This window comes from Zalophus californianus, chromosome 6 (genome assembly GCF_009762305.2).
Source record: "Zalophus californianus isolate mZalCal1 chromosome 6, mZalCal1.pri.v2, whole genome shotgun sequence".
Classification (NCBI taxonomy): Eukaryota; Metazoa; Chordata; class Mammalia; order Carnivora; family Otariidae; genus Zalophus; species Zalophus californianus.
Genome location: NC_045600.1, coordinates 35,676,643 through 35,919,166, shown reverse-complemented (window position 1 = coordinate 35,919,166; position 242,524 = coordinate 35,676,643). Strand labels below are relative to the sequence as shown.

At 41.0% G+C, this 242,524-nt stretch overlaps 7 protein-coding genes, 1 long non-coding RNA gene and 1 other non-coding gene across 30 annotated transcripts; 5 read left to right on the top strand and 4 right to left on the bottom strand.

The window, feature by feature from the left end:
- Positions 1–297: 297 nt before the first annotated feature.
- Positions 298–11,114, bottom strand: LOC113908545. Its single transcript, XR_003515519.1, has 3 exons — positions 11,035–11,114; positions 4,252–4,309; positions 298–513 (listed from the first exon to the last, which is right to left on the bottom strand). It is a non-coding gene; the product is annotated as an uncharacterized LOC113908545 (long non-coding RNA).
- Positions 11,115–12,776: 1,662 nt separating this feature from the next.
- Positions 12,777–65,227, bottom strand: LOC113909714 (coiled-coil domain-containing protein 170-like). Of its 11 annotated transcripts, none has more exons than XM_027571193.2 (10): positions 65,123–65,170; positions 55,094–55,425; positions 48,301–48,426; positions 38,855–39,111; positions 29,288–29,423; positions 27,104–27,415; positions 25,946–26,146; positions 17,076–17,303; positions 16,036–16,257; positions 12,777–13,074 (listed from the first exon to the last, which is right to left on the bottom strand). In XM_027571193.2, exons 2-10 carry the CDS (start codon positions 55,229–55,231, stop codon positions 12,913–12,915), a joined length of 1,782 nt encoding a protein of 593 aa, XP_027426994.1. In that variant the 5' UTR covers positions 55,232–55,425; positions 65,123–65,170; the 3' UTR covers positions 12,777–12,912. The 11 variants fall into 11 exon arrangements, with proteins under 11 accessions (XP_027426994.1, XP_027426992.1, XP_027426995.1 ...); XM_027571191.2 differs by lacking the exon at positions 65,123–65,170 and adding an exon at positions 64,317–65,085 and having other exon boundaries at positions 55,094–55,419; XM_027571194.2 differs by lacking the exon at positions 65,123–65,170 and adding an exon at positions 58,535–58,643 and having other exon boundaries at positions 55,094–55,232.
- A 98-nt stretch (positions 65,228–65,325) lies between these two features.
- On the top strand, positions 65,326–126,950 carry MTHFD1 (methylenetetrahydrofolate dehydrogenase, cyclohydrolase and formyltetrahydrofolate synthetase 1). 3 transcript variants are annotated; one of them, XM_027570601.2, is made up of 29 exons: positions 65,330–65,467; positions 67,440–67,583; positions 79,695–79,779; positions 85,991–86,050; positions 86,477–86,530; positions 87,419–87,555; positions 87,700–87,800; positions 89,757–89,893; positions 90,769–90,880; positions 94,983–95,110; positions 95,705–95,802; positions 96,006–96,179; positions 96,801–96,937; positions 98,462–98,508; positions 99,336–99,443; positions 99,580–99,654; positions 101,573–101,675; positions 103,947–104,023; positions 104,652–104,792; positions 106,043–106,111; positions 106,378–106,489; positions 106,591–106,730; positions 109,395–109,436; positions 111,807–111,907; positions 112,831–113,008; positions 122,595–122,702; positions 123,244–123,396; positions 125,351–125,445; positions 126,704–126,950. In XM_027570601.2, exons 3-28 carry the CDS (start codon positions 79,732–79,734, stop codon positions 125,438–125,440), a joined length of 2,730 nt encoding a protein of 909 aa, XP_027426402.1. In that variant the 5' UTR covers positions 65,330–65,467; positions 67,440–67,583; positions 79,695–79,731; the 3' UTR covers positions 125,441–125,445; positions 126,704–126,950. The 3 variants fall into 3 exon arrangements, with proteins under 3 accessions (XP_027426400.1, XP_027426402.1, XP_027426401.1); XM_027570600.2 differs by having other exon boundaries at positions 65,331–65,467; positions 67,326–67,583; XM_027570599.2 differs by lacking the exon at positions 67,440–67,583 and having other exon boundaries at positions 65,326–65,467.
- Positions 126,951–131,433: 4,483 nt separating this feature from the next.
- Positions 131,434–141,934, top strand: AKAP5 (A-kinase anchoring protein 5). Of its 2 annotated transcripts, none has more exons than XM_027570609.2 (2): positions 131,434–131,653; positions 135,442–141,934. In XM_027570609.2, the coding sequence occupies exon 2, from the start codon at positions 135,699–135,701 to the stop codon at positions 136,986–136,988; it is 1,290 nt and encodes a 429-aa protein (XP_027426410.1). In that variant the 5' UTR covers positions 131,434–131,653; positions 135,442–135,698; the 3' UTR covers positions 136,989–141,934. The 2 variants fall into 2 exon arrangements, with proteins under 2 accessions (XP_027426410.1, XP_027426409.1); XM_027570608.2 differs by lacking the exon at positions 131,434–131,653 and adding an exon at positions 132,608–132,747.
- Positions 141,935–149,969: 8,035 nt separating this feature from the next.
- On the bottom strand, positions 149,970–170,178 carry ZBTB25 (zinc finger and BTB domain containing 25). Of its 6 annotated transcripts, none has more exons than XM_027570605.2 (4): positions 169,781–170,178; positions 168,829–168,987; positions 156,223–156,402; positions 149,970–153,363 (listed from the first exon to the last, which is right to left on the bottom strand). In XM_027570605.2, the coding sequence occupies exons 3-4, from the start codon at positions 156,393–156,395 to the stop codon at positions 152,235–152,237; spliced, it is 1,302 nt and encodes a 433-aa protein (XP_027426406.1). In that variant the 5' UTR covers positions 156,396–156,402; positions 168,829–168,987; positions 169,781–170,178; the 3' UTR covers positions 149,970–152,234. The 6 variants fall into 6 exon arrangements, with proteins under 6 accessions (XP_027426406.1, XP_027426405.1, XP_027426404.1 ...); XM_027570604.2 differs by lacking the exon at positions 169,781–170,178 and adding an exon at positions 169,673–169,772; XM_027570603.2 differs by lacking the exon at positions 168,829–168,987.
- Positions 170,179–176,008: 5,830 nt separating this feature from the next.
- ZBTB1 (zinc finger and BTB domain containing 1) lies at positions 176,009–197,690 on the top strand. The gene is given in 13 exon segments (XM_035728051.1): positions 176,009–176,024; positions 186,261–186,340; positions 186,342–186,542; positions 186,545–186,814; positions 186,816–186,866; positions 186,868–187,119; positions 187,122–187,300; positions 187,302–187,474; positions 187,477–187,503; positions 187,506–187,591; positions 187,593–187,961; positions 187,963–188,171; positions 195,672–197,690. Coding segments are annotated over 13 exon segments (1,950 nt in total). The 3' UTR covers positions 195,709–197,690.
- Positions 197,691–198,169: 479 nt separating this feature from the next.
- On the bottom strand, positions 198,170–198,238 carry LOC113910816. The gene has a single exon (XR_003516299.1). It is a non-coding gene; the product is annotated as a small nucleolar RNA SNORD2 (small nucleolar RNA).
- Positions 198,239–202,998: 4,760 nt separating this feature from the next.
- HSPA2 (heat shock protein family A (Hsp70) member 2) lies at positions 202,999–205,719 on the top strand. Its single transcript, XM_027568738.2, has one exon. It carries the CDS (start codon positions 203,412–203,414, stop codon positions 205,323–205,325), a length of 1,914 nt encoding a protein of 637 aa, XP_027424539.1. The 5' UTR covers positions 202,999–203,411; the 3' UTR covers positions 205,326–205,719.
- Positions 205,720–211,104: 5,385 nt separating this feature from the next.
- Positions 211,105–242,320, top strand: PPP1R36 (protein phosphatase 1 regulatory subunit 36). Of its 4 annotated transcripts, XM_027572748.2 has the most exons (12): positions 211,221–211,474; positions 212,520–212,584; positions 224,687–224,773; positions 225,739–225,836; positions 225,936–226,002; positions 228,171–228,269; positions 232,207–232,341; positions 237,658–237,684; positions 240,294–240,336; positions 240,651–240,829; positions 240,915–241,106; positions 241,677–242,320. In XM_027572748.2, the coding sequence occupies exons 1-12, from the start codon at positions 211,382–211,384 to the stop codon at positions 241,888–241,890; spliced, it is 1,299 nt and encodes a 432-aa protein (XP_027428549.1). In that variant the 5' UTR covers positions 211,221–211,381; the 3' UTR covers positions 241,891–242,320. The 4 variants fall into 4 exon arrangements, with proteins under 4 accessions (XP_027428547.1, XP_027428549.1, XP_027428548.1 ...); XM_027572746.2 differs by lacking the exon at positions 224,687–224,773 and having other exon boundaries at positions 211,105–211,474; XM_027572747.2 differs by lacking the exon at positions 228,171–228,269 and having other exon boundaries at positions 211,270–211,474.
- The last annotated feature ends 204 nt before the right edge of the window (positions 242,321–242,524 follow it).

Genomic DNA, 242,524 nt, shown 5'->3' with positions numbered 1-242,524 from the left:
AAGAAAAAAAAAACACAAAACCCGGTTTTTGTTTGTTTGTTTATCAAAAAGGTAAGTCAAACAACCAGGCAACATCATGCAGGATGTTTTGAGTCAACATTTCTGGTAGGACATTATATCCAACCACATGCCCTTATAATCTAAAAATATGTGTGGTTGCAGGGATAAATAAAGGAAGGTTGGTGTATTGGTTTCCTATCACTGCTGTAACAAATTACCACAAACTCAGTGGCTTAAAACAATATAAATTTATTATCCTACAGCTATGTACATTAGAAGTCCTATACAAGTCTACCAAACTAAAGTCAAGGTGTCAACAGAGACGCCTTCCTTCCCGAGGTTCTAGGGGAGACTTTATTTCCTTGCCTTTTCCAGCTTCTACAGGCTGCAATGGTATCTTCTTCTCTTTTTACACTCATATAGAGGGCGAATCTGTTCACATCTGCCAAGAGATCTAGAAAGGTTTCTTTTCACTCTGCCTTTTCTCTTTCAGATGTACCCTGTATCAACAGACTAAAAGAATTCAAATAACTTTCAAATGTCATTTAAAATAATAAAAAGAAATACATCATACATAAAGAGAGGGAGAGAGACAGACAGACAATGGATTTCTAATGAAAATAGTTGTTTGGTCATACAAATATTCCCATGAGGAATCTTTTCAGAAACGATCCTTTCAAGAGAACATTTGGGTAGAAGTGTCTGCTTAAATACTAGGATAATATTGTGATGGTCAGGACATTGCACATGGACTAAAGTACTTCTACCACAACAATTCCCAAAGGGGATTCATTAATTGGATTTGAGGAAGGAGAACGGAACTGAAAATAACTATACTGCAATAAAAAAAATGACATATGTAAAAACTTGCTTTGTCATCATATATATAAATAGCTTAGATACACACCTAATTATGTTCCCGTGTTGTTTTGAATACCAAAGGGAATGGTAGGGAATGGTAATATCTCCTTATTCTAAAGCTAGTTACAGCTATTTCCATGTTTTCTCTCTTAGAAGCACAGCCAACAGGATTGATGAACTTGAAGTCAAATCAAAATAAATAACCCAACTGAAGCACAGACAGAAAAAAATAATTTTTTTTTAAAGATTTTATTTATTCGAGAGAGAGAGAATGAGAGATAGAGAGCATGAGAGGGGGGAGGGTCAGAGGGAGAAGCAGACTCCCCGCTGAGCAGGGAGCCCGACGCGGGACTCGATCCCGGGACTCCAGGATCATGACCTGAGCCGAAGGCAGTCGCTTAACCAACTGAGCCACCCAGGTGCCCAGAAAAAAATAATTTTTAAAAAACTTGCATTCAAGACATGTGGTACACTCAAAAGATCTAACATATCTGTAACTAGAGTGTCAGAATAAAAAAAGAGAAACAACAGGATTGAAGAAATGATGACTAAAAAATTGTCAAACCTGATGACAGACATCAACCCACAGATTCAATCAACTCTGAAAATCTTGGGCATTATAAAGATAAGTAAAACCATACCAAGGCACATTATAGTCAAATTGCTTACAGTTAAAGACAGAGAAAAACTTAAAAGCAACCACGGGGTGGGGGAGACACATTACCTTCAAAGATGCAACAACAAGGGGAGCCTGTGTGGCTCAGTCAGTTAAGCCACCAACTCTTGATTTTGGCTCAGGTTGTGGGATAGAGAGTTGAATCAGGCTTCACACTCAGCACAGCATCTGCTTGAGATTCTCTCCTTCTGCCCCTGCCCCTTCCCTGACTCACACACACACACTCTCTCTCTCTCTCAAAATAAATAAATAAAATCTTCTAAAAAAAAGATGCAACAACAAGACTGAGAACTGACTTTTTTTTTTCAATTTATATATTTTAGATAGAGAGAGACAGAGAGAGCATGGGGGGGAGAGGCAGAGGGGGAACAGAATCTTAAGCAGACTCCATGTGGAGTGTGGAGGCTGACTAGGGGCTGGACATGGGGCTGGACTTGGGGTTTGATGTGGGGCTTGATCCCAGGATCCTGAGATCACAACCTGAGCTGAAACCAAGAATCAGATGCTTAACTGCTCCACCCAGGCACCCCGAGGACTGACTTTTAACATAAATTAAAGCAGTCAGAAAATAACAGAATAACAGATTTAACGTACTGTGGGAAAACCTATTATCCTAGGGTTCTACACCCAGTGAAAATACCATTTGGGGCACCTGGGTGGCACAGTTGTTTAAGTGTCTAACTCTCGGTTTTGTCTCGGGTCCTGATCTCAGGGTTGTGAGATTGAGCTCCATGTTGGGCTCTGTGCTCAGCATGGAGTCTGCTTAAGACTCTCTCTCCTTCTGCCCCTACCTCCTGCTCTCTCTCTCTCAAATAAATAAACTAATTAAAAAAAAGAAAATACCATTCAAAAATTAAGATTAAATAAGGAAGTTTTCAGGGAAAAAAAAAACTGAAGTGATCCACTGCTATAAGAACTGTGCTATAAGAAATACTAAATGAAATTCTTCAGGTTGATGGAAAATTAGCCCATTCAGAAACATACAATGGTAGGAAGGAATAAAGAGCACCAGAATCAGTAAATGTGTAGAGAAACAGAAATAAGTACTGGCAGTTAATAATGACAATAATAACAACATCTTGTGGGGTTTATTAAATTTGTAAAACTACATGATAATAATAGTATTGTGGGTGTAGGGTAGGTTAAAGTGAAAAAATAAACTTCTTAAAAGGAGCAGAAATTGTAAAAGTATTAATTTAAAGTAAGTTATCATAAGTCAAGTATATCTCTAGGTCTAGGGTAATCACTAAATTAACAAAAGTATATTATTAAAATACAAAAAGAAAAATACAATAATAAAATAAAAATACTCAATTCAAAGTAAGTGATAAAGGAAAAATTAAGAAACTATATTAGTGTTCTCCAGAGAAACAGAATGAATAGGATGTGTGTATATATGTAGGAAAAGATATTATTTTAAAAAATTGGTTCTATGCAATTATAGAGCCTGGCAAACCAGCAGGCTGGAGACCCATGGAAAAGCCAATGTTACAATTCAAGTCTCAAGGCATCTGCTAGCAGAATTTGTTTCACACAGGGGAGGTCAGTTTTTGTTCTGAATAGGGCTTCAGCTGAGTGAATGAGGCCCACCCACATTATGGAGAGCAATCTGCTTCACCCAAAGTCCACCACTTTAAATGTTAATTTCATCCCAAAACACCCTCACAGAAACACCTAAAATAATATCTGACCAAGTATCTGGGCATTGTGGCTCAACCAAGTTGGCCCATAAAATTAACCATCATAGGAACAAAGAACAGATAGGGAAAATAGACAATAAACAGCAATATGGTAGACTTAGGTCCAACTTTATCAGAATTTAAACATCAATAGCCTAAACATTCGAATTTAAAAGCAAAGATTATAAGATCAAATTTAAAAACACAAAGCTCAACTATATGCTATTTATAATAGATATGCTTTAAATATAATACAGAATGGTTGAATAAAAAAGGGGGGAAATTGCCATGCAAACACCAACTGAAAGAAATGTGGCTTAGCTATGTTATTAACAGACAGTAGACCATGAGATAAGAAGTATTACATGAAATAAAGGATTAGATTTCATAATGATAAAAAGGGGCAATTCAACAGAAAAATAAAAATCTTAAATTTGTGTGCCAGTTGTTTCACAATTAAAAAGTGTTGACAGAATATACAGAAAAACCCATAATCATAAGTGCAGATTTTAACACACTTTTCTCAGTAACTTACAGGACAAGCAGGAAGTCCTAAGCCTAAAAATCTCAGCCAACCTAGCCCTTACTGCAAGGAGGGGACAGCTGAAGGAGCTGGAAACCTGACATGGGCTAAGAAGAATCCTTTTTACAGAGTCTTCTCCAGAGTCCACCCCACAGGACCTGCTTCCAGTCCTTCTCTCCCTCTTCCAACACTGGCGTTGCTACATAGCCACTAATTTCTGGCAAATAGGGTATGGGTGGGAGTGTTATTTGGCAGCTTCCAGGACTCTTCCTTAAGAGATAGGACTAAGAGGGCGCCTGGGTGGCTCAGTTGGTTAAGCGACTGCCTTCGGCTCAGGTCATGATCCTGGAGTCCCGGGATCGAGTCCCACATCGGGCTCCCTGCTCAGCGGGGAGTCTGCTTCTCCCTCTGACCCTCCCTCCTCTCATGCTCTCTCTCTCTCTCTCATTCTCTCTCTCAAATAAATAAATAAAATCTTTAAAAAAAAAGAGAGATAGGACTAAGATACGTACTTTGTCTCTTCTTTGTCCTTAATTCTGCTGCCTTGGGTCCGTCTTGGATCATGAAGTCCTAATAGAAAAGCAGCCAAATTCTCTGTCACCATTGAGAGCTGTAACTGGCCCTTGACAAGCCTACTCACGACTTTAATGTAGCAGGAAAACAAAGCTGTCTTTTTAATTTTAGCCACTTTAATAAGTGTGTAATGAATCTCATTGTGGTTTTGATTTGCATTTCCCTAATGGCTAATGATATTGAGCAATTTTTCATGTGTTTATTTGCTGTTCGTGTAACTTCTTAGGTGAGATGTCAATTCAAATCTTTTGTCCACTTTTTAATTGAGTTGTTCGTTTCCATGCTATTAAGTTCTGAGAATTCTTCACAAGTTCTATATACCGGTCCTTTACCGGATGTGATTTATGAATATTTTTTCTCAATCTGTGGCTTGTCTTTTCAGGCTCTCAACATTGTCTTTCAAAGAAAAGATGGCTGACTGGATGGCTCAGTCAGTTAAGCATCTGCCTTCGGCTCAGGTCATGATCCCAGGGTCCTGGGATTGAGCCCCATATTGGCCTCCCTGCTCAGCGGGAAGCTTGCTTCTCCCTCTACCCCTCCCCCCTGCTTGTGATCTCTCTCTCGCTCTCTCAAATAAATCTTTTTAAAAATGTTTTTAACTTTATAAAGTTCAATTTATCAAATTTTTTCTCTTAAGGGTCACGCTTTTGGTATCATATCTAAGGAGTCTTTAACTCAAGGTCAAAAAATTTTTCTCCTATATTTTCCTCTAGAAGTTTTATAGTTTTAGCTCTTAGATTTAGGTTTATAATTCATTTTTGAGCTAATTTTTGCATAGGGTACAAGATACAGATCAAAGTGCACTCTTTTAGGCAGATGGATCGAATTGTTCCAGGATCATTTGTTGAAAAGACTATTTTTTCTCCACTGAATTGCCCTTCTACCTTTACAAAACAAACAAACAAAAACAAAAACAAAATAAAAAAAAACAGATATTCATGTGTGTCTGGATCTTTCAGGACTTTCTATTCCATTCCATTGATCTTTTTATTTATTTCTATGCCAATATCCACTGTGTTAGTTACCATACCTTTATTTTTTTATGAACCATAAAATTTTATTAAGATATTGAAAACATTCTTTTTACTTAGTAAACGATTTTTACATTATATCAATAGGCATTTATAAAGATGTCCATGACTTTTATATAGCATTCAACACATAGTGAAACTAGCAAATCTAATATTCAACCATATAATTTCTTCCTTTACATGATACATACAATGAATACAATGTCAGTTAAAATATCTGCCTGAGCATATGTTTCTCTTAATTCCCTTTGTGCCTCCTGGAGATGGGGCAAAATGAGCTGGACAGACTTGGAACTTTGTTCAATGCATAGTTACTGTAGCTTTAAAGAAATCTTGAAATCGTGTACTGTTAATTCTTCATCTTTGCTACTCTTTCTCAGAGATGTTTTGACTAGTCTAGGTCCTTTGCATTTGTATATAAATTTTACAGCTTGTTATGTATAGAGATTATGTTAGTACTCTTTTCCCAAATTTTATAAAAATAAAACGAAAGTTATTTGGTATCTTGTAGTAAAAATGGGAAAACAGTAGTGTAACTCAATTTTCTCCTGCGATTTTAGGTTAGTATGTGATTCTTACTCCTAATTTTTACACGTTCATAGGAATTATCAAAACTTCACATTAGAAGATTATGGCTTGATCTACATAGAAAGTTAAAATCCACAAATTTTTACCATGTCAGGTACAAGAGAAAACCCCAAATCCAACGTAAATCCTCCAAAATGAATGTTTGCACTGAGTGGCAGAATGTTTGTACATCAAAGAAGCTAAAGAAGGGGCGGGGGGGGGGAGGGGAGAAGCAGCAGCAGCAGCAACTGTCACTAGGTGAACACGTCATAAAAGTCCAAAAAGAAGAGCATGGGGACTTCAAAAATGATCCAACGAGACTTGCAGCTCTTTACTTTCTTGATTAATAAGACAAAACCACAATGTGGATTTCATCAAGCACCAGAAAAGCATTAAGAATATGATCCCACCAAAAGCAGAATCCAGCAAATGTGAAAATCGTATTTTGGGTAATTCTGTGAAATTCTTAAAATAGGTCAAATATTTTTCTTCTATAATACTTACCCCTTCAGGGAAGAAGCATAAATAAGAATCCCATTGTCTATTCCTAAGGCAGATATTATTACCTCAAAAATTCCAGGGAAATGCTTTTACAGAAGTGAAAGAATGTCCCAATTACATATTGGTCATAACAGAATCAATAGGAGAAAGCTCAAAGGTCATCTAGAAGTTTTCAAACCAGCCTTCATATTAGAATCGCAAAGAGAACTTTAAAAAATACACATGACTGGGCCCTACCCTGAGTTGTGATTTCTCTTAACTGACCTAGGGGTGGGGACTAGCATATGTATTTTAGAAGCTGGCCAGGCAATTCTAATGTGAAGACAAAGTTGAGAAGGACTGTCCAACTATTTTCTTTTATATATGATAAAACTAAGGCAAAGAAAATTGATTTTCTCAGGAATGAAGCTAATGATTATTAGCAAGAGAAAACAAGAGAATGTAACATTTACAAAGAATTGGTTATTTATTGCTGCTTATGATATTACCCCCAAAACATAACGACTTAGAACAACAAACATGTATTACCTAACAGGATTTTGAGAATGCTTTACCTGAGTGATCCTGTTCAGTATCTCCTGTGACATTGCTGTCAAGCTGTCACCTGGAGATACAATCATCTGAAGGCTTAACTGGGGCTGAACAAAACTGCAGAAGACCTAACATTCCTCACTGGCTATTAGGAACAGGCCTGTTTCTTGCCACATAGGACTTTCCAAAGCACTGCTTGCTATGTCCTCATGAAAGGGCAGCTGGTTTACCCAAATGAATGATCCAAGAGAGGGAGAAAGGAGGAAGTCATGATGTCTTCATGATCTGTTGACATCCCTCCACTTCTGCCATATTCTGCTCATTAAAAGCTAGTCACTAAATCCAGCCCACACTCAAGAGCAGGGAAATTTGCCACCACCCTTTGAAGGAAACAGTAGGAAAGAATTTGTGGTCGGGGGCGCCTGGGTGGCTCAGTAAGTTGAGCATCCAACTCTTGGTTTCAGCTCAGGTCATGATCTCATGGGTTGTGGGACTGGCCCACATGGGCTCCCCACTCAGTGGGGAGTCTGCTTCAAGACTAACTTAGCTTAACTGTAGCTTAAACAATAAACATTTATTTCTAGCAGTTCCGGAGGCTAGGAAGTCCATCATCAAGGTGGCAGTTGATTCAGTTCCTGGTGAACACCTGCTTCATGGCTTGCAGTGTCCTCACATGGCAGAAAGAAGAGAGCTCAGGTCTCTCTTCCTCTTCTTAAGAACACTAATCCCATCATAGGGGTCCCACCCTTGAGACCCCATTGAAACCTAATTACCTCCCAACAGTTCCACTTCCAAATACATTGAAGGTTAGGGTTTCAATATTTGAATTTGGGGGTGGGCAAATTTCACATCTATGCGCTAATATCTTTATTTTTTTTTAAAGATTTCATTTATTTTTTGACATAGAGAGACAGCTAGAGAGAGAACACAAGTAGGGGGAGTGGGAGAGGGAGAAGCAGGCTTCCCACTGAGCAGGGAGCCCGATGTGGGGCTCAGTCCTAGGACCCTGGGATCATGACCTGAGCCCAAGGCAGATGCTTAATGACTGAGCCACCCAGATGCACCTCTTTCCTTTAAAACTATATCCATTTTGATGAAAATTTGTTTTTTTCCCAATCGTCAATAATGCTGTGATAAACACCTTTATATATAAAAAGAAAACATATCTTTGTGTACATGTATAAACATTTCTGTAGGATAAGCTCCTACAAGTGAAATTACTTGGCAAATTTTATTTTTTTAAAAGATTTTATTTATTTGAGAGAGAGAGAATGAGAGATAGAGAGGACGAAAGGGAAGAGGGTCAGAGGGAGAAGCAGACTCCCCGCTGAGCAGGGAGCCGGATGCGGGACTCGATTCCAGGACTCCAGGATCATGACCTGAGCTGAAAGCAGTTGCGCAACCAACTGAGCCACCCAGGCGCCCCTTGGCAAATTTTAGATAACATCAGACCACCCTTCAGAAAGGTTGCAAAAATGTCCACCTCCTCAGAAAGGAGGAAACACTGTTTCTGTAGTAACTGCCAGTATAAACATTTGTATCAAAAGACTATGTACAATTGACCATTGAAGGGGGTCAGGGGCAAAACTCCCTGCACAGTTGAAAATCCCCGTATAACTTTTTTATAACTTCTGACTCCCCAAAACCTTGACTGCTAATAGCCTACTTTGACCAGAAGCCTTACTGATAACATAAACAGTTGATTAAACATGTTCTGTATATGTATTATATACTGTATCCTTACAATAAAGTAAGCTAAAGAAAATATTATTAAGGAAATCACAAGGAAGAAAAAATACATTTACAGTGCTATACTGTATTTATTTTTTTAAAAAATCCATGTATGGGCATCCCTCTCGGGTCCCCTCCTTCTTTGGGAGCTTTATACTATCACTCAATAAACTTTGCTGCCCACCAAATAATAATAATAATAATAATAATAATAATAATAATAATAAATAATCCACATACACCCAAGCAGTTCAAACCCATGTTATTTAGCTGTATTTCTATTCTCTTACAGATGGGCCATTCTCAATCTTCATTTTACCTAATCAGTCTAACTTTTCACATTGTCGATTACCTCTTCTTCCACAAAGCACTTTCTTCCCTTTTGTTCCAAGGCTATATGCTCTCCTGCTTTTCCTCATAACACACTGGACTCCCCCTTGTCAATCTTTCCTCCTGGTTCCTTCTCATGGAACCAGGGAATGGTCAAATCACTTGCAATCTCACGGATTTAAATACCATATCTCCAACTGGATGTCTAAGAGGCATCTAAAAACATCTAAAGTTGAGTTCATAATCTCAACCCAAAAACCTGGTCCTTCCACATGTTACCTTATTTCAACTCAGTAAATTGCAATTCCATCTTTCCAGTTGCTCAAACCAAATCCTTTCTCTCTTAGGTCCCAACTTCCTCTTCTTTCAGATTTCTGCTTAAAACAGATCCTGCCTCCCACCACCATTCCCTATACTTTTAGTTTGCCTTTTTAAAAAATGCCATGTCTCAATATCTAAAATTAGTGTTTCTTTAATTGATCATCATGTCCTCTACCAGATTAATTGAGGGTAGGAATTTAGCTGGTTTGCTACAGTATCTCTAGCATCTAGAGCAGTTTTATGTTGTTGTTGGCACACTGATCACTCTAATTCTTTGCTCAATAAATGAATGAGTTGTACAGGTCATACATAAATATAATTGAAAATCAGGCTGATGAAGTGGCAAAGGCAATAAATTTAGAGATAAAGCATGTAGGACAGAGGTTTAGACTAGGCACAGCCATGATGCTTTAGGCAATTTATCCTTCAAAATCAATTTCCTCATCTGTAAAATAGGGTTTATCCCATATTTCTCAGAAAATGAGACCGTTGATACAGTATCTCTTTGGATTGCAATACACAAGTTTCACCACCTGCAACATCTAGGAAAAAAATATGCTTCAGTTCTTCTCTTAATTTCATCTACTCATGTATAACAATTTGAGTGTACATCTTCAGAGTCTCTTATGTTACACTGTATCTTTAAATGTCCACTCGTGCAAACTTTGAGAATAGTAAAGGCAATTACCAGGGGAAAAAAATCGCCAAAGACTCTCTAATTCCATTATGGTGATGGTTGTACAACTATGTAAATATGCTAACAATCATTAATTGTACACTTAAAACAGGTGAACTTTATGCTATGTAAACTACATCCCAATAAAACCGTTAATAAAAAACCCCAAATAATGAATCAAGTTCAATAAGTAAGCTCTGCTATCAATCAGATCATCTTAAGAAATGGTTTATGAAGGAACACCAATATTTGATCGAGTCCAAAGTGACCTGAACAACCTATCGTCAGAACGGTAATGGGATAAACTAAGCTGAGTGCAGTAAGAACGAAGCCAGGTTCCTCCAGGAAAGAAAGCATCATACTCCGAAGCCTGCAGTGTCAATCCTCACAGGCATCGCACCTGCCTCCCTCCTCCTGCCCTGCTCCCCAAGCAAAAGCCCCATCTCACTATGCAGAGTGGACGCCTGCAGGAGGGAGTGTCCGCCGTCGCTGGTCCCTTAGCGTCTAGTTTACGTAAGACCCGCGTCCTCTCCAATCCCAGATCTGCGCGGGGAGCTGACAAAATCTAGGCTTGCTGGGCGGACGACCCTCCCCGCACTGAGCGACCCCGAGATCACCCGGGCACTTGGAGCCGCGCGGCGCCCCAGCTCAGAGGGGCCTACAACAGCGCGCCGGCTCCGACCCTGGCCGAGTAGGCGTCACCCGAGATTTTAAAACGGCTACTGGCGCCACCTGGGCCCTCCAACTCGGGGCTGTGGGCGCCACCCAGAGCATGCCCGCGCGGAATTCCCGCCAGAACTCTCCCGGGTAAGCCCAGCGCGCTGACAGCCAAGCGCGAAGGCCGCCAGCGTCCGGGCGAGTCCAGGAGCCGCGCCCCGCTCCCGCGCGCGCGCAACTGTCCTCCCGCGACACCGCCCCTCTGCTGGGCTGGACTCGCGAGGCCCGACCTCCCCCTCGGCGGGTGCCCCGCCCCGCACGGAGGCGCGATCTGAAACGGGTCTTCCACCAGCCAATGACTTCTGCCAGCGAGTCACCTCCAAGGTCCCCCGTGTCTTTTTCGCCCCCTTCCTCCTTCAGCGACGCCCGTCAACCGCTCCAATTGCGAGCCTCTTCCGTCCCCGCCCCGCAGAGCCGCCGGAGCGCAGCCAGTTGGACGGGGCGCAGGCGCAGTAGCGCGGACTCGCTGACGGGTCGCGGAGTTCAAGGCTGGGCTGTGGCGCGCGGCCGGGGATCTCACCTGCAGTTTGGCGGCATCCATTGAAGAATCTCGAATGGAATACTGGCCAGGCACTTGGCCTTCGTATAAGCAGCCGCTCTAGTCGCTGCGGTGTGTTGGGCCGCAGGCGGGACTTCAGAGTAGGTTGTACACGTCCTAATGGTTCTTTTGCAGAAGAGGACACTCCAGATAGGCTAGGAGGGAGGAAATTGTCTCAGCCTTTCACGCCCGAAAATGGCACCGTGCATTTGAGGAAACGGTCCCCGGGCAGTGCCTGGCTGTGCCTGCTGGCTCCTGTCCTGGGGCAACAAGCTCCATTAATCTGACCTGAAAAATGTTTCTGCTAGGGCAGTTGGAGCTGCCTGAAACCCGAGTTACAAGTCAGAAGTGCAGGCTACATTTCCTAATTTTGAGGTTTATTTTAAAATTTGAGGGTGCCTGGGTGGCTCAGTTGGTTAAGCGACTGCCTTCGGCTCAGGTCATGATCCTGGAGTCCTGGGATCGAGTCCCGCATCGGGCTCCCTGCTCGGCGAGGAGTCTGCTTCTCCCTCTAACCCTCCCCCCTCTCATGTACTCTCTCTCTCTCCCATTCTCACTCTCTCAAAATAAATAATCTTTAAAAAAAATAAAATTTGAGGTTAGTTAACAACAGATGTGCAACAAGAACTAAGTTCTCCTTACAGGCTACTGGTTACTCCATGCCACGTAAATTTACCATTTCTCTTCAAACTCAGGCTGTCCTCTATTTGCCATATCCCCAGTGTTAGACCTGGAGTCACTTTCTAGTTTGGCCCCTAAGAAAATTCCTCATTCCAGTTGACCTCTCCCTGTCCCACAAGTGAAGGAGATCTGATTGCTTAACTAGTGGATCTGGTTGCCATTAGTTAACTCTACTTTTGGTCATTTGGACAGTTTCCAATTTGGGGCAATTATGAACAACAATGCCATTAATAATTTTAGAAGTATCTTTTTGTAGAATATATATACACATTTCTCTTTCTTATAGTTTATTTTATTTTAAAGATTTATGTTAGAGCATGAGCCGGGGGGAGGGGGGTAGAGACAGAGGGAGAGAAGCAGACTCTTACTGAGAGCAGAGCCCAACACGGGGTTCAATCCCATGACCCTGAGATCATGACCTGAGCTGAAATCAAGAGTCAGAGGCTTAACAGACTGAGCCACCCAGTCGCCTCATATATACACATTTCTATTAGGTAGGAATATATGTGTATTCAGTTTGGGTACATGTGAGCTATGGTCAGCAGAATAATGGCTCCCCAAAAAGGTCTATGTCCTGATCCGGATCCTGTATTTTAGGCTACATGGCAAAAGGGAATTAAGGTTGCTAATCAGCTGACTTTAAAATAATTATTCTGGACTGTTCATTTTAGAAATAGTCTATTAACTATAAATATAAATATTCCAATTAAGAACACAAGTTCTAATTAATATCCTGCTTAAAATACAGTTGATAATAAATATAATTAGATATATGTTCTAAGTAACAATCTAGACTAGACCATAAATAAATGTATAGAACAAGATAATGACAAAAAAATGCCAAATATTAAAGGAGAGAATTTTTCAAGTGAAAAATTCCCAATGCATTTTATTCATAATGTAGCCAATTCAAGATGCTGGAGGAAATGTCTATATCTTCTGTGTTCTTGTTGGCAGCAATGAAGACAGAGCTTTTTTATTTATTATCCTGTCCAGTCTCACAGTCAGATGCAATCTTCGATTTGTTAGATGCTTCATAATCTTGTATAATAAGCCTTAGATGATTGATGATTTCCTTGTCAGCTGTTCTCATGTTAAATCCCAACATCTTCATAATAGTTTCTCGAAAATCAGAAAGCTACAAAGAACCACCAAAAACATAAGATATATCATTAGTTTTGGTCACCTACTTATTGTGTACAATGAAAATGGTATCAGAAATGTAGTCTTATTAAACATTTCTTTATGAACTGTAACATTCTACATTCAAATTATATTTTTAAGGTAGAAATATGGTCTCTTCTCTTATAAGAACTCTTTATTTAAAAATATACTTTTCATTTTAAGATTTTATTTTTACACTTTATAGACTAAACCTAATTTTACTGCTGCCTGTTTTTCATCCCTAAGGAAATTCCTTTTTGGACTTTGGATTTGCTGTATGGTAATAGTAGTCCCCTAAACATCTCTCCACTCCTCCTCCCAAAACCATAGTGACCTTCTAAGGAAAGCAGTTATAACCACTCACAAATTATATCTAAAGCATAACTAGAGAATATCACAGAATTCAGTTTGCATATAAGTGGGGAAATAAATATCCTAAACCAGCAGAGGCAGCTCCTGAGCCCACACTGGAGGATGCAGCTGGTTTCCAGTGGTGTCCCAGAAATAGGACAATACATAAATGGGGAAATACTGAGAAGTCTACAACCTGGTGGGTCAGAAAACTGGCAAGTGGAAAGGAAGAGAAAAGGGCTTAGAAGCACATGAGACCAAAAATGGCAGCCTTTTTTTTTTTTTAAGATTTTATTTATTTTTAGAGTGAGAGCTCGTGCCCATAAGCGAGCTGGGGGAGGAGCAGAGAGGGAGGGAGAGGGAGAGAGAATCTGAAGCAGACTCCAAGCCCAGCACAGAGCCCAACGCGGGGCTCCATCCCATGACCACGAGATCATGACCTGAGCTGAAACCAAGTGTCCGATGCTTAACCAACTGAGCCACCCAGGCACTCCCAAAAATAGCAGTTCTGAAGGACAAGGTTTCTGAGGAGAGAGGGAGATACTTGGAAGGGTGAGATGTTCCTTGGAGGTTTGGAGATAAAGGAAAACAAAAAAGCAAACAGTGGAAAATAAGGTACTTCTATAAACAAGAGCACTGCAGAACCCGGTATCATATAACCTCCCACCGCAACAGAAAAGGCTTGATGTAAGACTTTAGAAACTGCACTCACTGCCAACACAAGAGGGTAGTATTGAGTTAAGAAACCAAGTAAGTAAACCCTGCCCTGTAACTACCCTAAAGTAGAAACACCTGAAATTGAAAGGGCAGGGCAATTAAAAGGACTTTTATCTTTATAGATTTTATTCATTTAATTGAGAGAGAGAGAGAGGAAGGAGCAGGAGGAAGGAGAGGGACAAGCAGACTCCCCACTGAACAGGGAGCCCACCCAGGGCTCATTCCCAGGACTTGATCCCAGGACTTTGGGATCATGACTGGAGCTGAAGGCAGACATCCAACCAACCGAGCCACCTAGGCACCCCAATTAAAAGGATTTTAAAGTGAATAGATAAATGGCAAGTAATATCCCTCCAAATTTCTTTAAGAAGAAAAGAGCATCATCCAAACAAGTCAGGAGATGAAAATACCCCCCCCAAAAAAAACTGCCACAGAGCAAAAGAAACATGTTTGACACAATACCTGATATGGATTACATTTTAGGGGCGCCTGGGTGGCTCAGTTGGTTAAATGTCTGACTCTTGATTTCTGGCTCAGGTCATGGGTCGTGGAATTGAGCCCCTCCATGGACTCTGTGCTCAGCATGGAGTCTGCTTGTCCCTCTCCCTCTGCTCCTACCCCACTCGCATGTGTGCATTCTCTCTCTCACTCACAACTAACTAAATAAATAAAATCTTTTAAAATTGTTTTCAAACAAGGATTTGCAGACATGGGGGGGGCAGGAACACCTCTATTTTGAACCAGAAATGTAGTAATTCAGAATACAAATGGACCAAAAAATGACATCCAATATGCCTTATAGATAAGGAAGATGTGGTGGTTGAACTCAGGCAAGAATAAGACAAAGTCATCTCAGAAGCAAAGAGTCAACTACAGAGTACCCAAAGGAGAAGAGATCTGACTGGAAATATAGTAAGGATATTGGGAAGAATAAAAACAAGAATATAAATATGCAGAAGTTTAAAAAGAGAAAACAAAAATAATATCATGATTTTATGTTTCAAGAATCTTTTAAGGTAATTGATTAAAGTTACATATATCTTAAGCTACCAGTAATAGAGATGTGGCATATAATTCCACAGTAGCCCCAAATTATCAGTTAGCCTTTTAAAAATTCTCTTAAGGGGCACCTGGATGGCACAGTCCTTTAAAGCGTCTGACTCTTGGTTTCAGCTCAGGTCGTGATCTCAGGATTGTGAGGTCGAGCCCCGAATCGGGCTCCAAGCTCAGTGCAGAGTCTGCCTGAGGTTCTCTCTCCCTCTCCCTCTGCCTCTGTCCTTCCCCTCGTCTCCCTCTTTCTTTCTAAAATAAATAAATAAATCTTTTTAAAAAAATTCTCTTACAACACCTGCTTTATAAATGTAGTGAAAATCTAGGCAAATTTAGAAGCACTACCCTCTTTTCCTAGAAACTGACTCAGCCCCAGACACATGGCTTCCCCTGAACTTCCATTCTCGGACATCTTTTTCCTCTTGTCATTGGTTAATCAGAGGATGTGTATGCAAACCTAAGTGAAGATAATCATATATGCCGCCCCTTGCTACTGTGGATTCACCAGGTATAGGCATTTGACCTAAGCTGAGCTTTCTTAGACCCTTTCCTGGCACTCTCTCTCCTGTTACAGACTCTCTAAACATAAAGCAAGCTCACACACACAGATGGTTAGAAAAGCTTTAGAAGTCTCCAGGCGCTGATCCTGTGGCCCAAGTGCAGCTCTTTCCCCCTCAGAGGTCTGGTTGTTTAACTCACCTTTGATTCCATAAGCCAACAAACTCCTTTTTGTCTGGCTTAGATAAGAGTCTAAGTTGAGATGGGTGTTGATCACTTTAACTCAAAGACTGTTGATATAATAATGAACAAAACAAACCTCATGTTTTTGTCCTGGAACTTTATCGAGTGTGCCCTTTGCTGTGCAGAACTCAGCAGGAGTGCCAGTGTCTAACAGCTGATGGACCTTCTCTTTGTCCCCTCTTGCCTCTTCCTTGGCAGAATCCAATGTAGTTTTCAAGTTGTCTGTTTTCATAACTGCCTTCCCTTTCATTGCTTCAACTCGTGTTAAAGATTGCCTAAGCTTTTCAATTGTTTTGTTCTGTGAGGGTATAAGGTTGGGGGAAAGGGAGATGACTAATTAGATCTCTTCTAAATAAAAGACAAGATGCATGATATAACCCATGCTTCTTTTCCTTCTTCTTCTTCTTTTTTTTTTTGGAAGATCTGATATATGGAAAAGAAAGAAAATTCCACAATTTATGAATTAAGAGGACATTTCTCAACCATCATACTCATCATAACAGTCACTGAGCACTTTTATAAACTAGGCACTTAGGATTTAAAGAGTTTTAATGAATATTCATGTCTCAAAAGTGTTAACAGCCTCTGTTAACCAAATTCAGAAATAGAGAAAATAACTGGCTTTGAAGCAAGATAACTATTTCTGATAAAATGGCAAAAAAAATTGATCCATTAGTATTTAGTGCACCTTTGGTTTAAGGCATAAAACATATGTTTGAAATACTATAAGTGAAGCTTGATATGGAGAAGATCCAAAGAGGAGCCTCCAAAAATGAATAAAACTTTTAACTATTACCCCAATAAGAAAGACCAAAGTAAGATGAAAAGAACAAGGACTCTAGAATCCTAGCATTTAGAATACCAGTTACCTTTGAGAAGTAGGAAAGAGAATAGGCTGTGGTGTGGTTGATATTACTCTGGTTTTTTAGATAAGTGGTAGATGTCCATGCATCTAATTTTATTATCCGATATGCTTTAATATTATATATACTCATGTGTGCATATAAAACAATTTTAATGTTAATTTTTTAAAAAATTCAATAAGAAACATGCAGCTAAAATAATAACAGACCAAAGCTGAAGAGAATTTTTGAAAGCCTCACTTCCTTTACTTACCTTAAGGACATTTACTCTTGTAAGTTGAATTTTCATACTTTTATTTGACAATTTCAAATCACTGAGCTGTTTCTGAAGTTTCTGAATTTTCTCCTCTAGTCTCTGAGTTGTAGCAATCTGTAAATTTTGCTGAATATTCAATAACGTTTGTTCCTCGTTGTCTTTCTCTAGCTGTCTGGACATCTTGCCATGCTCGTCTGTCCACGAATTCTTAGTCCCAGAGTTTTCCTTTGCAGAAATCAGCAGTGTTGAAATAAAGAAGTTGTACTTTAAGGTGGTGTTCCACACTAGCATACCAGATCTACTCTAGGCTAATAAACTGCAGACAGTAATACTTGTATACGTAAAATATTTTTTCACCATAGATACGCATTATTAAGGGTGCCTGGGTGTTTCAGTCGGTTAAACATCTGCCTTCAGCTCAGATCATGATCTCAGGGTCCCAGGATGGAGCCCCGCATCAGGCTCCCTGCTCTGCGGGAAGCCTGCTTTTCCCTCTCCCTTTGCCACTCCCCCTGCTTGTGCTCTCTCTCATTCACTCTGTCTCTCTCAAATAAATAAATAAAATCTTTTTTTAAAAAAGATATGCATTATTAAAATAACCTGGAAAATAAAATATGACAATAAAATTGATGGCTCAGTGCTAACAATTTTATAAATAACAGATGGCAACATAGATTATATCAACTTTTCTAGCAATGTATTATAAGGAAAGAAATATTTAAACATTCATACACAAAGATATTCTTTACATTGTTTATAACATGAAAAAATAGAAACAATGCAAATGTCAAAAAAAGAATAATTAGGGATGCCTGGGTGGTTCAGTCATTAAGTGTCTGCCTTCAGCTTGGGTCATGATCCCAGGGTCCTGGGATTGAGTCCCGCATCAGGCTCCTTGCTCAGTGAGGAGCCTGCTTCTCCCTCTCCCTTTGCTGCTCCCCCTGCTTGTGCTCTCTCTCTCTCTGACAAGTAAATAAATAAAAATCTTTTAAAAAAAAGAATAATTAAATAAAATACATATTATTGATTAAACATTCCCTAAAAGTCAAGTTTCAAAAATACTGGCTAAGAGAAAATACTAGTGATATAGCTAAAATGAAGGAAGCAGGATTAAGAAAAACTATGCCTATATGTTAACACTGGTTATCTTACAGTGGTAGGATTATTGGTGATTTTAATTATATTCTTTCTAGTAAGCTGTACTTTATGAAGTTATTACCAGCAAAAAAAAAGGGTATGCAAATCTAATAAAAATACCATATATTTTCATCATATATAAATCAAAAGCTAGTAAAATTTATATTAAAAAAGAACCACTGGTTCTTTGGAAAATAAAATAGATGCCCCGAACAAGCCTGGTTAAAGAGGGGCGCCTGGGTGGCTCAGTTGGTTAAGCGTCTGCCTTTGGCTCAGGTCATGATCTCAGGGTCTGGGGACTGACCCCAGCATAAGGCTCCCTGCTCAGCGGGGAGTCTGCTCTCTCTCCCTCTGATGCTACCCTCCCGCCCATGTGCATTCTCTCTCTCAAATAAATAAATATCTTTAAAAAAAAAGGAAAGAGAGAAAGTAAAAATACATAACATTAGGAAGGAGAAATATACAGAATGCATAGACAGAAAGTATGAAAATAATTCTAAAAGGATATTTTATAACTCAGTGGCAATAAGTTGAAAATAGAATAGAAATACATTATTTTCTAGAAAGCGATAATATGGAATCATGTCTGGAAAACTAAAAAAAAACCTAGTAAAGAAAACTATTGAATTTAATAAGTGAATTCAGTAGGATGGTAGGTAATTAATAAAAATATAAACATATCAAATGTGGGGCGCCTGGGTGGCTCAGTCAGTTAAGCCTCAGACTCTTGATTTTAGCTCAGGTCATTATTTCAGGGCCCTGCATTGGGCTCTGCAGTCATCGGGGAGTCTGCTTGAGATTTTCTTTCTCCCTCCCCCTCTGTCCCTCCCCCCAATGTGTGCATGTGTGCAAGATAAATAAATCTTTAAAAAAACCAACAAAACATACCAAATGCATTTATTTATATTAGTAATAGCCATTTCAAATAGAAATGGGGAAAATATGCTATTAACAATGGACAGAAAATCTATAAAAGACCTAGGAATAAATTTTACAAGACTTACATGAAGGACTTATAAGACTTATATGAAGAAAAGTATAAAATCCTATTATAGTATATAAAATAAAATCTGCTAAAGGGAAAGATGACATGTACCAAATTATCAAAAATTACCAATCACTAATATTATAAATATTAAACAACAGATATCTGAAATAGCAGGAAAAAAGTATGTTAATAGTCTTATTTTAAATACATATTGTGAAATATTGATATTCAAAAAGAATATTTTTAATTTGTCGAGAATTATATTACAAAGCTAACTGAGTAAATTGTAAACTGTATGTACAAATTGCCACTTTGACAGGTATACAGTTTACATTGAATAATTATACTCACGTAGTATTATCATTAACCTACTTTATTTCTGTCCTCTGTTGTTCCTTTAAATGTATTCTGTTGGGAGGCCCCTGGGTGGCTCAGTCACTTAAGTGTCTGCTTTCGGCTCAGGCCATGATCCCAGGGTCCTGGGATGGAGTCCCATATTGGGCTCCTCAGCAGGGAGTCTGCTTCTCCCTCTGCTCTCCCCCCTCCCTGCCCTGGCCCTGCTCTTTCATTTGCTCTTTTTCAAATAGATAAGTAAAATATTTTTTTAAAATGTATTCTGTTAGACTAATTCTTCATCTGCCACTAAATGAAATTTAGGACAAGGCCTTATTTTCTCTGATGACTTTCAGTTTTGTGTAAAAATTTTAACTTTACCTTTACTCACAGTGGTAGGTACTCAGGAGAGACGACATTAACTGATCAAGAAATTATAAAATAAAACAACCAAGTAGAAATATTAGATATGACAAATGAAGAGTTGAAATGAACAATGTAATAGATGAGATGAAAAGATGGATAAAATCTCGATTTAGGATCAAATTGAGTGAGTTGAAAGATCAGATTGAAAACTCTCCAAGGGGCGCCTGGGTGGCTCTGTCGTTAAGCGTCTGCCTTCCGCTCAGGTCATGGTCCCAGGGTCCTGGGATCGAGCCCCGCATTGGGCTCCCTGCTCCACAGGGAAGCCTGCTTCTCCCTGTCTTACTCCCCCTGCTTGTGTTCCCTCTCTAGCTGTGTCGCTATCAAATAAATAAATAAAATCTTAAAAAAAAAGAAAACTCTTCAGACAGGCAGGATAAAAGGATATTAGGATATAAACTATTAAAAAAAAAAAAAAAGCTGGGGCACCTGCCTGGCTCAGTCAGCAGAGCATGTGACTCTTGATCTTGGGGTTGTAGGTTTGAGCCCCACGTTGGGTGTAGAGATTACTTAAAAAAAATCTTTAAAAAAATTTAAAAATTAAAATAAAATGAAAATTTAAAAAAGCCAGGTGTATTAGGGTTCTCCCGAGAGACAATACCAGTCAAAGGTGTGTGTGTGTGTGTGTGTGTGTGTGTGTGTGTATAGTTGACCCTTGAACAAGACAGGTTAGAATTGTGTGGGTCCACTTCTACACAGATTTTTTTTTCAATAAATATATTGGGAAAACTTGTAAAGATTTGCAAGAATTTGGAAAAACCCATAGATGAACCACATAGCCTAGAGATATCAGAAAAATTTTTAAAAAGTTAGGTATGTCATAAATACATAAAATATATATAGAAACTAGTCTATTTTATCATTTGCTATCATAAAATATCACAAAGCTATTATAAAAAGTTAAAATTTATCCAAAATTACACAAATACCACAGATCATATGTGATACCATTCTCATTCAAGAGAAATATAAACAAACATGTAAATGCAATGTTAAATCAATAACTGCATAACATTAACTGCACTACATAGTGTACTACCATACTAATTTTGTAGCTATCTCCTGTTGCTATCGCAGTGAGTTCAAGTGTTGGGAGTATCTGTGATACTGATCATGTGTGAGCAGTTGGTCTCTCCAAGAAATTCCATATTGTGGTAAAAACTGATTTCTTGCAGTTCTTGCACATTTTTTCATCATGTCTAATGTAATACTATAAACCTTACGTAATACCATGGGACTCTACAAAGTATCAAATATGTTGGTCAAGTTTAGTGGTTATCTAAAAATAATTAGAACCAAGTAAAAGAAAACAGTATATTCAAAAAATGCAAAAATTAAAAATTTATGTATTTATTTATTTTTAAAAATTTTATTTATTTGAGAGAGAGAGAGAGCATGAGAGGGGGGAGGGTAGAGGGAGAAGCAGGCTCCCCACTGAACAAGGAGCCCAATGTGGGACTCGATCCCGGGACTCCAGGATCATAACCTGAGCCGAAGGCAGTCGTTTAACCAACTGAGCCACCCAGGCACCCCCAAAAATTAAAAATTTAGAGAACACCAACACAATTGGGGACTGAGGTCAACAACCAAAGGGACATGATATTCCTATAAATATTAAGTAAAAGAGGGTATGGTTCTTAAAGAACACCAACATAAGAATAAAACTAGAACATATAACTTTAAAACCAGGAAAAAAAATTATCTCTTAATAGAAACCAGGAAAATAGACCCCCCAACAAAAGGAAAGTAAAATATATGGAAATTATGAAATAAGTTGGGATAATCACATGCTAATATAATAATTGCAATAAAGATAAATATGTTAAATTCACCAATTGGATACTCTCCAATCTGATTTTTAAAAAATATAACCATATACTCTCTTTAATCACAAAGATGGAGAAAGGCAAAAAATAAAAGGATAAAAAGATATATCAGGTACACATGAACAAAAAGAACATTGTATAATTAGTAACCATAATTTCTGAAAATGGAGAATTTAAGGCAATATTTTATAAAGCACAAAAAGGAGAATGTATATAGTGTTTAAAAGAACAAGAGAGCAAATATCATCATAAGTGCACCTGCTCCTATAAAGCATAAGATGACAGAAGTGCAAAGATACATGGATGAACAAAAAATTATTCTTTGAGAATTAGGATACCTTTTCCAGAATCAAGGATACAAAAATCATCAGAGATACTCACAATTTGAACCATACAAATAATATGCTTGAGCATTAGCTATATATGGAACTTTATACCCAACAGAGAACACATTCTTATAAGCACACATGGAACAGTTACCAAAATCAACGAAGTATTAAGCCATGTAAGAAGTCTCAGTAAATTCTCAAGGATCATATACTGCCAGCGTGTTGTAATAAAATACAAAATTTTTAAAATCCCATACATCTGGAAACTTAAAAACATATTACTATATTTAAAATGAAAAATAAGGAAAATATTGGTCAAATGTTGTTCAAGGTCAACCACTAAACTTGACCAATATTTTGTCAATATTTGTGAAACAAAGCTAAAGTACCTCTTGACAGAAAAATTTATCATTTAAATTATGATTTGAATAAGTACATTTATCAGGATATGTGAAAGGTTAAACATAAACAAGTTGCTCTTATTCTTTCTCTTCTTATTCTTCCTTTCCTTTCTTTTTCTCTCTGGACAACTCAGTCCTAAAGCCATTAAGTGGGCAGAACAAGGTAGGCTCCAGAATGATGAGAGAAATGCTGTGACCCAAGCAGGATGACAAAAGTGGGCACAGAGGAGGGCTGCCCTGCAGAGGGACTCAGAGTCTGACTGGAGGGAGAGGAGAGCCCACGTGGAGAGGTGACCTGCCATGGAGTGTAAGGGCCTAGGCAGGGTGAGGAAGACATGCACACAGTTTTGGAAATTAACAAGTATAGACTGGAACCCAAATAGGAAAATGAGTAAAGGAAATAAACAGGCAAGGACTAAAAAGCCTAAAGACAAAATCATAAAGGAAATGCCCCAACTCATTAATACTTAGAGAAATGCAAATTAAATTAGCAATCACTTCATACCCAGTGGAATGGGAAAAATTAGGAAGCTGGTTAATGCCAAGAAATTACAAAAACGTGGAGATTCAAGATCCCTCATGTATCTCTGGTGGGACTATTGTTCTGTGAGAGCTGACTGACTGACTGGCAGTACTTAATCAAATTAAGTGTACATATACTCAATGAGCCACCAATTCCAATCTTGAGCAAACACTCCTAAGAAATTTTCCCACAGGTCTATAGGGGAACTTTTACAAGGATGCTGGTAGCAGTGTTTGTGGTGGCAGAAGGACAGAGGTAACCAGGGTATTATTCATCACTGAGGAGTGGACAGGCAGAGCATGGCAGATATGCACTCTGGAGAACTCCATGCAATAGACAGAAGCAATGAACTAGATGAACACATAGCAACCCTAAGTGGATCTTAAAAATATAATGCTAAGGGGCGCCTGGGTGGCTCAGTCATTAAGTGTCTGCCTTCGGCTCAGTTCTGGATCCCAGGATCCTGGGATCGAGCCCCACATCAGGCTCCCTGCTCGGCGGGAAGCCTGCTTCTCCCTCTCCCACTCCCCCTGCTTGTGTTCCCTCTCTCACTGTGTCTCTCTCTGTCAAATAAATAAAATCTTTAAAAAAAAATACAGCGCTAAGTAATAGAATGAGGTTTTGCCATAGTACCATTTATGAAAATTAAAATATGTGCATAAAATTATATTTAAGAGAACATATACAATTGACCCTTGAACAACATGGGTTTGAATTGTGTGAGTCCACTTATACGCAGATTTTTTTGAGACATATGGTACAGTACTGTCGATGTATTTTATGATCTTTCTTAACATTTTCTTTTCTCTAGCTTACTTTATTGTAAGAATACAGTATATACAAATATGGAATACAAACTATGTGTTAATTGACTGTGTTATTAGTAAGGCTTCTGGTCAACAGTAGGCTATTAGTAGTTAAGTTTTGGGGGAGTCAAAAATTATACATGGGGATTTTTGACTGCATGGGGAGGGTGTCAGTGACCCTAAACCCCACATTGTTCAAGGGTCAACTGTATAAACAAAAAGATATACATTAAACTCATTAGATTGATCTCCTTTGTTTTTGTTTTAAGTAGGCTCCACACTGTGAGGGGCTTGAACTCTCGACCCTGAGATCAAGACTTGAGCTGAAATCAAAAGTTGGATGCTTAACCGACTGAGCCACCTAGGCACCCCGGATTGATTTCCTTTGGAAGAGGGAATGGGAAAATGGACTTAAATGGAATAAATAATAATAAATAAGAGAAAGCCCTTCCATGGCCCAAGATAATGTGTTATGAACCATAGAGTTTGATTAACTCAATCTTCTGTATTTGAGGTCCAAATTGTGAGGAGTAGAGAGGCAAAGGAATCCAAGAAACCAACATTTAAAAAAAGGGGGGGGGTGCTCAAACTTACTAGTTAGTAATCAAGTAAACGTTAAAACTGTACTATTTTAATCCAACTCTCTCTCTCTGTCTCTAAAAGAATGACATCTCCAATGCTGGCTAGGCTATGAAGAAGAAAGAGGTACTCCTATATTTCTATTTGGAAAGTGAATTCCTTCTGCCTTTTGGAACTAATATTTTGGCAGTAGCTATTAAAATTTAAAATACTCATAAACTGTGATCCTACAATTTCACATTTAGAACTCAATCCCACAGGGGGAGAAAGCACCAATGTAGAAAGATAAATATATAAGTCTATTTATTGCTCCATTATTTGGAGTGGTATAAAAGGTGGAAATATTTTGATAGTCCATCGATTGGGAACTGATCAAATAAATAAGTTATATATACTCTGTGGACCACCATGCAGCTATTAAAGGAATGAGTTAAATCTGTATCTTTTAACCTAAGGAAAAACCATGAGGTACTTAACTTTTTACTATGTTAAGAAGAGTATTTGACTAGCATAGTCCCAGTTTTATAAAAATACCACCACCTGTATATATGTACTTGTATATTTCCATAAGCATGGCAATAGTTGTAGAAGATATATACACTACTGGTTACTGAAGTGAGATGAGCAGAAAGAAAGTTGGGGAAAATTATTCTTTCTTCAAACCTTTTAACCTGATTTCAAGAGTTGTAGAAAGCATGTGTTACTTGAATATTCTTAAAATTTAATATAGTGTTTTAAAATGTTTACAGGGAAATGAATAATCATTGATTACATATTCAGGAACAGAGGTAGGAGCTGGATTTATACTTAGACTCTGTGGAGAACATAGTTAATATCACTTCACTAAGCACTGGAAGTTTTCTAAACTCAGTGCTCCATGCATAAATGATGAATGAGTGTAATGAAAGACTAAATGAGTGAGTGGTGAGTGAATGAGTGAGATAACGCCTTGAGCCACAGCAATTACAGAAATAGTGTAACATTGGTATGATGTGACAAGCAATTTTATTAAGAGATAATGAAATAGAATTTTTTAAAAATCTCCTGAAAACAAATTATATTGTACCCTTCCTGTTTCCACCCCATTCTTAGAATTGACACTTTCATGTCTTCCTTACAGATGCAGAGAAGTGAAGAGTAGAGAAGGTACTGGTCTAATAGTAATTACCGAGGAATAGCATCACTGGCCCCTTCCTGATACTCCTCAGATCTATTGACACAGTGCCTGATGTGCTACCTGTACAGTTATTCCTTTGAGCTCCTTTCCTTCTAATCCGCTTTTTAAAGTACATTAAGAAATACACTATGCCCTCCAATGAATACGGAATATGTGTGTATTAGAGAAATGAGAGATATGGAACGAGGAGAGGCTTTTTGATAAAAGCAGGTTTAAAGGTTTGTAGCAAATTTTCTTTTTCCAATATAAAGTATAAATAGTATTAACAGCTTTAAACATTAGATAATATAATAAAATATGATCATTTTCATTGTCAAAGAAATGCCTTATGCAGGAAATTCTTACTTTATTCCTGTCCAAGTCTAAACTCTCTTGAAAGAAGTCATTTACAGCAGTTTTTCCTTCCAGACGTTTCAAGGCTCTTTTTTGTTCCCTACACCTGTCTTGCATCTGGGACGGTTCTCTAGCGGCTTCTTCAGAGTGACGTGGCAGCTGCTGTAGGCGCTGAGTGAGCGTCAGAATTTCCTGCTGTAGGCCTTCAGTCCTCTGTGGGGAGGAAGGATAGCTCAACCTCCTGAGGGCCCATGATCTCCACTTCATTTCAAAGCTATGTGCAAGTTCTACTGATACTGACACGGTAGTAACGCTATATTACTACCTGGTGAGCTGGAAAGACTTAAGATTTGACACGTATCAGCCGGTTTTAGAGGAAAAAATGAAAAGGTTTGATACACAAAATGAGACATTTTAGTTAGTACTGAGAAATAAAGTTGTATAATGAATTTTAAGCAAAAAGTGAAAGAAAAAATTGGAACTCTACAATAAACAGACTGCAGCAGATTTTACGAACACTTGAACCTAAGCAATACCTATCTTCGTTTGAATTTTAAGGTGAGGAAGCATGAAATTTTACTCAACTGATTTGGATATGACAAGGAGATATAGCCACAGAAACCTGCTGGTTCAATCTTTTCATAGAGTCGGCCAATTGATTCAAACAAAGAACTGATCTGACAGTGTATTTACTGCACAGGCTGACCTGACCAGGATTTAGGCATGATGGACACATTATCTTCACCATACCACTATTTCTAAGCCAGGATTCACTGAGCTTACACTGAACTGTACTAAGCATTTATCATGTGTTAATCCATTTAATCCTTACCACTCTGATAGGAGCTATGCCCTTCCAGCCCCCACCCCCACCCCATCCCACCAAATTTTACCAATGAAACTGAGGCCCAGAGAGGATAAGTAATCTACCCAAGAGCACACAGCTGGTAATGGCTGAGCTGGGATTCATACCTGGGCTCTCTGCTCTTAACAAACACACTACACTACCTCTGCTGTAATAATGGACACCCTCTTCCCTTTTACATTGTAGTAGTAAAAATAAAATCAAAGTTAAAATGCAGAGCCACAGAATTTCCTAAATCAGCTAATATCAAAATTGACGTTAAAAGAAACAAGTTTGAAAGAATGACTTGTCGTCAATACACCTACAAACTTCCAAGATCTCTCTTTTGCACCAATTTCCTGAATCCTCTCTTTCACAGCTTGCTCGGTGGCTGGTATGGGGACAACACTGTTGCTCAGAAGAGTAGCCAACTGACTGAGGAATTTCTGATAGTGGGATCGTGCAGTTTTGGTTTCCCAGCCGAATGAATGTGGAGGTCTGTCCAATTCATATTTTTGTTTTTCCTTATGGATTGAATCTTCTTGACGCTTATTCCAAATATTCCGCCCATCTTTTGGTCCTTCAGAGTGAAAAATGTCTCTTTCAAAGTTCTTGGTCAGGATAGCTTCACCTTTATCCTAAATATGCCAACACACATGTTAAACTTCCCATTCGGAGTTTAATATGGAGACATTTACTTCCTTTTTTGAAATATAAATATAGTCATAATACAAAACTTTAGGAGCAAGGTCCTCAAAAGAAATAAAGAGTTATGGAGTCATAAGAGAGACAAGGGCATACTCAACAGAGCAAACTAGAACATCAAGAGGTATTAAAGTGATCATACGGAGAAACTGGTTTGGGAACATAGGAAATTGAGCTTGGAGAAGCACCTAACCAAACAGCCTCAGTTTATGAAGTTACACTCTTTACAGAAAATTTTGAGCTAATAAGTGTAGAAAGAATGACAGAAATTTTAAAATCAGCATTTTGCATCTAATAAAATAACTGTTTCAGGCAAGGATCACCAATGAATGTTAAGATAATGAAGTGAAAAGTTGGGGGGGAAATGGATATTTCCATAAAGACTTCATTAGGGTTATAGAACGTGACTTAGTAGTAACAGTTTTGATGATGTAAAAGTATAAATGAAAGAAGTCCCATTCTTTCCCCCAACCTTTCCCTTGTGCTCCTGTAATCATCCTGCTTCCATTGTAAATAGCCTGAGGGCGGGCCGGGAGGCTGATGCTTGTACTTCTTTCCCAATCTCCCACAGGAACATTTTACCTTTATAAATTCTAGCCTTCTTTCCACCTTCTTGACACCTTCAACTCTAGAAGCTGAGTAAATAGGTTCCATTTCTGGGCTTTTTGTCATGTGAAACTGAGAAATAGAAAGAGGGCTAGAATTGTTGAAGTAATGATGGGTTTACATCACTAAAAGGCTAGAAGAGACAGAATAAAAGGGCAATGGGAGAAACGGTCAGAGTTGCATGCACGCTGGTTTGGGAGAGTTTTTCAAGAATGTGACAGATTAGTGAGAGAAGTGGAAAAAAATGGTAAGTGTTATTGTGAATTACTTAAGAGGGGCAATTAAAAATTGGAATTACTTTAAATTACTTTGAAGGTAGTTGCTGAATTTGTTTAAATGGAAACCCTCTGGGGCGCCTGGGTGGTTCAGTCGTTAAGCATCTGCCTTCAGCTCAGGTCATGATCCCTGCATCAGGCTCCCTGCTCCGGGAGCTTGCTTCTCCCTCTCCCATTCCCCCTGCTCGTGTTCCCTCACTAGCTGTCTCTCTCTCTCTCTCTCTCTCTCTGTCAAATAAATAAATAAGATCTTTTAAAAAAAAATAAAAATTAAAAAAATAAATGGAAACCTTCACATTAATTGGATTATAATGGACCTTGTCTTACATTCAGATTACATAATAAACTGTTACAGTCTAAGGATTTCAAAATAAACTTTCACCACTTCCTTGACAACAGAGTGGCTCCCATCCTCCTCCAACATTTTTCTGTAAAACCTCTACTCATCCTGTGAATTGCTATCTACTAGGGACCAGGCTCCTCTCTTCCTTCTAAACCCAACTGATGCCATAAATCTAGATTTCAAGGTCCAATATAGATGATCCACCAATTTAGCTTTGTGATTCCTGTGCCTTGGTTTCAATGACTCTCACTTACACCTCTCTTCAACCCTTACATTCAGAGCCCAAAACCCAGTTGTTGTCAGCAGCAGGAAGTAACCCATACCAGAAATGTAAAATTCCAACACTTCATTCTCTAACCACCACCTCCCCAGTTCTCTCTCAGCTTGGTTCCCTGCAGAATCAGAGCCTTGTGCCTTCTCTCTGTCCTTCAGAAAGGCTTTCAGTCAACCACACTGCACTGCTTCCTCTGATCCTCCATAAGAAGGAGACCAACTACTCAACATTTGCCAATCATCTCTTGGAGTAACGCAAGGTAATAAAATTCCTGTTTCTTTAAAAGTCACTCAAAATTTATTCTCACCTTCTTCATGAAACTATCCAAGGGATCTTCTTGTCCTTTCATATTCATATAAGGGGTGAATCCATCAGTACCTGCTAACTTTTTCTCCAAAAGGCCTGCTTTTCGTTCTGCCTTTTCTCTTTCAAACAGATGTACTCTGTATAAGATATCAGTAGGTAACAACATCATGAAACCAACTCAGTTTTCAAACTTCAATTAAAAATAATTAAAAGAAATAATCCCCACTTAAAATGTATTAAATATGTGTACCAAGTAGAAATGTACTTTCTATGAAAAGAGCTGTGCAGTTACCCATATATTTCTAGGGAAAGACTAGAAATGACAGAGAAACGGAGAGGAAAACAATCCAGTGCTAAGTCCTCTGGTAGTTCCCCTGGGGAAGGTCAATTTTTAAACCATCCTTTTCAAGGGGAAATTTGAGCATGAATATTTGACTGCCACTATTGATAACACTGTAATGATTAGGAGGTTCCACAGGGATACAAGTACTCCTATTTTAATAACACCTGAAGGGCTCTTCCACTGGGATTTGATAAGAGGAAAGGGAATTAGAATAATGAAGCAGCAATAAAGAATAGCTTATGTAAAACCTTGTTTTATTATCAAATATACAAATAGCTAATTATTTGCTTTTTGGAGTTTTTTGTTGTTTTGTTTTTGTTTTTTTAAAGATTTTATTTATTTATTTGACAGAGAGAAACACAGTGAGAGACGGAACACAAGCAGGGGGAGTGGGAGGGGGAGAGCAGGCTTCCTTCAGAGCAGGGAGTCGGATGCAGGGCTTGATCCCAGTACCCTGGGATCATGACCTGAGCCAAAGGCAGACGCTTAACAACTGAGCCACCCAGGCACCCCTGGTTTTTGTTTTGATTACTAATGGCTAGGTTTGATAATATTTTCTATCCTGTACCCATAGTTAGGTTAAAGTTTCAATCTATCTTCTACGTTTTTTTTTCCTCATCTAAGAATTATAGCTTACAGAATTAGTGAATTTGGATCAGTTCAAAAGAAATTATTTGTATTATCCAAACAGAAAATTTTACCTTAAAAGGTTATATTAGAGACATGCAGAACACACTCAAAAGTTCTAACATACCTATAACTATAACCCTAGAGTGAGAGTAGAGATACAATGGGATAAAAACAATATTTGAAAAAATAATTCCGAAGATTCCAAACCTGATGAAAGACATAATTGATAGATTCCATAAATTCTGTAAATCCTCAGCAGGATAGATACAAAGAAAGCCACACCAAGACACATCGTAGTCAAACTGCTACCAATAAAAAGCATACATTATTCCCTTCAAAGTTACAACAATAAGATTGACTAACTTTTCAACAGAAACTATAGAAATTAGAAGAGAATTGGATGACATCTTAGAATGCTATAAGAAAAAAAACACTGGCAACCCAGAATCCTATACTCAGAAAAAAAAAAAAGCCATTGAAAAAATGAAAATGAAAATAATATAGTTTCAGAAGAAAAAAATGGAAAAACTATCAGAGGAAACGCATTATAAGAAACACCAGAGGGCATTCCAGTCCAAGATGGTGACATGGGAAGACCCTGGGCTCACCTACATCTATTTGTACAGCAATTCGGCCTGAGGGGGAGTTGAGGGCTGACTGAGCAGCTTTTGCACAACAGAGGATGCGGAGACCACATGGAGAGGCAGGAGAGACAGAGATGCCTTGACTGATACCTCTGCAAGCTCTGGGTCACTGGCCCATGCCAGCCCCAGGTGCCCTGGGGCTTGGAGGGATAGCTGGAGTTTGGAAAAGCAACTGGAATGTGGAGGAACTAGCCCTGGAACCCTGCCCAGGGTAAGGGAGCTACTGGAACTCTCTCTGGGTCAGAGAGGCTGGTAGGTGGCACAGTTTGTGTTCCCTCTCCACCTTGGTGATGAAGATGGGAGCAGGGTTCCAGATGCTGTGGTTGACCTGCTGCCTCAGTGAGCACTGGGAGCCTGGCCCACACCCACCTCAGATGCCCTGGGGCATGGAGGAACAACCAAGGTTTCAAAGAGCAGCTAGGGTGTAAAGGAGCTAGATCTAGAAACTTGCTGGGCAGTGAGGGAACCGGTGGAGCTCTCTCTGGGTAGAGGGGCTGGGGAGCACCAGGGTTTACATTCTTCTTTTACCTTAATGGTGTGGATAGGGAAGGGTCCAGGCACCATGGCCAGCGTGTCACATCAGCAAACCCCATGCCCCTGGCCCACATCAGCCCCAGATATCCTGGGGCACAGAAAAGCCACAGTTTAAAAGAGGAACAAAATAGAAAAGAGCCAGTCCTAGAACTCTGAAAAACAGCAGGGGGAGCTGCTAGAACTGTCCATTTTGAAGGGGCTGGTGAGCACCACAGTTACATTCCCCATCCACCTGATAGTGTGGTTGAGGACCACACTAGTGAACAAGGTCCAGGCACCATAGCCAACCTACCACCTCAGTGAGCCCCAGGCCCCTCGCCCACACCAACCCCAGCTTTCACACAAAGGCAGCCCTAGTGTGGCACACGCTGGACACCTCCGGTTCAGCAATCACTAGAGTTCCAGCCTAATGGCTGGATCATGGAGAGGCAGGAGAGACAGAGATGCCTTGACTGATACCTCTGCAAGCTCTGGGTCACTGGCCCATGCCAGCCCCAGGTGCCCTGGGGCTTGGAGGGATAGCTGGAGGGATAGCTGTAGTTTGTATCACCAAGGTGATACAAGCACAAAGCACCTGGAAAATTCCAGGGCCACACCAATTCAGCTCCAGACAGCTTACTAGGGTACCCCCAGTGCAGAGTACTCTGGGACCTCCTAGCTAATGCCTGCTTTGGCTTAGCTGCCTTGCCACAGTACCCCCTGCAAAGAACACCCTGGGAACTCCCAACCCATGCTCGCCTCAGGTCCAGCTGCCTTGCCAGAACATCTTCTGCATGGGGCACTCTGGGACCCCAAGTCCACACCCCACCTCAGCTCCAGCCACCCCACCACGGAGCCTCCTGTACAGAGCATCCTGGGACAACCTGGTCCATGCCAACCTCCATTCTAATCAACCCAACAGGGCACCCTCTGCACTGAAAACCCCAGGACATCCCAGCTTTCACCCACTTCTGCTTCAGCTGTCCTCCCAGGGTAGCCCTGTGCAGCACCCCAGAATCCCCTGGCCCATGCCCTGCCTTGGCTCTAGCTGCCCTGCCAGAGCATCCTCTGCACAGAGATATCCAAGATGTCTGGTTTGTACCCACTTCAGTTTCAGCTATCCTGCCAGGGGGCCTCTGCACAGAGAACCCAGGGATCACCCCAGCCTCTGCCCACTTAAGGTTTAGCTGTCCTGCCAGGGCAATCTGCATGAAGAGCCCCAGGACCCACTGGTTTGCACTTGCTTCAACTTCAGCTGTCCTGCTGTTGCACTGTCTGCACAGAGTCCTGGGACCACCCAGGTCCACACTCACTTGAGCTCCAGCCATCCCAGCATGGTAGCCACAGCACAGAGGGCACTGGGAACCCCAGCCCATGTGAGACAGAGCTCCAGCCAGCCAGCTAAAGTCACCAGGCACACATAGTATACAGGAGATGACATTACACAAGACCATTCCTTCAAGTTTGTTTATTTATTTATTTATCTATCTATCTATTTATTTATTTATTTATTTATTTATTTTTTAAGATTTTACTTATTTATTTGAGAAAAAGAGAATGAGAGATAGAGAGCATGAGAGGGAAGAGGGTCAGAGGGAGAAGCAGACCCCCGCTGAGCAGGGAGCCCGATGTGGGTCTCGATCCCGAGACTCCAGGATCATGACCCGAGCCGAAGGCAGTCGCTTAACCAACTGAGCCACTCAGGCGCCCAAGACCATTCCTTCAAGTTTGGAAGAGGTAGTTGTCCTGCTTAATTCATAGAAACAGACAGTCCAGCAAAATGGGGAGACAGAGAGATATCCTCTGAATGAGCAAACAAGACAAAACCCCAGAAAAAGAACTAAATGAAATGGAGATAAGCAATATGCCTGATAGAGAGTTTAAAGTAATGATCATAAAGATGCTCACCAGATTGGAAAGAAGGGTAGACTCAGTGAGAACTTCAACGAAGAGATAGAAAATATAAAAGAGAACCATCAGAATTGAAGAATACAATAACTGAAATGAAAAATACACTAGAGGGAATTAACAGTAGATTAGAGGATGCAGAAGAATGTATCAGCAATCTTGAAGACAAGGTAATGGAAAGAACCCTAGCTGAACAGCAAAAAGAAAAAGAATTTCTTAAAAAAGAGGATAGGTAAGGAATCTCTTGGACAACATCAGGCAAACAAACATTTGCATTATAGGGGTTCCAGAAGGAAAAGCGAGAAAGGAAAAGAAAAGTTATTTGAAGAAATAACAGCTGAGGGGTGCCTGGGTAGCTCATTTGGTTGAGCATCTGCTTTCAGCTCAGGTCATGATCCCAGGGTCCTGGGATCGAGCCCTGCATTGGGCTCCCTGCTCAGTGAGGAGCCTGCTTCTCCCTCTCCCTCTGCAGCAACCCCTGCTTATGCTCGCTCACACACTCCCTGTCAAATAAATAAATAAAATCTTAAAAAAAAAAAAAAGAATAACAGCTGAAAAATTCCCTAACCTGGGGAAGGAAACAGACATCCAAGTTCAGGAAGCATGGAGAGCTCCAAACAAGATGAACTCAAGGAGGTCCAAATCACCAACACATAATAATTAAATGTCAAAGGTTAATGATAAAGAGAGAATTTTAAAAGCAGGAAGAAAGAAGCAACTAGTTACATACAAGGAAATCCCCATGAGGCTCTCAGCTGATTTTTCAGCAGAAACTTTGCAAGCCAGAAAGGTGTGGCAAAGAGCTAAAAGGAAAAAACCTACAACCCAAAGTAGTCTACCTAGCAACTTTATCATTCAGAATTGAAGGAGAGATAAAGAGTTTCCCAGACAAACAACAGTTAAAGGAGTTCTTCACCACCAAACGAGACTTACAAGAAATGTTAAAGGGACTTCTTTAAGTGAAAAAGAAAAGGCCATAATTAGAAATAACAAAAATATAATAAAAAGATATAAAATATATGACAGCATATATATATAAGACATGGAGGAGAGAGTAAAAAAAAAAGTTCTTTTAGAATATGTTCAAACTTGGGGTGCCTGGGTGGCTCAGTCATTAAGCATCTGCCTTCAGCTCAGGTCATGATCCTGGGATCCCAGGATTGAGCCCTGCATCAGGCTCCCTGCTCCATGGGAGGCCTGTTTCTCCCTTTCCCACTCCCCCTGCTTGTGTTCCCTCTCACTCTGTCTCTCTCTGTCAAATAAACAAATAAAATCTAAAAAAAAAAAAAAGAATGTGTTCAAACTTAAATCAACTTACTATAAACTGCTATATATTTAGAGTCCTATATTTGAACCTCAAAGCAACCACAAACCCAAAACCTATGATAGATACACAAAAAATAGAGAGAAAGTATTCAGGCATAACACTACAGAAAGTCATGAGTCACAAGGAAAGGGGATCTGAGGAGAAAATAGAATAACTACAAAAATAACCGGAAAACAATTAACAAAATGAAAATAAATACATACCTATCAATAATTACTTTTTTTTTAAGATTTTATTTATTTGACAGAGAGAGACACAGTGAGAGAGGGAACACAAGCAGGGAGAGTGGGAGGGGGAGAAGCAGGCTTCCCGCAGAGCAGGGAGCCTGATGCAGGGCTCGATCCCAGGAGACCTGAGCCGAAGGCAGACACTTAACAACTGAGCCACCCAGGCACCCTTCGATAATTACTTTAAATGAAAATGTTCTAAATGCTCCAATCAAAAGACAAAGTGTGGCAGAATGGATTAAAAAAAAACCCAAAACAAGAGCCATCTATATACAGCTATAAGAGACTCACTTCAGACCTAAAGACTCATATGGACTGAAAGCGAAAGGATGGAGAAAGATATACCATGCAAATAGAAATGAAAAAAAAAACCCGAAAAGCCAGGATAGCAAAACTTATAACAGACAAAATGGACTTTAAAACAAAGCCTATAACAAAAGACAAAGAAGGGCATTACATAATGACAAACAGGTCAATTAAACAGAAGTATATAACAACTGTAAATATCTATGCAACCAAAATTGGAACATTTAAATACATAAAGTAAATATTAACAGACATAAAGGGAGAAACTCATAGTAATATAGTAATATTAGGGGACTTTAACACCCCAGTAACATCAGTGGATAGATCATCCAGGCAGAAAATCAGTAAGGAAACAGTGTATTGAATGATATATTAGATCAGATGGACTTGACAGATATATAGAGAACAGTCCATCCAAAACAATGGAATACACATTCTTTTTCAGGTTCCCATGGAACATTCTCAAGGATAGATCACATGCTTTGAAACAAGTCTCAATAAATTTAAGAAGACTGAAACCATATTATGCATCTTTTCTGACCACAATAGTGTGAAACGTTCCATGCTCATGGATTGGAAGAGCAAATATTGTTAAAATGTCTAAGCTACCTAGAGCAATCTATACATTCAATGGAATCCCTATCAAAATACCATCAACTTTTTTCACAGAGTTGAAACAAATAATCCTAAAATTTTATGGAACCAGAAAAGACCGTAAGTAGCCAGAGGAATGTTGAAAAAGAAAACCAAAGCTGGTGGCATCACAATTCCAGACTTCAAGCTCTATTACAAAGTTGTAATCATCAAGACAGTATGGTACTGACACAAAAACAGACACATAGATCAATGAAACAGAATAGAGAACCCAGAAATGGCCCTTCAACTCTGTGGTTAACTAATCTTCAACAAAGCAGGGAAGAATATCCAATGGAAAAAAGACAGTCTCTTCAACAAATGGTGTGGGGAAAACTGGACAGCCACATGCAGAAGAATGAAACTGGGCTATTTCCTTACACCATCCACAAAAATAGACTCAAAATGGATGACAGACATAAATGTGAGACAGGAGTCCATCAAAATCCTAGAGAACACAGGCAGCAACCTTGGTGACCTCAGCTGCAGCAACTTCTTGCGAGACACTTCTCCAAAGGCAAGGGAAACAAAGGCAAAAATGAACTAGTGGGACTTCATCAAGATAAAAAGCTTTTGCACAGGAAAAGCAAACAGTCAACAAAACCAAAAGACAACTGACAGAATGGGAGAAGATATTTGCAGATGACATATCAGATAAAGGGCTAGTTTCTAAAATCTGTAAAGAATGTATCAAACCCAACACCCAAAGAACAAATAATCCAATCAAGACATGGGCAGAAGACATAAACATTTCTCCAAAGAAGACATCCAAATGGCCAACAGACACACGAAAAAATGCTCAACATCACTCAGCATCAGGGAAATACAAATCAAAACCACAATGAGATACTACCTCACACCAGTCAGAATGGCTAAAATGAACAAGTCAAGAAACGACAGGTGTTGCCGGGGATGTGGAGAAGGGGAAACCCCCTTACACAGTTGGTGGGAATGCAAGCTGGTGCAGCCACTCTGGAAAACAGTATGGAGGTTCCTCAAAAAGGTGAAAATAGAGCTACCCTACAACCCAGCAATTGGACTACTAGGTATTTACTCCAAAGACACAAATGTAGTGATCCAAAGGGGCACCTGCACCCCAATGTTTATATCAGCAATGTCTACAATAGCCAAACTATGGAAAGAGCTCAGATGTCCATCAGCCGATGAATGGATAAAAAAGATGTGGTATATATACAATGGAGTACTACTCAGCCATCAAAAAATGGAATCTTGCCATTTTTAATGACGTGGATGGCACTAGAGAGGGCACTATGTGAAGCGAAATAAGTCAATCAAAGAAAGACAATTATCATATGATCTCACTTGTGGAATTTAAGACACAAAACAAAGGATCATAGGGGAAGAGAGGAAAAAATAACACAAGATGAAATCAGAGAGGGAGATAAACCATTAGAGACTCTTAATCATAGGAAACAAACTGAGGGTTGCTGGAGGGGAGGGGGGTGGAGGGATGGGGTAACTGGGTGATGGACATCAAGGAGGGCACATGATGTGATGAGCACTGGGTGTTATATAAGACTGATAAATCATTGACCTCTACCTCTGAAACTAATAATATATTATATGTTAATTAATTGAATTTAAATTAAAAATTAAAAAATTAATAATAAATTTAAACAAATTTTAAAAATGAAATAAAATTAGGTAAAGGATTTTAATAAATATTTCTACTAAGAAGATATACAAATGGCCAATAAGCACATGAAAAAATGCTCAACTCTTTAATCTTACGGAAATACAAATTAAAATCACAATGAGATGTGACTTCATATCCACTAGAATGGCTATCATAAAGAAGATGAACAGTAACAAGTGTTAGTAAGGATGTAGAGCAATTGGAATCTTCATACATTGCTGGTGGGAATGTAAAATGGTGCAGCTGCCTTGGAAAATAGTCTGGAAGTTCTCAAAAGTAAACATAGAGTTACTTTATGGCCCAGCAATTCTACTTCCAAGGCATATACTTAAGAGAAATGAAGCATACAGTCATATAAAAGCTCATACAAGAATGATCACAGCAGCATTATTCATAAAACCCCTCCAAAAAAGGGAAACAACCCAATGTCCATGAACTGATGAATGGATAAGAAAACTGTGGTATATTCATACAACAGAGTATTATTCAGCCATAAAAAGGAGTGGAGTATACGGATTCATGGTTCAACATGGATTAATCTTAAAAATATGTGCTAAGTGAAATAAGTGAGACACAGAAGCCATCTATTGTATGATTGCATTCATGTGAAATGTCCAGAAAAGGCAAGTCCAGAGATAAAGAATGTAGATTAGTGGTTGTCAGGGACTAGAGAGAATGGTATGGGGAGTAATTGGTAATAGACATGGGGATTCTTTGGTGGGTGATGAAGTGTTCCGGAATTGAATAGTCAATGATTGCACAACCTTGTGAATATACTAAAAACTACTGGATTTTCTTTTTAAAATTATTTTATTAACATATAATGTATTATTTGTTTCAGGGGTACAGGTCTGTGATTCATCAGTCTTACACAATTCACAGCACTCACCATAGCACATGCCTCCCCAATGAATTGTGTACTTTTTTTTTCAAAGATTTTATTTATTTATTTTGACAGAGAGAGAGACACAGCGAGAGAGAGAACACAAGCAGGGGGAGTGGGAGAGGGAGAAGCAGGCTTCCCGCGGAGCAGGGAGCCTGATGTGGGGCTCGATCCCAGGACCCTGGGATCATGACCTGAGCCAAAGGCAGATGCTTAACGACTGAGCCACCCAGGCGCCCCTGAATTGTATACTTTAAAGAGGTGAATTTTTTCTTTTCTTTTTTAATGAAGTACAAGTGATTAAAAGGGTGAATTTTAATGGTATGTGAATTATATCTCAATAAAAATGTCTTTTTAAACATAGTAATTTTGAGTCAGGTATTATAGGAAATCCTACTAAGTTTAAATTCTGTGATCAATCAGGAATGTGAAGTTTATATACTGTTTTCAAGCTATGACAAATGACATGTTTGAAAACAAACTAGAAAATTTCCTACCTTAGACGGTTTTCTAGTTCTATAATTCTTTCAGTTAGATCCCAGTTGCCTCTTTCAAGATTCTGAATATTGGTGTTTTTCAAAGATTTAATTCTGGTTAGAGAAGCAATAAGTTCCTCTAGATCCTTGATATCATCTTTCAGGGACATTATCTGGAAAGACTGTTGCACATTATTTTCTTTGTAACTTTCTAGCTCATTCTTCATTTCTTGCAAGGAAGTTTCTTTTATGAGAAGCTTGTTTTGAAGATTCCTTAGCTAATGAGAAAGGGAAAATCATAATTTTGGTTTTAGAAAATTCATGACTTTAAATCACTATGGGTATTTAAGTTATACATTATTTTTTTAAAAGACTTATTCATTTATTTGAGAGACAGTGAGCGAGCAGCGGTTGGGGCAAAGGGAGAAAGAGGGAGAGAATCCTTAAGCGGACTCCTGAGTGAAGAGCCCCACTTGGGGCTCGATCCCAGGTCCCCAAGAGATCATGACCTGAGCCAAGATCAAGAGTCAGTCACTCAATTGACTAAGCCACCCAGGTGCCCTAATTATACATTATGATACAATAAAATGAAGACCCTCAAATCTCCTAACAGTATATTCCAATGTTACATATATTTTAAAAATTATTTCAAGGGGTGCCTGGCTGGCTCAGGTGGAAGAGCTTGCACTCTTGATCTCAGAGTTGTGAGTTTGAACCCCATGTTGACTGTAGAGATTACTTAAATAAATACATAAACTTAAAAAAAATAAAATAAAAACTGAAGCAGTATAATTTTAAAAATCCATCAAAATGACACATAGGGTTTGGAATAAGTTATTTTATTCTCATCAACATTAAAGTTGTTTAAATCTTGTTATGAATTGTATAATTCCTAGCAGAAAAGAAATACTTAATGCTTTGGCCATAGATGCTTGCTTTATGCTGGTTGTGAAGGGCAATGTGTTCAGAGGCCTCTTTCACAAAGAGATGCCTATGTTTATACCACTTGTTTCCTGGCCTTGTCTGTGCTGATCAGAGAAATGGGTGAATAGGAGAGTGAGAAGAAAGAATGAGGCTTAAATTGACTATATTTTGGGGCACCTGGGTGATCTAGATGATTAAGCGTCTGTCTTCAGCTCAGGTCATGATCTCAGAGTCCTGGGATGGAGCTCTGCATTGGGCTCCCTACTCAGCGGGGAGCCTGCTTCTCCCTCTCCTTCTCTTGCTCCCCCTGCTTATGTTCTCTCGCTCTCACTGTCAAGTAAATAAATAAAATCTTTTAAAAATTAATTAATTAATTAATTGACTATATTTTTAAGGCAAATAAAGGAAAGAAAAGATCATAAAGTTATGAAGAGTGATGGCCTGTGAGAGGGGAAGCAACATAAGAGAGCCACAAGCTGCTACCTGAAAAAGACCAGGGACGCCTAGGTGGTCAGTCGGTTAAGTGTCTGCCTTTGGCTCAGGTCATGATCCCAGGGTCCTGGGATAGAGCCCAGCGTCAGGCTCTCTCCTTGGTGGGAAGCCTGCTTCTCCCTCTCCCTCTGCCATTTCCCCTACCCCCGCACCTACCCCCCCCCACACCCTGCCGCTTATGCTCTCTGGCTCTTTCTATCTCTCTATCAAATAAACAAAATCTTTAAAAAAAAAAGTCTCTGCTCTTCTATCTGATAAGGGAAGAAAGCTCACTAGATAAAGAAAACTGAGGTACTGCTAACATTCAGGGGTCAATTAACTTTTAATGTAACCTAATTTGTTCAAATTTCTTAATAGACTGATAAACTTGTAAAAGAGGAGGAAAGGGGGCAAGTTTGATTTGACATTATAAAAAATCATTAGCTGTATAACCAGAAAAGGGTCAGGAATATTTAGTTATTGACAAAAAAAAAAAAAAAAAGACCTCAATGTGAGACACGAATCCATCAAAATCTTAGAGGAGAACATAGGCAGTAACCTCTTGGACATCGACCACAGCAACTTCTTTCAAAACATGTCTCCAAAGGCAAGGGAAACAAAAGTGAAAATGAACTTTTGGAACTTCATCAAGATAAAAAGCTTCTGCGTAGCAAAGAAACAGTCAACAAAACAAAGAGGCAACCCACAGAATGGGAGAAGATATTTGCAAATGACACTACAGATAAAGGGCTGATATCCATGATCTGTAAAGAACTTCTCAAACTCAACACCCAAAAAAGAAATAATCAAGTCAAAAAATGGGCAGAATCAGAAGGGGAGATGAACCATGAGAGACTATGGACTCCAGGAAACAAACAGGGTTTTAGAGGGGAAGGGGCTGGGGGGATGGGTTAGGCCAGTGATGGGTATTAAGGAGGGCACGTATTGCACGGAGCACTGGGTGTTATACACAAACAATGAATCATGGAACACTACATCAAAAACTAATGATGTACTGTATGGTGACTAACATAACATAATAATAAAAAAAAAGAAAAAAATTGCATTAATGACAAATGCTATAATTCCTAATAGTACAGCAGTGGGAAGACAAGGCATTTTAAACTAAATTTTTAGTCCAGTGTGTGTATAAAATGTGTTCTAGTTCTAAAAAATTCTGTGAAATTAAAACAATGTTCTCAAAACATACTGTTATGTATTTTTTTATTATATCACCACTAAAAACACACACTTCAGTGAGGCCATGGAGTTTATAGAGAAAGAAAGTATGGAAGAAGAGAAAGACCTCAAAATTTGGAGGAACAAGACAAACTGTGGCCATAGGCAAGTCAGTTAAATTTTCTTACCCACCTCACATTGTGCTTGTAAGGAATAAAAATAACATATATCAAAGACCTAACATGGTGTCTGTCACATACAAAAATATAATAGACTAAATTGAAAACATACAGCTAAATTGCAGGTACACACTAAATTGAAGTCTGTGCTCCCTTAGAACTTGAAATTATGTCATACAAAAGGCACTCCACAAACTTCCCTAATTAGCTGCAGAAATGACTGAGATATTTGAAATGGAGAAGAGGTGGTAGAGGGCACAAACAAGATCCTGAAGATTAAGTGAAAGATTCGAGCTCAAGCTAAAGCTCATTTCTCTTCTTCATTGCCCAGCCACACTGACAGTAAGAATCCTCTGTGCTCATTCTTCATCCACTATAATTCCATTTTTATAACATTCCATTTCTCATCCCTTATTCTCCACCATGGAAACTCTTCTCTCAAAAGTCACCAGTGGTCCCTTATCAGATTCAATAATTTCTTTTCAGTTGTCACCAGATTCCACATGTCACTGAAGCATTTGACACCATTGACCATGCTCTTTTCTGGATATGGTCATTGGCACTTGGTATCCATTTCCACCCCTATGATGTCTTCTTATTCTGCAGAACTAGAAATAAAACTTTGTTTCCAGAGTCCTTGTGGGGCCCGGGGTTCTCTAGGCCAGTGGTTCTCAAACTTCAGCAATGCATGAGAATCACCTAGAGGGCTCATTAAAAAACAGATTGCTAGGCCTACATCCAGAGTTCCTAGTTTGGCATGGGGTCTGAGAATTTGTATTTCTACCAAGTTCCCAGGTGACGTTCATGTTGCTGGTCTGGGGAACTACACTTTGAGAGCCATGCTAGGTGTACACTGAACTGCACGAAAGAGATGTACTCCCACAAAATTTAGAATAGAGAGGAGGCCGTTTTCCCACCACTAATTCTGCTGGTAAGCAAGATCAAGGAGGGAGCCAGAGAAAAACATTGCATTACTTAGCTAACAGCTTCATGGGGGTTGAGAAGGAGCTCTGTGCACTAAAGGCTCAGTGGAGGGTGTCTGGCTCTGTTAGACACCTTAACCTGAGTGGGTTAAGGCATCTGACTTCCTCTAGGGTTGTGGCTGGGGTCATGATCTCAGGGTCCTTGGGGCTGGACTGCTTCACGCTCCCAGCTCAGTGGGGAGTCTGCTTCCATTCTGCCCCTCTCCTGTTCATCTTCTCTGTCTCTCTCTTGCAAATGAATAAATAAAATCTTTTAAAAAATAAAAATAAATAAATAAAATAAAGGCTCAGCGGCAGTTGCAGCAACTTCCTGACCTCAGGATCTCATCCACAGTGTGTGTCCTTGAACTCATTCATCCAGTTCTGGCCTCAGCTCCCACACCCAGAACTTCCAATCACTCTGTATACATAATTCTCTTTTTAATTCTCTATTAAATTTAATTTAATTAAATTTAGAGAATTTAATTCTCTATTAAATCATTTTCAGTTTGAAATACTTAAGGTGGTTTCTGCTTTTTGCAGTGAATCCATGACTGATTCTTGGCATTCATGAAACTCCTTTTTCTCTTCCTCCCTGATTACTTCTTTCCAGTTTTCTTTGGTGGTTCTTTTTCTCTTGCATGGAAGCATTCCTTGTGCTGATATTAAGGAACTGTGCTAAACTGGATGTAACAAATTCTATATGGGGGGGGAGGGTTTCTTTAAATGACCACAGAAGATATAAATGAATGCATGGGTTTTTAAAATTCATCTTATATTTTATAAAGCTTCCCAGGGTGAAGAAGAGTCTGGAATTGAATGAACACTTCATGGCCAGCCCCACAGTCTCTAGGTTGCACTGACTTCATCATTTAGACTGCTTTTTAATTTCATTTTTGGCACAGACCCATCTTCTTTTTAAAATACTATTCCATTTCCCCCAAAATATGCATTATTAAAAGCTGCTCTATAGTCTTGACCCTTAAGCAATTCTCAAAGGATACTACAGCCTTCCTACCATAGAGGAACATGGCTTATAATATGAAGTTGGGTTTTTAGGACATTCTGACAAAATTCTGAATAGGAATCAGTTTTGCAGTCTGAAGTAGTGAGGAAAGGAATTCTTAAAAAAAAATTACAGTATCATTAAACTAAAATTTCTTAGAATAAAATACAACCACTAATGAAATAATAAATTTAACAAATTCTCCCTAGAGAAAAGGAGTGATTAGTTAAGAAAATTATTCACCATCACTGGTTGATAATGAAATGGTTTGGTTTAAATTTTTCTAACTTGTGCTAAATAAGCTCTAGGGTCAGATTCTCCCCCCTTCTTACTTTTCATACAAGTAAAACTTTTTACTCCTATGTTAGCTATTACAAAGGAGCTATTCTTTTGTAGCTTTTTTTTTTTTTTAACTAGGCCCCACACCCAATATTGGGCTTGAACTCATGACCCTGAGGTTAAGAGCTGCATACTCTTACTGACTAAGCCAGCCCTGGGCCCCTGTAGCCTTTTTTGAGCACATCCACTCCTTTCTCCAGGTGTTCATTTGTCAGTTTCTACTTTTTAACCAAAATATGATTTGCTTCATCCCTATGTCTATGTATTGCAGATCAGAGCCTGTTTTAAGACCGATTTATTTAATTATAAATGTATTTACTTAAAATAATGGGCTAAGTATTCTATGAAAAATCCATTTAGAAAAGATAATAAGATTAAATGTTTTAAAAATGGAAAGTTCAAAATTCATTTATATTTTTGTAAAAACATGTTAATTAGATCAGAGTCATTTTTGATTAACCCTTTTTTAAATCCTCCCCTCTAGTTACTAGGTCTGTTCATTTTACCTCTAATATGTCTCTCATATCTAACCCTCTCTTCCCATGCCTGCTGCTTTGCTGCCTTGTCTTGTTTTAGGGCCCCATTGTTCATCTCATGCACTGTTACAGGACCTCCCACTTGGTCTTCCTGCTTCCCATCTAGCACCTCTCTAAGCCATTCTTCATTTGACCAACAAGCCTCCAGTATCTTCTATGTTCCAGGCATGTGCCAGGAGAAAATTAAGAACTCTCAAAAATTTCCCAGCTCATTAGGGAGACCAATTATAAAACAAATAATTAGAATATACTTTAACGGGTATAATAATAGTGGTATGAGCAGAATGTTCTAAGGACACAAGCAAAGGATATCTATTCTATCCTTAGTTGTCACTTCAGATCATATAATATCACTCTTCTTTTAAAGGTCATGATAACTCTATGTTTAGCTTTTTGAGTATAAAATATTTTTGAAATGACAACATTTTAGAATGAAGGAAAGATTAGTGGTTACCAAGGGTTGAGGGTAGGAAGGAAGTGGGTGTGGATATAAAATGGCAACAGGAAAGATCTTTGTGGTGTTCAAACTGTTCAGTATCTTGACTGATTATTTAGAACTTTATACATATAAACACGCAGATGAATACCAGTAAAACAGGGGAAATCTGAATAAGATTGGTGGACTGGTAGACCATGTTGCATTTATGTCAATATTCAGGTTGTTACATTATATTATATTTTACAAAATTGACTACGGGATAAACTCAGCAAAGTGTATAAAGGATCTCTCTCTATTATTTCTTAAAACTGCATGTGCTTCTTCAATTATCTTAATAAAAATTGCAAGTAAAATTAATAATAATTGGTTTTGATATATTTTTCTTTAGCAACAAAATTGACATTGCCAATTTTCCATTCACCCCCTTCAAGGCTGCATCTACCAGGTTTCTACTATTTGCCTTATTACTACACTAAGGAAAGAAAAAACATCTTATCTGCATAAACACAGTCATATTGCTCTCACAAATAAAAAATTTCCATGAAAAATCCAACTAAAAATACTGGCAAAACACTTTACATTTATTTTAAGTTTAACACGCCAGGCCTTATTACACATATTATCAGTAACATTTTTTACAAGTTGTTTAACTCCTATTTAAACAACTTATCCAGCACTATGCCAACTGTTCAACTGTCGTGCCTAGACAACACAATCACCAACTGAACACTTTAATATTTATCACGTCCATATCTGACTTTTCTTAAATATAGCCCCTCTTGTACCTGTTTCTCCATTATTGGGCAGAAACACATGATAATTATTTTTGTATGTCTCACAAAGAAATAAAGTTGATTATGACAAAAAAGTTTAAATTCATGCAGTAAATAGAAAAACTGCCTTATCAGGACAATTGTGTTCCTGTGGGATTAAATTATAGGTTATTGGAAAAGAGAAAGATGACTCATGCTAAGGTATTCTGTTGAAATCTCTAGACTCTTTTATTAATATACATACCATCTAAAATGAAGTCAAAATGAGACCTTGTAGAGCCTTTCATACACCTGCTTTGATAAATAGATTAAAAATATTTATAGTTACCAAATGATTTATGTACATGTAGAGATTTGCTTTTAAAAAGTACTTTGAGGGTGCATGGGTGGCTCAGTCAGTTAAGCATCTGCCTTTGGCTCAGGTCATGATCTCTGGGTCCTGGGATCAGGCCTGACATCGGGCTCCCTGCTGAGCAGGGAGTCTGCTCCTCCCTCTCCTTCGGCCTCTCCCCCCTGCTCATGCTCTCTCTCTCTCAAATAAAATATTCAAAATAAATAAATAAATAAAAAGTACTTAGAAATTCTTTTTTTTAAATAAAGATTTTATTTATTTATTTGTCTCAGAGAGAGAGAGCACAAGCATGGGGAGCGGCAGGCAGAGGAAGAAACAGGCTCCCCGCCGAGCAGGGAGCCCGATGCGGGGCTCGATGCCAGGACCCTGGGATCATGACCTGAGCTGAAGGCAGATGCTTAACGATTGAGCCACCCAGGCGCCCCAAGTACTTAGAAATTCTTAAAAATAATTTACATATTTTCTTTTGACAAGGTTGAAAACTTGTGATCTTTTTTGACGATTTGGTTTAAAAGGTTTCTTTATGAATTAAGCATAGACATAAACCTTAATCTAATCCAGATCTGAATGATCAAAAATCTCAAATTTAGTAAATATTAATAGGAAGTTATATTGTGGACAAGAAGAGTGATGCTACCCATACTAAAACTGCTACAGTTTTCAGGTATTGGCATTACATTTTTCTGGGAAAAAAAAAAAGACAAATTAAGAAATCTTTTCAGTGTTATAAAATGGATTGTATTTATATAAACTCCGTTTAAATTTAAGTTCATTCACCTCTATGCTAAAGGAGGGAAAATATTAGAATAAATAAAATTGAAAGAAATATGTTTTTATCTACGTATCTACAGATATAGATACATATTTTCTATTTTGAGAGAGAAGGTGCATGCAAGTCGGGGAGAGGGGCAAAGGGAGAGGGAAAGAGAGAATCTTAAGTTGGCTCCACGCTGACTGTGGAGCCTGACTTGAGGCTCCATCTCATGACCCTGAGATCATGACCTGAGCCAAAATCAAAAGTCAGATACTTAAACAACTGAGCCAGCCAGGTATCCCTCTTTATCTATATATTTAAAGAAAGCCTGGAGTCAGACTATTGAGAGGTGAGACAGCAGAAAAGAGGCCCCAAGGAATAAGGAATAAGGGCTTAGTTTTGTCTTCCCAAAATTCATATGTTGAAGTACTAACCCTCAGTGACTCAGAATGTAACTATATTTGAGGACAAGGACTTTAATTATTTATTTATTTGTCAGAGAGAGAGAGAGAGAGAGAGAGAGAGAGCACAAGCAGGAGGAACGGCAGGCAGAGGGAGAAGCAGGCTCCCCACTGAGCACAGAGCCAGAGATCATGACCTGAGCAGAAATCAAGAGTCAGCTGCTTAACTGACTGAGCCACCCAGGTGCCCTGAGGACAGGGCCTTTAAAAAGGTAATTAAGTTAAAATGAAATCTTTAGGGTGAGCCATTAGCCTATGTGACTGATGTTCTTATAAGAAGAAGAAATTTGGACACAGTTACAGAGGGAAGACTGTGTAATGACACGGAGAAGAGATGGCTATCTATAAACCAAGAAAAGAGGTCTCAGAAGCAACCAACCTTCTCACCACACACACACACAGTCATTACGTGAGGTGATGAAAACATTAATTAACCTTATTGTGGTCATTATTTAGCAAAATATATGTATATCAAAACATCACATTGTCATCTCAAACTTACATAATGCTGTATGGCAATTATATGGCAATAAATCTAGGAGGAAGAGGAAGAGAAGTGGCAGGCAGAGGGAGAGGGAGAAGCAGGCTCCCCGCTGAGCAAGGAGCCTGATGCGGGGCTCCATCCCAGGACCCTGGGATCATGACCTGAGCCGAAGGCAGACGCTTAACCAACTGAGCCATCCAGGAGCCCTGTTTCATCAAGTGTTATATAAGACTAGTGGATATTTTACATCTGATGCTATGTTTTAAATAGGAACACAACCTTTCCATTAAAAAATGCTTAAAACATATAATTGATTATTTTTACATAAATTTTGAGCATGGCAGTTCCTAAACACTATTTTAACACTATAGCATTTAGCAATCAACTCAAAAGCACTTAACTACGTATGATCTTCAAAAGGATTTATCTGGCAAAAGACAGATTTGGGTCTAAATTAGTGCTCTTCAGTGATAAGACAGTTCAATATTGAGAGAAAAGCAAAACTGAGTTAAGATAATACTTTGAGTCCCTTATCAGAATGTTTCTCTCCCTACTTTTACAGAGGATATAATTTCCCTTGGCATTTTATTTTCAGATAATCCATATACCTCCGCCAAAAGGTTCTTGTTTTTCACCAACAAACCAGTAAGGTCAGGACGGACTGGGTCAGCTGCCCTTTTGTTGTACATCATTGCGTTCTTGGTGGGAACCACAAAAGGTAGATCAAAACAAGCCTACAAAGAGAAATTACAAATTAATTAACTAAACATGTACCCTATTGATCAAAACCAACAATGTTCTAACCCACAGAAGCTCAAATAAGTAGCTTGAAACAGAATACAACTTTAAAATATTTATTTGGAGGTGCTATGGTAACCAATGCAATGGGTCTCAGGAAAATAACATGTTGACCTAAAAGACCACTTTATGTTTTTTAAAAAATTGCTACCTGATAATATATAACACCTTAAATAAAGTACATCTAAATAAATATAATTTCTAAGAGTATAGGAATCAAGAAAACACATATAAGACATCTGGGGAAATTTTAACTCACATCCAATAAAACCTTTATAGAAACGTGAAATATTAGAAGGCCACTGATGAAAGATATGCCACTATTTGTTTTATTTTTGGTTACAAATCACTTCCTATGCATTACATTATTATACAAATTAATTTTTTAAAATCTGATTTCAGTAAATCAACAACAATTTTGTGTTTCTTCCACACCTATATCGAGGGTAAAGATTAGGGCGTATTTACCTGTAATACAATATCTCCTCCTATTGTCAAAAGGGTGTGCAAAGTGTAATTGTAATTTGTATAACTTTTGTTAAGAACAAAGTTTATGGGTGCCTGGGTGGTTCAGTCCTTAAGCGTCTGCCTTCGGCTCAGGTCATGATCCCAGAGTCCTAGGATTGAGACCCCCATCGGGCTCCCTGCTCTGCAGGAAGCCTGCTTCTCCCTCTCCCACTCCCCCTGATTGTGTTCCCTCTCTCACTGTGTACTCTCTGTCAAATAAATAAATAAAATCTTAAAAAAAAGGAACAAATTTTATATGATTCAAATAAAACCAAGAAAAATGCATTAACATAAATCTCTAAAAAGTGTATAAATGTATCACATGGTACTTAAAGTACTAAAGGAACAAAATGTATTTTTCTAAAGTTATCAGGTTTTAGAATTTTATGCTTACTAAGATACTAGGAAATAGAACTGCACAAGAGGATACAAAATAACTATGTTTAACTATTTAAAGAAATAAAAGAGGGGTGCCTGGCTGGCTCAGTAGGTGGAGAGTGCAACTCCTGATCTTGACATTGTGAGTTCAAGCCTCAGGTTGGGTGTAGAGATTACTTAAAAGTAAAATCTTTGGGGTTCCTGGGTAGCTCATTCAGTTAAGCACCCACTCTTGATTTCTGCTCAGGTCATGATCTCAGAGTCATGAGATTGGGCCCTGTGGGCTCTGCGCTGAGTGTGGAACCTGCATAAGATTCCTTATCTCCCTCTCCTTCTGCCCCTCATTCCTTCTGCTTGCACACACTCTTTCTCTCTCTAAAAAAAATAATAATAATATTAATATGAAATAAAAATAAGTTTTTAAAGATCTTTAATAAAAAATAAAAGAGAATTTTGAAAATATAAATAAGTCACAAGACCACAAAAAATAAACATGTTGGAAAAAACAACTAAATAAGATTTCTAGAAATGAAAAGTATAATAATTTTAATTCAAAAATTGAATGGAGGGGTGCCTGGGTGGCTCAGTGGTTAAGCGACTGCCTTCAGCTCAGGTCATGATCCCGGAGTTTCGGAATCAAGTCCCACATCAGGCTCCCTGCTCAGCAGGGAGTCTGCTTCTCCCTCTGACCTTCTCCCCTTTCATACTCCCTTCACTCTCTCTCTAATAAATAAATAAATAAATATTTTAAAAAATTGAATGGACACATTAAAAAGCAGATTAGACCTACCTGAAGAACGAGTGAATTTATATGAAGGAATTATCAAGAGGACAGCATATGGGAAAAAATAAGTGGTAAATGTAAAAGAGAGTTCAATGACACAGAGAACAACATGAGGTGGTCTATCATATGTCTATTTGGAATCCAAGAATTTTATAACTTAGAGAATGGGAAGAGGAAATATTTAAAGACATAATGTCTAAGAATTTTACAGAATTGTTGAAAGATATCAATAAAGTGGTCAAGCAAATCCCAAGAAGAGTAAATAAAAAGAATTCCTTACCTAAACACTCATAATGAAATTGCAGAATGTCAAAGAATTATCTAAAAAGCAAATGATAGAAAGGACAGATAATTACAAAGAAATGGATGTTGGACTGGGGAGTGACTTCTCAAGAACACAGAAGCTAGAAAACAGCAAAAGGATAGCTGTAATGCACTAAGAAAAATATATCATCTTTCACTGATTCTGAGACACAAGTTTTCACATCTCTGCAACTGGGATGCATCTTTTTTTTTTTTTTCAGATTTATTTATTATTTGAAAAAGAGAGAGGGAGAGGGGAGAGGAGCAGAGGGAGAGAGAGAATCCCAAGCAGACTCCCTGCTAAGCATGGAGCCCAACACAGGGCTCAGTCTCGTGACCCTGAGATCATGACCTGAGCCAAAATCACAAGTCAGATGCTTAACCATGTGAGCCACCCAGGTGGCCCTAACTGGGGTGCATCTTAAAGTTGGTATCATTTCATATTGTGGATAAGTTGGTTGGCAAAATTTTTAAATTTTGTAATAGTGCATAAAATAGTAGTGTTTCTTCAAATCAAGGATATATTATAACCGGCAGTTAGAATTTTATACTGAATGAAATTGTTTTAATATGGGGTAGCACAAAGACATTTTGGCAAACCAAAACTGAATTTACTAATATGCCCTCATTTAAGAAATTCTAAAGGATAGATTTCACATAAAAAATTAAGTCATAAAGTCTGAAATACCAGCAAGAATAGTGGACAAAAGGGGTGCCTGGGTGGCTCAGTCGTTAAGCATCTGCTTCAGCTCAGGTCATGATTCCAGGGTCCTGGGATCGAGCCCTACATCGGGTTCCTTGCTCAGTGGGAAGCCTGCTTCTCCCTCTCCCACTCCCTCTGCTTGTGTGTCTCTTGCTGTGTCTCTCTCTGTCAAATAAATAAAATCTTAAAAAAAAAAGAATAGTAGACAAAAATAATAGTAAATATGTGGGTATATTTAAATAAGCATTAATTTAAAAAATTTGATTTATGGGGTTGAAAATAAAGAATAGAACCAATACAGGACAAAAAAAATGCATATACATTGAGAGGAGAGAAATAGTCTAAAGCACTATAAAATGTTCAGATTTTTCAGAAGTAACATAAAAATTCCAACTAACTGTTAATTATACATGTTAAAATAGCTAATCTAAGTAGTAAAACAGGGGTCATATAGCATATAACTTCTAAACTAGTAGAAAAGGAAAAAATGGAATGAAAAAAATCAATACAAACAACAAAACAAAAATATCAGTTTTTGACATGATAAGAGGAAGGAAAAGGAACAGAAAAATAATGGGACAATAGAATATGCATAATGTAATGATAGAGATATCTCCAACTAGTAAGTAATATCAATAAATGTAAATGGACTAAACTTTCCAGTTAAAAGCAAAGATTATCAACATTATTTGAAAAAGCAAAAAACTGAAAACTCACATGTCAAATAAGAGTTTAATAGATAAATAACTTGTGGTATATTCATACAGTAAAATAATACACAATGATGAAAGTTATTAATAACTAGATACAGAAACACAAATCTCACAAAGCAAAAGAAGTAACAAAAGAATAAAAGCAGTATTATTCTATTCAAACAAACTTTCAAAATGTATAAAAATAATTTTAATTAGGCATACATATATGGGTGATTAAACTAGGAAAAAAAACAAGGAATGATTAACACAAAATTCAAAATATCCACTATTCTGGAGCATGTGGGTGGCTCAGTGAGTTAAGTGTCCAACTCTTGATCTCTGCTCAGGTTTTGATCTCATGGTCGTGAGTTCAAGCCCCGCATTGGGCTCCAGGCCCAGCATGGAGCCTACTTAAAAAAAATTTTTAATTAAAACAAAAATAAAATAACTACTATTTTGAATTTTAGGTGGCAGCAAAGGGATTCAGTTAAGAAGGGGCACACAGGAAGTGTCTCAGTTACTGGCAGTGCTCTATGGAACTAGGAAGCAGGTTCACAGGTATTTTTCTTATTATCTAATCTGTGTGTATACTTTTTTTTTAAAGATTTTATTTATTTATTTGACAGAGAGAGAGAGAGACAGTGAGAGAGGGAACACAAGCAGGGGGAGTGGGAGAGGGAGAAGCAGGCTCCCCGCTGAGCAGGGAGCCTGATGTGGGGCTTGACCTGAGCCGAAGGCAGACGCTTAATGACTGAGCCACCCAGGGACCCCGTGTGTATACATTTTAAAATTTTCTAAGTATGACATATTTTAAAAAATAAATTCATACACAAAAATAGATACTTTTGAAAGATACATATATATTCAAAGACATATATCAAACATTAGACTGAGAGGAGATAGAAATGGAGATGGGAACAAAAAAGGAAGAGGAAGCTTGCACAGAAAGATGATAATGTACAATGAACTAACATGACTAACTTGACAGCATATCTGAGATCTAACACAAGAGTACATTGATTAAAATGTGCTAGGTGTCTTATTTAGTACATTGCAGTATCACTACATTTTTTAAATAATTGTATTTAATATTTTTTATTCCCTCTTAATACTTCAGTGCATATTTAGCTTTCAGCATTATGTAAGAAAGGTATGTACAGAAAATATTCATTTTTTTGCAATATCATTAAGATTTAAAACACCAATAATAAAAATAAAAATAATAACTATGATATCCAATAGGCTTTTAATTTATAAAAATAAGAAATAGTCACCCTGTAATTTAATTTTTGTAGACAGCTCTTTCAAATACAGCCTGAAAATTTTTTTATTTCATATTTAGAAGACATGGACGAGGAGGCATGCTGTATAAGAATACTCACTGCAAGCTGTTTATATAAGAAAAAATAAAATGTATAACAATTGTGATATATTAATTTGTAATGAAATTCTATGCAGCAGTTAATGTGCACATACTAAACTTATGTGAATCAAAAAGAACTTTCAAAAACATAAGATTGAATGCAAATAGCATAGCAGAAAGTTATGCCTAGAATATCATTTATGTAATTTTTTAAATGCCCAAAACAGAAGTATCCACATATATGTAAGAATATAGTTATATACTTAGTTCAGTATAGTTATCTCTGAAAAGGAAAAAAAAATGGTCCAAGATGGTCAAATAACACTTCATAGAGCCTTGTAATAGCAGCTGCCTTAACACCTCCTTCTCTCACCACCTCAGACCCTCGGTGCACTCACCCCCCTTCAGTCTACTAACCAAGATGCCTAATGCTCAACAGCAGGGACTCCCGGGCCTGCCCCAGTGCTAGGAATGGCAAAGATTCTTACTGGTTAATGTCTGATCCTACTTGTGAAAATTTTTAAATCATCCATCCCAAAAATTGGGGATGGGATCAAAAGTTACAAAACAGTCTTCAACTGTTATCCATGAAGTTTTCTCTCTCTCCTTTTTCAAGATTTTATTTTTAAGTAATTTCTACACCCAACATGGGGCTGGAATTCATGACCCTGAGATCAAGAGCCGCATGCTCTACCAATTGAGCCAGACAGGTGCTCTGGAAGTTTTATCTCTTTTAAAAAATGAAGCAAATTTGGGGGGAAATTTCAAATTTAAATCTGTGCGGTGGGTATGTGTGAATATATACATATATACACGTAACATTTATCTATTCATCCGTCGACTTACTTACTTTTACTGTAAAACATTTCCTCTCCTAGCAAAGAAACTAGGCTTGTCATCCTCATTTAAAGCCAATAGAGGGAGGAGGAAATAAACTATTCTAACCCCCATCTTCACCCCAAGCTCAGGCTTCACCCCCTAGATGCTTTACTGTAAAGACTGGGTGGATCTTTCTCGTGGTCTTAAAAATATTAATGGAAGGGACATCAACTGATCCAAGAGGATATTTAATTTTCAGGAAGATTCTCATAGGGTCTAGCCCTAATAAAACAAGGCTGTGAACCAAGGGGGTAATTTGGTGCACTAGAAGGTAATGGGACTCAGACTACATAGTTCTGGCCCCGCATCACTGTGGCCTCTCTCATGTTATTTCCTAATTTAGAAAATTATGGGGTTGGATCAAATTATCTTAGAGGCCCTTTAGAGTCTACTTTTATATTGTTTTGGGATTGTTGGGCCTCAGTGAAATGTCAGAACCACCAAAAAGGCAAAATATAAATAAAATCCACTTTGAGGTTCCATTAGATTTAGATTCTTCACTGCTCCTTATTCTATTTTTTTTAGAGATTTATTTATTTATTTATTTATTTATTTATTTATTTATTTATTTACTTGAGAGAGAGAGAGAAAGGGAGAGAGCATGCATAGTGTGAGAGGGGGATAGGGAGAGAGGGAGAGGAAGAGAATCCTCAAGCAGACTCCCCGCTGCGCACGGAGCCCAATGCAGGGCTCGATCTCATGTCCCTGAGATCATGACATGAGCCAAAACCGAGTCAGCTGCTTAATTGACTGAGTCACCCAGGCACCCCTGCTCCTTATTCTAGAGTCAAGCCAGAATCAAAAGAAATGAAAGATCATTTAACCTCATGTCTTGGGTCATTCACTAGCAAGGACATGAAAGGGTGCTAGCACAGGCCAATGGGCAAATTGAACCAGACTTTCCTTTCTTCTAGCTCTCAGCTGTGCAGTTGTTGTTTTACCTCTACCTTCTAAGAATGGGGCAAAAAATAAATGCCAGTGTACAACTCACCACTGGGCTAGTTTTCTGAGATGTGTGAACTGATAGATGCTTGACTTTTGATGACTTAGCCTCATGGAGCCCTTTGCTTTGGCGAGTAGCAAGCCTTCCTGGATCTGAGTGGTTTAAAAACTGGAGAGGGCCTGACATGCTGGAGATAAAAGAAGCATGAAACAGATCTAGTAATGGTGATCCAAGGTGCTTCCAAGGAGAGTCTGCATAGAGCAGTCAGGAATTGATGCTGAGGTATGCCCAGCAATAATGGCAATGTCTTCAGGAAGGTTCCACTTCAGATCCTCACAGTTTAGCCAGACTTCAGAAGGTGCTGCCTGCTGAACCTGTTGCTTGGAGACAAGGCAGATCTAGTTTCTAAAGATAGTATCAAACCACTCTTTAAATTGTAACTGGTTGAAACAGCCTGCTAATGTACATATATGCACTCATATCATACTTAAATGCTACTTATTAATCATATTTATGCATACCTTACTTGCAAATATCCTTCATTTTCAATTTCTCTAACTATCAGGAACCCTAACTATATCCCTTGAGATTCAGCCAAAAGATAAAAAATCTAACATGAGTTAATAATGTAGCATCTGATAATTTACCACAAAGATACAAATGTAGGGATCCGAAGGGGTACGTGCACCCCAATGTTTATAGCAGCAATGTCCACAATAGCCAAACTGTGGAAAGAGCCAAGATGTCCATCGACAGATGAATGGATAAAGAAGATGTGGTATATATAGACAATGGAATATTATGCAGCCATCAAAAGGAATGAGATCTTGCCATTTGCAACGACATGGATGGAACTGGAGGGTGTTATGCTGAGTGAAACAAGTCAATCAGAGAAAGACATGTATCATATGACCTCACTGATATGAGGAATTCTTAATCTCAGAAAACAAACTGAGGGCTGCTGGAGTGGTGGGGGGTGGGAGGGATTGGGTGGCTGGGTGATAGACATTGGGGAGGGTATGTGCTATGGTGAGCGCTGTGAATTGTACAAGACCGTTGAATCACAGATCTGTACTTCTGAAACAAATAATGCAATATATGTTAAGAAAAAAAAGAAGAAGATAGCGGGGGGGGGGAGAATGAAGGGGAGTAAGTCGGAGGGGGAGACGAACCATTAGAGACGTTGGACTCTGAAAAACAAACTGAGGGTTCTAGAGGGGAGGGGGGTGGGGGGATGGGTTAGCCTGGTGATGGGTATTAAAGAGGGCACATTCTGCGTGGAGCACTGGGTGTTATGCACAAACAATGAATCATGGACCACTACATCAAAAACAAATAATGTAATATATGGTGATGAACATAACAATAAAAAATAAAAAAAAATAATGTAGCATCTGATAGCTCATAGTAGTCTTTCTGCCCCAGAGGAATGTAAAATGTAACTTTATATTATAATTTTTATAAATTCAGTTTCCCAAGAACTTCAGTACTGCTTTAAATCCATATTTCCTACCCAGTTCAATTTCATATATTATCTTTCTTTTCTAAAGTTAAAGAAAAAGAGGAAAGCCATCTTCCATGTGTTTATTGGGTAATAAAAACAAAAACAAAAAAAATGGAGATTTCTTTTTTAAGATCAGGGGATGTATGGGGGAGGGGGAGGAGAAAGCAGATTTAGAAACTGTGGGCTAGGGGGGCTGCATGTAAGTAGGGTATGTGTTTCCTTTGCTGGTCGGTATCTTCCAGAAAATTGAACTTTCCCAGAATACAGGAATTTTCATTGAGAAAAAAAAAATCAAGACGGTGTGATTTGAATAACATGGAACAAAAAGCATGAAGGCCTGATTTTATTCACTAACCCTGAAATCCATTTTGAAATTCCTGTATTATTTCATTTTACTGATATTAAAGGCAATTATTAAAGAACAAATATCTCTGGGGTGCCTGGCTGGCCAGTCAGTAGCATGTGACTCTTGATCTCGGGGTTGTGGGTTTGAGCCCCACATTGGGTGTAGAGATTACTTAAAAATAAAATCTTTAGGGGCACCTGCATGGCTCAGTCTTTAAGTATCTGCCTTTGGCTCAGGTCATGATCCCAGGGTCCTGGGATCCAGCCCGGCATCGGGCTCCCTGCTCCCCGGGGAAGCCTGCTTCTCCCTCTCCCACTCCCCCTGCTTGTGTTCCCTCTCTTGCTGTGTTTCTCTCTGTCAAATAAATAAATAAAATCTTTAAAAAATTAAAATCTTTAAAAATAAATAAATAGAATGCAAATATCTCTAGTGAAACTTTATTTTATTTTTTTTAAAGATTTTATTTATTCATTTGAGACACAGAGATAGAGAGAGCACATGAGGAGGGAGAAGCAGGCTCCCCACTGAGCCAGGAGCCCAATGTGGGGCTCGATCCCAGGACCCTGGGATCATGACCTGAGCCAAAGGCAGACGCTTAACCGTCTGAGCCACTCAGGCGCCCCTCTAATGAGACTTTAGTCTTTTTCTCAATTTTCATTATTTAATACCTAAAAATCATTACTGCATTAATTCCTTTTCTAAGAACCAAAGAAGAGAATCAAAAAACAACTTAAGTTTTGGTGAATGAAAAAGGACAATAAACTGCTCTTCAGTCCTGGAATGAGAATGATAATGGAGACAAAGGACTTCTTAAGAATTCTAATCTTTGCTTTTATTTCCTTACCATTTTACGAATTTTATGCTCTATTAAAAACAAAGTTACTTAATGAGTTTCTCCCATATTGCCTAAAAAACAGGCTACTATGTGGGCCAAACTATACCTCTAGAAGCACAAACATATAAATCCTTCAACATCAGCTCAAACACCACCTCATTCCCTGATTCCAGCAAGGTGAGGGTAATCTCCCTCTTTAACTCTTGTAGTGTATGATCTATATTTCAACTGTTATCTCATTCAATATTGTATTATGTAAAAATCTTATCTTTCCTACTACATTAAAGGTACCTAAGAGCAGGATCTATTTCTTTTTTTTTTAATTTTTTTAAATTAACATATAATGTATTATTTGTTTCAGGGGTACAGGTCTGTGATTCATCAGTCTTACACAATTCACAGCGCCCACCATAGCACACACCCTCCCCAATGTCCGTCACCCAGCCACTCCATCCCCCCCACCCAAGCAGGATCTATTTCTGGTTTATTTCTATCATCCCATAATGAGCACAAAAAATACACATTAAACAACTAAAGAACCCAACAGGAAAAGAAATTCCTTAATACGAAGTTAACTTATATGGATAATAGTTTTCCCAAATTAACCTTGTATAATAAAAATGTATTAGGAGACTAAAGTAAATAAAATACAGCAATATGAAATAATTGTTCTGTGGTGGTAGGTTTATACATGACTATTCCATTTTTCTATGTGCTCATAAGATTTATCAATACCTCAAATTAGAAAGATATAGTATGCTATACTTCACTATGCTTCAGAAAGTAAAAACCATGAATTTTTACCATATCAGGCACGAGAGAAAATTCCAAATCAAAGTTCACTTCCCAGAAGAAACCTGAATTGTCCAATCTGAGTGGCTGCCTTGCACAATTTGCCAGTAGAATGTTTGCATATCAAAGACGCTGTTTCTAGGTAAACGCATCACAGAGGTCCAAGGAAGGGAAAAGTCCTCCTTGGAGTGATGCAGTAAGGTCTATGGTTATTTCCCTAATTAATGAAGTGAAAACATAAAAGTGGTTTTCATCCACATTAGTAAACTGAAGAACTCTTAAAGTGATCCCACTGAAAGTAAACCTTCTAGTAAATCTTTCCTTTGTGAAATTCTTGAAATAGGTTAAATTTTTGTCTCCAATACCTACACCTCTTCAAGGGAGAAGTACTTTGAGAGGAGAAAGGATTGAGTCAATCTGCTATTCCTAAAGCAAAAGATGATTTGTCTGGAACACTGATATTCTAATTCTTGGGAAATAACTTTTACTCTAGACAAATTGTGTCCCTATTATGTATTCTTGATATCAGATCCTTATGATTATACTTCAAATATCATCTAATCTAGTGGTTCTCAACTCTGCCTGAACATTAGAATCTCAAAGAAAACTTAAATAAATATTGATACCCTGGTCCCACCACAAGTTCTGACTTGAAATTGGTCTACATTGGAGGCTACGCATAATCTTTTCTCTTTAAAGCTACACAAGTAATTTTAATGTGACTGTAGGGTTGAGAATGACTGTTTCACTGTCTTCATTTATAACTGATAAGAATGAGGCAGCGAGAAGTGACATTCATTGGAATGAGAGTATTAGTTAGTAACTAAACTAGGAAAATAAATACTTTTTTTCCCCTAAAAAGATTCTAAAAATTACATCCCCGAGCAGCAGGAATATAAGTATGAACACGACAGGAAATGTATTACAAAGCTTACATTCTGGTGGAAAAAGTGAACAAGGATATAAAAAAAATCATTTTAAAAAGTAATAGGTGTTGTGAATAAAATAGGCTAATATGACAGTTATAAGGTAGATAAGTGGGCAGTTTTGATAATGTAGTCAAAGAAGGCCTGTTTTACATGTATTAACAAAAATTAACTCATATTATACATTTTATTGGATAGCCTGCTTTCATCACTTAACAATGTGTGAAAGCTGTCCTATACATCTATACACATTTATTACCTATCTATTGCTCCTTTAACAACTATATCCATCCTGAGGGAGATTTTTTTACTATTGAAATCAACCCTGTGAGGAACACTTTGATACATATATCTTTGTGTTTATGTGTAAATATTACTCTAGGATAAATTCCTAAAAGTGGAATTACATGGTCAAAGAAAGCATATATTTGGGGTGCCTGGGTGGCTCAGTTGGTTAAGTGTCTGACTCTTGATCTCAGCTTAGGTCTTGATCTCAGGGTCGTGAGTTCAATCCCCACACTGGGCTCCATGCTGGGCATGGAGCCTACTTTAAAAAAGGAAAAAGAAAAAAGAATACATTTATCTTTCTGATAGATATTATCAAATTACCCTCAAAAAGTTTATAAAAAATGGAGCTTCTGCAAAAAGGATATACTTTTTTTTTCAAGCAAGCACCAATAAGATCATTTGAATAAAAATATTTTGCCTTTCTATTCTCTGTGAAATGATCACTTCTCAATCTTTACCTGATTTGACCAATCTGCAATATATTTGAATTACCCCTCTCCCATAGAACACTTTCTTGACCTGTCTTTTAAAGCTGTCTGCCTTTGTGGTTTTCCTCATAACACACTGGACTCTGCTTTTCAATCTGCCCTCCTGGTTCCTCCTCATTTCCTTGAAAAAAAAAACACTGAAGTGCCCTAGGGAATCAGTCCCTGGTTCTCTCTCTACCTACACCCATTCCCTTCATGGGCTCTTACCTAATCTCATGGACTTAAATATCTATTTCCATTTGGATATCTAAGAGGCATCTAAAAACATCTAAAACTGAATTAAAACTCAAAACCTGCTCCTGCCAAAGTGTTATCTTATTTCAACTCAATAAATGACAACTCCACTTTTGCAGTTGCTCAAGCCAAATCCTTTCTTTCATTCTTACACCCCAACTTCCTCTTTTCATTCATTCACTTGAGCATTTCTGTTCAAGTCAGATTCCCCAGAGAAGCCTTTCTTACCACATTTCTAAAACAGTACTCTCCTGCCTCTTACCACCATTACCCATCCTCTTAGCTTGCCTATTTTTAAAAAATGACATGTCTCAATGTCTAAAATTATATATTTCTTTATCATTGTTTTGCTTACCAGAATATTAGCTGGGGGCAGGAACTTTGTTGGTTCGCTATAGTCTCTCTAGCACCTTAAGCAGTATTTTTTGTTGTTAGCACAGTAGCCACTCAGTAACTATTTGCTCAAGGAATGAATGAATTACGCAAGTCATACAAAGATATTATTATTATTGAAAACCAGGCTGTTGGGGCACCTGGATGGCTCAGTCGTTGAATGTCTGCCTTCGGCTCAGGTCATGATCCCAGGGTGCTGGGATGGAGCCCTGCATCCAGCTCCCTGCTCAGCAGGAAGCCTGCTTCTCCCTGTCCCACTTCCCCTGCTTGTGTTCCCTTTCTCACTCACTCTCTCAAATAAATAAAAATAAAATAAAATAAAATAAAATAAAATAAAATAAAATAAAATAAAATAAAATAAAATAAAATAATAAAAAAGAAAACCAGGCTTTTGAGCTGGCAAAGGCAATATATTTAGAGACGAAGGAAGGTTTGGGGCCTATTCCAGGCACAGCTATACAGCTTGGGCAAGTTGTCCTTCAGTCTATTTCTCCATCTGTAAATTGGAATTTTGCCATCTTCCTCAGCAAACAAGACAGCTGAAATAGTCAATATCTATTTGGTACTATAAGCTACAGAAGTTTCACTACCTACAATTTACCAGGAACATTTGATTCAATTTTCCTCTTAATTTTATCTGTTCTGGTCAAACACAATATAATGGCATGTGTTCAGAGGTCCTCATATAAAGTTATTATATTACATCACTATATTAAGTATTATTAATTTGTGCTTTTTTTCTAATTTTTTTAAAATTTAAATTCAATTAATTAACATATAATGTATTATTGGTTTCAGAGGTAGAGGTCAATAATTCGTCATCTTATATAATACCCAGTGCTCATTACATCACGTGCCCACCTTAATGTCCATCACCCAGTTACCCCATCCCTCCATCCCCCTCCCCTCCAGCAACCCTCAGTTTGTTTCCTGATTAAGAGTCTCTAATGGTTTGTCTCACCTCTCTGATTTCATCTTGTTTTATTTTTTCCTCCCTTCCCCTAAGATTCTTTGTTTTGTGTCTTAAATTCCACATGAGTGAGATATGATAATTGTCTTTCTCTGATTGACTTATTTTGCTCAGCATAATATACTCTAGTTCCATCCATGTCAATGAAAATGGCAAGAGTTCATTTTTTGATGGCTGAGTAGTATTCCATTGTATATATACACCACATCTTCTTTATTCATTCATCAGTCAATGGACGTCTGGGGTCTTTCCATAGTTTGGCTATTGTGGACATTGCTGCTATAAACATTGGGGTGCAAGTGCCCCTTCGGACAATTACATTTGTATCTTTGGGGTAAATACCCAGTAGTCCAATTGCTGGGTCATAGGGTAGCTCTATTTTTTTTTAACTTTATTTATTTATTTGACAGAGAGACAGAGAGCACAAGTAGGCAGAACAGCAGGCAGAGGGAGGAGAAGCAGACACCCCGCCGAGCAGGGAGCCTCATGTGGGGTTCAATCCTAGGACCCTGGGATCATGACCTGAGTCGAAGGCAGCTGCTTAACTGACTGAGGCACCCAGGCGCCCCTAGGGTAGCTCTATTTTCACCTTTTTGAGGAACCTCCATACTGTTTTCCAGAGTGGCTGCACCAGCTTGCATTGGTAAGAGGGTTTCTCTTTCTCCGCATCCTTGTCAACATTTGTTGTTTCCTGACTTGTTCATTTTAGCCATTCTGACTGGTGTGAGGTGGTATCTCATTGTGGTTTTGATTTGTATTTCCCTGATGCTGAGCGATGTTGAGCATTTTTTCATGTGTGTTTGGCCATTTGGATGTCTTCTTTGGAGAAAGGTCTGTTCATGTCTTCTGCCCATTTCTTGATTGGATTATTTATTCTTTGGGTGTTGGGTTTGATACATTCTTTACAGATTTTAGAAACTAGCCCTTTATCTGATGTCATCTGCAAATATCTTCTCCCATTCTGTCAGTTGTCTTTTGGTTTTGTTGACTGTTTCCTTTGCTGTGCAGAAGCTTTTATCCTGAAGAAGTCCCAATAGTTCATTTTTGCCTTTGTTTCCCTTGCCTTTGGAGAAGTGTCTAGCAAGAAGTTGCTGCAGCCAAGGTCATAGATGTTGCTGCCTGTGTTCTCCTCAAAGATTTTGATGGACTCCTGTCTCACATTTATGTTTTTCATCCATTTTGAGTCTATTTTTGTGTATGGTATAAGGAAATGGCCCAGTTTCTTTTCTTTTTTAAAGATTTTATTTATTTGACACAGAGAGACACAGCGAGAGAGGGAACACAAGCAGGGGGAGTGGGAGAGGGAGAAGCAGGCTTCTCACGGAGCAAGGAGCCTGATGAGGGTCTTGAATCCAGGACCCTGGGATCATGACCTGAGCCAAAGGCAGACGCTTAACGACTGAGCCACCCAGGAGCCCCAGGAAAGGGCCCAGTTTCATTCTTCTGCATGTGGCTGTCCAATTTTCCCCACACCATTTGTTGAAGAGACTGTCTTTTTTCCATTGGATATTCTTTCCTGTTTTATTGAAGATTAGTTGACTAAATTGTGTTTCTAATATGTCCACTTGTGCAAATTACCAGAAAAAAATTCATCAAAAATTCTTTAATTCTACTATGGTACAATGTGGTTGTACAAGTATGTAAATATACTAAAAATCATTCAGTTGTATACTTAAATTAGGCGAATTTTATGGCATATAAATTATACCTCAATGAAACTGTTAAAAAAGCAAAAAAGAGATTCTCTAATTCTATACATGAGGCTACTGTAAAATATCCTCAGAATTTAGAAATTAGGCAAAAGCACCTACCAAAAGTCCCCCCGCCCTCCCCCCCACCAAAGAATAAAGTGCAAAAGATGAACTCTGCCATTAGTGAAACATGCTACACTAAAACATGGTTTATAAAAGAAACTCAGATGTTAGGTCAAATCCAAAGTGACCTGAATAAAATCGCTATCTCAAAGAGATATCTGCACGCTCATGATCATTACAGCATTATTTACAGTAACCAATATATGGAAACAACCTGTACCCGTGGAAGGAAGAATGGATAGAGAGAACGTGATACACAATCCTACCCACCCACCCCCAAGATTTTCAACTATAAAAAAGGAAATCCTGCCTTTTAGGATAACGTGGACCTTGAGGGCGCACACGAAGTGAAGAGAAAGATAAATACTGTAAGATATCTATATGTGAAATCTGAAAAAGCCCACTTCATATAAATAGAATAGAATGGTGATTGCCATTGGGGGTAGGGATGTTGGTTAAAGGGTATAAACTTTTAGGTATAAGATAAGTTCTGGGGATCTAATGTTCAGCATGGTGACTATAACTATAACTAACAATAGTTAGAGTAGATCTTAAATGTTATCGCCACACACAAAGCTATTGTAATTATGTGAGAGAATGGGGATATTAACTAACCTTATTGTAATTATTTCATAATAATGTGTACCAAATCATCACATTGTATATCTTAAACTTACATACCTTATGTTAATTCTCTCTCAATAATATCGGGGAAGAAAATAAACAAAGTGCCCTGTACAACATAACTTCAGAGCTATACTGGGATGACTGTAGCCTGAACACAGTAAGAACGCAGCTTGTTTTCTGGAGCAGAGCGGACAAACGCCCCACTTCAGTATGCAGAGTGGACGCCTGCGGGGGCGGGGGGGGGGGGGAAGTGTCTGCTTGGCTGGTGGCTCGGGGTTAGTTTACATAAGGCCCGCGTCCTCTCCAACCCCAGATCTGCGCGGGCAGCTGACAAAATCTAGGCTTGCTGTGCTGACGACCCTCCCCGCACTGACCGACCCCGAGATCACCCGGGCACTTGGAGCCGCACGGCGCCCAAAGGGGCCTACAACAGCGCGCCGGCTCCGACGCTGGCCGAGCAAGCGTCACCCGAGATTTTAAAACGGTGACGGGCGCCACCCGGACCCTCCGACTCAGAATAGGGGTGGGGGCCCACAGCAGTCTGACAGCGCGGGGGGTTAGAACGCCAGGAGGGACGCCGCCTCAGGCCCTGCGGGTTTCACCTCTGTGGGCCAGCCCTGAGCCCAACCACGTACTGCGCGCGGGAGCCTGCCCGGAACTCTCCCTGGAAAGCCGCGCCCCCAGCCCCCGGGGCGACATCTTTCCCAACGCCCAGGCGATCACAGGAGACGTGTTTCCCTCCCGCGCGCGCGCGCGAAACAGTTCTCCCGCGAGATCGCCCCTTGGGCTCCGCCCGCTGCTCCGCCCACGAAGGGCTGGGATCGAAACCCGACCCGTCTTCAGCGAGTTCCCCGCCCTACACGAAGGCGTTATCTGAAACGGCTTCTTCCACCAGCCAATCATTTCTGCCAGCCACTCATCACCGAGTTCGTCCATCTTTCCGAGGCAACCGACGTCCAAATGCCCGCTCTTCGCTACATTAAGGACTTCCGTCGCCTGGACTGCGCACGCGCATCGGGGGGGGCGCAGGCGCAGAAGCAAGATCTCGGGGCGGGGGGGGGGGTAGTCCCTAAACACGTGGGTTGGGCAGTCCCGTGCGCCGTTGGAGCTAGTGGATACTCAGTTTTGGTGGTGTCCGTCGTGGGCAGCGAAGTAATAAAGGCCATGGCACCGGCGGAAATCCTGAACGGGAAGGTGGTCTCCGCGTAAGCACCTGTCGTTGTTGTTAGGGCATGTTGGGCTGCAGGCGAGGGTTCTGAACATAGTGTGCGGGTCCCTACGTTCCCATTTTTTTGCTGGAGGGATACATGTAGCGCAAGAGTAAGGCCAGCCGCGTGGGGAGGGAGGACAAATTATTATTGAACCCGTCACACCTGAAGATCGGTCCCCTGCAGTCAAAGAATGGGGCTTTGGGCACAGTCCGAGTTTCTAGAAGGGCTGCCTGGTGCCTGGGCCCGCTGGCTATTGTGTTTTGGACCAGTACTCTTAACCGGCCCGACTGTGCTCCCCAAATGCAGCTACTGACGGCTTTCTGCCAGAAGAGTGTGGTTGGGACTGTCTGAAGCGCCGTAGTCAGAACTCACTAAGGCAATTTACCCCCTCAACCTATAATTCAGAGGTGAGGAGACAGATTAACGAGGTGAAAAAGCTTGACAAGGTCATAAGGCTGATTAGTGATGGAGGGATTCCTTGCATCCATGGCTTTTCCCACTACACTTGAGTCATCATTTGCTGAGTGGAACCTAATAAATTTCTTTTTCTTTCAATTTCATGCCTAAAAATCTTGTCTCCCTCCAGGCCTTAGAGTTACTTTCAAGTTTGGCTCTTGAGTCCTGCGACTGTTCCCTATTGCATTTGACCTCTGTTTGTTCTACCTCTACGGGAAATCAAAATGCTTAACTAGTGGACATGATTGCAAAACTTACACCCAGGAAGTACACCCTGCTGCTTTTTGTCTGGGAGGTGACTAGTGGAGAAATACCAGAGTAGAAGAGGGAAGGATATATTTTGTGTGACTCTCCTGGAGGTTGATCTTGGGACCGTTGACCTCACCAGTTATTTAGTAATTGCTGTAGTTGGCAATAGTAATTGTCCTGTGAACTTGCCAACTCTGTGATTAAAGGTTTTTGAGTGTGTTAGGGAGTTGTTGGTGAAACCCACCTGGGGCAAAATGATTTTTCCTGGAAGGTAAAGATGGTGGACAAAGAAGATGAAATGTACAGTAAATGGTAGTGAATCTTTCACGTTGGTAAAGAGGAACTCCAGACATTTAGACTAGAAATCACAATCCTTATATCTGAGGGCTTTTCAGCTTGTGCTGTGCTAAACTGCTTTGTTTCTGCTTGACTTTGCTTTTTGTTTGCTTATAGTCAAACCTACTCCCTTTACCAGTGGCTTTTTCTGATAAAGTCTTCCTTTTAGGGGCGCCTGGGTGGCTCAGTCGTTAAGCGTCTGCCTTCGGCTCAGGTCATGGTCCCAAGGTCCTGGGATTGAGCCCCACATCGGGCTCCCTGCTCGGCGGGAAGCCGGCTTCTCCCTCTCCGCCTGCTTATGTTCCCTCTGTGTCTCTCTCTCTGTCAAATAAATAGATAAAATCTTTAAAAAAATAAAATAATAAAAAAAATAAAAGACTAAAAAAATAAAAAGACTGTTTGAAGAGTTAATTTAGACTTGCTTTCTTGCAGGCCACTGAGAATAGGTGCTCGAGGGATATGATTTTGTTGAGTGAGAGCAAGTTAAATATGTTGGTTTGCTCCATAAAGGCAAATATATGCATTGTCTTGTTTATGTCTGTATCCCAAACACCTAGAAACTTTTCACTCCTTAGTAGTTGTGTGGCTTTAAGCAATTTAGTTAACCTGTGTATACCAAAACTTCCTCAGATGTAAAATAAAAATAATATCTAGGCCATTGAGTTGTTAGGAGAATTGAATGAATTTTTAGCTGAAGAGCATTTAGAATTGTTCCTGGCACATAATAAGTGTTCAATACATGTTCGCTGTGTTAATGATTAGAAATGAGTTAATGGATACATGGATGATTGATTCATTATCTTTTTGACAGTCATAGCTGCCTTGAGGTCAATTTCAGTGGTTCTCAACATGAATTCACATTAAAGTGTCATTAAAGTCACTCAGGAAGCTTTTTGTTTTTATTTTTTTTAATTTAAATATGAAGACATAAGTGAGTGTGCCTATCACAAGTATACAACTCAATAAATTTTTTGCAACTGTACTTACCTGAGTAACCCAGATCAAGAAGTGACATTGGCACCCCAGAAGCCCTCCTTCCTATACCCTCCAGTCACCACCTCCCACAAAGGTAATCATTTATCCTGACTTCTATAGATTAATGGTGTCTGTCTTTGAACTTTATATAAATAGCATTGTACAGTATAAAGACTTCTGTGTCTGGCTTCTTTCAATTAACATTGTGTTTCTGAGATTATTTCATATCACATGTAGTTTAGTTCATTTATTCTTACTGCTGTATTGTATTCTACTATATGAATTTGCCACTATTTATTCATCCGTAGACATTTAGTTTCTAGTTTTTGGTGGTATGAGTTGTAACTGCTATGAGCATTCTTTTTCTTTCTTGTTTTTTTGTTAAGATTTTATTTATATGAGAGAGAATGTGAGCAGGGGGAAAGGCAGAGGGAGAGGGAGAAGCAGACTGCCCTCTGAGCTGGGAGCCCATCATGGGACTTGATCCCAGGACCCCAAAATCATGACCCGAACTAAAGTCAGATGCTTAATCGACTAAGCCACCCAGGCGTCCCATGAGCATTCTTTTACATGTCTTGGTGGGACATATACACATTTCTGTTGGTTACATATCTAAGAGTAGAACTGTAGAGTAGTAGGACAAAAATGTATGATCGGTTTTAGTAGAAATTGCCAGTCTTTCCAAGATAGTTTTGCCAATTTAGTCTCATAGGGTACTTGTGAAAAATATCAATGCTTGGGTGCCCACACCAGACTGTTTTAATTGGAATTGCTAGCAATAAGCCACTGGATTCAGATATTCTCTAAATCTTTTAAAAACTCATTTCTGTGATTCTAATGCATCCTGAAAGTTGAGAACCACTTATTTAAAACCTTAGATATAAATCTAGTTCTCATCATTGAAGTATGGTAGTGACTTGGTTATAAGGATTGAAAGCATTTTCTGGGAAAGTCTGTTCCAGGTATAGAAGGGCACCAGCCTACTCAGAGTTGATTTGGCTTACCTTTTACAGTGCCCTGTGGTAAGGTGATCAGTTAGTTCCTACTAACACAATTTTAGACTAAGTTCTCTTTGTACTTACAGAAGATCTTTCATGTGTTAATAAAATGGCTCAGAGACTGCCATACCTTGGCACCTTGACTTTCATGGAGAGCTTGACTCCAGGAGCTGGTACTAGTCACAGTTCCTCAGAGAGAGGGAGCATTGGAACAGGGGACAGCCTTCTTGGCTCATGGGGTCATGCAGTACCCCCCGCAACTTGTGCTGAGGCTGCAACAGGCTTCTGACTCTTGGGCTATGGCTCTGGGGGAACCTGAACAAGAAGGTACTTCTTACAGCTTTGAGTAGGTTGGACTCCATGTGCAGGCTCTGGGCAGGGTGTCCCCACCTGTCCTCTTTCACTAGGTCAGGGACACTCTTGATGGGAAAGGTAAATGAACTTCTTACATGGCAACCAGGGATCCTGGAGTCCAGGGAAGGGGTCCCCTATTCTCCAAGGGTGCAGGTCAGCTTTCTTGGTTGCCCGCAACTATTGGTTCTCCCTAGGAATCACTTTGCAAGCCTTCAAGGCCCTTGGGCAGTCTCTTCCCTGATACAGTGTTTGAACTGTAAAATTTCTTACTTGGAGAAAGAGTGGTACAGGTCATGAGTTCCACAGTCAGAATTTCTCCAAAACCCAGTCCACTCAGTCCATCCCGTCCTGCTGCTCAAAGTGATGTGATTTGGCCAAAGGTCATTAGGCTGGTTAATGGCAGAGGTTCAGCTGGGACAAAGTCGTCTTCTCCCAGTACATGGTGTTTTTTACTGTCAGGCACTTACTACTTTGCTAAAAGGAATTTCGTAAACTAACCTTTTTCTTTACAGCAGTCTTCCTTTCACTGCCATGCTTCCCACTCTGCTGAGAAAGACCATCCTTGAGTTTGGTCTACTTTTATTATTCTTCCTTTGTACCTTCCTCGGAGCTAGGACTAGACAGAGTTCATCATTCCAGATTCCATCTCTGCCTGTTCTACCCTGTGGGAAATCTAGTTGCCCAATTATCTCCCTTTGGAAGGAATACCCCCATTTCTCCCTTAAGGGGAATTCCAAGACTCTATCCTGAGTTTGACAATTGGGAGAGATCTGAGGTTTAGAGGCAAGTGTGTGTCATTTTGGGGTATTTATTCACTTTTTCAACAAATATCTGGGTGTCTTTATGAAAGCACTCTTCAGAGCCTAGAGACTATGGCAAAATAGCCCAAAACCCTACTTCTGGAGTTTGCATCCTCTTAGGTAGACAGAGACAATAAAATAGGTACAAAAATGTGAAATGGTGAAAAGTGCCAAAGGGAAAACCAGAGTAAGGAAGAGGAACAGAGATTTATGAAGCATGGGGGGATTATAATTTTAAATATGGGAATTAAGCTCATACTTATGGGAAAGGTGACTTTAGGGCAAATATTTGAAGGTGATGGCTCCGGGGGCCTACCAGTGTTATGGGGAAGGGAGTTCCTGACCAAAAACACAGCCTGTCCATGACCTCACTGGTTATTAAATGACTGCCTTGGGGTCAATCGTGATGGCCCCAGAGAAGCCGACTGAGCAGAGTTGCTGAGAGAAGTACATTGTCATTGGTGGTGAGAGCCCACCCTGGCTTAACAGAGGTGTCCTTCTAAGAGATTATTCATAGGAGTGAATAATAAGATTCTTCAGTCAGTTGGGAGTCTGCCTTTGGCTCAGGTCATGATCCCAGAGTCCTGGGATCGAGTCCCGCATCCGGCTCCCTGCTCCGAGGGGAGTCTGCTTCTCCCTCTCCTTCTGCCGTTCCCCCTACTTGTGCTTGTGCTCACGCTCACTCTCTCTCTCTGTGAAATAAATAAATAAAATATTTTTTAAAAAGATTATTCAAAAGAGTGGAAATTAGATGGAAGAACCACCCTGTTCTGGTTTTCAGGCTAGAAATTACAGTTCTTCACTATGTGTTCTTTTCAGAGTGGGTCCTACTGAATCTTGTGTGATTTGTTTGCCCTTCCCTTCTCTTTGTTTGCTATACTGGAGTCCTCCATTGGTGGCATTTTTCTTGGTCAAGTCTTCTTTCTGGAAAGACTGGTTGTGAAGAGACAGGGGTTTGCTGCTTGTCAGGTCAGTGAGAGAAGTTGCTCTTAGTTTTTGTAGGTTGAGCAGAGCAGGTTGGATAAGGCTGTAAGCTCCCTGCGGGCGGTATCCCCAGAGCTAGATACAACACTGCCCTCTCTGGGGATCCCTGGGTGACTTAGTTTACCTCTTAGTGCCTTAGTTTCCTCATCTGTATGTTGGAGGAGTAATGGCCCCTAATTCATAAGGTTGTTGAAATTAAATGAGTCATTACTTGTAAAGCATTTAGAGCATTCCATGGCACATAGTAAGTTTTAATGAATTGGTCCTTAGGAAGTACATGTTGAATAAACAAGTCGTGTTTGTATTTATTAAGGCTGTATTTTTGGCAACTGGCTTACAACCTTGAACCTTAAAATTAGAATTTATCCTACTGGTCAAAGATAAAAATGGAACCATGCATGGCTATACATTTAGCTCCAGGGCCAGAACTCTTTCTGGAAACAGAATTTGCTCATCACAGGGAAGGGCTACTAAATGTTGATAAGCTTTTTATTTTGTCCTGTAGATAAAATACCTGTAGACCCTTCTGTGCTTAAAAAAAATTTGCCTGTAATGAGATCCAAAGTGCAGGCCTTTCACAAGTTATCTGGAACCTTGAATGCCCAAGTTGGCTTGAGTCTGGGAGCCTTGTAGGGGAGGAGGTGGGACCTTGTGCGAGGTTGTAAATAGCCAGGCCCTGGAGTATAGTTACCCCTGGCAGAGTCTGGAGCTGGCAGCTGACTTCTTTGACCATAGCACCAGCAAAGGTCCTGACACAGGACGTGGCCAGGAATAAGTGTCCTCATCCATCAGGAAGGTTGGCGTCAGGCAGCTTGGGATTTGGACAGTGGGGCTTTGAGTAGGGGTGTGTGTCGGCCCCTATGTATCTCTATTTGCATGAAGAATCCTCGGGAATGGGGCGCCTGGGTGGCTCAGTCATTAAGCATCTGCCTTCGGCTCAGGTCATGATCCCAGGGTCCTGGGATCGAGCCCTGTGTCCGGCTCCCTGCTCTGCGGGAAGCCTGCTTCTCCCTCTCCCTCTCCCACTCCCCCTGCTTGTGTTCCTTCTCTCACTGTGTCTCTCTTTGTCAAATAAATAAATAAAATCTTTATTAAAAAAAAATTCTCTGGAAGAAGGATTATCAGGCTGGCCTAACACGGAGGAGGGTCCCTGGAGCAGAGGGTTAAAGGCTCCCTCCCCTTTCATTGACCCTGGTAGGGGCTGGGCAGGGTAGAGATGAAGGCCTTCTTGGCCAGGGCAAGTCAGTCAGCCTCACTTTCCTGTTCCATACTGGGGGTGGCGATAGCCATGTTTATATCCCGGGGTTGTGAAGAGGATTAAAGAGTGTGTAATGTCAGGCTCTCGGAACATGCCTGTGTGCTACTGCAGTCGTGACCGATTCTCTGACATCAGATCCACAGTGCAGAAAGCCCCAAGCACCCCTGCGCCGTGCAGTTAGCTTCCCCTGCTACTTTCCCGTAAGGCGTCTCCTGGCACCCTATAAATCCATGAGTTTGAAGGAGTGGCTAACCAGGCCACAGGCAGGATCCCTCAGCCACCCGGGCCACCTCGCCCTCCATTTTGCAGTTTCTGAAACTTCAGCCAGAAGGACTAACATGACCAGGGCTTAGAAGTCTGGGGCAGGGACTCTATAGTGCATTCTTTTGCCTTGCCAAGGGCTTGTCCCTTGCTTGCTAAAAGGAATTGCAAGCTTGTATCCACTGGATTTGTCTCTTCCTGTTAGGAGATGAATGGACTAATTAATCTGTTTGGAAGGTTTCCAAACTGCTTCTCTTCAGAAAGTCATTTTCAAGATTGGAGACAAGTCAAACCTTCTTGCTTCGTTAGCTAAGCTTATTTTCTTTGCCCCCTTGCTTTTGATGAAAAGCTCTTCCCCTGGAGCCTGGGTAGGAGAAGTACAGCTTTGAGTTGTTGGTGCTTGAGGAGTATGAGGAAATAAGGGAGTGTTTCTATAAAAGGTTTTGCCAGAGCCTGTAAGAAATTTATCTTCACTGACTTAACATGATAAACGATCTTTCATTTTGATACCCAAGTATTAGTCCCTGTTTATTTAGTAAGCAGCCTTTTAGACCTAAGCCCTTTTTACCCAAGGTTTTCCTTTAGCCTTCTCTAAAAGCAGAAAGCTCAGGTGAGGCTTTTCTCAGATAAGAGTTCTTTGCCTGCTCTTCCCCTCCAAGTGGAGGCCCCCAGTCTGCCACCTTCTTTCCACATTCCACTTGGATGATGATCCCGAGGCCTGCTTGGGACTTGGGGCCATCATCAGCTCTGATGGCCAGATCTGTGGTTAATAGTGAGACTGATTCTGGGTGTTTGGCTCTCACTTACAGATCCTCATAGTTGGGGCTATCATCCCGTGATGTCTCATAACGCTTGCTACCAACTAATGCTTACAAAATGGTGGCCTAAAGGCCAAATAGAGTTATATATTTTTTTGGGCTTACAGTTATTTTTAAAAATTGGATTACTTCCCAACACATTTATGTGTGTAATTATACTCCCAAATCTGGATGCCTGGCTTTTTGAAAGGAGATGGAAGCTTAGCAATGCTGTACTCTCTATTCTTAATGTCACCAATTTGTCGGATCAGAGTAGAAGCTGCCCTCTCTCCCATATGAGGGGAGATGGAGGTGGGACTGCATTGTTCAGGAATCCTACCACACCTGGTTGTATTCACCTGAACTCTGACTCTATTCAGCTGAACTCATTCACCTCTGAACTCTCAAAAAGGTGTCTTTGTGACCTTTCTCTAATGCACTTTTTTCTCTCTCTCTCTAATGCACTTTTAATCCACTTTTAGATTCCTACCTTTTATGAAACCTTTCTTGATCAGTTCAACCTAGTTTCCCAGCTCCATTTGTTCCTTCTAGATCAGTGGTTCTCAAATGGGGCCAGTTTTGTCCTTTTCTCCACCCCAGGGCGCATTTGGATGTGTTTGGAGACATTTTTGGTTGTCATATGGGGAGTGGCCGTGTGCTAGTGGCATCAAGAGGCAGAAGCCAGGGATGCTCCTACTAAACATCCTACAATGTAGAGAAGAGCCCCCCCTGCCCCCCAACAAAGCATATCTGGCCCAAATGTCAGTAGTGCTGAGACTGATAAACCCTGATCTAGAAACTTAAGGTAAGTAGTTATTTTATGATTGTGTATGTGGATGACCTGTACACTCACTGGGAATTAGATTCATTAGAAATTTATACCATTTAGCCATATTCATGTCATGAATATCAGGCAATTTACCTTCCTTAGGTCTTTGAGAGTTTGAGAGAATTGGGTGCAAGAATTTTACATTATAAATTTTTATTGGAGCATAAAATAGATTCACATTAAGCTTTCAAATATATATTTGAGGTACCTCTCAAGTTTAGTATATATTTGCATTAATTATAATTCTTATTTTAAATATTCTTCAACATAATGAAGGAAAGTACTGATGTTAGTTGACTGTTCTGTATACTGATACAATGTAGCTGTTACTATTATGTCATGTAGCAGTGAAAACAATCAGTTTTTGAAAGAAGGTAATTTAGTCTTTAAATATGACTTAACTAGGAATTTGAAGTATATGTATTTCTTGGAACACTAGGTGGCCTCATAATCACAATGGATTTTACAAGGAACTACATGGTTTTTTTTAAAAAATCTGAAGTATTTTTTAGCAGTATAAAAGTTGTTATGGACAAATGAAATAAAACAACAAATGAACAACATGAAAATAAAGCAAATAAAACATTTGTGTTGTACCACACTGTTAAAATCTTACAACAACAATCTATTCCTTGGGGGAAGAAGCAAAAGAAATTTGTGTCCTTTAGAAAAGCCCTACATACTGAAGATGAATGTCCTTCCTTTTTCTCTGATCAATTACTAAAGGCTTATTCTGTGTACCTTTGAGAATCATTTGAGAATTACTCTAAGCTTGTGCTACATTTCAGTGTTAACTGAGGCAGCTTTATTTTCATCATGTAGATTTCTTAGTCAATTGGTTAAATACCCTTTACTGCTTCCTTTTTCCACCTACAGCTCTGTTGAAATGTACCTGTTGGGTGATTTTAGCAGTGCTTTTTTTTCTCAGTCATAAAATGTCCAAAATTTGAAAATGAGCCATCATGTTAAATAATGAGTTGTAATTTGTAGTGGACTTTTCCAGGAATAATTGTATAAGATTTTGGGCAAAAGAGATCCGGATGACTATTTAAGGGTATTAGGGTTCTTTGGGGGTAATGTGATTCTATAGGGATGTGCACCTTCGACTTTTATTGATTAGGCTCCTATACAACTGTATGTGACAGAAGTTGACTTGGAGAAAACCAATAGTAATGCACATGACTCTTGTCTGTAGAGATTCGAACACATTTTGACAGGTTGAAATAGAAATGATTTCTACCTTGATTTTCGCCTGTTAGAAAAAAAAAGATAACCCCAAACATTGCGTTTTATTGGCCAATAGCAGTGCTTCTCAACCTTGGGTGCCATTAACATTTGGGCTAGATCACCGTTTGCTCTCTTGGGCATTGTACAATATTTAGTTGCGTCTCTGGCCTCTACCCACTAGATGCCAGTAGCCACTTAGTTAAAACTGCATCTGTGTCTGTATCTAATTGGCTATGATTATTTTACTAGTATCAGTCTAACAGGACCAGAGACTGTAATGGTTTACTGCTACTTTGTCTCACCACATTCACTGGCACTCTAGTACGGATTTCTCCTATGCTGAGATTGAGATAGATCTTCCCTTAGGTTTTAGAGAATGTTGATGCAGGATGGTAAGACTCTGGCATTCAGAGGTCTGCTATTCAGGGGTCAAGGGAGTCTTTCCAAGTGCCTATTTCTGCCTCACTTTGCCCCAGAATCTTTACCAGGATAGTGTGACTCATGGACCATGGCTAGAAATCAAGGCATCTGCAACTCAAGGAAGTTTCTATTGATTTAGGAGGTTTCAGTGATTCAGAAATTGTTCTAGCATTTTAACTATTAGAAATAAGGAACTATAAAAACTGAAGAGTTTTCTACCATTTAACTCATCACAGCTGTCTGACCCTAGAAGAAAGGTCGATGAGGGAAGGAGTGTTAACTTTTCTCTCTGTGTATGTATTTCATAGTTTGTTAGCTTCAGGCATGCTTGACACTTGGCTTTTGTTATTCCACTTTTCATTTGAGTTCTTCAGTTAGTAGCCAGCCCAGAAAACCAAGGCAGGGAAAAATTTTTAAGGGACCATGGAGACCTAATTCAACTGTCATGATTTTTTTTCCTTGCTAGAGCAGAAAACTTTCTGCCTATTACTTTAGTGTTCTGATTCTTGTTGATTGTGGTCTCTGTACATTTTTAAATGTCTCATGCTATTCTGATCATGTCTCATAAAGAGGCCTATATGTTAGCTTTTAAACAAATCTTTCTAGTTAGAAGAATATCCCTGCTAATGCAACTTCAAAAACAGTCCTTCTTAGAAAAAGTTTAAGGGAGTCAGTGTAACTGATCTCAACCTATGATCTTTTTTAGAAAAAAAATTTGCATACTTAGACCCATTTAAATTATAGCACAGAAAACCCAGAACATGTTGGGGCATCTGGGTGGCTTAGTTGGTTAAGCATCCGACTCTTGGTTTCGGCTCAAGTCATGATCTCAGGGTTGGGGATTGAGCCCCACACACAGTCAGCTTGAGATTCTCCCTCTCCCCATCCCCTTGCTAGCTCGCTCGGTCTCTCAAATGAATAAATAAATCTTAAAGAAAGAAAATACAGAACATTTTGTTCTTTGCTCTTAACCTACTGGGCTGAAATATTTTCCACCTATACCACCTTGTAGTACTGGGTTCTCATAGCTTGCTACCTGCTCGGTAAAAGTGTTATTTTTAGTTGTCCCGAGACTCACTTTTTCAGGTCTTGGATGGTCATTATTCTAGAAACCTTATAAGATTTGGTAAATAAATTCAAAGTATCAGTATGAAATCTGCTCTATGCCTTAAAATATTTGTGGTCGTCAGTCCTTCCAACTCTATTTTACAACCCCCCAAACCTCAGAGTCATCTGTAGCCCTGGCATTTTCTCTGTGCTTCATGTTAATACATCTAGAATCTAACCACTTCTTGCCAGCATACTATAGATACAGTAGTCCAAGCCACCATCACCCCTGGCCCAGGCCAAGTTTTGAATAACTTCTTGCTTGTGTCCCTGATTCTTACCTTTCTCCCTATAGTCTGTTCCCAATTCAGCAGCCAGGGGTAATCCTTTAGAAATGTTAAGTCCTATCCTGTCAGCAACCAGGAATAATCCTTTAGAAATGCTAAGTCCTATCACATCAGCCCTGTTTCAAGTCCTCTCATGGCTTCCCATCACATACATAATAAAAGACAGGCTACCTGGGTCTACCTGATCTGGTTGCTGCTTCTCCTGGGACCTCATTTACCCACTCAGGGCCTTTGCACTTGCTGTTTTTTCAGCCAGTTGGCTCTTAGAAAGCCACAGGACTGCTCAGAGCCCATTTCTATATCTTTGGGAAGAGGAAAGCCTCTCCTCCCTCAGTTACCAACATTATTGAGAATCTCAGATACAGGTGTCCCCCATGATTCGAAAGTACAACGTTCCTATGAAACCTTTCACAAGCCAAAGTGGCACAGAGCGAAGAAGCAGTTACCATTAATTTATATGGAAAATTTTTTGAGCGTTCCCAGACCCAAAAAATAACCTTGCTTAGGCTTTTCTGATACCTTAGGGCGCATCTTGCTAATAGATGCACAAAATAGTGCCTCTGTAAGGGCTTGCTGCAAAACAAACACTGGATGCTATTTTTGTTTTTTGCCTTTTTTCATAAAAGGGAAAATCCTTTGGATTCCTTTCGGTTAGTGAGAACAGGCACTAATGTAGGTCTTTCTGAAAAGTGAAGTAGAGAAACCTGAACTGCTGGATTTTTACCATGGCTGTATCAAGCTGTTTTTGCTGTTGTTCCTGATTATTGTCTTACATTGTGCCTAGAGATGCTTTTTCCACCCCCAGCAAATTTTTTTTTTTAAAGATTTTATTTATTTGAGAGAGAGAGAATGAGAGATGGAGAGCACTAGACGGAAGAGGGTCAGAAGGAGAAGCAGACTCCCTGCTGAGCAGGGAGCCCGATGCAGGACTCGATCCCGGGACTCCAGGATCATGACCTGAGCCAAAGGCAGTCGCTTAACCAACTGAGCCACCCAGGCGCCGACCCCCAGCAAATTTTGCGTGGGTTGGGAGCATTAAAGGAGAACCAGTAGGAACCTGTGTCTAGGCCTTTGCAATTTGAATAACTTCTTGCTTGTGTCCCTGATTCTCACCTTTCCCCCTATAGTCTGTTCCCAGTTCAGCAGCCAGGGGTAGCCCAGCACTCCATCCAGTCAAGCAGGGGAAGCAGCCAAGACTGGAACTGCTGGGGTGTTTCAGTGGCAGGCCAGGGAAGACATGGTGGCTCCAGTATTTCCTATTCTCTTGTGGCAGAGCAGTGCTGTGGCCTCTGTTCAGGTCATATCCCAGTGAAACAAAATCCAACAGTCTATTCATTCTTTTGAACTGTACTATTGTATAGGATAATTGATACAACTGATTTTTAAAAATAAGGTCACTAGCTAGAAATACAGCTTTGAACTCTTAAGTATGACCACTTATATCATTCAACATTCTTACCATTGATGAGGCTAATCCAAATAATCTATTTCTTGTGACACCTGTGCCTATTTATGTCAGTGGATTGTAAAGTGTGCAGAACTGGATCAGGGAGTAACCACATTAGAAAGAGGGAAGAGATGTTTGCTAATGTCTGTAATAGCGGTTAAGATGAAGAAAGGCAAATGACAAAAATGGTCCTTCACCAGAGACAGATCCTGTTCAAGTTCACGACTGTATCATAACTGGGCAAAGTTGGACTATTTAGAATATTTACTTAGGGATGTAATTTAATGTACTTGATGTCCTGTTGCATTGTTGAGAAGTTTCATGTTTCATGAGAGGTGATACTTTTTTTTTTTAAGATTTTATCATTTATTTGACGGAGAGAGACTGTGAGAGAGGGAACACAAGCAGGGGGAGTGGGAGAGGGAGAAGCAGGCTTCCCGCTGAGCAGGGAGCAGGGCTCGATCGATCCCAGGACCCTGGGATCATGACCTGAGCCGAAGGCAGACGCTTAACGACTGAGCCACCCAGGCGCCCTGAGAGGTTATACTTTTGACCTTGTGTTAAATTCTTTTGTAAGGAAAATTCTTTTGTGAATTAGAATATAATTTATAAATTCATACTGACTTTGGAGTGGGATTCATTGATTATCATTCAGCCTTATGTGGATACCCTGTGATCATCTTACCAGGGAAGGTTGAGTGTGTTTGAGCTCTAGTTCTTTACTGCAGGATTTTTTCATGTAGCATCTGGGGAGAAGAAATGCTGAAAAAGATGAGGATAAGCAGCCTTCCAGAAATGCTGGTTCAAGTTTTCATTTGTTCACTCTGTGATTTTGAATGCCAACAACTAAAATGTTTTTTTTTTTTTAATTTAAATTCAGTTAATTAACATATAACGTATTATTTGTTTCAGGGGTACAGGTCTGTGATTCATCAGTCTTATATAACACCCAGAGCTCATTATAGCACATACCCTCCCCAGTGTCCATCACCCAGCCACCCCATCCCCCCACCCCGTCCCCTCCAGCAACCCTCAGTTTGTTTCCTGAGATTTAGAGTCTCTTATGGTTTGTCTCCCTCTCTGGTTTCGTCTTATTTCGTTTTTCCCCTCCCTTCCCCTATGATCCTGTGTCTTGCTTCTCAAATTCCTCATATCAGTGAGATCATATGATAATTGTCTTTCTCTGAAACCTAGAATGTTTTAAAATAACTGTCCCCATACCTCGTGACCCAGTCAGTGTCATTAGGAGTTAGAAAAAATCCATGTCTACTTGAGTCCTGGAGGGTGGATGGGAAATTCATGGTACATACTATATCAGATAATGCGTATTCAGTGAAGATGTTTTGAATTTAAAAGAGAAATACATGTAATAATCCACATGGCTTATTTGTGCTTGAAACACTCGATGTTAATTCCAGCCTTTTCTTTTCCTCTAGGCAAATAAGGGAGAGACTGAAGAACCAAGTCACTCAGATGAAGGAGCAAGTTCCTGGTTTTACACCAGGCCTGGCAATTGTACAGGTATTGTGATCGTGTTATTTCCACTAATATCTTCCTCTCCAAACCTCTCAGCAGCACTTAAGACAGCAAGCACTTCACATCTCTCCTTTTGTTTTGCTTTGTTTTGTTTTGTTTTGTTTTCCGTGAAACCTCCTTTCAGGTTCTCTCTGCAGGCCACCCCTCTTCAGCTCAACTTGTAGATGTTGGTGTGTCCTGGCCCTCTGCTATTCTCTGTGGGCACCTTTTCCCTAGTCCAGTGTCTCTTGACCTTTGGGTTTTAGGACCGCTTCACACTTTTCAGAATTTAAGATCTTAGAGAGGTCTTATGTTTATATGGATTTACCATTGATATTTACTGTATTAGAAGTTAAAATAAGTTTTTAAATATTTATACATTTTAAAATGCCAGTAGTAAGTTTATTATATGTTAGCATAAGTAACATTCTTATGGGAAAAAAAAAAAAAAAACTTTTGGGCCATCTAGGTGGCTCAGTCGTTAAGCGTCTGCTTTCAGCCCAGGTCATGATCCCAGGGTCCTGGGATCGAGTCCCACATCCAGTTCCCTGTTGGGCGGGAAGCTTGCTTCTTCCTCTCCCACTCCCTCTGCTTCTGATCCCTCTCTCGCTGTCTCTCTCTGTGAAATAAATAAATAAAATCTTAAAAAAAAATAACTTAAAAAACAAAATGTAGTGAGAAGAGGGACATTATTTTACATTTTTGCAAAAACACTATACTATCTGGCTTAATAGAAGACGGCTGGATTCCCATCTGCTGCCGCCTTGAGCCTTTTGCTACACGCTGGCTTGAGTGAAATATATGAAGAAAATCTGGTCTCCTGTAAATGTATAGTTGTAAAAGGGAAGGCTGTTTTTAGTCCTCTTCCCAGATAAGTGTGGCTGCTTTTCTTTGTTACTACAACAGGACTTCGTAAGTTTTACAGGTTAGTTGCAGTGTGGAATCTGAAAGTGTTATCAGTGAACTTTCCTGCTTGGTTACATCAAAATCCGTTGTATTTTGTTGCAGTTTGAATGGATATTTACCCATCCTTGGTTTGTTTTGCCCTTCATTTCTCATTTGGAAAAAAATGATTCGCTGAATTATGCAGATTTTCCAAATGTTAACGCGTTTCATTATGCAATATAAAGAAAATCACAGGTGTTAATATTGCCAACAAACTCATCAGAAAAAGTTTGTAATTATTGAGAAGTTTATCAAGCTCACAGGAGTGGATAAAAAAGTTCTCATTTTCACTTGAAAGCTCAGATTTTGCCTTTAGCAAAATCTGTTAGCTGTTTTCCTTGAAGTAGCAGGCTCACTTTGTCCAATTTTGAGAAAATATTTGCCAAATATTCAAGCGTGAATAATCATTGTCAGTTTTTTCAAGTAAAGATAGTGTTCCATTTAAAAAATGCGGCAGTTCTGCTTGCAAGGCCAAAAAGCACAGGCTTTTCCTGGTGACAGCCACCTCTGTGTGGGACAGAAGTGCTTTACGAATGCTTCCCAGTTCTCGACACAGGGTATTAAGACGACATGAATGCAAGGGCTCAGGTCTCATAAAATGAAACAGTTTTCCTGCTTCATCAAGAGCGCTTTTTTTTTTTTTAGATTTTATTTATTTATTTGAGAGAGAACAAGAGCGAGCGAGAGAGAGCGAGCACACACAGAGGCAGAGGGAAAGGGAGAAGCAGACTCCCTGCTGAGCAGGGAGTCCCACGTCGGACCCACTGAGCCACCCGGGCGCCCCCATCAAGAGCACTTCTAAGTGAAATTGGCATCTGTTTTTACAGTGTGTGGCGTGACTAGTATCGTTTGGTGCCACTGCCTTGATTTGTGCTAAGTCACTGGCAGTCTTACCCACCATTACCTGTGCAGCATTAATACAGATGTCATCCTACAGTGAAAAAGGCAGATGACATCATAGTATCATGATAAAATAGTCTGGCACGCGCAGAGCTTCTGAAAGGGTCTTGCGGTTCCCCCAAGAGTGTGTGAACTGTGGTTTGGGAACCGTTGCCCCAAATCTGGTAATTTAACCTGGCTCTCAGTACCAGCTCTAGGTCAGTAGCTTCTAAACCTGGGTTTCTTCTGAATTCTAGACTCTTGGTTTCTAGGACATCTCTCATTTCCCTTCCTTTTCTAATCTCCTTTGCTTACTGTTCCTCATTTTCCTGATACCTAAAGCATTTGAATGCCGCAGGGCCCAGCCATGAAGCCTCTTTTCCACCTGTTCTTTCCCTAAGTGAGCTCACTCAGTTCTCCCAGCTGCTGGGAGATTTAGGCCCCTCTCCAGGGTTTCTTGCCTGAGCTCCTGATTCATCCCATAGGAGGCATTCAACAAATGTTTGTTGTGTAGACAGACGGACAGATGTACATTTGAAGGGTTGACTTGGATGACAGGAGACTGATAACTTTCATTTGAAATGCCCTTTAGAGATGCCTGCTTCCTCAATTCACATTTCTGTGTGTGTGTGTGTGTCTCCATGTGTTATCATCTAATCCCTTGCTAAGTTTCTGTACTGTGTTCATCAAGAATTTCAGAGTGAATAGTTCTTAAATATTTCCCCTACTGCTGTTCATTGTCTAAGAGGCCTTAGCTGCGAAGAAAAGCACAGAAGGCCTGTGGTTCTGTCTGGTGTGTTCTCTGCTGTGGTGGGTTTTTTCCTTTTTTTGCAAATTAATGGGAATCAAAGGTATATGTTGTGGGCGTTCACTTGGGACATCTGGGAGACCAGTTATTTCTTGGCTTATTCTTGTAAATCGTTTGTTGTAGAAAGAGTAAATGTGGTAGGCAAGAACTTTATTTCTGTAAACCTTTCAGAAGGTTTCAGAAAGGATCCAAAATAATTCCAATTTTAGCAATATTGCGATTTTTTTTCCTGTTTTTAAGATTGACTTCCAAACTTGTATTTTAAATTTATTGATTGCAAGTGTTTTCATTACATAAACACTGTTCTGCAGCTTGTCTCCTGTGTCCTTGCCAATAAAACAGTGGTAGAATATTTTAATCTTGCGCTTTAGCACCAGATTCAACATCTTTCCACGATGCAAGGCCTACACATTATGTTGGAATCACATCCCTGCTGCCTCAGACCTCTTGTTTTTTCCCTCCTGGTGACTGACACCACTTCCCACACACTCAGCCAGAAACGCAAGCTCTTTAGGATTTCTGTCCCTCAGTCCCTTAAGACCCCTTAGTGAATATCATGCTATTGATTGTGCCTCTCATAAGCTCTTGGTATGTGTTCCCTCCTTTCAGTTTCTACTGCTCCCACCCTCTCGGGCCACTACAGTCACCTGCTTACAGGTTTTAGGCTTCTGATCTGGACACTTCCAGTCTGTCTTTCTAGCTACAACTGCAGGACTGGTCATAATCCATCCAACCACACCCACGCCATCCTTTGTAGAAGGAATGACAGTATGTACAGGATCTCTCCCTCCCCCTCTGCCCCCTCCCTCTCCCTGCTCACACTCGCTTGCTCTCTTTCTCTCAAAATAAAATAAATAAAATCTTAAAAAACAAAAAGCAGGAATTAGTTAATTGTGGCCCATATCCAAATGCTGCCCAGGTTGGAAAGGGTAAGAATGAAGCAGAAGAATATATGATAGATTATGTGGCCTCCAAAAGCTAAAATATATACAAACAAAATAGTTTGCAGACTCTTGGTGTTAAAAAAAAAGTCTTGAGGCACCTGGGTGGCTCAGTTGGTTAAGCATCCAACTCTTGATTTTGGTTCAGGTCATGACCTTAGGGTCGTGGGATCAAGCCCTGCATTGGGCTCTGCCCTGAATGTGGAGCCTGAGTAAGATTCTTTCTCCCTCTCCCTCCCCACCTCTAAAAAATAAAAGTCCCTAACTTGTTCAGGGATAGGACTTTTTTAGAATAATGTAATTCATCTTTTTCAAGGAGGAAATTAGCATTACTGGTAAAATGTTTCAGTGATTTTCTTGATAAACTGATAGGATTAAGATTTGTTCTCAGAAACCGGTCTTCCACCTACTCATTTGACTGTCAGTCAAGAATCTACTGTTCTCAACTAAACATTCGTTCTGCATCTAGTCTCTAGTCTATCAATGATTGTATAACCATTTTTCCCTACAAAATGTTCATACTGGGGCACCCGGGTGGCTCAGTCAGTTAAGCATCTGCCTTGGGCTCAGGTCATGATCTCTGGGTCCTGGGATTGAGCCCTGTGTCAGATTCTCTGCTCAGCGGGAAGCCTGCTTCTCCCTCTTCCTCTGTGGTCTCTGTCTCCCCCTCTCTCTCTCTCAAATAAATAAATTTTAAAAATTAAAAAAATAAATTAAAAAAATAAAATGTTCATACTGAGAGTCTTTGGATTGGCTTTTAAGAGGTCTTTTCCTTTGCATTAGGATTATAATAAAACTTTGATATATGCTTATAACTAAAACTATTACACTTTCTTTTTAAAACTGGTCACAGTTTTGGAGTTTATGGTTTGTTTGGGTTTTTTTTAAGATTTTAGTTTTAAGTAATCTCTACACCCAATGTGGGGCTCAAACTTATAACCCCGAGATCAAGAGTCACATACTCCACCAGCTGAGCCAGCCAGGCTCCCCTGGTTTTGGAGTTTTAGAAAAATTCTTTCGGAAACATGCAGACAGAAAACAGTTACCTATAAAAGAACCACAACAAAAGACTTGAGACTTCTCTTCTGTCACACTAGATGCCGAAGATAGCATCTCTGAAGGAAAATGTCATGACTCCAGATTCAGCCAAGTGAATCCTGTCAAGGGCAAAAACAGCAGAAAAATATTTTCAGATACACGTAGACTCAGAAAAGTGCCCACATACCTTTTCTGGGAAAGTGACTTAAAGTTGCATTTCAGCTACCTGGGGGGATGTAGGAAAATAAACTATAGAACAGAGAAGTTGTGGTTTAAAAAGGACTGGCCATGAGCAGTCGAACCATTTAATCTCAGAGTTAAGTTTAAATAATTCAGTGTAGTTATAAATACTAATGAAAATGTGAAGAACAATACTGTTGTATTTGGAACCACCTCCTTTCCTACTCAGATCTAAGAATCCCAGAGTGTCTCAAACGTGATAACTGAATCCAGGAGGGCTGGGTGGTAGTGACAAGGAGCACATAGAGGAAATGACTGAGGAACAAATATGAGAGGCTCCGAAATTCTAGCAGTTCCCCACAGGAAGAAGCTAATGCAGAGAGGTGCAGGTAACCCATAAAAAATCAAATTCCCCTCAAAGGATTCCTCTGATTCTTGAAATTCAGAGGAGCACAAGCAAAACTGAGAACTATCTATAAAGAACAGCTGAAGCTTAAGCATAAGGCCAGGTTCTGGAACCCTGAGGAGAGCTTCCAGTGACAGCAGCAACGTGACAGGGACTGGAAATACTCTGTTCCTAAGGCCAACTTCTTTCTCTGTGGTTGTCCTGTTTAAAGGAGTGCGGCGTCTGTTGTCTGTGGTATCAGCAGGCCTACCGTTTTTTCCCTCTGCAGTTCTACGAGCAACCAAACTTACATCAATCACGGGAACTTGGAAAATATCTGTAAAATAACATTTTACAGATAGATGATTACAAGTGAAAAATTACAAATATATGTACATGATGAAAGACACTGAGGGAACATAGCAAGATGCAGCGTGGTGATTCAGAGGACTTGCTTCTGCACCATGCCTTCCCCTCTCTCTTGAGGGCAGCACATAGCCCTTTGCCTTGCATAGGTGTCTCTTCCGTGTAAGCTAGAATTAGTTTCACCCCAGCTGGTTTCTCCTCTGTGTAGCTGGGCAAGAGAACTTTCCACTGCCCCTGGGGGTGGGAGAGAGGGTGCAGAATATACCCTCTGGGTGTTCTTGGCTTCCATAGCCATGGTGTTTTTCTTGCCTAATGACAGTTCAGCCCTCCGTGCTCTGTTCTGTTATGTCAGCTCAAAGGCAGACAAATTCCACGTTTCAGGTAGGGCTGTGGCACCTTCGCTCAGTTTCCAAGGCAGATGCATATGTCCCCTCCTTTTTTTTCTTGTGGCTTTTTCAGTGGGAATTGGGTGGGCCTTGTTTGGGGAGGGATTGGTAACACCACCTGTGTTCACATCTCCGTTCTGTCCCAGCATTCTCCTGTTCTCCTGTAAAGGTCTCTGCAGCAAGAGTCTCATGATTAAACGTTCCTTTTATCAAAACTAAAATTTTAGAAGCTTTTCTGTACACTTTGCCTTTCCTTGATCATCTGATTTACATGTATTTATTATTCTAGGTTGGCAACAGAGATGATTCTAATCTTTATATAAATGTGAAGCTGAAGGCTGCTGAAGAGGTAAAACCCGGAACAGCTGCGCCGTCACCCCCACTCCCCTCCCCAGCTCTTGTTGATGACCCCTTGTCCTTTGCAACCCTCCCTGTAAAAACTGTCATTGGCCACCACAGACTTGAGTTTCTCAATTTTGCAAGTCAGAAATGTAGGACTTAAGCTGCAGTCTCTGGTTTGCCCTTGAATGTTTTCTAATCAGTGATCCGCAGACTTCCCAAAGAGCAGGGAGAGTGGACATGAAATTGCTTGAGTGCAGTGGTGACAGTGAACAAGGATGAATGTGTCAAAGTGAGAGACTCATTCTTCAGAACATACGAGGCTGAAACGGTGACTAAGACCACCTGATTTGATTTAGTCATCTTGGTTAAAAGAAATGGGCCCATGTCTCATGTGCTCTTGCCACTGACCTGTTTTAAATGATCATTTTTGCAGATTGGGATCAAAGCCACGCACATTAAGTTACCAAGAACTGCCACAGAATCCGAGGTGAGCTGTGATGGATTGATTGTTAAGAGGACAACTAAAGTGCATTCCTCTCTGGCTTTTGGGTTAGTGGAATTTTAGGGATTGGTACATTTACCACAGGAAAGACCTTGAGGCAGTTCTTTCTTCATAGACTCTGCCTCCAGAAAATATTTGCAAACACCCACAGAGTGAATGGTACCATCGTAGGGTATGGCCGCTTCGTACTCAGCGCGTGATTGCAGCATCATGTGCTTCAAATCCCCTGCAGTGTTCATTAAAAACTGATCCTGGGCCTGTAGCTATTTGCCTTTTAAAAAACCAAATATGGAGTTCGGGGAAAAAAAAAACAAACCAAATATGTATTCCATTTCTATGATGTTCAAGAATAGGCTAAACAAATCATCAGTGACTAAAGTCAGAACTGTGGTTTCCCAAGGGTGGAGGGAGTAACCGGGAAGGAACAGGCGAGGAAAAGAACTTTCTGAGGTCATGGAAATGTCCTACATCTGCGCCGTCCAGTGGGGTAGCTCCTAGCCCCATGCGGCCATTTAATTAAAATAGAATGTAATGTAGAATTCAGTTCCTTGGTTGTGCTAGCCACGTTTCAAGTATTCATTCGCCATTACTGCATGGCAAAGTGTGCATGATAGAACATTCCTTTCGTCACAGAAATCTTGACTTGCATGAGTAACATGGGTATTACTATTAAAGTTCTTAGCTCTTTGATGAATTCCTTACCAGACACTGAAGATTACATTTGGTGTTAGAGTTGCTCTCAGGTTCAAGGGGAGGTACATTCTAAGAGGACTACAGTTAAACTCCTGGGGGAAGATAGAGCTACTGAAAAGTGTTTTCTCCATCTTTTTGGTTTCTGTATATTATACACATTGTGTGCGGTGTTACTTTTAGGTCTTAAAGTACGTTACATCATTGAATGAAGACCTCACTGTACATGGTTTCATAGTACAGCTGCCTTTAGATTCAGAGAACCCCATTAACACTGAAGCAGTGGTCAATGCGATCATACCTGAAAAGGATGTGGATGGGTGAGTGTGCCTGGGCTCTCTATGTCACGTTGCAAGATTCTGACTATATTTCTGTTTTCGGAACAAACCATATGTGCTTCTAAAGATTACAGTAAAGACATCTAATTACTTTCATTTCCCCCTTCGTTGCTTTCATTGTTTTAGGTTAACTAGCATCAGTGCTGGAAAACTTGCTAGAGGTGACCTAAATGACTGTTTTATCCCTTGTACGCCTAAAGGATGTTTGGAACTCATCAAAGAGACAGGTAAAAACAAGTGAATGAAAACAAAGCATCATTTCTTGGGCCTGGTTTAGACACATGGAGGCAAAGAGGAGGTACCCTGTGGGCCCTAAATAAAGGGATTTGATTGGCACAAGGACCTATCAACTGGGAGCTTTACCTAAATTCTCAATTTTCTCAACAGCTCTTTGAACTAGGTACTATTATTGCTCAACAGCTTGAGAAGACAGTCTCAGAGAGATGCATAACTTGTCCAAGCAGTAGCAGAAGCAAGATTTGAACTCAGGGTTACTTGAGTTTCAAAGAAATTTATTTTTTATGAAAAAGTAACTTATCAAATAATAAAGATTCAGACAAAGGGAAAAGTCCCAACCCCCACAATGGGCCCTGAGTCTCCATAATAGTTTGAGGACTCGACAGATGGCTGGAAACAGATCTCTTGAACAGTTGGCCATGCTACCCCATTACCTAGTCAACATCTTGGTATTTTAATTTCATCATGAACACTTTTTGCAGAGGTTATTTTTTACAAGGAAATGTGTCCTATTTAAAGGAAGTGGATCAGAAGTTTTAAGTGGAAAGTGTTGGCCAATGTAAATGAAAGTTTTCTGTGATTGGAAGAAAAGGTCAAGTTATAAGCCTTGGGACAGTTATTACCGTTTAGTCCTATAACTAAATTTATATTCTAGCATATTTAGCAAATTGTATTACAACTTGATAGGAACAAATCCCCTGAGCCACAGAAGCTCTAGGCTTCCCACTTAGTAATAGTGAAGCTATTTGCCCTAACACAGCTTCAGGTCCTTTGCTGAATCCTAAAAAGTACAGAGTAAGGTACCTTTTAAACACTTCACACTTGGAGGGCTTGACTTCTAGATGTTCATCATATTAACATTATATAAAAGCTTAGCTTTTTTGAATAAGATGTTATACAAGAAGCACAATTTAAATACAACCTGCCTTGGGGTGCCTTGGGGGCTCAGTCGGTTGAACATCCAGCTCTTGGTTTCTGCTAGGCTCATAATCTCAGGGTCAGCCTGAGATCAAGCCCCGTGTCAGGCTCCATGCTCAGCATGGTCTCCTTGGGATTTTCTCCCTCTCCCTCTGTCCCTACCCCTGCTCTTGGTCTCTCTCTCTCATGTGAATAAATAAACCTTAAAAAAAAAAAACACAGCCTGCCTTAAGCAAGAGTTCACTTCAGCAGGACTGGGTAGAGGGTCTCAGGCGGAGTCTTCAGGATCTTATCCCTGCTTGCTTCTGTGTGGTGACTCCTTCAGCTCTCCTTGGTGGTCCAGAGCAGATCTCATTGGTTGGGGCGGAAATGTGGGTGAGCACCCAAACCATCTCTGTTGAGTAGAGTATGTCAGTCCTAGAAAGGACATTGTGATAGTACCAGAAGAAGGGATGCTGAGTAGACAAAAAGAAATCTTACAGCTACGTTTAAAGTTCCCCTTTATCACTGCCCTGTAAATAACCCTATGGCTCAGGCCCTGTGTCAAAAGAGAAATGCAGCTGAGGAACTGCATAAATGAACTTAACAGAGCTAGAAAGACTTATTGAGACTTCTCTAATATCCTTTGCTTTTCTCCAGCCCAGCACAGGCATCCTATTTGTTATAACTACTTTTCCCACATAAGTAAATCTACTGTCTTTGTCCATATGGCCGTTTAGCTGTATGTCAGGGTTTCTTTTTTCTTTGAGTGTAGGTTTTCTTCCCACTCTCCTATGACTCAATGAATGGATCTTGGCTTAGGCAGCTCCCAAAAGCCCCCAGCAAGAAGGACACAGTACAAGTCCCAACTTGTAACTGAAATCCTAGAGTTGAGAGTATTATTGCCAAGGAAGGGATATTTTTAGGAAGATTTCTGGTTGATGCTAAGAACGCGTTTTTGTGCACTTGTTCTGAATTTTCCCATTTCGGTGGCATGTGAAGAGGGCAGCTTCTCCTAATACTCTCACCCACCCTGACTCTTCTTTCAGGGGTGCAGATCGCTGGAAGGCACGCAGTCGTGGTCGGGCGCAGTAAGATAGTCGGTGCCCCCATGCATGACTTGCTTCTGTGGAACCATGCCACAGTGACCACCTGCCATTCCAAGACTGCCAATCTAGGCGAGGAGGTAAGGGGTCCAGAGTGCAGTGGGAGAGGGTGTGTGTGTGTGTGTGTGTGTGTGTGTGTGTGTGTGTGCGCGCACACGTGTGTGGTAGGTCTTCTCACATAGTGGGAACAGCTAACATTTAAGTGCCAGACATTGCCATGTACTTTACCTCATTCGATATTTCATTGAACCCCTCTTGCTGTCTCTTGTTTCTTGTCTCATCTTACATGATAAACAAATTTCAGTTACAAAACTTGCCCAAGTCCTGTAGCTCTTGTTCTGATCGTATTCTCTCCGTAGTGGCCTGCCTTGTGGTAGATAGGGACTAGCAGTTCAGAAACTGGGATGGAGCCCAGCAGCCAGATCGAGGATGTGTAACACAGTGGTGGCCTCAGAGGTCGAGGTGCTTCAGAGGGGGCATGTGGACAGCAGTGCCATGACATGTGTCACATCTTGTTCTTGACCCTGCATCAGATTCCTGGGCCCGAGGATTCTCACACGTACCTACCCATGTTGACAGCGCACCTTCTCTTTTAATGCTCCCCAAGCAGTGTTCTGCGGGAAGCACTAGTCCCCAAGGTCTATAGGAGAGGGGGCAGTCTCCCAACACGATAATCAGAGCTGGGCCTATGGCGCCAAGCGCATGCCCATCCCCGCCCCGCATGCTTTCATCACATTCCCCGCTCAGGAAGATGGCTCGTACCGGGAGCGTTTTGGCCTGCGCAGGAGCGAGCACAGCACAGGCAGGGCTGTCAGGGACGGTGTGCGGCCCCACTCAGAATAGCTGATGGCAAGGAGCAGTTTCGTACAAAGCTTACTCTCTTCCACCTCTAGGTTTCTTTCTTTTTTTAATGTTCTACCGTGTCATTTCTGAAGTCAAAACCTTCTTTCCCTAGGTAAATAAAGGTGACATCCTGGTGGTTGCAACTGGTCAGCCGGAAATGGTGAAAGGGGAGTGGATCAAACCTGGGGCAATAGTCATCGACTGCGGGATCAATTATATCCCAGGTGAGCGCTGCTGGAGAACGAAGGTCATTGCCGGAGGTGGGGGAGGCAGAGAACGATGTCTGGATCATTAAGGGAAGCCTACGTGAGAACCCCTTGTCCCCTTTCTGGCGGGAAGAGCTAAGGCTCAGAGCAGGTGTCTTGCCCATGGTGTAGACAGTTAGTAGACGGCATCGTGACCAGCGGGACAGCAGAACCCGGGATTTTAGCCGGTACTAATTTTAGTACCAGGCCTTTCCCGGAATGACTTTGTCCAAGGAGAGGGTGGGAGAGGCGGATCTCTCGCTGTCCCTTCACGTACAGATCAGCCTTTGTTTTTAACAAAGGATGGCTGGGGGCGCCTGGGTGGCTCAGTTGGTTAAGCGACTGCCTTCGGCTCAGGTCATGATCCTGGGGTCCCGGGATCGAGTCCCGCATCGGGCTCCCTGCTCAGCGGGGAGTCTGCTTCTCCCTCTGACCCTCTCCTCTCATGCTCTCTCTCTTTCTCTCTCTCTCTCTCAAATAAATAAATAAAATATTAAAAAAAAAAAACAAAGGATGGCTGGATTTAAAATATAGTGTTATCTTTACGGACTGCTGTGTAATTCCAGGAGAGGGGCTCCCCTCGCCAAGAATCTTCTAGGTGGGCTTTACAACGAAGACGTTGGACCTGGCCTCTCCTAGGCAGCGGGGAGCAAGCCAGCCCATTATCCTTCCCTCCCAGTCAGTCCCTATATAGGTTTTTAAATATCAGAAAGTTTTTCCTTTCTTCTGTTGCCGGTGTCCCCTGGGAGCACTACCCTCTCAGGTGGATGCACGGCTGTGAGCTGCTTACTGGTCTCCCACTGCCTGCTGACTCCCACTCACAGCCATCTGCATGTTCTTGCTGTGTTCGTGGGTCTTGATGTGGAGCGTCTTCCTCCCACATTACTTGTCAAACGGCTTAGCCCCACACGAGTTTCAGCCGCCTCTGGGCCTTTGTTCTCACACCACTTGGTGAATCCCTGTCTTGAACGGTTGTAAAGTGGACCCCGTGCCCTTCTCTTCACATGCCTTGTTTGTCCTCTGCAGCATTTACACCTGAGTCCTCAGTGCAATAGGATGTTCCTTCATCGTGAAGTTCTCAAACATAAAATTTCACGGGATGATACAGTGAATACTTGTATACGCACCTCGCAAATTCAAGAAAAGAACAGTCTTTAATTAGATCACCGTTTCTGTGCATCAGGCACCACTGCCGGCCTTGAGCTACATGATCGGATAAGCTCGACTTTGCTCTTCAGTTTTAGCCACTTCCTTCCCACCTTCTCTCTACCCAAAATGCCCATTCTTCTTTCTAAACCTGGTCTGATTTCCCTTCATTAAGGGGGAATCTCCTCTCCCTCCTCCCCCTCCTGGAGAACTGGGTGTCTCTTTCATTGTGCCCTGTGCTGCCCTCCCCCGTGGGGCGTGGTCTCTGCACTAGCCTCTCCGGCTTCCTGCCTTCTAACTGCCGGCACTCAGCACCTGTTGAATTGTCAAAGGACTTAGAGCGAGAAGATTGTTTTTTCTCCCTTCCCGTCTCAGATTTAGAGCATAGACACTAAGCTGCCAGGGACATTAGTCACTGTCAAGCCTTCACCAGTTTTAACCTCCCTCCCACTCTCTCTACCATGCTTTTAAGACAGTAGCTCATAATTGATCACTCATTTTCTTGTAGTGTAATTATCTAATGGGTGATAAAGAAATTGCTCTCCTACAATTCCTCACTTTGAGTACTTGTGATATGACATTCAGGCTCATTCTGTTTAAAACCTTACATCTCCTGTATCATATTTCTGCTTTTGGCCTTTTTTTTTTTTTTTTTTTTTTTGGACTAGATTTGAGAGATGGAAGAAAAAAGCCTGGGTGGGAATCTTGAATCTTACAAATAGGTATAAAATGTTCACTTAAACATGAAACTCACCATCCTGTTCACATTTATTCTTCACCTAGATGGTAAAATATGAAAAGACCAAATCAATATCTGGTCAGCTGTATTTTTATTGATCTGAGGTATATAGGTAAATAACTTTTGATAAGGCTGGATTTTATTGTCTCTTCCAATTATCTTTATTTATTTTTAAAGATTTTATTTATTTATTTGATAGAGAGAGAGCACAAGTAGGCAGAACAGTAGACAGGAGAGGGAGAAGCAGACTCCCCACTGAGCAGGGAGCCTGATGTAGGGCTTGATCCCAGGACCCTGGGATCATGACCTGAGCCGAAGGCAGACACTTAACCAACTGAGCGACCCAGGTGCCCCTCCAATTATCTTTAGTAAGCCAAACAGGAAAAACACTTTCACGTGTTCCTCAGGCCAGTACTTCTGCTCTGCACTTGAATCTTAAAAGTATTTTTTCCCCCAAAAAAAGAGTACATACCTTAATTCATTCTAAATTTGGCAAATGACTTAGGATGTTATCCCTGAAGGGACCATGCAAATGATTTAAATAATCAAAATATCATTCAGGCTGTGGTGCAGTTATGAAACATGATGCCTTGAAAGCGAACACTTGCAAAAACAGTTTTTGGTTCTTTCAGGGCACCCACTGGTCTGTAACTCAGTGATTGGACTTCATACCTGTAATTCCCAATGAAAGAGGAATTCTAGGGCTGGGGTAGATAACCAAAATGTTTATTGGTTACTGAAGCCATACACTTAGATTGAGAAGTGTCCGCTTTTTCCATTGACCACATCATACTTTCCATGAAACACTGGACACGTACCAGAGGGCACTCAAGTCAACCACGATAGTGTTTGCTGAAGGAGCAAAACTGAGTTCCTCTCGTGCGGCAGTTAGTTGTGCGGTAACTGATATGTCTCCTGTATGTGGAGAAACTAAAATCACTACCATGAATAAAGAGAAGTGCAGCATATTTTAAACTAATGTCTGTGTTAGACTCTTGAGACCTGCACAAAGGAAAAACCCTTAACCATAGCTCCTTGGCATTTTGAAATGACTCCAGGGTTCTGAGAGGAAATGTCCTGCTATAGCTTGCTACTTTATCATCTAGAAACCTGACACTACCCCAAGGAGCTGTATTTACCAGCTCCTTATAGTACACATAGAAAACATCTTCTACATCTAGGATGGGAAGAGAAACCTTTATGTTTAGAGAATGCTTTTTCAATTTCACGAATGTGCACGATCTCTCGCTTCATTCTCCGCAAGCTTGTGAAATAGTATCGGTCCTTCTTGTCATCTTTGGACTTCCGATCAATAAGGAGCCCACAGGGGCTGAGGACTGGCAGTTAGTAGAAGAGCTGATCCTAAAACTTCGGTCTCTCAAGTCTGACTCTTTGGCTACACCCTAAAGTTGGCTCTCTCGGTTGTGGTGATCTGCTCAAAGAGAAGTGGTGAAATGGCTAAGATCCTCCCAGATCCTGCCTTGGGAGCCTTAGAGCTGCAGAGCTGGCCCTGTCCCCCAGCCCCTCCCGCAAGTGCACTGAAGCCAAGTGTAGGATGTACTTTGTGTGAGTGAGCAGTGATGCATCACTGGGTTTTGTTCTCCTGAATAGCTATTCTTTGCTGATAAGATTTGTAGTTGTTCTTGTATCCTTTTAAGGGAAGTGTAATTATATTCTTTGCCTTTTGCATACATTTAAGTAGCTGCTTGTCTCTGGAATTGGATGTTGGATTGTTCCTCCAGCTCACGCATGGAGCTTACAAAATGCTGACAGTTGCTGTAGAAACGGTATCTGGCAGCTGTGACATAGTTGGAGCTTTGTGCACCCAAAAAATTCCTTTGTAGGCTTTGGCAAATTAACATTTTAAAAGGCACTCATTATATACTGGGTAGTTGGTTTTAAGAATAAAAAACACTTGGTATTTTATTTGCCACTTGAGTGCAAAAGGATTCTCCTGGTTCTGAAAACCCCTTAAGCATCTTGTGAATGTTTGCAGGTAAAATAAGTTCATACCTCGACAATAACAAGCACCTGTCATCTTAACGCTTTGAAGTAAAATAGGTGCTTGAGCCCTGATGGGACTCTGAACTCTACTTAGTTTTTGGCACAAGCTATGATAATTGATCACTTAACTTGGAAATGAACACCAGAATTATGATTCTGAGACCTTGCTTTGACTTTTTCCCCCTTGACCAGATGATACAAAACCAAATGGAAAAAAAGTGGTGGGTGATGTGGCCTATGATGAAGCCAAAGAGAGGGCAGGCTTCATCACTCCTGTTCCTGGTGGTGTGGGGCCCATGACGGTGGCAATGCTAATGCAGGTGCGTGTGAATAAGTTTCTCTACTGGAGGTTAACTGGATTCACCATGGCGATCATTTAGCAATATATACAGATATTGAATCATTGTGTTGTATACCTGAAACTAACGGTATAGGTCAATTAGACCTCCATAAAAAAGCTTCTGTAATAATTGTAAAAAGCTGATGGAATTCAAGTTACTGCTTTTTTCCCCAAGTAGAAACTTACTCAGAAGTAAGGATGTGAATCTGTTGGAGAAAAAGAAGGGACGGTTAGAACAGAAATAGAGAATCAGTCATACTAATAGGGGAAGGTAAGGATGGAACAATTTGAATTTACTTTGGAGTTCGAACAATTTGAACAACACAACTTTGCTAGGTGTGCTTGTCTTGCTTGCCCTTTTTAATACACACATCAGCTGCAGGGGGGTGAGGCAGGCAGCCCAGGGCTCCATAGCTGCTTGTAGATCCTTGGTTAGGATTGAAGCATGTTTATAGGTGGATCATAAAACTGTTCATTTTGTGGTTAAACTGGAGTGACCTGGGACTTGGAATTGAGGTGGAGTTAAAATAATCACTTTTTCTAATAGAAGTTCCATTTGTGACATTTCGTTTAGAGCACAGTAGAGAGTGCAAAGCGTTTCTTGGAGAAATTTAAGCCAGGAAAGTGGATGATTCAGTATAACAACCTTGACCTCCAGGTTCCTGTTCCAAGGTAAAAATAAAATTTTGCTGGTTTAAAACTTTGTGTATTATCTGCGTTTAGCTGACGGATACCATGGCAATTACGTGCATGCCCCTCTCCAGAAGCGCCATCGGGGGTCAGGGAGGGTCGTTTCTAGGATGGGGTTAATTAAATTCAGTGAGTTAAAGATTGATACATGTTTTCTGTATTTTTTTTTCTGTATTTCTTTTAAGTGACATTGATATATCACGATCTTGCAAGCCAAAGCCCATTGGCAGCCTGGCTCGGGAAATTGGTCTGCTGTCTGAGGAGGTAGAATTGTATGGTGAGACAAAAGCCAAGGTTCTACTGTCCGCACTGGAACGCCTGAAGCACCAACCTGATGGGAAATACGTGGTGGTGACTGGGTAGGGTGGTTCTTCCTTTGCTAATCGAACCGTCATCCTGATTGCCATTACCAAAGGTTGCATTTGCTCTCACCATATATACGTGAAGGTTCCTTTCATTTGGTTTTAGCTTTCGCACATGTGTTTAGTCTCATTTGATTCTTACAGCATGCCTGTGAGGTAATTCCGAGTAGATTACAACCCTTCGGAGAGGAGAACATTTGTCAAGGTTATCCATCTAGTAGGTGAAAGAGTTGTGTTTTAAAGCTGACTTTTTTTTTTTAACCCCAAATTCATTAATTCAGTAGATATATTGAGCATTCATTTTTACTGCTTGGCTGAGGTGCATACAAAAGCTAGTTTTTGAGATTAAATTGAGATATTAAAATTATAGCAGTGCTTCTCTCTCTACAAGGTAAAGTGTATTTTCTGCTCACAGTGAGAAGAAGAGCTCAAGCAATCTTTTTAAAAATGTACCATTTTTCGGAAACTTCAGCTAAGGCTCTTGGGAAAGATTTTCAGGTCTTTCGTCTTTGTTACCATTCAGATTGAGTCATTCTCTAGGATGTTAGGGCTGACTTAGTGATTCGCATAAATTTAACTCATGTGAATTTAATGTTCCTCTTTGGCTTCACCTTGAAGAATCACTCCAACGCCCCTGGGAGAAGGGAAGAGCACGACCACCATTGGGCTGGTGCAGGCCCTTGGCGCCCACCTTTCTCTGAACGTCTTTGCGTGTGTGCGACAGCCTTCTCAGGGTCCCACCTTTGGAATAAAAGGTATTAATAGGACCAGAATTTGGGTGGCCAGAGGGCACTGCTTCCCTTTCAGTCCTCCCTGGTCCACTTGACCCATGAGTGCCTCTGGGGCCTTCACCTCATTTAGACACCAGGAATGTCCTCTTGGCACCCTCCCCCATCACGGTGCTTTCATCAGATCATCCCAGCTCTTACCGTCAGTATTTGACACTGCACAGGGGTTCCCGGGGGGGCGGGTACTATGTAGCTAGGGATGCTTTTACGTGACTAATAGTCAACTGTCACAGTAACAATAGAGGTAATCATAGCTACTGCTCATCATGCTGACTTTCTAGAGACAAAGGCAAACGCTACAGATGTTTTACCCTTTGGGGAATAAGAAAAGCCTATCCTTATTGAGTATATGCTTTGTGCCGTGTTTTGTGCTAAGCAGTTCATGCACTTTATATTATCTTCTGATATGAGATAGTTACTGGTATCACCATTTTGCCAGTAGCAGCAACTGGGACTTCTGAGGTAGCTTAGTCAAAGGCACTTACTAAGAGCCATGTCGATTTCAAGAGCTTTCCCAGGACCACCAGCACAGTGTTTCTGCTGATTGCATGAAGACTCGACATCACTAATCATTCTTCACTTTTAGTTTTTGATAGCTGAGGTACTGCCAATATGCTCTTTTAATTAAAATTATTTTTATTAATTATAAGTTCTTACAGTTAGCTTTCTCATTTGCTTGGTGAGAGTATCACATGTTCTGTTTGTTCTAGTGATTACTGCCCTTCTTCTGCCTGTATTAATATATTTTTTACATGTACTGACTTAGCTCTGCTTTTGAGCTTGTCTTAACAACCCTCTTTCACTTCAGAATGAACCTTTCCCTCGTTCTGCTTATTGAACCCAGCATTCTGCTTTTCCTCTTACGAACTGCTCCATTTTTATTGCGTGGTCTCTGCCTCACAAAAAACCCCACAAAATCTAAACCTCAAACTGACATTTATCTCACTGATAACCTCATAACCAGAACATTTTTGTCTGGTCTTTTGTTAATAACCCAAATGGTTCAGCAAAAACTAGCAGTTAAGCTGCTTTCTAACATATGTCTCCTATTTAGGAAGAATTGCAGTCTCTGTGTTTGTGTTTGGCATGTATATTTTAAACATTCCTTTTTTAAAATGCCAGAGTAGCGTTTATGAGAGTAGGAAACTGAACAGGGTTGTCTTTATGTAACTGTAGGCTGGGTCTTTTAACAAATGTTAGGGATCATGGGGAACCTGTTTCTAAAGATAATGAGTAGATATGTATGTGTTCACAGTTTTGTCATTTAGACCCAGATTTCAACTGAGACTATTCCGCCTGAACAAGATGAAGTGTTTTAGCCTGGTAAAAGAAAACTAAAAAACACTGGATCAAAGCTGTCCAAATGGTTGAAAGAAGTAAATAGCTAATAAGCATAGCAGTGACAGAAACCAATTTGCTTTGCTTTGATTTAATTTGATTTGTGGCGAAAGCACACTGAACATGAGTCCTCACCCTTGACCTGTCCTGTAGGTGGCGCTGCAGGAGGTGGCTATTCACAGGTCATTCCCATGGAAGAGGTAAAGTGTCTGGAATTTGGTTTGAATTGGACCCTTTATTATAGCTTTTCCTTTTCTTTTTTTCTGTTAATATTCTTTTTTTAAATTTTATCTTATTATGTTAATTACCATACATTACATCATTAGTTTTTGATGTAGTGTTCCATGATTCATTGTTTGCGTATAACACCCAGTGCTCCATGGCAGTACATGCCCTCCTTAATACCCATCACCAGGCTAATGCATCCCCCCCCTTCCCCTCTTCCAGAGATTAACCTTTTTCTGTAGAGCTCTTAGTGGACAGATGACTGGTTTCTCATCAGAAGTAACACTTACGGGGAAAACATCTTAATATGTAGACTTGTGAGACAGCTTAGTTTTTTGACATGACAAGGACTCCAAGGTCTGGCTTTCGGTGGGAATAATAATTTTAAGTGAGAGATCAAATGAAGCATGAGAGTGGGAAGAACCAAGGCAAAGCGAATTCAAGGTGGTAACTACAGAAATGGGAACACTGTACAGGCATATAGGCATAGGCTTGCTCTCATCTACTTCTCCTCGCTCACAGTTGAAAGGACGTGAGTATGTCCTCAGTAGTCCAAGGTTGCTGCTGGTAGTGTGGCGTTTATGGTTACGGGACGTGTCCCTTAAGCTCCAATTTCTCCTGAGGAGAGAGAGTCTGTAATTTATGTTTTCAAGAACTATTTGTATTGGGTGTTTGTTCACTAACTGTACTGCTGTCGGTTTTCCGTCAGCTTTAACGTAGGGATTGATTGGGTTGCGATACACTGATGGTTGGAAGGATGCAGAGAAGTCAAAAGCCTGATGTGGCCTCTGCTCTGTTATAGTTTAACCTCCACCTCACTGGTGACATCCATGCCATCACTGCAGCGAATAACCTTGTCGCCGCGGCCATCGATGCCCGGATGTTCCATGAACTGACGCAGACAGACAAGGTAGGCTGCTGAGGCCCCAGGGACACTTTTGAAAGGGTTAAAGCACCCAAATTAATTTTGGCCCCTTGGGTGCTGATGTTGCGGGTAGCGAGGCAGTTCCTCTCATTTAAAAGCCCTTTTCCTCCCTTTCTTTAAGGCTCTCTTCAATCGTTTGGTACCATCAGTAAATGGAGTGAGAAAGTTCTCCAATATCCAAATCCGAAGGTTACAGGTAAGATTTTCCCTTCTTCATTTTTGATATTGTATGAAATTGGGTGATTGCTAAAGAGATAAGGAAATGAAAATCTCCTTAGAATAACCTATTTTGGATCAAGTTACATCCATAACTATGGTCTTAAGGTCATGATACACCTAGCAAAGATGGGTGGTAGAGGTTCTCATTCGTCTATAAATTATAAGTGGTTAGTCCTGGAATAAGGAGAGTGCCAACCACCTGCCCTCAGTTAGGATGAAGACTGATGTGTCCTTTATAGCATGGATAGGAGTCAGGATGCCAGCATCCTGGAGTTTGAATACCTGCTCTTCCTGGCACTGGGATCTTAAGCAAGAGCGGTTACTCCTATATTTTATTTGAATCTCCATTGCAAATATATAGTCATCAGACATACACTGTACCATATGACCCAGAAATCCTACTCCTAGGTCCAAGAAAAATATGAACTTGTGTTCATACAAAAACATGAATGTTCTTATTTATTACTATTTTTTTAAAGATTTTATTTAGTTTTGCAAGGTAGAGCATGTGAGTAAGCGCATGAGCAGGAGGAGGGGCCGAGGGAGAAGCAGACTCCCCACTGAGTAGGGAGCCTAATGTGGGGACTCCATCCCACAACCCTAGGATCCTGACCTGAGCCGAAGGCAGACGCTTAACCACCTGAGCCACCCAGATGCCTGAGCAGGCAACTTCTAATCTTACCTTTGATGATGGAACTTTCTGTCAGATGTGGGGAGGTGCTGGACTAAATCTGTCTGATCCTTTAAAAAGCTCTAGGGTGTAAAATCAAGGGACTTGCCCGAGGCCACAGTACCCCATACCAGGTTGGAACTAGAACCTTTCCGGGTCCCCAAGCATCCTCTGTGCTCTCCCAGTCTGGTGCTGTGTGCTCAGTCAGAGTGGGCTGTCAACGGCGGACTCTCAGCCTAGTGACTGAAAGTTTTGCAGACTCTGTAAACAATGTCATGTACTAGGCTGGTGAGACCAGTTTGATGAGCCAGTGAGGGCCAGCTCTGAAAACACATCTGAGATTTTAAAACAAAGTCCTCACAGTATAAAAAAGGAACTGTGGGAAGAACAGGATTTACTGGAGCCCACTCAGATCTACCACACTTTAGAAAAAAAGGAGAATACATTATATAGGCACTTTCCATTTCAGGATGTGACCTGCATACACACTATAAGTAAATAAAATTTCTAAGTTCTTCAGGAAGGAGAGACAAATCTCTGTTGTGCCTTTTGGAACAGTCAGAAGGCAGTGAAAATGCAGTCTATATAAAAAGCATGGGAAGTGATTTACATTGATTTTTAATGATTGATACTTATTTTTGCCTTTCCTCCTATTTCATTTGAATTGGGCTTCTCAGTTGTCTGATTGAAAAAGCTTTGCACTTTGCTTTTTCCTTTCAGTATGTTTGGGTTTGGTAAATTAGGTACAACACTTATGGGTCATTATGCTTATTTAGGGCTAGGTTTAGGGAAGTACCTCTGGTGCTCAGTTATATAGGAATAAACATGTTAATAAAACCTTTGTATATACAGTTTGTGAGGAGGAAATAAAGCTTCATCCTGAGGGATTATGGTTTTCCCTTCTGAATATCACACAGTTTATATTTCCTAGAAGGCACCCCATCTGGAGATAGAGAATATATTTTCTAAATATTTAACATGCTTGGGACACTTGGGTGGCTCATTTGGTTAAGTATCCGAATTTTGGTTTCAGCTCCGGTCGTGATCTCAGGGTTGTGAGATCGAGCCCTGCATCAGGCTCTGTGCTCAGTGCCGCTTGGGTTTCTCTCTGTCCCTTGCCCTCTCCCTCCTCCGCCGCCTCAAATAAATAAAAAAATCTTTTAAAAAGTTTCATGCTTTTATTTGTTTTGTCTTAATTCATATTTTAATTTTCCTGCCTCTTCAGAGACTAGGCATTGAAAAAACCGACCCTACCACACTGACTGATGATGAGATAAACAGATTTGCAAGATTGGACATTGATCCAGAAACCATAACTTGGCAAAGAGGTACCCATGCAGTATAGACACCTGATTTGCTTCCGCTAGGCTGCACACCTCACACTGCCTGTGTGGGTTATTAAAATGTGGGGTCCAGAAGCTTATGTGTTGGTGTTTTCACGGTTAAGGCATGACCAAGATGGTGACTTACGTGTTTTTTTGGCCACCTCCATCAGTCTCTCTCCTTATTAGCTGTAATCAAACCTCCTTTCGTTGGGTTCATTGGACATTTTGCTGGCTTTTTTCAGTGTTGATTGGAGTAAGGGTGGTTTCAAGGAGGTTCATGCCTACACCAGAAATAACATTTTGCAAGTTTCATTTTATGCAAAAAGTTTCGGTGTCATAAAGTAGAGAAATTATGTTTTATCACTTCTTGAATCATGTTGCTCTTTTCTCTCAGAACTCTTGTCTGGTATAAAGTGACTTGCTTTTTCTTGTGACTCTCTAGCTTGCCTACTCATTTTTACCTCATTTTATTAAACTCCTGTAACAAAGTAGGTAGCCTTCAAGGTTTAAACAGTTGGCAGTTTAGCGAGTGAGTTGCCTGGCTTCACTGCCATGTGATGCTTCTCTGGGTACAACTGGCATGGCTTAGAATTTTCTTTGGTACCAGCAGTGCGTCTGTCTATCCCACATCACTGCTGAGAAGGAATTTTTGTCCAGTCATGCGGAATGCAGCTAAGGGCAAATTTATTGAGCGTCTCTATGATTTTCATTGGCTCAGTAACTATTGCTAGCTAATGGCGTTTTAAAGATGACTCCCTTAATACCGAAAACCACATTGATATTTCTCTTCCTTTGCTTTAGTAGCTTTAGACAGATGGTATATTTTATGAGGAATAAGCTAAAGATCCATTTTGAAAATTCAGTATCTTATTCACTTTTCCTTTGCTTTATGTCTAATTTATGCTTTCTAGGAAAGTAGAAGGAGCCAAGGGAAAAAATGGATCATACCTGTTTTTTTTTTAAAGATCTTATTTATTTAATTGACAGAGAGACAGCGAGAGAGGGAACAGCAGGGAGAGTGGGAGAGGGAGAAGCAGGCTTCCCACTGAGCAGGGAGCCTGATATAGGACTTGATCCCAGGACCCTGGGATCATGACCCAAGCCGAAGGCAGACGCTTAACAAATGAGCCACCCAGGAGCCCTGGATCATACCTATTGACTGGCTGTTTTATATAGAGAAATTAAGTACAAAGAACTTGACCTAGTTTTTGAAAATAAGAATAGGCTCCAACAGCATATTACATCCTTCACTTATCAAGTGGGGTGTGTGTGTGTGTCTGTGTGTGTGTGTGCGCGCGTGCGTGCACGTGCACATATGCACACACATGCTCACACTGTGCAAGACACTGCTTTGGGTGTTTAAATTATTGCAGTCTTTATGGAAAATAATTTCCCATGTTATCAAGTTCCTTAAAAATGCCTCTCCCATTTGACCCATTTAGAGTGTGAACTGGTTTATTATTGTTCATTTTGTGTTTTATGATTGTTTGGCATGTCATACAAAAAACAAAATTGGGAAAGCACTAAAACGTTAACAGTAATTAGTCCTGAAAGGTGAAATTAAGATTAGTTAGTTGGTTGATATTTGCCATGTTTTCCAAGGGTATACAATTGATAGATATCTGTCATCGAAATGGAAATTATTTCTTCTAAGTGTGCTGAAGGAAAGAGCAGAGCTGTTACCTAGCATGCTTCAGAAGGCATTTGCCTTGCCCTGCGTTCATGGCTCTTTTGTCTCTCAGGATGGTGTAAGGTCAGTGAGTCATCCCACAGAACAATAACCTCGGCCTTTAAAAAATTGGCCTGCTCTGTTTTTCTTTTCACGTGCAATGGGCTTTAAAATAGATGCCAGATTTCTCCTTGATGGTTTGAATTCTCTAGACCGAATAAAACCAAGCCACTCCACATTTCTTAAAAATACGCTTCTTTAGGGGCACCTGGCTGGTTCAGGTCAGGAGAACATGCAACTTGTGATCATGGGTCGTGTGTCATGAGTTTGAGCTCCACGTTGCGGGTAGAGATTACTTAAAAATAAAATCTTTTTTTAAAGTAAAATTAAAATAAAAGTAAATAAACATATCCTTCTTTAAAAATAATTCCTGTTCATTTATGGCACGTGAGCATCATTCTTAACTGGCACCCATATTCTAGCTTCGCCATCAGCTTTGAAATCAGATATTAATAGGCATTAAGTTGGACTTGTTTTAAGACTGCTGGTTTAACTTTATGGTCCTTTTGCTAAAAATTGTTCTGTACCTTCTCTTTCTACTACAGTATTGGATACCAATGATCGATTCCTGAGGAAGATCACCATCGGACAGGCTCCAACGGAGAAAGGGCACACACGGACGGTAGCTATGTGTTCCTTTCTAAGTGAATTCTTGCTGTGAAGCAGCTCTTGCTGCTTCTGCCCTCCTCCATCCTCTCCCGTACAAGTGATACTGCCAGGTGCCGCTCTGCCTTCTCCCTTTTAAAATGGAAGCGAGTAGGTGTGTGGCATTGAGCACTCCTGACAGCTTTTGCAATAAATCCCATGTGCCACCTGTGTGTTTCTCCCCCAGCATTTTTTCCTGGAGGTGGTGAGCCCCCGGTGAACATCCTTGCACACAAATGGATCAAAACTGCCTCTTTTTTGTGTGTGGCCGTTCACAATATGTCTTTTGGTTGTAAGAGCTTCTGTGTTGTTTCCTTGTGTGTTAGGGAAACCATCACCACATGATTACAAGCTTCCTTCAGCAGAGACTGTTGGTCGTGCTAGAACATTTATTTTTAAAAATTGGCGACTCAAGGTCCTGGAATCATTGATTACAAATTTTTGCTATTGGAGAATTATTTTCATTAAGTTCTTTGTATACCGTTGTGCCATTCTGTCCTTTGAGGCTATTTGTGTAAGCCTCGGATGCAAACAAGGATTGCTTTTGCAACTCACGCTTCTGGTTTAATGCAGTGTGGCCTGTCATGTCTTTTCCCGGCCAACAGGCCCAGTTTGATATCTCTGTGGCCAGTGAAATCATGGCTGTGCTGGCTCTCACCAGTTCGCTAGAAGACATGAGAGAGAGACTGAGCAGAATGGTGGTGGCATCCAGCAGGAAAGGGGAGCCCATCAGTACCGAAGATCTGGTGGGTACCCGGGTGCTCAGAGGGTGCTCTGTGGGGACCCAGAGGCTTGGTGATGCCTCTGGGTCTATCGCCTTAGGGTATCCCAGCAGTTACTGATAAATTCTCTGTGATTTTGCTACTTGCAAGAGAATTACAAAATTTCCCAAAAGTGCCTCGTAGCAAGTAACAGGTGATATGCTCCAGTAATAGACCACAGGTTTCAGATGGTTTGAGCAACATCTTCACCCTGTGAGTATTTCTAAAAGTGGGTGTATGACTTCAGTTTGCAGAGAATGTCAAATGTCCCAGTGAGGTCCTTAGCTGATGAGGTTGGAGTCACACCCTGGCCTCTCCCCACAACAGGCCTTCCTCTTACCATGCGGCTTATTGACCACCATCTCCACACTAATAACCACATTGGGAACAATTTATTAGCCGATTTGTCTGATGGCCCTCCTAGGCTAGTTCTCCACTTCAGGATTATTTCCAAACTGTCTGTGTGGTAAAATGAGGTTTAGAATGAAATCATCTTACAAATTAATTTTTTGAAAGCCTGTTTATGTTGACATACACCAAAATGTTTGGCCCATGATTAGCAGTCTGTCAGCTGAATTCAGAAAAGGGATAAAATACTAATTTCCTGTTTTTACAGTCAATATGTGTAAGACAGGAAATAGTTTTAAATTTTTACACCCCAACCAGAAACTTAGAAACTCACCGAAATTGAATATAGGTGGGATCCATAGCCTTTTCTTACTTTGTTACCAATTTATTCAACTATGGTTGGATGGCTTAAAAGAGGGACCTGATACTTAAGAGTGTGTATTGAACTCCTGGGTACATTTTCAGTTTCAGCTTTGGAAAACACACATGAATTTGGTTTTCAGTCATTTCTGCCCAGACATCAAAGTTACAAATAATTCAGTTCTCTAAGAGCTAGCATTTCAGTGCTATAAACTGGCTTCAGATAGATTCCCTCATCAGTCAACAACAGTGCTTGATTGAGATGCTTGTTGTTTCCATAGTTACATGTTTTTCCACAAATTAGATGTGAATGTCATTTTCATTGTGTGTGTTCTTCCTGCTTAAAATAGGAGACAACTTCATAGTATATCCAGAAAAAAATAAGTAAATGGATGGTCTAGTTCAGGTGAAAGTACCAATTGGTACACAATCACTAAAAAGGGAAGATCTAAGAATGTTGAGTTTTCGTTCAAAAGATTGGGGTTTTTTGCTGCTAGGAAACAAGGTGTCATGCCTTTGTCTTGTAGGGGGTGAGTGGTGCATTGACAGTGCTTATGAAGGATGCAATCAAGCCCAATCTCATGCAGACATTAGAGGTGAGCCGAGCGATTCCTGCCTTCCCAAATCGGTCTTCCGTGTCAGAGCAGAGTGGTTATAAAGCACACTTCTCTTGGGGAGTCAGAGAGTTCTCTACCTGCTCATCTCTTTCCTCTTGTTCTTTCTCACTGTTGTGATTGGGATGTTGCTGAAATATAAAAGAGGTGGCTTTGTATTTTTCTGCTGGGAAGTCTTTGTCTTTTGGAGTCCCAAAGACATGATCCCATTTGTGGTAGCTTTGCCCATGCCATCTTGATTTCCACAGGGCACTCCAGTATTTGTTCATGCCGGACCATTTGCCAACATCGCACATGGGAATTCCTCTATCATTGCAGACCGAATTGCCCTCAAGCTTGTTGGCCCTGAGGGGTTTGTGGGTGAGTATTTTTGCAAAATCTGTGAATAAACTGGTGTTTTTCTTTTAACGTCAAGGGAGTTGGGATGGCCTTTTTACAGTTGCTTTTCTCCTCACTTACAGTGACTGAAGCAGGATTTGGAGCAGACATTGGAATGGAAAAGTTTTTTAACATCAAATGCCGGTATTCTGGTCTCCGCCCTCACGTTGTGGTGCTTGTGGCCACAGTCAGGGCTCTTAAGATGCACGGAGGTGGCCCCACGGTGAGGATCAAGAGTTCGAAGAATCTGATTCTCAGCAGTGTGTTGAAGGCTGAAAGGAAGTTGGGATGACTTGTCCCTCTTTCTTCATTAAGGTGCTCTTATCCTCATGATTAATAGGGTGCCGAGAGCAAGATATGTTTCCACAGCTCTCATGCCAGCCACCTTATCACTCGTGGAAATTGGCTTCATCGCCAGTCTTTCTGAGGGAACCTCTGATAATATCTAAACCAAGGACATGTGCTTGGCTAGACACACAGAAAACTCCTTTATGTTCAGACTGTTCTTTTTAAGTAAGTCCCATTTTCCCTCTAAAGAGTGACACGGGCAGCCAGCCAACCAAATCATTTAGCTGAGACAGAAGTCAGCCCCTTCTTGAAAGGCGCATGCTGGGTGAGACTAGCCCAGCCTGGGAGGGAGGAAAAGGAGAAAGGTAGATATGACCTGGACTGCCTCCGAATAACAGAGAAACTAGGTCAGGGCTAGTTTATCTTCAACTCCAACCTGAAGTTTGTGTTTTCCTGAATTCCTACTGGTTAGAAATTGCACTTTTTATCCTATTATTGTAATATCTTTTCTTCAGTGCCTGCACATGAAGACATGGTGATAGTTTTCAGAAATTATTTGAAGAAGTAATAAATTCCTAGCCTTATTAAATTCCAGAAGCCAGTCTTGCAACATGACAAATAAGACCTCCTTCACTTAAAATCAGTATTTCTTAGTGTAGCGATCAGGGGTTTTCCTAACATAGCAGTTCTCAAGCATTTTAGTCTCAGAACTTTTTTTAAGATTTTATTTATTTATTTGAGAGAGAGAGAGACACAACGAGAGAGGGAACACAAGCAGGGGGAGCGGGAGAGGAAGAAGCAGGCTTCCTGCTGAGCAGGGAGCCCGATGCGGGGCTCGATCCCAGGACCCTGGGACCATGACCTGAGCTGAAGGCAGATGCTTAACGATGGAGCCACCCAGGTGTTCCTAGTTTCAGAACTTCTTTACACTCTCAAAATTATTGAGGACCTGCAAGAACTTTTGTCTCGGTGGGTTATATCTATGATATTTACTGTATTAGGAATTGAAGCTGAGTTACATAGCAACAAAAATTATATATATTTCTATATATATTTTAAGATTTTTTGTTTATTTGAGAGAGCGAGAGCGTGGACCGGGACAGAGCAGAGGGAGAGAGACAAGCAGACTCCCCGCTGAGCATAGAGCCGGACACGGGGCTCAATCCCAGGACCCTGAGATAGTGACCCAAGCTGAAGTCAGACAGTCAACTGACTGAGCCACCCAGATGCCCCCAAAATTATATATATATATATATATATTTTTTTTTAAATGAAAAGTTGTTAAATTTTCCCAAACAAAATGTAAGTATTGTACATTGTTCAGATCTCTTCAGGATCTGGCCTAGTTGAAGACCATTGGACTTTCACCTTCTGCATGTGATCACATGTCACATGTTCTTTGCAAAAGTCCATTGTACACTCCATGAGAGAATGAGAGTGGAAAGAACCATGATATCTTAGAATTATTGTGGAAATAGTCTTGACCTCATGGGCCGCATGAAAGGATGAGGTCCCCAGACCGCACTCTGAGAACCACTGCCATAACCCAACCCCAGCACACCTCTCCAGTCTAGCCCAGGAGTGCAGGATGGACTCCTCCTTTTTCCCCAACATGTTTTCCCCTTGCACCATTGCACCTTCTTTCCTCCTGATCTCAGGGTCTGAAAAATAATGCCAGACACTTAACCTGGGCAGCACTGAGAGGAGAGCATCCCACACAGAGCTCTGTCCAGGAGCCAGCCCTGCTCTCTCGCTCCCTCGTGGAGCTGCACGTAAAGCCCAGAATGTGGCAGCTCAGGTCCCTGCTCCCTGCCCTGCCTCTCCGGGGCCCCTTTTGGAGTCGGGGCACTATCGTCCCCGAGGAATGGGAGCACACCAAGCTGAGAAGCTGAAGGCTTTAAGGCACTCTGCACTGCTCACAGTGGAGGCTCTGGAATTGGCACCTTCACCTCAATGCTCGTCTGTGTGGGTGCAGCAGGGGCCAAGCCACCAGGCGCCACCAGAACAGTGAGCTCACTGTTTATGTATTCTGACACCTTAAATATACTCTGATGGAGGGAGAAAATTCTGTGTTGGGTCCCTCTTGTTTGCATTGCTCGTGCTCCCTCATTCAGCTCCATGAAGGCGTGGGCTGGCTCCACAGAGCAGCTCAGGAACCCATCGTCACAGGGTTCATCACAGGACTTGTCACAGACTCCATTGGCGGACATTTCAGGGTGGCGTTTGCAGGGCTGACCGCTGCCATTTTCCCAACACGCACCTTGCCTTCCACCCCCACTGCTGTGTGCTTTGCTCATTGAGGTTCTTGCCCCTGCCTAGAACATATCCCTTTCCCCATCACCTTCACAGATCTGTCCTCACCTCCTTCATTCAGGCCACAGAGGTCTCCCACTCTGCTCAGAGCAGTCATTTTTGTTGTGTGTAGTAGGGTTGGTCAGATACCCTAAATCCTTCAGGCATGAAACCTTATCCTGCTCTGAACCACCCCTCCCCAGCTAGGATGCAGCTTCTCACCTTTCACACTTGGCAAGGCATCCTTTTAAGCTAAAATTGGATCGTAAGTAGAAAATACCTCTGACTTTGCTTCCTTTCCTTCCAGGTTACTGCTGGACTGCCTCTCCCCAAGGCTTATGTAGAGGAGGTAACTTCAGTCATTTCTATTCACTTGTCCTAGAGGGCACCCCACCCTGAATCACCGTTTCTCAACCCAGTCCGTGTGGACGTGAGTGGGTGTGTGGCTGCTGGGGGCAAGGGTGCCAACAGGCCTGCAGTGTGCTGAAAAATTGCAGTGGATAAAGTTGGGAAGAAGTGCTTCATGGAACAGCCGCTCCACAGAGGCTGCCATGAAGCTGCTGCCCCAGACCAGTGGTTGGTTCTAGTCGGGGGACATTTGGCAATGTCTAGAGACATTTGTGATTGTTTTGACTTCAGGTAGAGAGAGCTCCTGGCGCTGAGTAAAGGCCAGGGATGCTGCTAAACACCCCACAGCCCACAGGATGGCCCCCATGACAGACTCATTTGGCCCCAAATATCAGGAGTGCTGAGGTTAAGAAACCCTGCCCTAGACTAATTACATTTCCTTCCATTGTCGTCCCTGCATTGGCTGCTTCATTACCAAATGCCATCTGAGTGTGAAGCAAATAGGGACTTTTTTTTTTTTTTTGAAATGTCTTTCTTCTGTAGATTTAAATCCATGTTAAAGGACCAGTATACAGTCAGGATCCTGTTATTTTGCTAGGTAAGGTTTCCCTGAGCTGATTTGGTTGATAGCAATCAAGGAGGAGCTCAAAGAAGAGCTGGGAGTTTGAATCTTTTCATATTTAGATCATTTCCTCTCAAACATCACTAGAGCGTGTTTGGGGTGGTTATGCGAGAGACAGACCCTCACATGAGATGGTGAGGTCAGCTGCCGCCACTGTTCATTCCATTTTTCAGCCTTTTTGGGGAGACTTTTAAATTGTCAGGCAATATAGCGCACTGTACAAGCCCTAAATGAAGTATTTCAGAAGCAGCTAGAAAAGAATTGTTGGTGCCTTGAGTCTGCCTGTCTTCTGAGTTATGATTTGCCTTTTATGGTCATTTGTCTGATTCAGGCGTAGGAGGGGAATTCACAGTTCTGGCCCTCCTGCCACCCCACAGCCTTTCCTGTGTCTAATTAGAGTGACTGCCCCTAACTGGCCCAGCTGGTGTCTTCATTTAAGAAATTCTCCTTTTTAAAAACTGTTCTCAATCAGTCTTACATATTAATTGGGTTTCATGTGACTAGAGGTAAAGAATTAGCAGGGCTCTTTAGAATATCAGTTAAATCCCAATTTTAGTTTTCAACTATTAAAGGGAAAAAGGCGTAAGTTGTGTTTATAATCTCAGTTGTTTTCTACCTTTATCTTATTACCCCCTTTTCCTGCTGCTTTATTGAATCCACAGATCAAGGGCTGTTACTTCTGGGGTTTGCTTATGATCCAGTGTATTTATTTTTATATAAGACTATTATATTTTTATCTTAAAAAGAGTTAATGTATTTTTAAGCTTATAATAGTAACATCCTTTTTGTAAAAAAAAAAAAAGTTAGACAGTGTAAGGATATAATACATGATTTGAGTCCCCTGAACAGTTCGGTAGATATTTTTCAACATCTAAAGTATTTCATGAATATATACATGTTTTTTTGTATTTGTCCAAAAATGGAGTTAAGCTGTCCATAGTTTTGCAACATTGGTACACTTCAGTACATCCTTGATAGGTTCCACGTTAATACAGATTATTTCACTTTTCGTAACGCCTGCATGATGCATATTTATTGAGTGTATATGTCATAATTCACTGGCCCCATCCCCCGTTGAGGGAGGTTTGTGTTTGCAGTTTTCCAAGGCTGTGAGCAACGCTGCCATTAACATTTAACATATTTAAAGGTATGTTTCCTTCATCACTTTCCTTTAAATGTCTCAGTATTTGGTTCTTAAACATGGCATTTCTCTTGTTTTCTTTGTCCCCACTGAAGGGTCATGGTTGAGTTCCTTAGAACCTTTGAAAGCACCACTGATCACTGCGTATTTTCCAACAGCACTTTGGCAGCTGTGTCATGCACACCAGGCACTGTGCTAGGCGCGGTCTTCGGGCGGAAGGGTCCGAGCGCCGCTGAGTAGAGTCAGTTTATACCCTCGTACCATATGAGTACATAAAATCTGCCAAACACAAGGTTGTCAGTATAATTTACTTAAGAGCAGCCAATCCCCTGCAGACAGCAAATATGCCATTAAGATGTGATGTGATGACAGCAGCCATACCAGCCCTCGTGCCTTCAGTTCAGCCGGGAAGCTAGCCTGGCCCCACTGCAGCGCGGCTCCAGCGCGACAGGCTGTTTCAGGGTCAGGGCTCCACAGCGCTCCCTCGCCACCGCGTGAGAAACGCATGCGCAGACCTGCCATGGGCAGGTTCTGACAGTGAGGGACACGTTCCCTTTTAAGAAGAACCTGCTGCTGACCTCGTGGACCCTTCCCTTTTGTTCTGACAGAACCTGGAGCTGGTTGAAAAAGGCTTCAGTAACTTAAGGAAACAAATTGAAAATGCCAGAATGTTTGGAGTCCCAGTGGTAGTGGCCGTGAACGCATTCAAGTAAGTACAAAGAGTAGGAGTCGGGTAGGAGGCGGGGGAGGACTGTGAAAAAGAGCCAGAAACCATCTCCCGGAGCTAACTGCGTAGCACCGCGGTTAGCTTTATTTTGTTCTTCGGTTACTGGTATTGGTTATTAAGCCTCTGCTGTGGCAGCCCCTGACAAGAGCCTCTGGGGCGAGAGGGACCACAGATGCCTCCACAAACCCGTCACTTCTTCCACTGAGGGCCCAGGGTCAGATGTGGCTCCCACGGGCCCCCTTCTGCACTGGAGGACACACAGACCTGAAGTAAAATGTTCTTTTTTGCTCTCTAGAGGCCTTTTATGCTGACAGGAGGTCATAGCCCTACGGAGTTCCCTTATTTCAGTAGGTCTAGTGGGATGGTATCCTGACAAAGAGTCAAACATGTTGAGCCAGAAATGTTCATGAAAGAGAGAACTTGTGTAGGTTGTTGAGGTTATTGCAGCGCTAGTTTTGGTCTTTTTATAATGGCCAAACCGTAGCAGAATGGGAGACAAAAGTTTTTTAAAAGCTAGTCTTCTAATGATGTAATATATGGTGATTAACATAACAATAAAAAATTAAAAAAAAAAAAAAAGCTAGTCTTTATTGATTCCTGTGATGTGCCTAGAATGTTCAAGTATTTTGCATGTATTGGTCATCTAAGCCTCATGACATCCCAGGGAAGTAAGTGCTACGGTTATTCCCATTTTACCACGTGGAAACCAAAGCACATAAGGATTAAATAACTGGCCAAGGGTCACCCAGATAGTAAGTTGTGGAGCCAGGAGTCAAACCCAGTCAGTATTACTTGGTTTGTCTCCATTCATCAGTGACTAATTCACTAGAGTTCTCATGGCCAACACAAGACAGTGTCCTCTGCGAACATCCTCATTGCTTTAACACGAATCGCTGCCTTTCCAGGACAGATTCAGAGGCCGAGCTGGACCTTGTCAGCCGCCTTGCCAAAGATCATGGGGCTTTTGATGCAGTGAAATGCACGCACTGGGCAGAAGGGGGCAAGGGCGCCTTAGCCCTGGCTCAGGCCGTCCAGAGAGCAGCTCAGGCACCCAGCAGCTTCCAGCTCCTTTATGACCTCAAGGTGAGTTATTCTCTGTACGGAAAAAAACAAAACAAAACATGATGAGGTTTCTGTGTGGCTACCTCACTTTAGAACCTGTATTTAGCATCTTCAGCCCTGTGGGTTGGATTCCCACGTAGGTGAGTTACACCACCACAGCCAGGGCTATCAACCCCAGACAGCTGTCTTACCAACACACGTTGCTACTTACAGAGTGGCATGTCCCCACGAGAACGCTCTGGGAGGTTGGCTTCCGGCCTCACTTTTGAAAAGACTCACAGTACATTCCCTTTGCTGGCAGGAGAAAGGGTTAAATGTAGGACCAGGAGTGTAAATCGCTACAGCCTTGAACCTGAGGTACCAGCCATGTTGTGGCAAATTGACAAGGGGCTAGCTACACCAAGCTCAGAAGTTTTCTGACCACTTCCCAGTGACAGGGGAAAACCTCATGCTCCTCAGCTCACTTACTGGTTCGGGGTTGCTTCAAGTGCAGAGAAGCTCTCGGGTGCAAAGCCAGAGCACCCCACCAGGGCTTAGCATTCTTTCCATCACTGAGTAACTCTAAGAAGCACTGCTTATTCTGGGCTCTAGTAAAGTGAGTTTGGAGAGAGGTTGTTCTTACCGTAGGGTTGTATTCTGTTTTCAGTTCTCTGCCCATGCATTTCAGGATGTTGTTGGGCATTAAGTAAATATGCCCCCACAACAACTGGAAACTTCATTAGGAACACGGGACAGGTGTGGTATGTAATTGTGCTTATATTTTCCAGGCTGATTCTTGGCTTGGTTTCCAAAAGATAAGCATAGACTTTCAAAATCAGCCATAAAAAGGTAGAAGGAGGAAACCCCAGTATTCTTGAATTAACGTTCTCTTGTTTCTGTTTGCCCTTTGCAGATAAAATACACTGACATTTCGTTAACATTGTCCTATTGACGGTGACATTTTCTTATTGAGCTTTAGTTTTATAGACTGGTTTGAATATCTCTTCAACAAATCATATTTTTAGGAAATGCCATAAACACAAATCTGCTCCCAAATGCAATGAAAGCATTTATAGGTGCGCTCTCTAAGTCCCGCCCATGGTGCCTGAGTTAGGAACCCCAGTCCTGGAAGGCCAGCAGGAGGCCCCAAGGAAGTGGCGTCATGAGGACTTGATCTCTCATTTCTACTTGGAACTCTGCTCCGTTCTGACAAACAGGAGGCTGCCACTGTCTGTCTTGTTTAGCGTCTGTTGGTCTTCAGTCACCGACTTTGGCTTCAGAAGTTCTGAACGTGCCTTGGCATTTCTGAAGCCCCAGAGATAAGACGCACATGAAAGCAATCTCTGTTGCATCTTTATAAAACCATAGCTGAATAGACACTCTATTTTTGTCCATTATCCAAAGCCTCTTCCTAAATTATCACTGTTTAGCTCAGAAGGGATTTTTATCTTTATAGATTGTTGCTCCTTTCAGAAAACAGCATTCTCCCCATATGTCCTCTTGGCCTTACTTGCTGGGGAGCTTAGAGGCAGATATGTTGCCTGGTTTCAGTATTTTGCTCATCCAAGTAGCTTTCCTTCCCATTTCCCTTAGGCAGGCTCTCCTTATGCTGTTTGCTCTGCATCCTAGCGCCCCCTCCGAGCAGCACCATGGGGTGGAGACTCTCACTGGGCGGGACACTCCTCGCCTCTGTGCACTGTTTGCTTTGTAGCCTTCCACAGCACTCCCAGTGCTTGGTGATCACAGAAGTCACTGGGTTGGGTTTTTTTATTATGTAGATGATTTGTTTTTTATACTATTTCTAAGCAACAGCAATCCGCAATTTGTTGTGTTAAAAATAACATCTGCCTCTCCTATACAAACAGGAGGTTATTGGATGGATATTGGTTGTCTTCTTTCATCAGTAGTATCCCAGGTCTGGTTTCATATCAGTCTGATCTCCACCATTGGAACATTTCTTTGTATTTATGAGGAAATAATTCTTGGGTGGCCAGTAGTATTGTTGATGATGTACCTAAGGACGTCCTAAATACGCACACACACACATACACACACACACACACACACACACACACACAATAACTTTACCTCTATGGGACAATTTCTACTTAGAATATCTGGAGCTTGGTATTTTTTTTTTATTATGTTATATTAATCACCATACATTACATCATTAGTTTTTGATGTAGTGGTCCATGATTCATTTTTTGCGTATAACACCCAGTGCTCCACACAGAACATGCCCTCTTTAAAACCCATCCCCAGGCCAACCCATCCCCCCACCCTCCTCCCCTCTAGAACCCTCAGTTTGTTTTTCAGAGTCCATAGTCTCTCATGGTTCGTCTCCCCCTCCGATTCCCCCCCTTCATTTTCCTCTTCCTACTATCTTCTTTTTTTTTTTTAACATATAATGTATTAATTGTTTCAGAGGTACAGGTCTGTGATTCAACAGTCTTACACAATTCACAGCGCTCACCATAGCACATACCCTCCCCAGTGTCTATCACCCAGCCACCCCATCCCTCCCACCCCAACCCCACTCCAGCAGCCCTCAGTTTGTTTCCTGAGATTAAGAATTCCTCATGTCAGTGAGGTCATATGATACATGTCTTTCTCTGATTGACTTATTTCGCTCAGCATAATACCCTCCAGGTCCATCCATGTCGTTGCAAATGGCAAGATCTCATTCCTTTTGATGGCTGCATAATATTCCATTGTATATATATATACACCACATCTTCTTTATCCATTCATCTGTCAATGGACATCTTGGCTCTTTCCATAGTTTGGCTATTGTGGACATTGCTGATATAAACATCGGGGTGCACATACCCCTTCATATCACTACATTTGTATCTTTGGGGTAAATACCCAGTAGTGCAATTGCTGTGTCATATGGTAGCTCTATTTTCAACTGTTTGAGGAACTTCCATACTGTTTTCCAGAGTGGTTGCACCAGCTTGCATTCCCACCAACAGTGTAGGAGGGCCCCCCTTTCTCTGCATCCCCGCCAACATCTGTCATTTCCTGACTTGTTAATTTTAGCCATTCTGACGGGTGTGAGGTGGTATCTCATTGAGGTTTTGATTTGGATTTCCCTGATGCCGAGCGATGTTGAGCACTTTTTCATGTGTCTGTTGGCCATTTGGATGTCTTCTTTGGAAAAATGTCTGTTCATGTCTTCTGCCCATTTCTTGATTGGAACATTTGTTCTTTGGGTGTTGAGTTTGATAAGTTCTTTATAGATTTTGGATACTAGCCCTTTATCTGATATGTCATTTGCAAATATCTTCTCCCATTCTGTCGGTTGTCTTTTGGTTTTGTGGACTGTTTCTTTTGCTGTGCAAAAGCTTTTTATCTTGATGAAGTCCCAATAGTTCATTTTTGCCCTTGCTTCCCTTGCCTCTGGCGATGTTTCTAGGAAGAAGTTGCTGCGGCTGGGGTCGAAGAGGTTGCTGCCTGTGTTCTCCTTTAGGATTTTGATGGACTCCTTTCTCACATTTAGATCTTTCAACCATTTTGAGTCTATTTTTGTGTGTGGTGTAAGGAAACGGTCCAGTTTCATTCTTCTGCATGTGGCTGTCCAGTTTTCCCAACACCATTTGTTGAAGAGACTCTTTTTTCCATTTGACATTCTTTCCTGCTTTGTCAAAGATTAGTTGACCATAGAGTTGAGGGTCCATTTCTGGGCTCTTTATTCTGTTCCATTGATCTGTGTGTCTGTCTTTGTGCCAGTACCATACTGTCTTTTTTTTTTTAATTTTCTTTATTTTTGAGAGAGAGAGAATGAGAGGGGAGAGGGTCAGAGGGAGAAGCAGACTCCCCACTGAGCAGGGAGACTGACGCAGGACTCGATCCCGGGACTCCAGGATCATGACCCGAGCCGAAGGCAGTCGCTCAACCGACTGAGCCACCCAGGTGCCCGGTACCATACGTCTTGATGATGACAGCTTTGTGATGGAGCTTGAAGTCTGGAATTGTGATGCCACCAGCTTTGGTTTTCTTTTTCAACATTCCTCTGGCTATTCGGGGTCTTCTCTGGTTCCATACAAATTTTAGGATTATTTGTTCCATTTCTTTAAAAAAATTTGATGGTCTTTTGATAGGGATTGCATTAAATATGTAGATTGCTCTAGGTAGCATTGACATCTTCACAATATTTGTTCTTCAAATCCATGAGCATGGAACGTTTTTCCATTTGTTTGTGTCTTCCTCAATTTTTTCTGAGTACAGATTCTTTGCCTCTTTGGTTAGATTTATTCCTAGGTATCTTACGGTTTTGGGTGCAATTGTAAATGGGATCAACTCCTTAATTTCTCTTTCTTCTGTCTTGTTGGTGTATAGGAATGCCATTGATTTCTGTGCATTGATTTTATATCGTGCCACTTTACTGAATTCCTGTATGAGTTCTAACAGTTTTGGGGTGGAGTCTTTTGGGTTTTCCACATACAGTATCATATCATCTGCAAAGAGTGAGAGTTTGACTTCTTCTTTGCCGATTCAGATGCTTTTTATTTCTTTTTGTTGTCTGATTACTGTGGCTAGGACTTCTAATACTATGTTGAATAGCAGTGGTGATAGTGGACATCCCTGCCGTGTTCCTGACCTTAGGGGGAAAGCTTTCAGTTTTTCCCCGTTGAGAATGATATTCACTCTGGGTTTGTCATAGATGGCTTTTATGATATTGAGGTATGTACCCTCTATCCCTATACTCTGAAGAGTTTTAATCAAGAAGGGATGCTGTATTTTGTCAAATGCTTTTTCTGCATCTATTGAGAGGATCATATGGTTCTTGTTCTTCTTTTATTAATGTATTGTATCACATTGATTGATTTGCGGATGTTGAACCAACCTTGCAGCCCAGGAATAAATCCCACTTGGTCGTGGTGAATAATCCTTTTAATGTACTGTTGGATCCTACTGGCTAGTATTTTGGTGAGAATTTTTGCATCCATGTTCATCAGGGTTATTGGTCTGTAATTCTCCTTTTTGATGGGGTCTTTGGTTTTGGGATCGAGGTAATGGTGGCCTCATAAAATGAGTTTGGAAGTTTTCCTTCCATTTCTATTTTTTGGAACAGTTTCAGAAGAATAGGTATTAATTCTTCTTTAAATGTTTGGTAGAATTCCCCTGGGAAGCCATCTCGCCCTGGGCTCTTGTTTGTTGGGAGATTTTTGATGACTGCTTCCATTTCCTTGGTGGTTATAGGTCTGTTCAGGTTTTCTATTACTTTCTGGTTCAGTTTTGGTAGTTGATACATCTCTGGGAATGCATCCATTTCTTCCAGATTATCTAATTTGCTGGCATGTAGTTGCTCATAATATGTTCTTATAATTGTTTGTGTTTCTTTGGTGTTGGTTGTGATCGCTCCTCTTTCATTCATGATTTTATTTATTTGGGTCGTTTCTCTTTTCTTTTTGATAAGTCTCGCCAGGGGTTTATCCATCTTATTAATTCTTTCAAAGAATCAGCTCCTAATTTCGTTGATCTGTTCTACTGTTCTTTTGGTTTCTATTTCATTGATTTCTGCTCTGATCTTTATTATATTTCTTTTCTCCTGCTGGGTTTAGGTTTTATTTGCTGTTCTTTCTCCAGCTCCTTTAGGTGTAGGGTTAGGTTGTGTATTTGAGACCTTTTTTGTTTCTTGAGAAAGGCTTGTATTGCTATATACTTTCCTCCTAGAACTGCCTTTGCTTCATCTCAAAGATTTTGAACAGTTGTGTTTTCATTTTCATTGGTTTCCATGAATTTTTTTAATTCTTCTTTAATTTCCTGGTTGACCCATTCATTCTTTAGTAGAATGCTCTTTAGCCTCCATGTATTTGAGTTCTTTCCGACTTTCCTCTTGTGATTGAGTTCTAGTTTCAATGCATTGTGGTCTGAAAATATGCAGGGAATGATCCCAGTCTTTTGGTACCAGTTGAGACCTGATTTGTGACCTAGGATGTTATCTATTCTGGAGAATGTTCCATGGGCACTAGAGAAGAATGTGTATTCCATTGCTTTGGGATGGAATGTTCTGAATATATCTGTGAAGTCCATTTGGTCCAACTTGTCATTTAAAGTCTTTATTTCCTTGCTGATCTTTTGCTTAGATGATCTGTCCATTTCAGTGAGGGGGGTGCTAAAGTCCCCTACTCTTGTTGTATTGTTGTCAATGTATTTCTTTGCTTTTGTTATTAATTGGTTTATATAATTGGCTGCTCCCATGTTAGGGGCATAGATATTTATAATTGTTAGATCTTCTTGTTGGAGAGACCCTTTAAGTAGGATATAGTGTCCTTCCTCATCTCTTACTATAGTCTTTGTTTTAAAATCTAATTTGTCTGATATAAGGATTGCCACCCCAGCTTTCTTTTGGTGTCCATTAGCATGGTAAATGGTTTTCCACCCCCTCACTTTCAATCTGGGGGTGTCTTTGGGTCTAAAATGAGTCTCTTGCAGACAGCATATTGATGGGTCTTGTTTTTTTATCCAGTCTGATACCCTGTGTCTTTTGATTGGGGCATTTGGCCCATTTACATTCAGGGTAACCTTTGAAAGATATGAATTTAGTGCCATTGTATTTCTTGTAAGGTGACTGTTACTGTATAGTGTCTGTGTTCCTTTCTGGTCTATGTTACTTTTAGGCTCTCTCTTTGCTTAGAGGACCCCTTTCAATATTTCTTGTAGGGCTGGTTTCGTGTTTGCAAATTCCTTTAGTTTTTGTTTGTCCTGGAAGTGTTTTATCTCTCCTTCTATTTTCAATGACAGCCTAGCTGGATACAGTATTTTTGGTTGCATATTTTTCTCATTTAGTGCTCTGAAGATATCATGCCAGTCCTTTCTGGCCTGCCAGGTCTCTGTGGATAGGTCTGTTGCCAATCTAATGTTTCTACCATTGTCGGTTACAGATCTCTTGTCCCGAGCTGCTTTCAGGATTTTCTCTTTGTCTCTGAGACTCGTAAGTTTTACTATTAGATGTCGGGGTGTTGACCTATTATTATTGATTTTGAGAGGGGTTCCCTGTGCCTCCTGGATTTCCTTCCCCAAATTAGGGAAGTTCTCTGCTATAATTTGTTCCAATATGCCTTCTGCCCCTCTCTCTCTTTCTTCTTCTTCTGGGATCCCAATTATTCTAATATTGTTTCGTCTTACGGTATCACTTATCTCTCGAATTCTGCCCTCGTGATCCAGTAGTTATTTATCTTTCTTTTTCTCAGCTTCTTTATTTTCCATCATTTGGTCTTCTATATCACTAATTCTCTCTTCTGCCTCATTTATCCTAGCAGTTAGAGCCTCCATTTTTTATTGCACCGCCTTAATAGCCTTTTGGATTTCGACTTGGTTAGATTTTAGTTCTTTTATTTCTCCTGAAAGGGTTTGGTTTCTCTAATATCTTCCATGCTTTTTTCAAGCCCAGCTAGTATCTTTATAATCATCATTCTGAACTCTAGTTCCGAGATCTTACTAATGTCCGTATTGATTAGGTCCCTGGCAGTTGGTACTGCCTCTTGTTCCTTTTTTGAGGTGATTTTTTTCGTCTTGTCATTTTGTCCAGAGGAGACTAGGTGAATGAGAGAACAAAATGCTAACAGCATAACAATGACCCCCCAAAAATATCCAGTAAACCAATCATTAGAGACCTGAAACTGGGGGAAAAGAAAGAGAAAGAAAGAAAAAAGATTTAAAAAAAAAGAATATGATCAAATATGATCAGGCTGGTGCATAGGTCAGTGCCACACACTAGAGTTTGGGCGTATTTTGGTCTGTTAGAAGAAACTGCCTCCCAAAATTTTAAAGAAAAGCTTATATATGTACAAAAATAAGGGTGAATACAATGAAGGGATAGAATATGACTGTAAAGATGAAAATTATAAAAGATTTTATAAAAGGAGTTGATAAGAAGTTGGTTGAAAAAAGAAAGAAGAGAAATTAAAAAAAAAAGGGGGGGAGAGAATGTGATCATGCAGGAGACTAGAACAAAGCCATACACTAGAGATTTAGGGTATATTTTGGTCTGTTAGAAGAAACTGTATCCCAAAATTTTAAAGAGAGAACAACTTATCTATTTACCAAAAATAAGGTTAACTACAATGAAGGGATAAAATATGACTCTGGGATTGATAAGATGTTGGTTGAAAAAGGGAAAAAGGAAAAGAAAAAAAAAAAGAAAAAGAAAATTAAAAAAATGACCTTTGAAAGACTAAAGAATCATCGTAAAAAAGCCATGAATTCTATGTGCAGTATGCCCCTAGCGCTGGAGCTCTGCCGTTCTCATTGATCGGTAAACTTGGTCTGTTGCCGTGGTTCCCAAATGTCTTTGCCGGAGGCGGAATTGCCCCGCCCTTGTTGGGTCCGGGGTAAGTAATCTGCTCGGGTTTGCTCTCGGGAGCTTTTGTTCCCTGCAAGCTTTCCGGATAGCTTTGGAGGACGATAGTGAAAATGGCAACCTCCCAATCTCTGCCCTGGAGGAGCCGAGAACTCGGGGCCCCGCTCCTCAGTGCGCCTCCAGAGAAAAGCAGTCAATCACTCCTGTCTCCCCGTTCTCCAGCCGCACTCCGTGTTCACCTGGCCTGTGACCGAGCATTTCTGTCTCTGGCACCCGACGCCATGTGGAGTCTGCAAACCCAGCAGATCCCTGCGTTGCCCTCACAAGCCGCTCCTCCCGGGGGAGGGAGGGGAGTCTCCCCGGATCTGCCGCTTGTTGGGTCCCTGCTGGAGGAGCAGTGTCCCGACTGTGCTGCGGATCACGGTTTATGGCAACCCTGAGCTGAGAGTCCAGTCCTCGGCTCCGTCTCTGCAGCCGGCTTCCCCGCTCCGATACCTGGGAGCTCTGCCGCACTCAGGCACCCCCGGTCTTTCTGTGACCCCGAGGGTCCTGAGACCACACTGTCCCAGTGAGGGTTCACCTCCCGCTTATCCATTGGAGCGACATCCCTCAGTGAAGCAGACTCTAAAAGTTCCAATTTTGTGCTCTGCGGCTCTATCACTTGCCAGAAGTGGCCGACAGAGGCCCCCTCCCCCGCCATCTATCTTCCGAATATCGCCTCGGATTCACTTCTCCGCACGTCCTGCCTTCCAGAAAGTGGTCACTTTTCTGTTCAGAGAGTTGCTGCTATTCTTTTCTTCGATCTTCTGTTGAGTTCCTAGGTGTTCAGAGTGGTTTGATCCCTATCCAACTGAATTCCTGAGACCAGACGGAATTTAGGTCTCTTACTCCTCCGCCATCTTACTCCTCCCCCAATCTGGAGCTTGGTATTAAAAGAAAATGTTTCTAATATAAATATACCTCAAACTCTCTGCGTATCTATTTGTGTATGTAGGGATGCCTGGGTGGCTCAGTCGGTTAAGCCTCTGCCTTCGGCTCAGGTCATGATCCCGGGGTCCTGGGATTGAGCCCCTCAGCCTGCTTCTCCTCTCCCTCTGCCTGCTGCTTCCCCTGCTTGTGTGCGCGTGCTCTCTTTCTCTCTCTGACAAATAAAATCTTTAAAAATGCGTGTGTGTGTGTGTGTGTGTGTGTGTGTGTGTGTGTGTGTAAAAGCATCTTCTCACCCTCTTCGGAACTCTGACCTGTAACGTGGCCCTGTCCCAGTTCAGCATCATGTGCACCCAGTCATGGATACCCCTTCTTTCTGCTGTGTATTAGCTCCCGATTGAGGATAAAATCAGGATCATTGCACAGAAGATCTATGGGGCTGATGACATTGAACTGCTTCCTGAAGCTCAACACAAAGCTGAAGTCTACACAAAACAGGTAGATATTTGGTTGTTCTGTCACTTCTTTACAGAGCAGCCTGGGAGCAGAGCTCCCGAGTTCTCCCAGCCCTGCGGGGTGCCCACTGCCTCGCTTTTCTGGATGTTAGCCCTCTCCCCTCTGAACCCTGTGTTTGGATGAGGTGGTCCAGGCCATTATCTGCCCAGGGGTGGTATATGAATGTGTGGAAAAGCCATGAAAAATAGGGAGTGTCTTCCTCAAATATTAAGAGCCTGCTTTCAGTTGTCTTCTCGTGTCTGCTCCAAGCTACCATCTTTAATTGGTTATGTAGATGAAAATACAATACTCACTTTTGGAATATGGTTGTGGGTACTTGCCTCTCTCACCCAACACAGAGATTCTTTTTTTTTTTTTTTTTGGATCTCTAATAACTAAGCTCGGGGTCAGTGAGGTCCAGGTGGGTATAAAGGGAATTGGATGTTTTAAATAAATGGAAGAATCGGTATCATCACAGTGCCCAGGTGTGCTTTGTTGCACTGTCAGCCTTTCATTGGTCCTGCTTCTTCCCTTCTCTCCTCAGGGCTTTGGGGACCTGCCCATCTGCATGGCCAAAACACACTTGTCCTTGTCTCATAACCCAGAGCAAAAAGGTGTGCCCACAGGCTTTGTCCTGCCCATCCGTGACATCCGCGCCAGCGTCGGGGCTGGTTTTCTGTACCCCTTGGTAGGGACGGTAAGTGAGTGCTACAGGCGGAAAGCGGGCTGGTTTATCAGGGCTTCGCATCTGAGATCGGCCACCAAAGGCGCCGGGCAAACCCTAGCAGAGCAGAGCTTGCTGAGCAGCAAGCTGGCGTCAGGCCCGTAAGGACTAGTCCTCCGGCTGTGGACCATCCGGGTGTCGGTTCAAGGATGAAGCATGACTGCTTGTCACAAATAACAGTTCTGCTTCCCAGGGGCAGTATGACCTTGACTGAATCTGGGACAGGCCTCATCGATCATCTGCGATAGTGCTAACATATAATCACAACTGACATTCACTGGACGCCTTTCACAGATGAACTCAGTCCTGCCAAGCATCCTTTGAAGTAGAGACAGAGGCTCTCCCTGTCCCGGGTCTTCTTGACATGCCTGGAGCTTAGGCTTGAAACTCACTGGGAATTCATTGTTTCTGAATAAAGAAAATGCCCTTAAAATGCAAATGAATCCTGTAGATGTGAAAAGTGAGGTCGCCTATTTCCACTTCAAGAAGCATTCATTATCAGATGCTTCTTTATCTTAGGAATCGTATGCATATGGAAAGAAGAGCTGACCGTCCCAGGTTAACAGCTTCCCTGTGCCTGGCTTACCCCCTTTGACACCCCCTTTGATCTGCCAGGTGTCCTACACCTGCAGCTTGTCCTTACCTGCAGTACAAGACTGACCTGTCAAACAGCCAATTCACCATGAAAATGAATCCAGTAGATCTCCTAATGGAGCTACGTCCCTCTTTCGGGATTGTAAGAAAGTGGTAGGAAGTGGTATTATAGAGTCAAAAATATGTAACGTGAAAGCCACATACAGTTTTCACTGCTGGTTCTGGCCTTGGGCAAGTTATTAACGGTGTGTGCCCTGCTCCCCTCAGCTCTCAGCATGGGGCAATATCATCATGGAACAACAGTGGCCAGACAAGTGCCAGTGTTTCCGGGGGTTGGGGGGGTGGGAATCCTCTTTGGGAAAGAGTAAAAATACTGAAAATCTGAATCACTGTTTTGGGAACCATCTTTAGAGTTTTCTACACCATGCACATCTGTGTCTGTATCAGTGGGCACACGCTCAGTATCTTTAACGTCATCTTCAGGCTTCTCTGCTAAGTCTCAGGAACAGTCCCTTCCTTTTCCCCCTTGTTCCCACACCCAGCAGTTGCTTACAGAGTTCACGAATAGAGACTAATATCAGATCCCTGTAGAATGTTCTGGTTATACTTAAGTTGTAGAAGTTGAGCTTAAATTCTCCTGTCTGGATCTGATTGGGAACTTGTATGTATTAGTTTTACAAGACACTGTTAAGGTGAAAGTGTACTGAGCTTTTACTTACAAGCCTTATGGATCTGCAGCTAAGTAGATATTTGTCAAAGCCCAGTCTTGAGAAAAGAAGTTAAGTACAAATGTAATCTATGGCATTACAAGCTCAGTTTTAGAAGGCCAAACTGGACCAGTCAGAATAGTGGTTATAAAGCTATCTAGACTTTCTACAGAAATGTCTTGTCCCAAGTTAAAGGACGCTAATTTCTAATGTCTTCCTGAAGCAAAATAATACAGGCATTGATGCAAGACTCATTAAAACAAAATTAAAAAGCAAACAAGCCCTGTACCTCCTTTTGGTCTTGTGAGAGGGGAGGAGGTGACTCCTCAGCCTCCCAGCCCCTCTCCTAGACCATGAAGGTGGAAGGACCTCCTCCTGCTTCTTGTTACAACTGTCAGTGTGGAAGACGGCCGTGAAGCCTGGCATTTGGCGTGCTGAAGGACACGAGGGTTTCTCTTTGGGTCATAACAGGATCAATGACTTGGTTTTCAGTGTGTAACAAGAAGAGTACCAATTTATTTACAATTGTGAAATAATATTCTGTTTTTGTGCCTCAAGCTTTTTATCTGAAGGGAAGGTGGAAACAAAGATCACTTTTATTTTTCATGCTATTTCACATCTCCTAGATGAGCACGATGCCTGGACTGCCCACACGGCCCTGTTTCTATGATATTGATTTGGACCCTGAAACTGAACAGGTGAATGGGTTGTTCTAAAACAGGTGAGTTGTTACTGGTAAGAGTTTTGCTTTTTTCCTTTGAGGTACATTTATGAACTATGGGATTCCAGCAAAAGCTCTGAAAATGCAAATTCGAATGCTTTCAAAACTTTTCTTTCCAAACATCATTGAGGGGAGAGTTGGCAGTAACCAATGAAGGAAATATTCCAGTTTTGGAAGAAGAGCATGGCTTGTCACGGAGCAGTGTAGGGGAGAAAGCTGCCGTCTAGTGAACTCTGGAGGGACTGCCACGGAGGCTGGGCTAAGGGTCTGTGTACTTTGAGTAGATAGCAGGCAGGAGTTGAGTAAATGTCCCTGAAAGTAGAAAAGAAAAGGAAGCAGGACCAGTCCAGGAATACTTGGGATCTTAAGGGAAAGGTCCCCAAGTACTCATCACAATGAACAAGCCTTCCCTAGACACATCCAGTTGAAATTTCAAAAACATTAAAAATGTAATCCTAAAAAGTCTTCTCCAGAAAAGAAAAAAATGGCTTGTCTATGAGGAAACGGGAATTAGAGTGAACACCTGTCTTCTTGTCAGAGTAAGGGGCTTTTTGACAATGGAGGAACCTCGGGCTGACTTTGCACCTGCACTTAACGCCCACCAGATCTATCCAGAGGCTTTCAGACATGTGCAGGTTTGCCGCCCCACCTCCCTTCCTAGGAAGGTATTTAGAAGTGTCCTCCGGCAAGATGGGGAATCAACCAAGAAAAAGGAAGATATGGTTTTCAGGAAACCGAATCCTGATCTGGGCAGTCATGAAGGAGAATCCTGACAGCTGCAAGGGACCTAGAGTTACAAGTCTAGGAGGGAGGAATTGAGAACTGCTAGAAAAGACAAGGGTATCAAAGGGCAGTAATGCAAAACTGAAGCTCTCACATTGTTTACCAAAGTAAAGGTCCAGGTGGAAGCAAACTAGTCCTCTTCTGAGCAACCATAGGATGGCTGCTTACAGGGAAGAGACTGTGTGCTTGCTGCCCGGGAACACCGTTCTTCCTTTAGGAGGGCTTCTGTGACGCTGGGAGTGTCCTTCTGGCTCAGGCCTGGCCTGGCCTCGGACAGTCTTCACATAGCCAGGATGCAAGTGCCGCGTGTTGTTTTCAGGCCTGCAGGCCAGCCCGACAGAGGTGGTCATGGAAAGGTTGGAAACAGCGGCTTTGGCAGCGCCAGAGGGGAGTGCTGTGGCGGGGCAGGGGAGAGGCGAGGTTTCAGCTCTTCGAGGAACATTTACTTTTCTTTTCTTTTTCCTTCTCCTTCTAGATTGCCCCTCTTCAAGAAGCTGCTCCAAATACTTGGCCGGCATCCATTCAGGCTGACTGAAGTGTGGGGAAGTCGAGAGAAGTCAGCCCCTGCCTTGAAGATCTTAGGCAGTCAAGGGCAGGCGTTTCCCCAGTAGCTTTCCTTTGGTCTTAATTCCCACCATCGTGTATAAGTTAACATAAATCATGCACAAGTCTGCTTACTTTACTGAAGTTGCACAGAATAAAAGGAAATGATTTTGCGATCTGGATGTTTAAATATAAATTCTAGCATTCACAGACGGTGCTGCAGTATCTCTGCCATCCTGTGAGAGCCCATTTTGCTGGCAGAGCCCAGGGCCAGAGACGCAAGTTCCAAGACCTACTTTATGACACTGTCGTGTTTAAAGGGGTAAATGGCGCATGCTTGCAGATTTCTGGGAGGACACATCATCAGGAAACCTTCTGATAGGGTTGAGGGGGAAGTAGGGTACAGAGAATGTGCCTTTTTATCATACACCTTTCTATATTATTCCTTTTTTTTTTTTTCAACCTGGGAAAGGATTGCTCATACAGGTTTTGCCCTGAACTTCCTTGGAATGTCCATTTCTGTCACATCCTTAGCACCATTCATTTTTAAGTTCTCAGGAAAGATGGTCATAAAGCACTGACTATAGGCAAACCCTATCTGGTCTGTTGGTTTAGCAAATATTTATTGAGCTGTGCTTGGGCTCCACCCCTCCCTCTGGAATGTTTTTCTCCCCCTGAAATCTTTTCCCTTTACTCCTTGTTCTGTAGCTTCTGTCTCGGTTCCCCCTTGTCTTCGTGCACTGGATCCCTCTAGAAGATGTTGCGTCCCCACTGATGCCAGTGTAAAGACTGCTGGCATTGGCAGAACAGTATTTTCCCTGGTGTCCTTGGTTTTATTATCTTTAATTCCCTAGGTTCACATCAGTGTTGTAGCACAGTTCTGCCATCCAGAGAAGTGGTGGCAGTGCTTTGGGGGCATATTGCCAAGGAGTCATGCGCGCAGAGCCCCAGCTTCACCATGCTTTGTATGGCGCCTGGCACGTTGTACACAATGATGTCGTCAGTTCCTGTTCCAAAGCATCATGCGGGTCCAGTCTGCTCAGAATTCACTGTTTTTGATGATTTTTTTTTTAAATGTCCTTTAAGACCTCATCTGGAATGGGACTTGCTGGGAATTCATTTTGTAGATAAGGGAAGAAAGCAGTCTATTTTCAGACATAATGACTTAAAGATCATCTTAAAGGATTGAGGCTTCCTCATATCCCCAAAAGCCATGTGGGTTTACATCCTTAAGATTGATAGGAATATTGGGGCGCCTGGGTGGCTCAGTCGTTGAGCGTCTGCCTTCTGCTCAGGTCATGATCCTGGGGTCCTGGGATCGAGGCCCGCATTGGGCTCCTTGCTCAGTGGGAAGCCTGCTTCTCCCTCTCCCACTCCCCCTGCTTGTGTTCCCTCTCTCGCTATGTCTCTCTCTGTCAAATAAATAAAATCTTTAAGAAAAAAAAAAGATTGATAAGAATAGTGAACACAATTGGCGGGAGAGGGTGAGTGGCGTTTTATAAGCCAAAGATGATAAAGCCCTAATAAGGAATGCAAATTGTTTTTACCAGATATTGCTTGGAATGAATGGACTATCACTAGTGCAAGAATTTTCCTAAGTAGGAGTAAAATATGTCTTCAGTAAAAATTCAAATGGTACAAGTTCCTTTTTCCACCTGGCAGTGTATCTTGAAGATCTTACTACATCAGCAGTTTGAGATTCACCTTGTTTGTTAGGGCTGTGTAGTATTTAAACAGTCCTCTGTCGATGGACACTTACCATTGTTTCATGGGTTTTGCTATTACAAATGAGAGAGCATGGAATATTCTCTTATGTATCAGTGCAATTTGTGTAGAAACATCTGTTGGATAAATTGTTAGCAGTGGAGTTGCTCAAAAGTGACCTTTAGCTTCAAAATGAGAGCTGGCCTTTGGCTAGAAACGTGTAGAGATAAATTATAGAAGAACGAATTTGTAAATTAGGTTTATATCTCCATTTTACAGAAAGGCAAACTTCAAAATTGCACTGCTGTTGCCTACCAGATGAACCTGTTAAAGTCCTCTGACTCTAAAGCCTCTCTCTTTACCAGCATTTGGTCTATCAGAGCTGTTCCTAGAAGCCAGCCCCTGCCAGGCAGCACAGAAATGGACTTCCTGTTTGTGACAGGCAGAAAGCTGTGCCCATTTCACTTCCTTCCAGAAGGAAAGGATGATAAAAGGTGGCAGAAGCAGAGGGAAGAGATGAGGTTAAGAACGCTGCTGAGCAATTATTGATAGCATGGGTTTTATGGAATTGATTCTTCAGTGTGTGATTAAGAAGTGTGATAAAGAGGGGTGCCTGGCTGGCTGAGTTGGCGGAGCATGACTCTTGGTCTCAAGGTCAGGAGTTCGAGCCCCACGTTGGGGGTAGAGATTACTTAAAAAAAATAAAACTGGTAGAGACAGCATGAAGGATTAGAAAAAATTGGCAGGTCAGTTGAAGACGTGAATTCAAGACCTACAGAAGCATTAGTGCTTGGGGTACATATTAGTATGTATTGCCAGACAAGGTCCAGTGGCTTTACCTTCGGGCTAGGAGCCCTTCCAGATGATCACTGTTCTTAACCCTTCTCTGGGTCACTAATGCTTTCCCAGCCCATATTTGTTTTTTTGGTTTTTTTTTAAGGATTTTATTTATTTGAGAGCATGAGAGGGGAGAGGGTCAGAGGGAGAAGAAGACTCCCCACTGAGCGGGGAGCCCGATGCGGGACTTGATCCTGGGACTCCAGGATCATGACCTGAGCCGAAGGCAGTCACCTAACCAACTGAGCCACCCAGGTGCCCTCCCATCCCATATTTGCAGTGTTATTGATAAAACAGATTGGACCCTTTATTCTGCACTTCAGAGACTGTTGCCATGCACCAAAGACGTATGTATACTCCTAATCCAGAAGAGGCAGCGTTTGTGCGCCATCAAGCAAAGCGGGTTACAACAGAACTACTGTTTGTGTTCACTGGTATAACCCTGATGGTGCCTAGAAACAGATCAAAATGCCAGAAAACAAGCCACAGGTTCATGTAATGGCGCACCAGGGAAGGGGATGGAAGGCTTATTCCCATAAGGTTTCTAAAATGTAAGAATTATTCCTAAGGAGTTATAAATCATTTTTGGCAGCTATAGGCCCAGGCCATGGGTAGATGGGGACCAGGATGGAGAAATGCTATGATCAGTTGAGATCAGATAAATATGAGTTCAGATAAATACGCAAGCTATTCTATTGGCACACTATGTCTGGTGATATTAACAAGATAAGCCGTAGGTAGAATAATTTCTCATCAGATTGGAGAAATATATTTATAGCCTGCTTCTCATTATATAAGCAAAAGCTACTAATGGAGTAGCAGACGGTGATATGGGTAATAGCTTACTGTCACTTAAGTGAGTTCGGGGATGACAGGTTTCTTTCATGCATGAAGTACTGGATACATTTCTTAAAACTCAGATGTGGCATCAGATTCTAGTCATATCCTAAAGAAAAATCACAGTGCAGTATTTCATTTATAGTACTATATTCTTTGAGAGTGTGTGAGTCTGTGTGTGTGTGTGTGTGTGTGTGTGTGTGTGTGTGTGTGGAGGTTGGGGATGAGTTTTTTGAAATACACCTTTAAAAAAATCTTCCCTTCAAATACCAAATCAGTTTACCTCTTACCGCCCTTCAGTTCCCTTTCATTAGTCCCCCCCCCCTTTTTTTAAGAAAAGTGGAATAAGATCTACAAGTCATTTAGGGGGCCTTTATTGTTTTAACCTATTCCTTGTCTCACTTCCAACTCCTTCCTAATAAGACAGCTGTTGTACCCTGTCTTCATCTGGATAAGCTCATCTTATTTTTTTTTCTTAAAGATTTTATTTATTTGACAGAGACACAGAGAGAGAGGGAACACAAGCAGGGGGAGTAGGAGAGGGAGAAGCAGGCTTCCCGCAGAGCAAGGAGCCCGACCCGATGCGGGGCTTGATCCCAGGACCCTGGGATGATGACCTGAGGAGAAGGCAGACGCTTAACGACTGAGCCACCCAGGTACCCCAAGCTCATCTTATTTTTCCTTGAAATTGTTGCAAACACCTAGATCTAGTAGATTTGGGAAAACTTGGATCTCAGCGAGTAATAGCGTCTCAATTAGTAATGAGTGGCATGGATTTCTTTTGGCTTGTTTAAAGTTCAAAAGTGTCAGTAAGCAGGGTTAGCAACCCATCTGGGGATATAAATACATTTTCACAGCTGGTGTTTGCCGACCGCACAAAGATAGACTGAATTCTTAATCACAACTAAGGCAAATGCTTAGGGATTTTCCTGTTTTACAGCTCTTGTCTCTAATTTTACCTGTAAATTTAAGACCCTGACAACTTAGATTCAGCTTTGCTATTGTGTCCTAATCGTTCTTTCTTAAATCTCAGTGAGAGCTACAGAATCTTACAAAGGTAAAATATATTCCTTTTTTTTTTTTAAGATTTATTTATTTTGAGAGAGTGAGAATGAGAGAGAGAGTACATGAGAGCAAGGAGGGTTAGAGGGAGAAGCAGGCTCCTCGCTGAGCAGGGAGCCCGATGCGGGACTCGATCCCAAGACCCCAGGATCATGACCTGAGCCAAAGGCGGTTGCTTAACCAACTGAGCCACCCAGGCGCCCCGGTAAAATATATTCCTGGAAAAACATCCAAAAGCAGATAACTGAGATTTACTTCCCTGAAGATCATGATCCTATCAAAGAAAGGAGGTAAGTACAACTGCTTTTCAGTAATTCTTTACTCCACTTTAATAGGGTCTTCATCTAGATGGTACACCTGGGAGGGCCCAGGAGGAGCCAACCATGGGATGGGACCCAACCCTCGGGAGGACCTCACAGCTGGAACTCCCAGCAATGCCTCGGTAGGTAATGTTAAATCCGTAGCATGTCACCTAAGCTCTCACAGGAATACCTTTCATTGGTTAATGAAACCAGTGCGTTATGTGTGCAAATAAAATAAATGCTTGCGGTGCTTTTCACTATGGCTAGCAACTTGTTTAGATAAAGACCCAGAAAATGTATGAAAATATGCAACCTAGCTATCCAGTCAGGCTGGAGGGTAGATGTGCCCTTTGCTCTGCTTGGGACTGGAATTGTGAGGGAAGCCAGCTCCCGTTCCCCACCCCCGTTTAACCGAGAGGTACAAGATTAAGCAGACATTGGAAATACGTAAGGTGTAAAGGACGGGGCTGGGTTCCTGTGCCCTTCTGATCTTCGCATGCATATCGGATCACCTCTACCTGCCGCCTAGACTAGGGAGACAAGGGTCTGCGGTCTTGGGCCTCTGGGAGTATTTAGCAATGAACCATAATAAAACCATTACACCCAAAGTCACTCCTAGGAAAGGTTTTTTGTTTTTTTTTTCTGTTTCAATTCATATATGTAATTTTTTCCCCAAACAAGCTTTCACTCTGCACAGGTTTTAACCCTACTTTTTAAATGTAATATCTGCCGTGTCTTTAAATACTCGGCGTGTGTGTGGGGGGGTGCTTAAATGGAAGTCCCCTCATTTAAAACCAATTGTTGCTACTTTGCGTCTCAGAAAATGCGGGGCTCACTCCCGCGTCCCCACCCCATCTGCCCACTCTCCCTTCGGGTGGTCCGCTGCCCGTGGCTGCGCGTGCTCGCGCCGCGGGGACTCGCGCGGGGGCCGGGGGGCGGCCAGGGGGGCCAGGTGCGCTCCCACGCCGCGGGGCCAGCCGCTCGCAGGCGGAGCCCCCGCGCCCGCGCCCCCGCCGCCCGCCCCGAGCCCTGGCCCCGCCCCGCGCCCGCCGCGCATTGGAGCCGCGGACTGTCGCTCGCCGCCCTCTGGGGAGGGGCGCCGCGGGCTGCGGTCCCACGGCAGAGGGCTGCTGGCTGCTGGTGCGAGCCGGGCTTCCCGGCTGCCTGGGCGCCCCGCCCCGCGAGCGGCCCCCCGACCTCGGCAGCAGGGTCGCCGGGAACCCCGGCGCCGTCGGTAAGTGAAGGAGGGCGAGGGGGTGGCGGGGACCTGGGTCGGGGCCAGTGTCAGGTCCGCTGGCCGCCTGCGCGACGGGGTGGGCGGAAGGTCCCCGCTGGACACCCGCAGTCCCGGCCCCCGAGGAGGCCGGGGTAAGAACCGGGAGAGGTCGTTTGTCCGCCGGAGCCTCCAGCCAGCGCGACCCTCGTCAGCCGTGTCCGCCCACCCTCAGCTCATCCTGGCCGCATGGGTTGCGGGTACCGCCCTTCCGTCCTTACCCTTATTTGAGGGAAATGTGATTTGGGGTTTCTGGCCATTATAATTGTGCCGATAGCCTGAAGCTGGGCTCTCTGTTCCACGCCCCCGGCACTTCCCTTTTTGAGTACCTGTCCTGCGCTCCGGCTCCTGCCGCTGGGCGCATCCAGTCGGAACGAGCCGCCTTCCTCCGGGTGGCGGGTTGAGGGTCCGCACCCGGCCTTGGGAGAGAGTTACAGCTTTCCCCGCCGAAGGGCTTGCTCTTGGCCTCCGGCTTCTCTGCTCAAGGGGAAAAGTGGCGTTAGACTTGCGATTCTGTCAGGAAATGACAACGGGGACTTGAAGATTACCGCGGCGATAAAAGAACCCTGCAGGTTAAGGAGAATCGTTTGCACACTAACATTCTGCAAAGTCGAACGTCTACAGATTGTACTTTCCCCATTTCAGTTAGGCTTTTATTTGGGTATTTGTTTGATTTCTACCGTAATATACATTCAAATGAGCTTCACAGGCAGTTGTCTTTGGGCAATCCAGGTTAACTTCAAATCGTACCATCTTAAACATGATCTAATTTCAATACTTCTGTTGTACATTCTCTGGTTGGTAAAAACTCTCAGGTGCTGAGATGTCCAAGACATGAGAAGACTTAGAGCTGTAGTCAGCTGTGGCTCTAGGGCTTATGGAAGCTTTGCGTGAGGAGGGACGCTGCACAATATTCATATTTTAGTTCCATCGCTGTTCTAGGATGACTTTGTCTTTCTGTCAGGGACATAGAGTATGTAACTCCCAACCTAAGGGAATATTTACTTAGATCATAAACTGATTTCCTGAGTTCCAGTTCCTTTTGTGGTTTAGACTCAAGAGCTACGCAAATAAACCATCAGTGCTGAAAGATTTACACAAAAACAGTACAAGGAAAGAGTCCCCTTGCTTATTTTAGGACATCCACCAACAAAAACTAATACAGCTTTTGTTAGATCATCACCTCACATCTGTGTTCATTGGTGCTGTCATACTATTCTGTGGATTAATTTTATGTTTATATAAAACTAATCAGTTTGCCAATTGCATAGCTTATCAATTATATTTGGCTTTCAAATTAGTTCCAGAACCAAGAAAACAAAATATAAAGAATTTCAAAAGGTTGGGGTTCCTGGGTGGCTCAGTCGTTGGGTGTCTGCCTTTGGCTTGGGTCATGATCCCAGGGTCCTGGGATCCAGCCCCACATCTGGCTCCCTGCTCAGCGGGAAGCCTGCTTCTCCCTCTCCCACTTCCCCTACTTGTGTTCCCTCTCAGTGTCTCTGTCTGTCAAATAAATACAGTCTTTAAAAAAAAATTTAAAAAGCTTGATTTTAAAATAGCAAGAATTCAGTCTAGTCTTGGTTCAATTATGAGTTGATGGGCTGACTTATGGTTAAATAAAACAGTTAAAAATTTTTTGACTAGTGAATCTAGAGCAGATTAGTATCTCCAAACAATTCATCTTTCGGATAGAACTCTAATGCCCACCTTCCGAGCATGGGCTTCAGAAACAGGCAGTCTGGTTGAATCTGATCTGTTACCTACTAGCTGTGTAATCTCGGTCAGATTGTTCAACTTTCTATGCCTCAGTTTCTTCCTCTGTAGATAGTGGTACCACCACCTACTCATTTTGTAATGTGGGGAAGATTAGAGATGTATGTAAAAGGGCTTAGCATATCCTCCTAATGCACAGAGTTGCTCAATAAATGTCAGCTATTATTATCATTCACTCTTACTGACCTTTGACTATGTGCTCATGATGGAAAACATTTGAACAGTAGATACTTAGGGGAAAAAATGTCAAAATTATAGAACTAAATTTAAGAGGGGAGAATGACAGTGATGTTAAATTTCCCAAGAGTGTGTATGAAAAGTAGCACCTCTCCGATGGAACATACATTTTTAGAACAGAAACCTTATGGTATAATGGAAAGAACATTGGAGAGTCAGAGTCTTCAGTTCTAACTCTGGCTATGACCTTATCTAACTGTATGGCTTTTGGCACTCCAACTACCCACTCTGGAGCTCATTTTCTTCATCTAGCTGGACTTGAATGATCTCTAAAATCCTTTGCAGCTGCAGAATTCTTTATTGCTTGTAATAAAATTATCCTAGCTTTCTTACCACTTTGCCCTTCATTGTTTTGTTATTGTCATCTGTTAACTTGGATTTGAGTCATAAACATCCATAAAGATAGCACAACGGAAGAATTGATATCAGATTTGCAAATATTCCAAGTTGAAGTTTTAACAAAAAGAACAGAGCAGAATAGACTCACATTGTAAACTTTTTGGTATTTTTTATTCTCCAGTCATTTCAGAAGATTATTAGATGGGAAACATGCCTGGTAGAATCATATACATTCAACTAAAATCTTTCTATAGGAAACAGTAGGCTGATGGTGAAATAAAATACCACTCTTTTTTCTCTTATCAGGTTGATCCTTAAATAAAACATTCTATCCAGTAAAGGGCTTTCATGAAGAAATTAAAGAGAGAAATTACAAGTAAGAGAGAAACCAAGAATTGTACACCGTAGAAACCACCTAAAACAACTGTATGGAGTAAGACAAAAGGAGTGAATACATCTGGAAGAAATTTTACTTAGTATATTTTTGCCCACCTTTTTGTCATAAAGACTGCTAAGGAAGAGAGAATATAATTTTCTAGAGAAAGAACGAGTGTGATATAAAAATGGAAACCATGGTTTCCGAAATTCAAGTTGAAAGCAAGGATGAGAAGAGACCCACAGAAGTTAGTCCTCAAGATGAGAGGCAGGAGGAAAGAGCATCAATGCTTTGCTTCAAGAGAAGAAAGAAAGTAAGCAAAGCAGTGAAGCCCAAAGCTAGCTCTGAGGCTGCTGGCACAGCAAGAAAGTGTCCCCCAGAAGCAGGAGCTTCCGAGCAGCCACGGCCCCCAGGGGGGGCCTGGGCCTCAATCAAACGTCTTGTAACACGCAGGAAAAGGTCAGAATCTTCAAAGCAGCAAAAGCCCTTTGAGGCCAAAGTGCAACCTGAAATCAGTGCTGAGGATGCTGATCTTCCTAAGAAAAAGGCAAAATCCGGGCTTAAGATTCCCTTCATAAAATTCTCAAAAGGAGAGAAACGAAGTAATCATTCCAAAATTATAGAAGACTCAGACTGCAGCCTCAGAGTCCAGGGAGAGGCTGAACATTTGGATACAAAAGCTCCAGCCCAATCAGATGACCAGGCAATAAAGACCAAGTTGCCCCAGGATATAAGTAAAGATGTCTCACGGAAAGGGGGTGACGAGGTCTGTGAACCAAATGTGAGCAACAGCACAACTACAGCTGGAGAAAAAATGGTTTCAGTAGAACTTGGGTTAGATACGGGGCATTCTGCCATTCATCCAGGAGCACTAATCCTTGAAAGAGATACCGAAACGACGGAGGAAAAACAAAGTGTCCGACCCCAGCAAGCAAGCCCACTTGAAACTTCAGAAACAGAACATCAGCCACCAGTGGTTTCTGATGTTCCTCCCTCACCTGCAATCCCAGATCAGCAAATTGTGGAAGAAGCCAGAAGCAATATCCTAGAAAGTGGACCAAACCGGGGAGAGCATGAAAGTAGAGAGATTATAGCTGAAGAGAGTGAGCAGAAAGACACTAAATTGAGCCAGGAATCAGAGCTGAGAGAAAATGAGGTCACTGCAGAGAAACCCAAACCAGAGGAAAGCAAAAGAATGGAGCCAATTGCTATTATTATTACAGACACTGAAATCAGTGAATTTGATGTTAAGAAATCTAAAAATGTCCCTAAGCAATTCTTAATTTCAATTGAAAATGAGCAAGTAGGGGTTTTTGCTAATGATAGTGGTTTTGAGGGTAGAACTTCAGAACAATACGAAACACTCTTAATAGAAACAGCTTCTTCTCTTGTCAAGAATGCTATCCAATTGTCTATAGAACAGCTGGTTAATGAAATGGCCTCTGATGATAATAAAATGAACAATCTTCTACAGTGACTTAATTTCCAGATCATGGAAAGGAAAAAAAAAAAGCTTCATGTTAAATTATGTTGCATATTTGTGGCATTTCTTATTCAGTTACAAATGAGAGGTTTATCATCCGTGGAATTTACAGGTACAGTTCCAGCCCAGAAGTGCTAAAGAATTTAGTTTATAAAACTCTCCTACCATTGAAATGCAGTCACTTCTGGATTTTGGAGGAAGTTAGTGCAGATCACAACGCAAGTGACATACAGGGAATTGCTAAAATGACATGTGGAAGTTGGGGTGCTTGGGGGGAGGCTGTATTTATTGAGCACTTATGGTATGCCAGAAACTCTTTAATATTCTCTGATGTCACAAAGCCTGGTTTCCTTTTGATAGTTCAATCCTGTGTATAGGTTAACACCACATTCGATTTTCACAAAAAAATTTTTTACAGTGCACTTTTATGTTTAAAATGGTGAATAAGGTGAGCTGTTTTTGTGAATGTGTGATTTACAGTTGTTACACTCATAGGCAGTAGTCTTACCTCAAAAAAATATTGCCTTTTCCTAATTTCAGCAGAATGTGCATATTTGAATTAAACCTGAGTGTTTTTCTCGTCTTGCTTAAATACCATACAGAAGCCATTCACAATTTCTTTCAAATAGCAAATAATTACCAAGTGCAAGGGTGTGGAAATAGGCAGTGCATTTTCCCTGTCCATCTTTTTTCTGCCTCAAACAGACCTGTCTAAACCCATTTCTGCATGGGGTCATCTGCTGAAAAGTGAGAAACAAAACCCAAAAAACTAAACAACAGCAACAACAAAAACAAGAAGAGTGAAATACTGTTTTCCATCGGGGAGAAGGCAAACTGCCCAAGTAACAAATGATCACAGATAACGTAGGATTCATCTTGCAGGATTGTGCCTCTAGAGACCACATTCATCCACCTCTCTCCAAAGAGGGAATTCACAGCCAGCTTGGCAGTAAAAGTCCCAGGAAATCATAATAACTTAGTGAACATATTATTCACTTTTGATCAAGAATGAGCCAAGTTCATGGTTGAATAGAAAGTGAAAAGTTATTGCTAAAGTACATTGTATTTTAAATGTCAGTATTCTCTCATTGTGCCTGTGTGTCAAGAGACACTAGTAACAAACGTTTTACATGGATTTTGAAAATTAACTTTTTCATCAGTATGTTCAATCCAGCTAATCCCTTACCAAAAAAAAAAAAAAAGAACTTAATGTAATGAGAAGGGCTTATTTGCATTTTATCTGGTTATTTAAATCATCGATCTCATCAATGATTGCCATATTTTTTGAAAAAGTAACTCCATTTCAATCTTTCCTTGTGTGAAATGGCCATAATACTACAACACACTTCCCTACCTCACAGGTAAAGTTCCAAATTGTATGTCCCCACTGACTAAACGGAGGGACAGCGTTACTCTGACAGTAGATGAAGTAAGTATAAAGAGCTTTCCACTCGAGTTGCAAAGTATTTGTTAAAGAGGATTTGTACATTCTTGGAGAAAAGAGTGTACTTTAGATGAGTGTAAATGATCTGGTGACTTCTTGCATTATTTATGGCTTACGTAGAGAAAGTGTGTGCTAATTTGTCCTATAGACCCTTCTTTGTTTCTTTCTGTGAGTACATCTTGAGACCTCTGGCAGAAAAACCTAATCTGACTTTGGAACTGAACCAAATAATGGATATTATTAGCAAGATTCTTTGCTGAAGTGCAAAATTATTCCCCCAGACTTTCTTACCTTCATGCCTGTAATCTTGAGAAACCCACAAAAATCCTTCAATTTAGCAACACAAAAGTGGATTTTCAAAACATATGACCCAAGAAATGAATTTCTTTTAGTTGTACAATTTTTAAACATTAAAAAAAGACTGCTAAGTCATTCTCCCTAAAAATACTCTTTTTAATTCACTATATGTGGTGCTAATGGACTTGGATGGCTACCAGCAAATATCATATCATATTTAGAAGTAAACAATTTTTAAAAATCTGATCAAAGTTGGTGCATTTTACAGTGTTTTAAGGAATCCTGTCTTCATTTATTTCAAGAATAGCTCAAGCCAATATACTTGCATTAAGTTTTTTAGTAATCTCTAATGAATGAACACAAAGTATAACACTTACAAGTGATTGAAAATATTTTGGAAGGCTTAGGCATATTTGGGAGTTTTAAAAACAGATATGAGGTAAATGCGTGTAACTAATTATTTTTGTTAAGAAAATAACACTTTCTCTAGTCCTGGGTTTCTACTTTTTTTTTTTTCCTACTATGGTTTGATATATATTTTTGGTTAGAATGTATTATAATTGATTGTTTTTGTGATAAGATGTGTACTCCACCTGCATTCATTCTTAAGTGGTTCCTCCTTAATCTTTTCTATTGAGAATATCTGGTGAATTAAATAAATAGGGTTCCAGTCTGAAAAATGAATCCAGAAATTAATTGGTCTCAATCTGAGTATACCTGCCACATGGCCAAATCCTATTAAAATGAATTCTAAGATGATCCAAATTGTTTTGTTATAGAAATAAGCAGGGATCATATAACTTGGAAGTCCCTTATAAAATATATTTCATTTTAATAGTATTTATTTTAAGCAATTGGACCTTATATGCAAGACATTAAATGTATATAAATAGGTCCCTATTCAGTTCATACCTACATTAGACATGATTAAAATGATCATTTAAAAGACAATTTAATAATAGCACATTAATTTACATTTACATTTGCTGTGATAAATGCTGCTTTTAATGAACACTTTATTAATTAGCTGGGATTCAGTTTCCCTTTGAACTCAGAATTTTACAAGGTGGGTTGGTTTATTGGATACTTGTTAATTTTTTCAGCATATTATCTTCTCCCTTTTAAGAGTCAAGTATTATTCACTTTGCTTTACAACCCAGTGAATATGAAAACCCTCTTCTATTTTATGTAGCACTATTCACTTAACATTTTCTCAAAGTACTTTATAGGATATAAAAATAGTGCTGGGTAACATTTAAGTAAAGATAGCAGAAAACAAAAGAACTTTCAAACAGAAATTATGTTCCCTGACACCACCTCCACCTGGAAGAATAATAAGCATGTGGCACAAATGGGATTCTTCAGAAAAGCTGTCTGCATAATTTTCTTTCAAGGTAATGCATTTGACAGCACGAAGTTTGTGACGATCTTAATTGGTCTACTATTTAGTGGAATCTAAGAAACTCTCTGATTTATTTCTGAGAGATAATCTTATTTCACCAGTGTCTATGAAAAGCCATACTGCTAATGATCAAGTTAGAGATGTGGGTCATGGGAGGGCACCAGCGAAATCTGGCTTCTGCATGCAGAAGTTAACTCTGGAGAGTTAACTTCATCAATGTGCTCTGCTGATTGGGGGTTGGACAGACTTTACAATGACAAGTTGCCTTATTTTTTATAGTTAAAGAGTTAATTTGCAGGGGGTTGGGGGGGTGGAGCAGAATTTTTAAAATAATTGTTAGGCTTTAGAATCCCATTGTTTGGAAAGGTCCTTTTAATGTTAACTTTATTCAGATGTGTAAAGTCTTCTAATTTCATCTGATACTCAGTACATCAGGGGTTGACTTTTCTGCCTGCCATTTCTATGTTTTTTAAAAGTCCTTGCTTATGGTTTCAGGTTCTTTAGGTTCAAATTCCTGTGATGTTTTACTGTGTAACATAAAGTTTCTTATTATACAGAATTCAAAATTTCAGACAATAGTACATTTTGTGGTACATTTTTGAAAAAAAGTTCTTGTAATCCTTATTTAGTTACAAAAATTAAACAGAAGGAAGCTACATAAAATTTAGATGTCCTGATTAAATTCAGTTTGGTTCAACATGTGTTGGATATAACATATGCCCAACACTGTAAAGGAGACAGGCTCCCAGCCCTCCAAGAGCTCAAGCTAGGGAACAGCAACCAGAGGAACTGGGACAGGGATTAAGGCAACGAGCCACAGGCAAGGAACATCGTGAGTGCCCTAGACGGGAGAATAAAGAGCACGTGGTTCATTTGTCCAGTGGGGGGGGGGGGTGGTCATCTAAATACAGGGACAGTTTGAAAGCATTCCATTTCTAAATATTTAAACAGTTATATTCATTATGATTTGTGAACAGGTGCAGAAAAAAAGCCTGCATAATGTTACATATTTATAGTAGTTCTTTATCTGTAAAAATGTTAAGTGGATGAGCTATTATGAAAGTAAAAATTCCATATTGTAATTTCTCATTAAAATCAGTACTATAGGACTGTGGATCAGATGCTAATATTTAAGAAATACTCTGTAGAAAAAGGTTTCAACCTGAATTGATATATGTATGACTCTTAATATAGAATAAATGTTATAGTGGCTCATGTTTATTTTATTTACGTCTTAGTATATTATGTTTATTTCCTAAAAGTATAAAGATCACACTGATGGAACTGTTGAGTTAGCACTACCAAGAGTTGTGCTCTGCTGATTGGGGGTTGGACAGACTTTACAATGACAAGCCTAAAAGAGCCCACCTCCAGCAGAGAGAAACACAAACACCTCGAACTTGAACTCAATTCCAGTGAACTATCTATTCATCTAAATGGCATATCTGACTTTGATGCCATCTATAAATCTGACGAAATTGTACTTGTTTTCATCATCTCTTGCTATATTCATTAGTTGCCATTTCTACATTATATTAACCTATGAATTGTTAGTAATCTTCATGACTTTCCAAATAAGCAATCTTGGTATGAAAATGCTTAAATTATTCAGATGTTGCCTGCTAAAGCTGGGTGTTTCAAAAGCTTTGTTTATGAAGACACTGATTTTATTCCCCTAACATTAACAACCCTGTTTTTCCTAAAGCACAGAGCAATGGTAATAATTAGACTCTATGAAAGAATGTACTTTCCAAATCTCGGGACCAATTTAAAGTTGATAGTGTCTGGGGTGCTTGTCTAGCTCAGTCCGTAGAGCGTGCGGCTTTTGATCTCAGGGTTGTGAGTTTGTGCCCCACGTTGGGTGTGGAGATGACTTAAAAAAGAAAATAAACTGGATAGTATCCTAAAACTTTTTCCAAAGCAAACTGTTTTACTAATGTACAAACCCTGTACATAAGCTTACTTAATATTTCACATCTTGCAGAGTTTTAAAATTCTTATTAAATCACATCTTTCTAATAGATAACACTACCTTTTGCAAAACCTGCCCTCACAGACAATTCTGCTAATCCTTTAGACCCACCAGTACTGCTGAAGTCTGGAGTCCCTGACCCGCTTGTGAGTGCCTACTTTGTTTTTTCTCCAAAAGCTTAAGAACACCAGGGGTTGAGTTTCTGAGCTTAGGAAAGAGTGAGCGCCAACAGTCCCCAACTTAAAATGTTCAACTAATGATTTTTTGATTTTATGATCATGTGAAAGCAATATGCACTCAGTAGAAACTGTACTTGGAATTTGGGGTTTTGAGCTTTCCCACACTACCACTGTGCGGCACGATAGTCTGTCCTGTGCTGAAGCAGCGGCAGCTGCCACAGCTCACACAACCGCGGGTCACCAGGGGGCAAGAACCGATGTACTTACAACTGCTCTGGATGCATACAACCACTCTGTTCTTCACTTTCAGTATGGTAGTCAATAAACTACCTGGAATATTCAATACCTTATTGTAAAATAGGCTTTGTGTTAGATGACTTTGCCCAGAATAGGCTAAGGTAAGTTTTCTGAGCTATATTTAAAGTAGATAGGCTAAGCTATGATGTTCGGTGGATTAAGTGTCTTCAATGCATTTTCAACTTACGATATTTTCAATATGCAATGGGTTTATTAGGACATAACTCCATCATAAATGGAGGGAGATTATGTGTGTTTGTACATGAAACATGGCAGGGAACAGTACACATCTGCAGAAAATCCTCAGCGAAGCTGGTCCCAGGTGCCATGAACAATTAAGGAAAACCTAGGTAGGGGGAGGATGGTGTGGTGGCCCCCAGCATAGAAAACTCCCAAACTAAATATTGTCTCTGTCAATTCCAACTCATCCTAACAGCAGTGGTAGCCGTGTTCAGTTTCTGCACATTAGCAAGACAAGATGCACTTTCCTATGACTCGTTTTGTGGCTAAACTCAAATAGGACTTTCAGCCTTGATTTTTATTACAGTGCAGTTATGGGGTAGAGATTCAGCCTTTCACAGCTATCCTGTGGCCATAAAACCCAGACCTTCCACTTCTGCACTCCTGGAGATGGGGAGCCCAGAGTGACACAAAAGCAGATGCAATTATTTGTATACTTGTCCTCGAAGCTTTTATTCCCAAATCCTTACTGTGACATGTGTACCTTTGGGGCACAGGAAGGTCTAGTCAGTATGGCTACAAGTGAGGTCTCTGGACCGTATCTGTGATTAGTCACAACTAATGCAGCTACAGGCATGCAGGCTCACATCAATCACACATGCTTATACATAAATTACAATGCAGAGGTTCCATGTAGAGCAGCTGTTTGTGACATAAAAACTTGAATATTGCCTCTCTTTAAAGACATCATCCAAAACCGGAGTACTTCCATCCTCCTGATTGGAACTAGTTAGAGGGGCTGCTGGGTGGCTCAGATGGTTAGGTGTCTGCCTTCGGCTCAGGTCATGATCCCAGGGTCCTGGAACCGAGCCCTGCGTGGGACTCCCTGCTCAGCAGAAAGTCTGCTTCTCCCTCTGCCCCTGCTCGTGCTCCCTCTCTCAAATAAATAAAATCTTAAAAAAAAAAAACTAGTTAGAACTGTCCTTGTACTCTGGGTAAGGCTGAGATGTACAGAATGCCAAAACAATTGGTCACCATTCAAGTGAAAAAAGTCAAGCTAACTTTCTGATATTTTATCCAGGTGTGCCACAAACAACCTTATCAGCAACTTCACTGATTTCAGAGTGAATTTACTTAGATTTATCTTTTCAGTTTTATGGGTTTCTTCTGTACCCTTAATGTCTGGCTGATGTGTGTTTTCTGACCTGTGGAGGTTTAATAGTGAATGATAATCATTATGGTTCATTAAACTCTAAGACTTTTTTATATCTAGGTGATCTTAACCTTTTTTAAAAATTAAGGTATAATTTATATATGGTAAAATCCACCCTTTCTTGTGCACAGTTCTACAGATTTTGACAAACACATATAGTTGTGTCACCTAGGGAGTTTTTTTCTTATTCTGATTTCATTATTCTCTATACCATATGTGTATTTTAATTTCCTGATTGCATCAGTGAAAACTGCTACTTGTGCAGAAATTTAAAATAAGGGCTTCTTAAACTCAACATTTAAACCAGGCAGAAAAAACAAGGCTGCCATGCACAACTGTGCAAACTGGACAGCCCAACTGCCGAAGTCTTCATGTGGGGAGTGGCGCCCCCTAGTGTTGATTGTGCATAATCTGCATGGCCGTCTGTGGTGGCTCTGAATAAGCCACCAGTTTGAGAGATACGCAAAACTGTGGTGGTGTTAACAGTGAAACAGGAGATGTTTAAAATAAAAAAAGGATGCTTCCATTTATATGCCTTTCCTCCCACACTTTAAAAGATTGTGATGGAAAGAGAAGACAGGAACCACTGAGCTTTTAGCACCAGACTTTGCACATATGTGAAAGAAGGGCAGTTGCAAAATGAGAACTGGTCTGGTAAAAACAAAAAACAAAAAAACTTGGAGACTCTGCTGAAATCTCTAGTCTGCATTTTTTAATGTTTATCTTTTAAAAAGATGTATTTATTTGAGAGAGAGACACATGCGTGCACACAGGGTGGGGGTGGGGCAAAGGGAGAGGGAGACAGAATCTCAAGCAGACTCCCCACTAAACGGGGAGCCCAACATGGAGCTTGAGCTCGATCTCAGGACCCTGAGATCATGACCTGAGCCGAAACCAAGAGCTGGACAATTAACCAACTGAGTCACCCAGGCGTCCCTCTGTTCTGCATTTTAAAACATTTTCTCCCACCTTTGCAAATGTTATATCCTTCTTCTAAAGAACCACTATAGGTTCTTTAGATATTCCTCCCTACAAGGCACTTAGAACAAATGCCAGTTACCAAAAAAAAAGCCCTTTTTTATTTTTATTTTTTAAAAATATTTTATTTGACAGAGAGACACAGAAAGAGAGGGAACGCAAGCAGGGGGAGTGGGAGAGGGAGAAGCAGGCTTCCTGCCGAGCAGGGAGCCCAATGTGGGGCTCAATCCCAGGACCCCGGGATCATGACCCGAGCCAAAGCAGACGCTTAACGACTGAGCCACCCAGGCGCCCCCCAAAACCCCTTTTTTAATTAGTAGATATTTCCCTACATATGGTTTGAACTAAGTTCCATACGGCTCCCACTACAGAAAAATGTGGCAAAAAAAAATTCACAAGACCTCATTCTGCCAGGGTCTATTTGGTCCACACAAATCTAACATGGACCGTCCAGAAATTCAAACCAGACAAGAGTAACAACTACAGCTGATGAGGGCCTCCTTCTCAGGCTTCCTTCCCACACAAGCCTCTCTCCCAGTCCCCAGGAGAGCAAGGACCAATTCAGTTGTGCAGACTTTTCCCAGAGTACTACTATTCCTTCAGATTTCTGGCATGAAAGGACACCATAGTTTTCTAATAGTTTAAGGGAAGATAGTTTATTTCTGTTATTTTGATACAGTATCACCAAGTTGTTTCAATGAGAAAAGTTTCAACATTGTATGAACAATGGATGATAATTTATGTAGGAGGAGATGGGCTTATTCTCCACATTGGCTACTCAGCTAGAAAATGAATTTAAGGCAGCATTTAGTGATTAGGTACAAAGTTCTAGGGCATTAATAGCAAGCAGCGGGGCGCCTGGGTGGCTCAGTCGGTTAAGCAGCTGCCTTTGGCTCAGGTCATGATCCCAGGGTCCTGGGATGGAGCCCCTGCTCAGCGGGGAGTCTGCTTCTCCTTCTCCCTCTGCGCCCCCGCCCCTGCTCTTGGGCATGCTCTCTTTCTCTCTCTCTCAAACAAAATTAAAAAAAAAAAAAAAAAAAAGAGGGATGTCAAAACATAGAGGTACCCAACACACTATGGAATTCTAGGAAAAATTTTGTCATGACTAAATAAAACAAGATCCAGGAGTAGCTAAGTACTAAATAAACAGTGAATTAAACAGTGATGCCAAATTTGAGCATATGTAAAATAGATTTTTAAAAGATACATTGGTGCCACCTTTTGGCCAGATGAAAAATTTACACGAATTATAACCTATGATCACATTTTAATTTCACAAAAAGATCTTGTTAGAGACACAGTTGTTAAATTCAAACAGTATGTGAATAGATTTAAAACTTCCTTGCTGCTTAATACAGTTGATTTTTAATCCTATTTTTTATTTTTTAAGAGCTGGAATAGAAGATAATACAAATAGAGTTTAATTCTGAACTAACCCATCTCATACTCTGTATGTACTCCTTTAGCTCTTGACAACCATCACAAAACTTATTTTAAGCTTTTGGACCAGGATTAGTCAACTTTAGCACTACTGATGTTTTGGGCTGGATAATTCTTTATTGTGGGCGGGGGGGGGGGGAACTATCTCCTGCACTGTGAGATGTTTAGCAGCATCCCTAACCTCTACCCACTAGATGCCAGTAGCAACATCCCCCCCCAACCCACCCAGTTGTGCCAACTGAAAACATCTGTGTTACAAAATGTCCCTATGGCGAGAAGGACCACCCTGTGTATGGTTAAATGTCACCTGGCCACGGGTGCTCAGATATTTGGATAAACATTCTGGGTGTGGCTGTGAAGGTGTTTTTGGATGAGATAAACATTTGTTTGAATCAGTAGACTGAATAAAGCAGATTGCCCTCCCTAAAGTGAGTGGCCCTCATCCAATCTGTGGAAGGCCTGAATAGAACAAAAAGGCTGACTCTCTGAGAGCAAAGGGAACTTTTCCTGCCCTTGTGAGTCTTGAGCCTACTGGCTTTTGGACTGGAATTACACCATCAGCTCTCTTGGGTCTCCAGCTTGCCAGCTGTAGATCTTGGGACATCTCAGCCTCCATATTTGTGAGCCAATTCCCTAAAATCAATCCACCTCTCTCTCTGCACATACACACTGTTGGTTGTTTCTCTGGAGAACACTGACTAATACATGCTGGTTGAGAACCACTGTTGTTGATTACATTACAAGAGAAAATACAGTAAATAGGGAAGAAGAAAGAAAAGCAGGTAACTACTGGGCAGTGGCTAGATGTTATCTTTCTTTCCAGAGATGGTAGTTGGAAGGCACCTGAGTAGGACGCCAATTTTCTATTCACACAGATTACAGTTGATAAGAACGGGGCTCAGTGATGCATTTTTGCCTCACACGTCCAAGATGTTACCTGGCACAGAGATGGACTGACCCCAGTGCTAGGAGGACAACATTGGGCAGACCCTGCTGTTAAATGAGAACACAGTCTATAAGCTGGACTAAAAAAAGGTTTTGTTTCTAATCAAGTCACATTAATTTATTTGTCATGTAAAATACATGAAATCCACTGTTTTCATTCCAAATAGACGATACCAAACTTTCTAAAATAATGTTTCTGAAGCAAACTCAAAGTCCATAAGGTGGAAGAGCTCAGCCATACAATGCACTGTTTACCAGCCTCTGGATTCGCCATGTGTTACTCGTCCGTGGAAGATTTCTTCACTGGGCCTTTTTTATTGCACACATTTTTGAAATCCAAGTTTCTCTGAAACGAGTTTAAGTTGATATCTGATCTAGTCTGACTAAATGACTTTATTTGGCACAAAATAGAAGAGTTGATGGCAGTTCACGTCAAGTGCGTTGGAGCAGTATCTACTAAGTAATCAAATGTAGCATGGATGCACAGTGAAGTGCGACAGATTCTTCCAGGTCTCGAAGACGAAAATCGCAGTCTGTGATTCCTTTGTGTTTAAGACATCCAGACTGGGGACTGTATAATCCTACCAGTTTTCACAGAGTCCAACCGTACAAACATGGCATATACAGCAGAGAACAATCAGTTCTAGATTTCACTTGTAGAAATTTAAAAATTATAATAAAATACCACAGAGCTACATTTAGTTTAAAACATACAAAGACACAAATTACATTATAAAAACTCTTTGTGTGGCTTATTTTACCTCAATTACTACTAAAAAATTACACTTACCAAGGATCTGGGTTACAAAGTAAGAATTTGCCTGTGCAGGTAAACATTAATGGAATTGTACCACTTTCCAGACTCTCTTTTTCCATGATTAAATGTATTTCCTTCCGTTTAAAGTGAGGCCTTTCCTGGGGCACCTGGGTGCCTCAGTCGTGTAAGCAACTGCCTTCAGCTCAGTTCATGATTCCAGGGTCCTGGGATCGAGCCCCACATCGGGCTCCCTGCTCAGCGGGGAGTCTGCTTCTCCCTCTGACCCTCTTCCCTCTTGTGCTCTCTCTCATTCTCTCTCTCAAAATAAAATCTTTTAAAAAAAAAAAGCTTTATTAAAGAAATTTTGGTTTTCTTATAAGGGAGACTGCACTTTATGAGTTCCAGAGTTGTGACAATATGCTAATAGAGACAAATACTAAAACAAGTCCGTTTTTCTCCAGAAAACAACTATATGTAGGATCTGGAAAGAAGGGAAAATTCTAAGCCGATCCAAGAAGAAAATGTCTGTTTAGTATTTGCCTAATACATTGATTAAGGTGCATGTAGCATTTCCTGTTTGAAGAGCTTGGTAATCATTATGCAAACTGTATTATATGGTTAAGATTATAGCTCCATTTAGGGTGCCTGGGTGACTCAGTTGGTTAAGCAACTGCCTTCGGCTCAGGTCATGATCCTGGAGTCCCGGGATCGAGTCCTGCATCAGGCTCCCTGCTCGGCGAGGGGCCTGCTTCTCCCTCTAACCCTCCCTGCTCTCATGCACTCTCTCTCTCTCTCATTCTCACTCTCTCAAAATAAATAAATCTTTAAAAAAAAGATTATAGCTCCATTTTGCAGATGACATGGTCAAAACTAAAGGGTTTAGCTGGAACCTATTTTATCCAAAATAGATTTTCTTAGTAAGGAATCACGTCTTAAAAAAACACACTCAGGGCACAGCATTCATTAATCATGTAACAGTTATTTTATTTTTCAGATTTTATTTATTTGACAGAGAGAGACACAGCGAGAGCAGGAACACAAGCAGGGGGAGTGGGAGAGGGAGAAGCAGGCTTCCCAAGGAGCAGGGAGCCCGATGTGGGGCTCGATCCCAGGACCCTGGGATCATGACCTGAGCTGAAGGCAGATGCTTAACGACTGAGCCACCCAGGCACCCCAACAGTTATTTTATTTTATATTTTAAAGATTGTATTTATTTGAGAGGGAGAGAATGAGAGAGAGAGAGCATGAGAGGGCGGAGGGTCAGAGGGAGAAGCAGACTCCCCGCTGAGCAGGGAGCCCGATGCGGGACTCGATCCAGGGACTCCAGGATCATGACCTGAGCCGAAGGCAGTCGCTTAACCAACTGAGCCACCTAGGCACCCCCCTCCCATAGTTATTTTAAAAATATGTCTGTTGAATGAATGAAAAAAAATTAAAGTGGGGTCAGTCCCCACACCACTATTCACCGGCTCTCTGGAACCCACCTCTTGGGACTTTTTTTTCTATAAAATGGAGTTAACATTTTTCCACTTCCTAAAACAGAGAATACTATGAAGACTAAGGAAAGGGGCGCCTGGGTGGCTCAGTTGGTTAAGCGTCTGCCTTTGGCTCAGGTCATGATCCCAGGGTGCTGGGACTGAGCTCCACATCGGGCTCCCTGCTCAGTGTGGAGTCTGCTAGTCCCTCACCCACTGACCCTCCCTCCACTCGTGCTCCCTCTCCCTCTCAAAGAAATAAAATCTTTTTTTAAAAATTTTTCCAAGATTTTATTTATTTGACAGAGAGAGACAGCCAGAGAGAGAACACAAGCAGGTGGAGCGGGAGAGGGAGAAGCAGGCATCCTGCAGAGCCCGATGTGGGGCTCGATCCCAGGACCCTGGGATCATGACCTGAGCTGAAGGCAGATGCTTAACCATCTGAGCCACCCAGGCGCCCCTCAAAGAAATAAAATCTTAAAAAAAAAAAAAAGACTAAAGAAAGAACATTTGCTTTGAACTTCTAATATCAAAAGGAACTATATGAATGAGAATAAAAATACAGTTAACCATTACATTCTTAACACCCAAACAAATAGAGATATATTTCAGCTTTAAATTAATGTTGTCTGCCATGGCTAATCAGTCACAGCAAACTCTTAATTTCTTCAGACTCTGCCCTGCACTGCTGCCCTACCCCTCAACTCATATGCACCCTCAATCCACCCTTTAGCTACACATTTCTTGTGTCAAGGACTAACAACTGGGCAGGAAGGAAAGAACAGAGAAGAAAGAAATAAAAAAACTGTTATCCTAATGAGAAAAATAAACTTTTACTTGAAGAAGGCTAGGGAATATATCCTGAATAGCCTAAAATATGAAATCAATGTTAATATTTGTGTTCATCCTATGAGATGAAATCTTTGAGGGTAAATTTGAATAACTGCTTGAATGACTTAAGACTAGATGAAGTTCTGACCCCAAAGAGCAACACATTTGTTTTTAACCACTCCCAATATAATTGATCCTATATCAATAGCTAGTTAGATTTCATTCTCAACACATTTCAATCTTGACCCCAGGAAGCTTTAGTCATTTGTCTGAGATGGAAACTCAACTGCCTTAGACAATGCCCAGTGGTTTCTTCATTCAGCCTTCAAGAAAAACTGATTTCAAATTCACCTACCTCACTGTTTACCCACAGAAAACCTTTTGTGCCCTCAGAATGAGCTAGATTAGTCTTTGAGCTCCCTTCTGACTGAACCCTGACACTGTCAGGAGCTGTCCTCAGAAGGATGCCATCATAAAGGAGCTCAGAGTTTCTGTATACACTTAATTTCTAAGCCTCACAAACCAGATCTACTAACATGTCTGTGAGGCTTTGGACGGGGCAGCATACAAAAAAGATGGGGCTGTTTCAAAGCCTCCCTCTTTTGTCATTCTGGACGAAATTTAAACATTTCAGAAACAATTTAGGTCTATCCTTTGTGGTGAAGTTTGACCAGCTATCCCCCAGCTACAGAAAGAAGGAGAATCTATCATTTAGTCCATCAGTTTTAATTTTTCTGATGTTATAGCTTTATAAGTTTCACTGCTATAAAAGGGAGCTAAGTTTATTCACAAAGGGAAAGCTATCATGGATTTTAGACATAGTTTTAGGACACTGACTGTATCTACTCTGGATATGGATCAGAAAAAAAATGAAAACTGTGTCATTGAAGAATTACTTTTTCAAGTGACACTTAGAAAATCCACATCAACTCGGGCAGCCTAGAAAATCCTCTGACACGGAGAGTAGAAAGATAATTTCTATTTTATCATTTTCCTCTTTAAAAACTGATGTAAACCTCTGGTCATAAAAAAAAATCTCAAATTGTTCTTATGGTCTTTAAGAAAATGCTCTAGGTGAAGGTAACAACACTGGTGTTGGGTGTTGGTCAGTGTAGCTCTATCTGAGTCTGTCTCTACGTTTATCTGTCTGTATGTATCTTCCTATGTCTCTCCATAGGATTTTGTTTTAATGTCTGAATCTTCTCCCTTTCTCTATTTTCACTAGAATATTTTTTATTAAAAATAAGATATGCTCAATGTCAAAAAATAAAAGCCAAGTAAGGTGCTGCAGAGCTAATAAGTAAAAAGTGGTTTTAAAACTACTTATGATTTATTATAGCTATGTCCTAAAACAAAACTTGTATAGATTATAACATATAGTTATGCAGTAGAATAACTTTAACTTCCTATATGGCAGAAAATATTTTTAAATAGTCTTCATAGGCGCATATTCGTGTGAAAAATTAGCCAAAAGTGATAGCCTAGAATGTTCTTTAAAAAATATTTCATTTACTTCAATTTGGTTTTACTGATTCTACAACTTAGAAATTCTATAAATATTTACTCTAAACTCCATAGTTCCTACATTGATTTCTGATTTCTAAATTGTGATTTATGCATATTCATAGCTCTACTTGAAGGTTACATTTTAATAGCCATATGTATAATATATCTTACAATAAGAAGACCTCATATATACAACCTTAAAACTGTGAATCAATGGTAAAGAAAAAGAGTTAATAGAAGTGGAGGAGGAAAATAATTTATGAATACAAATTCATGTGAATTTTCTTTTTCAGCATGGGTATAAAAATCATGAAGGAGAAACTGCTACTCCACAAGGATAGAGTCTGCATTTTCTTGTGTGAGCTCTGACTCTAAGGCACAAGGTGAATCTAACTGCTCTTGTGACAAGCGAGAACTTTTCAGGGGGACATCAGACCAACTGTCACAATATGGCTGAAATCTCTGGGCTAACGCATTGCCGAACCTTTGGCATCGGTTATATCTGTAAGATTTACCTTTGTGTGTATACATGTGTTCTAGCAATTGGCTCTTTCGGAGAAATTTATGACCACAGATGGAACAGCTGATTTTTCTTTTCCTTGAGAAAGAAAAATTACAGTTTAATTCTACTGGCTCTGTGTCTTTGGAGATTAAAGCCACTTGACTGATCTGCAGAGGCTCTGTGGCACCCTGGTTTGAGTGGTCACGCTGCTGCTCATTCTCCGTGACAATGAAGGAGCTGAGCCTGCGGCATTCAAGGGCCTCACTATTTTCATTAAGTGGATGTACTTCACCAAGGTCATTGCTTTCCAGAATGGAAGCAGGTACACCGAATGGGAGGGATCCAGACACATGGGTATGGAGATGTTGCCGTAGGTTACTACGGGAATCAAAACGTTCCCCACAGTAATGGCACAAGTGTGTTTTGATGCTGCTTTCCGTGAAAGTGGGGCCTGTCGCCTCGGATGAGGGTGAGGGGTGGCTCTGGGCAGACTCTGGGTCACATGTCTCCTGCTTGATGGACACTGGGGGCTCCTGGCGCCCCTCCAAGGCCTGGGCAGCAGGACGGGTCCTCTGCTGCTCTGTGGTGCCGTCATCCAGCCCGATGGCCAGAGAGAGCTGCAGCTGGCGGTGGTCACCCTGGACAGCAGCTCTGTTGCCATTGTTACTGGCAGGAGCTTCCTTGACCTCCAGCCCGGGCTTGACAGCTGTTTTTTGCGTCGTTGAGATCTGAATGCCATACAAATTTGAAGACTGCACAGTCTCTGGTGAGAACGCTTGATTCATTTCAGTCGCAATGTGAGAAAGGTAGTCGGCGTGAAGAAATCGAATCCCTTCCTCCAAACGACTGTGATCCACAATCTGTTTTGGCCCTTTCCCCGTGTACATAATGTGCAACAAATAGCTGAATATGTCAGGCTGGATGTCAGTTGGTTGTATTTTTATGCATTCACTGTTAAAAACAAACAAACAAAAAAACAGGCCCACACAAGATAAAATGACCAGTTGGCCTTTTGGTTAGCACTATACAGTCTTAGGCTAATGCAATTTTTTTCCTAAAAAGTTCAGACTTAGCCATCTGCCTTGATGAAATATATCAACAGAAAATTAAACATTCACAGTACACCAGCTTTATGGCCCAGCAACAAGTCTTCATGTATTCAACCTACCGCCTAAAGTTGGGAAACACACACAGATATTCTGATTAGGTGAACAATTAGTGACTCCTAAGTGGTAGGCACTATACTAGGTGCCAGGGATGAAAAACATGATGAATAAAACAGATACCTTCCTCTTAAGGAACTTAACAGTCTTTTGAATACACAACCAAAAGAACTGAAAACATGGACCCAACAGACACCTGTATGCCAATGTTCATCACAGCATTACTCACATTAGCCAAAAGGTGGAAACAACCCAAGTGTCCATCAACAGATGAATGGATAAGCGAAATGTGGCATATACATACAATGGCATATTATTCAGCCAAAGAAAGGAATGAAGTTCTGAATGATGTGACAACATGGGTGAACCTGGAAAACGTTTGGTAAGTGAAATAAGCCAGACTCAAAAGGACAAATTTTGTATGGTGCCACTTATAATAGGCAAATTCATGGAGACAGAAAGATTAGAGTTAACCAGGAGCTTGGGGTCGGGTCGGGGAGATGAGGAGTTATTGCTTAATGGGTACAGAGTTGATGTTTAGGGTGATGCAAAGCTTTGGAAATGGTAAGTGGTGATGGTTGCACAACATTGTGAGTGTACCTAATGCCAGTGAATTGTATGATTAAAATGGTCAAAATGGCCAATTTTATGTTGTATATATTTTACCAAAATAAAAAATATTTAAAATTTTAAAAGGATCTATTAAAATTGGTAATATTTAGAATTTAAATTACACTAATCTTATTTTGGCTTCCAAACTATAGTAATATATCTACTCTTCAAATCACAAATGAATATAGGTATAACTTTGAAAAACTTTAAAAATAACCCCAAGCTCAATTTTTAAATATGAATCTACGATTCAGATAATAGAAATAACAGCATAACAAGAAATCAGCAAACACCCTGCAACATTAGGATAAAGAGAACGTGAGGGAAGTGTTGGATGTCAGGGAACAATGCCACCAATGGACTTACCTTCCCTGAAGCAAAAATTCCTGTCTGCTTCAGAATGCACAGGGTATCAGATGCTGGCAATCCATTTCTTTAGTCCCCTTATCTCAGGATTCCCTCTTGGGTTTCAATCTTAGCTCTCACCCACCCACTTCCAGGGTCTGTGGCAGGGGTTTTTTATATCAGCACAGAGCTGTTAACTGAGGATTTTTAGTTGCTCAACAGAGATACCACGTAGCAGGCCTGACACCTTTGTATCTCTTGGATTTAGTTTAGCATGGTGCCTGGCACACAAAAGGTGCTTTGGGAGCTGAACCAACTCACAGCTCTTAGACGAGACTGATGTGAAGGCACTGTTCCTAATCTAGTTTCTACATTGACACCACCCATGACATATCCCCCACTCCAACCTCCTCCCCACTTTGTGCCCTGCATTCCAACCATTCTGGTCTACTCTGTTTCCTGAATGTACTAGCCCGTTTCATACCTGCCTATGTTTTCATGCAATTTTTCCCTCTGCCTGCAATGTACCTTCTTGCATTCCTTTACAATAACCAAAAAACTCCTCCTGATCCTTCAAGATCCAGGGCTTCTGTAAAGCCTATTCCAACCTCCTCAAAATAGGGCTGCTGACACTCCACTCTGCCTTGTACAACACTTCTATTATAGACGTATCACATTAGTTATTGATAACAGTAGCTGACAGGGCAAAGCTCTGTTCTAAGCATTTTAATATTATTAATCCATTTAACCTTCTCAACACCATGGGGTGAGTATACATACTATGCCAGTGTTTTACAGAGAAGGAAACTGAGGCACAGACAGATCAATTACACCACAATTTTTTTCTTTACATGTGTTCTCTATTAAACTATGAACTAACTCCTTGAGGACAGGGAGCATTACTAGCCTGTTACTGGGGTCTAGTACAGTGCTTACATGTAAGTACCCAACAAATATTTAAATGAGTGAACAGGTAAATGAATATGTGTGATTGAGGCTAGACTACTAAGTATTTCATGCAAGGTCATTTAAAAAAACAGAGAGAAGTCTATCTCCTTCAACCTAGGATGGATTAAAGCTATTCTTTAAGAGCTCAGAATCTGAATACGACTTTCCTGCCCACTCCCTACATACCCATCATGTTGGGATAATCCACATTCAAAAAATCAAAACACTTGAGAAAAAGTATTTGAAACAAATGTCTTCTGAACTGTAATATGGAATATAAGGTGTGTAGAATTATGACATTATACTCTTGCTCTGAAAGTGTTATAGAATAGATATCAACAACTCAGTGAGTCAGAACATAGATCGTTAAAAGCGCAGATCCGCATTTGAGGATGATTTAATAGCTGTGTAATCCCGGATGGGCCAGTTACTTGACTCAGTCTCAGTTTCCTTTTCTCTAAAATAGTATGGATAACAGAATGTACCTTAGGTAAATACTTAGTGCTTGGGTATGGGCTAAGCCTTCAGTAACTTTTAGCTATTATTGTTTTCGTTTTTACCTTCCACCATGGATCCTACACACTGAGATGAATTACTGGATGTGTTAAAAAAATATATGTGTATGTATATATATTTCTTAAGGTGACCCCATAACAAAGAATCCCGCAAATGATGTTATAATAAGGTTTAGCTATATCACAAACATTAAAAACTCTTCTGATTTACAAAAGCACATCCTTACCTTGTTTGGTGAATAAATATCATCTTGAAATAGTTAGAAAAAGCAGCAAGCACTGCTCTGTGGGCTTTGAAGTAAACATCTCCAATGGCAACTGTGCAATCACACAGAAAACCAAATTCTCGCTGCATGTTCAGCTGCTGCAGAAGGACAAGGCTATGGCTAGCTGTGTCCATTGTGGCTCTGAGAAAAAGGACAATTTTTTTTTTTTTTTTTACAAAATTAGCTACAGTTCACACAAACCTACAGAGTACAAGGAGGCCTAAATTTAAATGAGATTACTTAATAGTTTTTAATACTGTTAATTTCACCCCAAACTTAGCTAACATTAAATCCCCTCACTAAAACTGCAAAATATGGTCTTTTTTCATCTAAGAAGGTAGCTTGGTATGAGTAACACAGAAGCAAAAGGAAGGCCTTTTTTTATCTATGTGGCTGTGCTTCTAGTCATACTGCCCCTTCCTCAGAGCTGCAGGAGTTATGTGAAAAGCACCTCGTAATGGAAACTGCTATTCAAGTGTTAGCTGTAACTGTCCATATCGCTGTCCTGGCCGGGCTAGAGCTGTCAGTGCTCTGTAGGGATCCCTGTGAGCTCAGGGGACACTGGCCCTCTAACTATCATACAGTATGTTTGGGGAAACATGATCAGTCACAGTATGTGCAGGAGCCCTTAAAATAGATATCAAGCCACATCCCCTGATTTACATGGGGCCCGGGAACCCAATGGAAAGAGCCTAACCCCTGATATTAACTGGTTTCAGACACATACAACCATGGAGGCTCCTGAAGGAACAATACAGAATGGGACCACTGGTCTTGGGAAAAGTCACGCATGAGGAAAAACATGCATAAGAATTGTGGCAGGAAGTCTAGTGTGAGCAGCAAGGGATTCAAGAGTGCCAGAGTTCCAGGCAGACTGGAGGCTCTGCTTCACCCCGACTGTGTAGACAGACCCAGTGCCTTAAGGAGAAGGCAGCTGTGGTATAAAGGGCATCACTGGCCAGCTGGGAGAACCTACTTTAAAAGATCAGTTTCTGAAGAAGAGAATGAAGTTTCCTCACTAGCCAGAGGCCAAAGTCTAAGGAGGTCAGTGATGAGAGTGTGGAGTTAGCTGTCTGGAGACTGGCCACAGCTTGGGCAGCAGACAGCTGAGTGATCAATAATATAATAAAACTGGCTAACATTTACAGTGCTTCCTGTGTGTCAGGCACTTTTCACTCATTTAGTTCTCAATACGACTATACAAGAAAGGGAATATTCAATGCATCTACAGATGAAGAAACTGAATCAGTACCAAGAGTTAATTTACTCAAGTCACACTGCTAATAAGTGGCAGAGCAGGGGATTTAAACCTGGACACTGGGCTCCAGAATCCAAATGTCTTCCCTTTCCACCTCCCAGAGAGAACATGACCCACAAACTGGAGATGCCTAGGGAATGGTCAGGTTATACATCAAGATACCTCGGGAAGCCTCAAGAATGTTTGGAAAGGGGAACTAGGGAAAAACCCAGATTTCCTGCTGCTTAATTTGCTTACACAAATCTGATACAGAAACAAATACTTATTAATGGATAAAATCTAGGCTATAACTGGTAAACAAAAAGGTAATTATTACTGATACAAAGTTAAATCTATTTTTATTAAAATTACATATTTAATGCACTGATATGAAATAATCTCTAAGATATATTAAGTAAAAAAAAGTAAAGCATAAAATTGTAAAGGGAAGACTACTATTTATGCAAAAGGGGGTAGTTATTTTAAAGGTGGGGGAGAAATTTATACAGAAATACATTCTTGTTTATGTACACATCTCTGGAAAGATTCAAAGAAATGAGTGAAATGTTTGCTTCTGGGAGGGAAACAAGGGAGCAGAGTGGGGGAATTGTACTGTTTAAAGATTTTTTTTTTTTTTTTTTTTATTCATGAGAGACACAGAGAGAGAGAGAGCAAGAGAGAGGCAGAGGGAGAAGCAGGCTCCCAAGGAGCAGGGAGCCCGATGCGGGACCCGATCCCAGGACTCCGGGACCATGACCCGAGCCGAAGGCAGACGCCCAACCATCTGAGCCACCCAGGCGCCCAGAATTGTACTGTTTAAACTTAAATTCTTTTTTTTTCCTTGAGAGAGAGAACAAGCTCAAGTGAGCTGGGGGTGGGGAGCAGAGGGAGATCTTAAGCAGACTCTGTGCTGAGCGTGGAGCCTGATGTGGAGCTCCATCTCAGGACCTTGAGATCATGACCTGAGTAGAAATTGAGTCAGACACTTAACCAACTGAGCCACCCAGGCACCCTGAACTTAAATCTTATTGAAGTTAACATCATAAGTACATTCCAACATGTATTCCTTTTCCCCTCATTTTTAAAAATCATGAAGGGGGCGCCTGGGTGGCTCAGTCGTTGAGTATCTACCTTCAGCTCAGGTCATGATCCCAGGGTCCTGGGATCAAGCCCCGCAAAGGGCTCCCTGCTCGGCAGGAAGCCTGCTTCTCCCTCTCCTGCTCATCCTGCTTGTGTTCCCTCTCTTGCTGTGCCTCTCTGTGTCAAATAAGTAAAGTAAATATTTAAAAAAATTATGAAGTATTTCAGATAGACAAATAGGTACAGAGATCAATGTGACAAACATGCAGCCAGCCAGCCACCCCTGAGCACATAAGGTAAACATTACAAATGTGGTAGAGACCCCCTACCCTCTCTCCCTCATTTTAACTACCCATTACCTTGCCTCCAAAGGTAATCATCATCCAGACTTTGGTGTTTTTGACTGGTAACATCATCATGTTCCTACTGTATCTGTATGTATCCCTTCAGAAGGTATGGTATTATTTTGCATATTTTAAAATTTTATATAAATAATATTGTATTTTAAGAATCCTGCAACTTGCTGCTTTTAATTCTATTCATATATTACTTTTAAAAATTATACTTACTCAAACATTAAGTTTCTCCCAAACCTCCCCCAATTAAAAAATAAATAAAAACAAAACTCTTACTCCTTACCATCTCATTTTAAAAGCCTTTAAGCAGTAATGAAATGAGGGAACAAAATAACAGAACCTACAGAGACCTGAGTGTAAACCAAACTCCAAATTGTGAGTATTGTTCCAAAAAGCCATTTAACTAAAAGTCACTATTTATTGTATTTGCTGCATTACCTGGATTCTAAAACACCACCAATTTATTATAGAGAGATTTAAAAACCAAAATAAAACTGTATGCTGGAGATTTCACCATGTGAAAAACATGTGCCTTAGATTCAATGAAATGGTTCAAACTGAAGTAGTTTAAACTAGCTTGACAAATTGTTAAAAAAAACCCAAAAACCTCAGATCATAAACATTTTCACCAGATCTATCTATATACATATATATACACACACACACATATATATAGTGCATTAGTGTAATGAACTACTGAACCACATGGAAATGAGAAAGGGCACACTAAAAAGCCACATATACAAAAATCTTGTGGTTAATGGTCTATGAGTAACAGTTTAATTCTTCGCTTACTGAACATTTTTTGAAGAGAAACTTAATAAAGAAAAAATTATTTGAAGGCATGCATTATACAAGGCCTAGGGACGGAAGAAAAATACTTACATGCTGCAACCAAGAAGACTGCAGGCTAACATGCACCCCAATGTTTACAGCAGCAATGTCCACAATTGCCAAAACATGGAAAGAGCCCAGATGTCCACCAACAGATAAATGGATAAGAAGATATGGTATATATACAATGGAATACTACTCAGCTATTGAAAAGAATGGAATCTTGCCATTTGCAATGATGTGGCTAGAGCTAGAGGGTATTATACTAAGTGAAATAAGTCAATCAGAGAAAGACAAATACCGTATGATCTCACTCATATGTGGAATTTAAGAAACAAAACAGATGGACATAGGGGAAGGGAAGGAAAAATAAAATAAGAGGAAAATGGAGAGGGAGGCAAACCATAAGAAATTCTTAACTATGGGGAACAAACTGAGGGTTGCTGGAGGAGGGGACGGGTAAAAGGGTGATGGGCATTAAGGAGGGCACTTGAAGTAATGAGCACTGGGTGTTATATGCAACTGATGACGCATTGAATTCTGCCTCTGACACTAATAATATAGTATATGTTAATTAAATTGAATTTAAATAAAAAATTTAAAAAAGAAGATTGCAGGCTAATAGGGGAGACAAAACATAAAACATGGTAATTATGATATAAAGTAAAAGTGGCAAATGTCATAAGAGCATTTCAGAGAACATGCTATGAAGGGGAGATCAACATCAGGCAACCCAATGAAAAATAAGCCATTTGAACTGGATTTAGATGAACAGGCAGAAGGTGAACATAGCATTCCAGGCAGGAAAAAATAGAATGAATAAAATTACAGGGAGGAGTGTGAATATATAGGTAACTGAAGAACTCAGTTTGGCATAGAAAAACCAAAAGTAAGTGGGTAATAAGAGATGTGGTCAGCTCACACAGTACCGAATGTAAAACTGAAAGGTACTCCACTTGTGTTTGAAATGAATGGTGTTAAGATGTTTTTGCAGGACCCCTCCTGCAAAACAGCATAGTAGTTAAAGCTTGGACTCTGGAATTAGCTTGGATTAAAATTCCAATTCTGTCATTTAGCTGTGTGATCTCGAGAAGATGCTTAACTCTCTGGTCCTCGGTTTTACTTGTAAAATATGGATAATTACAGTATCTACCTCACAGGTTGATAGATTTAATAAGATAATGCACATAAGCACATAGAAATAGTGAGGCCCACAATAAGTGTTCAGTAAATACCAATTACCATCATGATCATCACCATCAGGCCTTTGAGTCAAGATTGCTCTAGTAGCAACACATAAAAAAGATTAGCAAGGGAAAGGTATGGAGAAATAAAGACCAGCAAGAAGTCCACGGCAATATCCAAGTAATGGCAGTGGGAATGAAGGAATACAAGAGATACACCAGACATAGAACTGACACAACTTGGCAGCCAGACTGGATGTGGTCAGCCACAGGGAAGATAAAGTCAAAGGCAAGTTTCAGAATTCCAGCTTGGATAACTGGAAAAATTCATTCACCCCTTCAGGTCATATTTTCAGAGTAACTGTCATGTGTTAGGTATCAATATAAAGACAGGGTCCCAGAATGCCAGAGAAGAGGCATAGAAACTGGCTTCATAAAAGAGAAGTTTCATTTTGGACACAGTGAGTTCAAGGTGTTCACTCCAGAACATCTGAGTAGAAATGTTCAGTGATCAATGGAGACATTATGTAGGATTGGGACTAGACAGGGAGAGGAGGTCCTCTGTAATTACACAGCTGAAGCCACCAGGAGTGGGTGGGACTATTGAGTAAAATAAGAGGGGAAAAAAAGCTAAGGATGAATCCCCAAACAACACAAGAAAGATACAACAAGAAGAGGAGTAATAAGGAAACATATCAACATTGAGTGGGGATTGGGGGGTGGTGAAGGAAAGGCAAGAACCTGGGTGGGGAGTCTCCACCAATGGTGGAAAGTACTGCAGAGAAACATGGGGATGAGGCCTATTACAAATACTCCAAGTGTGACTAAGAGATTTCTAGTGACCTCTGACGATAGTCTGCGAAAGCAGCAAGAGCAAAATCTCTCACTGCAAGGGAATGTTAGATAGCAAAGGCCATAAAGGGTAGGTACAGATAGGACATTGATGATGGGCAGCTTCAGCTCAGAGAAGACTTTCAGGCTGAAGAGGGGTGGAGTCTCCAGAAGCCAGAAGGAACACAAGCAAAAGTCTAAGGGTAGCAGTCAGCCATGGAGAAGAGAGGGATTTCTTTCTGACAGTGGCAAGGAGATGGCTGAGGTGAGGAGAGAATCTCAAAGTACTCTGTAGATGGCTTCCATTCACACACTATGAAGGCAGTCCATATGCAGAGGGAAGAGCTGAGTTTAGATCTTGAAGGAAACCAAGAAGAGCGCCTGGGTGGCTCAGTTCGTTAAGCATCTGCGTTTGGCTCGGGTCATGATCCCAGAGTCCTGGGATCGAGCCCCGCATCGAGCCCCGCATCGAGCCCCGCAACGAGCCCCGCATCGGGCTCCCTGCTCGGCGGGAGGCCTGCCTCTCCCTTTCCCACTGCTTGTGTTCCCTCTCTCGCTGTGTCTTTCTCTGTCAAATAAATAAATAAAATCTTAAAAAAAAAAAAAAAAGAAACCTAGAGTAACAATCCCTGAGGCTAATATATAGTGATGAAGTTTATATAGAACTTTCACATAAAATAATTTTTCTGTTTCAGGGGTGCCTGAGTGGCTCAGTCAGTTGAGTGTCTGGCTCTTGGTTTCCGCTCGGATTGTGATCTCAGGGTCATGGGATCAAGCCCCATGTCGGGCTCCACACTCCATGTGGAGTCTGCTTGGGATTCTCTCTCTAAAACAGATAAATGAAATCTTAAAAAAAATAAAATAAAAACATAAAAAGATTTAAAAAATTTGTTCCAGATGAAATACTTTCTATTAAGCTGCAAGTTCATGGACTGTCATTTTTGTTAAACTCAGTCACTGAATTTTTAATTTCAGATATTATATTTCCAGGTCTAAAATTTTCATCTCATTCCTTTTTAGTTTCTATTTCTCTGCTGAGATTTCCTATTTGTTGACACATTACCACTTTATTCTGCTTTACATTCTTGAGCATAATTATAATAGCCGCTTTAAGTCTTCTCTGCCAAACCCAAACTCTGGGTCATTTTGGAGTGAATCTCCATTAATTAGGGTGATAGTTTCCTGTTTCATTTTGGACAATATCCTAGACATTGTGATTACTGTGGTAAAGGCTCTAGATTCTGTAATATTCTTCCAAAAGTACTGATGTTTTTGTTTTGTTGTTACAATTAACTTGGCTGGACTTAAAACTCCAAAATCTGCCTCCCTTTTGGTTGTTTTTTTAGTTGTTGGTGTGCTGTATGGAGGCTCGACATATGTGTAAGTTTAGGGGGTTGGCAAGAGATTCAAGCTGAATTATACACAATATTTGGGGTTTCCCAGAATCCTTTCTAGGATTTTCCTTTTCTTTCCAGCTATGTGGTCACTCTGAACTCTGTCCTCTTTTCTTCAAGCAAGTAAGATTACGGGTTATTAACCTAAGTTTGGCCAGCTCTTCCTGTCACCAATTGGAGCCTTCTCTCAGGATTAAAGCCATAAAAATGGAAACTCATCCACTGCTGTTCCCTTCTTCCAAGTGTAGACTTTATTCCAGTTTCTGCCTGATTTTTGTCACTTTTAAATGCCATCTGATAGTTTCTAAAGCTTTTTTTCAAGTTACAGAGTTGACCCTTGAACCACATCAGTTTGAACTGCATGGGCCCACTTACACACAGATTTTTTTGGATAAACACACTACAGTACCGTACATGTATTTTCTCTTCCTTATGATTTCCTTTTTTTTTTTTTTTTTAAGTAAGCTCTAGGCCCAACATGGGGCTTGAACTCACAACCCAGAGATCAAGAGTCGCACACTCTACAGAGCCAGCCAGGTGCCCCGTACGATTTTCTTAATAACATTTTCTTTTCTTTTCTCTAGCTGATTGTAAGAATACAGTATATAATACATGTAACATACAAAATATGTTAATTGACTGTTTTTGCTATCGAAAAGGGGGAGGCTGGGGGCGGTGTCAAGTTAAATGCAGATATTTGACCGTGCAGGGAGGTTGATGCCCCTAATTCCCACGCTGTTCAAGGGTCAAATGTAGTTTCCTAGTTCAGACTTGTCCCAATAGAACTATTCAGCCATTATTACCCTTTATCAGTTCTAAAAAGTTCTGGCCTCAAGATCCACTTACACTTTTAAGAGGAGCATTAGGGATTACAAAGAGCTGTTGCTTATGTGTGTTGTATTTATCAAGATTTACCATATAAAAAATTAAAAGTGAGACATTTAAAATTTTTAATTCATTTAAAAATAACAATAAACCCATTATATATTAACATAAATTTTTTTTTCTAAAAAATAACTACATATATTTTGTAAGTGGGAAGGGTAGCATTGTTTTATATTTTACAGTATTACTACCTGACTTTATAAAAAATACAGCTGGGTTCTTTGCTTCTGTGTTCAATCTGTTGCCACAAGTTGTTTTGATTCAAGTATATTAAGAGATTTTGCCCTTGCAAAAGCAAGATCCTTGTAGATCCTGAAAAGGTTTCAGGAACCTCTGGGGGGCCCTTGAACCATACCATGAGAATCTCTGCCCCGTGCTATCTTTTTTTAATCCTATGAGGTAATAGAGCAGGTACAATACTAGTTCCATTTTATGGTTGAGGACCCAGAGGCTCAGAGAAGGTGGGAGAGGTACCCAAGTCAGATGGACTAGCCATTAAATGGTGCTGGTAGTACTTCAAGTCTGACTTTTAACTCATCCCCTTTCTTCAAAACCCCCATCTAAAACTTTTAACATACATACTATGGCAGATTTTTCAAATATATTGAATTGAATAAAGGGAAAATTTTTCCAAGTTTATAAAATGAAACGAATTCAGAAAGGCTTAAAAGAAAAAAACACCACAACTTAGATACATAATAGGTTCACTCAAACTTCTTTGTATAATAGACCTTTGACATTTTAAGGCAACACAACCAGAGTTTATCTGTCAATAGAGCCAATCCAACACACTTATTAAAAACATTTTCTAATACAAACTACTTTGTAAATTTATTAGCTGGGTTTTTCATATAGCCTTTGCTCATCCTTTCTTTGACCATCAATATTAAATTATCTAGTATGTGGACTAGCTAAAACTTCCTATGCATACAGAAAGATCTTAGAAGTTTTATTTAAGAATTTTCGGTGGAGGGGCACCTGGGTGGCTCAGTTGGTTAAGCATCTGCCTCCGGCTCAGGTCATGATCCTGGGATCCTGAGATGGAGCCCCACCTCTGGTTCCCTGCTCAGCGGGGAGCCTGCTTCTCCCTCTCCCTCCTGCTCGTGCTCTCTCTCTCTTGCTCTAATAAATAAATAAAATCTTAAAAAAGGAAAGAAAAGAATTTTGGGTGGAAATTTTAAGATGTGAGAGAAGTTGCAAAAAAATAATTTATCATTTTATTACATTTACAAATACGAGAGCCTAAATGAAAGAGTGCTTCATCTTAAGATGCTGTATCTATTATCAAAGTGGTAATTATACTGTAATAATAGAATTGGTATTGATATTTAAGAGAGACTACAAAACCTTGTTTACTAACTAAATTGTAGTAACTCTGGATTAGCTCAAACTAAGTAAGCCAGAACAGCTTTATACCAGTATCCATTTTTAATTCAAAGTTAATGTGAAATTTAACATCTTTTGATTTTTACTTATTTAAAAAAATCTTTTGTGTTAGTTAGACTGGACCCTCAGATCTATGGAGCCAGACGATATCCTGGAATATACAGCTTTTCATTTTCTTAGGCTGTAGAATCTTTAATAAAAACAGGACGAAAGGAGTAGGGCATCTGTCCCTGTAGAAAATAAACAGTCTTAGATATTTTCTCTGTGGTTCCTACCACTGTGACTTTATTACTAAATTCTCCTTAAGACAAGGAGACGGAAAAGTTGGCAGAGGAATATGTACAGCTTTTCTGAGGTACTTATGGCTATACATACAAAGGTAAAAGCAGAAATATTCAAAGTGCCACGTGATAACAGACTTTATACAATGATTTTAACCTTTTAGTGGTGCTTTCACATGATGATTATGGAGGTATAACACTTTATAACCTAGAGAAAGAATGTTTGCGGAGATCATTTTATCATGGAATAGTAGCTCTTATCACTGACTGTACTGTAAAACTTTCAATGCAGAGTTGTACTGACGCCTGCGTCCTGCTCTAGACCAAGCCAAACAGAATTGCTGAGCGTGAGTCTCAGATCCTTTTTTAAAAAGCTCTTCAGGCGGTTCTAATATGATGCTCAGTCAAGAACCACTGTGTTAGAAGGGAGCCAAGGAAACCGAAGAGGATATTTCAACTGTAAAATTACAGAGAAAAAGAAGCAATTTTACAAGAAGTGCTCAAATTGTGGGAATTATACCAATTACATTAAATGAACAAAAATCAACTATCGTAATTCTAATTGTAACTTTAAACAAAAAAATTAACCAGATTCTAAGAAACAAAAGTGCTCTCAAACTAGTAAATTGGACACTGGGGGCAGAGGAGGAACATACTATCTTCAGACTTCTAAAAAAGTATTTAGGAAAAAGAAGTATTTACTCTCATACACCATTATGCCTATTTTCATAACATCTGAAGATAATATGGAAATCGCAAATCTGAAAATATTGAGATAAAATGTGCAGCAATTCTAGGCATCTGCTTACGAAAATCACTGAACATATTAGAGAAGAGGGTAAGAAGTAGACGTGGTAGATGACACAGGAAGAGCAGTTATGCTCTAGAAACCTTTAACGGAACAGGGAAACGTTAGTTTGGGGCCTGCCTGTTGCCAGACACAGCCAGCCTACTATATCTCTAACCATCTAACCAACATGTGGGATGCCTGATAAAGCCACAGCACCAGGCAAACAAGAGTGCTAACACGGTAAGTGCAAATTGCTAGTGAACCTTAAAAAAATCAGAACCCTGTGAAGGAAAATAAACAATTCTTCTTAGTCTGCTTAAAAAAAAAATGACCGCATTTCTGAAAGAAAAAAATAAGGTACTCAAAGGACAGTAGGAAGCTGGATAACGACAATGCTAGTATAGACCTAGAATACAGTACAAACAAGAATAATTATAATTTCTGGATATAGGTGAACCAATACTTCCTTTGCCACAGAATGCTCCACAAACACGTTATCCAGATGGGTTAATGAAGTCCTTTGCTTAAAGTGCCTAGAGTTTTTCACAAGGAACAAAATGTCATTGTATGATTGATATGTACAGGGAAGAAATGATTTAGAAAAATTTCAAAAATAACTAACAATAATATAAACACTTTTTCTTCAGTTAAGATTAAAAAAAAGAAAAAAAAGAAAAAAAATTCCCGCAAGCAAAGGGAAAGAAGATGTGTGAATAAATTCAATTACTAATCCTGAAACTAATGTTTATTTCAAATACTTTCCTCTTCCTCTACTCTCCCTAAGCAAGTTCAAGCAGCAGTATCTTTCCTATCCTAGAGAGAATAATTCTGTTCTAGTTAAAATAGCTACTGTTATAATGAGTAAATACTACACGCAAGGCCTTGTGCTAAGTGCTCTATGTACATTCGTTTAGTCCTCACCTTGACTATGTGCTATTTTTATTTCTATTTTACAGATGAGGAAAAACGTGGGCTTAGAACACACAGCTAGCAGACAGTATAAAGTGGGGATCAAAAGCTACGTCTGACTCCATAACCTGGGCTGTTACTATAAATTGGAGTAGTATTTTTCTTAGCATTCTTCTCTGGAAAGATTGAAGTTCACATGCAATTGGAATAAATAAGCAGAAAGGGGGCACAGGAAGTGGTGTACAAATACTTTATAATTTATCAAGATAAGAGCACCTGCACTTCTTTTTTAAGACAAGGAAAAAACCCTGCGATAATATAAAACCCCCAACTCTGTTCTGGCCCTATTATTACAAAAAAGGACAAGTTTTTCTTTAACAAGATGGTCAAGCACCACCTACGGGCCACAGTAAATAAATCACTTTGGTTCAGTGGTGGGGAGGGCATTATGCAACACTTCCCAGCACTGCCCTGCCAGGATATTTTACAGCCAAGACTCCTGGGCCCCTCCTCCCCAGCTAGACAGCCTGGCTCCTGTGCATTCCCCTCAGGAGATAGGGTGGAAGTACAGAGCTCCATTTTCTAAAGCAAAGAGGGCAGCTGAAAGTCCTGCTCAGCCTCTCTGGGCAACCACAGGCGCCAATAAATCAGCCACAGGCGATTCTCTCATCCCTTTCCTGGCTTGAAGTGGTAGCAAGACACAATGTAAAAGATCACTGACTGGACTTGGGAGATAAGTGATCTAGCCTTGAATTCCACGGCAAGTGACAGCATCACAGAAGCCAGGTAAATCTCTGACTGTTGTTTAACATAGAAACAGTACTACTTCCTTTTTTGTCAAGTACTCAAAATTCATCTATGAAAGTGGCTAGCTAGCCACTGCAGGTGCTCAATAAACAGCCAACAGCCCCCGCAGAATCCATCTCCACTAGCTCCAAATAAGACATTAAGGGAAGGGTTGGGCAAAAAGGTATATATAAGCAAGTCATCTGAGGCCCCTCCCTGCTTTGTTGCTGACCATCCCTTTGATGTTCCACTCTTTCCTGATAACCTTCCAGCCATCAGAACGAATCTGTTCCAAGTACTCTCCCAGGATCCTGCTCCCTATTAAGGAACTGATTTCTGATACTGGATAGTTTACCTTAATCAAAACACATCTAGGTTCCTAAAGAGAACTTTGATGCCTTAATCTAAGGAAGCAACCAGTGCTGCAAATGTTGGTTATTCTTACCGAGTAGAGCTGAATTTTGGAGGAGTCAGGCTTTGAGCCCCAAAATACATCCTAGCGCAATCTAGTCCACCTAAAGATAATGCCAACCCCATTCCTTAAAATACCTGAGCCATCACACAACGGCCAAGCCTTGTTTCTCAATAATCCGAATCAAGCCAAGTATAATCACCTCTGGCAGACTGTCTCTACAGTGAGTGGGTTAGACTGGCACTGCGCTCCTGGTGTGCTGGAGACCCCAATAACCAAGGCCTGGAGCCCTGGAGTCCAGTTACTCAAAAAGTGTAGGGCTTCGATCAAGCTACACGTTCCTTAGGCCGGGTGTTTTCATCTGTAAAACAGAGGGATGAACTAGATTTCCTGTAAGGCCCCTTTCAGCTTTAAAATCTGTCATCCTAAAGTGTACTTTACACACTTGACAAAATCCTGTGAGAATCAACAGTTTTGCCAAAAAACTCGAGTCTCAAGAGAATGAATGCCAAATGTAATTTCCTGGGGGGAAATGGGCGTTACTTTATGAAACATGTTAGCTGCTGTCAAATTCCAAGTACAGCGCTAGGTGCTGCCTAAGTAGCTTGATTTCTCAAAATAACGAGAGATAGGGAAGCAGTTAACGATCGCGCAAACTTTAAAAAGAAAAACTGGATTTACTCAGAATGAGATTAATATAATCCGAAAAAAGGAAGAAATGAATTATGGAGGGGGAGGAACTTCCTGCCCTAGAAACGGGGTAATCACAAACGGGGGTGGGGAAGGGAGAGGACAGTGGCTGCAGCGTCTCTCAGTTTGCACCAGGAGACCCGCCCACTTGCGAGAAGGGTTCGCGCGGCCGCCCGGGGAACGCCGCGGACCCGTCGGGGGTTCCCGCGCGGGGTCAGGCCCCGGCAGCCGCCTTCTGCGGGCAGCGAAAGGCGGCTCTGGGCATCCTCGGCCCAGTGCTCACTCGCGGGTGCCATTTTCCTCCTGTGCCCTGATTGACATGTCAAACGGACCAAAACACCCCTTTCCCCATCTACTTGCATCTGTCCCGCGACCAGCGCAGCTGCAGGCCGCCGCCCCGGGCGGCTCGCGGCGGGAGGGACTGAGCCCGGGGCAGCCCACAGGGGCCGGGCCGCGTCGCTTACCCAGACGCCGCCGCGGCGGCCAGCCGGCTCCTCCGTGCGGGAGGGGCGGCTCCCGCGCCGCGCACGTCACGCGGCGGCGCCGGTCACGCACCCTGCGGTCCGCTCTCGCGCGGCTTCCCGCGCCGGCCGCCCCGCGATGGGCCCACGTGACCGCGCGCCTGGTAGCCGGGGAACGAGGGGCGCGGGGGCTGAAGTGTGCGTGCGTGCGTGCGTACGTGCGCGCCCGCCCGCCTACTCAAGTGGCCAGGCGGGGTTCGGCCCGCGCTCGGGGTACCTCCGCCACGGTCCTCAGTCGTGACTCTGTAGGCGGAAGCGTGGAGACGAGCCTGAGCGTCACAGGCTCCCCACACACAACCGCGTGACCCGGGGACTTTCCCCAGGGGGTGCAAAAGCACAGCACTGCCTCACTTTGGGGGTGGGGGTGGGGAAGGATGCGCCCGCGTGTTCGCGGGGAGAGGGGTGGGGGCGCGGGGCCAAGGAGGCTGAGCCGCTGGAGCCTGGGAGGGGAGGCGGGCTGGGTGGGGTGGGGCATGGCGGGGGAAGTGACTCAAGGCCAGAGGCGGACAGGCCCATGGCAGGCAGAGTGGGGGGAGCGCGGGGAATGGGCGACCCCGGACCGACTGGCGGCGCACGGGACAGGGCGAGGGTGCCGGCGACCCCAGAACGCGAGGGACGAACCGAGAGGGAAGGCCTAGCTGCTGAGCCCTCCGGGGCAGGGGTCTGACATCTGGACGGAGGGCGAAAACAGCATCCTGCCCTTGGGGAGTCGGGAGGAGCCCAGTCCCATCCAGCTGTGCAAACAGGAGGAGGAGGAGGTCCCAAGCCTACCCTTGGGAGAGGGGCGAGAGGGGTGGTAAAGCCGCCGCCGCGACGGCCCCCGCGGTGCGGGTTGCGCCAGCCTCCCCGGAGCCCGACGCAGAAACTTGTTGCAAACAAACAGGCGACCGCGGGTGCCCCTAGCAGCCAGCGGCGGAGTGGGTGGGCGGGCGAGAGGGAGGGGAAGGCTGGCGGACGCCGCAGCGAACTGGTGGGCAGACCCGGAGTCGCCGCGTAAGCGGGGCCGGCTCAGTGCGGTGCGGCAGGCGCGGCTGTGCGGCAGCGGAAGTCCTTTGTTGCAGCACAGTCCCTGGCAGAGCCAGAGCCTCTCCGCGCAGCCCAGCCCGAACGCCGCGCGCCGCCGCCACTGCAGCTCGCGGCCCCTTCGCCTCCGCCCGCCTTTCCCGTGGCTGATTTGCCTTAAACTCCCTAAAACCTCCGCAGCCCCGGTTCCTGCTGCGGCCGGTGAGTATCTGCCAGTTGTGGGGCTATTTGCGCAACTTTGGCCCGGGCGGGAGGACGCGGGCCGCGGGCCTGGCGGAGTGCGGGGCCGGAGCGGTGCCGACCCGTGCGGGGATCCAGAGCGCGGAGGACGCGCCGCGAGGACCCGGCGACGGGCGGCTGCCGGGCCGCCTGCTCGATCCCGCCGTTCGCGGGCGCGCCTGGTCCGGGACGTGCGGCCTCCCTGGGTCGGAGGCGAAGCCCCCGCGGAGACTAGTTCCCAAATTAGTTACCTTCTTTTACCTTTCTTTCTCAGTCTTTATTTTTTTGGGGGGGGAGGGGTGGGGAGGTGTAGACGGGAGGCGGGAGGACTCGGTTGATTGACGTGCCTAGAGCCCGCTTCTCTCAACTTACAGCTGCGGCTCCTCGGCGGGTGGGAGGGGAAGTGTCCCGGAGCCCGAGGCCGCAGACTTGGGCGCGCTCCGAGGGAGGAGGCGTAAGAGCCGTGCAAATTCTTGCCACGCTCTTTTTCACCCCCCTCTTGCCGGCACACACGCTTTTTGTTCAGTAAAAAGTAGTGAGTTTCGGGTTTGGGAATTTTCGGTGGAAAAGATGTTTCCTGGGAAGAACGTGCTTTCTAGTCCAGTGGTGGGCGCTTGCTAGAAGTTCTGTTAGTGTTCGGCAAATGTGTTGGGTGTAGATCGGGAGTCGTTACCACTAAAATATGTAGGCTTGGGTCTGAGCTCAGCCACCCTCCCAGTCCTAGGTAAACTAAGCAACGAACGCGTCTGTATGATCTGAAAGGTTGACATGACCTTTTCCAAATTGGGAGCGTCGGGGAGATGTCCATGAAAGTCCTTGATGTTTTCTGGGGACAGTAGGGCATTTGTATGTGTGTAATAATAACGACTCCAGTCGAGCTTAAACGTGGTAGGTACGCGCAGATTCTCCATTGGCCTGAGTGTATTTCCATACGGTATGTTTCACTGTCTCAAGGCAGGAAAACTTACAGGAACGATTTTCTCAAACCCACGGAGTGGTTCCAGGCTTTTTGAGGCGACTTAGAATCAGTTTCATGATTTGAAGTTCAAGGCACTTTGGAGCAGAAATGGTGAAGGATGCAGTTCTCGTGTTAACCTCAAAGCAATCACTATCTTCTCCTTTGAAACGAAGAAATTCGATTTTATGAAATTTTGTCAGTGCAAATGGATATGATGGGGAGAATTGGGACAAAAAGATGAAGCTTGAATGATGGCTGGCCATCACAACCTCAAAATTTTTGATTCACTTGCTGGCTATCTAATAAAGTCTCAATAATAACTGAATGGCTTTGGGAGCTAGATGGGGGCTTCCTCATCCTAGAGAAAATTGAAAGGTAGTGGACCTGAAACTATTTTCAAAGATCAATAAAGACAGTCTGTAGTAGAGTCTTTAATTAACATCTTATATTCATTTTAAGAGATTTCTCCATTACAACCAAATTTTCAGTGTAGAATAACTCAGGTTGAGTGGCCTTTCCTGAAGCCTTTCTATTCTTCCCATTCTAATGGGATGCCCTACTTTGGGGGAGTAGTGGGGGAGCCCTGGTGCATCATTGTCAGAGAAAAAAGAAACCATATTTAACCAGGACCTTAGCAGGGCATGAGCACAGTCTCAGCCTCTTGACCTTGTGTTTTGATTTCACATTAACAGTGCTAAATTTTTGTACTGTTTCTTTATTCTCTTTTGCCAGGCTCTGGAGAAGATTAGTTCATAGAACTTTTTAAGAGTGTCTCCGTGTTCCTTGTAGCACCATTTCCTACCCTAATGTGCAGGAGAAAAGTGCCTGCTTTCAGGCCTCTCCTCCTCCAGGCAGGAAAGTGCTAAGCCTTTGCTATTAATCTCTGGCCCAAAGGGGAGACAACCGTTTGGGATATAAAGGCAGAAAAGTTTCCGTAGATTTTTATTTTTAAGCTGTAATCTGTTGTCTTCCAAAAAAAATTGAATTTGTTGAGAGGTCACTTTGGTCTCTATAGGATGTTTTCTCCTGATATTTTTTTTCTTGTGCTAGTATATTTTATCCTGAAATATTGACATTGTTATTCTTATATGCTTTTATGTGAACCAATTAAAAGTGAGTCATATATATTCTATTTTTTCCTCAAAATGGAAATACTTATAAAATCCATGCTTTGTAAAAATTCAACCTATACTAGAGTACATAAAATACAAAAATAAAAACCATTCTGATTGCCACTTCCCAGAGATAATAACTGTTAGTAGTCAGTACCTTGTTTAAAACAAGAAGAGGCAACATTTGATCATAACTGTGCTGTTGTGTATGCCTCACCCTGCCTAAGGATGGTCTGTGATGATTCATGGCCTTATGTTCTCTATTCCCTATTCAGGTTGGTGAGAATTGACTAGGTGGAGAAAAGGAATGTTTTGCATTGGACTGGTTTAAAATTCTATGATCAAGTAACAGACGTGAGTGTTTAAATATAACAGGATTGCTATTTTAAGTTTGTCCTTATGAAGTATTTACCTCGGTGGGCTAGTTCTCACACTTTTTCGGGCTAATGATGATGTCCAGCCTCTGATGGGTTGATTTATACTGGTCAAACTCATTAAAAAAAACCAGAAGCTTCATATTTGTAGAGAGTTGCATAATTTCATAGTTGGGAGGCAAGGAGTGGCTATATTTGCCATGAAGATATCCCTGTGCTGATATCCCTGTGCTGATACTGGTGTGAAGGCTTCCCCTTGATCAGTATCTAGAGGTAGCATGCCAAACGTCAAGGAAAGAAAATTCGAATGAAGAAGGGGATTAATGACTGTGCAGTTTTTAGATGTGGCATGGGAGGAGACGGCACATATTTCAGATAGATTTCCAACTATACTTACACTGTGGCTTGTATGGTAACTACAAGAGATCTTAGTCGAAGTACAGAATCATTTATTACTTAGCCTGGCAAGTAAGAAGAATGAGTGTGAAGTGGTTGATGATGTTCTGAAAACAACGCCCCAAAATAGTACATAGAAGTTTAATCACAGCATTATTTGATGTTCGGGACATGGGTTTTTTTTTTTTTTTACACTACTCTTGCTTTGAGTTTAAAATCATTTTCCAAATAATATTGGAAAATTAAAGAATTAAATCACCAACCAGATTTTTCTTTTGTTATCTGTGTGAGATACACATAATCCTTTTTTCAAGATAACTAAAGAGTTCCATCTCCACTTTACATCTTTTAGTATTAGGGAAGGGCTTGTTCTGATAGGCCGTGGGAGTCAGCAGATGGAAGAGGAGATGGGGTGGGCGCAGGGCATTCTGCCTGCAATATGGGGCTCTGTCAGAGTGGGTGACTGGGAGGCTCAGGACGTTCCAAAGCGGCACTTCAGTTAATAGTCATTGCCAGGAAGAGTGTTGTCTGGCTTATAAAAGCTGAAACTCGGGGTTCTGAATCAAGACTCCAGAGTTCGAGTCCCATCTTCTACTTACAAAATGAGCACTTCAGTGATCAGCCACTAAACTTACTCACAAAATGGGGATAATGAAAATACCTGTCTCAGCGTTGTTGTGAGAATCAGTTGTTTAATGTATGGGAAATTGCTTTGTAAATTTTTGACCACTATGTAAAAGTTGCCATGATTGAAATAATGCAAAAAATGGAGTGCCTGGCAGGCTCATTCGGTGGAGCATGTGACTCTTGATCTCAGGGTCGTGACTTCGAGCCCCCTGGTAGGTTGTAGAGATTACAAGGAAGGAAGAATTGATAAGCAAAATAAAACACCTATTTCAACATTTATTCTTTCAAAATTGATCAAATATCAACTAAATGCCAAGCAGTTGTTAAAGGCTCTGGGGGATACAGTGATGACTAAGACAATGCCTTGATCTCAAGGAGCTTCCAGCAAAGCAAGGGAGCCACATAATTATAATCCCTGCCAAGAGTGTGGTGATAGACAACATTCAGTTTGGATGATAACATTTTTTTGTCATCATATAGTTGTAGGTAGGGTCTGTTTTGGAAGCACAGAAGAGGGGCATCTGCATTATCCTGGGATCAGGAAAAAAAAAAAATTCCCAAAGAGAGTGAGCTGGACATCGAAAAGGTTCTAAGCAAAGGGAATAGCATAGCATATATGAAAGCATGAAGGCTTTTGCTGTGGTAGGTCCTGGGTGTGAAGGGGAATCGTAAATCTTAAATAGATTTAAGGCTTAAAAATGGAGTTAAGCTTCTTAGAATGAACACACTTTTTTATGATACTTTATTGGTTTCAGTTTGTTGACTTTTAATTAGATAAGAGTGAAATTTTCAGGGTTTTGGTTGGAATTAAATAAGAAAAAGGTGGCTATAATTGGAAAAATTGGAGACAATACAAATTAAAAAGATGTATATATCTGCTGAGGGAAGGAGCCTGCGTAGCACTTCCCATTGTCCTAGAGCTGCCTCACCAGCTGCTCCTTCAGGAGCATTGACTGAATACTTACTGTATTGCACAGAAACAAGCTAACAGCCTTGCCTTCTGGTTGCTCATAATCTAGTGGGGAGACCTATGGACAGACACATAGATAACTGTGGTAGCCAATTTTTATTTAGCATTTACTCCTTGACAGCCACTGCCTTGTGATAACTCTAAACACTAGGAAGGATTATCATACCCATTCTCAGTTGAGAGAACTGAGGCACAAATTGCTTATGTAACCTGCTCAAGGTCACACACCTACTAAGTGGCAAAGCCAGAATTTGAACCGAGGCAATCTGGTTAGTCTGCCCTTTAACACCTACCTTATGTTACTGTTCTGATGATTAAAGTATAGCGTAAAAGTGCAAAATGATGATAAAGATGATATGATAAAGAGATGATAAAGAGTAATATCAAAACCTAAAATAGTGGGAGAGGGAGGTATTACAGAAGGTTTTCTGGAGGAGGTGATAAACTGATTCTTAGATATGTGGGAGGTTCAGGCAGAAGAGCCAATCGGGAATGAATAAAAATAGAGGTAAGAAATACATTAAGTATTTCTTGGGGTGGGGCAGAGTGGAGAGGGCAAGCAGTTTTATGCTACTTGAACATGAAGTTTGAAGCAAGAAGTAGCCAAACATAAGACTAGATGGGTGGACACTGTTGGCTTTGTATGCTTTGCTAAGGAGTTTGTACTTTAGCCTGAGGATACGTGAAGAGAACCATAGAGGGGTTTAAGCAGAATGATATGGTCTGATTTTTGTTCTTTATTAACTGTTTGAGGGTGAAGGATAGATTTGAGGAATCAGGAGGAGGAATTTGAGGAATAAGGAGCCTGTTGTAATAATGCAGGAGTGATGTTGAGGCCTCAGGAGGGCAGGGAAGGCAGGCATGGAATAGTGGGGCAGTTTTGAGAAATACTAGAAAATTGGTGAGACTTAATAGTTAACTATTAAGGGAGGGAGAAGTCCCAGGTGACTCCCAAGTAGCCTGGGTGATTGGTGCATGGCAGTGCCAGCAGAGACAGAGAACAAAGGGGGAGGAGCAGATTTAGGTGGGTCCCGAAGTCACAGAGGCACTTTGGAATAGATATAAGTTCCACAAAATGAACCCTGAGAATACCAAGAATACCAATGCCACGTGCAAAAAAAAAGTGACTTCCTGGTAAAGCTGCTTTTTGCTGAGAGAAGCCTACTGTTCACATGGTGCCCTCTAGTGGTCAGAAGATGCCATGTTGCCTCTTTAAGATGAACAGATCAAAATGTAGAGACTGCCTGGATTAAATACTTTTCTACTTTTTTTTTCTTTAAGATTTATTTATTTATTTGAGAGCACGTGAGAGCACGAGTGGGGGAAGGGGCAGAGGGAGAGAATTCTGAAGTGGAATCATGAGCCTGGAGCCTGATGCAGGGCCCAATCCCAGGAGGACCTTGAGATCATGAGCTGAGTAAAACCGAGAGTCCGATGCTTAACCAATTGAGCCACCCAGGTGCTCCTTGCTTCTTCTTCTGGAGGGAGAGAGAAATATTCCAGAAGCCACAATGTTCACTTTGCTTTCTATGTGGATAAATTTATTTCCTAGACCTAACTGCTTACCTATAGTAACAACTCACTTATTCAGAAGTTATTTGGTTGGCAACCTCAGCTATCCAGTCCCCTGGTCAGAAACAAGACTAAAGCAAATCGTTGCCTATCAGCAATTAAAACAGATGAAACAAAGTGCAGGAATTAAAATCTTATCTCACAGGGCGCCTGGGTGGCTCAGTTGGTTACGCGACTGCCTTCGGCTCAGGTCATGATCCTGGAGTCCTGGGATCGAGTCCCACATCGGGCTCCCTGCTCAGCAGGGAGTCTGCTTCTCCCTCTGACCCTCTTCCCTCTCGTGCTATCTCTCATTCTCTCTCTCTCAAATAAATAAAATCTTTAAAAAAAATAAAATCTTATCTTACAGAATACTTCCCTAGGTCCTCTCAGAAAAATTATGTAAATTCAGCTTCAGTGAGTTTTTGTCTAATTTCATAAGCCATAACAGATTGAAATGGTGGGCAGCGGGGGATCAGCACCCTTTTTAGAAGTGATAGCTGTTGGCTTGACAAGCAAGGAGGCAGAAAAATACTAACCAGCCAACAAACCACAAACTCCCAAAGCACAACAGTCTCAGGCCATTTTGTGTAGGTGCAAACAACCCTTGCCAATTTGAATAGCTCCTGTATTTCAGTAAAACATGATGCAGAGGAGAAAGCAGACAACCAGTTGGTTCTGTACTCAGGGACCAGGATTGAAGAGCCAAGGGCCTTTAGTCAGCCACTAAAACTGGAAGTGACCTTGAGCATGTCTCTGAACCTCTTAGGGCCTCTGTTTTCTCATCTATAAAGCATCGGGTTGAACTTGATCACTTTATAAAATTCTATAAACTGTGTTCGCAATGATGACATTAATACTTAAGGAAAATTGTATTATGCTTGACTAAAAAGGCAAGAAATTGTTGTCTCTGATATGAGAACTCTGTGAGGATTATGATTATCCTTATATTACAGATGAGAAACACGGGTTTAAAGAGGTAAAGATGTTTCCTCATAGCTAAATAAGTGGTAAAGTTGGTATCCAAATCTGTTGGTGCCTGCTTCCTGAGCTCTTTTTAATACTTCATTTGAACAAGCATGCGTTGAGTGCCAACTATGTGGGCAGTGTGTGCTAGGTACAAGGGACACAAAGGCCATTAAGTCTCATCCTTACCCTTGACCTTTGGAGGTCAATGAGGTAGGCATTGCTGTATGATACCTCTGTTAGTACAAATGATAAAAGTCATGCTATAGCACTGTTAGGACTGATATAAAGCTACATTAGGGTTTTAAAAGATTTTAGGGTGTGAGCAGAGAACTGACTCACCATTTATAGCATTGTTTCTATGGGAATATGTGTTTCAAGTTCCAAATAACTAACTTAAAAATAAAGTTTTGGAACATAACCCAATTATAATTTCAGAACTTCCTGTGCTAAGTACTGAATTTACAGTCTAATAACCAGCCAGAATGCCTGTTTTAAAAAGTGAAAAAATGTTAACCTTGATTGTGTCTGTCATTTAAGTGTCTTGAAGTAAAACTTTTTATCTTTAGGAGCATCTACAAAACTGGTTCTTCCTGGAAATTTCAAGGAGAAAACCTAAGGAACTTAATTAAGTTTAGACATTGGACCGTATACTCTGGAAAATCGTATTCTAGGAAATAATTTCGCCAGAGTGACCTTATTTTTATAGGTGACAAAATCACTGAGGCCATGATCTCAGGCTCAAGAGTCCTATTGCTTGTGTTCTAATCCCACCAAGTCCTCTGTGGCCTTACAGAAGTTACATAACATTGCGTACAAGTACACATTATATATACACACACACATACATATATGCATGTATATGCACCCCCCCACACACACACCTGCTTAGACTAGAGTCTGACCATTGATAGTAAGGCTTAACAAATATTGGCTATTCCCATTATTGGTGTATTACAGTTGTCATTTACTCTACCTTTATAACCTCCATCTGCCAGTTCAGTAAAGCATATCTGCTTTCCCTCCCATTACATTTTCATGCTTTTGCTTATGCTGCTGTGTACCCCTCTCCCATTTCTTTACCTCCATGCTTATGCAGATACCTGAAATGCCTTTCCCCTTGCCTTCTATTTTTCTCTATGCTACTTATTCATTAAGGTTTCACTCAAGTCCTACATCCTTCCTAAAGCCTACTGTTCTAGTACAATCATGCTTTTTTTCCCCTCTAACTCTTGCTGAACTTCATTCAGTATAATTTAATACTTAATTATTCTCAAATTGTTTCTTGGTTCAAAATTTAATCCCTCATATGTAATTAGCCCTGTGTTTACCATCCTTCTCCACCCTCTACTTCAATGCTTTATGCAGTGTTAGGAATGTGGTAGGTGTTCGACACATTCTGATACTCTGATTTATTAACATAAGAGAATCCTTTCATTTCACTTCGGGCCTTTTTTTTTTTATGTTAGTCACCATACAGTACATCATTAGTTTTTTTTTTTTTTAAGATTTTTATTTATTAGAGAGAGAGAGAACACAAGAGAGGGGAGGGTCAGAGGGAGAAGCAGACTCCCTGCTGAGCAGGGAGTCCGATGTGGGACTCCAGGATCATGACCTGAGCCGAAGGCAGTCGCTTAACCAACTGAGCCACCCAGGCGTCCCCATCATTAGTTTTTGATGTAGTGTTCCATGATTCATTGTTTGCATATAACACCCAGTGCTCCATGCAACACGTGCCCTCCTTAATACCCATCATCTCGGGCCCTTAAAAAGGATAGTCTATAACCCTCAAATTAAATCTATATACATATATCCAATCATATAAGACACACAAATAGGTATGAGAAAATGAATGTATATATCTAAATGATCTTTGAGATCCAGAGGTAATTGTTAGTAGTTCAGAGATTGGGGCACTGAATCAAGAGTCTAATGCTAGGCTCTGCTGCAGATTCTCACTGAGGCTATGCAAATTGTCCCCAGGGGAGCCTCCTTGGTCTTTGGCACACATTAAAAGGAGATTATTTGCTTTACAGAAGGAGTCACTCCAAAATTGTATCTCTAAGTTATTTCTTCATTCAGTTCATATGCTCATTTATAGGCCCTTCAATTATCATTTGACTAAGGCAGAGACAAAAGAAACTTTCAGCAAAGCTGTTTTTTCCAATTTAAGAGATTTATGGTGATGAAGGAAACGTATTTCTGATACTCTGTCAGTGAGAAATTTACTGAAATAGCTTACATGGTGTAACTTAGGGAACACGTCTATTGAGTAAGACTGGATGCACCTATACAGATAAAACAGCATTGTAGGTAGAGTTCAGATGTAGGTAGGTGCTTATGCAAGAGCATCCGGCCAGTAAACCCTATATTAAGGACTCCTGCCCAGTCTTTGCTAAGTGTTCTTTGCAGAAGGGCACATTTACATAGTCCCAGGTGGTTAGTACCCACCTGGGTGGTCAGGAGTCTGTCCTGTAATCCTACTACCTACTTTACCACAGTTAACTATCCCCTTGATACACTGTTAAACAGTCTTAGATCTTTGCCCTTCTATGAAATAAGAATGTTGGAGCAGATTAGATCTCTCTGAACTAAAAAATCTGTGGGTATCTAAATTAATATGCTGAATGCGCTTGGCGGCTGTTTTTGAATGAGATGAAACCTTCAAACTAAAAATTTAAAAACTCAGTGTAAAATGTTTTGCATCACCTAACTCCTTTCTCTTCTGGGAGAACTGCCTGCATACAGATATCCTTCTGGCCTTAGAACCCTTGGCTTCGGATCATTGGAAGTCCTACTCTCCCGCAGTCCTTGACTTCTAGCTGTAATAAACTTGTTTCACCAATGATACAGCTAGTAACACAAAAGCAATCACAGATTTCAGTTACAAAGACAGGAACAGCTAAACCCTCATGCGCTGTTGGTGGGGATGCAACCTGGTGCAGCCACTGGGGAAACAGCATGGAGGGTCCTCAAAAAGTTAAAAATAGAACTACCCTACGACCCCTCATTGCACTTCTGGGTGTTTACTCAAAGAATGCAAAAACACTAATTTTTTTTTTTTTTTTTAAGATTTTTATTTGAGAGAGAGTGTGCACGAGCGGGGGTAGGGTCAGAGGGAGAAGCAGACTCCCTGCTGAGCAGGGAGCCCGACGCGGAACTCGATCCCGGGACTCCAGGATCATGACCTGAGCTGAGGGCAGTTGCGTAACCAACTGAGCCACCCAGGCACCCCAAAAACACTAATTCAAAGGGAATTATGCACCTCTGCGATTAGAGCAGCATTACATACAATAGCCAAGATACGGAAGCAGCCCAAGTGTCCATCAATTGATAAACGGATAAAGAGGATGTGGTATATATACACAAGGGAATATTATTCAACCCTAAAAAAGAATGAAATCTTGCCATTTGCAATAACATGGATGGAGCTAGAGAGTATGATGCTAATTGAAATAAATCCGAGAAAGACAAATACCAGATGATTTTATTCATATGTGGGAATTTAAGATACAAAACAAATGAGCAAAGGAGAAAAAAAGAGAGAGGCAAACCAAGAGACAGACTCTCAACTCTAGAGAACAAACCGATGGTTCCCAGAGGGGAGGTGGGGGGTTGGGGGTGGGTGAAGTAGGGGATGGGGATTGAGGAGCGCACTTGTGATGAGCCCCAGGCGTTGTATGGAGGTGTTGAATCACGCCCGAAACTAGTATAACACTTGTATGTTAACTTTACTGGAATTAAAATAAGAACAGCTAAAATAAAAGCAATCCTTTTATTTAAAACGTTTGCAAGCTTTACTATAAGATAAAGTTAGGGTTTTTTTGGTAGGATTATTAAGAATATCCAAAAATTGAAAGGAGAAAACTGCCTTTGGAATTTGAGTGAAATTGTTTTTTAATTAAGTGAATGAATTTTTTAAATTTTAATGCAAAAATTATTCCCAAGAGATAAGCTAAAAGTCTCACAGGAATTTAGACCCCTTACCCCTGGTTCCTTGCCCTTCTTTTCTTTCTTTCTTTTCTGTTTTTTTGGGGTTTGTTTTGTGTTGTGTTGTCAGTAGGCCTTCTCCAGGCTTTTCTGAGGGAGGTGTAACAAGAACAGAGTTGTTGGTACTACTATGTGTAGGACTGCTATGAGAAGTTACTCTGCCTTTTAAAGTCCTTTTTACTGGAACATGGAGGTTTGCATAATGAGGTCAGCCTAGAAGCTGTAGTGTTCGCATGGATTTTGTTCAGCGTCAAGCTCTGAGGGGAAGGTAGGGATATAGAGAGACATCTGAAGACAGTGGGACTCACACCCACGCCTTTCTGACCCAGAGCCCTTCTTCGTTCTTTCCACCAGAGCATGAAGCCTTCTTCCGCAGAGGAGGTACTTCACTGAATACATGTTGAATGAAGTCACTGAGGTAGAAAAAGTCAGGATTCTCCTCAGCGATGGGTCCTCGAGATCACAGAATACTGGTGCTAATGTCAATTCCTGGTACTTTATATATAGTGTCTGGCACCCAGAGCACTCCGTGCATATTTGTTGCATTAACAGATGTGCGTTAAAATGCCGTTGGTGCTCTTGTTTTTGTGTTTTGCTTATGTTAACACAGAATTTATTTTTACCGACTTAATTGAATTGTGGCCACAGCTGTAGTGGTACCTGTCATATTGGGGTTGTGTGTCGTTGCACCAGGTCTGGTGGCTGGCCATAAAACTGCTTTCCATTAGATTAGAAGAGTTCTTGGAACTCTTAAGCTCTTTATGTCATTATTTTAAGCACAGGAGATTTAAAACCTGAAAGTCTTTACAGATTAACTGCTGGCTTTCTTCTACTGGACTCATGTTTAGAAGGAAATTTTAAGGTTATCTAGCCAAACTTAGCTCCTGATGCTTGAATAAGCAACTGCCAGTCTTACTTCCATTAATTATCACATGTCAAGAACTATACATTTTACACATTGCTTCTATGAATCCACATGTTTGATATGTTATTATTATCCCCACTTTGACAGTTCAGGAAACTTGGGGTCAGTGAAGATAATAAGGTGGCAAAGCCAGATTGGAACTCGGGTCTCTCGGATCCAAAGCCTGTGTTCTTTTCCTTGTATTATACTGTCCTCAGTGACATTTCATTCCTCTTCCATGCAGGGCATCCATTGTCCTCCAAAAGAGTTTGTTTCATTTTTTAACAACTCTTTATTACTAAAAATTTTTTTTGAGATAACATCTATCCTTCTGCCTCTTTCTCTTTATTACTTATTAAAGTTCTCTCTGAATCCCACAAAATGGACTATAGACCTAGAACTCTCATCTTATATAAAATGGGCTTGGGGTCAGCATTTGTGTGTGTGTGTTTTCATTTTTTTTTCCACCCTTTGAGTATGGTTTTGTTGTTGTTTGGATTTGTTTTATATACTTTTTAAAGCCCATTGGACAGTGAAGTTTAGGTAGTGGATTTACCTTGGTAAAGGTGGATTTACCTTGGTTCACTTACAGCTCCCTTATAACCAGGCATTTCAAATTATAAATAACATATTAATGAGTATCTTTGTACATACATTGCTTTTTGTATTAGGTACATACTGAGCATGCTTCCTCATTGGGTACAGACATCTGATTTACAGAAGGTTGAAAAGGTTGAAAGATTGTACCTATTTGACATGCTTGACCTGGCTTACAAAAATAGTACAATGGTTGCAATTTTAAGAAGGCAGTAGGTCTCATTATAGGCCACCTTCCTTTCTAGAGGCACATCCCTGGCTGTGCAACTCTCGTCATTAGGCAGGAAGAACAGGAAGAACAGGAAGAAGGAGGTAGGATAGGTCTTCAGGTAGTGGGGAAAAGGGATATGTAATCCACATATGATCTGTGATGAACAGATAAAAAGCAAGTGGAAATAAGCTGTAGATACCTCTTAACTACCACTGCAGGGGTTCAAGGGTTTGGAGACTGAAGAGTGAACATTTGATTTCTCTGAACAGCTTGTTAAATGTTCTTTTTATGCTCAGATTGTGTAGGAATTTGTTTTAGGTAGAAGATAGATTCTGAAGTTTTATGTATACAGATTAAAAATTGAGGCTAAGGGGTGCCTGGGTGGCTCAGTTGTTAAGCGTCTGCCTTCGGCTCAGGTCTGGTCCCAGGGTCCTGGGATCTAGCCCCACATCAGGCTCCCTGCTCAGTGGGAAGCCTGCTTCTCCCTCTCCCACTCCCCCCTGCTTGTGTTCCCTCTCTCGCTGTGTCTCTCTCTGTCAAATAAATAAAATCTTTAAAAAAGTTAAAAATAAAATAAAATAAATTGAGGCTAAAATTGGATCTTATTTTAGTTTTATAATATTACGGATAGGGCTTCTAATGCTTTTAATGTTTTCCTCTCCCTCTTTACCCAAAGTCAACTCACTACATTAATAATATTTATAGTGTCTACCATATGTTCAGTGAAGAAAACTAGTTGCAGAAAGGTATATATAGAATGATACCATTTAGGGGGTGCCTGGATGGCTCAGTTGGTTAAGCATCTGCCTTCAGCTCAGGTCATGATCCCAGAGTCCTGTGATCAAGCCCCAGGTCGGGTTGGGCTCCCTGCTCTGCGGGGAGCCTCCTTCTCCCTCTGCCTGTAGCTCCCCCCTGCTTGTGCTCTCTCTCTGTTAAATAAATGAATAAAATCTTAAAAAAAAAAAAAAAGGATGATACCATTTAGGTTAAAAAAAAAACACACAGCAAGAGCAAAAACTATGTACTTGGGCACATAACAGGTACTCAATATCTGTTGACTCTGTATGGATACATATAAACAGATCTGAAGATACACAATCCAGAGTGTTTGGAGACGTTACCTCTGGGAAGAGGTACGTGACCTAAGGTGTGTTTTTATTCTATTTACTTATATATTTGAATTTTTTGCACGTTACTTTGTATACTTTTTTTAACAATAAAAAATGAAGAAAAATTTACCATTTAAGGATAGACACCTCCTTCCCTAATGGATCCACTGCCTTGTTATACCCTAAAGTGCATGCCCAGCAATATAAGACATATTCTGACTCTATAGAATGACTGCTTCTCTAATAATCAAGAAAAAAGGCATTGATCAAACCTATTTGCTTGTGGCCCATTTCCATATAATCTAATAAGCATTTTAAATAGAATTTTTTCTATGGAAATTTTCAAACATACAAAAATAGAATTATACCTATTCTCCCAGCCTCAGTAGTTATCAACATACGGCCAATCTTCTATCATCTATAGCCCCCACACCCACCTCACTGGATTATTTTCTAGTGTATTTAATCTTTTTTTTTATTTTTAAGATTTTATTTTTTATTCATGAGAGAGAGAGAGGCAGAGGGAGAAGCAGGTCCCAAGGAGCAGGGAGCCTGATGCGGGACTCGATCCCAGGACCTTGGGATCCATGACCTGAGCTGAAGGCAGACGCTTAAACCATCTGAGCCACCCAGGCGCCCTAATCTTTTTTTTTAAAGATTTTATTTATTTATTTGACAGAGGAATCAGTGAGAGGGGGAACACCAAGCAGGGGGTAGTGGGAGAGGGAGAAGCAGGCTTCCAGCTGAGCAGGGAGCCCAATTGTGGGGCTCGATCCCAGGACCCTGGGATCATGACCTGAGCCGAAGGCAGATACTCAATGACTGAGGCCACCCAGGCGCCCCTCATAGTGTATTTTAGATTCTATCATTTCATCTATAAATATGTCAGTATGTATATATAAAAGATAGGGACTCTTTTAACAACCAAAATACACGCATCACACTTAAAAAATGAGCAATAGTTCCTTAGTATCAATTTTGTGAGAAGTTTTTAATACTCTGCAATTTAGTTATGTAACTTTAAAGTTGCTATTTTACTTACTTTCACTGTTTTTATCCTTCAAGGTTCTTTTAAACTTTTTCCTTCTACATTTAGCATACATTTTCCCCATAGAGGTGTGATGAAACCAAAATGATGGTTTTTACTTTGGTACCTAGCTTGTGTTTTCTTAAAATCAAAATGAGAAGCTTGAGTAAATGGCTGGGTATCTTCATCTTCACATCTGAAAAATGATTCAGGTGTATATTACTGAGTTTTGCTACATTAGAATGGAGAGCTACTTATACCTTTATTGTGATGGCAAAATCACTCCCATCCCAATGTATGATCAAAGTGATTCTTCTTTTCAAGTGCTTTTCTAAAGATATCTTGTCTGACTTTAATGCTTTTGTTTCACATAGGTCTCTAAATAATAGAAGATGGCAAGCCCAGCCACAGCAGCTACGTCCTCCAGCAGCTGAACAACCAAAGGGAGTGGGGTTTTCTCTGTGACTGTTTGCATTGCCATCGACGACATTTACTTTCAAGCGCACAAAGCGGTTCTGGCTGCCTGTAGCTCCTACTTTAGAATGTTTTTCATGAACCATCAGCACAGCACCGCACAACTGAATCTCAGCAACATGAAAATCAGTGCCGAGTGTTTTGATCTCATTTTGCAGTTTATGTACTTAGGAAAGATTATGACTGCACCCTCCCAGTTTTTGAGCAGTTTAAGGTGGCGATGAACTACCTGCAGCTGTACAACGTTCCTGACTGCTTAGAAGACATTCAGGATGCAGACTGTTCTAGTTCAAAGTGTTCATCTTCTGCCTCCAGCAAACAGAACAGCAAAATGATATTTGGAGTAAGAATGTATGAAGACACAGTGGCTAGAAATGGCAGTGAAGCCAACAAGTGGTGTGCAGAGCCAAGTTCAACAGTAAATACACCACACAATAGAGAGCCTGATGAAGAGTCTTTACAGTTAGGCCAATTTTCCTGAACCACTATTTGATGTATGTAAAAAAAGTTCTGTGTCCAGAATTATCAGCTCCAAAAGAACGCGTTGCACGGCGCTTTGGACGGAGTTTTACCTGTGATAGTTGTGGATTTGGCATTAGCGTGAAAAATTTGTAGATGAGCATTGTACTAACCTGTACTAACAGACATTCGTACCAAAACACAAGATCCTATCACAGAATAGTGGATATTAGAGATGGAAAAGATGGTACTATCAAAGCCGAAATTGGTGAAAAGGAATCTTCCAAAGCATTTTCCACACAGGACAGACAAATAACAGAGGAGACACCAGCCAAACTGCTGATGATTCGACTTCAACCACCGGAAGCCGAAAAAGTAGCACAGTGGAGTCTGAACTAGCCAACGAGGAAAAAAGCAGAGCTGCTGAGAGGAAAAGAATCATTATCAAGATGGAGCCAGAAGATGTTCCCACAGATAACTGAAAGACCTTTACATTATAAAGTGACTGATAAAGGACTGTGTAATGAGTCCACTGACAACGACGAATTAGAAGATGAACCTGAAGAGCCATTTTATAGATACTATGTTGAAGAAGATATCAGTATTAAGAAAAGTGGTAGGAAAACTCTAAAACCTCGGATGTCGATAAATGCTGATGAAAGGGGTGGTTTAGAAATATAAGGCCCCCTAACAACAGCAGTCAGTACAGGAGGATCCCGAAAATGCATCCTGTGAGCTCTGCGGACTCACAATAACAGAAGAGGACCTGTCATCTCATTACTTAGCCAAAACACATTGAAAATATCTGTGCATGTGGGAAATGTGGACAGATCCTCGTTAAGGGGAGGCAGCTTCAGGAACATGCTCAAAGATGTGGGGAACCCCAGGATCTGACAATGAACGGGTTAGGAAATACGGAGGAGAAGATGGACATGGAAGAGAATCCTGACGAGCAGTCAGAAATAAGAGATATGTTTGTGGAAATGTTGGATGATTTTAGGGACAATCATTTCCCGATAAACAGTATCCAAAAAAAGCAGTTATTCAAACATTCTGCCTGTCCTTTTCGATGTCCTAATTGTGGCCAGCGTTTTGAAACTGAAAATCTAGTGGTTGAACATATGTCTAGCTGCCTAGACCAGGACGTGTTTAAGAGTGAGTGCCATCATGGAAGAAAATGAAAGAGATCACAGACGAAAGCATTTTTGTAATCTCTGTGGCAAAGGATTTTATCAGCGGTGTCACTTAAGAGAACACTATACTGTTCATACTAAGGAAAAACAGTTTGTTTGTCAGACATGTGGAAAGCAGTTTTTAAGAGAACGTCAGTTGCGACTGCACAATGATATGCACAAAGGCATGGCCAGGTATGTCTGTTCCATTTGTGATCAAGGAAACTTCAGAAAACATGACCATGTACGGCATATGATTTCTCATTTATCTGCTGGTGAGACTATATGCCAGGTCTGCTTTCAGATATTCCCAAATAATGAACAGTTGGAACAGCACATGGATGTTCATCTGTATACATGTGGAATATGTGGAGCAAAGTTTAATTTGAGGAAAGATATGAGATCACATTATAATGCCAAGCATTTGAAAAGAACATAAGTGATTTTCTACTGTACTAATGTTTAGTTGATAGCAGACAAAACACCAAAGCAAAGGATATGAGCTATTTAGAAATTGATCTTATAAGATGAATTGTTGGGAAAAAAATTTCAAGGCCCTTTTACCTTTAATATTTTTGTTTAGGATCTTAAGTATCTACATTTTAGGTGTTATTAAATGTTTATCATTTTTGTTATTTCTTAATAGAATTCTTTGATTTTAGTTTGTTTTAGCTATGATTAAAATTACTTTTCAATGTAGACTACAAGTGGTTGTTACCTCTTCAATGACTATTAAACTTTAGTTTTTTTTTATCATAAGGTGATGACTTTACTATTTCTATGTGGGTTTTTTTTTAAGGTTATCCTGTGAAATTTTAAATCCAACGTCATTGGCCATTCATGTTTATTTAAAAAACTTTTTTTAAGTAATTAGTTCTTTGAAACTATCTCATCAACTTTTAGCTTTTTTTTTTGTAAGTTTAACAGAGATTTAGCCACTGTTTATTCCCCCTTCTTATCAATGAAATTCATATTCTTAAATTGACATGCTTATTAGGCAGGTTAGGTGCATTGACTCTAAACTTGAAGGTTGACATGGGCTCAAACTTGGCCTAAAAACATTGATGGACCTAAGGAAATTCCTATAAATGAATATTTCCTATAATTGATAAAATATTATCATTTAATAATCACATTTAAAACTTATATTAAGTGTAAAACCCAATGACTTTACCCCACTTGAGAAATTAGTGGGGACAAGTCATTTTGTTTTATGATAGGAAATTTAACTATGATAGTTAATTAAAAAGACATATCTTGTATTCACTTAAAGTAATTTAAGATATTCTGATTTCTACAGTGTGTTAGTTTATCAATTATTTTTGTTTATAAATAGACTTTAATAGCTCTCTAGGAATATGACATCTAAAGGAAAATGATTTTTCACCTTTAAAATTACATACTTTTGGAACTTTGAGATTTGAGAAAGCTGCCATGTATATTGATAAATCAAATAAAATAAAGAAATCAATTACAAATCTGGTTGTTCTATAAAAGTAGAGTGTGGAAAAAAATGTCTTGTGTTTTATACTAAGATTTGGAGAAAATGTGTTGTGGCAAATTGCAGTTTTATCACCATGCTCTTACTATTTTTTTTTTTTCTGTAAAGGACTACAAGATTTGAGCACTATAATATAATCACAGAGCATATAAGTGGAAATAGTTTATCACTTTTTAGTTAAAGTAGTATTGTTAGGTGTTGCTGACACAGGGTCTATATGAATTACATGTGAATTAAAACACTGGCAAAACTGACCCCACCAATAAATACATCTATTGAGTAGAATGCCTTTTAATGTGAATTACTTGCATTGTAATACCCTTCTCATAATGAAAGGGATTTTAAATAACATCTGTATTTAAAGTATAATTTTGTAATTATGAACAGTAACTTCACATTGCTCTTTTTGTTTACATTGGATTTTTAAGATATGCAAGTCATATTTTTCTATACAATTTGCATAAAAGAATACATTGCCAAGAGAATTGAGAGACATACTGACTAACACAGATCTAGTTGTAAGAGAAGTAATAGAGCACAGTGTGAGCTCAGAGATTTGTGGGGATACACTGTGGTGTTAAGTAAGAATAGGAACAGTACAGGAGGCATATGGTATGAGAACAAAATAATGGGAAATGGAGATGGGGGAAATACACTAAAAGATAAACGAGAAGTAAGGAGTTTTTTAAAAAAGCCACATAGCAGGGGCGCCTGGGTGGCTCAGTCATTAAGGGTCTACCTTAGGCTCAGGTCATGATCCCAGGGTCCTGGGATCGAGCCCCACGTTGGGCTCCCTGCTCGGCAGGAAGCCTGTTTCTCCCTCTCCCACTCCCCTTGCTTGTGTTCCCTCTCTCGCTGTGTCTGTCAAATAAATTAAAAATCTTTAAAAAAAAAAAAAGCCACATAGCAGGAAAAGTGATTCATCTTAGCCTTGGACACAGTAGTTTATCAAGGAATTCAATCTGAAATGCAACCTTAAATGAAATATGGTGTATACATTACTGATAGGAACCTGCTAAAAGTTCTGTAACAAACCCAGAGACCATCAGAGGCTTGTCTAAAGAGAGAAGATAAACTCATTCCAAATTTCTAAACTATTTATATAGTATCTTAGGTAGACATAATTTTTAGGGGGATCACTTTTTTCCATAACCCTCATGAAAATCTATTGCAGTGTCTTCCCACCATTAAAGAATAGGGTTTTTTCTAAATACTACCATGCTGTAAAAAGGATTATATATTCCATTAGGAAAAGGGGGGAGGGATAATTTAGTGTTTTGACAGTACTAACAGCCAACAATTAGCAAGCAAATATATAAACATTGAACATGATCTAACAAACTGAGATGTTTATGGTTTCACAAAGCACCACCTCACCATGCTGTCTCCTCCCAGTTTCATATTACACAGGACACCTTGTGTCATGTTTTGGAACTAGCTATAGGGCAGCACAGGCTTCAGAAGTAAGTGTCTTGTACAGATTTTCCTTAAGAAGGCAGAGAGTACATTTAAAGGCTTCTTGCCTCTTAAGGGGAATGAAAAATGTCTGACACCTCTCCAACCCAGTTTCCTCCGACTTTCTTCCTCTGCTGGGGTTACAGAGCTGTACCTCCTTGCTATTGCTTCTTGCCCTCAATGCTGGGAAGGCAATGAATCAACATTGTGGAAGCTGCCTTCTCAATTTATGTAATTAGCCTCCAAATCCAAAAAATGAAAGGAAAATCTAGACAGATGGATGAGGAAGCTTATGTCTTACAGAATCTTGCTTAAAGGGCCTGTTGGTTCTCCAGCAAGAAATCCTGGAGAGATGGAGTCAGAGCCTTAACAAGCTTGTCACTAGTTACAGTGCAACTCAGAGGTTATAATTCTTTAGTAACAGGACTAAAAATCTCAGATTAATAAAGCACAACAGGGCAGCAGTGGAGTAGGACTCAGAAATTTGTCTTAATCTCTCCCATATTTTTAAAGTAAAAATATTCAGAGAAATGACTCATGCATAAAATGATACACAGCTAATATTTAATGTATGAAGTTTGAATATGGACAAAACTTAGAAGAAAGTACGTTAAGTATCTCAGGGGCTAGTTATAAAACTAAAAGAAAATAAGGAGAGACTTGGCTAGGGCAGTCAGAGCATCAGTTAAAAGGAAAAACAATAGACTGACATGAAAAATCATATTTAAGTACCGTAGTTGAGAACAAAAAAAAGAAAAAAAATGTAAAAGTTGAATAAAAAACATTTGGAATTGTCTAGGTGAGAGTAGAGATTTAAGTAATTTGATAGGTTAAAATAATATTGATACATTAAAATAATTACAGCTATAAAATGCCTAATAAAACAATTTCTGTGAACATGCCAAGGATGTGCCTAAATACTTGAGATGATATACCAACTTTTATATTCTAAAAAACGGGGAAGAGAGATTGGTGGTGGTTGGCAGCTTTCTCCCTGGTTAAACGATACTTGTTCCTCTACACCCCTAGTTAAGGAACTTACATATTTAATAGATCCCTGGAAAATCCCCCCCAAAGAACCAACTTAACAGTTAAACAAAACTTGCCATCGTTAACAAAAAGGTAAACTAGTATCAATCATAAGAAAAAACCTGAATGTGTATGTACACATTGAAAATAAAGGAATTTGGTGTATTTCTTAATTTTTAATGGGTTTTATGAGTTAAAATTTTTTTTTTTCTGCCATTAATCTACTTGATCAGTTCCTCATCTTTCCTCACCAGCCCCACCTCCTCTGTAACAAATGCTTCTAGAATGGTGATAAATGCCAGTGTTGTACAGGCACCCTAACCTTAACAACGCCTAAGATTCCAGGGTGCCAAAAAGCTCGTGAGGACATATCCTTGGGAAAGGCCCCCCCCATCTCCTTGATACTTGAGGTGTAGTGCACAGGGTGACAGAGTGCATGCCAGTGAACTGAAGCAAGTAGGGTTCTTTTGGGTGTTAAGAGCCTGAAGCTGCTGCCCAGATTTGGACGCCTGTGATCCGTCCATCCTAGAGCTCTCACTGAGTAAGCCTGGCATCCATTTAGGTAGTGTTCTTTAGGCTCTGCTAAGTGCTTTACAATACACAATGTTAATTAAATCTCACAGCTGTATGAGGTAAGTATTATTCTAATTTTCCAGATGGGGCACTGAGGTTCAGAGAGACTGGAGTATTTTTCCTAAGATCACAGAAATTAAACACTAGAGCTGGAGTTTGAACCTACACCTCTTTGATTTCCGCATGCCTGTACTTAAGCACTAAGCCACATACCTCACCTCCCAAGAGGTACAAAGAAGGGCCTTTTCAGCCTAGGAACACATGTGATCAAGCTCCTATGAAACTCTGTGCTCCATGTTCATCATCTGTGGTCTGCTGTGCCTGGTAAGGTAGTGGGTACCTAATGAACATGTTGGATAATGTGAAAATATATCAGTTGGAAACAAAACTTTCTATTTGAATGGGTCACTCAGAATGATGTTTTAGAAATACTAAATATTGACATGGTTTAATTTTCCTTTATTTAAACTAAAACCTTTAGTGGTATTATCAGCCATTTTGGAGGGCCCATTGTTAAGTGCTCAAAAAAAATTAATTTGAATTCAACTTCTATATTTCTACCTCTGTGACTTTTTTCTCTTTTGTTTTCCCTATTCCTGACCTTTATGTTTTAATCTCCAACCAATCACCATTTTATTGGTTATGAAACTGATGAGTTCAATAATTCAAATCATTTGAAAATATTCCCAAGAAAAACCAGGACCCCAGAATAACCAGTTTCCTCTTTTTGTCTTAATAGATGATGTGGATAAGAAAATTTTCATTTCTTTGTGTAAAAAAAACAAAACAAAATCCCTAACTGCCATATTGTGATTGATTAAAGTTTATAGTCTAAGCTTGTCTAAAAACAAAGGTTATTATTCTAGCTATTTATAATTCAATTACCAAAAATATTTAGTGTTAACTTATAAAGACAGTCTTACTCATAAAAGAAATGAAAGATAATTACAGGAAACAACTGTTTATGCACCCTAACCTAGCAGCAAACTTTAAGAACATGAACATTTAATGCTTTAAGTGAAACAATCCCCCTCCCAATCTAATCTGATTTTAACTTTATGCATCTATTGCCTGATTTCTAAAACCTATGCAATAGGTTTTACTACTGCTATATTAAATTTACTACTTTAATGGTCTTTCTACCATCTGCCAAATGTTATTTTTTAAGTGAAAAGAGAAAAATAAGGTAATGAAGACTCCATAGATGATGTCTATATAATCACTTAGGTGGCCCACTTTCATTGCCTCTATCAAACTCAAGGACATATTACTTGGTAACATATGGGTAGAGTCTCCTACTAAAACCAGATGAAATTTAGCTACTTATAAATTTATCTGCTGACAAAAGGCAAAGATGCAAGGATTTAAAATGCAAGGACTTTTGTGTCTGTATTAGTAAATATGAATATTAACTAAATGACAATAATAGCTTGTGAACTCATGCTAATTTTGAACTAATTTAATACCACTTACATGTTTATATTCATATGCTTAGTTGACTTTAGCGTTAAGAAGCTTAAGTCCTATCTTTATTTCCTTTTACTTAGGAGAACCAAATCATTGAGGTCCATTGGTAGTGACAGAATTGTTCATCCTTCCTATCAAAATGTACCACAGATCACTGGGGGGCAGAAGCCATTATAATTTCTCATTATCTTACTCATTTGCAGAAAAGATAGTGTGAAGATTACAATCCAGTACTTGGCTCTGAATTGAATGTATCAATATACAAATCACCATTTCAATAAGAAGGCACAGGAAACTCTAGGGCCAGGGGGATGACAAATATGTAAAAGACATTTCATTTCAGAATTAGGAATATTAACAATTTTATGTGAGAAAATTTGCATAACCCTCTGTACTTACCTATCTGAGAAAGGAATAAAGTCAGGTAGACAGCCTACGAAGCCCCCAATTAAGCTTTATTTTGAAAGTTACTATGTTGTTTTTATTATACTTAAACCAATTGCTGGGCGCCTGGGTGGCTCAGATGGTTAAGCGTCTGCCTTCAGCTCGGGTCGTGGTCCCGGGGTCCTGGGATCGGGTCCTGCATCGGGCTCCCTGCTCCTTGGGAGCCTGCTTCTCCCTCTGCCTCTCTCTCTCTCTGTCTCTCTCTCTCTCTGTCTCTCATGAATAAATGAATAAAATCTTTAAAAAAAAAAAAAAACCAATTGCTTATACCAGTCAGAATCAGCCGAGCTCATTTTTAGATGACAGAAATATAATTCTGTCCAGATTATGAAAGTCATCTTTTCTTTCAAACACTTGTGCATTCCCTGATGTGGGATAAAATATTTTAAAAGACAATCACTTTGTTAAAAAAAAAAAAAAACTAGGGCAAAGCATTGTTGCAAAAAATATAATTCTACCCAGAATCACTGGGGCAGTTTAGGAGAGTTATGAACTTAGGAACTGGAAGGAAAACTCCCCGGTGTGTGTATGTATACACTTTATTTTCATTTGCAGAGTGTACAACATTTAATATTTGAAGAAAACAATGTTAGCTTGATGGGTGGAGGCACTCAGTAAAAAGAACATGAACTTTTAAATTTGTTGGATCTATCTTTCAACCAGAGATTTACCATTAACAAGTTGAAGTACATTGCGGGGCACCTGGCTGATTCAGTTGGTAGAGCATGTGGTGCTCATTGATCTTGGGCTCGTGAGTTCGAGCCCCACCTTGGGTGTAGAGATTATTTAAATAAGTAAACCTAAAAAAAAGTTAAAGTACATTGTATGTAAAATTATTTGATTTGAAGGAAGACACTTCCTAACTGCTTCCTTCCTTCCTACTTTCCTCTACCTGGCTGACCTCCCATCTTTTCATATGGCATGTGTCCTACCCATTCTAGCTTGAATCATGCAAGAAAAAAAAGTGGCCTTAAAGCTGAAGAATTATATTAGTAATAAGAACACCTTATATTTGAAGGGTATGATGAGTTACATTAAGGAAGAAATTAAATAAATTTAAGTCCCAGGAACTATGCTTTCGTTCCCATTCTTTGTTGTAGTAATGCTGTGCTGGCCTGGTGCCAAAAGCCATGAATATTCTGACCTAAGAATTATGTTGTATCTTGTAAAGCAGTCAACTTGTAATATTATTTTTCTTGAGAGTTTTGTCTTTTTCTGTGTGGCAGTGGTGAAATAGGGCCTTCTAAACCTCTGGAGAAGTGAGATCTGAATTTGGAGAGGACATGGGGAAGAATCAATCTTCAACAGATAATCTTTAAGTCCAGACCCAGGAATATCAGATCTGAAGTGACACCATCTTTTCTGTCTTCCTGACAAACCTCATCAATCCCAAAAGTTCCAGTTTCAAGGATCCAAGAAAACTCAGTAAAGATCACTTTGGAATCACTTGGCTGTGACAAAATTGATTCATGATGACTCTCCTAGTATTTTTGGAAAATCTGCTCAAGAAAAGTAACTAAAATATTCATATGACATCAGTGGTTAAAGCTACACTAAGGTGAAACTTTATATGCTAATTATCTTCCATGGTCCCTTCTAAAATAAAAGGGCTTACTAGGCTACTATAAATATATTATAAAGAGATAATAACATATCTGTGTAACACATATAATCCTAAACTTAAAATAATCTGAATCACAGTTTATATATTATGAAATGTAGTTAGACAATTAAAAAAATTATACCCCAAAATCTGTAGTTTAGAGTATAAATAAAAAGATGTGGGTACAGAGGAAAAAAAAAGTGAGACCAATATTTTAACAAGATAATGTAGTTATTACTCATTGTAATGTAACATTTGCCCTTCCTCTTTTTCACTGTATATATCAGTCACAAACTTGATTATTAATATTAATGAAGTTCCCTTTTAAGACTGTTAACTTGAGGGGAAAAACAGAAGTGGTTATTACTTCAATAGTGGTAGATTTTCATAAATCACAGACAACAAAAAGAATATATCTTAAGACACATTATTTTCTTCTGAACTTAGCAATACAATCTAATAACAAAGAATGAGTTTCTGTTAAATATTTATTCTTGGTGTTAATGTATAATACCATTATTTCTCAGCTTTCAAATTTCAAGATAAAATTCAACCAAGTATTGAGTGAAACAATGATTTCTGTGTTTTTAAAAACCTTTCACTAGGAAATGAAATGTTTGATGAGACTTTAACCTGGCTTCAAATACTTTGGTTTATAAATATATGCTCATAAACACATTTCTTAACCATATGCCTCTTTATAGCCATATTATTTCCTTATTGTGAATATACTTGTAGTTTTACTTTTGGTTAACCTGTCTATCCAATTCATTATTATTATTATTATTTTGTTCTTATGCAGTATCATGATGTTATATATTTTCAGAAATGCTTATTTTGTTTTTATATCTATTTCTTCAAATGTTTTAATAAAGAGTTACACAAAGAAATCTAACTTAGAGTATACATAATAGTATATGTAGACGTAAAGTCATTTAAAATCTCTAGCTCTAAAGTGGGATGATAACTTAAATATTCATTCTACTAATCAGACTAACAAAAAATTAGATAAAGTTAGTTAGAATGTGATAGTGGGTATAGGGGCCTGAAGGGAGAAGAGAAATGCACTAAAGACTTCAAATTCATATGAATTCAACTGCTTCAAGAGAAATGAGTTTAGAAAAGTGTTAGATTATAAAAAACAAAAACAAAATAAAAAACTATAGCTAATCTCTTGGGAACCATATAAAACGGCAGACTTCTAACAAGTAGGAAACAGACAAGATAAAAGATTACTGATAATTAAAGGTACCAGATCAATATAGCAGAGATTCAACAAATAATTTTTGACTGACTGGTAGAAGTAGATTCAGAAAAGAATATGAATTGAATTTTGACTGTACTAAACTACAAATGTAATGAATTACAATAATTATATGTGATATAAATGCATTCTATGTGATTATTTTCTGTATATCAGTATAAAATGGAGTTACTGAGTTATATGGGAAATTTGTTACATTTTTTCAATCCATTGCTTTTACCTAATAAAATTTCCTCCTCTATGTTCAGAAGTCAAACTGTCTATATATTACTTTTATTTATACTGTATTTTTTTCAACCTGGCTCTTTTATAAAATTACTTGTCTGGAAAGTTAATATCAACTCCTTCCATTCTCTAATACAAAAACAATAAAATATCTGATACAGCTAATTTTGGTGTTCCTGAGCAGCTTAAGAAGTATACAAAACAGGGGTACCTGGGTGGCTCAGTTAGTTAAGTGTTCCACTCTTGATGTCAGCTCAGGTTTTGATTTCAGGGTTTTGAGTTCAATCCCCATGTTGGGCTCCACACTGTGGTATGGAGTCTACTTAAAAATAAGAAAAAAAAAATTTTTTTTATGTGCACAAAACAAATTAACTAAAATTCCTATTGCTAAATCCTGGTTTCTTCTATATAGAATGATTGAAAAAGTACTATCTCATGGCAAACATAGATGGCAACAAATTAATTAGGTTTCCTCATAATATAAAAAGAAACAATTATAAAAAATCCACTGACATAGTATTTCTTTCAGAGGGTTTTCAGAATAACAATTTACTCAGAGAAATAACTTCCTTCTCAATATAATTCATTTTGTTTATTTTCAGGTTAAGAGTTTAATAAGTTGCCCCCCTCCAAAGTGATCAGCAAAGAGTATTCTCTTCATTTCAGTCCAGTCCCCAAAGATGATTGAGATAATTGCACAGAATTTAGTAAGTATTAACAATTACAACAATATTGGGTCAGACTATTCCACAAGAATCTATCCTCGAAGTTAATGCTGTACAGAACTGAAGTAGGCACCAGTAGTGTTATTTTCAAAGATTCACTTCTCTTCTGGAAAAGCCTCTTTTTTAGGTTCAGGTCTTAGCCTTCCATACCAGGAAGTGTCCTACTGCAAGGCCACTGCGTATCTACAGTTTCACTGTAACTCTTAAAGACTGAGTTTTTCAAGACTAAAAGAAACAATGGTGAAATTTTTCCTATAGTGACAGGTGACTGGAGAAATATTTTGGAACAAATATAAGATGGCAGTATTTATAGAGATCTTAAATAACTACTTCAAATCCAGTTTGCTCATAGGTCCTCAAATTATAGGCTGCTACTTACTCTACTTCTCTTCAGGCTGACATTACTTCCTCAAAACAATCCACAACATTTTCTCTTGTCGTTGTTTTGTTTTTAATCTACAACCTTTATAAAGAATGTGTCCAGGTAGGAATTGAGAGGATTCCAGAAAATCCATAAATTTTTTCCCTGGTAATTCTGGAAAAACTTAGTCTCTTTAGGGTAGGCCTGACTACCCAGGCACGTAGTTTTAGACTTCATTTTACTCATCTTTGTATCTCTAGTACAAGTATTTTCAGATGTGTTTGTTTCCACTTTTTGTCTCTGAAGTATTATTTAATACAGAAATATAAGAGATAGGCAGAGAATTTTCCTTTTATACAGGAAAAAAATGAAATTATTAGTTACAGTTTTTTGGTTAAATAATGTGCCTCAGGCCACTTTTAATAAACACTGAGCTTATTAATCACTACTGTGTTCCAGGTACTTTTCTGGGTGCTGGGAATTAGAGGGTTTGACCTATGTTAAAGCTCTTGTTTCTTCCAGACTGTGTGGAACTTCAGTCTTTGGATTTTAAAAATATTTTGAAACACCCTACTATTTATAATCTGCCAAAGCGATTTCCCTTGTTGAAAGTCAGTAGTAATTTCTATGTAAATAGTAGATTAGCAAACTTTGTTTCAATTGTATGTTAATAGTCAAGCTTTAAAAATCATTGTAAAAGTACAAGAAAATTTAGAAAAATTACTGATAATCCTACCATCTAGAGATAATCAATTTTGATCCAGTTTTTGGATCCACTTTAAAATATGGAAGATTATCCTACATATAAAATAAGATACAAAAGTCTTATATCTTATTTTCCCACTTAATTATACCAGGAACTTTTCCTATATCATTAAAAATTCATGTACACAATGTTATGGCTACATAATAATTCATCATAGGAATGTATTATACTTTGTTATCATTTTCTTATTGCCAGATATTTAAGCCATTCCCTTTTATTATTGTTGTTATTATAAATAATATACCTGTATGTTCTATTATTTCCTTAGGATGAATCCCACAAAGAGTAAGGCTAAGTGGAGGGTATGATCATATTTAAGGTAAAGAAAAAATATCATCACATTGCCCTCCAGAAAGACTGGACTAATTTATATTCCCACCAGTAGCATTTACCTATTTTGCTACACCATTGCTGGCATTGATGAATATTATTTGATCATAAATTCGTTAATTTGATCATTTTTAATGGGCTATGTTTTAAATGAATTACGAGCCACAATCATCAAAAAGAACAAATTTTTAAAAAAATTAATATAAATAAGAAACAATATAAAAATTCCAAGAATGGTCAGTATATGACAGTGTTGTAGGGCTGCAGATGTTTATTTCATATAAAATCAAAATGCAAACACTGTCTTTTTGGGAAAAACTAAGATGCCATTTAAAGTATAAAACATATAGGGGCACCTGGCTGGTTCAGTAGGTAGAGCATGTGACTCTTGATCTCATGATCCTGAGTTCAAGCCCCATGTTGGGGGAAGAATTTACTTTTAAAAAAAGTATGAAACATCAATTTACTAGGTAAAAAGAGCAGATATATATGTAATGAAAATATATAATGAAAATGCAGATAAAATTGCTATTGTGACTTCAGAAAGCAGTGTTAAAGATGAATGTGGTGGTTAGACTGCAAGATTTATTTGTAATAACTATGCATTTAGTACATAGTTATTATACAAACCTCTCCCTTCTGAAGCTGTAATTTTAAGGTTTGTAAGAACTAGCATGTTTGCTTTTATGCAATCTTGCTTTGCTTGAAGTAATGTATGAGGGATGTCTGAATACAGGAGATCTGATGGGTTTGTTTCTCACTGTTTTTCTGCTTTCACGGTTGTAGCTGAGACCCTGTCTCTAAATTACACTGTATCATCAGTTCTACAAAGAATTTGTATTGCTCTCCAGCCTGCTAATCCCTTTTTGCTTTTTAACTATATAAAAAGCAAAAATTTCCAAGAATAAAATCAAGAGATCTGTACTCACAATTTAAGACAACTTTAATAGGAACTTCTTGGTTTTATCTTTGTTTCCCTCATATTTTCTTTAAAAGGTTTCCTAGTCCAAAATTTTTTAACTTTTTTTTTTTTTTTTTTTTTGAGGCTCCTGAGTCGCTCAGATGGTTAAGTGTCTGCCTTCGGCTCTGGTCATGATCCCAGGCTCCTGGGATGGAGCCCCAGCATCGGGCTCCCTGCTCTGGGCAGGAGCCTGCTTCTCCCTCTCCCTTTACTGCTCCCCCTGCTTGTGCTCTCTTGTGCTCTCTGTCAAATAAATAAATAAAATCTTAAAAAAAAAAGATTTTATTTATTTATTTGAGAGAGAGGGAGAGCATGAATGGGGGGAGGGCGGAGGGAAAGGGAGAGGGAGAAGCAGGTTTCCCAGTGAGCCGGGAGCCAGGACCCAGGATCATGACCTGAGTGGAAGGCAGACACTTTAACGACTGAGCCACTCAGGTGCCCCATCTTTAGCTTCTTTCATAGAAGAAGAGATGGGAATCGTGGTTAAAGCCAATACTAATTAACCAATGAGATTAACAAATTAATAGCAAATGTGTTTTTAAAAATTAGAAATGACAGACACAACTAGATAAAAGAAACTTATTCATTGATTTTACAGGATTCTTTCAACATTACTTCTTGGACACAGATAGCTTTGTGTGTTTTTTAGACAAAAACTTTTCTCCAGCACTGTCTCACACAAGTCTGATATGGGCCATACATTATTAATTAGCCTCCTTCAAAAGATGGTTCTCCCCTTCCATAGCCTCAGGAAAAAATCATGACACCTAAAGCTCTTAGTCGTGTCCTGTCCACCTGAAGAGACTGTTTTTTTTGCTTGTGTCCCTCTCCTCGTAGTGACACTAATCTTCTGTACAGAACTTGCATTTGCCTCAGCACACACTGTTCTTATCCTTGCTCATGCTACAGTCCATAGAAAGAATGCCTTTCCTCCCCTCTTCCCTGGAAATTTCAGCGCCTGGCTCACGTGTGCCCTCGCTCCCAGGAAGCCTTCACCAACACACTCCCCTGTCTGGATGTTCCCCTTCTTTGTGTTCCCACAGCACTTCTCTCAAATTACCTTTATCTTTTTATTAGAGTCTTAACCTCATAAAAACTGACCATTTGTCTTTTTACGCTCACATAATAGGTACCTGTTAAAAAGCTCGTTGAGTGAATGTCTCCAGCTTTCCCCCATAATGTGAAGTATTATCGCTGTTTTTGTCACAGCAATTTTGTTGTTGTCTTCCTGCAGGAGTCCAAATACAGGGCTTTGCTTCTACCTCCTCTCAGCTGGTACCAGATAGTACTTCCAGACCTATTCTCATCGTCTTCTTAAACATACTAGAATGAGTTACGCTCCTTTTCATCTACCTACTCTGAGGGTTTATGTCTTGAACGTAACTTCAGCATAGTTAACAATCTCTTTACTTGAGCTTGGTCATAAAACATGACTCGGTCATAAACACGAACGCGTGAGCGCATGCTGGGGATGAGAGAATCGTGCGGGGCGTGAGCCTGGGTTATTTCACGGTGCTTCAACGAGCAGGTTTTGATTAATTTCTAGATTTTCCAGTAAAGAACTCAAAGCGGGGAATAAAGCACTTGAAACGATAAATAAGGAAAGCAGTGGAGAGAACAGGGAGACGAAATCGGGAAGCTTAAAATGGCATGACAAGCAGGGAAAATGGAGAGCGAGGTGGAGAAAGTTTAAACTCTGGGACGACGACTCGCAGTCACTTCCCGGTCTCCAATTTTGCAGGCAGTCCGCGCGGCGCAGAAAAACCGCCGGCCTCCCTGGGCACTCCCCCGGGCTCCTATGGTCCCCGCCCCGCCAGGCGGTTTTTATCAAGCGCTCACACCCACGGAGACGCCGCAAAGCACGCAAAGTAAAATCCCAGGAGGCCGACCTCCCGTCCCAGGAACTTCAAAGTCATTTCTTTTTTGTCCCCCCCCCCCCGGGGGCCGCCCTCACGCCCAGGCCACGCCAACTCCCAGTCCCTTCCGTTTGAAGGGTGCGGACAGAAGAAAAAAAGCTGGCTCTGGCCCTATTTCCTCGGCGCAGCCAACTCTGAAGTAACCGGCCCGCCCCTGCGTGCTAGGTTAGTTGGGACACTCGGCTTTGAACTGCATTTAAGGTCTTAGGAACTGAGCGAACCCCTCAGGTGGTTCCCTTCTCCGAGCTCCCCTTCCGCGTCTCCTCCCTGCACCACGCCCCAGCCTTCCCTTCCCCACCCACTTGGGAGTCCGCGCTGCTCATTGGTTGCGTGTCCTGCCAATCCAGGGGACGTTGCCGAATCCCGCCTTATGAAAAGCAAAGATCCAGCTAAAGCGTTTACACCTGGCGGGAGGAGCGCGAGCCTAACGCCCTTGAGCTGCTAGCTGAGCGCGAGGCTGGGCTGTCGGAGGCAGCCGGGAAGACTTGGGGGGACCCTCATTTGCATAACGGCCGCCCCTCGCGTCTGAGCACTGGCCGGGGTTCCGCCCCTCACTCAACTAGAAATCTGTTGGGCTACGGGCGGGTCACTCCGACCCAGGCAAGCCTGTGGCGGGCGGTCCCGGGAGCGGATTGGCTCCGGGAGTTTCCAGAAGGCGGCAGGGAGGCGGCTATAAGAGCCGGGAGCCGAGTAGGGGGAGCGGGAGATCCTGTTTGTGCTCGCGGTGTCTGGTGCGAGGCAACCGTTAGTTGACGCCGCAGATTTTGGTCCTAGGTGTTACCGCCTAACGTCGCTTGCCTTATCTTTAAGTCAGGATGTCTGCCCGCGGCCCGGCTATCGGCATCGACCTGGGCACCACCTACTCGTGTGTGGGGGTCTTCCAACATGGCAAGGTGGAGATCATCGCCAACGACCAGGGCAACCGCACCACCCCCAGCTACGTGGCTTTCACCGACACCGAGCGCCTCATCGGCGACGCCGCCAAGAACCAAGTGGCCATGAACCCCACCAACACCATCTTCGATGCCAAGAGGCTGATCGGACGAAAATTCGAGGACGCCACAGTGCAGTCGGACATGAAACACTGGCCGTTCCGGGTGGTGAGCGAGGGAGGGAAGCCCAAGGTGCAGGTGGAGTACAAGGGAGAGATCAAGACCTTCTTCCCAGAGGAGATCTCTTCCATGGTCCTCACTAAGATGAAGGAGATCGCCGAAGCCTACCTGGGGGGCAAGGTGCAGAGCGCGGTCATCACTGTCCCGGCCTATTTCAATGACTCGCAGCGCCAGGCCACCAAGGACGCGGGCACCATCACGGGCCTCAACGTGCTGCGCATCATCAACGAGCCCACCGCGGCGGCCATTGCCTACGGCCTGGACAAGAAGGGCTGCGCCGGCGGCGAGAAGAATGTGCTCATCTTTGACCTGGGCGGCGGCACCTTCGACGTGTCCATCCTGACCATCGAGGACGGCATCTTCGAGGTGAAGTCCACGGCCGGGGACACCCACCTGGGCGGCGAGGACTTCGACAACCGCATGGTGAGCCACTTGGCGGAGGAGTTCAAGCGCAAGCACAAGAAGGACATTGGGCCCAACAAGCGCGCAGTGCGGCGACTGCGCACCGCCTGCGAGCGAGCCAAGCGCACCTTGAGCTCGTCTACGCAGGCGAGCATCGAGATCGACTCGCTGTACGAGGGCGTAGACTTCTACACGTCCATCACCCGCGCCCGCTTCGAGGAGCTTAACGCTGACCTGTTCCGCGGAACCCTGGAGCCGGTGGAGAAGGCGCTGCGTGACGCCAAGCTGGACAAGGGCCAGATCCAGGAGATCGTGCTGGTGGGCGGCTCCACCCGCATCCCCAAGATCCAGAAGCTGTTGCAGGATTTCTTCAACGGCAAGGAGCTGAACAAGAGCATCAACCCCGACGAGGCGGTGGCCTACGGAGCCGCGGTGCAGGCGGCCATCCTCATCGGAGACAAGTCAGAGAACGTGCAGGACCTGCTGCTGCTCGACGTGACACCGTTGTCTCTGGGCATTGAGACGGCTGGCGGCGTCATGACCCCACTCATCAAGAGGAATACCACGATCCCTACCAAGCAGACGCAGACCTTCACCACCTACTCAGACAACCAGAGCAGCGTGCTCGTGCAGGTGTACGAGGGCGAACGGGCCATGACCAAGGACAATAACCTGCTGGGCAAGTTCGACCTGACCGGGATTCCCCCGGCGCCCCGCGGGGTCCCCCAGATCGAGGTCACCTTCGACATCGACGCCAATGGCATCCTCAACGTCACCGCCGCCGACAAGAGCACCGGTAAAGAAAACAAAATCACCATTACCAACGACAAGGGTCGTCTGAGCAAGGACGACATTGACCGGATGGTGCAGGAGGCAGAGCGGTACAAGTCGGAAGATGAGGCCAATCGCGACCGGGTCGCCGCCAAAAACGCGGTGGAGTCCTATACCTACAACATAAAGCAGACGGTGGAAGACGAGAAACTGAGGGGCAAGATTAGCGAGCAGGACAAAAACAAGATCCTCGACAAGTGTCAGGAGGTGATCAACTGGCTCGACCGAAACCAAATGGCAGAGAAAGATGAGTATGAACACAAGCAGAAAGAGCTCGAAAGAGTGTGCAACCCCATCATCAGCAAACTTTACCAAGGCGGCCCTGGCGGCGGCGGCGGCGGTTCTGGAGCCTCCGGGGGACCGACCATCGAGGAAGTGGACTAAGCTTGCACTCGAGTCAGCGTAAACCTCTTTTCCTTTCTCTCTCTCTCTCTCTCTTCTCTCTCTCTCTCTCTCTCTCTTTATTTTCTTTTGTTTGTGTTTCTTTGAAATGCCTTTGTGCCAAGTATGAGATCTGTTGTTGAAAGTCTTTCCCTGGGTGTATGCATAGGAAAGGAAGGGTGCAACAACTTAGTTCAATTATAAAAGGTTAGTTCTAAAGTTTGATTTTTAAAACCATTATTTGAGGTTTCTCTTTAATGCGTTTTGGGTGTTTGCTGACTTGACTATTTTTGAGTAGCTTAGTTTGTGCATGGAGGTTTGTTTGAGATGGGAAACCTGAAGTTTGCACACAAGTTCTGTGGAAGCCTGGTGACAATAAAATATATAGAAGCTTGAATTGTTTATTTTTATGTACTACTTTAAGACTAAAATGAACATTGCAGTAATGTTAAGGACAGGCACTTTTTTTGCAAACATGCATAAGTACAGATTTAAAGTAAAGCTGAAATTGATCTCAAAATCAGAGTCTTAGAGTTTTCAGTTTTCTCTTCTCACAGTTTTACCCATGTTGGTCTTTAAGATATTAGTACCTAACTCAGTCTTGTCTAATTCTCAGATGAGATTCCTGCTTTGAATTGCCAACAACTTTTCAAGGGAGAAGATCTGGGTAAACTTTCCCGCTCCTTTTAATAAACCAGACAGGTCTGCCAGACTACCCAAACTCCTAAGGCTTGGTGTAAGTGTTCAAGTGAAAATCCACCTGAATATTCCAGCAAGATACAAGCTATATTCTGGGGTTAAGTATAAAATGATTCTTTCTCTAAACTGGGGCAGCAGTTGTCCTCTGATAATAGCCTGACACAGTATGAAACAAATTGCTTTTGGAGGCATGCGGGTGCCTGAAATAAGAGCCAGCAGGGCAAACTTTAAAGCCACTTAATATTAAGAGTCCAATTTAGTCAAACTTGTTTTAACTTTAATTTTCTAGTGAAACATCTTCTGAGCGTATACAAATTCCATAAGGATAGGTTTCCAACAGTTAACAATTACTTGGGAGATGGAGATAATTTTTTTTTCTGATTTGAGAATCATGCTTTTGCAATACTTGCCTTAAATCACTAGAATAGATTTTCTTTTTTTCTTTTTCTTTTTTAATATTTGTTTTAAAATTGATTTATTTAAGGGGGGGAGGGGCAAATGGAGAGGCGAGGCAAACCCAAGAAGACTGTGCTAAGCAGAGCCCGATGTGGGATTCGATCTCATCACCCTGAGATCAGACATGAACTGAAACCAAGGGTCAGCCGCTTAACCAACTGCACCAGACAGGTGCACCAGTTTCCTTTTCTAAAAGACAAAACTGCAAGATAGTCCTGTATTTTGTAATCTACAACTTGTCCATTTTCCTATGTATCTGATTTGAAATTGTTACAGATAAGAATATTGCAACCCTTTAGGATCAACTGTCCTGGGCTTACGCTTTAAAATCCACACCCTTAGGAGAAGGGGGTTCATATTTGTATTTTTTAGTGGAATGACGTCTCTAGTTTGTTCTGATTTATTCTCTTTAAGGGGAACTTAGGAGAAATTGAATAAAGCTGATTGGAAAATGCAGTTAGCCTGTTTTTACCATACATAGACATTTCACTATCTCTATTCAATGTAGATTTGCTTCATGTTGTTCATAAGATAACTGCATTATAGATGCTATATTTTTAGTAGTGGACCCTTCTGTATCATGCAGAGAGATTAATTTTTGAAATAATCTAAAAACTAGAGAACAAAAAAAATATTGAGCTTTGTGGGCGCCTAGGTGGCTCAGATGGTTAAGCGTCTGCCTTCGGCTCAGGTTGTGATCCTAGGGTCCTGGGATCGAGTCCCGCATCGGGCTTCCTGCTCAGCAGGGAGCCTGCTTCTCCCTCTGCCTCTCTCTCTCTCTGTCTCTCATGAATAAATAAATAAAATCTTTAAAAAAAATATTGAGCTTTGTAATGACCCTCTCACACAAGAGCTGACTCTTAAGTTTTTTATTTTTTAAGCAGAGTCATTTGGGTGGGTGGGACTGAGATAAAAAGGCAATTTTGAAATTGTTTCAAAACTTAAAATTTTAAGGTAACTGTTTTTTACACTCTGAAAAGTTGATGATAACTCAGTTTTTTCGGTGTTAGTGCCACTTTGGTGGAAAGTTTTCAGCAAGGAGGCATTAAGGGTGTTTAACTACAGATAGCATCACATAAATACTTGACAAACTACCTTAGTATTAACAGAATCTGGTGAATACTAGCTTTAGAGTGATGTTTAACATGAATTTTTACCATGAGTGCTCATTCTAGTAACCTTTTATCAGTCCTTTATTTGTTGAAAGCGTTTATCCCTTGCTCAAACTTCAAAATGTAATGGAATCTTTTTGCAAGTGCAATTTGGTATTAGTATGATTCATTTTAGACCTTTGTTTAGAAGAGATTAGTTTCTAAAGTTATCAGAAAAATGACCAGTGGTAGTCTCTTTGACTATCCTATGGCCTGGCCTCTGGTAACTTGCTATAACACGAATATCAATTTATGTAGATATTTCATTTTCTATTATTCTGAAAAGTAATTTGTAAAACTCCTAGCCTTCTTGAGTGTTTTTAATTTAATTTTGTCTTCTCAAATTTATCTAGATCTGAATATTGTGAAGATAAAGCCACCAAAGTAGCCTTTCAGTGTTTCCAGGGGTCAGTTGAAACTGGTAATCGGATAACTCCTGGGAACTCCTTAGCAGATGTTAGATCAGACATAGTCAAATGACAATGGAAAAAGTACTTGATATTAGGATGAGGGTAAATTACAGTTTAAGGAATAATTAGCATCACTTGAACTTGAAAGTAGTGTTACACTAGGGACTAGTGGTCTGGACTAAAGCTAATGCAATACATATAGAACGCTAAGGAATTAAAAAGAACACTTCTCAGAATGGGCACTTAAATTCTTACCTGGATGTCTAATATAGTTGTCCCTGTTTTGAGGCAGTAAATCCTAAACACCTGTCAAAATAAGACCTAACAAGTTTTTCATAGTATTTGAGATGCATGAAATTTCAAAACAAGCTTACTCTAAATTTTTTATGGTATTAGTTTGATGTGTATAGTGGTAATTCATTAACATTTGTTCATGAGATATTAATGTTTTCACATCTTTAAACTTAGCATGCATAATAGGTTATTTAATGTATCACCTGTACAATATGTCAAGGAGGCTTAACGAGAATTTCTTTATCCTATGCACTGAATGTAGTTCATAAAAGTTGTGCTGTGAGGCATGTTCCCCTTGCTTTTGAACACTGGAATTGAAGTTTTAAAGAATCTCAAATCCATACATCACAAGACAATTGCTAAGGCAATATATATGTTTAGGTTAAGGAACAACAGGCATATTTAATTGCTTCTGCATAATGTCTAAATAGAAATGAGTTTTGAAGGATTATCCTTAAGCATTATAATTAGATACAGAAAAATTGATACATTCCTTAAAGAAAAATTATAGATCTTTAGAGATAGCTCTTGGAATACTTTAGGGTATATGCAGTCCTGAAATTTAATAGGGTGATACTTAGTGTTGAAATGTCTTTCCCTTTGAACAAATCAAGAAGCCATAGGGTCTTTCCTCTTTCAGTATAGATTAGATGTAGAGTAGATAAATGGAGTTGATAATTCAAATACTGGCATTGCCATTTTCTTACACATTAGTTATTAAAGGTAGAATTATAATACTTTGAAAATCTCTCTGTTACAACTTTTTCATAGTATAAGCATACATTATATTCAGTTAATGTCTTGGGCCTAAAATCTGAGACCAGCAACTTAGTTTTATGTTAATATGCTCTTAGTTATAATATGACCTTAAGAAGTTTCTCTTACTTAGACAAAAAAAAAAAAATCTTTCTCTCACAGGACACTTGAAGTTGTTAAATATATAGTACCTGTATCCCTACTTTATAACATCATTAATTGTTTTTTTAAGGGAAAATTATATTTCCATTTTAGATTATGAGATTTTTTTTTAAAGATTTTATTTATTTATTCATGAAAGAGAGAGGCAGAGGGAGAAGCAGGCTCCCAAGGAGCAGGGAGCCCGACGCGGGACTCGATCCCAGGACCCTGGGACCATGACCTGAGCCGAAGGCAGACGCTCAACCATCTGAGCCACCCAGGCGCCCAGATTATGAGATTCTGATATCACTAAAAAAATCTAACTGGTAAAAAAAAGTCTAACCTAAGAAATGAATAGGTCACCTTTTTTAAAAGATTATTTATTTTTTACTTATTTATTTACTTGACAGAGGGAGAGGGCACAAGCAGGGGGAGTGGCAGGTAGAGGGAGAGGGAGAAGCAGGCTCCCTGCTCGAGCCGGATGTGGACTCGATCCCAGGACCCTGGAATCACGACCTGAGCCGGAGGCGGATGCCGAACTGACTGAGCCACACAGGCACCCCAATAGTATTGGTCACTTTTTAAATAAATAATGATTTAGAGCCGTAAAAACAATCTTTTATTCCCTTTTTGGTTAGGGTCTGGTAATACAGAAGAATAAGATGGCCCCTCAGAGTTACCAAAGTTTTCCTATAAATACCATGTCCCTCTAGCACAGGTGAAATAACTTGTCATGTAACTTTTATGTAGATCACTGTGTTCAGGTCTCACCTCTTATTTTTTACCTTAGTTTTGTACATTAGACAGCCTGAAGTTAAACTATGGTGAAGTATAAAAGATCTTTGGTTTTCTATTAGCATTTCTTCACTCACTGGGATAAACTGAAGAAGTTGACTGAAGTGTGTTCTTCCTGACATTGGTGGTGAGGTGAACGGATTCTATTTGGAGTCGTTGGTCTTTCTCAGGCCTTTGTGGAGTGTTAGCTCATAATTTCTCCCTGTCCGCCCCACCCCAAGTTATATACATTGTTAGGTAAAAAACTCTTGGTGACTGAAATATTCTTAACTCCTATTTCAAGTGAGTAATCTCATGTAATAAGCCAGTCCTGAGGCCACAGCCTCAAAGCCCCACTGCCAGTGTATAGGTGGGTTTCTATGTTATCTTATCTGAACAGCAGTGGACTGAGTGGAACATGAATCCAGCTGATTAGTTTTATACTAATTATGTGTCACCCAGTAGTGAGACTGGGGGGCTGGGGGTGGGGGCTGGGGCAGTAAGGGGAAGCAGTGAGATGCCAATTGTCATATGTTTAAAATTGATGGGAATATAGTTACTATTTACTGAGCATCTCTTAACCTAATTAAACTGTGGGGATAAAACAAAGAATATATTAGGCATTCTCAATTGTAACCTAGCATTGCTGACATCAGTGTTGGCAGGAAAAATAACAAAAGTCAGTTGCAAGAAGGAATTCGAAGACAGGATTTGAAAAGTGAAAAGCATAAATGTAAAAATATAATTGAATACTCACTGACACAAGCAAGTTTCTTTGCTTTAAGCAACACTAATTTTGAGTAGGGTGGTGCTTTACACACATTACTCCTTTAAAAACCTCATAACCCCTGACTTCAGTATCTTCAAGGAGGATCAGAGTTGTCTTGCCCTGGGTAGCACGTCTAGATATGCAGCAGAACCAAGTTACAAAAACCTTATTTCCACGCATCCTCCCCTAAACCTCCACCAACACCCCCCCCCCATCGACCTAATCCCGCCCTGGATTTGAAATTAATTTAGTGCTATTAAATTTTGGGACAAAGGGATCTTCCCTATGGAATTGAATCTTGTTACTCCAATTAAGAACAAAAAACAGTTAAGTGGTTTACTTCACGGTTGGAAGGCCATGAAGAATTGACTTGTACAGAACTAACCCCTGGGCAGCTTTACTCTGCGTACGCCTATAAGCCACCAGAGGTAGCCAGAAAGTGGACGGAGCCCCGCGGGAACGGGAACCGGGCCGAGGCGTGCCCCGCCGGGGCTGCGCAGCCCGGCCGTTCGCCAGCCCGCGGGCGCAGTCCCCGCCCCCCGCCCGACCCCTCAGCTGCAGCCCTCGGGCCGCGGTTGGCCGCGCCGGTGGGCAGCTGACTGGGTGACCATGTTTGGCGGGCTGGGAGAGGACAGGCATCCGGTGCCGTTGTTTTATTCCCGGAGAAGGCGGTGGGACGGGCAGGCCACTTCCCTGCCGGAGGTAAGTGCAGCCTTGGTCGCCCCGACCCCCGAGGCCGGAGCAGGCCTGCCCTGCCGCCGCCTCCCCGGCCCAGCGGCTCCCGGGGCGGCTCCCCCTGCAGCGGCCCTGCCCTCAACCCTGGGCGAGCGGCTCTTCGACAGACGTGGCCCTGTTTGCCTACAAAACCAAGACTAGAGAGGTGTACTCGGCCAAAGGTCAGAATTGAATTCTGGCTTCCTACCCAGATATTTAGATGTTTATGAAAGTTCCACCCCAGCACCTCTAATTTGGTTGGTTGCAAAATAAATAGCCCTCCTGTGCAGAAAGCCGTAGTGCTCCGGGCGCGATCCCCGGTTAGGAAAGGCTAGTGGCTTGGTAGCTACCACTACTGAAAAGGTAAGCTTGTCCTTTGCCTCCTTCCCCGTGAAGGGCGGGGTCGGTGTTAGAGCACGCTCCCCTGTTTTGAATGTCTTATCTCCTCTCCGCTGAGGCTCCGCTGGGCATCAGTTTTTTTTTTTTTTTTTTAAAGATTTTATTTATTTATTTGAGAGAGAGAGAGAGAGAGAGAATGAGAGATAGAAAGCATGAGAGGGAGGAGGGTCAGAGGGAGAAGCAGACTCCCCGCTGAGCAGGGAGCCCGATGTGGGACTCGATCCTGGGACTCCAGGATCATGACCTGAGTTGAAGGCAGTCGCTTAACCAGCTGAGCCACCCAGGCGCCCCTTGGGCATCAGTTTTTTGTGGTCTGAGTCCCAGCTCATAAATTGCTCTGATGAGCCTCGGGACAGTAGTGCAGACTAAGTGAAATGTCCTCCCTTCCCTTCCTTTTCTTCCTCCCCGCTCTTCATCCCTCTCTTCCTTCTTTTCTACTGAAACTACACCTGAACACAAAAAGGATAAAATCCTGGCTTCAATCAAAACAAAACCAAACCCCACAACACAACATTTGAAGATTCTACATCTTTACTGAATAAAGAGCAACAAGTGGGAATTGTTAAAAGTTCATTGTGACATGTGTATTGTAAATTGAATTTTTAATATTTGCTGCAATCATTTCATTTTACAGCAGTTGGGATTGCGATTGGGGATGTGGTACTGGAAAGATGAAACCAGAACTCTTGAATTCAGAAGGTAAATTTTATTAAAACTTTATTTTAGCTTTTATAAAAATTATATGTGCTTGGGGTAAAAAAAAAAATCAAGCAATACACAAGAGTATAATGAGCAAAATAAATATCTGCTGAAATCCCACCATCTAGAGAAAACCATTTTGGTGAGCAGCCTTCCAGATACCACTTTCTGATAACATTTATCAGCTGCTTCCTATGTAGCACTGTGCTAATCAGTTTGCCAACCCTTTGAAAAAGCTGCATGTTCATCCACTTAGAGATGAAGAAACTAAACTCAAAGGGTTAAGCAATTTAAAGAAAACTAAGTGACTTAGCCAAATAACACAGCTCACAGGTGACTAAGATGATTGAAATCTAGGTCTGTTGGCTCAGAGTCTATATTTTTTTTTTAAAGACTTTATTTATTTGAGAGAGAGCATGGAGCAGTGGGAAGGGGCAGAAGGAGAGGGAGAAGCAGACTCTGTGCTGAGCAGGGAGCCCGATGCGGGGCTTGATCCCAGGACCCTGACCCTGGGATCATGACATGAGCCGAAGGCAAATGCTTAAAGGGCTGAGCCACCCAGGTGCCCCCAGAGTCCATATTCTTAACTACTTTATAAAATTGCCTCTTTGAGTTACAGAAATACAATTTTACATTAATGAGACCATATTATACTTGCTGCATAATAGACAGTTCTCCAAGGTAAAATTATTAAATTAGGAAAAACCGATTTTAATCTCCATTGAGAAAATACTGACTCTATTAAAAGTGCATAACTTGGGGCACCTGGGTGGCCCAGTCGGTTGAGAGGGGTCGGTGTTAGAGCATGTTTCCCTGTTTTGAGGCTCAGGTCATGATCCCAGGGTCCTGGGATCAAGCCCCGCATCGGGCGCCCTCTCCTCCCCGCTTGTGCTGTCTGTTGCTATCTCTGTCTCTCTCAAATAAATAAATAAAATCTTTAAAAAATTAATAAAAAGTGCATAACTAAACAAATAGTACTAGCCACTATCTGCTGTGTACCTATTATATGCCAGACGTTTGCATGTTTTCTGATTCTTAAACAGCCATGAAAAGTGAGAATTAATACCTCCATTTTATTTTTTTAATATCTTTTTTTTATTCATTTGAGACACAGAGATACAGAGAGAGAGAGAGAGAGCATTAGCAGGGGAGAGGCAGAGGGAGAGGGAGAAGCAGGCTCCCCGCTGAGCAGGGAGCCCGATGTGGGACTCCATCCCAGGACCCTGGGATCATGACCTGAGCTGAAGGCAGACGCTTAACCATCTGAGCCACCCAGGTGCCCCGAATACCTCCATTTTATAGATGAAGAAACAAGGCTCAGGGAGATTAAGCATCTGACCCAAAGTCATACAGCCAGTAAGTAGCAAAACTGACATTTTGAACCAGGGTTTGTCTGATGCCACAGCCCTTCCCACATATACACTGTCTCCCTCCTTTAGACCGTAAGCCCCTCAGTGGCAGGAGCTGTCTTACTCGTCTTTGTGTCCCTAGGAGCTGTCTACAGAACTGCACAGAGTACACCCTCACCAGGTGTTTATTGAATATTTCAGTAAACCAACTAGTTTCAAGTAGAGGAAGGCCAGAGGCAGGGGACCAGTTAAAAAGCTAGTTGTGGGGGGCGCCTGGGTGGCTCAGTTGGTTAAGCGGCTGCCTTTGGCTCGGGTCATGGTCCCAGGGTCCTGGGATTGAGCCCCGCATCAAGCCCCGCATCGGGCTCCCTGCTCGGTGGGGACCCTGCTTCTCCCTCTCCCTCTGCCTGCCTCTCTGCCTACTTGTTCTCTCTCTGTATCTCTCTGCCAAATAAATAAATAAAATCTTAAAAAAAAAAAAGCTAGTTGTGGGAGGTTTATAGATGGCTGTACAGGTACAAAACCATGAGTCGGCTTGAAGTCTTGTATCAGGAGGAATAGAGAAGGGTGCAGGACTACGAAATACTTCAGAGTTGGAACTGACAGGATTTTGGGTAGAATTGATAAGATGTGAAGGGAGAGGGAGAAGAGGGGCTCCTGCTGATTCCCAGTGTCTGGCTTGGGTGATTGTGTAGCTGGGACTGCCCTTCACCTCTATACAGAATAACAGACAAAATTGGTGATGTGCTTGAGGTTACTGTGACGTATTCACAATGGTCTCTTAGGCTGTTGGATAAATGGGCCTGGAGATCGGGAAAGGCTAAGCGATGTATTTTATAGTTACAGTATAAATATAATGATATTTAATGTCAAACAGTTTAAAGGCTAAGCATTGTTTTAGAGTCAAAATCAAAAGTTTATATTTCAGGGCGCCTGGGTGGCTCAGATGGTTAAGCGATGACAATCCTTCGGCTCAGGTCATGATCCCAGGGTCCTGAGATCGAGTCCCGCATTGGGCTCCCTGCTCCTTGGGAGCCTGCTTCTCCCTCTGCCTCTCTCTCTCTCTGTCTCTCATGAATAAATAAATAAAAATCTTTAAAAATAAGTTTATATTTCATAGAATATTTGTTTCAATATTTCTGGGGTGTTTGTCATTTCCAAAGTGGTGATTGATTTCAGTTTTTTGTTTGTAGATGTGTCACAGAAAATTCTGTTGTGTAGCTCCCGAAATATCACACTCAGTGAGTGTGAGATTGACAGTGAGAAAGAAAGAGCTTTGGGATTAGACAGCCAAGATAAACACAGGAGTCAAAGTACAAGTTAAATACATGTTAAAATACCAGAAAATGTGGACATAAATTTTAAGTGCCAACATTTTCATTTCTTAATCTTCATGTATATTTAAAGGCCATTTCAATCCTCTCTCTCTCTCTCTCCTTCTGAGAGAGAGAGAAAGAAAGCAGGCATGCATGGGGGTGGACGGAGAGGGAGAGAATCTTAAGCAGGCTCCATGTCCAGCACAGAGCCGAGCAGGGCTCAATCTCACAATGCTGAGATCATGACCTGAGCTGAAATTAAGAGTTGGATGCTTAACCGACTGAGACACTCAGGTGCCTCTCAATCCTCTCTTCCTATGATGAAAGTTGGACCATACTTTTTACTTACCTTTGTAAATGAAATTAATTTGCAGTATTTTTCAAACTAATTTTCAGTGCTAATTTAATGGTAACCCACCGAAGTCTCACTGTTTCCTATATACGCCTACTAATAAATTCACAGATTATCAATTTCACAGACTTTCTTACTCATAAAATATTCATATCCATAAACTAGTTTCTTTTGGTTTATTACCAAATTATTCTTTAAAAAATGGCTTGATTGATTTCCACTAATTTTGGAGAATATATGTGTGATGGTATGATTTAAAAGGTAGATTATATGACATAATGTTGAAAGGCCAGATACAAAAATGTAAATCTATAATTCCATTTATATAAAAGTTTAAAATAACAGGCAAAAAAAGAACTGTGATGATAGAGGTCAGAATAGTGGTTACCTTTGGGACATTATCAACTGATAGGAGGTGGGGGAAGGTGTAAGAGAACCTTCCGAGGTCCTGGCAATGGACTATATATTGATCTGGGTGGTGGTTACATGGATATGTACATAGTAAAAAATTCATCAAGCTGTCCACTTAAGATTTATGTACTTTACTACATGTTAAATTATACCACAATTTTTTTTAAGATTTTATTTATTTGGCAGAGAGAGAGACAGTGAGAGAGGGAACAAGCAGTGGGTGTGGGAGAGGGAGAAGCAGGCTTCCCGCTGAGCAGGGAACCCAACGCGGGGCTCGGTCCCAGGACCCCGGGATCATGACCCGAGCCGACGCCTAACAACTGAACCACCCAGGCGCCCCTATACCACAGTTTTAAAAAGCAAAAAACACACAAAGTCCAGACTGTGGAGTACACAAAATGGGAGCAGTTAGGAGAGAGAGGGAAAAGAATGCCATGAGGAGTAGACGGGTGACAGCCGTTTTGTGGTGGAGCTGCTCTATGTTTCAGCAACTCAGCATGGCAAATCTCAGAGTATCAGGATTCCCTTGGGACTCCAGCTGCTAAGGACAATCCTAAGGAAGAGGAAAGCAGACCTTTGTATGTTTTAGGCCAGAGTTAGTGTTTGGATTTGATGGAAGGGCAGGTACTGATTCCCTTTTAGAGTCTAAGCATATCCCATCACAATTAAATTAAATTGTGAGAGAACTCATGAGCCGGAACATGCTCTTTTTTTTTTTTTCTTTTCTGAAACTGTGTTTCAGAGACTTACCTCACCCCAGTTACTGGTGATGGTACAGGGCAGAGGCAGGGGAGGCTGAGAGGAGCCAGCGGTAGGGGTGGGAGCAGCAGAGGCAGAGGGAAGGCCTGTTCAGTTACTGTACTCAGACCTGGTTCTGTTTAGTATGCTCCATCAACCTTGACTGAGCATGTATTGGATGGGATTGCATCTATGCTCTAGAAAGCCCCTCCCACAGTAGCATGGAGCGGAAGGTTAGAACTAGGGGCGCCTGGGTGGCTCAGGTCATGATCTCAGGGTCCTGGGGGGATGGGGCTTCCTGCTCAGCAGGGAGTCTGCATCTCCCTCTTCCTCTTCCTTTGTGCACAGCTGGCTCTCTCAAATTTTTTTAACAGTCTAAACACTCTAAAATGAAGAGTGGCAGGAGAACAGAGAGTCAAAGACCCACGGTAGAGGCACCGGGAGGTAACTCTGGCCCCGCTGACGGAGGGAGTAGTTGGTGAGACTGGCTGTGAGATGAGGGCAGGAAGCACGAATGTCCCAGTCACTGTGTGGGCAATGATATTGCTCCTTGAGAGAAGGAGGGAGGGAGGGCCAGTAAGTTTGTGGAGGGGTGAAGGGTAACAAGTTACTTTTGTAGATGTGCAGAATTTGAGGTAGCTGCCCGTGAGACTCCCAGGTCAGTAGGCAGGAGTTTGGCCCCCCTGAGAGAGGCCTGAGCAGAATTAGAGCATGGAGTGGAAATGACAGAGGCCAGAACCCTAGGAAATAATGTACTTTTAAAAATTGGGAAAAAAAAATTTAAAAAGTCATATTATTTTTTTTACTTTAATTTTTTTTTTTTTAAGATTTATCCATTTATTTTGCAAGAGTGAGAATGAGAGAGAGAGTACATGAGGGGGGGAGGGTTAGAGGGAGAAGCAGGCTCCCCGCTGAGCAGGGAGCCCGATGCGGGACGCGATCCCAGGACTCCAGGATCATGACCTGAGCCGAAGGCAGTCGCTTAACCAACTGAGCCACCCAGGCGCCCTACTTTAATTTTTTAAAAGATTTTATTTATCTGTCAGAGAAAGAGTACAAGCAGGAGGGAGTGGCAGGTAGAGCAGGCAGAGGGAGAAGCAGGCTCCCCGCTGAGCAGGGAGCCCGATGCGGGGCTCGATCCCAGGACCCCAAGATCATGACCTGAGCCAAAGGCAGACGCTTAACCAACTGAGCCACCCAGGCACCCCTAAAAGTCATATTATTTAAACAATCAGAAAATACCAGTAAGCAAAAACAAAGAACTTTACAGTCCCACCCAGCGAAGTAAGAGTTAACATATTAACATCTTATTATATAGCCTTCTAAATCTTCTATATGTGTACACAAACACATGCTTTTAACTGACTACATTCTACATATCTTTTTTCTTTTTCTTTTTTTTATGTTCAGTTAGCCACTGTATTATTATCTTTTTTCTTACGGCAAAGTTGTACATAGGTACTGCAAACAAGTACATAACCGTACAGAGTTGAAAGTGAAGATTCCACCATTGTTCTACCCCCAAAGACCAACAGTGCACCAATGTTAAGGGTTACCACCTTATTTTTGTCTTCAACATACTGGTTCCATTTATTTTATATCCAGTGACTGAAAATTCCAATATCTAAAATCCTTGCAGGTCTGATTTTTTGCTAGTTTTTTTCTTATAGCATTATTAAAGTTTTATAAATAATTGTAAACATTTAAAACTTTTTATACTGGAATATTTCCAGCATATACAAAAGTAGAAGGATGATGTAATGAACTCCCAACATTCCCATGGCATAGCATCAACAGTCACCAAATTAAGGTCAACTTCATATCATCCACACCCCATCTCCTCCACCCCTTGATTATTTTAAAGCAAATCCCAGACATCATATCATTTCATCTATAAATATCTCAGTATGTATCTCAAAAAAATAAAGCACTGTCTTAAAAAAAACTTACTATTTGCGCACTTACAGTGTAAATGGTAATCTCTTTATATCATCATATATTCAGTTTGTATTCAGGGGTCTGCTATCGTCCAATGTTTTATAAGTTTCTTCCAATCAGGATCCACATAATTTCCATACATCGTAATTGGTTTAATACGTCTCTTAATCAAGTGTACATGTCTTAAAGTTTTATTTTCACGTGGCTCCCAGGAACAGTGGACAGGCAAAGAAAGAGGAGCTAGTGAAAGAGAAAGGATAGTTAGAAGGGTCAGAGAAAAAGCATTGGGACGCACAGGGCTTTGAAAGCAAGAGGATGGGGCAGGGAGTGTCAGCATGCCAGATGCTAAAGAGGATTTAAGGTGAGGCAAATACTAAAAACAGGCCTCTAAATTTAACAAGTTAGGATTGTTGGGGGGGGGGGCCTAGGTGGGAAACAGTTTCAGGAGGCCAGTAAAGTGGAAATCAGATAACAGTAGTTTGAAGAGAACATCTGGGATAAATTTCAAGAACCTAGCAAAAATAGAGTACTCTTATCGGTTTATCTATGAAGAAGGAAAAAAAAGAGATAGTAGGCTTTTGGGGATCCAGTGCTAAGGGAAGGGATTTTTGTTGGTTTTGTTTTCAAGGTAGGAAAATCTCAAGTTTGTTTTGGGGAAAAAAGGAAATGCAACAGAAGAGGAGTACGGAATGGGGTCCAGAGCACAGAAAAGACAGTCGCGCCTTCCCCCTGAGTACCGTGGAAGGGAGGTGACACAGACAGGAGGACTGTGGCAGTTTGAAGGGGTGGGGCAGGTTGCATATCTATGCTGCCCTTCTTAATAAACCAGACCCTTCCAGGCTCCTGTTAGAAGGGGAATCTCTTGGTAGCAGTGCTATGACCCTAACTCTTTCCCTGAGATTGCTTCTCTCCTTAGGGCCCACTCATTAGTTACCGTCACCACTGCCACCACTGGGCTAGGGCCAGGGCTGAGGAAAACTGCATGCAGCCAAGTACCTTGACCCAGCCCCCAAATAGGGCCATTTTCTGAAACCCAGGGGAGGGGGAGGACAGGGAAGTCTTCCCAGGGGAGGTGATATCTAAGCCAAGACCTGAAGAGGAGTAAGGGGTTGGCAAGGCAAAGGGAGATTTGGTTGGGGAGGAAGAGAGTGCATTCCAGGCAGAAGGCCCAGCATGTGCAAAGGCCCAGTCCTGAGAGGGCCTGGGGCATATTTGAGACTGCAGGCAGTTCAGGAAGCTGGATATAGGGTTCCAGACGGGTGTGAGTAGAAGATTTAAACCAGGGTAAGATCATGAAAGGTCTTGCATGCAATGTTGAGGAATCTGAACCTCACAGGGGAGCCGCTGAAAGGTTTTTTTTTTTTTAATTTTTAAAACTTTTTAATATATTTTTTAAAGATTTACTTTTGAGAGAGTGTGTGTGCGAGCAGGGGGAGGGGAGGAGAGGGAGAGAGAGAATCTTAAGCAGACTCCCTGGGAGCAGGAGATCAGTTAAGAAGTAGTTGCAGGGCGCCTGGGTGGCTCAGATGGTTGAGCATCTGCCTTCAGCTCGGGTCATGATCCCGGGGTCCTGGGATCGAGTCCCGAATTGGGCTCCCTGCTCTTTGGGGAGCCTGCTTCTCCCTCTGCCTCTCTCTCTCTGTCTCTCATGAATAAATAAATAAAAATCTTAAAAAAAAAAAGCAGTTGCAGACATTCTGTTGACATGATGGTGGCTAAAATTAGGAAGGTGGCAATGGGAAGAGAGGGAAGTAGACAAATTTGAGATGTATTTAAGGATTAAGTGGTTAGTGGACTGCAAGGGCCACAGGTGATGGAGAAACCAAGGATGACACCATTTTGCAGCTTGGCCACCTGGTGGGTGGTGGTGCCCGTTTGCTAAGATGGGGGAGTAGTAGGGAGTACAAGTTAAAGGGGAATGAGTTCAGCTCATACTGAGTTTCAGATGTCTGCAGGAGGCCCAAGCGAAGGTGTCCAGTAGGCAGGTGTATCATTTTATAAGTTTGCAGAACTGAACCTTCACTATAAAGTTGTAGGTAATCGATGTTAGTGGACTAGATGAGATTACTCAGAGGAAGTGAGAAGAGGAACGAGATGGAACCCTGAGAAAGGCTCTCATTTAGGGAACATGTCCAGGAAAAGGAAAAGGAGCTTTAAAAGGAGACTAAAGAAAGAACAGCCAGCAGTGGGGAAGAAAATTTGAAGTGTTATGAATCCAGGTAATTTGCTTTTGCAAAGTAACAGCTTGATCTCAGGGGCATTCGGTTTCAACCCGTCAATTTCAAGCCCTGGGAATCCCTCGTGGGGTTTTAGTCTTCTTTCACATGGCGTAGGCCACCTTTTACACCCACTAGCAAATGGGAGTTCACAGACTTCTAGGTATTCTTGAGCTCAGAGAAGATGATCCCTTTCCTCTTTCCAGCCTTTCAGGCCTTCACCTCTTTCCTGAATGAGTGACAATGGAAATCTTACCTTTTAGAGAAGACCTAGCTCCCTATGTCACAGGCAGATCTTGCCTTATATTTGCAGATTATACCCTGAGAGGGATAACTGTATCAGAATATAAGATACCCATAACCTCCACAGAAGAAGTGGACACACACTAATGGGCAGGAAAGGATGGTCATTATTTCTTAATAGGCAGTTAAGGAAGAGACTTTGAAGGGGGGCCTGAAAGTTCAAAGACCTAGGGTTCAAAGCCTATGTCTCTCACTGACTAGGTGGTTATATTTGTCATGATCAGTTCCCTCATCTGTAAAATGGAATAATAATGCTTTGTGAGGCATAAATGAGGGTGTTGCATAATTCACCAGCATGCATGCCCATTTCTTGTTTGTTAAAGAGGGAATACCTTTCTTCACAGGCCACCTCTGGGTTGGCCCATGAGGCAGGCTTCCCTCTGACACAGTGTCAGCTGCCCTACCCTTTCTTGTTTCAAGAGGCCCTCCTCACAGCTGGGAGAGAATCAGCAGCCCGCCCGAGTCTTTGCCAAGGTCATTGACTCCCCTGGGGATATACAGCTGAGGAAACTCAACCTCCAGAAGCCCCACACTCCTCTTGTCTTTCCTCGGGGCCTGAGAGAAGACTCTAATGACCACTGAGGAGCTCTAACTTGTGTGGAAGCCAAGAGTGGTCCAGCCCTCTGCATTTTAGGGGTGGTTCTAGGGGAAAATATGATTCTTTTCCTCATTTATTTCAGGGCAAAGGGAAATGACATGATTATGTTGTAATACTGGGAATGTAACAAAACGTGGTCTGAGAAAGGCCCAGATTCTAAAGGGGTTGCCAAATGGAGGGGGAAATGGTGGAGACTGCAGGAGGGCACAGAACTAGTTCAGCCTGCAGTTTGGGAGCCAACCAGAGGTACGATTCTAGCTTTCAGTTACTACTAGTGATGCTTTGTAGTGATTTCAAATGCACTGTGAGCATAGTCTGCCTGTAGAGCTATAGCAGGGCACTCACAGGGAGAAATCCTTCTCACCAGACAAGCTAGAAAATGACTTTACTCAAGGGAACAGCCACTCAGAATAGTGGGAAGTAGAGAAGGCATGTCTGAAGGTCAGAGAATAAGGACTAGAAGCTTAGCAGTAAATGTCAGGCTATTGGCTAAGGACAGGCATTTAGTGTCTTATTTTAAGGCTCTCTCATCTCAAATCATCTCAGGCAAATAGGGCAAGACACTTTGAATGATAGGGATAGGACTGAGAAAAGGGTAGGAGACAGCAATTTCATTTGACAGTCACTGAGATTGGGTGTATCTATCTTCTCTTCTAGAGAACAGAAATCCTGGGAGAGCTGGTGCCCTGTGACTTCCTTAGCCCGGGGTAGGAAAGTTAACAGCCAGTGGCTCATAAGTGGCCAAAACAGTGTGATGATCCAAGGAGAAATGTGAAAACAACTTTGTGTTCTTTTTTAGGGTGGTTATATGAAGGAATCTGCACAAGGCATCTAGCAAGGAGAAATGGCTTCAGAGAGCCATTAGAAAATGTCTGGGGGGCCCCTGGGGGGCTTAGTCGGTTAAGCATCTGACTCTTGATCTCAGCTCGGGTCTTGGTCTAAGGGTCGTGAGTTTGAGCCGTGCACTGGGCTCCATGCTGGGCGTAGAGCCTACTTAAAAAAAAAAAAGTCTGGATGTTTGGGAGATTTGATTATTTTGTTAAAGGCTGTCCAAATGGTCTGTCAATATAACATAATCAACCATATAGTGTTTTCTTTCTATGTGTCTCTATCAACTTTTTCTTAGTGATGCAGGAAATAAATCAATATATTCTTATTATTAAAAAGAAACACCTCAAAACGGAAGTACACAGATTGGAAGATAGACCTCTTCATCACCATTTCACCTCTCTGCCCCATCTGATCCCCAGTCTCTCTTTGGCAGTAGCCCCCATCAACATTTGGTATTCTTCCATTTCTTTATTTTTTCCCCACCCACCCCCTCAGTATTTCAGCATACCCACCCCCTCAGTATTTCAGCATACTCTCCCCACTAAATACCCAATCCTTGGAGGCATCAGAAAGAATGAAAAGCTTAGAAATCATCCACTGACCAACATGGTGCCAATGACCTTAAAAAAAAGTAGAAAAATGCAAAGGATCATTTCCTTGCGGTGACATAATGTACATGCTTTTAGGAGCTAACTTATTCTACAACCCGAATACTGCTAGGAGGTTGGCAAAAACTGGAGGAAGAAAGAACCAAACTGATTAACTTTATTATTCCCATGGGAAAGTATTTCTCTAAAATGATTACTTTGTGGGTAACATTAATCAAAGAAAATTTTCAAAGGAAGTTGTTTCAAAAACTGTTGTGTCAAAAAAAAAACCTGTTAAAATACACAAAACTATTTTGTTGGCAAGGAGATGAAGAGAGTAGACATGATTGATATCCATCTTTAGAAAATGAGTAAAGTCTGGGGAATGTGCTTCTATTACTATACCTGCATTTAAGCTTGGCAGAGAGACATGAAACTGTGGGCAGAAATTAAGCTTCTGGGTCGTGTTATCACTGTGGCATTGTTTCAGACAGAAAAAATGAAAATCATAATCCACGGTGGGCTTCAAAACCAATGTATTTGGTAGACACCCCACTTCTCCCAGAATATGTACTCTCTGTAAGGGCAGGAACCACATTCTGCTGGTCTTCAAAATGTTTTTCTTGGCTTTTCTATTAAGCATTTGCTGATATTCCCAAGAGGTTGTGCATGGACTCAGACAGACACCATTTTCTTTTCCTGTCAGAGCAATGTGTGACAGAGTATGGCCTCAGTATCTGTGTGTTTGTTGCTTAGTCATGGTCCCTTCTTAGCCCCATTACTGCTTAGTAAATGTTTGTATAACCTTAGAATTCAAGAAGCCCTGAGTTAAAGAAAGGGTCCTGAAACCTTCCATGAGATAGTCAAGAGTCCAGAGCAGCGACAACTAAAATGGCAGCTCAGGAGGCAGGACTGCCTGGTGGGTACGCGCATGGCTCTGCAGTGAGAGATCCCGGACTGCAATCCTGGCTCCGACACGGGCTCAGTGATCTTGGTCATGTTACTTATCTCTTTCTAAGCTTCGGTTTTTCCGTGTGTAAAAATGGCCATACTAGTAATATTTTCCTCATAGAGGCACTGTGATTGAACAAGATTGTGCCTAAAAGCACTTGGTACGTAACAAGTGCTCAGTAAATAAAAAACATCTCTCCAGACTTCTCATGAGCTTTCTGTTTCTTGTGAAGCTACTATGACATTTTCAGATGGAAATGTTTTGTGTATGGTGGTGTTCTGGAGACCGCAGATACGTAGAGGCTGAACGTAGAGTCTGAAACGTTCGTCTCTTTCTAGATGGTTGTTCCATATGTAAATAATGTGAATTGAGTACCACGGTGCCTCAGATTCTCCTCAGGTGCCAATCATAACATCTGCAAGTCCTAAGATGCCATGAGCGACTGTCCTGATAGGATCAGTCTTCCCCCCGGGGAAAGGTTAGGGTCCTAATTTTCTCCTTTCTATTACAGTTTTACACCTGCAATAGAACTCAAGGAGAAAGGAAAGAAAGGCAAAGCAATACACTTTGCTGAAACTGACGGCCCCGCTTCAGACAGGTACCTTTGCTTCCCAACTGTGGCAGTGCTGCTGACCGCTCTCAGCAGAATGGCTCAAGTTGTCACAAATTCTTTTTTTTTTAAGATTTTATTTATTTATTTGACAGAGACACAGCAAGAGAAGGAACACAAGCAGGGGGAGTGGGAGAGGGAGAAGCAGGCTCGCCCTGAGCAGGGAGCCCGATGCGGGGCTCGATCCCAGGACCCTGGGATCATGACCTGAGCCAAAGGCAGACGCTTAACGACTGAGCCACCCGGGCGCCCCCACAAATTCTAGAAAATATCATTCCCATTATCTGAGGTTGATATGCAGATACCTTTTTTTTTTTTTTAAAGATTTTATTTATTTATTTGACAGAGAGAGACACAGCGAGAGAGGGAACACAAGCAGGGGGAGCAGGAGAGGGAGAAGGAGGCTTCCCGCAGAGCAGGGAGCCCGACATGGGGCTCAATCCCAGGACCCTGGGATCATGACCTGAGCTGAAGGCAGACGCTTAACGACTGAGCCACCCAGGCGCCCCTATGCAGATACCTTTTAAGGAAAGAACATGCACTGTTTCTCAGTTATGGGGGGTGTTACAATAGTCCTTGCAGATGTATCCCTGTGATAATTTGGCTCATAGCAAATTTTCAACGTTTTATACTTTTTTTAAAAATCTGAAAATGGTAGCTACACCATGAATAGATTATCTAAATAGATTATTAATAGGTGATTTAAATGATCTGTTTTGGATGGAATTGGTATTTACATTTTATATCAGGCTTTTCTCCTACCCCTAGCCTGGTAAATATAATGTTTAATAAAATGCATTCCAGAATTCTCCTCCATTAAACAAAACCCATTTTTGGGTTTTGACACTCACACTCTCCTTACTTTATAGTAAAAGTCTCATGTACCTCAGGATCAATTAAATACAACTGAAACCTTTCAAACCACCACTAGAGACTGTTCTATTCTAAAATAGGTTGACAGATAAAAAGTTTGCTTCAAGAGACGATAAGTCACCTAAAGCCTTAGAGAAACGAGGTCAGCAGGGCAACGTGACACTACATGATGCTAAATGTGAGTAACTGTTTGGTCATCTTCACATATCCTATCTGGAGTGAATCTCTGACACAGCCCTTTGTCCGTCTCTCAATTGTCCATCTTCTCTCCTTTCAGTTGTTGCTTTGTTTTTGCTACAAGATACTGAGATGCAGCGGATCTGTTCTTTTACAACGTTTATGAGGTATGTAATGCTCATGAGACATTTTAGACCTTTTATCCTTAATTTGAAGCAATTTTAACTGATAAATGATGACAAATCTGGTTTTTTGCCAGGGACATGGGACTGGCTTCATGCAGGCCATCCCTTCAGGACTCAGTCCCCAAGGCTGAGACCAAAGACAGGAAGCCAGAAGTCACAGGAACCCAGAAGTCACAGGAACCCAGAACAAAGTCCCAGGGCAAGGAGTATAGAGAGCACGTTGTCAAAGTCCCATAAAGACTACATTATATTTAATAATGGTTAGAGGGTAGACTCACTTACTGAACATCAGTTTTCTCCATGTTTGGAGCCCCCGCAAGTACTAGGTGTATGACTCTGTGTAAGCTTCTTGACCTTTCTAAGCCTGTTTCCTCAGATACAAAATCGGAAGTAATTGTGTCTCGGTCTGGCTGCGGGTCGGTGTTCAATGAGAACTGGGTACCCAAGATTGGCAGCCCTCCCGCATTCCCTCAGCATTCAGCAAAGGCTGCTTGTGGCAAGCACCTGAAGCTTTATTCCACAGCGGGAGCACACTCAGCCTGACCACAGGGCAAGCTGGGAGCACTGTCAGTGTCCCAGAGGCAGCCTTCAGCCAGACTTGTGCTAATGGGAGAGTTGGTACAAAGATATCCCAGCTTCCCTCTGTCAGGATAACTCTGAGAAGTTTTCTGCACTGTCTCCCGGAGCCCCCCACAGGACTGAACTGCATTTGTCCATAGGGATAATGAACTTGTTAACACCCGCTGTGTGGGCTTCCTTCCCCTTTCCTGTCTCGCTTCCCCAACCTGCTACTCATGTTTCCTGTGAGCACTTCCTAAGTAAACTACTTAATCTCACATCTTTGTCTCAGAGTCTGTTTCTGAGAGAACCCAGCCCAGGACAGGTAGTTACTAACATTGTGGAAAAAAAATCAGCAATGCTCATCTTCATCCGGTTGTCAAGGTATAGTTGAAGAAAGAATGTCAGTAAGAATTTGCATTTGCTAGAAAGGAAGCAGCAAAAATCTTGTAAGAATACTTAGAAAGACAAAGGCTTCTAGTTTTAAAAGAAATGAGATGGGATTGTGAATCAATGCAACCTTTTCCTAGAGCAAAACTGTGAAACTTCAATATGCTGTACACCATGCCCTAGCAATTTCACTCCTAGGAAGTTCCTCAGAGACGTGGCCACAAGGATAATTATGGCAGCAATGTTAACAGTATTTTTAAAAGAACTACCTATCCATCAATAGAGGACTAGTTAAATAAAATATGAGATATAGAAAACTTTATACAACTTTTAAAAGGATGAGGAAAATTGATACATGGTATCATGGAAAGAGGTCCGTTCTAAGCAACTAAGTGAAAAAAGCAAGTTGCAAAGACTTGTATATATATGCATTATCTTCTTTGTTACCGAAGAAAATTTTAAGGCATATATTCATGCATATGTATGTGCGTTGGTGGGGGAGGACCTTACATGTAATTGTCTATGCTTTGAAAAATTTAGGAAGCATTCATTCCACTCTTAGCAGTGGCTGTCGCTTGGAAGTAGGATGGTAGCAAAGGAGTGAGAGGACTTTTTACTTTACACATTTGTGTACATTTTTTAAACAATGGAAAATATTATTTGTATAATGAAAACTTCTTAAAAATTAAAACTAATTGATAAGCAAACCTGTAATTTAGTGTGTGACCCCCTAAAAAGTTTGGTTACAAAAATCAGATTTCTTACATCTTCAATAGTATAGTAGGTAGAATTTTAAATGGTAAATTGTGTGATAGGCATGATAATGTGTATTTCTACTTATTCTTATGTCATGTGCCCACATATTCTTATGAAAAGTTTTATGCTTGAAATATGTTTATACTATATGTTAACTAATTAGAATTTAAATAAAAATTTGAAAAAAAAATAGGGCGCCTGGGTGGCTCAGTTGGTTAAGCGACTGCCTTCGGCTCAGGTCATGGTCCTGGAGTCCCTGGATCGAGTCCCGTATCGGGCTCCCTGCTCAGCGGGGAGTCTGCTTCTCCCTCTGACCCTCCCCCCTCTCATGCTCTCTCTCTCTCTCTCATTCTCTCTCTCAAATAAATAAATAAATAAAATCTTGAAGAAAAAATAAATATGTTAGCATTCATTTCTTCTATTTTTTTTTTTAATTCTTCCCTTAGGAATAAAAATCTTGACAATTTCCTCATGGCATTGTTGTACTATTTATCTCATTACTTGGAAAAAAATTCACTGGAAAAGAAACCCGAAAGCTATATGGTGTAAGTAGGATTTTGTAGTGCACTTTAACATTTTATTATTGCCAGTATGAAAACTAAGGTAGAGATGATGGAAATTTTTAAATTTTTGGAGTATATGAAAACAAACATTTCACATGGGAGGAGTTCATCAGTTTTTAAAGCTCACTGAATAATTCAAATGGTTTTTCTAGCAACAAAATATTCCAGATAATATAGACCAGCACTGCCCAATAGAAATATAATGAGAGCCACATAGGTAACTTAAAATTTTTCAGTAGCTCTATTTAAAAAAATGTAAAAGATAAAGGTGAAATTAATTTTAATAATGTGTTTTATTTAATTCAATGACTCAAAAATGTCATTGCAATATGTAGTCAATATTAGTTATTGATGACATACTTTTTTTTTTGGTAGTAAGTCTTTGAAATCTGATATCTATATTACACTTAACAATATACCTCAATTCATACTAACCACTCAATAGCCACATGTGGCTTCATGGCTACCATATTGGACAGTGCAGATATAGATATTGGTTCTATGCTTTTTATGCTTCTGAAATTCTCGCTAGGGCTTTTGTAAGCATCTAATGAAAAAAACGAAGATTTAAAAAAATTAATAGATATGACCAAAATGATATTCCATATCACAGAAGAAAATAAGATTTCTTAGGCTACATAGGAAGAATTTAACTGCTTTAGGCAGAGGTGGCTTAGAGCTGTACAGGGCAAGAATCTGGGAACTCAGAATCCAGAGCAGAACAATGCCTCTCAGGCTTGGTGACCTTTGGCAAGCCATGGAACTTTCCAAGTGCCCAGGCTGCCCTCCCCGGTACTTGTGGAACCAATCCAATGATTCAGCTGTTAGAAATGCTGTTAGAGTCATCAATTTGTTGCTGTGGAATGTTGTTTTTTTTTTAAGATTTTATTTATTTGAGGGAGAGACACAGCGAGAGAGGGAACACAAACAAGCAGGGGGAGTGGGAGAGGGAGAAGCAGGCTTCCCGTTGAGCGGGGAGCCCGATGCAGGACTCGATCCCAGGACTCGATCCCAGGACTCTGGGATCATGACCTGAGCCAAAGGCAGACGCTTAACGACTGAGCCACCCAGGCGCCCCCTATGTGTGATTCTAAAATAATAAGACGAAGGTTTCACTTTCAGGATTCCAGTGGTCAGTTAGTGTACTTATTAATAGAAATAAATATAGATTATATTGAGATATCTGGACTTAAATAACTTTAAGAAAAAAATTGATTTCAGTCAAACTAGTGAGATAGAACAGAGATAATAGTAGTATCTACTTTACAGAGTTATCATCCAGATTAGATGAGATCATCAATATTATCTTAATGCAGAGGTTGCCGCTTGGGAGGAAAGCCTACAACTTGTGAGAGGAGAGCTGGAAGGGGTACAGAGGTACACTGTGGTGGTTTTAGATGATTAAAAGCCCTAATTCCGGAAGAAGAAGCCTTATCCCCATTTTACAGATGAAGAAGCTAAGGCTCAGAGAGGTTAAGGAGCTGGCCAGAGAAGACTTGCCTAGTTAGTGGTGGAGCTGAGATGGGTGCCCAGATCCATCTAACTCTCCAGCCTCTCAGCCTCTGTGCAGCATGTTCGCCACCCTGTCCCAGTCAGCTGAGCCCTCTTATACAGTTTATCCATTTGTAATTAGGATTTGTAGCTTCTGTACAAAGGCAAAATTATGCAGTTTTTAAAACAAGTATTTTTCAAGTTATTACATCTTCATAATTATTTTTAATGGTGGCGTAACTTTCCGTCAAGCTAATGTGTGTTGATGGACTGACTGACTTATTAAGTCATTACTAAGCTACTTATAGTGACTATTAAGTCATTTATTAAGCTAATGTGTGTTGATGGACTGACTGACCTATTAAAAGGCAGTATGGTACGTACTGTGGTTAAGAGTGTGGACTTTGGTGCTGGAATAAATCCTATAGGGACTCATATGTTAAGTTAATAAATGTCAAGTCCTTCAACAGTATTTGGCTGTATTACTACAGCCTGCATTACTACTCCTTTTTCCCCTCCATTTTATATATTTTTGGGAGTTGCCAGTTTTCCTGATAAACAAGTAGGTAATAACTGAATATTATTGACTATCTTCATGCATTAGATTTCCCCCTTAATTTTGGATAATTTTTTTTAAGAAGGATAAATTTTCAGGAGAGATTATTGGACCCAAGTTTATGGTCAGTTGTATGGCACTTGAAATTATTGTCAAGTTTTCCCCAAAGGATTATACTTGTTTTAAATGGCAGGTTCTACACAGACCTACTGAATCAAGATCTTGGAGAGGGGGTGGCATTAGGAATCTGCACTTTTAGCGAGTATCCCAGGCAATTCTTACATATATTTATTTTTTTTTTTTAAGATTTTATTTCTTTGACAGAGGGAGACACAGCGAAAGAGGGAACACAAGCAGAGGGAGTGGGAGAGGGAGAAGCAGGCTTCCCGCCGAGCAGGGAGCCTGATGCGGGGCTCGAGCCCAGGACCCTGGGCAGACACTTAACGACTGAGCCAACAAGGTGCCCCAATTCTTACATATATTTAAACTTAGGAGCCAGTGGCCTAAAAGTTTCAAGGCATTTTTTCCTTGTTTTGTCTTCAACAGCAAAAGAGATGTATTAGCTACTGGCAGCTCTGGCAACGCAGGGGTGAGGAATAAGAGAGGGTGGAGGTTGCTGAAAGAGACAGGGAGGCAGGCATAGTGATGGGGTTTGGGGTGCAGATGGATGCAGATGTTTGGGTTATATGAAATTTGGGCATTTAAAGTTGGAACTCACTTTATCTATTCCAGAAACTTACTTTATTCCAGTGACTCACAAGGCTTCTCACCGCATGTGATAACATTTTGTGCTTTGAAATAGCTCTATGATCCTTAAACCCCTTCCTCCACAGCATATCCTCATGTGGTCACTCTAGTGGTTAACATCAGAAGGGGCAGGAATTGTCCCTGTTGTTTAAAGTGCATTTCATGGGGTTTAAATCTTTCTGAAAGTTAAAAGGCAGATAAAAAGCCAATGACACTTCACTTTTCTTTTTTTTTTTTTAAAGACTTTTTTATTTATTTGACAGACAGCGAGAGAGGGAACACAAGCAGGGGGAGTGGGAGAGGGAGAAGCAGGCTTCCCGCCGAGCAGGGATCCCAAAGCGGAACTTGATCCCAGGACCCTGGGATCATGACCTGAGCTGAAGGCAGTTGCTTAACCGACTGAGCCACCCAGGTGCCCTGACACTTCACTTTTCAATAGCAATCACTGGAATGTATTGTTAGCAGTATTGTTTCCTACTATATTGTACTGCAAAAACTCTAAAATTTGGCTCCAGACACGCTGTAACCTGCGAACAGGTTGTCTTTTGGAAAGTTCATTTGCAATTCGATTGGAGCTGGGGCAGTGTTTTCGCAGGGAAGCAAGGTTATTATAATTGATGCCAAAGTTCCCAGAGGAGTGGTCCACACGTGCTTCCTCAGCCAACACAGAACTGGGAGTAGGGAAGCATTGAGAAGGTCGAACATTGGGCCTTCAAATTTAGTAGTAACATCAGGAACCCAGGGGAAGCTGAAGGGAGAGAGTCTCCATAGCTCTTTTAACAAAACAGCAGGGAAATGGGCTGCTAGCTGCCTCAGAAACCAGTGTAGGTCATTTGTCAGTTGAGCTGTCCTATATAAATTAGGACAGCCTATATGTAAAATTAAGGATACATACTACAAAGAATCTATAAAGTGAAAATTCACCATTAACTCAAGATGCTGATTACAATGATAACTATCAAAGGGCTTGGAGGCCCTCCCTTTGCCATAGCTCAAATTGAATAAAAGGTAAGTGAGATGTGTTGATTCACTTGTATTTCTTTCAAAATAGTTTACACTTCTGACTTTTTGCTAATTAGTATTGGCATTTGCCCAAATTAACCCAAATGATCATTTTCTTTTCAGGGGCCTTGTAGAGAAGAAAGAGATGGAATTGGTTATAAGTAAGTTAGAAGCGGCCCAGAAGTACTTGGCCCAGAAGTACTGCATTCTCGTCCTGGGCTTGGCCATGCCTGATAAGCATCACATGTGCTGCGGAAAGTAAGTGCACACTGCACAGTTTCATGAGATCTTCACTTGTTTATGTATTCGTATCCAGAAAATTTGACTTTTGGTGCCCTTGTGAAAGTTTCCACTTTGGTTGTAGAGGATAGTTGGACTCAGGTGAGACTCTGCCCCAAACACATGTGGTGTCTTGTTTGAGAAAGCCGAGTATGGGAAGGATCCCAGAATCTACACTGCTTAAGTTTAAAAGACTTTCCCCTCAGGATATACTGGCTCAGCGAATCTCGCTGTCAACCCGGAAGGCTTCCTGCTTCCAGGGCCAGGGCCCCACGGCTGCCTAGGGCAGGAGGCCTGGTGATGGGCCAGTGTCGAAGGGGGCGTTGGGTGTGTCCCTTGCCCTTCTGCTACTCATTGTGCAGCAACAGGAGCTGTGGGGACAAGCTAGTAAGGTGGGGGTGATAAGATGACATTTGTGTGGAGATAATCTTTGCCCTAGAATGATAGTTTATATATTACTGTAATTAAATTTTAAGTGTCTCGTGGAGCACCTGGCTGGCTCAGTCAGTACAGCAAGCACCTCTTGATCTCTGGGTTGTGAGTTCGAGCCCCACATTGGGTGTAGAGATTACTTCAAAATATTTTAAAAAAATAATGTGTCGTATCACAGGAGGGTTTGGAGGCATTGAGGGAAAGCTCTGATCCTTAAATTGCACTCCCCCCCACAATCTCCTTCTCAGAGTGGTTTTACAACAGGCTCAAGAGCCACACCAAAGCTGTGGCCAGAACCCTTATTTTTAACTTCATAGAAAAAGAACAGAATTCATGATTTCTCTCTGCATTCCCCACATTTTCAAAATACAGATATTTCCATATGCTCTGTTTAGTTATTCTGCTTACAGAATCTCACCTAACACTTTGAATAGCAACTATAGTTCTACTGTGTGATACACCAGTTTGCCTCACCATTCCTTCTGTGCACGCTTATGTGATTTCAGTTTTTCTGCTTTATGCTATTTCTGCGTTAGATATCATTATGGAAATTACTTTTGTCTATTTGAGCTATTTACTTATGGCTTATTACCCAGAATGTATTTACCTAGAAGGCATCAGTAGTTCCCTAGCTCTTGTTACATATTGCCAGATTGTTCTCCAGAGAGGCTAGAACATTTTGTATCACCATCAGCAATACACATACCTAGCTCTATTAGTTAAATATTTTTGATAGCTTAAAGTTGTAAAAAAAAAAAAAAGCTTAAAGCTCTTTCCTTTGACTTTCAATCTTTCATGACTTGGGGGGTCTGTGCTCTTTTCTTTATAAAATAATTTACTGCCTGTTTATTTATTATTATTAATTATCAAAATTACTGCCTCATCTAGTTTTAACCATTTATCAACTAGAAAGTGGGTATTTGTATAATTTATGTTTCATATAGCAAGACTTGGCCATTTGTTTTTCTGGTTTGTTGCTTTCCTTTGATGTTCATGTTTTTACACATTATGAAAGTGTTAAAAATCTTTATTTGAACACTTCTACCTTGTTTCTAATGCTATTCAGTAGCCATATAAGTTCATCATCAGCTTCACAGTTTCCTATTCAGTCACTTTAAAATTACTTTTTCTCAGGGGTGCCTAGGTGGCTTAGTCAGTTAAGTGTCCTGACCTTGATTTCGGCTCAGGTTATGATCTCAGGGTCATGAGATCGAGCCCCAAGTCGGGCTCCATGCTGGGCATGGAGCCTGCTTGGGATTCTCTCTCCCTCTCTCTCTGCCCTTGCCCCCCCCTTAAAAAAATTACTTTTTCTCAACTTAACATTACTCTAATTTCTTCTGTCTTCTAAGTGTCACTTCAAATTGAGAAAGCTAGAATTTGAGGTTTGTATTAGCTTGGGCTGCCATAACAAACTACCACAGACTGAATGCCTTAAACAGCAGAATTTATTTTCTCATAGTTTTGAAGCCTAGAAGTCTAAGATCAGAAGGCCGGCATTGTGAGTTTTGGTGAGGGCCCTCTTCCTGGCTTGCAGACAGCTGCCTTCTCACTGGGTCCCTCCATGATGGAAAGAGAAAGTCCTAGTCTCTCTCTTTCTGTTCTTAAAAGGACACTAATCCCATCGTGGGGGGTCCACCCTCATGACCTCATCTGAACCTAATTACCCCCACCTGCAAATGTTATCATAGTGGTTGTTAAGGCTTCAACATATGAATTTGGGATGGGACTAGGGGGACACAAACATTAGGTCCACAACAAGGTTAAAAAAACCTACCCTAGGGCACCTGGGTGGCTCAGTCGGTTAAGCATCTGCCTTCAGCTCAGGTCATGATCCTGGGGTCCTGGGACTGCGTCCGGTTTTGAGTTCCCCGCTCAATGGGGAGCCTGCTTCTCCCTCTCCATTTTCCCCTCCCCACTGCTCATGCTCTCTCTTTCTCTCTCAAATAAATAAATAAAATCTTTATTAAAAAAAAAACCTCAAAAACAAAAAACACAAAACAGAAAAACACCTACTCTTAAAAAATAATTATATTGGCAATATTTAATGTTTAATTTTTTTAAAAGATTTTATTTATTTATTTAACAGAGAGGGACACAGTGAGAGAGGGAACACAAGCAGGGGGAGTGGGAGAGGGAGAAGCAGGCTTCCCATGGATCAGGGAGCCCGATGCGGGGCTCGATCCCAGGACCCTGGGATCATGACCTGAGCCGAAGGCAAACACTTAACGACTGAGCCACCCAGGTGCCCCTAATGTTTAATTTTTAAAGATTTTTATTTTTAAGTAATCTCTACACCCAGTGTGGGGCTCGAACTCACAACCCTGAGACCAAGAGTTGCATGCTCTACTGACTGAGCCAGCCAGGCACTCCTTAATGTTTAATCTTTAAAAGCACAGGTGCAGGGGTGGCTGGCGTGTGGCCCCACTGGTTAAGCTTCGGACTCTTGATTTTGGCTCAGGTCATGATCTCAGGGTTTGTGGGATTTAATGCCTCAGGCTCAGCGGGGAGTCTGCTTGAGATTCTCTCCCTCTCCCTCTGTGCCTCCCTTCCACTCATGCGCGCGCACGCTCTCTCTCCCTCTCTCAAATAAATAAATCTTTAAAAACATTAAAAATAAAAGCGCATGTGCAGGGCGGACTAATTTTGAGATTTAAAAAACCCAAACTATGAGTAATTATAACTAAAGATTTTATTATATCTTTTAGTTCTCTGGATATAGAACGTACACTTACATTATTATGCTTTTAACAGTACATTTTTATTACGATGTAATTTTTACAAACTTTTAAAGAACTCATTGTGTTTGAAAGATAAGGATTGCCTCAGTTTAGTACTGGCTCATCTCCAGGAGGTGCTGGTCTTTTTGTCATTATATGCAACATCACCTGCTTTTCTCCTGCCTATTGGATAGCAGTTTGGAAAAGAATCAGTTTAGAGCTCACCACCCACCACTCACATAGCAAATTCCATACGGGTCATAGAGCTGAACAAAGGATATCAAGGAAAATAGATTACAGCATGTTTTTTGCCAATAAACGTTGTTAATTGGCCATGGGCGTTGATTATGTCCTAGAATGGAGTTTATATTGTTCTTTTGGCTATTTTTATCTAGAAGGTGAGGACAGTTTTTTTGCCAGTTAGGAGTGATTACCTGATTTTAATATATCGTTCTTTCACTTCCAATGTGAATAAGTTAATATTCCCATGAGAACATTCTCATGTATTTTCTGACTTTTCTAATATATGCACACTTAATATTGGACTAGGACCACCTTAAGCTATTTGTCTCTGGAGTTAAATTAGAGATTTCAGAAGAACCAGCAATTTGGGGACAGTTAATTTAGTGCTTTCATGTTTCTCGAAAAGTAGGAGGACATGCTTTTCTATTCTAAATACATCTGTAAAATCCTGATATCGCAAAAGCTTTGGCACGATTTTGATGAACGTGTTCAGTAAAAGATCTCCGTGTTTTCCAGGATAGATAAGGAAACCTCTTCATGGCACATGCTATAGAATTAGATCTATTCTTCGGGCCAATTCGGGCTCCACCCCCGCCTCTATCCTAGGATTTCTACCCTCCTCCTTTGCTCTCAGTGCAAGCTGTCGCCTGATGGGTGACCAGAGACCCTGGCATAGGGATGAGCATACAGAGAAAGGGGTCTCTTTGAAACTCAGTTTTATAAATCATCCTTAAGCCCCATTCCCCACCCCCACCCTTCTAGTCACGGTCAATAAGGCCTCTTTCCCCTCCCACAAACGCATTCCTTTGATATTCTGTTCCTTTGTGCAGAGTAGGCCTTGACCTCCATTTAAACCTGATTTCCATCCAAAGCAGCAGGGGGTAAGTGGGAGCAAACTTTTTTTCTCTAGGGCCTCAGGACCCCTTGGGCCTGGCTTTTTTTTTTTCCAGAAATGACTAAAAATATGATATACTTTCCTCATTTTGTTTTAGAGCTAAGAGTCTAATGTAGCAAGAAGGAATAAGAAAGCATCATAACAGGGGCACCTGGGTGGCTCAGACAGTTAAGCGTCTGCCTTCAGCTCAGGTCATGATCCCAGGGTCCTGGGATTGAGCCCCATATCGCATTGGGCTCCCTGCTCCGCAGAAGCCTGCTTCTCCCTTTCCCTCTGCCTGCTGCTTCCCCTGCTTGTACTCTCTCTCTCTGTCAAAAATAAATAAAATCTTTAAAAAAAAAAAAAAGAAGAAAGCTTCATAATAGGTCACTGAAAATCTCTGGGTTTACCACCAGGCTGGCTTTCCCCCTTTTCTTTGGAGTTTGCCCTCACAGGTGAAATGTACAGCATTTTTGCTGACTAGCATGGTAGCCACTTGCTACATGTGGCTATTGAGCACTTGGAATGCAGCTGGTCCATATTTAAATGGATGTAAAATATACACTATAGATGTATATAGATGTAAAATATACACTATACAAACAAGTTTAAAAATGAACAAAATATCTCATTAATCATTCTAAAATGTTGGCTACATATTAAAATGATAATATTTCAGGGTTTGGATACAATAAGTATATTATTAAAATTAATTTCACCTGTTTCTTTTTACTGTGGCCACCAGAAATTTTATTCAAAAATTACATTTGTGGCTCACATTATATTTCCATTGGATTTTGCTATTATAAAGTCTATTTGAATTTGGAGTGTTTAAATTTGTTATTGATGCTCAGTGAATCTTTAAATTTATAGTCAGTTTATAATTATGTACTTAATACAAAAATTATAAGGTAAAATTAAAAAGAAGAAAAATGACCCAAAATTCACCAAGAGAGGAATTTGCAGATTTAAACTAGGAGGTTCCCAAACGTGCTCATTCTCTGCCTCCATTTCCTTGACTCATTTCAGGTTCATACGCAGAGCTAAATCAGAATGGTAAGAAGAAACCCACTGCCTTCTGTACTTGATTTCTGTGGGGTAGGCTTCTTCAGTTTGCTTTGGGCTTTAAGAGAGAAAGAAGTCTCCTTTTATGGCAACTTGAGGGGAAGGGGGAAGAGGTTCATGGTACCTTCTCTTCTAATGTTTAAAAAGAGACGAGAGGCAACTGGCTGGCTCGGGTGGAAGAGCATGTGACTCTTGATCTTGGGGTCATGAGTTGAAGTCCCATGTTAGGTGTAGAGATTACTTAAATAAAAATAGAACTTAAAAAAAAAAAGAGAGGGACACCTGGGTGGCTCAGTCAGTTTAGCATCCGACTCTTGATTTCAGCTCAGGTTATGATCTCAGGGTCATCAGACAGAGCCCCACATGGGGCTCTGCACTGGGCGTGGAACCTGCTTAATATTGTCTCTTTCCCTCTCCCTCTCCCCACCCCTCCTCATGCCCACTTGGGAGTGTGCACATGCACTCTCTCTCTCTAAAAAAAAAAAAGAGATAAGAAAAGAAAAGAGGCGGGGGCGTCTGGGTGGTCAGTGGGTTGAGTGTCTGCCTTCCCCTCAGGTCGTGGTCTCCGTGTCCCGGGATCCAGCCCCACATGGGCTTCCTGCTCAGCAGGGAGTCTGCTGCTCTCTCTCTCTCCTTCTGTCCCTCCCCACCACTCATTCTCTCTCTCTCAAATAAATAAATAAAGTCTTTAAAAAGAGAAAGAAAGAAAAGAGAGGAGAGGAGAAAGTGTGTGTTTCCTGTGCACCCTGTCATTTCAAAACCTCACTAAGATGGTGCTGGTTTGAGTTGTATTAAACCTCTGGTTTGAGTTGTATAACCCTAAGTGCTGGTCTAAATCTTCTCCCAGAAGGCAGGCTGACTTGGTATTCCAGATACCGAGTTTGGTTGGTTTTTGCTTCAGCTTGGCAGGTCTGCATGGTGTCTGGTGTCAGCTGGTAGAGGCCATGGAAGAGGGGAAATGCCACATAAGCACTCTGGTCAGGTGGAGGCTGCAGGTGGCACAGAAGGACAACAGAGCCTTGTCCTGAAAGTTTCTGCTGGGCCTGTAATTTAATGTTTTCCATCTGCAAACTAATCTAAAGGAAAAGCTTGTTTCCCTAGCGTTCTGGTTGCAGGGACAGATGTGGAGATCTGACAGGCCCAAGTTTTAGTACAGACTCTGTCCCTAATTACATGTCTTTGAACTTCAGTCTCCTCAGCTGTAAAGTGGGAATAATAATGCTGACTACATCGTAGAGATCTTATGAGGACTAAATATGGTCATGTAAAGGGCTTAGCATACTTGGCACAGGGTCCATACTTAGTAAATATGCACTGTAATGATTGCCTTACTTCCTTGTTGAAGACTTGCACACGAGGAAACCAGTGTATGAATGAAGAGGCTGCAGGAAGGGAGGGATCCACCCCAGTAAAAGCTGAACCAGTGCTTCCGTGTTCCCCCCAAATGGAGGGCTAATTTGGGCCTACACAGATCATGAAGTCCCTGAGGGGTTTGGTTCATCTTCCCCAGACCACTGGAGTTCAGGATGGTTCTTGAAAGCCTGATAACAAGGGCCAATCCTGGGAGTCTGTTATTCAGAGGAAGTCCCAAGCAAAACCAGAAGCACATCCAGGGTCAGCCTTGGAGTGCCTGGGTCTAGCCTTGGCCCCCTTGAGTGATCAAGTGATTGCAGGTGCATAGCCCTCTCCATCAGTTCTCAAGTCCTCCGCAGGCCATGGCTGCTCTCCTAAGGCTGGGAATCAGAACTAGAATGGCATGTGTTGGGGAGGGGGGCCAAGTTCAGTAAGTGTGCCCATGCCGGTACAGTATCCTTAACACTGAATTTGTGTTGCAAGGACTCCTGAGCAGATGCCTGCCTTTAAGAGACAAGGCTCAGTGTATATACCACATCTAGAAGGAAGAGCACACTGCTGTCTCCAGTGAACTGCAGATTTTATTTAAAGATTTTTTTTAATCTTTCTAAGATTTTTAAGATGTTTATTCTTTGTCTTTTTCTCCATTGTAGACTTCCCCTTAGTTTCCTATTTCCCTACCTACTAACACCCCATGTTACCTCTTTACCACCTTTCCACTCCCCTTTCTCCCCAACCCTCACATCACCAAAAACATTCATAAGAATACATTTCCTGCTGGCTTGTGTATCCTGAATTTATATTGATTAACTTTTGACCAAACACTCTAGTAGGGGTTTTGATCTGGATAACCTGAGAAGTTGAAGAAAAAGATACCGGGACTCATCAATGCCTTTTGACAGCATTTACGTAGCTAAATAGCCTTGGGGCCGGGGTGCCTGGGTGGCTCAGTCGGTTAAGTGGCTGCCTTCGGCCCAGGTCATGATTCCAGGGTCCTGGGATGGAGCCCCACATCAGGCTCCCTGCCGAGCAGGTAGCCTGCTTCTCCCTCTCCCTCTACCTGCCGCTCCCCCTGCTTGTACTCTCTCTCTCTAATAAAAAATAAAAAATCTTAAAAAAATAAATAAATAGCCTTGGGGCCACAGGTAATGATCCTGCCAAGAGGCCTTTGAAGATAGGGGCTTACCTACATCACTGAAAGATTGAACTTCCCTCTCAACCTGTAGTTGTGATTTGTTATATTGCAGGGAGAAAATATCAGATACACAGAAAGACTGGAAATTCTTTGAGGTGAGTCTTTGGGGCTTTTCTCTTTTGAATGAAACATGAAGTATACCAGTAACCAATAGCCATTTGTTAGGTACTTATTTTTAGTGAATATCTTTTCTTAAAAGGTTGCTAACAAGCTGTATGCCATATCTTAAATTTTTGGTCTCATTTTCCTCCTGCAAATGTGAGTACGTGTGTAATTTTCCACAGCTTTTCAGGAATGTGGAGAAATGGGGTCATCTGGGTTTGCGTCTGATTAGCAGCGTTATATAGACAGGTGGGAGTTTTTACTATCATAGCCGTGGGTCGTGATTCTTGTCTGTTTTCTGTCGTAGTCCTTTTATACTTTCTGTACATATGTAGCTTGGATTGTCTTCCGACGTCAACACTTCACAGAGATTGAGGAAGAAATAGGGAGGCTCTTTCGTACCAATATGTTCAACATTCCTCGGAGGAAGCGTGAGGATGAAGAATCAGGGGGGGGAAAGAAACACATGACTTTTGTACAATTCAGGTATGACCTTTTGACTTTCCAAAGCTCAGGGATATTTCTAGAAAACAGGATGATGTAACCTAAATGTCACCCCTCCCTACCCCAGGAGAATGATGGCAAAACGCCCAGCGATTAAAAAAGCCATCAACATGCGCTCTCCAGTCATGTCTACTCTGCTGCCGTCTCTCAGAGAAAAAGCTCAGAATGTCTTTGAGAAAAAGAATCATCAAGGAGGCATCAGACTCCCAGCCCCGAGGCAAGAGCACATGGACAGTCTGGGCTCTGTGCCCATGCCAACGTAAGTGGCCCAAGGAGAGAGAAAGGAGAGCCTCGGGTCATCTCCTAGGTTGGACCAGGAGGCGCAGGGGCTCAGACACCATGCCTTGTCCAGAAAGTTGAACAAAGATGAAAGCTGCCTTCTTACCCACCCCCCTCCGCTCCACCTGTTTCCTTTCCCAAGCATCTCTTGGTACACCTGGCCAGACTAGAAAACACTGCTAGAAAGTTATGCTAGACTTCAAATAGTTCTAATTTGGAGGAGGGAGTAGCCAACTTTATAAGGCTGAAGTTTCTCCATTAGAAGAACTACCTCTGGGAAATGTGGGAAGGCCAGTTACAAAATCTTACTGTGGGCTGAGTTTTTGGGCCCACACGTAAGACCACAATGGGGGTTCATGGAAACAGGGAAAACTTAAAAAGAAAAAAAAATATATATATAGGTGTGTGTGTGTGTGTGTGTGTGTGTGTGTGCGCGCGCGCGCAGCTTTGGTGTGTACACACACATACACACACACGCACGCACAGCCAGAACCATACACCTTCTTCTTTGGCCTTACTGCTTCAGCTATACCAGTAATTCTTTTCACAGAGTTGGCATCTTGGGGGAGCCTCGGTGTCTGTTCAACCCCCATACACTTCTCCCCCTTGAACCAGAAGAAAACACGAAACCGGATGGGAGACATTCTTCCCTGATAGAAAGAAATAACATGAAGATCCAGGATACACTGAACTTAGTCATGAAAACACTGTCCTCTCAAACAACATTCCCTAAACAATCGGGTACATTCCATTTCTGTAATTAAGTCTCTGTATTTGAAGTAAACTACTTTGACTTAATCACTTTATATAGGACTAATATTTATTATTATTAAACTTTTAAATTCAAATTATTTTGTTAAAAGTTCAACAGTAGACAATTAAAGAATCCCAGAAAGCTTTTGAAAAACTCATTTTCCTGTATTTACTAGTTTGCTCTGTTATTTATTTACTTCCTTGGCTTCTCTGTGACTATTCAGAGTAATATATTAGGACATTTAACCAGTGTTCAATGGACTAGTGAAGAAACATCCTGTGTATTTGTTCCTAAGTTCATTTTTACTGTATGAGAGAGTATATTTGGGACTTTTGAAAACTAAATTTTATAAAAAGGGAAATTAAAATGTTTTTAAAATGAAATGTTTTTCTATGGCTATGTTATTATTGGCATTGAGATATAAAGTATATATGATTCATTTAAAAGCCTTTTAACATATATGTTTCATTCATTCTTTCATTTACCCATTCAACGACAAACATGTATTAAGCCTCTGGTCCATCCAAAGCCATGTGCTGGGTTATGTAGGGAAAAGGGTTCATCAGGACAGAGACCATCATATCCTCAGATGTGGGTAGTAGAGAAGATAAACAAAATACACACCTGCTCACAAGACAATATTG

Bases quoted from the DNA above. Each gene is read 5' to 3' on its own strand.
- LOC113909714 (XM_027571193.2), bottom strand. From the start codon at position 55,231: ATGTCAGGCCCTCTCCAGTTTTTAAACCACTCAGATCCAGGAAGGCTT. The intron at 39,112-48,300 runs GTATATGGATTA...CTTTCTCATTAG, and splicing joins ACAAGAACCTTTTGGCGGAG to CTAAGGAATCTTCAAAACAA. The intron at 27,416-29,287 runs GTGAGAATAAAT...TGGCATATTTAG, and splicing joins TGGATAGTTTCATGAAGAAG to GATAAAGGTGAAGCTATCCT.
- MTHFD1 (XM_027570599.2), top strand. From the start codon at position 65,427: ATGGCACCGGCGGAAATCCTGAACGGGAAGGTGGTCTCCGC. The intron at 87,801-89,756 runs GTAAAAACAAGT...CTCTTCTTTCAG, and splicing joins GGAACTCATCAAAGAGACAG to GGGTGCAGATCGCTGGAAGG. The intron at 95,111-95,704 runs GTGCGTGTGAAT...CATTTCGTTTAG, and splicing joins CGGTGGCAATGCTAATGCAG to AGCACAGTAGAGAGTGCAAA.
- AKAP5 (XM_027570609.2), top strand. From the start codon at position 135,699: ATGGAAACCATGGTTTCCGAAATTCAAGTTGAAAGCAAGGATGAGAAG.
- ZBTB25 (XM_027570602.2), bottom strand. From the start codon at position 168,751: ATGGGGTTGGCATTATCTTTAGGTGGACTAGATTGCGCTAGGATGTAT. The intron at 156,403-168,659 runs GTAAGAATAACC...CCTTTTTCTCAG, and splicing joins CCAAAATTCAGCTCTACTCG to AGCCACAATGGACACAGCTA. The intron at 153,364-156,222 runs GTAAGGATGTGC...TGTTTTTAACAG, and splicing joins ATATTTATTCACCAAACAAG to TGAATGCATAAAAATACAAC.
- HSPA2 (XM_027568738.2), top strand. From the start codon at position 203,412: ATGTCTGCCCGCGGCCCGGCTATCGGCATCGACCTGGGCACCACCTAC.
- PPP1R36 (XM_027572748.2), top strand. From the start codon at position 211,382: ATGTTTGGCGGGCTGGGAGAGGACAGGCATCCGGTGCCGTTGTTTTAT. The intron at 232,342-237,657 runs GTAAGTGCACAC...GACTCATTTCAG, and splicing joins CATCACATGTGCTGCGGAAA to GTTCATACGCAGAGCTAAAT. The intron at 241,107-241,676 runs GTAAGTGGCCCA...TTCTTTTCACAG, and splicing joins GGCTCTGTGCCCATGCCAAC to AGTTGGCATCTTGGGGGAGC.